The 288,358-nt window shown below is 43.5% G+C and overlaps 4 protein-coding genes, 1 non-coding gene and 1 pseudogene across 10 annotated transcripts; 3 read left to right on the forward strand and 3 right to left on the reverse strand.

The window, feature by feature from the left end:
- Positions 1-55,205: 55,205 nt before the first annotated feature.
- NFE2L3 (NFE2 like bZIP transcription factor 3) lies at positions 55,206-143,730 on the forward strand. The gene is made up of 5 exons (XM_066629146.1): positions 55,206-55,579; positions 134,360-134,921; positions 140,478-140,591; positions 141,376-141,459; positions 142,540-143,730. Exons 1-5 carry the CDS (start codon positions 55,206-55,208, stop codon positions 143,728-143,730), a joined length of 2,325 nt encoding a protein of 774 aa, XP_066485243.1.
- LOC136654873 (U5 spliceosomal RNA) lies at positions 121,184-121,299 on the reverse strand. The gene has a single exon (XR_010794620.1). It is a non-coding gene; the product is annotated as a U5 spliceosomal RNA (small nuclear RNA).
- A 3,854-nt stretch (positions 143,731-147,584) lies between the features above and the next one.
- HNRNPA2B1 (heterogeneous nuclear ribonucleoprotein A2/B1) lies at positions 147,585-162,206 on the reverse strand. Of its 4 annotated transcripts, XR_010794582.1 has the most exons (12): positions 160,405-160,575; positions 155,963-156,073; positions 155,362-155,508; positions 154,299-154,509; positions 153,778-153,879; positions 153,617-153,697; positions 152,640-152,702; positions 151,765-151,884; positions 150,768-150,890; positions 149,976-150,058; positions 148,509-148,613; positions 147,585-147,880 (listed from the first exon to the last, which is right to left on the reverse strand). XR_010794582.1 is itself a non-coding variant. In XM_066631001.1 (11 exons), the coding sequence occupies exons 1-10, from the start codon at positions 162,059-162,061 to the stop codon at positions 149,997-149,999; spliced, it is 1,059 nt and encodes a 352-aa protein (XP_066487098.1). In that variant the 5' UTR covers positions 162,062-162,206; the 3' UTR covers positions 149,330-149,813; positions 149,976-149,996. The 4 variants fall into 4 exon arrangements, 3 of the variants coding, with proteins under 3 accessions (XP_066487098.1, XP_066487099.1, XP_066487097.1); XM_066631001.1 differs by lacking the exons at positions 147,585-147,880; positions 148,509-148,613; positions 160,405-160,575 and adding exons at positions 149,330-149,813; positions 162,023-162,206; XM_066631002.1 differs by lacking the exons at positions 147,585-147,880; positions 148,509-148,613; positions 160,405-160,575 and adding exons at positions 149,330-149,813; positions 162,032-162,205.
- A 74-nt stretch (positions 162,207-162,280) lies between these two features.
- CBX3 (chromobox 3) lies at positions 162,281-176,827 on the forward strand. Of its 2 annotated transcripts, XM_066631004.1 has the most exons (6): positions 162,294-162,378; positions 164,535-164,585; positions 167,939-168,081; positions 171,538-171,703; positions 172,309-172,403; positions 176,225-176,827. In XM_066631004.1, exons 2-6 carry the CDS (start codon positions 164,562-164,564, stop codon positions 176,349-176,351), a joined length of 555 nt encoding a protein of 184 aa, XP_066487101.1. In that variant the 5' UTR covers positions 162,294-162,378; positions 164,535-164,561; the 3' UTR covers positions 176,352-176,827. The 2 variants fall into 2 exon arrangements, with proteins under 2 accessions (XP_066487100.1, XP_066487101.1); XM_066631003.1 differs by lacking the exon at positions 164,535-164,585 and having other exon boundaries at positions 162,281-162,378.
- A 36,486-nt stretch (positions 176,828-213,313) lies between these two features.
- SNX10 (sorting nexin 10) lies at positions 213,314-254,747 on the forward strand. 2 transcript variants are annotated; one of them, XM_066628264.1, is made up of 7 exons: positions 213,314-213,405; positions 225,426-225,474; positions 233,501-233,587; positions 237,133-237,233; positions 239,324-239,422; positions 252,280-252,495; positions 252,927-254,747. In XM_066628264.1, exons 2-7 carry the CDS (start codon positions 225,451-225,453, stop codon positions 253,006-253,008), a joined length of 609 nt encoding a protein of 202 aa, XP_066484361.1. In that variant the 5' UTR covers positions 213,314-213,405; positions 225,426-225,450; the 3' UTR covers positions 253,009-254,747. The 2 variants fall into 2 exon arrangements, with proteins under 2 accessions (XP_066484361.1, XP_066484362.1); XM_066628265.1 differs by lacking the exon at positions 213,314-213,405 and adding an exon at positions 214,359-214,443.
- Positions 254,748-266,051: 11,304 nt separating this feature from the next.
- Positions 266,052-266,165, reverse strand: LOC136654850 (5S ribosomal RNA; annotated as a pseudogene).
- Between the last annotated feature and the right edge of the window lie 22,193 nt (positions 266,166-288,358).

The following is a 288,358-nucleotide window of genomic DNA, read 5'->3' on the forward strand; positions in this document are numbered from 1 at the left end:
AAAGACAGAACTTAACATACTGGTTTTTTTGGACTCCGTTGCGTCGCAGGCCGGTGGCGTAGCAAGAGGGGGTTGCAAAGCAATGGCTCCTAGGGGAAGAGTGAGGCTCCCTCACTCACGCTGCATTGAGGCTCCCTGCAAAACTCAATGCTTTAAACCCCTCTAGCTACGCCACTGCCGCAGACGTTAGGTTTAGTTCTGCCATCGACCATAAAAACCACAGAGGGGATTAACAAGTTATGGGGCCTGGAGAGTCAAACTGAAATCAAACCCACTTCTGGAAGCAGCGGGACAGTCTCCAAGAAGGCGAAAAGCAGGGAGGGTCGAGGAAACACCCCAAAGCCTTTAACTTCAACCCCATTCTGAAGTTAACTATCTGAAATTAACCTCTAATCTGAATCCCCCACGTCCTCAGTTACTCATCGTCTCCAGCGGAGACGACTTCCAGTAAGCGTGCACGGGATACGAATGGCGCCTATCTCGTTTTCACTGTCACTTCCTCCAGGTCAATCGGTTTCTGGATCGAGCTCCTAGGCGAGCTTCGAGCACCTTGCTCCAAAGTACTCCTGAACTGAATTGCTTGTGGGCACCTGGGTGGACTAGGAAGCTGGTGGAGAAGAAAAGCCGTAAGAAATCTGTAGGCTGGCAGGAAAGGGTATATTCGTGCTTGTAAAGATTTAGAGTCAATTTTTTTTTTAAATTAAACCTTTGGTTTATTTGTTTAAAGAAAGTGATATTTCCTACTCTTGAAATGTCAGCAAATTGATATTTTATGTCTGGAAGTGTTTGATGGGCCAGAATGAATTTTGAGATACATAGAATTCGTGGAATTACAGTTTTCCCCCCTCCAAAAAAAATGGTGTAAATGAAATACCCTCTTTCTTTCTAGAATCTAGATTCCTGCACAGGAGGGACAGAAATTCAACAGGTAAAGCTTCCCCCCCCCCCCCATGATCTCGCTGCAGTTGCTGAAGAGGGGAAGCGAGTTCATACTGTTACTTGGAAGAAAGCAGTTCCGGGTACCCCTGCAGGTTTTCCGTTCAACTAATTCAGAAGAATTCCAAGCCGTGATATTATTCGCAGCCTACACGAACTTGAAAGTACAGGATGGTCTAATGGTCGATCGACTTTGCAGGCATTTTCTTTTAAATAAATAAAAAGGATCCGGAGAAAATGTTTCAGGATGCCACTATTATTCCCCCCCCCCCGCCCCATGAGGAACCAAAGAAAGTTGGGCACCATCAAGTCCCATTTGCAATGAGTGGGTTCAAGTTAGTCGTGACTAAACTTGTCTCATTGATACCAACCGTGCTTGGTCCTGTGCGTACGACCCACTTAGGGCCTGATCCTGTTTACCACTCCTGATCCCATTGATTTCAACGAAGCTTGCTCCTTACTGGTAAGGATAGGCTAACCACACTTACCTGGGAGTAAGCCCTATTGACTTACCTGGGAGTAAGATCTATCTATCTATCTATCTATCTATCTATCTATCTATCTATCTATCTATCTATCTATCTATCTATCTATCTATCTATCTATACACAAAATATTTGTGCGGGGGGAGAGAGAGAGAGAGAGAGAGAGAGAGAGAGAGAGAGAGAGAGAGAACACTTTTATTCAAGTGAAGAATAATCACAGTGATAACTGGAAGTGAAAGAAGAACACACTTCTTTCACAGTGAACAGTGAAAGAAGTATCACTGTTACTGCCTTCGAAGGTCGGGCCCCAACCAGAGGCCTAGGATCACAGGTATCGTCGGATAATTGATGCAGTTCCTGTAATAGCAGCTCTTTGCAGCTCAGCGAGTGTAATTGCTGGTACATTCAGTTGTTGCGAATAGTTGTCAAAATTTGCAGAGATGGTCCCTACTGCACCTATGATTATTGGCAGCACTTTAGTGTGTTTCATCCACAATCGAGTGGTTTCTAGACACAGTTTGTGGGACTTGTCTATTTTTTCATGTTCCTTTTCTACCACCCTGTGGTCACCAGGGATGGCAATGTCGATGAATGTCACAATATATATATTTTATATACACACATTTTATACATATATACACACATAAAATACACACATTTTATATATAATGGAATATATAATTTTATATATACATAAAATACATTTATACATGTGCATTTATACATTTATACATTTATATATAATGTAATATATAATTTTATATATACACATTGTGTGTGTGTATACACTATATACACACATTATATATATAATGGAACTTACTTCTGAGTAGACACGCATAGGCTTGAGCTCTTAAGCAATTATTTCCCACCCCATTCATATTAAGTGGGACTTGGAAAGTGTTTGCCTTGGGTTGAATCGTGCCTGAGTGTGTATGTTTAAAATCAGACTTGATCTTAAGGTACACGGAAATTAAAACACAGTGAATGGCTTTGTATTTCTTCAGAGGTATAGAGTAACTTAAAAGCTGGCCTGGAGAGGGTGTCAAAATGCATCCAGATCTGAGGTTCCAGCACATCCGTTCCTGCCACGCCATCAACTGCTTCCAAAGCGCATCCGGAGCCTGTAATATTTATCCCCGTTTAATTTGTCCAAATATTTACCAGGTACACAAAGCCCCGATGTGGCTCGATGAAAGGCCGTCACGTCTGACAGCAGCCGTGATGCAACACTTCTCCCTAATGGACCACAGGCTACGCACCTTTAATTTATTGCGTGGAGAAGTTCTTGGGGGGGGGGAGGCCAGGAGGGAGAGGGGGGTCTGCACAGAAGAAACGTTTCGCCCCCTCATATCGAGAGCAGCCCCCGGGTCAACAGACCACAGACCTCGTTCCGGCAGTGCCTTGATTTCCTTGGCCTTTCATGTCCGCGTTGTCGTTCTAGAGCCCTGAACAGGATATTGAAAGGCAACACCGAGATAATCTGCGCGTTGGCTCTTTGAAGGCGTGTCCAAGGCATCCGCCCAGATCAGATCTGATAAATCAGACAGCTTTATAAATGATGGGGGGGGGGGGGGGGAAGAGATACACACGTGATAGACCCCCCACGCGGAGCACATGGAATGCTTTTTGCTAAGGGGTTTATGGGGCGATCAGCGTTATCCCTGTTTTGTGTGTGTTCCTGGGGATGAATACTGAAGGCCCACACCGAGTGGACAGATGCAACGCTTTAGCTCCATCTGGTTATTTTTATGAGTGTTCAGGGCGGACCAAGATGCACTCAGTGCAATTGACATGTTGGTGAAAATATTTTGTGGCATAAATGCATCTGCGGAAAGGATCCGTTAAAATATTTCCGTTGCAGTGGCAGATCCCCCCCCCCCAAAAAAAAAATTTAAGGGTTCCCTTTCCCACTCTCCTTAAAAAAACAAAATTCCAGTAAGACCTTTATTGGCATAAAATACAGAGAAAGAACAAAACAAAACAGAAATATACAAAGACAACACAACATATGCATAAACATCAGTCACTACCCAGAGTCCCAGGGCTCTGCCTGGCTATTACCCCAGATAAAAAGGAAGCGACATTATCCAGAGTCTCAGAATCAGGTGTGGAAAGGAGAGACTGAAGCATGATTGAATCCTCCCAGCCCTGCATCCTAGCTAACAATGGGCCTAAAACAAAATTAAAAGCCATTTCTGTCCAACGTTGTATATACGCAACAGGGATCAAATGTGTACACCTGGAGTAAACGGAATCCTTATTCCTTTGGGAAGCACAATGGGATATTTTTTCAGTGTTCCTTTTCCTTTGATTCCTAGGAAATAGACCCCCCTGGATTCCTTGGTTCATTAAGCTAATAAGATTGGAAAGATTAGCACACCGAGAAAAAAATTTATATATATTGTATGTGGATACTACTAATTGTTTCCATCTGCTTGAGATCTTGTACTTTATTAATAATGATAAGGCTGGGGCTTGAATTACAGAGAGCAAGTGGAGCTAAAAAGGTCGGACCACACATCAGATCAATTAAAGTGGCACGGCCGGAGACAGAAGGGGGGAGGAAGAGGGGGGGAGTCTGGCCGGTTTGGAGGCAAATGAGTGGCAATAAAGTCTGGAAGAAAGATATTTATAGTGTGTGTCTCCTGCACTAACGAAGTCAAACGCCAAGGAGGGGAGAGGGCGTAGCAGAGCCCACCCAACTCAGGGCAGAGACAACCCACTGGGTCCCCGCCTACTGCTGCATATGGAAAACAGCATAGTTCAGCACTCAGAGCATCCCTTTATGACGTCAAACCTCCGGATTGGATGCCCGCAGGAGGCCCTGATTGTTCTTTTTTCTCCTCCCCCACCATTGATTCGACTCGAACGCATCCTCCCAGTGACGACATCACAGGTCTTGTCCAATCGGCGCGGCTCAAGATGTTGCAAGACTTCTTGCATTCTGATCTGTATTCAAGACCGCCTCTTGCGCGCGTCGCGTTGGAACGCCTCCTTGGGTGGGGGGAGAGGAAGCCAATCGTAGAGCCGTATGCAAATAGCAAAGGGGGCTGGGGCACGATGGGCACGCCTGGGTGCACTGACTGGTTGCTTTACGTGACGCAGCGGCGCGAGGCGTTTTGAGTGGTGCAGGCGGGTCGCTACTTATGCATGCAAAAGAGCAGCCGCCCTTTCTTATCTCCGCCTTCTCGCGAAGGAGGTGCCTGGGAAGGGATTGGTGGGGTTGATCGGGGGAGGGCGAAGAGCTCCGCCTATCTAGCAAGCGTGCAGCTCAGTGCAAAGAATCCCTGTCACATCCCAGTAAGATATAAAGTAACAGAAGTTTATTTACTTACTTGCATTGAAAATGGGCTTGCAACATTTTAGGGGCAAACGAGCAAATGCAACTGCACATGCATTTAAAGTAGGCTTGCAAGGATTTATTTGTGCTGTATGACAAACGCATCTTTTAACAGGAATCGGGACAAATACGGATTCCTGAGTGCAGCAGTTTTAACAGATGAAAACGACCGATGTCTCTAATAGTGCGCATCAATGCACAATAATTAATTGCACAATTAATGCATATTTTTAACAATCTGCACATGCACAATATCAATACATTGTGCATTAACAGTGTGCATCAATGCACAATTAATATTACACAATTTATGCATATTTTAAAAAGATGCACATGCACAATATTAATACATTAATTGCGCATTAATAGCATGTATTAATGCACAATTAATTAACGCATTAATATTGTGCATGTGCATCTTTTTTCAAGTATGAAAACCACAGTACTTACATTATCTCACCTATAATTTATGAAAGGAGTATAACCGTAAACCTTGCAGTTTACATCAATTTGTTTAACAAGCTTAATATTTTGAAATGGTTAAAAATAAGCTCAAGCAATGCTAACACTCAAATTTAAACCAGATGCACAATGCAGTTTTACCAGGATTATTATAATGTTGTAAAATTGGATTTATAGTAAACAGTTGGCATAGTTGATTTTACTCTACAGGAGAGAGTACTGTACTCTCTCTCTCTCTCTCTCTCTCTCTCTCTCTCTCTGTTTTTGTTTAGAAAAATTCAGATTATAAGTTCCATTCTCATATGTTCAGTTCAAAGGCATACCCAAATAGAGGAACCTATAACCTAAAGTGGGAATAAAATTGTTTTAGTGTGTAAGCTTTGGGTTTGTGCTGTACTAATAAATAGGCAGATTCTGTTGAGTGTTAGACAGTGCTGAAGATTGTTACCTCTCTCATATGACCAGCAAATATCCTTATTATTATTATTATTATTATTATTAACAGTATTTATATACTGCTTTTCAACTAAAAGTTCACAACACGGTTTACAGAGAAAAAATCAAATAACTAAATGGCTCCCTGTCCCAAAAGGGCTCACAATCTAAAAAGATGCAAAGGAATACCAGCAGACATCCACTAGAACAGACAGTGCTGGGGTGAGGTTGGCCAGTTACTGCAAGGTGTTTTTTCAACACTTGTTTTCAAGGTGTTACTTCAACACTTCAAGGTGTTTTTTCACAAATAAATGTTAGTTTAAATCTGAGCTCAGATTCAAAAGCCTGCATGAAAAAGAAAGGATTCATGCTTTTAAAATGTTAATTTCCTTTGTATTCCCCTATGTATGTACCTTTGTACCTATCCCCATATCTGAATAAATAAATAAATAAAATGTGAATTTCTGTATAACTAATTTTATATTTCAAACATACTGTGTGCATTTATCTCTCTGAATATTAACACCTCAATCTCCAGCATATTTAAGTGTTAAAGCCTGCAATCTTATACACATTTTCCTGGGAGCAAACCCCATTGAACAGAGTAGGACTTACAGCTATGCATTGGATTATAATTATTATATATTATAATTTTCAAATATATGCAAATATATGCAAATATTTGAAAATAAGATCCTTTGAGTTCAATAAAGCATACTTCCAAGTAATTTAATTCATGATTAGGACACAGAAAGTACATGATGTTCATGGCTTCTAGCTAAAATGATTGAGAACCTGGCCTATCAATTAATAAAATGTTTAAAAATTTACTGCATTATTTAAACTGATTTTTTAAAAAATTAGATGGTTTATATTATTGAAAAACTGTATTTATTTTGTTTTTGCACAACAACATGGTGTGAGTGGACTGTAATAACAAAAGGGGAATTTGCCCTCCCAGTATACAGCTCCAAGTGAAATGACTAAAATGAATTCAGTTTGTTGTATTTGGCAATAAGCATATTTTCCTTTGAATTTATCATCATTAGTTAGTACAAGCATCCTACACTGTATAGTTCCACAATTAGTTCCACAATGAGCACAAATTGCCTTGTTTACCAAATAGGCTAAAGTTCAGTAACTAGGCAACTTATGGGAAAAATGCTCATATTGATTGGTAGTTTAGTTCATTTTTGTCTTTTTTTGGGGGGGGGGGGGTTAAGTATTCACTAAAACAATTTCATGACCATACCTGTAATGTGTATGTTTTTATTTTATTTTTTTTTAATTCTAAGATCTGACCTATGAATCTTAATGGGACATTAGACAAATGCTGATTTTTGCAATATTTTCCTCTGAATGGCCAAAAGGTTCAGTAACTCTTCAATAAATTCTCCAGCATGAGACTTTGAAAAATTCAAGCAGAAATTACTGTAGAAAGAGATTACCAGAAGCAACATTTTTCCAGTTCAATGGGCAAGGAACCATTCCCTGATATTCTATAAAGCTAGAAATATTATTAAGAATGTTTATATACTGTTTTTCAACAAAAGTTGTTCACAAAGCCATTTACACAGCAGTTTACATAAAATATTAATTTTATTTGTTAACTCATTTCTACAGAAGTTTATCCAGACAAAAACCAGCATGCCTTGATCTATCAACCCCTTTAAAGTGGAATATATCATCATTTTTGGATGAGAAAAACATTCATTATCTGATCCATAAACTTGATGCAATGGAACACTCATGCGCTTTTAGCTTAATTAAATCCCAGGCATCCATAACCAGGCATGCAAAAGACACCATAGTTGAACTGTTGTGTAACAACTGGTAGCAAAACTAGTTGTGGACCTGGTCCCCATCCCCGAGAATACTTACCCAGTCTACAGAGCCTCACATAATGTTGCTGGGTACTCTGAACGCTTTCTGAGGTCTCTGGTGAGCCGTTAAACAGAACTTACGGTTTTCTGACAAAATCCAGAAGTACTGCTTAAGGATTCTCCAGAAACCTTCACAGTGCCTGCTTCATCTACCCCCAGAATGACTTCAGATGACTTGTGGTAGTGGTGGCATAGCAGATGAAGGTGGAGCTGCCCCCACAGGGTCCACAAGCATGGTGCCTGGGGCTTCCCTCCAACCCCCCCCCCCCCCGACTGCCGCTGAGCACAGCCGTGACTGGTTGGAGCAGCTCTAAAAGTGAGAAGCAACAAGTGGAGAAGAAAGGATCAGTTCTGCGAGTGTAGAACTTTTCTGGATTGGGCTTCAACAAATTGTGTAATCCTCAGTATGCTTATTCTGAAATCACGAAGCTTAATGGGATGCCATCAGGCAATGTGTATAGGATTGCAGCCCAAATCTGGCACACTAAAAGATTATTAATGCATTCCAATACAGGCCAATATTCTACATTCTCATGATGCATGTGGGAGCAGGTAGCCTTGCTACATATGGAATAACTATACTGAGATGGGATTGCTTGATCACTGCCCTCTAGTCATATAAAGTATATGTGCTATCCAGTGTCTACTTTAGAACAGTGGTTTCCAAACTGTGCACTGCAGCACCTTAGAGCACTATGGCATACTCACAGGGGTGCTGCAGGATATTCCGGGTGGCCTCTCCTACCAGCTCTCCCAGGTGCTGCCATCTTGGATCACACAAGAGTCAATCTTGTGAGATTTCATGTGATACAAGATGGTGGCACCTAGCTGAGCCAGGAAGAAGAGGCTGCATGGCTGCTTTGAAATTTGGGAACCACTGTGTTACCAAAAGGGCTGTTTTGTTTAGGGGGAATTATTACACTACCCTTTTTGGGAACTCAGGATCACAGGCTGGATAACAGGACGCGTAATGCAGAGAAATTCCCTTTAGCTTAAAGAGGAGACTGGGAGAAAGATAACTTTTAATAAAATATTATAGTTTTATTACAAAAGCACAAAGGTAAACATAATGCACATGGAAAAATGGTAAGTAAATGTGTCTTAGTTCTAGTACTTGAATCCAGTGTACCTAGCTTTCATGGTGGTTGTGTGTGGAGAGTATTTGGTGCATCCGAGGAAATTAGAAAAAGGGAAAGGTTGCAGGGAAGGATTTTAGGAGTCCCTGGTCTGCCAAACCCAGTTGCTAACTAAAGATGGGGAGAGGAGAAAAAAGGGGGGGAGAAGGGAAAGAGTTCCAGACGCGAGATAGTTACCTGTCTTGTAGAGCAGTTGGATGGAGGGGGGAGAGTCCCTGGGAAGAGGACCTTCTGACACAACACAAATGTGTTGTGTCCTTGGAGGGGGGGCCAGAGAGAGTGAGCATGTGGCGAAGCCCTCTCTTAAAAAGGGTTTTTTTTGCGACAGAGCGGAGCTGGGCGCTAAGCTGGGGGATACTGCCACCCAGCAGCGGGTGTGGAGACAGGATGCCCCTTATCAGCAAAATTAATGGCTGGCTTCCTAGCTAGGGGAACTTACACAATACAGTAACCCAGGAAGGCAGTTCAAATTTGCATAGAGTACTTAAACAGTGATTGAGTTAAAACAATACAATGAATAGGAGACACTCAAACAATGATTTACTATGCCAGACTTCTTCCTAGAGAGGTGGAGGTTGTATCTTCCTAGAGAGGTGGAAGTTGTATCAGCTTGTGACTTGACCAGAGTTTTGTGAAACGTGTGCTGGGAGAAGTGTGGCCTGCATGATGTTTTAGTAACATAACCAGATATAGAGAGAAAATTACAACTAAAAGGAAAGAGGGGATTTTCACGTAACAACTGGTCCCAAACTTCCAGAGTCAACAAAATTAAAAAGAAAATGGCTTATCAACATGATTTCACAGGGACTAGCCAATAGGTGTTTTGATATTTATGCCACTAAACTCTATACAGCATTCCTGGTTACAAAGTAGCACTAAATGATGGTAGAAATCACATTTTGCCATCAGCAACATATTATAGTTTAGCATTATGAAAATGTGTTTTTTCTGCAACTAAAGTATTGAATGGTACCAATTGTGGTCAACGTTGTGTGTGGTTCAAAATATTCCACTTAACTTCCAAGATTCTGTATTTTATATGGTTTTTCCATACAAGTGAACAATTTGAACAGAAGCCTTCTTTATAGCTCTAATTTATTTAGGGATTATAAAAACAAAACTACAGTGGGGACCCCATATTTGCAAATCCTGTATCCACGGTTTCAATTATCTGTGGATGTGGGGCCCCTGCTGTACACTCTCCAGAGGCTCTTCTGAGCATCAGCCCACAGCCTCAGAAGGGCCATTTAAGCAAAAAAAAGAGTCACTTCTGGTTTTTCAGCAAAACCAGAAGCGATGTTCTTATGGTTTTAAAATGCATTATGAGGGCCAGGGAAGCCACTGAGGCACAGCTCCCCTCACCTCTGGAGGGTCTAGGGCACAGGGGGGCATGTCTCCAATATCTGCAGTTTCACATATCTATGGGGGGGTTCCGTTCCAGAACCCCCACGTATACCAGGGTATGCCTGTGTACTGCAAAGCAAAGGACATAAAGTGTTGGAACAGCAACAGCATGTGAGCTGAGCCAGCAAGTGGGTGAGGGTATATACAGTATGTTAATCCCCACCAGTAGGGGGAGCTGCTACCTATTTGGTTGCTTGTGGGTTTGGTGGCTTGTAGGTCGTTCTCTCCTGCTTTGGCTGGACCTCTCAGTTTTTTTCTTTTTCCCTATCTAGTTTGTGCCTGTGTAACATCAGTGTATCGCATGGACACAGCAATGATTGATTGGATGCTACAACAATCTACTAGATTCAGCTGCAAGCTTAGCACAAACAACAACTTATTGGGCTACCTTAAAACAGAATTGAAACATTCATGAAAAACACACAAAAAAGAGACAGCCAAATATCTTGTGACATGTAAAGAAGAACAAATTTTTTTTGTTATCTTTAAAGTGCCGAGAAATGCTACTGTTTTCATAGCATCACACGACCACCCTGTTGAAAGAAAAATAAATTTAAAAAAAACCTCTGCTTTGTCTTTAAAGTTCTTTAACCAGTAAATGCTTTCAGAAAACTGAAGCAAATCTACCAGAAAACAAATCCCTTGTGAAACAAATTAAAACGTGATTCCTGTTTAAAATTATCTGGATTAAGTTAAGCTCAAATGTAAAGCAGGAACCAAAAGGGCAATTGATCTGTCTGTATTAGCGCTATAGAATTAGCACAGGCAGCTGGCAAATCGTTAATTAACAGCAGAAACAGTCTGAAGAGAGCGCTCAGGGGACTTCCTGGGAAATAGGAAGCACTCATGGCTGTGGCCTGGTTTCTACCTCATAAATAAGGAGGCGAGAAATCCATGTCTGAGATACACAGTACAAGGTGACTTTACTACCAACAGCGGCAGTAGCATTCAGAACAGCATATAATGAATGTGAGCTTGAGCCCCAAAATGTTCTGTGCAGACATAGGCCGAGTTTCCTGTGCAATATGGGGTCAGACAGCTGCCCTATGGATCCTTCAGCAATATGCCTACATTTCTAAATTAGTACATAATTAGTAAGGCCATTGTAGGCTAAACATTAAAGACCCCTGAGAAAGTGTCATCTAATTTGAGAGGTTAGATAATTCAAGGCAACATAGGCTTGCTCAGGAGTAATCCCAGGAGTTTTGAGGAACTTATTCTGCCACAGAACAGATGACTATTGCAGCTTGAAAGCACAGCTCTTGTACCTAGTTCAACCTTTTTAGCACTGGGACCCACTTTTTAGAATGTCAATCTGTCAGGAGCCACTGGAAGTGGTCATTAACCTAGAAGTGTAGTCATGGCCAGAAGTGACATCATCAACACAGAAAAATGAACACCTCACCATACGACCAAATCAAAACAAATTAAGTAAGTAAGGGTGGAATCCTAACCAACTTTCCAGCACCAAGGTAAGGGCAATGCAGCTCTGAGGTAAGGGAACAAACATTCCTTTACCTTGGGGAGGCCTCTGTGAGTGCCACCCAACTGCAGGATGCAGCATATGCCCCATTGGCACAATTATGTTAGTGTTGGAAAGTTGGTTAGGATTTGGGCCTAAATAAATTAAAAGTTTACAGTGAGTATAAGTTTACAAATTTATTTAAAATAAAGAAGAACCCTTCTAAACCTCCCAAGCAGCTGCTGATCTGTTTAAAAAATAAATTCCCCAAACATCCCAAAGGCTATAATCTTATCCACACTTACCCAGGAGCAAGCCCCATTAACTATCATTGTTAAAAGCATATACATAGTAGCCTGTTAAAAGCATAGATATGTAACATGCAGTCACATACCATGGTAGCATCAAGTACTTGTATATTAATTTTAATATATTAAAATTAAAATAACACTGAAATGAATGGGGACGCACCTGAAATTGGCTCATAACCCACAGTTTGAGAAACACTGTTCTAGAGTTTTCCTATTCTAAAACCTAACTGGTCTAGAATAACCGGGATCTAAATTTTGGCCTCAAACCATTTCCCATAGAACAGGGTGGCCAAACTGTGGCTTGGGAGCCCCATGTGGCTCTTTGACATATAATGTGTGGCTCATGGAAATATGTTGACTGAGATCCTTTTTGCACTACAATTAATATAAAAGGCGAATAAAAAAATTTCAAGCTTTATAATTATTTAGCAGGTATAAATAAACATTACCTTACTTTGGGGCTGCATTTCAGTTGCATCAGCACTAGAAAGTTGGATAGGATTTGGCTGTTGACCCGTTAGAATGAGGTTGCAGTATTGTAACCATATAATCCCCCATTTGTCTAGCATTTTTTGTCCTTGCTGCTACATTAATACAAGACGCATTACTATGCGCACATATTGGTGCAGGGCCAGCTTTAGGAGTTGCAGGGCCCAATGCATTGGGGGTGGGGGCTACTCACTAGGATGAGAAGCAGTTACAAGGCACCCAGTAGCAATGACACTGCCAGTTGCTTGGGCGGGATTTCAAGCCAATCGGACCCAGGATGGGCAGGAGGGAGGGCCATCCAAAGGCAATGCTTCCTTGCTACGCTTTCCTTGCAATGCCTTAGCATGGAAGAATCCATGCCAGAGCATCAGCTATAAAGTGAGGTGCTGTCTGCAGCTGCCCCAGTGCAGGGCCCCTCTAGGCGCAGGGCCCAGTTTGGCCAAATTGCCCTAAGGCTGGCCCTGTACATGTGTCAATGGATTTTGGAACATGTTTCCTAAATACAGGTGAACATTGCTTAACGATGTTCTGACCAGCGACAGCTCACATATGCGACAGTCGCTGTTCCATTCACACACACACCCCAAAGCCTTCAATGCTGAGTGGAGCTGTACTCCTCTTGCCTCCAGAGTCTTTTCTGAGCCTCCCAGAGATAGCATGCATTTGCACCCTGCCTCTGCGGGGTTCAGACTCACCGTTTCAGTCAAAAACACGACTTAAGAACATAAGAACATAAGAACAGCCCCACTGGATCAGGCCATAGGCCCATCTAGTCCAGCTTCCTGTATCTCACAGCGGCCCACCAAATGCCCCAGGGAGCACACCAGATAACAAGAGACCTCATCCTGGTGCCCTCCCTTGCATCTGACATAACCCATTTCTAAAATCAGGAGGTTGTGCATACACATCATGGCTTGTACCCCATAATGGATTTTTCCTCCAGAAACTTGTCCAATCCCCTTTTAAAGGCATCTAGGCTAGACGCCAGCACCACATCCTGTGGCAAGGAGTTCCACAGACCGACCACACGCTGAGTAAAGAAATATTTTCTTTTGTCTGTCCTAACCTGCCCAACACTCAATTTTAGTGGATGTCCCCTGGTTCTGGTATTATGTGAGAGTAAAGAGCATCTCCCTATCCACTCTGTCCATCCCCTGCATAATTTTGTATGTCTCAATCATGTCCCCCCTCAGGCGTCTCTTTTCTAGGCTGAAGAGGCACAAACGCCGTAGCCTTTCCTCATAAGGAAGGTGCCCCAGCCCCGTAATCATCTTAGTCGCTCTCTTTTGCACCTTTTCCATTTCCACTATGTCTTTTTTGAGATGCGGCGACCAGAACTGGACACAATACTCCAGGTGTGGCCTTACCATAGATTTGTACAACGGCATTATAATACTAGCTGTTTTGTTCTCAATACCCTTCCTAATGATCCCAAGCATAGAATTGGCCTTCTTCACTGCCGCCGCACATTGGGTCGACACTTTCATCGACCTGTCCACCACCACCCCAAGATCTCTCTCCTGATCTGTCACAGACAGCTCAGAACCCATCAGCCTATATCTAAAGTTTTGATTTTTTGCCCCAATGTGCATGACTTTACACTTACTGACATTGAAGTGCATCTGCCATTTTGCTGCCCATTCTGCCAGTCTGGAGAGATCCTTCTGGAGCTCCTCACAATCACTTCTGGTCTTCACTACTCGGAAAAGTTTGGTGTCGTCTGCAAACTTAGCCACTTCACTGCTCAACCCTGTCTCCAGGTCATTTATGAAGAGGTTGAAAAGCACCGGTCCCAGGACAGATCCTTGGGGCACACCGCTTTTCACCTCTCTCCATTGTGAAAATTGCCCATTGACACCCACTCTCTGCTTCCTGGCCTCCAACCAGTTCTCAATCCATGAGAGGACCTGTCCTCTAATTCCCTGACTGTGGAGTTTCCCGGGAACTGACTTTCCAGTTTCCCGGGAACTGGAAGTCATGTCTTTCCAGTGAGGCATTCTGAGCCTCGCAGAGGCACTGTGTGCTGTCTCTGAGAGGCTCAGAAAAGCCTCTGGAGCCATAACCCCTCGCCTTTAGGAGGCTTTGCCTAATGTCAAGCTTTCCTTGGTGACAGGGGTGCTGGTCCGCATCCCTGTTGTTAATTGATTCACACTTATATAATGTTTTGTCTCATCTCTAGCATTCAGTTTAACATAGTGGATAGATGATTACCTTCAGATAGAAGGATCTGGATTCCAATCCATTCTTGGCCATAAATTTAGGCATGGCAGCCTTCTCAACCTCTCTTCTCCAGTCTGTGGAACAGGAAGATTAATAACCTACATATCACAGGCAAACATGTTGTGCCTTGCAACTGCAAAGTCTTATCTCTCACATTTTTGAACAGCTTAATAGAAGACACACACATATGGTTCTTTATAACTTATGTTACATACTGTTTCATGATGGTTTTCTCCTCCTTCCATTCAAAAGGAAGACACAGATCTAGAAACACAATACCAGATTCCTCCTCTCCTTGTCCTTGGTGTGAAGAGTTCTATACGACTCAAAAGCATGCTTTCCCCACCAAGTTTTGCTTCTCTGCCCCCTACTCACCTCCCCTGCTATCTTATCTGCCTTGGTGTGTCCTTTTGGGTCCACTGATGTATTCAAGAAGGCTCTGGTCTTCCCACCAACATTTAGGCAGCATGCTACTCAGCATGCTGCTGGAGTGTGCTTTATGACCATTTTTCAGCAGTTGCCACCAGTGGCACGTAAATTCCACTAGCGGTGAGGCCCAAGCCCTCACCAAGGCTCAGTGGTGGAGCACATGCTTGCACACAGATTTTATGTTCAATCCCTGGCACCTCCAGGTAGAACCAGGAAAGACCCCTTTCTGAATCCCTGGAAGGCTGCTGCCACTCTGTTTTGATCTTACTGAGCCAGATGGTCAAATGGACCAACTCAGTTCAAGGCAGCTTCATATCTTTTCCTTGATTATTTTGTTCTGAAAGCAGAAGTGGTTAGTTAGCATCGCCCTCAGCTTCTAACACTGGTTCTTATTCCTTCCCTTCAGCATGAAGCCTCCTTCTATGCGATTCCCAGCATCTTGAACAGTCGTAACATATTGTCTCAATTACTTTATGTCTCTCTTTACAGGGTGAGTCATAGTTACAAACGCTCCTATCATATATTAATGATTAAGGAATGATCTCACTTCTGCAGCTGTGAGCACAAAATTTGCCTTTAAATGCAGCTGTGACATGAACAATGGTTAATTAGAAGGATGGGTTCAAAACTTGATATTATCTAATTTCACAATGATGATTTTATATACAGAGGAGAATGTCATCAAATGTGCCAACAGAAGGTAGCCCTTTGCAGACTTAGATTTCTCAACACCAGGCAATGGAGTTTAACAGACAATCTGTTGGCTGACTAAACATGGGTTCCATATGCATTCTAACTAGTAACCACTAACTGCTTTATTGAGTTCTTCATTTTATTCTAGGCTTATTTTCTGCAAAACATCTGCATGCAGTGAAGACCCCTTCTCTGGCTGCATGGCAGCTCAGTGGTGCCTCCACACGCTCAGCAATGCTATCATGTCATTGCAAGACTTTCAGAATGCCAGTCTCTGAGCTGTGTGCTGAGCAGTCACACAACTTAAAGGGAACACTGAATGTCAGCCACGTATTTTATGTTCCCTGCCACATGGCTCAGGAATCTTTCACTCCTCTCATGTTATTTGAATCCAGCCAAATATGTGTAACTGCAAGATCTCCTGAATCATGAGGATTTTAAAGAAATAGTCTCTAGGGTGCAAGTATATTTTGAAAGTTTGCTACACCCAGTGTTTACTTGAGGAAGATGTCAGAGTTATATCACCCCATTCCCACCAGTGTGTAGGGGAGAAAAAAAGGCCTAGAAAACTCTATGGAAGTTTTTTCTTAGGACAAAATCTGGAAAGCAGATCTAGCCATTTCTACTGTTGTAAACCCTCAGGGGGTAATGCTTTTTAGCATTTCAACTTGCTGGTAACTACTAAGGGGATGTGGAGTAAGGGCCCAGTCCTAACCAATTTTGCAGTGCCAGTGCTGCTGTGCTGATGGGGTATGCACTGCTTCCTGTGTTAGGGAAGCAGTCACAGAGGCCTCCTCAAGGTATGGGAACATTACCCTTACCTCAGGGCTGCATTGCAGCTGCACCGGTGCTCGAGAATTGGATAGGATCGGGCCCAAAAGAATGCTTTTCAGTATGGGGTGGATTTGCTCAAGCTCTCACACTCTGAAGCTTCCAACAAACCTGAAATGCTTCCTAAATCTCAAGCTCAACAGTCCCAAGTTGTGCTTTTTATAATGTAGTAGATAGGAAGGCCCAAGATGCCATATTGGGAGACTTATCTTTTAAACAGCAGTCAATAGTAATGACTAGACTTTGGAAAACAGAGGATCTCATCAATAAAGACCACTAGAGTGATGTGGTAAGGATGGAGTATACCGTACTTTGATGGTGGAGAAAATTCTACATCAAGTAAAGTTGGCAGAAATCAAGTACATCTGGCAAACCTCTTACTGGCTTGGGTATTATTTCTGAAGTAGCTGGTGGCTCACAACTTAGTCTATCCTAGACCCAGTAAATATTTTGTGTATATTATGTCTCAACCGAGATAAATATATTCTGTGCGTCTTGGCTCAAAAGTTTTCTTCTCATATAAGCTGGTCTCAATTGAAGGAAGGGAAAAAGTGGGGAGGTATTTTACTGCTGTGGTTTGATTTATTCATTTCTGGATACTTACTGTATTCTTTTTCTGTCTGAAAATGAATAAAATAGCTTTAAAAGATTCCAGATGTTAGCTGCTCAGATACTGTTGCAGATGGCCATTTTCTCATCCCTATTACAAATCACAGAAGACTGTTATAACAAAAATACATTTGACAATCTGTACAGTAATGGCAAATTTGCCAAGTTGGTAAATATGTGGCAACATACACTAGACGAGTACATGATATTATAAGACTATGCCATTTCTGCCCAATGTCACATATACACAACAGGGAACCAATGTGTACACCTCTGGGCTGGGCTGGGCAGAAATGGGTTCAGATAACAGACCTTGTATACAGGAAAATGTTCAAATATTAAAAATGTTAACTCTTTACGAAGCATTGGGTTGTGTCTCCATTAGACCTTTGTTCCTATGAAGAGTTCCAATGACCTTAAGATTTTGTTGAGTCTTGCTGTTGTATAAATATAACAATGTTTTTCTTTCTTATGGCAGTGAGTAGGTCATCAATATGAAAGGTCTAACGAATGATTTAAAAATGGAACTCAGATACAATATATAGAACAAACAGCTGCTGTTCAGCCTCCATTCATTTTAAATGAAATTGCACAGGATGCTCCATTAAAATGAATGAAAGTTGAAGAGTACCAGTACCAGGTGGATCACGACCACTGTCATTACAGTTGATATTCTGCAAGGAGACTAATGGCTCAATCCCTATGCAAGCGACGTGGCGGTGGAACATGCATTCTGCCCTGCGCCAGGCATCCGTGCTGTCACAAAAGTGCCATAAAGTGCTTTATGACAGCACGTCATTTTGCCAAATCCTTTCCACTGGTGTTGGCACATGGAAGGACACCTTCTGGAGTGGGCAAGATCAGCATAGGGGCTGAAGGGGGGTAGAACAGGGCAGGGGGTGGGCAGTGATGAGGCAGAGTAAGCAGATTGAGCTCAGGAGGGAGGGGGATTGGCTGTGCCGGCATATATGCTGCTGATGCTTACCCCACACAAATGTCCCCTTACCACAAAGAGACCCCTGCCAGCTGAAATTCCCTGTGGAATGCAGCACAGTCCATGCTGGCACCACTGCATCAGCATGGGGAAATTTAGATAGGATTGGGCTGCCCAGCAGCCAGAAGGCTCTATTTGAGCAAAACCCACAGTGGCATTTTCTCTCCCTTTTCAAATCAACTTCTTGAAATATCTATCTGTATTTAAAAAGATAAATCAATAAACATAACATGGAGAAGAAAAAAAATACCTTTAGATTTCCAGAGCCATTGAATGAATAAAAAGAATTTTCCCTGCTAAACAGTTCCTTTCAATATTGAATAAGTTTAAGAACAATCCAATCTACTAGGTCAAGATGGGGTCAGATTTCTTGACCTACTTGCTCCCACATCTTGATAATCTAGAAAAGAAAAATCAATTTTGGTCTTACACTTTGTGAAGAGCTCATAATTGCTTTAGACTACAGCTCAAAATTGCTGCTATTTCTGCCACCTTTCAATCCTTAAGAGATGGGGGTATCATTTTTCAAGGCCAGAACACTGTCAGGATTAAATTGTGTGGTAACCAAGTAGAAAGCTTTCTAGTTGGAATTAAATTTCTTCTCATCACTGCGGCCCTTTGCTGAAAACCAAGGCACTTTCTTCACCATTATCTATGGTGAACTCACGGCATATTTGAAAAAAAAAAATTACTTTTGGGAAATAAATCTTTTGCCTCTCAATGCCAGAATCAGTGCTGATGGGCACATTGTGCTTGTAATGTGATGGGATAGGAGAATCTCAGTACAGAATTTGAACCTCACTCTGTTTACTTTACAGTATGATACATTGGTCAATTATGTCTCCTGTCCTTCAAACAGAAATTGAATGCTATACATTTTTGTGTTCTTACAATACAATATTGTGTTCTCATTAGGGAAGTTGTTTTTATTGAACCTATGCCTCTTGAATCGTAAGTCGTAACTATGCATCATTGAAATCAGTCAGACATGACTAACTTAAGTCCCATTACTTTCAATTGATTGTATTTGGTTTGCAAAAACACCAACAGATATCCCTGTACTTGAGTTTTACATAACCAAGATTTGATGGTGTCATAGAATTACCTGATTGGAGGAGTGAAACCAGCCTGGTCATTACATCCCACCCTTTTACTCAGACAGACAGGATTGGCTGCCCAATCAGTAGGCAAATGCCAATCTCAGTAGGAGGCTTGGCTACTCCAGACATGAAGAAGGAATCCTTCATCCAGCATGTGGCTGCTTGAGAATGGCACTTTCAAACCAAGAATGTCCTAGCAACCTATAAAGAAGCTTGGGGGGAATGAGAATTTCAAAAAATAAGAACAAATACTCAAGAAATTAGAGGAAAAAACAACATTTGGGGATAGGGACATGGGACAGATCCTCAGCATCTCTGTGTTGCAGCATGGAATTCCCTCCCCACCTACCTGTGTGGGGTACACTGCCTTTGCTCATCTTGCTGGGGTGATGGAGTAGAGGTTCCACTTGGATGTTGATGTATGAAGTCCTCCTGGGGCAGAGTCCCTGTAATAATAATTCTGAGAGAAGTGTTAACAAAGTATCTTGACATATATGTTGTGTGTACAGCAGGGTGTTTGTGCCAAGTGCTCTCTTTTTATGCAAAGAGCCCTTTCTCCACAGTTCCCATCACATATTCCTGTATATGCACTCTAAGGCAGGGGTGCCCAAACCCCGGCCCTAGGGCCACATGTGGCCCCTGAGGCCTCTCAATGCGGCCCTCAGGGAGCCCCCAGTCTCCAATGAGCTCTGGCCCTCCAGAGATTTGTTGCAGCCAGCACTGGCCCAACACAACTGCTCTCAGCGTGAAGGCAACTGTTTGACCTTTTTGCGTGAGCTGTGAGATTAGGACTTCCTCCACTGCTTGCTGTTTCACATCTGTGATGCATTAGTGGCAGCAAAGGAAAGGCCAGCCTTGCTTTGTACAAGGCCTTTTATAGGCCTTGAGCTATTGCAAGACCTTCATTCATTCATATAAGTTCATCTTTAATATATTCATTTTTGTAAACTTATGTACATTTATTCAAATTTTAAATGTAAATTAATTCTTTCTTTCCCCCCCACGCAGTGTCAGAGAGATGATGTGGCCCTCTTGCCAAAAACTTTGGACACCCCTGCTCTAAGGGAACATGACTTGAGGCCAGATTTTAGAATCCGAAAGTCAGAGGCCAGGTTTTCGGATTCCAATAACTGTTGCGTACTGTCTGGGAGCCCAATCCTGAGCTCGGTGTGCCGGCTGGCAGCTGGCATGCACTGTTGCAAACGTGCCATAAGGCACGTTTGCAGAGCTCCACCATTCAGAGGTCACATGGACCACCGAGCAGTGGAGAGGTAGGTGGAGACATGGGGGAAGGCGGAGAGGAGACATTCTGGGGAAGTCAGAGGGGGTGGGGAGGGCAGGGAGGAGGCATTCCAGGGGAGGCAGCAGGGCAGGAGTGAGGCAGGAATGGTGGAGCTTCACTCCACCAGATCCAGAGCCTCTTGTGTCGGGTTGGCCACCCAACATGGAGGTTCTTGATTTTACGGCAACCTTTGGGTCACTATAGAATTGAGTACTCACTTTACTCACTTTCACTACTCACTTTACTGGGGGAAGGGGACGAAAGTCCCCCTCTCCTGCGGAGCTGCTGCCAGCTGCCTGGAGTGTACAGGATGCAGCAGCAGCCATTTTGGGTGCCACTGCAGCCCCGTGCACCAGGCAGCTCAGGACTGGGCTGTGAATGTCCAGTGTGAAGATTGCTGCAAGATCAGTGTGCAAGATTGCTGCCTCCTGGCTTTTCAAGAAAGTAGCCCCACTGATCAGAAACATTAGGAATTTTTTTTTTCAATTTTCCTTGACCTTTACTTCAATTAGACAGTCAGAAGTACATATCCAGTGGCATCACCAGGGTGGGGCACAGAGGTGGGCTGCCCCAGGTACAAGGCTCAAGGGGGTGTCACCACACCACCTGAGACCACACCACCTGAGCTTCCCTTTGGCAATCTCTGGGTCCAGCCACTACACGCTCTCACCTTCTATAGTGCTTTAGCTACTCATTGGCAAGAGTGCAGCGGCTGGACTGAAGCAGATCAAAGATCACTGAAAGGAGGTGAGCTTTTTACATTTAAATCAATGCAAGAGCCCAGATGGTTAGAGGCAATGTGATTACATCATTACCTCATCCCTGAACTTCTGGAAGCTGAAGCTCCAGGTAAGCACTACCTTCCTGCATGCAATCTGCAGTAGGGATTCTTCTGTACATGTCAAGTATTGGTCAGACTCTAAACAAAGTAAATGAATTGACAAAATAAATGAATTGACTGAAGGGGAAGATCACATCCCCTGCTAACATCTCCAGAGAGTCAACTGTTATCCTCACTGCACCCTCACCCTTAGCTGGATAACTAGAACTTAGTGTTGGAATCTGGGTCTGATATAACCAATGGGCCACAATAAATTACCCAGCTTCAAATGTTGCCAAATCAACAGGACCACATGGAAGAGTTTCTCAATTGGTTCACAATTGAGAAGTGAAATCTGTTCCTCCAGAAACTTTAATGCTAGCTCAATCTTGACTACTCATGGCTAGGCTGGTAAATTCAGCTGAATGATGGCATTTATACAGAATTATAATTAAAAATAAATAAATATAGAATATGGAGGCTTCCTTGGATCATTCAATAATAGAGGTGATGGTCAGAGTTAAGTCAATAAAACACCCCTGCCCTGTTGAACTGTGAATTTGTATCAGAATTGCCATTTGATTTGTTTTACGTAAAATAGAAGAAGCAGGACGCACAATGTGAAGTCCATGAAGATGCTATGTTTTGTAACATACACCAGGGGGCACCAAGCTACCACATATGCCACAATTCCTCTAATGCTTTTTTTTTTTCCTTTCACCCTTTTTGCATATTTGTAGATGCAGATGAAACAATGTACAGCTATTTTAAACAGAGGACATTTCCCAAGGGGCCAGAGTAAAAATCCAAATGAAGACACATTCATTTCAAAACAGAAGGTAGAGATTTTTACACCTTGTAAAGAAGAAAACAAAAAACCTGGTTTAAAAAAAAATTATTCCCCTGCTACCAGAGCCGCGTGGATCAGAACCAGTGGATCATAACTGTGGTGTATTTAACAGCAATGTTCTCTATGAAAGACCTTCACATATCTTGCCATAAAGCACCACAACAGTTCTAAATCTGTTCAACTCTCTTTCCCTTTTAAGGAAGAAGTTGGCAAGCATTTTATTTGGCTATTTTCCTTTCCTTTTTGCACAGATCCTGCTACAGTTTCCCTCCTACTTGTAGTATTTTTAGAACTTCATTCCAAGTCCAATTGACTGATTAAGCATTGCTTCTTGAGAAACTATCTTCAGCTGTTACTGGGGGGGGGAATACTTGCCCATTCACAAATGCTGGGCATCTTAAGGCACCCTTTCAATATGCCAAAAGGACCCCTAGACCAGTTTCTCAAATTGTGGATTAGAACCCACTAGGTGGGTCACAAGCCAATTTCAAGCAGGTCCCCTTTCATTTCAATATTTTATTTTTAATATATTAGACTTGATGCTACCATGGTATGTGATTGCATTTGGGAAAATGTTACAGAGCTGTACTTTTAACAGGCTACTATGTATACAATGATACTCAATGGATCTTACTCCTCGGTAAGTGGGTAGGTTTGCAGCCTAGGACTGTTAAAAGTCTTCCTGCTTGATGAAGTCACTTCTGGTCATGACATCACTTCAGGTGGGTCTCAACAGATTCTTATTCTAAAAAGTGGGTCCCAGTGCTAGAAGTTTGAGAACCACTGCCCTAGACTCACTGTGGTTGGACCCAGGGAGGCAGAAATAGCAGACAGGAGAGAAGAGAAAAATTAGGTGGTAATTATATAGGATATAACCCCAGCAGCCTAGGGCTGAAAGAAGTGCAATAAGAATTACACGTTTCCATACATAGTTCTATATCACATAACATTTTTACTGTGATGTGTTTCAATTTGTAAGAAGTCACTAGCTCAGAATGTGCCTAGATAAACAGATTCCTAAGACTCTGCCACACTCCTGCATCATACTGAGTAATAGTACAGTGGACAGAGACAGGTTTGGGGCCCCCTTCCTAAATATATTGGGATAATAGAAGTGTACTGAAATAGGGTTAGAGCTGTAGTGGAAACACAGCCCTGGATAGGATGAGATTGAGGAACCCAAATTTATTTTAACAAATTTGTTTTGTATGGTATAGTTTGTTTTGTCATGGCCCAGGCCCTGGGGATTCCTCTCCTGCCTTGTCTCCTCAGGCCTAGGTAGGGACGTGTATACAAAGGGGTGTGGGATATGCAGCTATGTGATCCACATGCTTCTCAGTGGCTCCCATGGAATTCTATCAAACAAAAGAAACCAGGTGCAATCTGGGATATAGCTGGGGGGGGGGGCTAAGCCTGGCCCTCATACAAGATGTGAAAGGACCCAGGTCAGGCCTCTAAGCCACAGGTGTCCCTGAGCACACAACTGTACTTCCTCTCATTTATGTGAACAGCTACCATTCACGCAAGCATTGCTTTTTTCAGGAAAAAAAAATTGCAGCACAAAGCTAACACACCACGGTCTCTACCAACAGATGCCAAAGGAAGATATAGCATGCCTCTATCAACCTGCACAAGACCACCCACTGTCCCTAGAGTTCATGTAGACTTCCCTTTTCTGCATATACATGTGTATACACACCATACCATACCCACCACTACTCATAGCAATGGTGATTTTGTTAGTATGCAGTAGTCTTTCTATCAAACAAACCTGTTTATCTTGCATTGTTGGGTGTCCCGTCACAATAAGAAATCATTTCCTGTTTGCAGTCCTCTTCCTCCGAGTTTCCTCCTGCAGCGCCAGTTTATTCCTCCTGCCTGCTTTCTCCACTCTCATTAGATTTTGGAACTCTCTCCCAGGGCCAGCCTGTCCATGAAGCTGAGGCAGCAGGGCAATGTGGCCTATGTCATGACACTGGGACGGTGGATGGATCTCCCGCTACTGCAGCCAGCATCTGGCAGCTTGGGAGGGCAGTACGGCCAGCAGAGTATGGGCTTGCCTGCACTCCCCTGGAACTGTTTGGCTTGAAATGGGCCTCCCCGAAGTAGTTGGCAGTGTCATAATGTCACCACCAAGTATTTTCAGGCGCCATGCTTTGCACAAAACATGTGTCTGGCTTGCCATAACTGCTGGGTGGATGGGGGCCCCTGCCCGAGCACAATGCATTGGGCCCTGCCAGTCCTGTGGCTGGCCTTGTGAGGCAGTCACCTCAAGTGGCTGATTGGTATCCCTCTCCAAACTCCACCACTTTCCTCCAAATCAAAAAGAAAGAGGGATGAAGCCTTGCTTTTTTATTGCAGATAGGAGAAAAAGGTTGGTGTGTTACTGAATGGGGAGGGGAGCAGCAGCATTTGGTACACCTTTTCAGGGCCAACCCAAGACCTCCTGGTACCTGGTCCCACTAAGGGTTTGCATCACCAGGTGTGGGAGCTCATTACATCACTCTCATGATGGATCTCCTCCCATACCAGACCATGCAGAATAAATTGCAATATACATGCAGCCTATATTCAGTGGCATCTCTAGAGCTGGTGTAACTCCCATTCATTATATTTATGCATTATTTTGATTTATAGTAGTACAGGTCACCCAACAAATCTGTAACCAAAAATAAAAAATAAAAAAACCAGTGGCCAATGATGATGCTCACACAACTGAATAAAAGTTCTAGTATTAGCTCTGATACATGGAAGTGAGAGCTGACTCGTACCAATACCTTATGGGACCCCTGCCGTGTCAAAACACCTCATTGGCTCTTGGAACAATCACTCTCATTGGTTAGTTTTAAGTTAACAAAGTCCACTTTTTGTTACATAAGGCAGTTGTGTTTTCCTTTTCTGTTTATTTGGCTATAACTTTTGATAAAGATATTTCAATGTGGTTTGTTGCATTCTGCATTCAATTACTCATTGAATGTTATCTAACATGAAGGCATTATTCAAAAATACCAAGATTCAGTTTTGGCCAATATTGGTATCATTCCCCCGGAGATCCACACCCCACACCCCCTAGTGATGCCATGCTTGGTTCCACCCCCCTCTCCCTGAGAGGTTCACACTGCCTCTAAATTTTTCAGCATCTGGTGGAGAAGGCTTGTTCTGCTATATGTTTGGGTTTGGGAATTTTTAGGCCGGTTGCTCCTTAATGATTTTACCTTGGTGATTTTAATACACTAAGGGCACAATCCTAACCCACTTTCCAGCACTGTCATAAGGGCAATGCAGCTCTGAGGTAAGGGAATAAACACTCCCTTACTTTGAGGAGGCTTCCGTGAGTGCCACCCAACTGCTGGATGCAGCACATTGGCATCACTATGCCAGTGCTGGAAAGTGGGTTAGGATTTGGGCCTAATACATTTAAATACATTTTTGGTGTGTACACTGCTTTGGGGCTTAGCAAACAGTGATCTAAAAACAAATGTAGTTACACACTCACACATATGCATCATAACCTGGTCTACCATGACTAATGGGTGCACAGCTACAGGTTTCCAAGTGTGGATTCTCTATGTGTTGGGTTTCTTGCAGAGTACTTAGAACTGTGGCTGTCGTTCTTCCTGCTGCATCGGTTATGTTTTGCCATTAACCTCTTCTCTCCTTCACCAGAGATAGCAATTTGCACTGACTGTGACTTCAAGGCTGTCAGGAATAATGAATAATATGACAGGGATAAACTTTTAAAGTGAATTTAATACAATAAGTGGTCAAACACACAACTAAGGAATAAGGACTAAATTGTGCTGCTGTTTATAGTCTAGCTTAGTTTTTGACCAAAGCATCTATTGTTTTTGGCAGAAGTCCTTAATAGAAGACAGTTTCCTACCTTGGATCTCTGAAAAGAAATATTAGCATTTTAGGGGAAAAACTCAGAACTTAAAAAAAAATTAGGTCAAAACTTTAAACCTTGCTTCTATTTTACAGGCAGGGAACAGATGTTGATTTGCCCAGGTATGTAACCTGAATAGGATTTTGAATCATCACCCCCCCCAATCCATGAGTGTATCCATTGGACCATTTTGTAGAAAGCACTTTTGAGATTCTATATTTCTGATAGCTTTGAGGTGCAGGTCTAATCTTGTCCTGTAGGTGGGTTTGTGTATACAAAGTTAATTAGAAAAAAAAGTTGAGAAAGAAAAATCAGCTGTCTTTAAGAATCACAAAAAGAAGTGAAAATCTGTTGATTTTCTCCACCCCATGCTCTATTGGAAGTTTTTTACTGTTGCATTTGACCAAAAAAACAAACAAAATATACAGCAAACAACATGCTAGACTGAGCCATTAATTACTTGCCTATCATACTTTTTTTTTAAAGAAGAAAAATAAGTCCAAGAAATGCTCACTCGATAGGAATAGAAAGTTTTACAGTACACTTGTGTCCCTGCATTAACACAGCAATGCACACTGTTGGGCTGGACTGCCAGCTTGCTGGCATTTCATATGGGAGCTGCCCATACAATAGCCAACCAGAGCACTCTGTGTACAAACCTTTGGAATGCAGCCCTCTTATCAAGCCAAGGTTTACTAGCTCCAGTTCATAATGCAATCACATTTTTATTCATTCAGTTGCTGCCAAGAGATTCCTTGGAGAACTTGTAAGAAATGGGGAAAGCAATAGCAGCAAAGACTGACAGAAACACCAAGATAGAACCATCAGGAACTAAGATATGAATCTGGGGTCTTTCTGAGATAAAGGAGTTGATTTTAGAGGATATTTGAAGTGAAATTAGATATACTTTAACCTTAAATGAATAGCTGATTTCATATCGCAAGGACACTTGCCAAATTTCTGGGTTTCTCCTAAACAGTCTGAGATTTTGCCATTTTTCCAAACTGCAACATTCTGTGGGTCAGAGGCTATTCTCTAGTGTTGGATATGACACCAATTCTCTTTTTTCATGCTATGTAGAATTATGAATCTCAACGGTAGCATGCACGTGAACACACGAAAGCAGGAGCGTCCAAACTTTTTGGCAGGAGGGCCACATCATCTCTCTGACACTGTGTTGGGGGCCAAGAAAAATATAATTAATTTACATTTCAAATTTGAATACATTTACGTAAATGAATATATTAGAGATTAAACTTATATGAATGAATAAAGGTCTTGCAACAGCTCAGGGCCTATTAAAGGCTTTGCACAAAGCAAGGCCAGCCTTTCCTTTGCTGCCGCTGCTACATCACAGATGTGAAGCAGCAAGCAGTGGAGGAAGCATTTGTCCACAGCCCACGCAACAGGTCAAACAGTCGCCCTCATGCTGAGAGCAGTTGCATCAGGCCAACACGGGCTCCAGCAAGTCTCTGGAGGGCCAGAGCCTCATTAGAGACTGGGGGCTCCCCATGGGCCGGATTGGGAGTCCTTGAGGGCCACAAGTGGCCCCAGGGCCGGAGTTTGGGCACCCCTGCACTAAAGGCTTAATAGTGTTGTCATTGGGTAGACATTCCCTTCCCATCCTGTCACATTATATTTGTGAGGATAATGTAAATGATTACTCTTCCACTGAGAAGTTCCATCTACAGAATTGTAGGATTCTCAAGATTAAGAGGGCAACACTGATTGAACACCACTTCCTTATCCTATACATAGCAGTGGGAGAAAACAGTGATAACAACATAAAAACACATAACACCACTTTCTGCACTTTAAAAAAAACAAACCAAATCTGTGAAAAATAAAACTGTTTTCATTTGGTTTTTATTTTTTATTTAATAGGGGACATGAGTAATGACTGTAGCTTCATCTGCTGACACCATACCACCTATGTCACCTGCCTAGCACACTTTAAAACCAATTATAATTTATAATTATAACTTTTAAATAAAACACAAACACAATGTTCTACCTTTGAAAAACACCAAAATCCACCCAAAAACTGTTTCTCCCACCTCTACCAAAGATATTTCACAGCACCAGAAAGGAAGCCAGAAGAGCAGAAAGATAGTGACGTTACTAAGAGGAAGGTGTGTTGAACATCCAAATTCATGCTTCAGGAGTGTGGTAGCCACCAAGATCAGTTCTCTGATAACCCCATTCTATGTGACAACGTGACTGTTTAAAGGAGGCTGCACCCCTATAGCAGTGGCATGATTGTGCCAGTTTTAATAACCAAGCTAATCTGTCTTGGAAGCAATTGGATGACAAGATCAAAATTTACACAACCATACCTCCTTGGTGACTGCACGGGCACCAGTTCATGCAGCCAGTCTCCTGCGGTGGAATGGCACCAGTGCAGTTCTGACTTTCTAAAGTAACTTATGGATAAGGTCTTATCCTGATGAAAATCAATGAGAATTAAATGCATGGCTAACCATTTAAGATACAAAGATTTAGATGGGAAGTTGGAATGACAAACTTTCATTGTGCCCATTTTCTTCACCAATCATTCGGTAGATGTTCAAGAATCTAGAAATTTAACTAGCTGTTATTTTTTATTGGAAGAGAAAAAACAAAAGCAACCAAAAAATTTTTTGCAATGATTTTTGCAACAATTTTGTGTCTGTTGTTATTCAGTAGCATAGTTCTGTAGCTGGAACACTTCTAGCACTGTCCTGTGCATATCTACTCAGAAGTCAGTCCTATTGTGTTCAGTGGGACTTACTCCTAGATAAGTGTGAATAGGATTGCAGCCTTCTTGCCTCCTAAGAAAGATCAAGGGTTCATACTGCAGTTAATACTCAGATTAACAATATTAATGGCCAATATATACACATTACTTTGAAGAAATCTTAAATCTTACAGAAATCTTAAATCAATATTCCATTATGGAATATCTACTAACAGATGTTTAAGTTTTAAGCATACTGCCTTTAAAGAGATCACATTTTGAAATCTCAAATAACATCTATTAGGTAAGACCTAATAGCTAACTCTGCCTAACAGTATTGGGGAAAGTTAAGCAATAACTTTTTGCATGTTATTTTTCCTGGCAGCTACAATATATAATACTATAGATGTCAAGATATGATGGATGACAGATAAAGATGTCTTAGAAGCCTCTATCTTTTGGTGTATTAATCAGATTTTCTCCTTTCTCTCCCTCTCAAAAAAACAAACTTCAAAGTTGTCCAAGAAGATATATAGAAAACTTGCATTCTCAAAAAAAGAGGCTAGCATGCCCTACCTAGAAGTGAAAGAAGTTTAGCCCACTGGTGTCAGGCCTATTGTGTTTAACTTTTACAGTACAGTGTTATTATTTATTTTTTATTATTAATTATTATTATTATTATTAACAGTATTTATATACCTCTTTTCAATGAAAGTTCACAAAGCAGTTTACAGAGAAAATCAAATTATCTGATTTTTATGGAAGGGGGACAGGTGTCAAGGGAGTATTCTCAAAGTGGTGGCATTGCTATGGGGTACAGACCACACTGAGTGATGCACTCGGGGGTGGCACCACTACTGTCAAAACTGTGAAAATCTTGGTATTTTCAAATATCATCATGTCATTCGATGTGTGATTTAATACAGAATGCACCAAAAACAAACTTTGTTGAAATATGTGTATTCTGTCAAACGTTATAGCTAAATAACCAGAAAAGGAAAGCACAACTGCCTTATGTACCAAAAAGTTGATTTCTTAAACTCAAAACTGACCAATGAGACTGATTGTTCCAAGAGCCAATGAAACACAGCAGGGAACCATAAGATGTTAGTATGAGTCAGCTCTCATATCCACGGCTCGGAGCCCATACTATAACTCTTATTCAGTTGACTAAGTGTCATCAAGTTGGCCACTGGTTTTTGTTGGTTACTGATCTGTTGGATGACCTGTACTATTATATATTAAAATACGTAAAGTGAATTTGGGGTTACATCAACCCTAGTGATGCCACTGTGCATATGTCCACCATGGGGGTGACATAATTTGCTCACCAGGTTATGCAAACCCTAATGACACCTCTGGTGGAAGTGGAAGGAGGAGGGGAGCAGAGGACAAAACGGACTTGCACACAGCAAGGGGGGAATTAAGGTAATTTTGAAAAAGAATTTAAAAGCATGGGTATATACCACATTTAGCCACTAGAGGTGCTGAATGGAATGGAATTATTCCATTACATTTAGCACCTCTAAAGTGTATCTTTTGAGCTATATTTAGCACTAAGAGGCTAGGGAACCTTGCAGGCTGAATAAAATCCTCCAGAGGGCCAGATGTGGCCCACAAGCTGAGGTTTGGAGACCCCTAAACTACACAACACTGACCCTTAGTTACTCCTTAAAATGGGAAGGAAAAAACACTCCCCACAGACAGGCACACCTTACTGGCTTATGTCAACGTGAAACCACCTCCCTGGGCGCGTAATTTACCAGCCACAGATAGAACATCTTCAACCTACTAAAGCCACGAAACCAACTTCTGCCTACTAGAGAACTAAATGTTTAAATTTAAAAAGAACACTGATTGTCAACCTATCTGGAAACAGCCTCAATTCTAAATCAAGCTGTTGCATGTTTTGACAAAACCACAGTAAGTAAATTAATTTCCTTGACCCATAAATGTTTAGACGCTAGATGTTAAAAAGCTGTCCACTGACTTGCATGACACACATTTTGTTGGCTGCACTTCTAGCAACAGACAGGCAAATACCAGCGTCAGCTCTTTCGGTTGCATTGGCAGCTTTCAGTGCCAATGACTGCATTATTTCACTGAGCCCACGTGACAGGAAGGAGGTGGCATTCAGCTTTGAAATGGGTTTTTAGCACTTATGAAGTTTGAAGATCACAGGTGCCTCCTTGTTTGTGGTGTACATCTACATGTATGAGGATTGCTGTCTAGTTTAGCCCTCAGTAAACCTTACAAGGCCACCATGTGTGTTTATTCATGCGTTTGCTTTGTTACTGTCACAAGCATGAGGGAAAATGAACCTCACTCACTCTTACTTGCTTTATCAATCATTTCAGACCTCCCAACCTGGCTCACATGTTCCTATATTAGAGATATACTAGAGAGCAGTAAGGTGGGGTGTAGTGGGGCAGGTTTGGATCCCCTCACCCACACCTTTTGTTGCAAGGATTCCCTTCTCCCCAAACGCTCCACCTGGGTAAGCAGACCCATGAACAAACAAGGTTGTCCCTGCCTAGTTTAGGTTCAAGATCATGTTTCTGAAGCATTCTGAACACAGCAAGTGTAAGGTATAATTGTGGTAAGCTTCTTGGGAGCTGCTTGACCAAAAGGTTAAAAGGGAAATTGGAACAAGTGATTTCACAAAGCCTGATAATTTTGCTCTGTAATAAGGGCTGAGCACTGTTCTTGTGAAGCAGAAAAACAATTGTATAAAAGTCAATTAGGTGCTAGCCTGTGGCAGGGGGGCTAAGAATCCTGGAGATGGTATAGAATTAGGCCCATACTCTTGTACTTGACATGCATTTTGCTTCCCATATTGGTTACTCAGGATGTTCTTTATTATCATACATTGTTGCAATCTAGTAACATTGCCTCAGACACTGTGAAGTCAATTTCCCCTCAGTGGACTTTGGGCCATGATGGATAAACCTCTGTTGAACCACTATGTATGTTGCCCAATCCTTGACAAGGCAATCAATTTCAGCTAGATCAGTGTTTCTCAAACTGTGGGTCGTGACCCAGTAGGTGGGTTGCAAGCCATTTTCAGGTGGGTCCCCATTCATTTCAATCTTTTACTTTTAATATATTAGACTTGATGCTACCATGGTATGTGATTACATTTGGGGAAATGCTACAGACCTGTACTTTTAACAAACTACTATGTATATTCTTTTAACATTGATAGTAAATGGGACTTACTCCTGCGTAAGTGTGGGTAGGATTGCAGCCTAGGATTGCTAAAAATTTTCCTGCTTGATGATGTCACTTCCAGTCATGAGATCACTTCCGGTGGGCCCTGAGAGATTCTCATTCTAAAAAGTGAGTCCTGGTGCTAAATGTGTGAGAACCACTATGCTAGATAAGTTTGTATTATACTTTTTAAATGTTCTATTGCTTTTATCAGTCCTCTATGCAGATGTTTCTTCTACACCAAGCATGAAAGCAATTAAGAGCCCAATCCTAAACTGCCCTGTGCCTAGAGGAGCAGTGGCACCAAAACGGCTACCACTGCCTCCTATGGGCGCCGCAGATGGCGCCAGAGATCTCCTCAGGGAGTAAGGGCGCAGGCCCCACAATGGATCAGTCGGCACGGCTATTTTGACAGCGCAGACTGGAGAAGCTCTGTGACAGGTTTTTCAGCCCAACACAGAGCATAGGATCTGGTGGAAGCCTACTCCACCAGCCCCACCCCCTTCCCACGTCCAATTCTCCCCTCCCTCTGCCCCATTCCACCCCCCTCACTGCCATCCTTCCTCATCTTGAAGTCTTACCTCTGGCCAGCACTACAGGAGCACTGGCCAGCCATCTTCCCCCCTCCTTCCCTCCCTCCTGGGTTGTAATGATGTTAGGAAAAAAGGACACTTCCAGTTTTGTCGCAAAAACCAGAAGTGCCTTTTTTCAGACTTACAGTGGTTTGGGAAGCCCTACAGAGGGCTCCCCAGACCCGCAGGACCTCTCAGGTCTCCAGTGCTGGCTGGGGGTAAAGGGAAAATCCCCCTGCTATGCCCAGCAGCATGATCCTGGGGATCACGTTGCTGCCTTCCCCCCTCTCCTTAAAAAGACATAAGCCAGTGTTTCCCTGGCTGGTGGGTTGCGACCCACCCGTATGAGAACCACTGAAGTACCATATCCATCTTGAAAGCAGGTTGCTGTGGATGTAAGAGTGAGTTAGAGGGCTTAGTGAGTTTGTGGCAGAGGTGAGATTTGAGCAGGGGTGGCAGAAAAGAAATTCTTCCTGATTTATAGTTTACTCACTTAGGGCGCAATCCTAACCCACTTTCCAGTATCGACATAAGGGTAATGCAACTTCGACGTAAGGGAACAAACATTGCTATACCTTGAGGAGGCCTCTGTGACTGCCCCCCAACTGCAGGATGCAGCACACGCCCCACTGGTACAGCTATGCCAGTGCTGGAGAGTTGGTTAGTATTGTGCCCTTAGCCACTACCTTACACCAGCTCTCAGAGATAAGAAATGGTTTCCAGACAAAATTGAACTCTGGAATTTCTTCTTCTAAAAATTAAACACAATAAAATGCCTACAAGCTTCTTTGAATCCCTGAATATTTTTTAATGGACATTCTTTATGATCAGAAACAAGTGACATGGTACCAATATGCACCAACTTCTTGCTCTACGTGCCACTTGCCAACATGCTTATATGAAGGTTGGAATCTTGCACAAAACACTCTTTTACAGCATGGAAAGGACACACACAGCAGCATGGGAAGGAATGACCCATACATAATTCAATGCATAGTGTTGGCCTCCACACCGTCACTTCTATATATGGCACCTATAGCTGGAACTGGAAGTCAGCAGAGCGTAGACATGCACGCCTGAAGAGGTAATTAAGAAAAGGTCCCTAGTTCCCTTGACAACAGTGGGAAATAGCATCCACTCTGTTATTATTGCATGTATACCTAGGAGAGACAAAACATGGTTGTCTTGTGACTCCCCCATTGCTACTCTTTATTTAACTCCTTAACTGAACTCTAGGTCACTATTGCAACTTTATATAGAAAATGCAGCAATTGTTCAATTGTGCATTTTAGGGCTAAACAAGATACATGCAGAAACAAGTGTTACAGAGGAGAATTTCCACCTGGAAGTATTGTACCCATTTTTCATTAAAAAAGACAATGGGATGGGAAGTAGAAGGGACCCAGTTGAGATCAAGATACTCAGGGAAGAAAGGACTCTCTCTCTCTCTCTCTCTCTCTCTCTCTCTCTCTCTCTCTCTCTCTCTGTGTGTGTGTGTGTGTACACAATTTTCCAGCCAAAAACACCCTCCCTGAAGCAGCAATTTAAGGGAATTTTCACTGTGGGGGAGGTGATTTTTTACTGCAAAACACTGCAGCGAAAGAGTAAACCTCTTCAATGGTTTTAGGCAAGCAACTTCCAAGCACATCCTGGTCCACCAGATGCTCCCCATAGCTGGATCACTTTCAGGTGAAAACCTGCCTCCAGTTTGGCCCTTAATGAACACAGGAACATAGTGCAGCAGTACTCACTCTAGCACACTTCCACACAGAGTATTTGATCTAGGGCAGCCATTTTCAACCACTGTGCCACAGGAATTTGGGACAGGGTCATTTATTAATAGGACCAATGGAGGATGTGAACCCCCATTGACAGCACATTGTGCCTTGTCAATTGTCAAAAAGCTGATGGTGTGCCTTGACCATTTTAGTGCCTTGCCAGTGTGCCACGAGCTGAAAAAGGTTGAAAATCACTGGTCTAGGGACTGCCAAATGTTGTTCATTCTGTGAGTGGGGGGGCTATCACATGATGGCATTCCTCTGTTGTTCACCTGTGTGTTTCCCACACAATGGCAAAATGCTAACTTTTTCTCAAAGCAGTGACATGGCAACACAGTGGCCACAACTGTGGACTGTTTTGGTTACTCCTGTCCCATCTTTTTGAGAGATGCATGCCCAGATACAACAGAAACTGGAGAGGCTAAAGAATCTGTGCACCCCCCCCCCCCAAAAAAAAAACACACATTATTTACTGCAGCATGGGAGGAAAGTTGCAATTCCATATGCAATTTCCAAAGTGGAAAAGCAATAACTGGCTGGAGGTACAACAAGAACAGCTGGAAGGGCCCCAGTTAGATCAGTAAAAGTTACTTCAGTGTAACATGGTCTTACAACTGAGCCCTTAAGATCTACCAGTTATAATTTTAAAAAGAAACCTAAGTAAGGGCCCAATCCTAAACTAGCCCAGTGCTGGCACTTGGTGCTGTTAACATGCTGTAAAGCACCCTCAAAGTAGGAAGCGCCACACTGGGCCCACACCAGCCAGCCACAGTGCTGGCAGAAGGAGGATGCGCCACCAAAGGGGTTGAGTGTAACCACCAGGTGATGGTGAGGCTTCTTGGGGGGGGGGGAGGACAGAATGAGGATGAGGCAGGAGAGAACTGGGGCAGGAGAGGAACTGGGGCAGGAGAGCTCTGCTCTGTCAGATCCTGGACTCCATGTTGGGCCAGAAAGCCCGACATGTAGTTTCTCATGCCTGCACTGGCAAAATAGCCAGCGCAGACTTGAGAAGCCCCACTATGTGGCTTGGGGCTACCCCCAACGAGACCTCGGCTGCTTCCCAGCACCCGCTGGACACAGTGGTAGTTGCTTTGGTGCTGCTGCTCCAGCAGGTGCCAGGAAGCTCAGGAGTGGGCTGCCTGAATGCTATGACCAAGGGTATGCCACTTGGACTTTCACTGTCTGCCAATTTTCTTTTTCTGTTGGCAATTTAAATAATCAACCAAAGCATTAACAAAGGAGTTACTAAATTTGAATGTGATATCCATTCATATTTCAACATGACCTACAGCGTCCCTCTTGGAAATACAGTATTTAAATGCCAAAAGTTGAGACTACAAGTCATACTTCTTATAAAAGTTGAACATTAGCCAGCTAAAGATCACATCATAAGGAATGTTGTCATTTTGAAAGTGACAACTATACCATTATAACAATGTCATAATTATGATTGGCATTAAGTAGCCACAGCCAGCTGCATGCATCTCAAATTAAGAGACAGGGATTCCATGTCAAATTGTGATTTTTAGGAAACATGAATCCCAGCACCTCTCTTTAGAAAAGAAGCACTTTGTTCTCCATCTGTAAATGGCAATAGCAGTGACTTCATAGCGTAGTTGTGTAAGGCACTAAGGCACTTCAATGATTATGCAGGCCTGCAAAATTGAGGGTCAGAAAAACTTTTCAAAATTTATGATGGTTTTATATAAATTTGGGTGCCAATTCCAAAAATGGCATGAGTTTTGCCCTAACACATTCAGTTTTGGAGATACGTTATAGCCTCGTTGGTGAATGGCATAAGCTTCCTCATGAGGAAGTTGCTTGAACCATTCACTAACAAGGCTATGCTGTATCTCCAAAACTAGACATAATAGGGCAAAACCGGCATCAAGTTTTGAATCAACACCTTAAATATACCCAGGAATAGGTCTAACTAAATGTGTGTTGGCCTGTGTTATTGGTAGGAGAGCTTCCTATTTGCTCCTGGACTCAGCAAATGCTCCTCACCCTCTTTTAAAGTCCTCTATAGACTTGTCCTCTCTTTCCCTCTCATATCCCATCATCATACCCTGGTCACCTTTGTTTCTCCATCTCCCTTCAGTGGTACAAAGGTTCCTATCCCATCCAACAACTCTACCCTTATGTCTGGGAAGATGTGCGATGCCATCTCACTTTTTAAAAATCCTTCCTCCAAACCCTTTTCAATTAGGGTTCTGGCTTAGTACCTTAGTTCCCATCTCTCACCTTAACAAAGTCCAAGTACATATAACTGAAATGCATAATTTTTCCCCTACCTCCACTTCCGCTCCTGTCCTCTGTTGTCTCCCATGATGAATTTCAGACTGAAAGCTTCTTTTATACTTTGCAAAGTGCCACATACACTGAAGGAGAACCAGCCACGGACACATTATATATCACTAATAGATGGATCAATTTTCAGCTCTTTAGAACAGATTAACGTCTGGATTTGGAGGGTATGACAAAATAGAAAATACGCTCATATTAATGCCTGAAATAACAGGAAAGGTTTGTGGTTTGCATGGATGTCCAGTGAAAACACTAGAAATAATCACTAGTAAAAGATGTAATATTACTGCTAGATCACCACATTTAAGAACAGGGATTCCTTTTCTTCTCAAGACAATACCTACCATGTTTTGAAAAAGCACTTGTAAAACCTAAATGGTGAAGATAAGAAAGTCAGTTCTGCTCTGTCTGCACAATTGCTTTTGGGCTTTCTGCCACCATCAAGAAACTGAGGTTTTCGGAGGCACTAGAGATTTGGCCAAGGTACAGTAGTATCTGGCTAATGTACAAAATCCCACCCCATTTGTTATAATGGGAACAATGCTGAGCACAGCCAAACAGCCACCCTCCATCAAGACAAATTGTGCTCAGCGTGATTAAACATAAGGGGATTATATTATAGTTAAGCGAGACAATGATGAACACTACTTCTGCTAGTGTACAATGGCCATGTCATCTAACTCAATTAATCACAATCTTGCACAAACACAGTAAGTCTTGTAATGCGGACAAGGATTAGATAAATGAGCCTCTGTTAGGCCTTGTGTTTCATTGGGCTCTTGAGCCTTGATCAAGCATATTTAAGCAGCACCCTTGAGCTGATGAATCCTATCGGACACACACATATGCTTGCCTATGCACAAGGCTAGCTGGCTGACCAGAAGTGCAATACTGATGATGTGCCTAATACACACCACCAGTGGTTTCAAGTGGTACAACATGCTATTGCTAGTTTGATCACAGAACAGGAAACAGGAACAGTAGCTTGTATTGGATGAATGACCCTCTTTGTCCATGAAAGAACTCAATGAAGTTCAAAAGATTTCATCAACTAGAACCAGTTCAATAAATGGTACAATCTAATCTACTTCCCTTTCAGCTACTTCTGTGGGCACCAGATATGTGGGAACACCATTAATTTAAGGAAGGGCAAGAGCAATTTAAAAGCATGAGCATTTAATACTCCAAAGTACCTACATCTCTCATTAGAAGGCAGACAGTTAAGCACAAATATTCTTAAACTGTTTCTTTGCATGAAGCCTGAGGAGGTATTTAGTTCTTCATATTCATGTTTATATACGTATGATGAACATTTATAAACCACTTTTCAACAAGAGTTGCTCACAAAGCAGTTTACATAGTAAAATCAATTAATAAAATGGTTCCCTGTTCCCAGAAGGCTCAAAATCTAAAAAATCTATATAGCATCTTCAATATATGATGCTTTACACAGAGAGACAGGTGTGTGCCCCGCCCCCACCTTGAGGGACTTATAGTCCAGGCTCTTACTGCAGAGCTCTACACCCATACAAATAAACTGAAACCCACACCATTCCCCCCTCTTTTCCATTATTATTGGCAAGAAGGACCAGTGCAGACTCATGCTGATATCCCTTCCACCCCTGACAATGTTATTCTGGCCACCACAAAGCAAAAATATTCAAGGTGAGGTGGCATGTTCAAATAACCACTAACAAACCTCCCTCCCTATTTAACACGTCTCCACCCATTCCTTAATTCTTTCTGAATTGCATGCACTGGACTGCTACACTCTGAAGCTGAACTGTGGTAGCACACTGATCTAGAGACATGCAAGCTGTTGTGATCAAATGGCACCTTCATTCAAGGCATTTGGATGAACTGGCCTTTAAATCACTGGAAGCCTACTCAACACGGGCATTGTTTCAGTCCGTAGATTAAGATGCGATGAACTGGTGTAGTGCAATGACTAGGAGTGGGCATATATATTAGGAAGTCCCCATTAATCAAACCTAGTAGAAATTACTAGTAGTAAAACTACTAGAAATTTTACTTAAATTTTCTTACTAAAACATTCTTTAACAAAATCTTACCTCAGCTACGACTTCATGGGTGACATTAAACTACAAACTCTGTTCCAACTCAGCCCCCTCTGCTACACACTATTACTAACAGTATTTATAGATATATATCGCAGTGGTTCTCAAACTGTGGGTCGGGACTCACTAGGTAGGTCGCGAGCCAATTTCAGGTGGGTCCCCATTCATTTCAATTTTTTATTTTTAATATATTAGACTTGATGCTACCATGGTACGTGACTGCATTTGGGGATATGTTGCAGACCTGTGCTTTGAATAAGCTACTATGTATATTCTTTTAACAATGATAGTAAATGCTTAAGAGTGGGTAAGTGTAGGTAGGATTGCAGCCTAGGATAGTTACAGTAGATACAAATAGTATGTGAAATTTTTGCCAAGTAATCAAGCTCCAGTTCTCACTTTGCCTGATCTCCAGGTCAATCAGAGGGCAGAGCCTTTCAACTCTGAAATTTCCTTTCTCAAGCAGCAGGCAGGCACCAAGTTTGTCAAGCAGCAGGCAGGCACCAGGCAGGCAGGGCAGAGATCCTTTCTACCAGGATACTATCAGGAAATTCCAGCCAAAGTTAACCTTATATTCTCCTTCCTTCTGCTGCAGCCTGGTTCTGCTTAGCAAATGCTTGCAAAGCAGTTCTGTTTTTTGAAACACCAGGATGGAACCCTCCTTCCCAGGCACAATTCAGTGCACCATTACTTAAGAATAACACCCATGGAAAGCAGTGCATCTACTTCTGAGTAAAAAGGGCTGCAAATACATGCAGCTGCATCTCTCTGCTGTGAATTGAATTGCACACTCCCAGTTATGTGTTATGGGTTGTATGTTGTACGTAGAGCTTCTGGTTTAACGCACCAGACACCTTAAAGGTGGATTTAGTTCATGGTTCAACTTTTCACTTGCATATCCCTTGGCAGCCCATTTCCATAAACTGTACCCTTCATATTAGCAAAATATTTGTAATTAATAATACAAGCCCTCATCTCCCCCATATGAAAACCCAGACTTCATGTATTTATTACAGTGTTTTCTCTTTTCATCTGTTTGAAGAACAGAAGACTCTGCCTTTGCACTGTTTTGCACCAGAAGTGTCCTGAGAAATTCTGGGTGATTGATCATTTTCCATATTATGTTTCAGCTTTTTTACTGTGCTGGTTTTCAATCACTGGTGCATACATGACCAAAACCTAGCTGTTGGTGGGGCTTCCACAGTCAGCTAGCTACCTTCCTTCCTGCCTTGCTGGCCCTGCAAAGCATTCTGGAACACGACCTGCCTTTTTCTGCCATTATTCCATTCTTTTTCAAGTACCCCTACAGGTCCTGTTGAGTGGCCCTGGGAGTACATTAATACCAGGTTGGGAACCACTGTTTTACTGGTATATTGTTTACAGTGCACTTACTCTGACAGTGTTTACAAAAAAGTGGTGAAGACCAGAATTTAAAAAAGAATAAAAATGTATCTTATGATCTTTTACTATGTTTTTAATAAATCAGAGACTACAGTTCTTAGGTAACAATTAGTCGTAGGTTATTTTTCAGGATCTGGCCTCTGGTAAAATCAGACAAAACTATAGTCAGACACCCCCCTAAGTTTCACCCCTGACTTATCCGAGGGTCATAGAAAATTCCATGATTGTTGGCTCAAAACCTGCCCTGGACTTATCTGTGGGGTCGACTTATAGGCAAGTATCTGCAGTGAAAAATTTTCCTGCCTGATGATGTTGCTTATGGTCATGACATCACTTCTGTTGAGTCCTGACAGATTCTCACTCTAAAAAGTGGGGCCCAGTACTAAATGCATGAGAACCACTCGTATATCACTTTTCAACAAAAAGTTCACAAAGCGTTTACAGACAGTCAAATAACTAATGGCTCTACTCTCATGGTATCCTAGAGCAGTGCTTGTGGTAGCCCAGGGGTGCCCAAACCCCGGTCCAGGGGCCATTTGCAGCCCTCTGGGACCCCCAGTCTCCAATGAGTTTCTGGCCCTCCAAAGACTTGCTGGAGCCTGTGCTGGTTTGATACAACTACTCTCAGCATGAGTCAACTGTTCAACCTCTTGCACGAGCTTCAGGCCGAGGGCTCCCTCCACTGCTTACTGTTTCACATATGTGAAGCAGCAACAGCAGCAAAGGAAAATTCGGCCTTGCTTTGTGCAAGGCCTTTTATAGGCCTTGAGCTATTGCGAGACCTTCATACACTCATACAAGTTCCCCATCTAATACATTGATTTATGTAAATTTATTCAAATTTTAAATGTAAATTTATTCTTTTTTCCCAGCTCCCAACACAGTGTCAGAGAGATAATGTGGTCCTCCTATCAGAAAGTTTGGACACCCCTGTGGTAGACCAACAATACCCCCTGCCATCTGCCAGGGACCAGTACCATATCTATGCTCCAATACTATTACTATTATTTCTTTTCCTGGAAATCTGCTGCATACCAACAGACAAGCACTGATCCATGGAGCACCACCTCTTAAGTAGCACTGCCCTAGAGGACTATATCTTCTGTTCACTTCTACCATATCAGATTTGGGGTGAACATTTTCCTCCAACCTTTCTTGTGTGGTGGGATTTGACATTTTTCTCGCTAGTTATTACTGCTCTGTTAGTTTAATACACAAAAATTCTAAAACCACAAAGGTGGAATCTGCTTGCTGGTTCATGTTCCATTTTCTCAACGCAGACTGTGACGAACAAATGCTTCAATAAAATAAATTCCATGTAAGGGAAGGAGGCCCGAGTCATGCTGTTTTACTTACCAGGTATTTTGCCAAAGGTTTTAGCATGATCCTAACCAACCAGACAGAAATGCAGAAGTTCACCCTATAGACGTATCCTTGTAACACACACTACAGCATTCCCTGGTAGCGTGCAATGTTGGGTGTCAACTTGATAGTGATTGATGAACAATATATTCTAAAGAAATTCTATTTTAAAGCCTCTCACATCTTTTAGCACTTGAACCCGTTTGTTATCCTGAATTCAGCTTTATTTAAGTTAGAAACTTTTCTATTGATTCTGTCTTTTAAATCCCCCCCCCCCAACAAGCCTAGAAGAACAGCCCTGATCACTTGCAAAACCAGTTCTAAACCAGCCCAGCAGTTCCTTTGTGTTAGAGAGTGTGTAAAACATCACAGGTTCTTCCTTAAAGCTTTCAACTCCTATGAGATTCTTGGGTGTCCAATTTATCTTTGGTATTGATTTCACATATAGTGTCTTCCATTTTCTTTTATTGTTTTATATTTTTTTTCTAAACTACAGGTGACTATAAGTCACCAGCAAATTACCAAAGCTATTAACGAGAACATAGATCCTCAGCTAAGCACATGTGAGAATTTTAAATTTTGCATTTAAGTTTGTATCAGATCAAGAGGGAGAAATAATTAGTCGTACCTTAAGTTAACATCTTCCTTCCATTGAACAAGGAGAAATGATGGGGAGTGGCAATTCATATAGTCATTATTTAGAAGTGCATAATTGTCCACTGGCTCTATTCAGATCCAATATAGAAGCCATTTGTAAACAGGTCTGGAAGAGATCTTAGACATCCATGAGACCTCAACAGTTTATCTGGTCTAGTGCTTGCAGATTCAATCCTATACACTTGCCTGAGTAAGCCAATAGGACTTTTAAGTAAACATTGTATTGCATTGTTTGCCTCCCTCTGTTGCATCCATGTGACAATAATCCATGTACATGCAGCATTTTCTTTTAGAAATTGCTCTCAGATGTTGAGCTGCTTAATTTGAAAGACAATAGGGTAGTCTCAATACAACACATTTCACACTGCCAGTATTAAGGACCCAACCACATCACATTAAATGCATCATTGTCCCCAGCTTGCTTTATTTTTGTTTACTAAATGCAACAAGAGGCCTAATGTGGATTAGGCTGCAACATAGGTGGATTTAATCTTCTGAGAACCATGGAGTGCAACAGACAAAGGCTTAGAACTTCCCTCTCCTAGTCCTGAATGGATCAGGACCCCCTGCAGCACGGCACAGCATGGCCAATGACATCTAACATGATGTAGGATGTGGCTCTAAACATAAGTTGTGAATGAGGAAGCCCTTGGCTTAAATCTCATTTGTACCATGGATGCCATTAAGTACCACGCTGCCTCAAGGCCTCCCCTCGAGGATATTGGTCCACTTTACAATGATGTTGTAAAGAGCATTAGAAAATGCTTGAACACAAAAGTGCTAAAGTTGTATAGTAGCAGCTATAGCATGCCGTGTTTTTTTTAATACCCCAAATAACAGATAAATAAGGACAAGCCATTCTTCTAGGCTGGTTACCCTGGAAAATATTCAGATCTTCGTCTACTGTTTAGTTTATTCTGTGTATATTCAGTGACCAACTGTGGGATAGTCACTGGCAACACTGACAAAAAAGCCAAAAAAAAAAACAAACCCAAGTAGTGGGCTTTCTATAGAAAAAGAAAACAAGCTGCTTGCTGCAGTGAGCAGCTGCGATGCCAATGAAATTTTTACCAGTATTAGAGTGACTACAGTATTTCAAATAAATGGGACTAAGCCTGCATGTACTGCTTTTGGAGAAGAGCTCAAGTGGCTGAAGAAAACAGCAATAAGAGTCTATAGCTTCTGCCTTTGGCATAGTTTTATGGAAAATTATGTGAGGGGTATGTTCACACACTCACAAACCATAACAGAGAATTGTATGCTTAGAGCCAGGAATTCTATGCCACATTGATATCAGTGAGACTTTAGTTATAACAGGCAGTCGAATCCTGACACCATCATCCTGTATGGTGATGCAGCAGCACCAACACAAATACTGCTGTATCCCTCAAGGAAGTGTTGCCCTCTGGAGACTCCCTTGGGGTAAGGAAACATTTGTAAGCCCCTGTGCCTCAGTGCAGGGTGACCAGATGTCGTAACTGCAAAAGAGGACAAGGCACCTCAAAATGTAGAACTTCCAAGAAAATGGTAGGACATAAAATAAAAGCTAAAAACACTCCTATATTGATTTAATGTGGTTAAACACTATAAGTTTAAAACTACATTACATATAATTTATTAATTACAAGGCAGCTATGCGCTGCCTGCAGAGGCCTGCTCACCAGGGAAAAGAGGACATTTAAGTTCTTTTCCAGGACAGGAGGCTAAAAAAAAAGAAAAAAAGAGAGTAAGTCCTGGAAAAAGAGGGATGTTTGGTCACCCTGCCTCAGTGGGCTTAACGGAGACCTGCACCAGCCCTATCACTGGTGCAAGCACAAGTTGATTCATGCAGTCAGACTGGGCCCAGGAAGCAGGTTAGACTTCAGCAGTCACCACTGCAGCCAACCCTGCCCCTCATGGGTCCAAGCTGCCCACCTCGCTGCTCCATCTCCTCTCCTTTCTGCCCCCTCCATGACCTTACCTGCTCCAGTGGGCATCCCTGGACTGTTGGAGTGCAAACCGAGCTGCTTGCCACTTGTGACAGTATCCAGGCTGCACATGCTGGCATACTCACATTTGTGACCACTGCAAAGCACAATAAACCAGTGGAACGCAGCTAGGTCAGTTTGGGCCGTAAGATGTCTCCAATTTCAAAAGGTACTTAGTCAATAATTTTCTTAGGATATAGCCGATACTTTTTTTAAAAAATTAATTTTTTAATTATTTTCCAAAATAAAAACAAACAAAAACAAACACATAACACAAACTCAATACACAACACAAAAAATCCCACCAAAACATACCATTGAAGGGTGCAGGCAATCATATATCTAATCAATCAATACATATCTTCTAATCTTGTTCCTCTTCTAGTTTAACCTCTTAATATCATTTATCTACCATATCATATCCTGTATAATGTATCATGCATACAATATATTCATCTAAATGCCTTATCTTATACATCTACAACTTCATTTTCAACCAAGCATAAAATGGTCTCCATTGCTCTGTGTTGGTTTTGCTGTTGATCCAAAATCTCTGTAAGCCTATCCACTTCCGCCACATTCATTATTTTCTCTATTAATTCATCTTCCGTTGGAATTTTAATATCTTTCCAATATCTAGCATATAAAAACCTTGCAGCAGTTAATATCATAATAAGGATATAGCCAATATTTTTGGGGGGTTGTTATTAGATCATTAAGACCAGTAGGTGTTGAAAAAACGATGGCAAAACTATGCTAACTGAGCCAAGAGCTCTTAAACGTGGAGGCCGTACTTCCTTTCCATCTCCATTGTACCCACGCTCCCTGGCTCTTTACATTACACAAATCAGTGTGAAGTTGCAATTGCTTCTTGCTACCCTCATCACCCTTTCATCCCTCTCATCTCCTTTGTGCCAATATCTAGACCAGGGGTCTCCAAACTTTTTGGCCAGATGGACGCATCAAATAACTGGCGTGGTGTGGAGGGGCAGAAAAATTTTTTTAATATAAAATTTAAATAAATAAATTAGAGATGGAACTTAGATGAGTGAATAAATGAATGAATGGGCTTATTCATTCAACCTTTCTGGCCCTCAGAACACCCTCCAGACACAATCAGAGCATAGTTCTAGTCATGTCCAGTTGAGTGGGACAGAGGCTTACAGGGGACAAGAGGCTGGCCATGGGCTGGCAAGAGGCTTGCTATGGGCTGCATCTGGCTCCTGGGCTGGGGTTTGGAGACCCCTGATCTAGACTGTAGACTCAAGGCAAGAACCTGCCTTTTCACTTTACACCATGAACACTTATTGCACAACACAGACTCCTCCTCCCCCCATTATAGATGTCCACATCAGTGCTTTAGTGCAGGTGCAATACATCCTTTGCTGGTGCTTCTAAGCGCTAGGCCAGCAAGAATTGGCTGTTCTGATCCATGTCGGTTTCAAGTTACATATGAACCTCTGCAACCTAACCTCTCTAGTAGTAGGGGACTGAGCATATACAAACAAATAAGTTTAGGAAATGCGTTGACACATATAGGACCTCCCCGAGCCTCAGAATGCCTTATAAGGCATAAAAATGTCACTTCTGGTTGCCCTCCGGAAACCGGAAGTACCATTTTTTGGCCTTTTTGGCCATTCTGAAGCCCACAGAGGCCACAGGCAGACAAACGTTGCCTCTGCAGGCTTCAGAATACCCTCTGTAGGTGACTGGAGCACAGCTTCAGTTGCCTTCAGAGGGTTCAGGTTGGGCCAAGTCTGGTTCAATGTGGGTCTGGAGAACCCGCATTGAGCCACATCTGTGGATATAAAATCCACAGATAAACAGGCTCTACCTGTTGTTCTATGCTCTGCAATTCTACTCCAGCAGGATAAGCCCTAAAAAACCAAGCAGAAGCTCCTTTGAAAACATGTTTTGAAGAGATGTTCACTAGGCAAGTTAGTCCTATTCAGCACATGGGTGCTACATTATATACAATAACTACACTGTTGAAGAAATTCCTTATTCAGCAGTAGCAATCATTTGTTCATATGAAAGTCTATCTACCTCTACAAATGTAGCAATTCCTACAAGAAAACCAACAAGGCAGGCTGGTCCAGTTTGGCCGACAGCTGCCACATCAACCAAGCTCCTATCAAAGCCAGTAATCTCCTTGCAACAATTTATAGGAGATCAGTGTGTCTTCTCGTTCGTAGTCACCCATTCAACCAAGTAGTGATTTTTAGCACATCTACAACTTTGGATACACAGGTTGAACACCAACTAAGCCTTATTGAAAGAAATGGGGTCAACATGTTCTGCAGATTGCCAATACAAAGAACACAGCTCTGTGTGGGCTGTTTCCAATATAAAACAGTCAGTGTATTATGTTTTATAAACTGCCCACATGATGACTGTAAGATAAAGCTTGTCTCGCCTAATCTTGCTGCCTGCTTTAAATACAGTAAAGCAGTGTTTCTCAAATCGTGGGTCGGGACCCACTAGGTGGGTTGCGAGCCAATTTCAGGTGCGTCTCCATTCATTTCAATATTTTATTTTTAATATATTAGACTTGATGCTGCCATGGTATGCGACTGCATTTGGGGAAAGTGTTACAGACCTGTACTTTTAACAAGCTACTATGTATATTCTTTTAGCAATGATAGTAAGTAGGACTTACTCCTGGGTAAGTCTGGGTAGGATTATAGCCTAGGATTGTTAAAAATTTTCCTGCCTAATGATGTCACTTCCAGTCATGACATCACTTCCAGTGGGTCCTGACAGATTCTCATTCTAAAAAGTGGGTCCCGATGCTAAATGTGCAAGAACCACTGCATAAAGGAAGTGATTGCCTGCAAATTGCTGTATGTGTAGGTTCTTTGACTATGACTAGCTAGCCGTACGCAGCCACTGTCACAGCACATTTTGCATGTCCCACCATGCCTTCTTAAGCTCTACTCCAGCGACCTTTAAACTGGAGAGTACTGCACATCAGGAAAGGCATCCCCAATATGACCAGCACTCGCTGTTCCACTGGGGAGCCACCCTTCCCCGTGCCAGACTGCTGTGCCTGCCCAGAAATCCAGGTGGAGTGGCTGCTGGGGTGACGGAACCCAGAAGCAGCGGGCTGGAGCTCAGTTTGGGGGAGATTGGCAGCAGGGAAGGATAGCTCCTTGGCAGAATGGTAAGTACTGTTTATGCAGGTCCACTGATACACTTGGGACATGTGAACTCAATTTTGATACCATGATCAAGCATCTCCACAGGAAAATTAGTCCAACAGGGCCTATGTTTACAATATAGAAAGAATGGCTATGAACTATGTTAAATTTCAGAGAAAAATGGGCAAGGAGACAGATAGCGAGATTCGGAGCAAAAAAAGAATATCATCTATAGTTTTGATCCATATTGTTCTGGTGGAAGAGAAGGAACCATGGGATACTAACAGAACTAAATGAAGTCTTACTCCTGACCCCGGGAATTTCACCCACCTCTTTTCTGAACCTTTACTGAATCCTACAGAGACGTTTGAGCACCATGAGAGCAAGACTAAAGCAGTGTTTCTCAAATTGTGGGGCGAGACCCATTAGGTGGGTCATAAGCTAATTTCAGGTGGGTCCCCATTCATTTCAATATTTTATTTTTAATATTTTAGACTTGATGCTACCATGGCATGTGACTGCATTTGGGGAAATGCTACATTTCTGTACTTTTAACAGGCTACTATGTATATGCTTTTAACAATGATAGTAAATGGGACTTATTCCTGGGTAAGCGTGTGAGGACTGCAGCCTGCAGCCTAGGAATGTTAAAAATTTTCCTGCTTGATTATGTCACTTCTGGTCATGACATTACTTTCAATGGGTCCTGAGACATTCTCTCTTTTTAATTTTATTAAAAACAAATTAAAAAATTAAAAGAGTAAAGATAATGCAAGTTGTGTGGCAAGCGTAGAGATCGAGCTACATTTCTCTGTTCTACTGCAAAATCATACAAAATATTAGCTATCAAATCTTGAACAGTGTACTAGCTATTAAAAAGGGTTGAGAGATTCTCATTCTAAAAAATTGGTCCCAATGCTAAAAGTTTGAGAACCACTACTCTAAAGAGTATTCCTCTACTATTCTCAGCCATCTGTATCTTCAAGTTGACTCGCAATAACTGCCATTTTAAAAAGCATATTATTAATATGCAGATTAACCTACCAATATCAGAAAGGCTAAAATTAAAGAGAAGAAGCAAACATTGCCAGTGAACATAACAGAATAAAAACTTTGAAAAGAGTTAAGGCAGATTCTAAGGATACCAAATTGTTAACCAGTTCAATTTTATTAATTTTTCTATACAAATTTGGAATGACTGAAGATTTTGTTTTTATAAAATATAAAATAAAATCTCCAGTCCTTTCAAACTGGTCCCAGTGTAGGTTGCAGTCACTAACACACATTACAAATTGAGTAAGAGAAACCACAAACAGCATTAGCTCATCACATTGTTGTTTAAGTAGTAAGTGCTAAGATGCAAGGCAAACAAAAGTTTCCAGCAGGTAGCACATACCTGGTGTGTCACCCTGTGGTAGAATGTTCCAGTGCCTGAGTACCATCACACAGAAGGCCCTGCACATGTCTTCACCCACCGCACCTCTGAACACAAAGTCTCTCTGAGCAGTGCCTCAGTTGATGGTCTTAAGAAATAGGTAGGTTCATAAGGAAACAGATGGTTCTTCAGACAACCAGGTCCCTAGTCATTTAGTACCTCAACTTGCACCCAGCAAAACTGGCTGCCAATGCAGCTTTACTTAAATGCTGATATAAAGAGATGAGCTCTGTAGTCCCAGGTTAATAACCTGGCTGCCATATTCAACTGGTTGCCATTTCTGAATTTTCTGCAAAGACACCTTCACCCCACCCCCCACCCATATTACTTGAAGAGTTTATATTCTGCTTTTCCATGTACATGTCACAAGTCTAATCTATTAAACACACACTTTGCAGTCCAAATTTTCACACATGGTACTTTGAGGCCAGGGATGGTTTCCAAACTCTCTCAGACTTGCTTAATCCCACCCTCCTTTCTCAGTACATTTAGCCTGCTCTGAAGACATTTCACAATTAGAGAGACCTCTCTGGCTGAAGTAGTAAGCATTAAGAAAGCAGAGGAAATGCCTCCAAATTTCAGGCTCCACTCATAGCAGAGCCAATTTTGATTTCCAAGTGTGTTATCAAATCATTCTGAATCAGACTTTTATAAAAGTGTTAACAGTCACTGATCATTTATCTTTGTTGCTTTTGTCAACTCAATCCATTTTGGATGCTTATTTTGAACAGTTAAGGATGCAATTCTAACCCACTTTCCAGCACCGACATGAGGGCAATGCAGCTCTGGGGTCAGGGAACAAACACTCCCTTACTTTGAGGCCTCTGTGAGTGCCACCCAACTGCAGGATGCAGCACATGTCCCTTTGGCACAGTTATGCCAGTGCTGGAAAGTTGGTTAGGATTTGGACCTAAGATGATTAAGCTATTCAACAACTAGCATGGGTAACTACCCAAAATAAAACCAAACCACGTTTAGAGTACTTAGCAGCACAAAACAGGAATTATAAAATGTTTGATAGCAAACTACTAAAAGTCTATTATTTTATAAGATTAGAGCCCATTTCTTTCCCACCACACTACTAAACCATTGTCATCTATCCCAAGGATAGCAATTTGTATGACATACCCGATTCCTTGTTGCCAGTTTCTGCCACACTGCAAATACACCAGTACTGTATTACCATTCCATGTACTGGAGCTTTAAAATGTGCACTCAAGAGACATACTTGATGTTGCAAGCCTCGCATCCTGGGAGAGGGGAAAATAGGCCAGAGAAGTCTGTATAATTGTGAAATTGCTACAGAGCAGGACAATGTGTATCAAGAATGCGATGAGAGATTAGGCAAGTCTTAGGCCCTGCTGTAGCACAGTGGCAAAGACTTCACTACATTTCAGAGTTCCCTGGTTCAGACCTCTGCCATGCAGTCACTAGGTCAGTGGTGGCGAACCTATGGCATGCGTGCCAGAGGGGGCATGCAGTGCCGTCTCTGTGGGCACGCAGCGCTGAGCCAGGCAGCCTGGAGAGGGGCGCTAAAGCTGCGTGTCACTTTAAAGAAGAGGCTTTTCCCAAGCCCCACTGTGTTGGGAGGGCGGGCTGCTTCCCTCTGCCCCCTGAACTCACTGCCCTCCTCTCTCTGCGTCTGCTCTGAAGTAAGCCCCATTACAGTGGATGAGGCTTACTCCTAGGAAAGAGTGGCTGGGATTGCAGCCTTGGAGCCTGCTCCTGTGCATGTCTACTCAAAAGTAAGCCCCATTAGAGTCAATGAGGCTTACTCCTAGGAAAGAGTGGCTGGGATTGCAGCCATAGAGCCCACTTCTGTGGATGGGGCTTTTTTTTAAAAAAAAAAATTTCCTTGTTTGAGAAAATGAGCAGTGGCAAGGTCTTGCAGCCACCCCCTCCCTGCCAATATTTCTTTACCCAGCATGTAATTAGTCAGTGGAACTCTTTGCCACAGGAAGCAGTGATGACAACTTCCCTAGATGCCTTTAAGAAGGAACTGGACAAATTTCTAGAGGAAAAGTTCATTAAGGGTTACAAGTAATAGTAGGTAAAAGATGTTACTGTATGAGATTTAGTTTAGAAAAAACCTCAGTATTCAGATTAAATTGCCATGTTGGCACTTTGCGATAAATAAGTGGGTTTTGGGTTGCAGTTTGGGCACTTGTCTCTAAAAGGTTCACCATCACTGCACTAGGTGGCCTTAAGCATGCCTCAACCGCCCCATAGGAAGTCATTATCAATGCACCTTATCATGTTGTCATCTTTACCACACCCTGTAAGCCTGGAATGTGAAGCATTTTCAATGCTTGAATGTTACACAAATGCCAAATATTTATTGCTTTATTTTAGGTTTATAGTACTTCATGGCTACAATGCCAACTCTACTACACAAGTACTACACTTGTCTTTTATAAGACAAGTCAGTCTTATAAAAAATTAACAGGAGCTTTGAGTAAACACATGTAGGATCAAAGAGACTCACAGAGCTAATAGTAATGAACTGAAATGCAACAAACTCAACAAAAGGGATATATCTTGATGAAGCTGTAAAGCCAAATGCACAAGAACTGAGCAAATTGTGTTGAGAGTCTTATTTATATATACAGCACAACAGCTCTTTGAATCCCAAAATGCAGGACATTAGAAGTTCAAATGTTGCTAGCATCTGAGAACAACTTCCAATTACCTATAATTTCCCCAGAGAATCATTGCTGCTGGATGACTGAACTGGTAAGCTATCAAACTCTAAATTATTCTCACTACAGGTATTCCAAGTATCTCACTAGATTTTTGAACAAGATTTAACATTTTCCAAGGTCTACTTCAAGATCAAACAACTGCCTGCTATTAAAATTTAATCGAAATGCCCCTTTAAGTATATTCATGTCTAAAATGGGCACATATGTACCACATGACCTGCAAAAGTAAATACACTGTGGGAAAGCAGCAGATGAATGACAGATATTCTACCAACTGCTACACTAGTACAAGGCCAAACAATGTTTGTGTAGCCGATCAGTGACTAGAAAATGTTTGGCTTGGGCGATACAAGTTGTACTCCTCAAACCACTTGCGCCAGAGTAGTTTTGCAGGAGTCAACAAAGTTACTCAAGAAATTATGTTCTAAAAGATACATTTTCAAGCAAGTGAAATTGCCTCATAAATGATCAACATGTACAGGAAACTGGATGATGTGCCTATTAATGTAGGCCATTCACAATATTCTAGCACAGTGGTTTCCAAACCTTTTAGCAACAGGACCCACTTTTTAAAATGACACTCTATTGGGACCCACCTACCTTTCCAGGAAAAAAAATTCCTGATTCATCATACAAGCTGCTCAAGCCTGTTTTTATCCCCTTTAGTCCACATTCTGGAGCATTTGTTGAGCTCCATGTTCATCAGATTGGGACTGTTCTGGTGGCCTTGCATTCCCCTTTGCCTGGCCTTCAATAAGAGCTGAGGCACATTTGCCTACTCACAAGTAAATGCACATACAGTTCAGTTCCACTTTCCATAGGGCTCAGTACATTTTTTCTTGTCAGCCGGGGGCTTCCTTCTCAACTGTTTTTGGGGCCTGCACTCATCTGATTGGGACTACTCTAGTGGTGTTGCATTCCTCTTGACCTGCCCTTCAAAGTGGACTGAGGCATGTTTGCCTACTCATGAGTAAATGCATATGTGCAGCTCAGTTTCACTTTCTATAGGGTTCAATATGTTTTTCCTCACCAGCTATCAGCTTGTCAATTTCAGCTTCAGAACCCATCAACAATCAGGTCTTGACCCACAGTTTGGGAAACACTGTAGCCAATTACTGGGTTCAATTATAAGTAGTGTTCCTAAAATGCTATATAGTACTTGTCTCAAAAAAGTCCCCCCCCCCCCACCTAGCAGCATGCTAACACACTAGAGGTCTTTAACACTTCTGGTTCCTTCCTTGAACATGCATTAGAATAAACATTACCAAGAATGCTGCTGGTTCTGCACAAAGATCTTATTGCAGAAGTTACAGGTGCGGGAAGTCTTGGAATATGGGCTTGAAACAGATGTTAGACAATAATGGTGCTTCAGACTTAATTAAAAGAAATGTTTCTCCACAGCCTTATGTACAGAATTAGATTCTACCCATACTTGCAAACATGAAACCACAAGTGTTTGTGCCAAGCTATTCAACAAAAAAAAAACTGCCTTCTAACACCCTCTCTATCAAATATAGATCACATTTATTGCAAAGACTGCCTCACAGATGGGAGTGGGCTAATAAATTTCTACAGTCAACACCATTCCTTCCCAATGGATGCATTATCAACTTTGATTTTTTTATATCTATAGATTAATAATCCACCTATATGAAGCAAAACTTATTATAAAAACACGGTATTAAGGACATGGTTCTTCTTAGAGTTTCTATGCTGGCTTTTAAAACATTACAAGAAACTTTGGGAAAGACCTCCCAGTCAAAAAGCCAAGTGGACAGTAATATTAATGAATATTTTTATTTTCAAAGATTTCTCCAGCCCAAATTCCAATCAAATTAGCCAGCAGCTGTGCTCTTACTAAAATGGAGTTTACTTTACAAAATAGATCTTTTGCAAGAGTAAAATTTCTAGTGTCTGCAGAGGTATGGTCAATGGTCAACTTCCCAAACCACTTTTGCTATTAGGACAGTCAAGAAAGCCTATTCTAATAAACCAGGTGTTAACTGATTACTATGACCTGGACACAAACTCTTATTAAATATTAATTTAAAGAAACCCTTAAGTAGCCCCCTTGTTTAAACACAATTCCCAGTTTCCATTTCCTACACAGCTGTTAGACAAAGGAAGAAAACAGTTCCAATTTAAACAAGTTGTCAACGTCAGGTAAATCTCTATGTTTGCAGGACAAAAATACATAGCATTTGTATACCAATTCCTGAGGGTGCAAAGCACTTCCCAAGTATTAGCTTGATGTGTCCTTATAAGGTAAGCAACTATTCCATATTGCAGTTGAGCTGAAGTGTGGTGATGGCTTGCCTAAGGCCAGGTCCTAGTACATTCATGGCAGAGGCGAGATTCAAACCAGTATGCCCAGGACTGCAACTTCAGCTGCGCTTCAGAAGTTTTGCAAGTAGTGTTTTGATAATCACTACAATACAAATTCAAAGCCTAGTTAATAAAAGGGTACAGCTTAACCATTGTTTGCTAAACATACTAACCATTTTTCTGTAGTGACTTTTGGATTCCTTAGGATACCATACAGAACCCCACAGCCAGCGTGGTAACTAATAGCATTTAACAGTTTTAGCATTTCATTTCCTGTTCAGGTATTTGAACAGCAGATTTAAATATCCAGATGTTGCACTATTTCAGATTTTAGAAACTAGGAGGCCACAAGTTTCAAAAGAGCAGAGACTTTATTTGAACACAGGCATACAGTCTGGTGCTTTTGCATAACCACTCGGGCAGTGCCACCTCTCCCATCCCATTTGCTTTCGTTCCTCCCATCCCACCCTGCTGGAAACAGCAGCTAGCAGTGACGTGTCCACCTGAGTTTCAGGAGTGCTGCGTTTAACTCCTTGGCTGCCGCAGCCCCTGGAGACAAAGTTCTGTAGTGCACTGACTTCTATCATAATCAGAGTCTGAGTGTCACAGAACTTTGCTTCCAGAGACCCAGATCTTCAATTCCTCCACTAACAAGAGGCTTCGTCAGCTGCAGTGCATCCTTTTCCTGGCCGGCTAAGACAAAATGAAGGAATAAAGATATTTGGTTAAGACACCAAGGGAGCCATTTCTACAGTTAGCCAACTGGAGAAGTGACACCAGGCTGAGGGTTTAACATGCGCTGGATCCCAGGGGTTCGCATGCTAGTTCCAGAGCCCGACAGCTGCTCACATCACCACAGACCAACAACGCATGAGTTGCCAGAGATCCTAACTTTGCGTATGGGCCTCTCCTCAGGTAGTGCCCAGCTGGGTGCCACAGGAAGGCTGGGAGGGCAGTCAAGGAAGGAGGGCTTCAGAGCAGGGTCCATGTTGGTGGAGGAGATGCAAAGCAGCCTGGCAACAGAAGGGTGGGGGAAGCAGAGACAAAAGGCGTGGACCCCTGGCCACCACACACCCCAGGTGACTCTAAGCACACCTCTGCCTACCTCACCTCGTGCAGGGAGGCGGGGAAGCATCCCCAGCAGGGCTGCTGGAAGGCCACGTATACATACCACGCATGGGAAACACACCCCATCGTACATGCGAGAGCGAAAGGCCTCCTCGCCCTGTCCCCCCCCCCCGCAGGGGCTGGGAGCATGAACTGAAACAAAGTCCTCCACGGAAGATGTCAAGCGAGGGGGAGGGGAGTGGAAGCCTCCCTGCCTCGTGCCACACATGCACGAGGGAAGAGCCCCCCCAGCTGCAGCCATGCAGCCAACGAGCGTGCAGGCGGCGTGCGCAGGGGGTGGGCAGCTCTCGTGCATGCATGCGGAGCCCTGCAAAGAAAAGAAGGCGAGCCCACCCTGGCGTGCAGCAGCCCACGCAGCTCCCCAGGCATGCAACAGGTCCGTGCGGCGGCGGCGGCGCCTCCTCCGGTGCCAGCTGCAGCGGCGGCAGCCCCCAGTGCGGAGGGGAGGGGCCGGGCATCCCCGCAGCAGCCGGAGACAGGCAAGGGGCTGGTGCAGCGCGCCGAGCTGCTGTGCAGCTTGGCCGCGGCGGGGGCTCGCCTCCGCCTCTTGGGGGGGGCTCGCCGACAGCCGCTCACCCTCCCCGCCAGCCGCTTTCCCATTGCACTGCCTTGCCTTGCCTTGCCTTGGCGGCTGCTGCTCCTGCTGCACGCTCGCGCCCGGCTCCCGCGAGCCCCGCTCCATCTTGACTTTTGCCGACGTGGAAATTTTGGGTTTGGAGACGAGCTGAGCTCTTATTGGCTGTGGGAGGGCGGTTCGGAGGTCACGGCTGCTGTCGCTGCTCCCTGCCAAGGAGTCTCTCGGGGGGGGGGGAGAGAAAGGGGGCGGGTCGGCAGCAGGGGCACTCCCACCCCGGGCAGAGGCAGGAAGGAGGGCTTGAGGTGGAGAGGTAGCAGCACCTGGAAAGACGGAGAGGCAGAGTGCTGGGGGGAGGGGCTGGAGGGGGTGGGGTTGGCCCGGCCCAGATCAGCCCTCACCCCCCCAGGGGGGCAGCCGAGGCTGTCAGGGCAGAACAGAGGAGGGGTGGGGTGGATGGGGAAGGGGGGGAGTGTGCAAACTCTTGTATGGATAGGGGGAAAATGGCCATCCAAAAAAGGTGTCCCAAATGCACTGCTGGGGGGCCCACAAGACTGTGGAGGGCAAGGGGAGGCCAACCCTTCTGCGCCCCCAACTCCAATTAAAAACCGCAATCAGATCAACCAGAGTGTCTGTGTGTGTGTTCAGTAAGACCAAACTGAGTGGCTAAGAGACTAGCAGCCCGATCCAAAGCTAGCCACATCCCTAGCACCCAGGGCTGTATCCCATGAAGCCAGGGAAGCAGTGCCAGGTCTCCTCAGAGTAAGGGAGCAAATGTTCCCTTCCCCCGTGTAAGACCCAGGTGGCCCCAATGGGTCTCCTCGGATCTGCATTCGCTATTGAGACCCATGCAGACCCATGACAGGTTTCCCTTTCAAGGAGGGGGGTCAGGATATGGCGGCACAGCCTGCCACTGTTGCCGGCCCGCTCCTCTCTCACCCTCTGCCCACCCACTTCTGCCCCTTTCCCCAAAAAGCCCTGCCACCAGCTGGCAACTGTTCCTACTGCCAGGAGCTCTTGCCAGCGATCTTAAGGCACTGAGGCCCAGCACTGGTGGCACGTCAGTTCCACTGGAACAAAAGTGCCTTATGGCACTATTTGTAACAGCCTGAGCCAGCCCACGCCACAGTCCATAAGACTGGGCCTTAGAGCAGATGGACTGAGACAAGGAGGCTTTAACCAAAATGCTTGCAATGTGATGGTCTAGAACAGGGGTGCCCAAACATTTTGGCAGGAGGGCCGCATCATCTCTCTGACACTGTGTCGGGGGCCAGGGGAAAAAAGAATTAATTTACATTTAAAATTTGAATAAATTTACATAAACGAATTTATTAAAAACGGAACTTATATGAATAAATGAAGGTCGTGCAGTAGCTCAAGGCCTATAAAAGGCCTTGCACAAAGCAAGGTCAGCCTTTCCTTCGCTGCCACTGTTGCATCACAGCAAGTGAAACAGCAAGTAGTGGAGGGAGCCCTCATCCCACAGTTCAGGTGAGAGGTTGAACAACCGTCCTCATGCTGAGAGCAGTTGCGTTGGGCCAGCACGGGCTCCAGCAAGTATCCGGAGGGCCAGAGACTCATTGGATACTGGGGGCTCCCCGCGGGCCAGATTGGGAACCTCTGAGGGCCACAAGTGGCCTCCGGGCTGGGGTTTGGGCACCCCTGGTCTAGAATAGGAGTGTCAAACATGAGGCCCGCGGGCCTCGCCATCAGGCTCTCTCAGCATCACCATCAGGTGCTCTCAGCTGCTAAGCTGTGCTGTCACTGCTGAAAAGGCAGCCTGTGTAATTATTGGGCTTTTCCATATCTTCAAAATATGATCAAGTTTTGCATGTTTTTTCTTCTGCTATTTGCCACTAATGAATTCCTAAGTGAGAAAAAAAATTGCTTACTTCTGGTCAGGACCTGCTACTGACACTTCCTGCTGTATAACCTCACTTCCGGCCCTCAACAGGCATCATGAATGCTATTTGGCCCATTTCATTGTATGAAATGAATCTGACACCATGGTAAGCAGCACCCAGTCAACCCAATGAGAGGCAAGGTGAAGTGACCTTGGGGTTGCGCTTAAGCCCCAAGAGACCCAGGATCTCTTTCAAGAGCAGACTTTGGCTCTGGAATATGCGACATACTAAAGGAAAGGCACCCGGATAGAATTCCAGAGTAGTCAAGTCGATCAACCAGCCTCAATGCTTTGGGACCACAGGGCTTCAGTTTCAAAAGTAGTCGCCACCTTTTTGGCTACTGTTACCTCTGTACAAGTGTTGGTGTATAAACTGTATAACATTTGGAACATTATACACACACACACACACACACACACACACACACACACACACACTTGGAAATCTAGGTAGCAAAAGGAAGCAAACTAAAATGAAGCTTGGCTATGTAATGGTACTGCAGATTCTTGTCGGAAAGTTGGTCCCTAAAAGAAGCATAACAATAATAACTATAAAGCTCATCTGGTAAAATTATACCAGTAACTCAAAAACCAAAGCAGCATTCCACTGAAAATGAACTAGATTAGGAACAAGTCTATACCCAGCTCACATACTCGCTAATGCCTGCACCAGAAACCAAACAATGAATACAAGGTAAGACATATTACAATGAGCACAATGCGGTCAACTTGCATGGATGCATAGATTTCTGTCAGCTCCTGAATCTTGCCTGTACAGCTGTCAGTACGTTCAGGCACAATGGCTTATCATGGATAAGAAGTCCAGTGGCCAATCAGGGCTGTTTCACAGTGGATTTCCAGAATTAACTCATAAATATGCATTGCCCCATCCCAGCTGAGGGCCTCAGTGAAAGTAAAACTAAGGAGACGTGTAACCACACCCTGAAGTTGCTTTTGTGTACTTACTTTCAAACTGGCTTACGAGCAGGCATGCCAGTACAAAACCAGGCTTGGAGCTGTCATAGCTACAGCTTTCTTAGTTTTTGGCTCCCCTCTCCTCCCAATCTGAGCACTATTTCTCTCCCAGCCTTCACAGCTAGGCCTTTAAGTTAAGGGGTGGTCACAATACAGCCACTGTCACCAATGTGAAAGAAATATTATATCAGATTATTTTAAATGAAAGCCTTCTAAAAATAAAGTTTTAAAAAAACTCTGATGAAGTGCCATTTTCTAGTATTTTAGAACTGTTCCATATTTATATATTTTTACATCAACTTTCTGTGCTGTCATCCTCAAGTCAGCTCACAAGATTAAAAGTATAAAAACAACATCAGAAGGATTAAAACTATAAACTAAAGAGGGGAAAGAATGCACCACAAAATGCCCCACTCATGTTTTTAAAATACGAGATTAAAATCGTCCTTCAGTCCATAGAATAAAAGGCCCAGTGGAATGACCAGTAATAGAATATTTGTGTCCTGGATGACTGTGTCATGATCAAGTGCATCCCAGTCATTGGCATCCCTGGACATTCGCATCTGCGCTTTTTGCATCCTAGTTATTTGCATTCCACTATAACTGGGCAACAAACAAACTATAACTTGGCAACAAACCCCCTGTTATATATAGCAAGCCTCTTAACCCAGCCCAAACCCTACCTTTGCATTAAAAAAAATAAAGAAGTACATCTAATATAAATACTGGGATACAAATGTCCAGGATACAAAAAGAATGGATGCAAATGTCCAACGGGACATGTTTGACCGGGGCACAGTTGACCGGGACACAATGGTTCTGTTACCTGAACAACCATGCTTTTAACAATCAATGACCATCGGAAGAGATGGGGCAGCTCAAATCTCCCTGGGGGAGAGCATTTCAAACCCTAGGCACTACAACAGTAGAGGCCTGGTCCCATGTGCTTGGTAGTCCAATCTTAAATACCAGCACTTGGAATAGAGTCTTTTCTGAATATGAGGTTCTGAACAAGAGGGCAGATTTTTATTTATTTGTTTGTTTGTTTGTTTGTTTATTTAAAAGATTTTTACCCCACTTTCTTTCCCTGCCAGGCATTCAAAAAACTTTTTGGCTTCCAAAAAATTATCAAGAATACACACATATAAATATCAAAATGTCATAAAAGACCTAAAAAAAACTCATAAAAGCTCATGGAAACAGTCAGTCCTTAAAATATGCTGGAACCAAACCTAAGATAGCAACCAGCACCTTGAATTGAACCCAGAAACAAGTAGGAAGCAATGTGGTTGGAACGGGATGGTGGTAATATGCTCCCTATGAGAAACCCCAATTCCAACCTGAATGCAGCATTCTCCACCAGTAGAACATGCAAGGGCAGCCCCTTGTAAAAGATGTTGCAGTAATCTAAATGAGAAGTGACCTAGGCATGAGTAAAAGTGGCCAGATCTGTTTTTCCAGGAAAGTCTGCAACCTGCAAAACAGCCAAAGTTGCTGCCACCTGAACTTCCAGAAGCAAAGCCTGGTCCAGAAGGATCATAAGACTGTGTACATGCTCTTTCAGGTGAGTGCTTCCCAACCCAGAACAGGTTGAACACCCCTTCCCAGATCAAATTTCCTACTGCCCCAAACCATCTCTGTCTGTCTTCATTAACACTTAAAAGATACTATTGCACAGTTTTTATGTCTAAAATGAAAAATGCTGAGGCTCAATTCTGAGGTCCTTCCCTGTGCCCTTAAATTCTTTCCTCTCTTGGTATTGCAGACTTGAGGGGCTGCTTAAGGAAAGGAATTATTATGGCATATATTCAGGACAGATCCCATCAAACACAGCAACTGTGGTAAACAGTAGCTCAAAGTTAAAGTTAATAGCCCAAGTTAAAATAAGAGGATAGCAGGAATGGGCAAGTCCAGTGGGGCTTGACTCAAGTCGAGTCACCGAGTCACTGCCCCCTGCGACTCAACTCAAAAAAGGGGCACTTTCCAAATCTCTGGCTCACCCTTTAGTGACTCTAGTGGACTCGACTTGTTGCCCCCCCCCCTTTAAAAAGCCCGCCATGGAAAAAACGGGGTTGCAGCCGAGACTACTGCCCCGCCCATCTGCAAACAGGGCAGAAGGAGTGGGAGGGACTGTGAGAGAGTGGGACAGAAGCGGCAAGAGGGTCACAAGCAGCAGCTGGGAGGCTTACCAGGAAAACCCAAGCCTTTGCAACCCTACTCACAAGTAGTCCCACTGCAGCTAGTCATTCTATGAGGCTTCCTCCTCCTAAGAAACAACAAGTCCATAGAAGCCACAAGGTTCGTGAATGCTATGAACCACCCCCCACCTCCTTTTTCCCTCTCCAGCCAATTGTAAGGTAAGAACCCCCTTGGGGTCCTCCTCCTGCTCTCCCTAAGCCAATGAAAATATCAGAATGCCCATCCTTTGTCCAATGATCATCTGTTCCTTCCTTCCTATCAGAGATGGAAAAAGAGAGCCCAGTCTCACCTCCCCTCATTCATTGCAAGATTAACCCTTTCCTGCCTCCCAGCTGAAACTTCCCATGCTGCTCTACCATCGGAATGCTGGCCCCACGAGGTTTTTCACACTGCAAAAACAGTAAGTGAGCACATCCAGACACAGGCAGATTTGAGTCAGCATGCATGGGGATGAGTGCCGAGTCAGGCGGACCCTGACTCGAGTCTTTTTCAGAGTCTTCATGCGCATGACTCACGAGTTGCCGAGTCACTCAAAATCACACATTTTTGCAACTCGAGTCAGAATCATCTGAGTCGAGTTCCTAAACCTGGATGATAGGGGTGAGCAATGGTGTAGTGAGTCAGAAAAATGACAGGCAGTGCATTGTACCATCTACTGGTAGTTCCTGGTAGAGTAGAATGTGTCCAAACTTGCCTTACATCAATGTTTCGCAAATGTTTTTGACCGCAGCCCTAAACATAGTTTTCCTTTCCGTTTGACAATCCATGGAGTTGGGATGTATCATTGCTGCTGTTAATAACAATACTAAACACTCCAGAGCACTTGGTAACAGCGTCATTGCCAAGCTTCAGAGTGTCAAGGGGAAACTGTGTGGGGCTTCAGTTTCAGTTGTACAGTCGCACGGCCATGCATCTTACAGGGAATGCTGCTTCCCGCGTGACCCTTGTTTGGGTTGCAGTCCCTGGTATGGAAACCACTGCCCTACATGATAAATGAAAACTCTATTTATCCTTGCCAATTTCAGTACTGATAAACTTTCCCTTGGCAAGTCCTGGTTAATGGATTTTGGTCATATTCAAGATCCAATTGATCATTGTATTTTGGGTTAGAAAAGAAATTGTTATAAGGTTGCATTGGTTAAAACCGAGCCCTTCCCCCCTTTTACAATTGCATGTGACTTGGCCCAGTGGTTTGAGAGATCAGACTATCTTGCTTCTGCAGATGTTTGATGGCAGTACATTTCCTCTCTGGATTAGATGGGTCAATCTGTGGAGATTTGTGACTCTCCCTGTGATCTTTGTATACAGGTCCAAATTATCTATAAATATAGGTTGAGACTGTATATGAGAGGGTGTGAAAGCTGTATCAAGAAATGTAGGCATAAAACAACATTTTTTTCAAACAAAACAAATTGGAAATTTGTGTACAGGTCTATTTCTATGGCAGTTCTCAAAGGATTGTCTTGCCAGGTCAAGCTGTTTTGGTTTTTTGCAGCCCAATCCTATGCATGTTTGTTTACCCTAACGTAATTCCTACCACATTCAGTGGGGTTTAATTTCAAATCAGTGGAGTTAGGATTGCTCCTCTGATCTCATTTCTCCTCATTAGTAACAGTTTATTAGGCAAAGTTTATACAAAGTAACAGTTTATAAGAATTCAAATGTCCAGCTGTTTGGTTGTTTCCAATCATCCTTTCTTCCTAATGTGCAATTTCAATAGATATTCATTGGCATGAATTCACTGGAAACATAGTTTCTGAAATCTTGCACTGAAATAGAGTGACCATCGATTTGCACATTACCCCCTTTAGGAAGTGGGTAGGTTAAAACTACACTTTATAATGAATGGTGCATTATCTTTATTAGTAGAATCACATAATGTGCTCTTTGTTTGACACAGAGAAAGTAGAGTCGAGGTAGATATGATTTCACATCAGGAGGCTACAAAGGCTTTACAGTTTCCAAGTAGGCATAAGTCACTTGGGTAGGTATTGTGAAATGCTCCGGATTTTATTTGATAGCACCACTTGCCCTTTGTTAGTACAAGATTGTTTTTTAAGGAGCATCTTAGTTCTTTGTGGAAAAATTGCATAGGCCAGTAGTTCTCAAACTTTTTCAACAGGCTGCTCTCTTGACCTACAGGGCCATTGGCCATGGCTCCTCATTAGGACTACAATCCTATACATCAGTGTTTCTCAAACTGTGGGTCGGGATCCACAAGGTGAGTTGCAAGCCAATTTCAGGTGGGTCCCCATTCATTTCAATATTTTATTTTTAATATTGTATTGTTGTATTGGCAACCTTCAGTCTTGAAAGACTATGGTATCGCGCTCTGAAAGGTGGTTCTGGCACAGCGTCTAGTGTGGCTGAAAAGGCCAATCCAGGAGTGACAATCCCTTCCACACCGGGAGCAAGTGCAGTCTGTCCCTGGTCTGTCTCCCTGGCTATGGGCCTTCCTTCTTTGCCTCTTAGCCTCAGACTATTGGCAAAGTGTCTCTTCAAACTGGGAAAGGCCATGCTGCACAGCCTGCCTCCAAGCAGGCCGCTCAGAGGCCAGGGTTTCCCACTTGTTGAGGTTCATCCCTAAGGCCTTCAGATCCCTCTTGCAGATGTCCTTGTATCGCAGCTGTGGTCTACCTGTAGGGCGCTTTCCTTGCACGAGTTCTCCATAGAGGAGATCCTTTGGGATCCGGCCATCATCCATTCTCACGACATGACCAAGCCAACGCAGGCGTCTCTGTTTCAGCAGTGAATACATGCTAGGGATTCCAGCACGTTCCAGGACTGTGTTGTTTGGAACTTTGTCCTGCCAGGTGATGCCGAGGATGCGTCGGAGGCAGCGCATGTGGAAAGCGCTCAGTTTCCTCTCCTGTTGTGAGCGAAGAGTCCATGACTCGCTGCAGTACAGAAGTGAACTCAGGACGCAAGCTCTGTAGACCTGGATCTTGGTATGTTCCGTCAGCTTCTTGTTGGACCAGACTCTCTTTGTGAGTCTGGAAAACGTGGTAGCTGCTTTACTGATGCGCTTGTTTAGCTCAGTATCGAGAGAAAGAGTGTCGGAGATCGTTGAGCCAAGGTACACAAAGTCATGGACAACCTCCAGTTCATGCTCAGAGATTGTAATGCAGGGAGGTGAGTCCACATCCTGAACCATGACCTGTGTTTTCTTCAGGCTGATTGTCAGTCCAAAATCTTGGCAGGCCTTGCTAAAAGGATCCATGAGCTGCTGGAGATCTTTGGCAGAGTGGGTAGTGACAGCTGCATCGTCGGCAAAGAGGAAGTCACACAGACATTTCAGCTGGACTTTAGATTTTGCTCTCAGTCTGGAGAGGTTGAAGAGCTTTCCGTCTGATCTGGTCCGGAGATAGATGCCTTCTGTTGCAGTTCCAAAGGCCTGCTTCAGCAGGACAGCGAAGAAAATCCCAAACAAGGTTGGTGCAAGAACACAGCCTTGCTTCACTCCGCTTCGGATGTCAAAGTGGTCTGATGTGGAGCCATCGAAGACAACAGTGCCCTTCATGTCCTTGTGGAAAGATCTGATGATGCTGAGGAGCCTGGGTGGAAATCCAATCTTGGGGAGAATCTTGAAGAGGCCATCCCTGCTGACCAGGTCGAAAGCCTTTGTGAGATCTATGAAGGCTATAAAGAGTGGCTGTCGTTGTTCCCTGCATTTCTCCTGCAGTTGTCTAAGGGAGAATACCATATCAGTGGTGGACCTGTTGGCTCGGAATCCACACTGCGATTCTGGATTGATGCTCTCTGCAAGTACCTGGAGCCTCTTTAGTACAACTCGGGCAAACAGCTTTCCTACAACGCTAAGGAGAGAGATGCCGCGGTAGTTGTTGCAGTCACCCCTGTCACCTTTGTTCTGTACAGCGTGATGATGTTTGCATCCCTCATGTCTTGAGGTACTCCACCTTCTCTCCAGCAGAGACAGAGGATTTCATGCAGCTCAGTGACGATGATCTCTTTGCAGCATTTTAGGACTTCAGCAGGGATGCTGTCTTTTCCAGGTGCCTTGCCAAAGGCAAGGGAGTCCAGGGCCACGTGAAGTTCTTCTAGGGTTGGTTCACTGTCAAGCTCTTCCAGCACAGGCAGGCACTCAATGTTGTTCAGTGCTTCTTCGGTGACTACATTTTCTCTGGAATATAGCTCAGAGTAGTGCTGCACCCAGCGTTCCATCTGCTGCGCCCGATCCTGGATGACCTCGCCTGTGGCAGACTTCAGAGGGGCAATTTTCCTCTGTGTTGGACCTAGGGCCTGCTTGATACCGTCATACATCCCCTTGATGTTGCCCGTGTCAGCTGCTATCTGTATCTCGGAACAGAGCTGGAGCCAGTAGTCGTTAGCACATCTCCTGGCAGTCTGTTGGACTTTGCTGCGAGCAGTTTGGAGGACCTGCAGGTTGCGCTCACTGGGACAGGCCTTGTATGCTGCTTGAGCTCTCCTCTTTTCCTCAATGACTGGTGTCAACTCCTCAGAGTGGGCTTCAAACCAGTCTGCCGCCTTGTTGGTCTTCTTGCCGAATATGGACAAGGCGGTGTTGTAAACGGTATTCTTGAAATGTTCCCATCTGTTGGATGCGTTTGCGTCGGCCGGGCCTGGAAGAGATTCCTCAAGCGCTTGTGCAAATTCCTCCACTTTTCTCTGATCCTGGGTCTTGCTGGTATCAATGCAAGGTCTTCCTTCCTTTTTCGTGTGATACAGTCGCTTTGTTTGCAGTTTCACTCTGCCGCACACCAGGGAGTGGTCAGTGTCGCAGGCAGCACCATGATAACTGCGTGTGATCTTGATGCTGGGAAGGCTGGAGCGTCTGGTGAGGATCAGGTCGAGCTGGTGCCAGTGCTTTGATCTTGGATGTCTCCAAGAGACTCTATGTTGGGGCTTTGTGTTGAAGAACGTGTTGCTGACACAGAGACCGTGATGACAGCAAAACTCTAGCAGGCGTTGGCCATTTTCGTTCATCCTCCCAGTGCCAAACTGACCTAAGCAAGTGGGCCATGAACTGTTATCAGCACCAACTCTAGCATTGAAATCGCCGAGGATGAACAATGGCTCTTTTACAGGGATTTTCTTGACAGTGGTGGCCAGGTCATCATAGAATTTGCCTTTGGCTTCTGCTGGAGACGACAGAGTCGGTGCATAAGCACTGATGAGAGTGACAGGTCCTGCTGATGACTGGAGCTGCAGGGACAAAATTCTTTCACTTCCCACAGTAGGTGGGAATATATTTTTAATATATTAGACTAGTATATGACTGCATTTGGAGAAATATTACAGATCTGTGCTTTTAACAGGCTACTATATATATGCTTTTAACAATGATAGTCACTCCTGGGTAAGTGTGGGTAGGATTCCAGCCTAGGATTATTAAAAATTTTCCTGCTCGATGATGTCATTTGCAGCATCCATTTTTGACTATTCCTCCTATCCCTGAGGCACAGAGCAGACATGAGGCTGGAGGGCTCAGTCCAAATCTAGGAATGGAGCCAGATCTGGAAGGCTCAGTGAGGCACTCCCTACATGGAACTATTTACTCCTCGGACTCTCTAGCTACACTGGGAGCCATCCCAGGGTCTGCTGTTCCTCTTCCAGTGATGAGTTCTCATTGGGGTCACTGTTCTGATGTGGTTATAGTTTTGTCCTGACGTGGTATAAAAGTGCAAACCTCATAGTCTTCTATTTTAGAAGTTCAAAGAAGCATTTCAAATTAGGTCCATTAAGAAATTCAGATTTAGTTCACATAGGGCCTAAACCTAACTGGGCACTGCACTGCTGGAACCTGTAGCCTGGCAGTGCAAGGCACTTTATGGCTGGGCTGCTGCTGCACACTCCAGACTGCTGCCATAAATAGCAAGAGATGCACTGCGCATAGAGGCGAATTCCAGAAGCTCTGCTGCTCTAGATAGGTTGGCAGCATATCATTGGTGGTGACTTTCAAGATGGAGAGGAGGGAAGACAGGGAGGTGGTGATGGAGGAAGGGATGCAGCTTTACAGCACCAGTGTATGCCAGGATCCTATCCCTCCTTTTCAACCCTCCCTGCCCAGACCTCCTTTTATTCCTCCAACTTACACCAGCTATATTGCTAACATATATAGAGGGCACCCATAGGGCACCAGGAACCCTACACAGAGGTAAGTAGACAATATTTTCACTTAGCTCTGGCAGGCCTCCTGTTCATGCTCCCCCAACCCTGGATGAAACATCCATGCCAGCAGTGCAGCTGCATCGTCTGAAATGGTGCCGGAGAAGATTGGGCAGTCATGACAAGAAGTGTCTGACAGGCTTATAGTACAATCCTATTTAGAAGTAAGTCCACTGAGTTCAAGAGGAGTTACTCCCAGATCAGCGTGCACAGGGGTTGCTGCCTTAGACTGCGTGATCCTGCTTTCCAGTGTTAGCAACGGCAGTGTGCATTGCAGTTCCCAGCTACCACCACAAGTGCTAGCCATAGCAAAGACAGACTGTGTATTTGCCAACAAGCACCACTGACTGGCATCCAAGAGGAAGAGGATCTGTTTTATATGGGGCAGGTGGTACAATTCTCCTCTGAGGTCTAGCCTGCTCCATGCAAGGATTAAGTGATGTAATTTTGGCCTGTACTTGCCTCATCAAACAGGCCCAAGGTGGGAGATTGTGATTGCATTACATTGCACTTGCACTACAGCTTCTGGTAGGGCCAGTTTGTGACTCATCAAAAATTGGGTTGCAACCCCCAGTTTGAGAACAGCTGATTTATACTGTAACTTCTACCTGTACCTTTCTATGATAAAGTCACACTTTGCTGCTGATATAAATACATGCACACATACATACAATCAGTTGATAACTGCAGCAAAAAACATAAGAGCTCTCGTGTTGGATCAAACCTAATCCTATACTCCAGAGGGGTTTGCAGAGGAGGGGTGGTGGTGCCACAATTGCACTGCCACAGGGGAGGAAAGGGGTTTTTTGAAACTTACCTGTGGGTTTGTAAGGCTCTCCAGAGGGCTCACAACCACCTTTGTAGGCCTTCTCACAGAAATTTCATCTCCTATTTTGTCACAAAACCAGAAGTGACCCCCCCCATTTACAGAAGTTTAGAGGTGCAGGGAGGTCTGCAGAGGAGGTCGTGGGCTCACTGGACCCTCGGGAGAGCCACAGCAACCACCAGGTAAGTTTAAAAAACATCTTTCTTCCCCTGCAGTGCAATCACTGCAATTGCAATTGCTGCTTCCTCCCCTCCCCTCCCCTGCAAACACCTGTTCTCAAAATTTCCTGACACAGTTTAGGAGCCTCTGGTATACTCCATCAGTTTGCGTATTCTTTTTATAATTGTCATCACCATGTCTAAATAAATAAATAAATAAATAATACAGGTACTTATATACCGCCTTTCTTGGTCTTCAGATTTCTCCTCAGACTTTATTCAAGGCGGTTTACATAGGCAGGCTATTTAAATCCCCGTAGGGATTTTTACAATTGAAAGAAGGCTCTATCTTTCAAGAATCACAACATTCAGATGTTTCTTTCTGATCTGGTTTCACATTCTGGCCTCCATCCTCCCATGCTCAGAGCAGATGGAATAACTCAGCTCAGCTTGTCAGCTGCTTCAAAGTCGCACAGTGCTGGTGGCCTCAAACTGGCGACCTGTGGATGTTATCTTCAGGCAAATGGAGGCTCTACCCTCTAGACCAGACCTCCTGCCCTTACTAGATACACTTGAACTCACTCTTATAGCATAAACCTAGTCATGTCTACTCTGAAGTAAGCCCAACTGAGTTCAATGGAATTTACTTCCAGGTAAGTTGTATAGGATTGCACTGTCAATACAACTGTAGCACTAAAAGATTATGGGTCTGGAAAGAGTTAAAAAAATTAGGAACATAAGTAAAGCCATCATAATCTCTAGGCAACTACCAGGTGTTCTGTGGCAGAGGGATGCCATGAATAGGAATAGGCTAGGTGAAAATGTTAGGAACAATTGGTCTCTTTAATAGATTAAATAAATAGTAAGGCACCATCCCTGTGATATCCTTACCTGTGTGGCTTATTTCATGCACTTGGTCACACCAAAAATAATGTAATGTTCCCATGTGCCACTACAAGCATAGGTAGAATTATTTCTCTTGTCTAAAAAAAAAAAAAAAGACTGCACATCTTCAGAGAAATCTGCATTAATTGACTTTTCAAAGTATTTCAGGGTCACAGAAATACTTTGTTAAAATTGTCACTAATTGCTGCTTCCCACACACACACACACACACACACACACACACACACTGCAAAAATAATTAAGGGAATAAGCCTATTAACACAGGATCTAAATTACTGCCTTGCACACTTGTACCCATGTCATCAAAATGTTAAACATATTTGACAGTATTTTTGGACAAAGAGTTTCTCACCTCTTTTTTGTCCTCTCTTTCCATCCCTTTGTCTTCATATACACTCTCCCTTCAGTTTGTTTTCCTTTATCCATGTGGTTCTTTTTCCTTTCTATATTTTCCTGCCTTTCTTTGCAATTTTCTTGCATTTGAGGTTTACAATTTCTTTATTTTTTTTCCCTGTGAAATCTACTCTTTCCCACTCCATTATCTGGGCCTGGACTCACATACAAGCCCAGTGAGTTAGCCTCTAGATTGTAACCACTCTGCTATGTGTACTGGGTATTGATTTTACACTGTGTGTGCGCAGTCCCAAAATCAATATTTCAGTAGACTGAGCAGAGTGTGTGGTGGTGTAATGGAGCCCAGCCTGCTAATGCAACATGCAGGGGTCCTCATTCAGAGATTGAGGTCAGTCACTAAATGGAAATGTGTTTTCTTATTTTGTCTACTTCAGAGTTAGTGAAAGTGCCAGTGTATTTAACATATCGGGGCATAGGGCTGCTTTGAAGTTCCACATTCAGCAGAACACTGCACAATTCACATCACAATTTTACAACACAGCTTGGATTTTCAAAATTAATTCTTTAGCACTCAATTAACTTTTGCTGTCTATCTCAGATAAGCAAATTTAATAAATGAGAGTTAAATAATGGACACTGAAATTCTATACATGTCTACATGAGAACAAGCCCCACTGAACACAATGGGATTTATTTCTGAGTAAAGGCTTGTGCTGTAAGAGACATGAATTAAGTGTGCAAGGAAATACAATGGTTTGACCCACAGGGAATCTAACACATCATAAGTGTAAACCAGGCAAAGTGAAAGAAATTTAAATATTAATTCCTATCGGAAGGATATGGTAAGGTTGTAGGCTTATGCACACTTACCAGGGAGCAAATCCCACTGAACTCAGTGTGACTTACTTCTAAGTAAACACATTGAAATAGCCATTAGTGCCATTGATACTGCCATTGATTGCCATTAATTTCAGTTTGGCAAACGGACTACCAGCTCACCTGCTACTAAATCTCAGTGAAGGGGACAGCACAGGTCTGCACACTGAGAGGAGCTGCACTGCAGCCCATCCACCCTCTGGTTTTCCTCACATCATGCAACGGTGATTCCAAGAATGGATTGTCATTATAGTATGCCGCAAGCCGAGTTTAAAAGCCGCCCAGAAAGGCTCTGACTTAGGAGAAGTCGTCTGAAAACCAGTCATTGCAATCCTAATTAGGTGCATATTCATGGATTCAGGAAACCTTGGTCCCAAAACTCCACGCAGCTACTAATCATGTTCTTTCTGTGTTCTTTTCACAAGGTGGATTTTCCATTATGCATTCATGGGCAGTTACCTAGGTGGCACTGAAAGGCAGGTGAAAAATGTTGTAAGACCAGCTCCTGGCTTTAGTGAAGAACATATTGGGCTGTAACAGCTCAGAATGTCCTGTGCTCACAATTTCCTTCTCTCATCAGTTTTTTTTTTTTAAATTGGAAATTGGGAGGATCCTTGGTTGCCATGTAGATCCAATCAGGTTGCTCCATCTTGTATTTCAACAGGACAAGGAAGCTACTCAAAAGATACCAGCAAAAGTTCCCATAATGTCTCCAGGATTAATGTCCAAACAAGAAAATAAACTATAGAACTTGTTTTTCCAGAGATGACTTCCCCCCTCCCTCCCAAAATGCCAAGGTTGAAATCCTGAGATCAGTCACACTGACAACTGGCTTAAATCAATGGGACATGACAGGGCAAAACTAAGCACAAGATTTCAGCCATAAGGCATATTTGAACTGAAACTGTACTTAATAGCTCCACTGGAGTAACGCTACACACAACCAGCCATTTAAATCTTGTTGTATGAACTTTCTGAGACAATGTATGAACTTTCTGAGACAGCATCACGATTCACATTATATAAACAAAAAATAATCACAGCACACAAGTCAACTAAGAATAAGCAACTATTTCAGTGTAAGTGACCCCAGTAAACAGATATCCATGTTGAATTCAGATCTATAATACAAAGAAGTTATATTAATAAGTTGAGAACATTACAATTCATGGTAAAAATCATGTTGTTCAGTCATTAAGTCGTGTCCGACTCTTTGTGACCCCATGGACCACAGCACACCAGGCCCCCTTGTCTAACGCTTACTTCTGGAGAGTGTCCAAATTCATGTTCATTGCCCCCATGACTCTATCTAACCATCTCATTCTCTGTTATCCTCTTCTCATACCATCATAAAATCAAAATCATACCATCATAAAAATCATACCATGAGCTTAAAGCAAGATTCTTGTATTCTTACTCCTTCTGGTAAACAGGAAAATCCAGGCTGTTCATGATATTAGTTTTCCTACTACAGTTATAGGTTTATAGTATTTAGGTCATTAAACAAATACTTCATCATCTCCATTGGAATACGTTAAAAATGAACTTCATTTCTGAATAATTCACAATATGTATTTATGATAACATAATGTAATATGCATTGATAACATTATACATATGATATATGAATTTGTGAATTTGTGTTGGGCTCCATTTGGGGCATTTGTAGTAACTTATTACAGATTAATAGGGACCAGTGTATTAGAGAAGAGATTACTGTATCTCCATACTTGTCTAGTGAATTATCTGAAGGTACAATTGGAGTTAAGTGCTAAAATTTAGCCTTCCATACAGCTGTTACGGGGGCAAGAACCCTGTCTTCTGTGACATCTGGTCACCCTTCAGGAGGACACAGACTGACTCTCAGCCAAGCACTTGGTGATCAGTTGGGCAATGTCAGAACCAAAGGCCAACCCACTTGGATAAAGCACTCGTATGAATAGCACCCAGAAAACTCCCATTGATATAGACACAGCAAAGACTAAGGGTGCAATCCTAACCCCTTATGTCATTGCAGCTGTGAAGTAAGGGAACAAACATTCCCTTACTTTGAGGAGGCCTCCATGAATGACACCCAACTGCAGGATGCAGCACATGTCCCATTGGCACTGCTATGCCAGTGCTGGAAAGCACTGACATAAGGGGTTAGGATTGCACCCTAAGAAGCCAGAGGAGAGAAAATGGGGTGTTTCTGTGATGGCAGGGGGCAGTATATTGAACCAGAGGGAGCCAGGATAAGGGAAGACAAAAAAACAAAAGAATCTTGAAGCTGATCTGGAAAAGGAAGAAGTGAGTGATACCAACAGCATTGCCAGCCAATACCTTTAGTTGTCATACATATACCGTATTTTTCGCTCCATAAGATGCACCTGACCATAAGACGCACCTAGTTTTTAGAGGAGGAAAACAGGAAAAAAATATTCTGAACCAAATAGTGTAATAAAATAGTGTAATAAAATATTTAATAAACTATAACAGAGTAACATTTGAACCATGTAAAGTGAACAGCAGTCAACAGTGGCATTAAGAACCATTATCACCGTCATTAACAAATGGAGAGACTTAAAGGTTTGAGTACTCTAGTTTTCTGGAAATCCCAAGAACTCAGACTTTATAAAGCTCACAAAAGCAGGTGCACACAAATAGGGGATCACATTATCTTTCTGCTACAATGATGTTCTGCCAAATTCCAATCCACTGGGCCTTGTGCCTGCTTAAGGCTGATCAGTCCCCCTTGGGCAACTCACCAGTGCAGCAAGCAAAAGTGAGTCCAGTTCCAGTCCACAGATGCCAAGTAAATCAGTCCCATCAGAGTTGCCAAATCAGAGTCCAGAGCCAATAAGCCAAATTACAGTCCAAGGTCAGGTTCCAGGTACGGTAGGTCAGTCAAATCCATCAGGGTATCCAAGTCCAGTTACAATCCACAGTCAGATTCCAAATTCAGTCAGTCTCCTCTCCTACCTCCAACCTGCACTCCTTCAAAACCCACAAACCCTTTCTGCCTCAGGTACTCCTTATATCCCTGAGGGCCCTATTGCCTTCCAGTGGCTGCAGCTGTGCAGCACACTCTGCTGGATGCCCAGGCCTTACCCTTAAAGGGGCCACTGCTGACACCACATCTACCTCCTCGCCAGTTCCCATACAATACAATACAAATGAACAAGTGGAAAGTCCAACCACAACTTGAATTCTCAAGACACAACAAACCTCTGGATTTATGGTGAGAACCGAGCCTTACCTGAGGCTTGTGCAATAAGCAAACACTGGCATTCTGACCAAGGAGACAGTTTTTTCTTTGTGATGGCAGAGGGGGGGCTTATATTCAGATGCTGGATGAGGTGAGTGAAAGCGCCCCTCCCCTGCTGTGTGTGCTGTGTGTGTGTGTGCTGTGAGTGTGTGTGAGGGGCAGAGCATCTGTGTGTGTAAGAGAAGGGGGCAGCCTGTGTGTGTGAGAGAGGGGGAAAAGTGTTTGTGTTGCAGAGAAGTTGTGATGCTCCAGGCTTGGGGTGGGGGGGAAAGAGAGGCTGTGATGCTCCAGGCTTGGGGGGGGAGAGAGACTTTCCTGGGAGTAAGCCCCCCTGACTCTAATGGGACTTACTTCAGAGTAGGCATGCACAGGATTGGGCAGCGAGACTGCCACCCCGCCCATGCTTTCCTGGGAGTGAGCCCCAGTGACTCTGAGACTTACTTCTGAGTAGATACGCGGGCTTGCGAGGCTCAGGCTCTGGCGGGCTGCGGCGCCTTGGAGCCCTGCTCATCGCCCTTGCGCTCTGTCCGGCGCTGCTACAGTCTGCGTGGGCGCTGAGGGAAGGCAGGAGCCCCCCCCCCCCGCCACCAGCTCAGCCTCTGACTGCCTGGGGAAGCCGAGCAGAGCAGGCAGGGGGCAGGGCCGGGGCCGGAGGTTTTTTCTTTTTTTTTTTTTTTTTTGCAGTATTCGCTCCATAAGACGCACACACTTTTCCCCCCACTTTTTTGGGGGGAAAAAGTGCATCTTATGGAGCGAAAAATACGGTAATTATGGGAGAATATGCTCAGCTAAGTTTAGAACAAGGGGAAATACAATTAGCTTCATAGGCACATTTTGTAACCACAAACACTGTGAACATACTTGAGAATAAGTTGTAAATTGACAGTAGCTTCTCTGTTGGATGCCAGGGGTGGTAAGGAAGTGATGATGGCTGGATGGCTGGCTGCCCAGAACAGACAGTCTAATCCTAAATTGCGCTGGCACAGCCAGGCTGCATGACCTATACTGCATCTGATGCAGCTCAGGAGATGGGTATGTTTCCCCTTACTCCAGGAAAAGCCCTAGCCACCCCTATGGGGCTCCTCAGATCAAAGCTAGCTATATTGCAGGTGCAAATCAAGGAAGCCCCATGTAGAGCTGCCTGGCCTGAGAAGGCATTTGGATGTGGCGTGTGCTGTGGCTGCTGATCCTGCCCCCCTCTTAGGCCTGATCCTACCCTTGTTCCACCCTCTCCTCACCCAAAAAATCCCCTTCCACCTCCAACATGCCCTCCCGCCACCTTTTCCCAGCCCTGGTGCTCGGTGCAACCTTTCCTCTGCTGGCTGGCACTGGGGTCAGATGCAGTCAGATGTCATGCTGCCAAGTGGCAAGGGCCTTAACACCAGCCCAGTTGGCTCACAAGTAGCTGCATATGTGCCTTACAGCCCTACAGCACATTTACAGTATGCTGATCCATTGCAGGATGGCTGTGCTAGCTGAAGCAAGAGTTTGAATCACGTTGCAAGTTCATTTATTTTTACTCATTATTCCTGACTTTGAAAATGGTACATGATTGTAATGACCCTGTCATAAATTTCAGTGTTTGGGGATACGTGGTGTACTATCATCACCCTGCAATTTGACTGCAGTGTTTTGTTTAAGGGACTTCACATCTTCTGAAGGCTGACGGACTCCAGGAAATGGAGCTAGTTCTCAGACCCGATATTCAGCCCAAAGTTACATGATTGCACTATTGTTGGTTGGGGAGGAAAGCTGTGGAATCCTTAAATCTTCCTGCATTCTATATCACTTCAAAAGACCTGTCAGTCCAAGCTGTGGAGTACACATATATCAGAAAGGGATTGAGAGATATGTTGTTAAATAACTTTGGGATTGTTTCAAGCTTTAAAAATGGTTTGTTCCCAAGCATGCTTAGGCAATGCTTGGCTTCTAGATCTATTCTAGTTTGGAAACTATCCCAGTGGTTCTCACCCTTTTCAGCCCGGGACCCAATTCTGAGAATGACAATCTGTCTTGGACCCACCGGAAGTGATGTCATCAACCTGGAAGTGATGTCATGGCAGGAAGTGACATCATCAAGCAGGAAGTGACATCACTGTGATATCAGAGCCAGAAGTGATTTCATCAAACAGGAAGTGACATCACTGTTCTTACCTAGGAACTCAGACTGTAAATGACAAGAGAAAATACTCCAACTCAGAAGCTTCTTCCAATTCTCCCCCCCACCCCCGCTACCATTGTACTCGTACCATACAGAAGTAAACCCTTCTTACTGCCCATTGTGTTAAGTTGGGAACATCATTTAATGTAGCTTTGTGATATTCTCCAAAAAGAAAGGTCCTTAAATCTTATTACTCACTCCTTGGAACTAGCCTGGGTCATGGTTAGAAGGAGGTTGAAAGGGAGGGTAAAAAGAGTCCAATCTCTCCAGAGTGCATGGAGGCTGCTTAAAACAACAGTAATAGAGGCCCAGCAGAGGTGTATACCGCAAAGAAAGAAGGGTTCCACTAAATCCAGGAGAGTGCCCGCATGGCTAACCAGCCAAGTTAGAGAGGCTGTGAAGGGCAAGGAAGCTTCCTTCCGTAAATGGAAGTCTTGCCCTAATGAAGAGAATAAAAAGGAACATAAACTGTGGCAAAAGAAATGTAAGAAGGTGATAGGGGAGGCCAAGCGAGACTATGAGGAACGCATGGCCAGCAACATTAAGGGGAATAATAAAAGCTTCTTCAAATATGTTAGAAGCAGGAAACCCGCCAGAGAAGCGGTTGGCCCTCTGGATGGTGAGGGAGGGAAAGGGGAGATAAAAGGAGACTTAGAGATGGCAGAGAAATTAAATGAGTTCTTTGCATCTGTCTTCACGGCAGAAGACCTCGGGCAGATACCGCTGCCCGAACGGCCCCTCCTAACCGAGGAGTTAAGTCAGATAGAGGTTAAAAGAGAAGATGTTTCAGACCTCATTGATAAATTAAAGATCAATAAGTCACCGGGCCCTGATGGCATACACCCAAGGGTTATTAAGGAATTGAAGAATGAAGTTGCTGATCTCTTGACTAAGGTATGCAACTTGTCCCTCAAAACAGCCACGGTACCAGAAGATTGGAGGATAGCAAATGTCACGCCTATTTTTAAAAAGGGAAAGAGGGGGGACCCGGGAAACTATAGGCCGGTCAGCCTAACATCTATACCGGGTAAGATGGTGGAATGCCTCATCAAAGATAGGATCTCAAAACACATAGACGAACAGGCCTTGCTGAGGGAGAGTCAGCATGGCTTCTGTAAGGGTAAGTCTTGCCTCACAAACCTTATAGAATTCTTTGAAAAGGTCAACAGGCATGTGGATGCGGGAGAACCCGTGGACATTATATATCTGGACTTTCAGAAGGCGTTTGACACGGTCCCTCACCAAAGGCTACTGAAAAAACTCCACAGTCAGGGAATTAGAGGACAGGTCCTCTCCTGGATTGAGAACTGGTTGGAGGCCAGGAAGCAGAGAGTGGGTGTCAATGGGCAATTTTCACAATGGAGAGAGGTGAAAAGCGGTGTGCCCCAAGGATCTGTCCTGGGACCGGTGCTTTTCAACCTCTTCATAAATGACCTGGAGACAGGGTTGAGCAGTGAAGTGGCTAAGTTTGCAGATGACACCAAACTTTTCCGAGTGGTAAAGACCAGAAGTGATTGTGAGGAGCTCCAGAAGGATCTCTCCAGACTGGCAGAATGGGCAGCAAAATGGCAGATGCGCTTCAATGTCAGTAAGTGTAAAGTCATGCACATTGGGGCAAAAAATCAAAACTTTAGATATAGGCTGATGGGTTCTGAGCTGTCTGTGACAGATCAGGAGAGAGATCTTGGGGTGGTGGTGGACAGGTCGATGAAAGTGTCGACCCAATGTGCGGCGGCAGTGAAGAAGGCCAATTCTATGCTTGGGATCATTAGGAAGGGTATTGAGAACAAAACGGTTAGTATTATAATGCCGTTGTACAAATCGATGGTAAGGCCACACCTGGAGTATTGTGTCCAGTTCTGGTCACCGCATCTCAAAAAAGACATAGTGGAAATGGAAAAGGTGCAAAAGAGAGCGACTAAGATGATTACGGGGCTGGGGCACCTTCCTTATGAGGAAAGGCTACGGCGTTTGGGCCTCTTCAGCCTAGAAAAGAGACGCTTGAGGGGGGACATGATTGAGACATACAAAATTATGCAGGGGATGGACAGAGTGGATAGGGAGATGCTCTTTACACTCTCACATAATACCAGAACCAGGGGACATCCACTAAAATTGAGTGTTGGGCGGGTTAGGACAGACAAAAGAAAATATTTCTTTACTCAGCGCGTGGTCGGTCTGTGGAACTCCTTGCCACAGGATGTGGTGCTGGCGTCTAGCCTAGACGCCTTTAAAAGGGGATTGGACGAGTTTCTGGAGGAAAAATCCATTATGGGGTACAAGCCATGATGTGTATGCACAACCTCCTGATTTTAGGAATGGGTTAAGTCAGAATGCCAGATGTAGGGGAGAGCACCAGGATGAGGTCTCTTGTTATCTGGTGTGCTCCCTGGGGCATTTGGTGGGCCGCTGTGAGATACAGGAAGCTGGACTAGATGGGCCTATGGCCTGATCCAGTGGGGCTGTTCTTATGTTCTTATGTTCTTATGGTGCTTTGGAGACAAGGATGTCAGCAGGTGAAACAGTGTTCGGGTGGGCATAGGGCAATGTGGAAGTCAGGGCTCCTGAGTTTGCAAAATTAATGACATGATTATGTGCTCTGAAAAGGTGTGGTGTTTATATTTAAAAAGCAATTATCCATTTCTACTGAATATTTTGATGCTTCAAGGAATAAATATGAAAAGTTTTAACAACCTGCATCTGTAAAACCACCACCAAGAAGTAGGAAGTTTTAAACATATGCCAGAACTGTCAGCTGGCAACAATAAAGCAAAATTGGTGAAAGACCATGGCAGAGCTGTAATTCTCTGACGATTGAACCAGAGATACAAGCAAGGATTGAGCCTTGTGGGCTTTGAAATCACTCAGCTGCCAGGACAGCCACCATCATTCCCATCATCAGTAATGCACCCCATTTCACAAATTACCCTGAAGATTCCAAATGCTTCTCTGCCACATATACTGACTTTACTTTCAGTTAATTTTACATACAAACCTAAAGATAACCAAAATCATGGAACTGGAAGGGACATAAGAGGTCATCTAGTCCACCCCCTGTCTGTAGCTTCTCAGACATATGTTCAGGTCATCAGAAGAGATGACCAAGGCACTTGGAGAGATGTATCATATCTGTTTGACTACTTTTAATGGTGTGCATCAGAGAAGTGTGGGGCAGGGCCATGGAGCATCCCCCTCACAGCTGGAAAGATAGGGATGCCCTACTGTTCTCCTTCCAGCTGCTAAAAGGAACCAAACAGGGTAGCTATATTGGGAGCACTCGCTTGTCCTGGCCTCTCCACAATCCCTCTCACCTGGCTGAGTGTGTGGCAGCAGAGTGTGGGTGCTGAAGCCTCCTCTGCCACCACCCATGCTCCCCACTCCAGGGTGCTTCTCCACTCTCCCTCTCGCCTGCCTAAGGTCAAAGGGAGCCAAACAGAGGGGTCCTGCATGCCCCCAAGAATGAGGGAGCACTCACCTGAAAATCTTCAAGCATGCTCAGCTCTCCCCTCCCCTCCCCTCCTTTGAATGGGGCTGGGGAGCAGCACACTCACAGAGGAAAAGCAGCACACTGCCTGCCCTGCACATGTGCAAGCTGCTCTTTCTGTTTGTTTACTCTGTACATGGAAGCCTAAAATAGCTCCCCAAGGGTCTGTTTGCCTTTTCTCAAAATGGCGCCACCTGGGTCTATTTGCCCTTTTTTAAAATGGCTCCACCTGGGTCTACTTGCCTCTTCTCAAAATGGCGCCGCCTGGGTCACTTTGCCCTTTTTCAAAATGGCGCCACCAACTTCATTTTGCCCTTTTCAAGATGGCGGCCACCATGTTATTGCAAGCCACCAGAAATTCAATTGCGACCCACCAAGTGGGTCACGACCCACAGTTTTTCAAACCTCTGAACTATCCTATAGTTGGGGCAATTTATTTACTAGAAATGACCCTGTGTCTGGGGAATGCAGGGGGATGTAGTTTGAAACAGCAACCAGGAGGGCTGGCTATCAAAAGGCCTTTTCCATTTCCTTTTCCCATCTGATTGTGGTCAATCTGTTCAATGGCATCTTCTTTTGGTGATGAATGGATGGCTCTTTCCTCTCTTCCAGGGTTGGCTCCTTCAATGGCTGTAACCCCTGCTCCTTCATCCAGCCCCTTCTCCTTCCCATACTCCGTGCCTAGTAACATATGCATAAAATTTCAAAAACAGAAACGGAGGAAGGACAACAAAAAGAGTCAAAAGAAAAGGCAAGAGAGATAGTGATGCCCAGAGGTCTTCACCGGTGTCTGTGATCAGTTGCTCAGACCATGGTTTTACCAAAGACAGCCCTCCAATTTCCCTTTCTTCCTGGCTGCCTCTCCTGCCTTCCTGACTTTTGAAAAGCCAGACGCTGATCCCATGACAGAAGAAAACCAGGGAAGGATATGGAGAGTAGTGCTGATGGCACTCTAGCCCACCACTCTAGCCTCTACTGCTCTCACTAGTTTCCTTCTTCCTTGCTTGCTTTTTCATTGACCTCTGCACAAGCCCTGGGGCCACCTGTGGATCTCCTTGGACATACACCACTTATTTTGGTGGTGAATATACGAGGAGGGAAAAGAGGTGGGGAGAATTTTGAAAGAGGGCATAAAATCTGGCATATACCATTGCCACTGGATCCATCCCCTCCTGCTTCCTCCCCACCCTGGTTCCTCACCTGGAATGCCTGGTTCCACCACTCCCCTCCCACGATCCACCCCTACCCATGCCATGGTTGTTGTAACACAATGGATAGCACTGGACTGCAAATGGTTGTACTAAGGGGAGGGAGGGAGGGAGGAATAGATGGAGAAACTGATGAAGAAGGGAGGAAAAAGGCATGGGATATAGCAACATTCTTAACAGCCAAACCATTTCACTGAAATTAGTGGAGGTATCTAAGAGGATTCAATGATGATAATCCAATCTATTGGTCATATGGACAATGTGAAGCTAGCAGAGAGATGCAATTTAAATTTAGTACTATTGTTGCAAGGTTGAAGAAAGCAACTCAAGAAATCTCAGTACTCAGGAGTGAAGGTTTGCAGGCTTTTATTTCATTGCAAGCAATGGGCATCTCACGGGACTCGTGTCCAAAGCATGAGAGCAATTTCCCAATATTAACTGGACCCTTTATACCATTCTGGGTCCTTTGTTTGAAAATTTAGACTTCTCAGTGGCTGAAGTTTGACAACATAGATGGGGCTGACACTTAATAGGCTATAGATAACTTTAGAGACACCTGATAGGCTTGTTTCAGGTTACAGTTCCCATAAAAGGTAAAATCAGACATTTAAACTTATTGAATTACAAAGTTTTCAAAAACCAGTAGAGTGTGCTATAACATCATCTATCCAGTGTTGACCCATTGTTGACCCTTTTTCACATCCATCAATTCAATTAAAAATTGTTTTGACAAGGTTTAGACTACCCTCATTAAAAGGGATGACACAATCTCAAAGACAGGTGTAAAGACCAACATTTGGCAGATCTTCAACCCATTTCTTGGCAGGACTTCACGCCCATCTCGTTAGTGCATCTTGATACAGTCCTCTTATCTTACCTTTCTTCTGTGTTAATCCAAACATTGAACACCTGTGAAACCTTTCTGCAAAACTAAAGCTTCTTTGTCTTTTCTTAAGACTTTTCTAAAATCAAGCAACACTTTTGGTTCCTTAAGAACTACTTCTATGGCTAATTCTATATAACTATTGTGACCTTTTACTTTGGGTACGTACTTTGGTTTGGTATCAAGGGTCACTTGGTCTCCATATGTATACTTTTGCTCCTAAAGCATTACAGTAAAAGCTACAGGGATACAGGCATTTAATTAGTGAGTGAATGTTTTTGCCAAGACATCTCTGTCTCAGTCAATGTCGTCTGCCCGAAACTGTTATTTGTTTATCTGAGTTACATTCCAGACTCTGAGGCCCAAGCACCTTTAGTCAGACTAGCCTTACTGCTTTTAACAAAATCAAGCAGTTCTTTACCATTCGGTGTGTTTCCATGCTTTAGTCAGACTTTTAAAATGATTCTTCCTTTGCTTATACTTATACTGGGCTATTCAGTGACTTTACAGTCTAGGGTCAAGGGTCACCGTGCCTCACTATCATTTGTTGTTCTTGAACATGTTCACCTCAAAGTATCCTAAAGTTCTGCACTGGTGCAAGAAAGAATATGTAGATTTATTTGCAGGAGTTGTAATGCTTTCTAGGTACAAATTCATTAATGGAACCATATACTAAGATGTGTTTAGCCCCTAACCCTACTAAAAACAAACAAAAATAAAACCAGGTGAACTGACTTAGCCCATTTTAATAAAAATTAGTAAAACAAATGAAAACGCAAATTTTAAACTGGAGCATCTGTGAATTTTATTTATAGCACAGTACTTCTGGGAGAACAGCAGGCTTTTTCCCACATAACTTCACTACCTTCTGCAATATTTTTTGTTGCGACTGCAACTTCTCTATGTATCCTTTTGCCTAAACAATCACATCTTCACAAGTGACAATAGCACTTTTTTAAAGTTTATTTTTCACATTTTTATACTGCCCTTCCTCCAAGGAGCTCAGGGTGGTGTAAATAGTTGCTCCCCTCCTTTTGTCCCCACAACAACCCTGTGAGGCAGGTGAGGCTGAGAGATCATGAGTGGCCTAAGGTCACCCAGGAGGTGTCATGGTTGAGTGGGGATTTGTACCTGGATCTTCCAAGTTCAACTCCCAAACCACTGCACCATCCTGGCTCTACCATCCAACAGAACTGATTTTGGGTGAGATATTCCTGCTGCTTGATGAAGCTTTGCTTCGCAAGTAGCAGCTCACACTGAGGGCCCATTCCTATCCAATGTTCCAGTGTCGGTGCAACTGCAGTGCAACCCCGTTACCTTGAGGAGGCCTCCATGACTGCCCCTCCACAGTAGAATGCAACACACAACGGCTGCATCAGCATTGGAAAGTTGGACAGGATAGGACCCTCAATGCAAGTTAGATCCATGAGTTAGACCCTATACTAGCTCAGTATAGTCAGCAGCAGACTGGCAGTGGCTCTCCAGAGTTTCAGATGGGCCATTTTCTCTTCCCTACTTGAGGATGCCAGGGACTGGAACTAAGACTTTCTGCATGTAAATCATGCACTCTGCCACAGAGCCACAGTCCTCCTTCTATGGAAACACTGTGCTCAGCTACACAGGGAGGCTGAGCTCTGTTGCCTTTATTGAGGGCAACAACGGAGTGGGACAGAGTTCACCAATGCAGTGCAGAACTCTTCCAGGTTCCATTCTTTAAAAATAACTATGGCAAAGTACAGTGTGAGGAGATGGTGAGGTAAGTTTCTTCCAATGATATGGGTGAACTTTTCCTGGAGGAAGAGAACATCTGAGTGCATATAATCCAACTGATCTAAAATAGCCATTTTCAGCCTTTATCTCATGGCACACTAACAAGGCATTAAAATTTTCAGGGTGCACCATCAGTTTTTTGACAATTGACAAGGAAGATCATGCTGCTGGTTCGGGGCTCACATCCCCCAACGGCCCTACAAATAAATGATCCTTCCTCAAACTCCCATGGTACACCTTCAGACCATTCACAGCACACCAATGTGTCACGGTACACTGGTTGAAAATTGCTGATCTAAAGCATTCCTACAGGCTATGATCCAGACACACCCACATGTTAGCTATCACTTAGGGCAGGCCTTGTTCCTCAGAGGATGATGATGATGATGATGATGATGATGTCAGGGTTCCCCTCCTCCCACAGGTCCCCAACTTACCCAGGGAGAGGACTTCTGGGTCACAGGATCAGGGAGGAAGCCAGTGGAGCATGGGGCCACCTCCCCATAAGCTGCCTGGGCACTCCTGTGGGTGGCAAAGCACAACAGAGGAACACTGCGCGCCGAACCCCCCACTTCTCCCTCCACCTTGCAGGAGGGAGGAGGGAGGCAGGATGCAGGCCATTCAGCTTCTGGGCAGCTGCCCCTCCCCCACCTCAGGGGAGAAGGGGAGCACTCCCTCAACCAGCCAGCCGGGGCCTGCCTTACCAGGCAGGACACCTGGCTGTGACATTGGGAGCCCACAGCTGGACCTCCTGACGTCATCTGCAGAGCTACAGGACCCAGGTGGGCAGGGCCAGCCCACCCCCCAAAGGCAGAGACCAGAGCAGAGGCAGAGCCCCCCCCCCCTCATCTCAGGAGCAACCCTGGCAGCTCCAGTTGAGAGGAGGTAGGAGGGAAACAGAGAGAGGAAGGAGAGGAGTGGTGGTAATCCCGGAGGAGGGCAGTCCCAGAGAAAGGCCCTTTTTGTACCATCCCTGTGAGGGAAAGGGAGGGGCCAAAAGGGGAGAGGTCTGTCCTACATAAACCTGGAGGCCAGGGATGACAAGGCAGTTGGGAGTTAGAAGAGCAGGCAGGAGGAGGATCTGCTGACAGCAGCCCCTGCTCCTGACTCTGGCAAATGCTGCCAACCCAGAGGGGGAGCCGGGTGATACAACCCCCCTTTCTTCTGGGGAACTAGTCTGAGGCCTCCACAAGAGGGTCCCCCTCAGAAAAGCCAGGTGGGCCCTCCCCTTACCCCACAGGGAGGCCTCACAAATAATAATAATAACAACAACCTCTGATATGTACATGATTGATATTAGTTTAGAGCAGGGGTGCTCAATGCGTTGATCACTATTGACCGGTCGATCGCGAGGCACAGTGAGTCAATCACAGGCTTCTCTCCCGTCCATGCATCCCTGGGAATGAGCCCCATTGACTCTACTGGGGCTGACTCATGAGGAGACCTGGAGAGGAGCCGCTGGCAGGCTTCTCTCCCATCCACGCATCCCTGGGAGTGAGCCCCGTTGACTCTACTGGGGCTGACTTACCTTTCCCCTGTTTTTGCACTGGTATGTATGGAGATCTGCCCCCCCCAACTTCCATCTGTTGGTTCTGTGTGCAAGGGGTTTTGCACTGGTCTTGCTGTGATGTCTATATAGAGATCTTCCCTCCCCCACACCTTTCCCCTGTTTTTGCACTGGTCTGTATAGAGATCTGCTCCCCCCCCCCCCACTTGTATTGGAATCGAGGAAGATTTGGTGAGGTGGTAGATGTGGTGTCAGCAGTGGCCCCTTTAAGGGTAAGGCCTGGGCATCCAGCAGAGTGTGCTGCACAGCTGCAGCCACTTGAAGGCAATAGGGCCCTCAGGGATATAAGAGCACCTGAGGCAGGAAGGGCTCCACTTATTTATGTGAGTCAGCCTTTTCCTACATGAAGATCATTAAGTCCAAGTACTGTTCCACCATGACTGATGAACATTTGGAAGTGTGCTTGAGGCTGGCTGTCAGCAGCTACTGTCCGGACTATGTATCCTTGGCTGATTCACTTCAGTGCAAGTCATCAAAGTAAACTCAAGTAATTACAAAAAATGTTTATAGTTAATTAAGTTGTGTTGTGCAATATTGGCTCATGCGGTTATGCAAGGTACACCAACATACATTGTACACATAAATGCTATATGTTATGATGGTGCGGACATTGTAAAAATCTCTGGTAGATCTCCAGGCCTTGCTGGGTTTCAAAGTAGCTCTCGAGCCAAAGAAGTGTGAGCACCCCTGGTTTAGAGCAATATATTATGTGAGAGAATATTCAGAGCCTATACTATGTCTAGTCTGTAGTAGTTCTGGCTAGAATTTTATAAGCCAGATACTGGAGAGTAAGCAAAAGACCAATGAAAAGTTAATGGTTGAATTAAAAACTGGGATCAAATTAAATCAGTGAAATTAATGGTGCAATCCTAGAAAGGACTTTGGTTGGTGCAAGTCCCTTGCGCCGGAGGATCGCAAACGTGCCCTAAGCCTCCATGGTGGCTTCCCCACAGAGTCTTGCATCAGCCCAGCTAGGCTGACACAAGAACAAAAGGTAGGCTGGGAGAAGGCAGGAGGAGGGCGGGTGGTGGACAGCCCTGGGGGTGGGGAGAGGGAGGCAGGGCTGGGATCTGGCAGTAATGCCAGATCCCAACCCCTGTTCCTGGAGAGAACGGAGCTGCTTCAAGCCGCTCTGCTCTCCTCCAACTTGTACCACCTCTGGAGGTGGCGCCAGTCCAAGGACACCCATAGTGGCGAATGGCCCTTACCCAGGGGTAAGGGGAATAGTTTCCCCTTGCCTCTGGCTAAGCTGCTTATGGTCACTATCCTGTGCTGTTCTTCTTGTAAGTTTCGCAAGGCAGATGTTGTCTTTCTGCCTTGAGTTTATGCATTGATAATATGTTTGTTTTTCAATCTACTGTCCAACTTGTGGTGTTTTGTGTGTAGATTCCTGTATCAACAAATACTATATAAAAGGTCAGTTAAAATAGGAAGGCCTAGTTTACACATATACAAATTTAGAAGAGAAAGGTGCCATAAATGTGAACATCTTGAAATTATTCCACACAACTGGCTCCTTCTTTCTTATGTATGTTCAAAAAATTAACACAAGTTCACACTCTCTAAGAGCCTATTGTGGCCATGTAATTCCAAAAGCCTGTCTGGCAAGTTTGTTCTTTATTCTCAGTGTTTGTTTAATCTGAATGTGAGATTTTTTTTTTTTAAGAAGCTGTTTATGATTGCAGGCCTAATGAGATCTCCATTTGGTTGGGCTTTTGAACAGAAAGCTTTCAGATTACTGTTTAAAACCTGGATAAAAACAGAAAAGAGCCTTTCATGTTGTGGAACACTTACAGCAAGTGTTATGAACAGTCACATAGAAAGGAATGTTGATAGCAAGACAGTGCTGTCATTCTTGTGATAAGTCTCTGAAAAGTAAAGCATAAAGTGATCATTGCACAAGCATAAGAAGCGAGGACAGCTGCAGAAATCATTCTGGGTGGAGGCAATGTCTATTCATTGTAACTGCAGATCACTGGCCAAATTCCCTGCAGTATAAAGGCAAGAATACATGCATGCAAAAAGACTCCAGACAGATGCTGGTAAAATGGCAATCAGACCAGCCATGCTCCCAAGGCTACATTTCACATCTTTTGCACAGAATCTATTGTTTGCCTTGGCGGTGGAATACTAGGCATAAGGTTTGAAACCGGTCTGACTTTATTGTCTGTCAATTAAGAAAAAAAGAATCTGTGCATTTAGAAGAGGGAATGCCCCCTCCTGCCATCCCCACAGTGGTTCCCAAATTTTTTTCAGCTGACAACTCCCTTGATCTACTCGGCCATTGCCTGCAGCTCCCCATTAGGGCTACAATCATATAGATCAGTGGTTCTCACACATTTAGCACCAGGCACCACTTTTTAGAATGAGAATCTGTCAGAATCCACTGGAAGTGATGTCATGACCACAAGTGACATCATCAAGCAGGAAAATTTTAACAATCCTAGGCTTCAATCCTACCCACACTTACTCAGGAGTAAGTCCCATTTACTGTCATTGTTAAAAGAATATACATAGTAGCTTGTTAAAAGTACAGGTCTGTAACATTTCCCCAAATGCAGTCACATACTATGGTAGCATCAAGTCCCAGTTTGAAGAGACACTTGACCAACAGTCTGAGGCTAAGAGGCAAAGAAGGAAGGCCCATAGCCAGGGAGACAGACCAGGAACAGACTGCACTTGCCCTCAGTGTGGAAGGGATTGCCACTCCCAAGTTGGCCTTTTCAGCCACACTAGACGCTGTTCCAGAACCACCTTTCAGAGCGTGATACCATAGTCTTTCGAGACTGAAGGTTGCCAATATATTAAAAATAAAATATTGAAATGAATGGGGACCCACCTGAAATTGGTTCATGACCCACAGTTTGGGTAGATATACATACTGATATACGTTGTATAGGGTGGAGAGTTTTTCACAAGGATTCCATGACTCCCTGGCTGGTTTCCATGGCTCCCCAGGGAGCCACAGCTCTAAGTTTGGGAACCACTGCCTGAGACCAACAAACCTTGAACCTTCCATTTACAGGGATAGACCACTAGTCTATATCACCCACCACCGTCTACTGTTGGCTGGTAATACGTAGCTCCAGATAATGGGGAGGAAGGAGTCTTTCCCTGCACCAGCTACCTGAGACCCATTAACCGGTGGACTGAATGTGGGGCTGTATACAGTAACATCCTGATAATCCAGCATCCAATATTGCCACAATTGCAATAATTCAGCATCAAAATGAACATGGAAGTGATTAAACTTCTGCTGAAAAGGAGTTGCGAGGAGGCAGTCAAAGCAGCTGAACCAAGTGAATCTGGTCAGGATTCAGCTGGCATTGTATGATGCCAGACAGTGCTAGTGTTCTCTCCAGCTGCTTCAACTCCATGACTCAGTTTATATTTTAACAGCTGGACCCATAGGCTTTGAGCACTGGTGGGATGCATGTTCCACCAGCACTGGTTGCCGAAATGCAGCTGTAAAGCAGCCATAAAGAGGCGGGTAAAATCACTTATGTGTCAAACTACAGTTATATATACCACTTCCAGCCGTTTTTAGGAGAGCAGTGACCATATGATGCTAAAGACCCCGAATATGGAAGCACTCAGAGATTGATTTTGGGTCCTATGCAAAGTTTTCTGTATCTGGAACAGTCTTGCTTCTATCTGTTTAGTTTTGTTTCTCCTCTGAGCTTTCTCTCTCATGTTTAACCACAGAGGATACTCATATATCCATTTTTTTTTTAATGTGTATTTTCATCATCTTCTTAGCATAATGCACCTGGACACTGTCCTAGCTCAGTCTGAGAAAGTATTTATAATAAAAGAACACAAAGTAGCCAGCATCAAAAAGCGGACATGGCTCTCATGAATGAAACAGAGCATTTTCTAAAACAGAATAAACTACTTCAATTACAACATGCCTTGGAGAGACTTAACTGCACTGACTTGAACTAAAAAGACAGGTGAATTAAACTAACACTGACCTTCCCATCATTCCAAGAGCAATATTTTCATTATGATAAAATGTTCTTATTTCTTCAGAGAATGAGGCACAAAGATTTTGCCTCCTACATCAGTCGCGTCTGCCCCCTTCCTGCCATTTATTTTATACCATGTTAATATGTTTGTTTTAAATAATAAGTAAAACAAACCAAGGTCCAATCCTATCTAACTTTCCAACAGTGATGCAGCCATGCCAATGGGCATACATTGCATCCTGCGGTGGGTGGGGGGCAGTCATGGAGGTCTCCTCAAGGTAAGGAAATGTTTGTTCACTTATCTCAGGGCTGAATTGTAGCTGCATTGGCATTGGAAAGCTGGATAGGATTGGGCCCTCTATCAGGATCAGTTTTTCCTCTCTCTGACTCCTTTTCCAGGTAAATGCTGATAAAACCAGGGTAGAAAATATATATATATATCTCTCTCTCTCTGTTTTTGTGTGTGTGTGAGAGAGAGGATATTTCTGTATGTGGCACAAGAAATATGGCCAAGACGTACAGTCCATCTTATGCCATCTTTGCATTTTGGATTTCGGCATGGTTTGTTACATTTTTAACCTTTCAAGAGGATCAGGGTCATGTACATGGTTCTCCTGCCCATTTTATCCTCACAACAACCCTGCAAGGTAGGTTAGGCTGAGAGCAGCCAGCCCAAGGTCATCCAGTGAACATCATGGTAGAGTAGGGATTTTAACTTACTAAGTCTAACCACTGCAGCACACAAACCATGAGAATAGGTCCCAATCCAAGGTACTGTGGTGGCAACATATTGGTACCATATCTCAGAAGAGACTTTAGACAGTATCCACAAATGCATTCAGGAGTTTGTCGGGGATGACTGCTTCCAGTCCCCTGGTGAGTTGGATGCCTAGCACTGCATCAAACACCTTCCCAGAGGGAGTCTCATTTCCACTGTCATTTTTGAGACAGTAAGAAACAGCAGGAGTTCCTTTTGAGCAGGTGAAGAAGCTCCTGCTCGTGTGTCAACTGTCTCCAAATCACCACAATGCAAATGAGAGAAGATCCCTACCTCTCTCCCAAGATGTCTGCAAATGCCAAAAATATTGGGAGAAATCGGGATAGACCAGGATGGAGCCAAGACGGTGTAGTGGTTTCAGAATTGGACCGAGACCTGGAAGATCCAAGTTTAAATCTCCACTTAGCTATGAAGATTCCTGGGTGACCTTGGCTCAGTCACTATCTCTCAACCTCACCTACCTCAGAGTTGTTGTGGGGGGGGGGGGGTAGACATGTACACCATCCTGAATTCCTTGGAGGAATGAAAAAAATTAAGTAAAATAAACCACAAATAATGGTAGACTAGTAAACCAAGTCAGCATTTGTGGACCACTGGGCTTCAATATGAGCCCCAACCTAATTATGACCAAAATACAATTATGCCTAATATAGTAGGAGGTATTTTTCTTAAATAATAGTGATTTCTAGTTCACAGAGTACCAAGTTGAATTGGGGGAGCAGGCGGGGTGGGTGTAGCTTTGCTATTAGGAAGAAGGGAACCTCTTCATTTCATACTTTAAAAAACACGGCATGGTAGAATGCTTCCCCCAGGAGATCAAGCTTGTGAGCTGCAAACTATAGAACACCTGAACGCAAACCCAACTAGCATATGAATATGAAATGACTTCTTAAGATGATCTCAGCTGCAGACAATCCCACACCCCCACAGATGGCCACCATGTGCTCACATAGAAGAAATTGATAGGTGGCCTGCAAGTAAGTCAACCACAAAAATGCTTTAGAGCCTATCATTACCAAACTGTTTCCATTATGGATGGGTATATCATTAACTATGCTGTGCAATTAGAAAATCTAGGACTGGTTCTCTGCCACAGACCTTGTAGAGAGATGAATGCAAAATGGCAATAGGATCCAGACCTTTGCACACTTTCAGATGTCTGCATTTGAAAAGAATGCATGTAGCAAGTCAGGGATTTTTCCAGGATCATCTTGGAAAATGTTGGTGTTAATGTGCATGCTCCAAGTCATGTATAATATTTATACTTTGGTTATTCTTGACAGATCAGCTTATGCACCCTGGTTGCAATCAGCATTCTTGGTATCTGTGATTGTTTATTATTTCTGTGTAACTACAAATTATTGTCGCATAGCGTTCAGTTTAGTCATGTTCTTCACCAGTATATACATATTCATATTCATATATGTACACACAGATAGATAGATAGATAGATAGATAGATAGATAGATAGATAGATAGATAGATAGATAGATAGATAGATAGATAGATAGATAGATAGATAGATAGCACTGCCTTCTAACTGGTGGACAAGTATAGTCTCAAAATCACGATTTTGATCTGTGAAATATTGCTACTCAGTAGGAGTGTTGTTTGTTTTCAGAATGAAAATGGCACCTGATACAAATGGATTTCATGGTGGCTGCCATTTTTATAATGGGACAGTCACTTTTAAAATCCACACTGTCCTGTGATGATACTGATACTGTAATGTGTTCCAGGGCCAGGAACAGAAGCCGGTACATCATTGATCGTGTTGGGCTGGGAGACAGTGTTTGGCATGCCATCTCAGGAGTCAGGAGATAGCATGCCAATTGCTGCCTCCCAAACCAATGATGTGCCAGCTTCTGTCCCTTCCACTTTTTAATGTTCTAGCTCAGCATTCACTTCCCCTCCACATTTTTTCTTTCTTTCTCTCTCTCCCTCTTCCTTTTCCAATCAAGGCAGTGGAAGGAGAAGGAGAGGCAGTGGAGGCAAATTTTGGTGGACAGAGATGAGCACCCTCTACTAACCTGCTGCCTGAGGTATCCATTTGGCCTTGTGGCTGGACCAGCCCTGCTGTGTCTGACAACTATGCTTTTTTCTAAGATAGAATGGATATTAAAGATGGCACATGCCAGGCTAAGATGAGCACTAGGGCACTCCAAAGAGAGCTACGCTTCAAGTAAGAGTTTGACTTGAATTTTTAAAGAAAAAGTTCCCCTGAAAACAAATGGCATGATGAAAATGAAGTTGGACCCTTTAAATGGGCCCTGATACAAAGAGAAATGGGCCCCCAAAACAATCACAACCCCCAAAATGAGAGTGACTGCAAAGCACTGTTATTCAGGCTTTTTGCTGAGGTCACTTTGGAATCTAATCCATATATATTGCTTCACTCTCCTTATTTCCTCAAATGCTGGGAAGTTCCAAGGATAGTCCTATTCAGCTTTGGTTTCCTTTGGATGACAGTAACTCAGTGAGATTTACTTCTGAGCAAACATGCATAAGGAGCCAAATGTATGCTGGATGAGCACCTAGCCTCTCATGTTTACACCTGCCTTTTATTTTGAGACACAATTTCAGCTTTTATTTTAAGACACAATCTCAGCTTTCTGAATTGACCCATGACATAATTTTTGTTGAAAGTTGGGTATCCATGTGCTTCCAAGGGCCAGCCCACCCATGAGACAAGATGAAGCAGCTGCTTTGAGTAGTGGGCTAAAGGAGGCGGTGAAATGATTGATAAGGTTGCCCTGCACACTGTGCCTGCCTGCAGCTTCACCGTCCACCTAGACCAACCATTTTCAACCACTGTGCCGTGGCACACTGGTGTGCCGCAAGTGGTCCACAGGTGTGCCACAGGAATTTGGGGAAAGGTCATTTATTAACCGGGCCAATAGGAGATGTGAGCCCCCACTGGCAGCATAGTGTGCCTTGTCAATTGTCAAAAACCTGGTGGTGTGCCTTGACCATTTTAGTGCCTTGTCAGTATACCGTGAGATGAAAAAATTGAAAATCACTGATCTAGATCTGCACTCTGCACTCTGATCCTTGCTCATGGAGAAGGATCAAGAGGAGAATCAGGGCAGTGGCAACTCACCTGCAAGCAATCACAATGGTGGTGCTTCAAAAGAAGCCATAGGGGGGCTATAGGAATTGTGTTCTGATTACTCTTCTTCTAAGGTAGCCATAAAAAGAGAAACCACCTCCACAGTAGATCTGGTTACAGATGTGATCAGATGAGAATAAGGAGGCAGTGAAGGCGGCTGTAAGGTGGGTGGAACCAGGATCGCTATGGTGTTCCTTCCCTGCCTGCCTGCTGCTTCTTTAAACATGAGCATGCTCAGAGCCTTTCCTGTAATGAAGAGATGGCTTCATTAGGGACAAAGAGGCGGTGAAGAGAAAGGGGGTCAGGATGCATACCAAGACAAAACCAAAAAAAGGAGTGGAAAATTAGGGTGCGGATTCAGCTCCAGTTGGGCCACCCCTCTATCACCGTCTTCCCCTAGCATGGGCCCTGTTCTTGTATCCTGTGGCGTCCCTGATGGAATAGTGCTCCCTGAATCATTCACACTTTTTTCTTTCACAGACTACTAGAGCTTGCCCTGCTTAGAGTTATCTGAAGGCTAATTAGCATACTGTTGTGTTTGTAGGGCTAGCCATCCAACAATTGTGATCAGTCCTTCGGTGTCTAGGATCTAAGACACATCACAGGACTGTTCTCAAAAGCATAAAATGTCCTACTAATGTTAATCTTAATATTGTGTCTAATGGAATTTATTTGTGATTATTTTGTGGATTACAGCTGCATGATATAATGTGAAAAACTTATATATTTTTTTAATCTTGCAAATCAGCTTCCTTTTTAACTTGCTAATCCTGCTACATCTCCATTAGATGGCAGTATTGTTAGTGTTACTGGGAGTATGACAGTCTCTTAGTCTTTAAGGAGAAGGGTGAAAAAAAATCAATTATTGATTTCAATGACAAACCTTGGTTTCATAATCAACCTTGGATTGTGGCTTTTATATGCATTTTGATGTTTGGATTCCTCCAGATTTCCAAAATGGGACCTATAAAACAACCGGACTGTAAAGGATCACCCCAACCACATATACTACCTCTAATAATACAATAGCAAACAATACTTAATACAGTGATGCCTCGCAAGACGAAATTAATTCGTTCCGCGAGTCGTTTCGTATTGCTAAAATTTCGTCTTGCGAAGTGCGATTTAAAACAAACCAAAACAAAAAAAAATGCAAAAAGATTCGTCTTGCAAAGCACGGCCATAGGAAATTTTGTCTTGCGAGTCACCAAAAAAATCGCAAAACGCTTTCGTCTTGCGAGTTTTTCGTTGCGCGAGGCACTCGTCTTGCAAGGCATCACTGTACAATACTACTCAATACAAGTTTTCAGTCTATGATGTCCCTCTTTTGCCTTTACTCCCTTTCTCTCCTTTTCGCTCTGTCTTTTTCAGGGAAGAACTGCACAGTAAGAAAGAACACAGATGCTAATTATATGTTAAGGATTATTAGGAAAGATATCAGAAATAAAACAACAAGTATTATAATGTCAGTATATGAACTGGATGGTTCATTTGGAGTACTGTAAGTGGTACTGGCCGATCAGAGAAGATATCATAGAACTGAAAAAGGTGCAGAAAAATCAACCAAAATTATCAAAGGGTTGGAATACCTTCCCTGTAAGGAACAGCTAAAGCACATGTAGCTTTTTTAGTTTAGGAAACATAAGTAGTGACATGGTACGTGTTTAACAAATAATGGATCGTTTGGAGAAATGGGAATAGAGACCCATTTTCCTTCCTCTGTCACTGATTAGTGGAAGATCCAGGATAGGAAAAAAGGAAGCAACTAATCACACAATTAACTTACAGCAGAGGTTCCCAAACTTTTTTGACTGGCAGCTCCCCCTACTGGGTCACTGGCTGCAGCTCCCTATTAGGGCTACAATCCTATACATTGTGTAGGGTGAAGGGTTTTTTGCCAAGATTCTGTCATTCCCATGGCTGGAGCCATGGCTCACAGTTTGGGAACCAGGAACTTACAGAATAGATTCAGAGCTTTAAACATAGCAGCAGACACTGTCTTGGGTGCTTTTGTAAGGCCAGAGGACAAATCCATGGAGGTCTATAAGTAACAAAAAACCTTGATGACTATGTGAAATCACCAGGTTCAGAGAAAGTGCCTCTCTGAATACTAGTCTCTGTGGGTCATATGGTCAGGTAGGCTAGTGCCTTCATGCCCTTCTTGGGAAATTCCTGTAAACACTGTTGAAAAGGGTTGGAACAACTAGATGTTTGGTCTGATCCAATAGGTTTATTCTTATGCCACTAACTCTGGGGAGGCTTAGTTAAAGGTTTTGATCCCATTTATTTCAATAGGAGAGAGCAGAGTACATGTTCAGGGCTGGCCACATAATGAGATGAACTGAGATGGTCACTGGTTGAGGGGAGGTGCCCCTGCACCCTCTTTTATTACCCCTGATATCCCCTTATTCTGAAATTAAGTTGTAGTATCCTATCCCCCTTCCTGTGTCTACTGACACAGATCTACTCAGACCTGCACCTGCAATTTAGAATGTACCAGATGGCTAAATTCTCCTGCAGCAGTGTTTCTCAAACTGTGGGTCGGGACCCACTAGATGGGTCGCTAGCCAATTTCAGGTGAGTCCCCATTCATTTCAATATTTTATTTTTAATATATTACACTTGATGCTACCTTGGTATGTGACTGCATTTGGGGAAATGTTACAGACCTGTACTTTTAACAGGCTACTATGTATATGCTTTTAACAATGATAGTAAATGGGATTTACTCCTGGGTAGGTAGGATTGCAGCCTAGGAGTATTTCCTGTTTGATGAGGTCACTTCCGGTCATGACATCACTTCTGGTGGGTCCTGACATATTCGCATTCTAAAAAGTGGGTCCCGGTGCTAAAGGAGTGAGAATCACTGTCCTATGGGATATAGCGCAAGACTCACTGCATTGGCACAGAATTTCAATCAGATTGGGCTCCCTGCCTTCTGGGGATCTGCAAAACAGATGCAGTAACATACTGCCGGTAATCATGAACTTGTGGCAACATGCTCTCCACTGTGTCAGTCAGGCAGGTTAAAGATCAAAATAAGATGGAAGTTCATTAAAATGGGGAAGCAAGCAAATGAGGAAAAATGTCATTGCAATCAGACATAGGTCAAAAAAGCTTTATGTGATGAAAAGTCTAGGCACACTATTTACAACACAGTTGGAAACAGACAAAAGGCAAGCACTAAAAATAAAGTGAAATCTGACGTGTCTTTCTAAACTTAGTCTGTATCTTACTAATTCCATACAATGATTCCCATCTGTCATGGCACCTCGCTCCTCAATTCAAGATTCAAGAGCATCCTCCAGCTTAATCTTATATGCCCTTTGTTGGATGATGTCACTATTCCCCCTCATTAGTTAGGTCATGGTTGCCTTTATGACTTTGGAACTTGGTTGGGTGAGCAGGAGCTGGGCTCATGCCAGCTGCAGTAGGAGGGACACACTGACAGATGCCATCTGGGATGAAGGAGCTAAATTGCTAAACCATAGCTCATGTGCTGGTTTCTAATGGTGGCAATCCTAAAGGATCTATTTGCCCATTGTAGATAGATAAGTAGGGGACTTTCACCAGTTGCCTTCAGTTGCCACATTTAGCCATATGTTTGATACCCCTGCTCTCGCCCATCATTCTCCCCTGCTACCTTCTTCCATTCCATTCCCTTTGTTGGGGCTATGCAGCGTGTAAAGCCCACAGAGGGTGTAGTGCAGTGAACTGCTGGCACCCGAAGCAATCCAAGAGCGAAGAGAAGGAATGAAAACACAAGCCAGGCAGATGTCCACCACCAAGCTGTATTTACATATGATACAAGTAGCCAGTCTCACCAGCAGCAAAAACAGCAAGCACAGCTCTTCAGATACACCAACAGAGATTCACGCTCTTCCAATGCTCTTGCAACGACCCACAAGGGTAGGCTCTAGCAGCCTCCCTTTTATACCTCCCCTGACGATTTGGGTAAGGGATGACCTCATCCCCATTACCTCATCTTCTCGTGACTTGGTTACATCATCCTCCCAGGATACACCAGCCCCTCTCCCATAGACTTGCATTGGGGTTGCAAAGTTATTGTGACTCAGCCTATTTGTACAGTCACCATTGGTAAGTCCAGGGTCAAATGGTACACTTTCCTTTTGCCTTACTGTAACCTTGGGCTTACATCTAGATACAGGCCCCTTGCCATGCTCAGGCAGCAAATTTCTCCTGGCTGTGCCAAAATATCCTTCCACCTTCTCAAATCCAGTATGAGAAGGAAGAGAGGCAGCTTTTCATGCCTAATGGCTGAGTGCATCAAAGATAGACAAGTGTGATGATGTAGCAGCATCTTGCTTTAGGCACCCAAAGATCTTTGCCCTCTTCTGCACATGCTTAGATTCCCCACTGAACAATGGGGCTCTAAGGGGTGCTTATGACCTGATTATACCTTACATTTTTGGTTTGAAAACATGGGCGCACAAGTTGTAGAATTCTAGACACCACCCTGCCAATACTCATCTCTTGAAGATCTACTCTGAGTTTTACACCTAACAACATTTCATGTGAGTTATTTGCAGCAATGACTGCAAGATGCAATGGTAAATGCAACTAAACCCATAAGTCTCCTTATCTTTCTGGAAAAGTTCCAGCTCAGCCCCACATGATTATACCTACCAGAGCACAAGCTGCATGATTCAATGACACTTCGCTGGGGACACCAATATCCACAAGGAGCAGCTGCTTGCACAGAAAGATTCCCTGCAGTCAAGCGTGCCCAATGTGCTTAATTTTAGCCGCTTTCTATTTCCATAAATCTGCAGTGCAGCTTCTAAATCATAGAGTGTATGTCGGTGGTGTGGATAAAATCAATAACTTTTATTTCCTGAGCCAAAAAGGGGGAAAAAAATTTGCCACAGTGGCAATCTGTATTGTGACTATATTGTTGATTATCATCATTCTTAGCCAGAGTGTAGTTAAATATTCTCAGCCTGCATTTATGAGCAAGGACACTTCAACATAATACATACAAAGGGAGTTTTATTGATCAAGGAACATCTGCTGGCACTTAAACTTGGAGGCATATAAACATGAACATAAGCTTTGCAAGTCTGCAATTTTTGATACTCATAAAATTAGGATTTATAATCCTGTGCACTGTGTAATGTTTTCTTTATCACCTTCATAAAGATAAAGTAATGTAAGCCAGGTCAGTGGATTACAAAACCATTACAAGATTGCAAAATCTTAGGATTTTTAAAATAATTTATGGAAGGAAAACTTCATTATTTTCCCCTTACCCTCCTTAAATACTTTGCCTGTGGAGTTAAAATGGATCTAGCAAGCCCTAGTTATTAAAAACAGAAACAAACCTGATATAGCACAATGGGCATGATCCAGTGAAAGTGAAACATCTCTAAATTCCATTGATTTCAATGGGAGAGTCTTAAGCAAATGCTTCAGGCTATTACTAGAGAGTAAGTCCCACTGGACACAATGGGGCTTACTTTCAGGCACTACACATCTCTCCTATGCAGATTTAACTCTGGCTGGATCATGCCCATTGTCATTTACTGTTGCAATTAGTTTTAATAAGGTTAGGACACAAATTTTGTCCTCAATTTCAAATAGGTTTGGTAATTCATCTTTGAGCAAGCATCAGTCAATTGCAAGAAGTGCAGGTTTACAGTACATTATTCTCAACTTTCCACATGTTTGTACATATACTGTGTTTTTGGGTTTTTTTGCTTCAAAACATCTGCTGGAATACATTATTAAATGTATACTGCATGCTTCCTATCCAGGATCACCATTTCGTTCCAAGGGTGTCCATGACCAGGTTATTTTCATTTGTAATAACAATATCCAGATGATGTCTCCTTGTGTGCCTTATCTGATGCTGGCAATACACAATCAAAAATGTGGAAAATATCCCACAGACAGCTAGGAAAGTACCTTTTCACAAGATGGGGTGATGGCCGCAAGCTTAGAGAGCTTTAAAAAGGATTGGACGCACGCACAAGAATCAGTTTCTTGACTGTTTTTAACCATAACAGCTAAATGGAACCACCAGCTGAGAGTTTGGTGCAGTGCAGTGGTTCAGAGATTAAACTGGGCTTCCTTAGTTTGAATCATGCCTTCATCATTCAACCCAATTCTGACTGACTCCCTGTGTGGCAATGCAGTGGGGACAGCTCACAGCCTCTGGTGTATCTCACAGGGGAGTTTTGGCTGCTGGAAGTCTCCTCTAGGTAAGGGAAATGTGTCCCCTGGCCCCAACAGGTAAGTCCCAGAAACCGCTATGGGCCAAATCAGACCTGTGCCAGTGATATCAATGGTGCAAAGCCATATTGAAGATGTATCAGGCCTGGGAAGGTGGTTAGGATTCAGCGGGCACCACTGCTGCTGAACCTGCTCATCTCCCGGGCCCGATCTGGCCATCCCCCAATCCCATTCTGCCCTCCCTCATCCCTTTCCACGTCCCACACCATCTTATCCGCTTTGGCAAATTCTCTGGGATCTGGTGGTGCAGGTGTGTGGGGGGGGGAGGCTCTGGCCTTTCCACCAGGGCTCCAGCAGCAAGCACTGCCAGAGCATACTTTACAATTGCTTTGCAGAAGCCAGCACTACCAGAACATTTGTACTGCCGGTGTGGCATCCCCAATAGGATTGGGCTGCCTACCGCTCATTAGATGGACTAAGCAGGCCACTCCCTTTCAGCCTCAGCAGCAATATGGAAATAATATTTACTTGTTTACCTTACATGGCTTTTAAAAGGATTCCATTATCATCATCATACACATGAAGTGCTTTCCACGCTCAGAAAGTTCTACATAACTGTCAAGTATTAGTCCAATGCAAAGGCAGTATACCCCTGCGTACCACATCTTGAGGACAAACAGGATGCACAAAAAAGGGGGAGAGGAAAACAAGTGCAAGGAAGAAACACATTCCTTGATTTTTTTTTTAACTCCTGCATGCACATTTGTTAAGCCCAATAAATGTTTTCCTGCATTCAGAAATTCTCCCTTTCTTCTTTTGCAACTTGTGATGAGGTGTGATGTTCCCTCTTCCTCCCCTCCCCCCCCCAACAGGCAGGAGTTGACCATCACCATCATGATTTGCTTTGCAGAGACATTTGGCTGGTTCTGAATGGGGAAACAGAATGCACATCCTTTTTTATGGCTGTCAGGGATTATTTTAGAAACCTAAATATAAAATCTTGTGCATGAATTTAAAGGGAATGATGTTCAGTACCAAATTGATACTGAATTTAATCCACTCAGATTCAAATTTAATCCAGTGCCTAACTTGGTCTAAATTTGCCTAAACCTGAATATGTATGAAGACTTCAAATCTGAATATGGATGTTTGATTTATGATCATCCCAATTTACGACAGCCGCATTGGCACTTTCACACCGGCATAGTATGTCAGGCCTTGGGCTGCCATGCAGGCATGATTGCGCAATTCCGACATATTGGTTCCAACTTCTAGATGAACCTCTGCAACAGAACCAGAATGCAAGTCAAGGACATGTTATATATTGCCCACCAAATCCAAGTGGGGAAAATTTACTTGAAGTTTTTTCCAAAGGATTTGACTCTTCTGTCATATGACCCTACATTATACTGACAGCCCAGCCCTAACTAATTCCCTGTGTGGCAATGCAGCTGCACCAACATAGCTTCCATTGTATCCTGTGCCACTCTGTAGCTGGTGCAAGTCTACATTGACCCATGTGGATGGATCAGACCTGGGAAGGGGGTTAGGATTTGGTGGGCACACTGCCACCAAACCCACCCCCACTCCAGGTCCAATTCTCTCTTCTCCCACCCTATCTCAATCCCATTCTGACCACCCCTGCCCTGTTCCATCCCCTCTTCACCTCCCTGCACTTCATTACCTGCTCCAGTGAGCGTCTGCCATCCGTCTTCAAGGACCCGGCTATTCACCACTTGCTGCAGCAACCAGATTGCACACACTGGTACTATACATTTGCGACAACCATAAAGTTGTTCACACTGATGGAATGCACATTCCATCAGCATAAACAGGCAATAGGATTGGCTGTGAGTCAGACCTACAGTCCATCTAGCTCAGTATGGCCTGCCCTATGCAAACTGGCTCTCCTGAGCACTGGACAAGAAATCCACCCGCCGCCACCAACCCCATCCACAGATGCCAGGGATTGAACCTGGTACCTTCCACATGCAGAACAGGAAGTTTACCATTGAGCTATGGAGAAGAAACTGCACATGTGGAAAAAAAAATGTGCTGGTATGCACAGCCACTGTCAGAATGAAGCAGTAACTGAACATGTTTCCATGGGATCAAACACTACTTCCTTCGCTCAGTTACGTCACTGGGATTGAAGCTCCAGTGAAACCCACATGAAGAATTTTCAAGAGTATGAACAAACCTTTGACTGCTGATTACAGAACAATCTTTATTATTGAGCCAGTCAATCCAAAGTCAAGGGGAGAACAGCTTGAAAAGCTGAACAGGGAGGTTTACAAACACCAATCTGAACAGTGACTAAAAATTATCTATGCATCTTTGGTTTTCTTTGTAAGATTAACATGACTAGTGTACACATTAATTGGTACTTGTAATTGTTTGCATTCCACTGCAGCACTCATTTGAACCTGTAATTATATGGCTTGTTTCAGGGTAAAAGAGAAGAAAAACAAACCATGAAATGTACAGAGCTAGTTCATGTCATTATTGTTGGGGTCATTCTGTAAAAGCAGTTCTGTTGTCACTTGCTAGCAGGGGTGGCCTCTCTGGGAGACCAAATAAAATGGCTGCCTTGAGTGGAAGGACATGGCAAGTTGGCGCAGGGTGATCCACAACTCAAGGTCCTCCACTACCAGAGTCCTCTCAGTTCAGCATTTTATAGAAAACCGCAGAGGAGGTGGTGGAGGCAGTCAAATGTCTATAGATTTAGAAGGTATGAAGAAAACCAGATCTGGAGGGGAGGGGTTGGAGGAAAATGGAAATTTGAGGGAAAACTGGAATATATGAAATATTTTCTATTCTGACCTGAACTTGCTTGACTTTAAAAACACAGAATGCATTGCAATGATGTATGCTGTAGCATATAAAATTCTACGGCTTTGCAAATTTATTAAAGTAAAAAGTATAAATGCCCTAATTTTATTCAAATAATAATTATAAATATAGCCACTGTCTGAGATGGAGAAGCAAGCTGCTGAAGCCAAAAATACCGAGGCATCTTGGGTTTCGTCAGTTGTAAAAATTAAACTTAAAATAGAAATAATCTATGTTGTTGTGAATAAAAGGAAGTATTCTATTATTCTACTCTTTATAACTATTATTCTCAGGGCTTTTTTTCTAATGGAACGCAGGGGGACGGAGTTCCGGCACCTTTTTGCAGGGGCCCCTCCCCTTCGGAGGCATTCCAGGAGGGGGGGGAGCAAAACAGAGGCAGAGTAGACAGGCACAGGATTGGACTCTTAGGCTGCCATCCTATCCACATTAAGCCGCATTCACTAAAGTGGACTTCTGAGTAGACAAGCATAGGATTGGGCTCTTAGGCTGCAATCCTAGGCACTTTCCTGGGAGTAAGCTCCATTGACTAGAACAAGACTTACTTCAGAGTAGACATACCTAGGATTGGGCTCTTAATCCTGGCAGAGATATATATCTGCACCCATTTTCACATGCTAAGGGCTGGCGAAAAGGGATTCTACATGTGTACAACATGCTGTCCAGCCTTGCCAGAGATCTTCCTCGTCCTTCCCCCACAAGCATGCCCTCCACCAGCCAGCGTTTGCAGCTCCTCTCCAGCAATGCACAGCAGCTGCTCAGGGCAGCAGAGAACATACAATTGCATGCCAAGCGCCTTCCCAAAGACACAGAGTATTCTGATACCTGAATTAAACCATACTTAATCACTTGTTTGCAAAAGTAGCTGTTTCTATGTGCACCTAAGGACCCCTCTCATGTAAGAATTCCTTTTTTGTTCTTACTCCCACAGTTGCTTAGAGTAATTTTACTACATGGAACTCATGTAAGCCATTTTTCGGAATCCATTCACTGCTTCCTCTCCTCGAAGTAGTGCCACACTACATACTACATGCTACAAGTGCACCTGTACAGTATTTTTCCCCATGTGTTGAAAAAGTAGCTAGGGGGAAGGGGATGTGGAGATTGACAGCCCAATCCTATGCATGTCTACTCAGAAGTAAGTTCATCTTTAGGGGGGAAGCACATAAAAAATACTTTATTTCTCCAATAAAAAATGGTTTATAAATAAATAAATAAATAAATAAATAAATAAACAAATAAATAAATAAATAAAAGATTAACAAGTTGTGAGTTCCTGCACCTTTTTTTTCACAAAAAAGCACTGATTATTCTACTCTTTATAGCCTTCATAGATCTCACAAAGGCTTTCGACCTGGTCAGCAGGGACGGCCTTTTCAAGATTCTCCCCAAGATCGGATGTCCACCCAGGCTCCTCAGCATCATCAGATCTTTCCACAAGGACATGAAGGGCACTGTTGTCTTTGATGGCTCCACATCAGGCCACTTTGACATCCAAAGCGGAGTGAAGCAGGGCTGTGTTCTTGCACCAACCTTGTTTGGGATTTTCTTCACTGTCCTGCTGAAGCATGCCTTTGGAACGGCAACAGAAGGCATCTATCTCCGGACCAGATCAGACGGAAAGCTCTTCAACCTCTCCAGACTGAGAGCAAAGTCCAAAGTCCAGCTGAAATGTCTGTGTGACTTCCTCTTTGCTGACAATGCAGCTGTCACTACCCACTCTGCCAAAGATCTCCAGCAGCTCATGGATTGTTTTAGCAAGGCCTGCCAAGATTTTGGACTGACAATCAGCCTGAAGAAAACACAAGTCATGGTTCAGGATGTGGACTCACCTCCCTGCATTACAATCTCTGCGCATGAACTGGAAGTTGTCTGTGACTTTGTGTACCTTGGCTCAACTATCTCCGACACTCTTTCTCTCGATACCGAGCTAAACAAACGCATCAGTAAAGCAGCTACCACGTTCTCCAGACTCACAGTCTGGTCCAACAAGAAGCTGACAGAACATACCAAGATCCAGATCTACAGAGCTTGTGTCCTGACTACACTTCTGTACTGCATTGAGTCATGGACTCTTCACTCACAACAGGAGAGGAAACTGAACACTCTCCACATGTGCTGCCTCCGACGCATCCTCAGCATCACCTGGCAGGACAAAGTTCCACAGTCCTGGAATGAGCTGGAATCCCTAGCATATATGCACTGCTGAAACAGAGATGCCTGCGTTGGCTCGGTCATGTCCTGTGAATGGATGATGGCCGGACCCCAAAGGATCTCCTCTATGGAGAACTCGTGCAGGGAAAGTGCCCTACAGGTAGACCACAGTTGCGATACAAGGACATCTGCAAGAGAGATCTGAAGGCCTTAGGAGTGGACCTCAACAGGTGGGAAACCCTGGCCTCTGAGCGTTCCGCTTGGAGGCAGGCTGTGCAGCATGGCCTTTCCCAGTTTGAAGAGACACTTGGCCAACAGACTGAGGCAAAGAGGAAGGCCCATAGCCAGGGAGACAGACCAGGGACAGACTGCACTTGCTCCCAGTGTGGAAGGGATTGTCACTCCCGAATCGGCCTTTTCAGCCACACTAGACGCTGTTCCAGAACCACCATTCAGAGCGTGATACCATAGTCTTTCGAGACTGAAGGTTGCCAACTACTATTCTATTATTTGGACTTAAAAACAGTTTTCCACTTCCCACCTCTATTACCCCCCATTTTTCCACTTCCCCCCATTACTTCACACTTGTAAGTTGACCTTACCAGTTGCCAGAGCCAGAGAATTTAATGGAAAATCCATAGATTTCTAGAATTTATCCTCATCTCTAATACTGAACCAACCTTTTTTATCAAAATAATGCAAAATGTAAGTAACTTCCTAAGAAAGATCGCACAGCTTTCTAGTCATTAACTGCCAAAATTATAGACCATTGGAATAACACAGACCACAATATATCCCACTGTCTCTCTTGGCAGTGAAAATGACCATACCCTGCCAGGCAGTACTTTAAAGGAAGTAAGTAAAAACAGTAAGCTCATTCAGGAGCATTTGCTGTGTCGTTCAGAGAGGTTTTCCCAGGTTTTAAATGGAGTCAAACAAAAATTAAAAACATACACAAAATAGGCAGTACTTTTGCATAGATAATTTTCTGCAGAATGATCTGATAGAGCTGGACTTTTGGCACACAGGATGGGCAGCCCAATCCTAACCCGTGCTAGAATGGGGAGGCCAGTTGGTCCAACCTGCATCCAGAGTGGGGTTGGGACTGCCTGTGTTGCAGTCTGAGGCAAGGGGAATGCATTCCCCTTACCATGGGTAATGCCGCAGCAGCCCCAATGGGGGCTGAAGAGGTGACGCAGCTCCAAGCAGCCCAGAGCTGCTCCGAGTTGCCTGGGACCAGGGTTAGGATCGGGCACAACTGCCCCACCCCCCACTTGGTCAGAGACTTCTCATGGGCTGCTTGCCACCTGCCCTCCCCCCACCTTGGAACACCTCCTTCCTGCCCCCCCTGCCCTCCTCAAGCTCCTGCGCTGGCTTGCCTTGGCCAGCACGGCCTTACTATTCCACTGGTGCCAAGTGGCTCATGCCAGCCTCCCTCCTCACTGGGTGGCACAAAAGTGCCTTATGGCATTTTCACAACACCTCTGAGTGAGCGAAGGGACTTGTGCTGGCCCTTCTCCAGGTAAGGATTGCTCTCTAAGCCATTTTTAGATGAATATTTTGTTGATTTTTTTTTTCAAAGTGGGGGTACCAGGAACACTTTAAAGACAGTGGATGAGTCCATGTTTCGGTATTTCAAGCAGTATGTATCAGCATTTATCATCCCCTCCATTCACCATCTGGCCATCCACCTTTGGATGTTTTAATTAGCTAGGGCAGGCAATGGTTGACAGCATGTGTTACCTTAATGTTTCCAAGAAGCATGTCCATGTCCTCAGGCTGCACAAAGTGTTTTATAAAATTGGTCCTTATGATCCTCCAGGGTCTTCTCCCCACCCCACAAGAGCCAATATGAAAAAGGCCTCTCACTGCTCAGGATAGCTCTGCCGAATGACACAATGGGTTAGTGATACTGTGGTATAACAGAGAAGTGAGATTTCTTTACCACTCTCTTTACTACCACCATCACCATTACAGAAAAGGCCCTAAAAAAGGCTTGCCATGAGACTTCCTCCATACATATTTGTGTATTCACGAAGCATGCTTGAAATGTTGTGACAGTTGACATTCATTTGTGCAATTTCAGAATATTGGAAATATATAAATAGAGAAACCGGTGGGTGTTGCTAGTCACTTAAATGTGATTGTCTGTCAAAGGCGGGCAGCCCAATCCTAACCGAGTTGGCCTGTCCCATATCCAATGCGGGGTTGGGCCAACTGCAGCTCAGATCAGGGCAAGGGGAAATGCTTCCCCTTATCCCGGATAATGCCACAGCAGCCCCAATGGGGCTACACCTCAAAAGGTGGTACAGATCCAAGCAGCCTGGAGCTGCTCTGGGTTGCCCAGGACTGGGGTTAAGATCCAGCACAAGTGCCAAATTCTGGTCCCACCCTCCCGCTCACTTGTGGCCTGTTCACAGGCCTGCCTGCTCACTGCCCAAGAACACCCCCTTCCCACCCTTCGCGCACTCCCCCCAGACCCCTGTGCCAACCTGACGCTACAGCACATTTGTGACACCTCCAGACCGGCGCAAGGGACTTGTGCCGGCCCATCTCCTTTTTCAGAATGGGCTGCTAATGACACATTATGACAAATGCATATGTTGGCCTGTCTTTTCCCTCTACTTTTTAAAATAGTGTGGAGTGGGTACAAAATAGGTTGAACCTGCAGAAGAGGGTTTAGCACCTTGCCCCCACCATTAATCCTGAATGCACCTTGGGGAAAAAAGTTTCCATTAAAAGCCAACCATCATAACAAGTAGTTTGGATCAAAGGTTGAGCGGAAATAATGGTGGAAAACACATTTCATAAACCCTTGTATTTTCGCATACACCTAGCTGTGCCCCCTTTTGGTGATTTTTCATAAAGGTCTTATGATGATATCTACACACCACTGACATCATCAGCATCTACCAGTGTGCATGCTAGGATAGTTTCACACATCTCTTCAGTTGTTCCCCTCAGATGTTTGAGTGTTGCAGACTTTTTACAATGAAGTATGTATGAATTAGAGTTCACTAAAATGCATGTACATTGTTTTGAGATTCCCTGTATTTCCTCTTACCGCCTCCTGATTTTTCCCCCTTCCCGATTGCCCCCCATAGCATGCAGCACACCCTCTTTTGGCACAGCTACGTGCTATAATGTGGCAGGGAATAGGATTGGGCTGTGGATTGGAGTGGGCAAATACAATTGCCATTGTAGTTACTTAGATTTGGCTATGATAGTGGTTCCCAAACTGTGAGCCATGGTTCCCTGGGAGCCGCAGAAACCAACCAGGGGAGCCACAAAATACTCATGAAAAACCGCTGCCCTATACAATGTATAAGATTGTAACCATAATGGGGAGCTGCAGCCAATGTCCCAGTAGGTCAAAGTAGCCACCAGTTGAAAAGTTTGGGAACCACTAGGCCTGTGATTTTCAGTCTTTTTCACCTCATGGCACACAGACAGGCACTAAAATTGTCAAGGCACACCATCAGGTTTTTGATCATTTTTAAGACACACCATGCTACCAGTGGGGGGCTCACATCCCCATTGGCCCTACTAATAAATCACCTTCTTCCAAATTCCTGTGGCACACCTGTGGACCACTCACGGCGCACCAGTGTGCCACGGCACAGTGGTTGAAAATGGCTGCAGTAGGCTATGTGATGACATCTCAAAGCCAATTCAGAGTGAGGTTAGAAAGCCCTGCCCCTATTCTGAATGGGTTCTAGAGAACATTAGAAACACTTTTGGCTCATTTCACAGACCTTTATGGTACTGGAACAGTGGCGGAGAGGTGCTGTGCATACCAGCAAGCAGGTAGAAAAGAAAAGTAAATAGGGAGGGAGAACGCCATCATGCACAGCACATTTTAACACTCTACCCCTCAAAAGTCTCCTTTTATTCAGAAAGGTTCGCTTGAGATTATGTGGTGCAAGCCTACTGCCAGCATTCCTGCATGTATATCTCAAAAGTGAGGATATACCTCCCTCCAAGGCTTACAAAATTCATCTGGAATTGTCAGCATTCACACGTGACACTGACATTCACCAAATCGCAGGCATCCACACGAACATATTTACCATTGTTATAGCAGGTAGTTTGATGCCGTAATTAAAGGGAGGAATGAGATAAATTTAGCCCATGTCCATTCAGGATCTCTGCTTAAACCCTATATTTGTTTGATTCAGCATAACATGCTTGGATATCAGGTAATTCAATTCTTTCTCATTTTTTTTAATGTTATTTGAGCCCTTTAATATAATTTGGTAAGCTATTACAGTCGTTACATCTGCTAGTTTTGCCCTCAATACTGATTTCACTGATGACCTCAGTCAGAACAAGATTTAAAGTTTGAGATTATGTAAGTGAATAAGGTTTATTAGATTTATTCATGGCACAATTTAAATAAGAATCTGCCTGGCTTAGAATAAGGCCCAAATGAAAAATGCATGTGATTTATGGACCTGTCCATTTTAAAGATTTATACGTAGTGTAGGATGATTAAGTAAGAGACAGACCTGATTATATGAAAGATGTAATTTTTGTAATGCAATATTGGAAGCAAGCTGCTAAACAGCACTGGCATAACAATGATTGGACAAACATTTTTATTACAATATTGCTGCACAGCTGGAATGCAGAGTCATCTGCTGTTTGAACATGTAGCCTCTGATCATTTGGATACCCTTTTAAAAAAATTGACCATGGAGTAGTCTGTTCAAAGGAAGAATCTCTGCTTCACACAATGAAGTCTGCATTCATTTTGTCCGCCTGCTCAATCTCTCTCTCTTGGAGCCACAATAATTTATTTCTGATGCTTATTTCATTACACACAAACACACTTCATACAAGGCCACATGCTTTAGATCAGAACTTACAAAGTTTGGCAAAATGAATCTCCTAGATACAAAAAAATCTAAAGATCAATCCATACAAATCTTTCTTATTTTCTTCTTTCATCACAGTAGGCCAGAATTTAATTTTGAGGTTTCTGTTATCGGGGTCTTTTAAAAAATGAGCACGTGTTACTGTTATCTGCCATGGCTTTGATATTTTAGCCATTTGCTGGGGGGGGGGCACCAATTCCATGTGTCACACTTTATATTTCTATGTGACTTTCTATGAACCCTACCAAAACTTTGCAGGCAATCTGATGCATGCACAGAGAACCCAGTGATACACGACTGACGCACTGGTTGGAATGCTGATGGTGCAGTAATGTGGCTTGGGTTGTAACATCTGCTTTCAAAAATTCTCCTCCCTCAAGGCAAGTCCCTTTGAGTGTGTACACAAATCATTTTTGATAAGGACTGAAATGGCATTGAAGGGGGTGGACTTGCTTACTCTATCCCTGGAAACTAGAATGTAAAATGTTGATCCATCAGTCATCTTATCTAGACTGTGTCTGCAATGGTGCTGTGCATGTGGCGATAGTCCCAATAATGAATCAAATGGCATGTGCATTAGTGCTCTCAGTGCTGTTGGAAGAGCAACAGCATACAGCAGAGTGGTCCAGTATATAGTCAGTGGGTGCCAGCATATATGCATATTAATCCCCACCATTACGGGGAGCTTACCTTTTTGGTTACCTTGAGGTTTGCTCCCTCTCTTGCTTTGGTTGGACCTCACATTGGTTTCTTTTCTCTTTCTTGTTATTCTGGTTATCTGTAACAATGGCTACAATTCTTTCCTGGTTACAGTAAAGAGCCAGGATGGTGTAATGGGTTGGAATTAGATCCAGGTTCAAATCCCTGCTCTGCCGTGAAACTTCCTGGGTGATCTTGGGTCAGTCACTACCTCTCAGCCTCACCTGCTTCACAGGGTTGTTGTGAGGACAAAAAGAGGGGAGGAACTCAGGAACACCTCCCTGAGCGCCTTGGAGGAAGGACAGTATACAAATGGTAATAAATAAATTCTTAGCAAAATCCAGGTTTGCTGTGTGTGGGACTGAATGATTTCCTCAGCTCTGCTAACAAGTAACAGGTGGTGGGGGGCTCTGGGGTAAAGCCTGACCCTGGCTCCACTCCCATAGAACATACAGCCCACCACCTCGAAGCTAAAATGGCTGCAGTTTCAGTGGCACCTGCTCCCCCTTGAAATGTGGGAGGAAGAAAAGATGCCTGGGGGGCGGAGCCACATGAGTCTCTTGGCCAAGAGACTCAGGGCCCAATCCTATCCAACGTTCCAGCGCTGGTGTAGCTGCGATGCAGCCCTGAGGTAAGGGAACAAATGTTCTCATACTTTGAGGAGGCCTCTGTGACTGTCTTCCCACCAAAGGATGCAGTGAACGTCCTACCAGCACAGCTGCACCAGTACTGGAATATTGGATAGGATTGGGCTGTCATGCAGCAGCCCTGTAGTTTCGTTTCTTCCTATCGACATAAATGACATAGGATCCTTTGAAGTCTCTTGGCCAAGAAGCTTGAAAGGTACCTCTTTCTTCTAATGGCCTAATGGAAACATCTTCGAGAGACTTCTAGTCAGAGCTTCTGGAGGGCCACACCCTTTACTTAATGGGGCAGCAGACTTCAGGGATTGACTGGATGAGCCTCTGGCCAGTGAACCATCTGGTCATCCCAAAAGTGACCCCATGTGTTCCTGCCTGTACATGAGTGCATTGGTTAGTGTATGTATAATGTATATATACTCCATATACTCCACACACTATAAATAGCCATAAACCATAAAATCCACAAGCTACCTTACCCTCTCTCATGAGAATCGCCCAACTATAATATCATGACCTGCTTATGTGAAATGGCTATCCAATCCTACCCAACTGTTCAATGCTGATGCAGCTGCAACACAGCTTCAAGGTAAGGGGACAAATGCTCCCTTACCTTGAGAAGGCCTCCGTGTCTGCTCTCCCTCTGCATGATACAGCACATACCCCTGTTGGCACAGCTGCTTCAGTGCTGGAAAGTTGGATAGGATTGGGGCCTTAGTTAGAGACCATTGATACCTGTTGTTGCTTTTTCCAGATTGCTGAAAGTTATTTGACAGAATATTTGCTGCTCAAGCTCTAGTGTGTTCAACATGCATATAAACCATGAATACAGATTATCTGCATGTGCAAACAGGTATTCACACATTATGTTCAAACTGCACACAGCAGGTCATGCAATCTCTACTCTTCATTTTTTGAAGGATCTCATTCCCATGTTGTCCTTTAGTATGAACACATGCACAGTTGTTCATGCAAAAATGTGTTAGAAATACTTGCATATGCCTACAGCATAACACATGAATGGCCCTTCATGTACATAGTGTCACTTACACTGCTGGCAAGCAGATGTTGCAAACTTTTTATCTTTTGAAAAGTCCAATAATGGACCAAAAGAAATATGTGTATACACCAACAGGATCTCTCTCAAGCCACTTTAAAATAAATGATTATCTGTCTTCAAATGTGGAGAGAACAGTTTGACTAAATTTCAGTGATCACCAATGTGAACCCTTGAGGTTGCAGAGGCATAGGACTGTACAGAACAAAGGAAGCCTGTAAAAAGAAAGAGTTATATCACTGATTCTTCCCCTGTGCCTATCTAGCATCCCCTTCCCCCCTCCCCAATATCAAGATACAGTGATATTAGCAGACCATATTCAACCAGAGAATATAGAAAATATGTTCCAATATTAGATGCATCCTCTGCCAGCAACAGGTTACAGGGCCATAAGTCCTCCTCCATGGTACACTGGGTGTAGCAGTGATTCTTTGGGAGCAACCAAAACTCAGGGGTCAGGTTGCTGGATTTAGGTGCAAGAGCAGAAGCAAATGAATGGTCAGACAGAAAATTAAGAGACAGCAGACAGATTGAGGGTTGAGAATGCAGAGAGAGACAAGCCGCTTGTACGAGCTTTCTCACTGCCTTTTATTGAACATTGCAACATCAGTTACATTACATTTCTAGATAGTGTGCCACATTAGAATCTCATACAGGGGTGAAAACAATGGGTGCTTCTTCACAGAGTGCTGTATCAGCTATTGTCACACTTCGGCCTGAGAACTAGCACCCCGTTCGGTGTGCCATAATGGGGGGAGATTTGCCTGCATTGCCATGTCATCAAGGCGTTCTGTGTGCTTCTGCTTAAGCAGCACTAAAACACCACAATTCCCCTTTTTTATTTATTTAAATTTGAGATAGCATTTGGCATTGTGGGGTCATAACACACAAATTTTGACACCATGCAAAAAGGACATTGGATAAGACAAAAAGACCTTCATGAATACATGCTAAATTTTTCTCTAAAAATGATTTGCTGTGAACAAAATTATTATAAATCAATTAAAACAACAGGTGGTGGTCAGGTAACAACACATTTGCATTTGCACATGTTAAATTGCTGCCACTGATCACATAAAGAGAGTGTGCAGTGAAAGACATTGGGATTTCACCATGAATTACATTTACATTATAAGACATTGCATCATGAGCTATGCAAACATTGGGAAAGTTTAAAAACTTGGTTACATACTATGCACTCCCTTAAGGGGGGTGCTAAATGACTATCTTTTAACACAATTATAAAAAGCAAAAACAAACATAAGAACAACATTGAACTTTTTATTAGGGGTTCTTGGTTCACTGGATGTCTTCAGGAAACTTTAGTGCCACGCATCTTCACGCACTGTGCTGACACTTAAAGCGTTTCTGTGAAAATAAACAGAATAGCAGAATCTTGCTGCTAAGTTATTAATGAAGCTGGCCGTTTCACTCTGGGTCTGGCAATTTATCTGTAAAAGCACATGGGGGGTAAAAGCACATTATATTTGCATTTAGTGTTTTACTTAATAAGACGGGGGGCTTCTGAGCCTTGAGACAGGGAGGCTTGTGAGCTTTGTAAAGTGTTGATATTAGTGTAAACAAATGAACAAATGATGATCTCATATCCCTCTTTTTAATTATTTAAATAGAAAAATTGTAAGATGTACTGTGTGTGTGTGTTGCAAGGTTTAAGATGTTATAGAAGATACGCTTAGGTTTGAAAACAAACTGAGCAGGCAGAAGTGGTTATCATTCTTAGGCTTTTAATTGTCTAAACATTTTAAGGGATTATTTTTAAGCATTGAGAATGAATGTGAAAGTTAGAATTTAGCAAAAGGTTAACACAGCGTCTTAAGGGAACATTTTTAAGCATTGAGAGAGTGTTAAAGTTAGAAGTGAGAGTGAGTGAAGTCACATTAACATCTTAATGGATTTATGTCTAAGCATTGAGTATGTGTGTGAGATTTAGAAGTGAGAAGAAGAGAAAAGCTTGTGTGTGTGTTATTACAATGTGGGGTTCTTTTCTTGAAGCACATACATTTTTTACTGGAGACAATTCTGTTGTTTTATCTTACACATACAATTCATATACAATTTACATACCTTCTGCAGTCAGCAAATGGCATTGCACTTTTAATCACAATGACCTTATTTTTTATAACCATCGTATGACTTACTCTGGCTTTTGAAATGCAACATAACTGTTGCTAAACTGCTATTTTTTGCATTCTTTGTGAGAACTTGATCTTTGAACTGGAAATAACCTTGTGTGAACTTTTCTGACATAGTTAAACTACTATAACTAATTTGAAATATTATTATCTGCTAGTCACTTGTGTATACACTAAAACTGGTTTGAAATGAAGAATATGAATATAAAGAGAGCTGGTGTGAATACTGTTAGGCATGCTTGTTGCTCTGAAGAATATTGGATAGCTATTTACTTGCATATGAAGTCTGAGCTTAAAACCATGCTGCTGAGCCTGTGTGTTAAAAGGAAAGACTAATTTTTAAAAGCACACAGGACAGGGAAGATTTTTTTTTCTTGTGGTTTGAAGACGCTTTTAAACTGAAAAGTTTCTTGTGGTTTGAAAACAAAGAAACATTCACTGTGTTTGCATCTTATCTATTGTGTTGAGAACACTGGGCACACAGCCAAGTCCAGCAATCTGTTTGTGACTTTCGGTTTTTTGCTTGGGCATTTAACTTAACATACTTTTTAACATGTGGAAACTAAAAGAAGGCTTAAAGATAATAAAAACAGGCATATATATACAGGTAACAAAAGAGAGATCAATATGGAATTCCTGGCTAATTTTGGAACAGAATGAGACCAGAAAATCATTTTTTGATGAAACAGAATGGGATCAAAAAAATCTTTTTTTTTGATGAACTTAAACCATGGTATCAGGAGAAATTTTATGATGAAACAGAATGGGATCAGAAAATCATTTTCTTGGTGAATTCAGGGAGGTCCTTTAAGGGCCTGATGAAGGCCTTGGGATCAGAAAAGGTTTCTGATGGAACAGGATAGAATCAGTCAAAGCTACGGGAACAGGGAGACATTTTAAAAGCCTGAATAGCTTTGTTATTACTTTTACATAAACATTTTAGAAAAAAGAGGTGTAACTCTGACTATAAATAACAAAATAAGGTTTAGTTTGACTTTAAAGCTGTGATAACTGCTGCTGATGGACAAAATGGCTGATGGTTGCCGTTCTGAAAGGTGTGTGGAATGAGAGACACTGAAAAGTTAGGGAACTACTACAAATCAAGCTGAAAGGGAGAGTTTAGCTTGTTGGTAGCAGTTTGAGAATCAGAACTGGAGCCAAGGTGTTTAAAGCTCCATTGTACAATTTGCTTTTGTTATAAAGTGGTTTTTTTACTGACCTTCTTTTTGGTATGTAACTACTTTAGTGATGGGGATTGAGCATTTGACTGGTTTTAAAGAGAGCTTTGCCTGTGTTACTTGGGCAAGTTTAAAATCTTAACTCTTTGTTTTTTATAATGGGTAGAGTGATTGTTAAGACTTCTTAGCTTTGAAGTCTTATTGCTTGCTCCCTACCTTTTCTAACAAGGGAAATGATGGCTTCTTAATAGAAGAACACATTATTTGAGGGGTTAGATGAAAAATGAAGCTATTTAAGCATCTGGGGGAAAAATAGTCTGTGTTGCAGGATTTTGACCTTTCTTAAGGTGGTCAAACAGTGGTTTTAACAATTGTTACAAATGTTGCTCTCAAATGTTGCAATTACACTAAAGTTAACTGTTGGGGGACTTTTAATTCAGGTGTTGCAGGTACAACATGAAATAATAGCACTTTATACTCAATGTTACAAATAAAGCTTGTGTTTGCACTTTTTTTGGTACTATATAAAAACTAAACTGTTATGAAATTTAAAGCAGGTCCTGTAGGAAAAAAGGATTTACTTGGGGACCTGCTATTAAAATCTATATAATAAATGGCTATAAGGCTTAATTTATACTCAGCTGACACGAAATTGGGCTATTTAACATGCTTTGGGCTGTTTAGCATGCTTTTGGAAAAAACTTAGCTAATGATACTTCTGGCTTTCTTTTTAAGTGGTTGGAACTGTATGGAGCTATACTGCATTCTGTGCAGGGGTTCTTAGGGACTTCTAACCATAGGGAACTAAATGATATGTATGTGTTGTACCTTTTTGTAATTCTCCAGCATCTATGCTAGTGATGTTAAAGTTTTTAAGTGTAATCTGTACCTCTTTTGGCACAGAATGGGGAAGAGTTTTCCATTTTTTGACTGTTTGCCTTCGTGCATTGTGGCCTTGTTTTACAGGGAGAACTATGGACAGCTTTAAAGACTCCTCTGCTATTACGTTTTCTGATGCTATTGCATTTTGAGCCATGGTTTCTATATGGGATGGCTGCTTGTTCTAGCTGGGTTGGTGCAGAGGAGGAAAAAGAGAAATATAAGCTGATGTATAGTCTGGTGGAAGAGGGCTTGTAACACGGTTTATTTCCTCTGACTGTGTTTGCAGCTCTACTTGTAGAGACGAAGTTTGGATGGTAAATTAAGTCTGTGACTTCTTGGGAGGAAACATGGTGCTGAGCTTTGCTAAAGAGAAACAGTAAATCATTGCTGTGGTATTGATAAGTTTGTACCCATACTTACCTATCAATGCTATACTTACTGGGATCCTGAAGTCAGGATGAATGAGCTCTGTAACCTGTGCCAGGCGGGTAAGCTAGCTGTTGTTGTGGCCCCTCTTTCAGGGTCAAATGAAGCAGTGAATGGGAAGCAACCTGAAACAGGCTACTTGATATAGAAAAGAGCAAAGACGCTTGTTTGCTATACTTGGCTGGCCCCATGTCTGGGCGCCTAGTATAGCTACAATGGTGCTGAGAAGTAACTTGACTTCAGAGTCAGGATGCTTGTAAGAACAGATGCAGTGAGAAGTCAGAGAGGGAGAATAAACCCAAACATAGCAACGCAAGGCTGCTTGGGAGACACACAAGACTGTATCTTGTTGCCTGAGGGAGAGTGCTAAAGCAGAAGCACTCTGAGGGTTTGAAAGTTAAAACAGGAGCAACAGAAAGTCAAAGCAATGAATGGGAGGTCACCAGAGGACAAGCAGCCTGTCTACTGTACCTGATTGTTGCAGAGGGTCCCTGTTCTAGGATTAGAGGTCCCTGTTCTGGAACTAGATGTCCCTGTTTGAGGCGCCAGATGTAGCAGTGATTCTTTGGGAGCAACCAAAACCCAGGGGTCAGGTTGCTGGATTTAGGTGCAAGAGCAGAAGCAAATGAATGGTCAGACAGAAAATCAAGAGACAGCAGACAGACTGAGGGTTGAGAATGCAGAGAGAGACAAGCCGCTTGTACGAGCTTTCTCACTGCCTTTTATTGAACATTGCAACATCAGTTACATTCCGTTCCTAGATAGTGTGCCACATTAGAATCTCATACAGGGGTGAGAACAATGGGTGCTTCTTCACAGAGTGCTGTATCAGCTATTGTCACACTCCGGCCTGAGAACTAGCACCCCGTTCGGTGTGCCGTAACGGGGGGAAGTTTGCCTGCATTGCCATGTCATCAAGGCTTTCTGTGTGCTTCTGCTTAAGCAGCACTAAAACACCACACTGGGCACTACTGCTGCCTCTAGTATTGGGGAAAGAGGGTCAGTCTGACTGGGTCAGCCCTTTGATTGGCCAGTATCTGACTAGGCTAAGCTGACACCACCTTGACCCATCGGTACACAGAGGGAGAAAACAGATGCTGCTTCACTTATACAAGAAGGGCATGCTGCAAACAATAGCATTTTCCCAACTCAGCTCATGGAAAGTATTGCTGAGAAGCCTAAAAAGAGATGAGGTCACTGGACGGCATTCTCCATAAGTGTACCTGGGTTACCAGGCTCAGTGGCATTACTATGGCTTGTGTCACCCGGTGTGGAAGGCCAGCATATCATCCTATGATGAACCTACTCCCATGCAGTGGATGGGGCAGTGAGCATGGTGATATACCATTACCCTACCCCACTAGTTTTTTGACTGTAACTTTTGATAAAATAGAGATATATCAACGTAGTTTGTTTCATTGCATTCTGCATGAAATTATGCATTGATGGATGTATAACATGATGGTATTATTCAAAATACCAAGACTTTAAAAATTTTGGCCAGTAGCGGTGCCCCTCCCCGCCGTACGCATCACCTGTGCGGCCCACACCCCCATAGTGACACTACCAGCCAGGTTGTGGTCCAGAGATTGCAATCCAGAGATTGGCGCTGTTCCTTTCAAAGTAAGGTGCAGCCTCTCCCCACCTGTTTCTTCCTTACTCCTTTTATCCGCCACCAAAATCCCTCTACAGCTTGCGTTTTATCAATAACGTTCTCAGTGGTCATCCACAAACCTTTGTCAAAGCCAAGAAAAATATTTCAAAAGCTGCCAGAAACTCATTTAGCTTTCCTAGGTCAGACTACAGGGCACTCTAGGAACACCTGCCATACACAGGGCCAGCCTGTTCATGACACTGAGGCACCCAACACCAGCCTGGATTTGAAAAGGAAGAAGGGAATTGGGTGGAAGTGTGAAAGACAGAAGTGTGGTAGCCTAGAGCAAGGTGGTCTAGACCACCATTCTTCTATCCTCCATGCTTCCTCTTCAGCTCTATTCCCTGTTTTCAGGTTCAGAGAGCAACAGCAGGAGAATCAGTGACTGCTTCCATGCTGCCCAGCAAGTGGGATGGCATTTGGAGCAGCAAGGTGCTTGTATGGGAGGGAGCGGCATTTGACATGCTACCTCCAATGCCAGAAAGCCCTACTCAGCTGTTCAGTCCAAGTCAGAAGTCTCACTCAGTCCACTGGGGCTTATTCCCAAGGAACTGTGCATAGAATTAGCTGCCTTAAGTCATGTCAGCCCAATGTTGCATATATGCAACAGGGAGCAAATGTGTACACCTGTGGGCCAGGCAAAAATGGGTTAAAGTCAGTAGCTCTTAGCTTTAGTTTTCCATCTCTCCCAGGGCATCATGGTGGTATGTCTTACAAACTTACTGTGGGGACAAATACAATTAAAGACTGTATAGTGTGATGTAAAAGGCATCACTTAGACATGCCTTTAACTGCTTAAGATGGCCAGATTTGGGGGATGGGTAATTGGAAAACAGCACATGGGGGAGCCACAGAATGTGACAAAGCTCTGGGAGAGTCGGGAAGCTTTAATACTTTGACACTGTCACTCTTTTGTTCTTAATCATGCCCCTCTATTCTAATTTAGGGGGAAGGGTGACTTTCATTGGCTATCAAAGGAAGTTTTGCTCCTGACAAAAATAGCATAAGGGAAGTGACAAATGGAATGACAGTGGGGCAAAGCACTAAAGCTCCTGTATTCCCATCAGTTTTGCAGCCTCCAGTGTGCTATACAGTGTAAAATAATAAATAAATAAATCCAGTCAGCCATCTTATGCAATTACAGGCATGTCTAGTTGGATCTTTAGGCTGTAATTCTATATACCAGTAGTTCCCAAACTGTGAGCTGTGGCTCCTCTGGGAGCCACTAAAATTGAGTGTTGGGAGAGTTAGAACAGACAAAAGAAAATATTTCTTTACTCAGCATATGGAACTCTTTGCCACAGGATGTGGTGATGGCGACTGACCTGGACACCTTTAAAAGGGGATTGGACATGTTTCTGGAGGAAAAATCCATTATGGGGTACAAGCCATGATGTGTATGTGCAACCTCCTGAAATGGGTTATGTCAGAATGCCAGATGCAATGGAGGGCACCAGGATGCAGGTCTCTTGTTATCTGGTGTGCTCCTTGGGGCATTTGGTGGGCCGCTGTGAGATACAGGAAGCTGGACTAGATAGGCCTATGGCCTGATCCAGTGGGGCTGTTCTTATGAATGTACAGGGGCCCCCTATGTCCATGGATCCCATATCAGCAAATTCAGTTAACAGCAGTTTGGGTTTGCCCCCCCCCCCCACCAGCTTGCACACCTCCCTGCACGCCCCTTCTGGAGGCAAGGGAAGCTCATCCATCCCTGGTTTCTGTTGGGCTCAGACTGAGCTCTACAACTCAAAAAATGCTACTTCCACTTTCACAGAAAAACCAAAAGTGATTTTTTTAGTGCCTTAAAAGGCATTGGATGGTCCGGGGAAGCCCTCCCAATGCCTTTTATGGCATTAAAAAGTCTCTTCCGGTTTCTCCATGAAACTGGAAGTTGCGTTTTTTGAGCTATATAGCTCAGTCTGAGCCCAGCAGACTGAGAGCAGGTAGCCCCCAGACTGCGGGGATGGGAGTTCGCCCGAATCCGTGGTTTCAGGTATCCATGGGGTGTTCCAGAACAGAACCGACGCAGATAAGGGGGCATGCCTGTGTAAGACTGAAGCCCTAATGGGGAGCCATGGCTCATGGCCCAGTAAGTCAAGGGAGCCACCAGTCAAAAAAGTTTGAGAACCACTGCACCAGGGAGCTAAAAAGCTCATCAGACAGGTGTAGCACACTTTTTGCATTTTGTGATTAAAAAAAGGTTTGTTGGAAACCCATCAGAGCCACCTGCCCCTGCCCCCTACCAATAATCAAGTATAGAAGCTTATGACATGATAAGTGAAACACACATTTCTGATGAAAAAGCTTCCCAAATGTATTCTAAATCAAGGGGTCTTTGCAGTAACACAATTTGCATGAAACAAAGTTGACCCAGAAAATTCTAACCCAACTCCCAATCTGATTTGTGCAGAATAATTTAATTTCCTCCTAGTAAACTACATGGATTTTATCAATTATACCAATTAAATTGTCAAGCAGATTTATTGGCCAGTCATTTTCAAGACACATTCTTTGATATACTGCTTCTATACCATCAGTTGGTTCTGCCTGTTTTGCTTCAGATTTTGATATCCCTAGGAGTACTGGAGAGCTAAATAATCAGAATTGTTTTTAAAAGAAGGCTATTCTAATGCTTTAGTGAATGTCTTATAACAAAATCTCAAACTTGGCAGTGATTCCTTGTGCTGGTGGTTTGGGGCATTTAATACACAGTAGCAGGTCTAATACCAAAATATCTGGTGTTTGTCATTACAAGCTTGTTCCCTACATTTACTTTATAACTGAGGAGTAAAACTATTTAAAGTGTTTCAGATATTTGTTTGAATACAAATATTTGTCAGATACAACTCATTTGTAAAAATGAGTTCAGATATTTAGTTTTTTTTTCTTAACTCAGTTTCTGAACTGAAACTAACTTTAAAAAGTGATTCAGTAACCAGTTCAGACATTTCGGACAAGTTTAAAGATACATTTCAGGTAGAATAATATCAAGTTTTGTTGCTTGCAGTGCAACTCTGTAAAATGAATACAGTGAACCCTCGATTTAACGGACCTCAAAACAAGAAACCTTTTATTAAAAACCAGTCATTTATGTTATGCACACATACATCTTCGGTGACTCCAAAGTATTTCCAAAGTATTCCCATGAAAAGCTCTTTCATGGGCTTTTGGCAATAATCGACACCCTTTTCCCCCATTAGTCTGTTCAATTAAGGGTTCACTGCACGATAACTGACCAACTTGAGAAAAAAAATTAACTGTTTGATTTTTTTAAAAAGGATCTGGGCACAATCCTAACCAGTTCTACTCAGAAGTAAGTCCTATTTTGTTCAATGGGGCTTACTCTCAGGTAAGTGTGGTTAGCATTGCAGCCTCAATCAGATGAAAACGTTAAATGTACAATTCAAAGTTAAGCACCTGTTGACAGAAACACTTGTTTTGAATCCATTTACATTTGAGGTTCAAGGCAATGTTAGAGATGTTAGAGTCCAGTTCAGTTCAACTCCTTTGTTTTAAAAGTTTTAGCCCAAACCTGACGCCAGGAACATGTGGTTTGCAATATTGTTAATATGCTTTTATACGTTTTTAAATTATGTTGTTAATCTGTTTTTTTAATTATGTTTAATCTGTTTTTAACCTGTTGTAAGCCGCCTTGAGTCCCTTCGGGGAGAAAGGTGGGGTAAAAATAAAGTTATTATTATTATTATTATTATTATTATTATTATTATTATTATTATTATTATTATTATATTTCCAAGTGCCAGGTATGAATGTGTTGAAACATCTCTTCACAGTATGCAAAGCCATGGGCGGCTGCCCCCTCCAACATCACTACACACCAATAATGGTTGGTTTAAAATTGAATCCACCTCAAGAAGTGTGATAGCATTCAAGCAGCTGTACAGAAAATGGCACCTTGGTTAATGTTTAACTTGACCCTAAATGCAGAAGCCTTTTATATTTTAAAACTGTAAAGTGTAAGAAATGAACCATTGTTATTTGGAACCATACCAATGAACCATTGCATGCTATAACTGGAAATTACTTTGCTTAGATGCAATTGCCCCTTAAGAGAAATCCTACTCTATAATTCCAATATTCTACTCCAAAATCCTACTCTATAATTCCATTTAATTGTTGTATTTATCTTCCCTTCAGGAAAACTCCACACCACAAAATTTCTAAAGCAGTGTTTTTCAACCTCTCTCATCTCAGGACACACTAACAAGGTGCTAAAATTGTCAAGGCACACCATCAGCTTTTTGATAATTGACAAGGCACACCATGCTGCTGGTGGGCTAACATCCCCCAGTGGCACTAATAATAAATGACCCTGTCCCAAATTCCCACAGTACACCTGTAGGCCATTTGCAGCACACCAGCGTGCCACGGTTGTGTGCCACGGCACACTGGTTGAACACACTGGTTGAACATTGCTGCTCTAAAGAGACCGGGTCTTCTCTGAATTATAGAACTTTCGTATCAAACAGAAATGCATAATAGCAGTTTTATAATACAAACCACTGTGCGCATAAATGTTCTTTTCCATAGAAATCTTTAGTAAAAGGTGAAAGATTTATATGATCTGAAGAGAAACCAGAGTATCAATGTGCGCATAATTGAAAGCACAGTTCCACTGAATTCAGTGGGATTTACTTCTGTGTATACATACATAGAATTGGGTTGCAATATGAAATTGTTGCTCTACCTCTTCTGTACCATTTTAAAATAACATATGTATACACTTGTATGTATATGTATGTAATAAATATAAATAGCTTAATGTTTCAGACCTAGAGGTGGTGAGCTTGGATTGTTCATTACAATGACTTCAAGAGACAGCCTTATTGCTTTGCTCTGTGCTAGAAGTGCTGTATATGAGGTTTGTTGGCAGGAAGGAGTCCCTGAGAAGGAAACAAGTTAAACTCTATGGTTTTAAGGAGCTGGTAAGTAATTGGACTGACCTTCCAATTTCCAAAATTCCCGATTGTAACAAATAGTTCTGGCCATGGTAGCAATATCCCAATATGAACTTCAAGTGTCAAACTATCCAGTTGGTCTTGATCTGGAAACATGGCAAACAGTTAGGTTTAGGTCAACAGATATTGCATACAAATTTCAAAAAAATTAAAGCTTCATTGACCTTGCATCCAGGCAGTGGAAGAATCACCATTCATCACTACAGGATTCATTGACAGCAAGACAATAGCATTTTGTTTAACATATTGAGGAAATGACATTGCGTCCCCATCATCTATATTACATTCTAAATAAATGCCCCCTCCTTTATAAATGCTCCCCTTTAGAGACATTTCAGCAACCACAAATTTTAGGAAAAGCCAAATCATTTTCAAAATAAATGTTCTGTTTAATTCTGGATTTATAACTTAGATTTTTTACTGTCAAAACGGAATAATCCTTATGCACCAATTAAAGTGGTATGCACAATATAGCTTTTGCAATATACAATAAAATCTATCAAGATTATTACACATGGATCAGTTCTGCGGTTTCATACATGAAATTGGTCTAGCAAAAAAAAAAATACAAAGCATTTGTTTATTTTGAAGGGCAAGGAGCAACTGTCCCCCACATCAGTTTGCAAAAATAGTACACTCCAGAAAGATAGCCTTTCCCTGTTAAGCATATTTAAAATAAATCTGTGATAAGCCACGTAGGCCAGTAGAGGTCTCTCTGTTTCTTTTGTGACAAGTACTGTACAAGGCATTTTTTTTAATGGCTCATAGGGAGAACAATCTCGCACTGACACATTTTATGGAGGAAAGATGCAAAATGATATAGATTTTTTCATTTGTGTGTATTTTTGAATTATTTGAAAGTTCTGCAGAAGGATGTAGGATTTTAAAATCCACACTGAAGCACAGTATGGATTAATGAAGGATGCTGCATCAATATATTATTATTATTAACAGTATTTATATACTGCTTTTCAACTAAAAGTTCACAAAGCGGTTTACAGAGAAAAATCATTTATATGTTGTATATGCAGAGACGGGAGTATTGGAGAAAGTTGGGCAGCCCAATCCTGAGCTGCCCAGTGCACAGGGGTTGCAGCAGCTCTGAAAATGGCTGCCACTGCATCCTGCGTGCTTTGCAGGCACCGCAGGTGGCCACTCCGGAGAAAGGGACTTTCATACCCTTCCCCGGATAAGCCGAGTAGCCCGCAATGGGGCTATTTGATTCCACATCGACCCTTGGATTGGTGTAAAATGTTGAGCTGGTGGCCCAAAATGGAGGCTCAGGATCTGGTGGAGCAAAGCTCCACCTGTTCCACCACCCTCCCACCCCACTCCCTGGCATGCCTGGCACATCACCACCTCCCCCTGGCACATCTCCTCCCCACCCTCTCCCTGACCTCCCCCCACCTCCCCTCACCCTGGAACCACTCCTCCCTGCCTCCCCCTCACCGCTGTTTGGCAGTCCACACAACCACCAAGCAGCGGAGCTCTGGCACTCACCTGGCACTAGCCCAGTGCCAGCCGGTGCTGGGCTACCACCAGTGCTCGGGCCCACAAATGTGCCTTATGGCACATTTGCAACAGCCAGTGCGCTGAGTTCAGAATTGAACTCTTAACCTTTCCATATTGTTTAAAACAGGAAAAGTACACAGCCATAATTAGGGCAAATTCTTATGGACTTACAGCACAATCCTAACTTGCACTGGAACAGGCAAGGAGGCCAGGCCCAAAGTGGCTCAGCCGGAGGTAAGGGAAACGCTTCCCCTACCCCCAGGTAAGCCACCGCAGCCCCAGTGTGTCTCCTTGGACTTGTGCCATCTCCAGAGGTGGCATAAATCCAAGGAGAGTGGAGTGGCTTGCAGCTTGGGAATGGGGGCTAGGATCCGGCATATCTGCTGGGTCCCAGTTCTGCCTCCTGCTCCCCTCACACCCAGTCCCAGGACTGCCCTCTGCCCATCCTCCCCCACCCTGGAACACCCCCTTCCTACCTCCTCACCGCCCTCCCCAGACCCTTGTGTTGGCCGAGCTCAACCGACACAAGCCTCCCTGTCAAGTCGGCGCAGAGGCTGGATTCAGCATCCATGGGCCAGCGTGCATCCCTGTGCCAGCCCAGCTGACTCTTGAGGAGGCACATTTGCGACCCTCCTGGGCCAGCACAAGAGACCTGCACCGGCACAAGGCTCAATTTGGATTGTGCCCCCAATTCCATGTTGATGGATCCTTTGGAGATACACAGATTCATTCTCTGGTATCTCTGCATAGAGGTTAGAAGTTCCTTCCAAAATCCTGCTGCCAGTCAGTGTAGACCAGGAGTCAACAACTTTTTTGGGCAATGGGATGGACGTTTGGCAATGATGTCATCTCCAAATCATCTGATGTGATGATAACATCATCTGATGTCATGATGTCATCTCAGTGTGTAGTTGGTCTGTAGAACTCCTTGCCACAGCATGTGGTGATGGCATCTGGCCTAGATGCCTTTAAAAGGGGATTGGACAAGATTCTGGAGGAAGAATTCATTATGGGTTACAAGCCATAATGGGTATTTGCAACCTCCTGATTTTAGAAATGGGCTACGTCAGAATGCCAGATGCAAGGGAGGGCACCAGGAAGCAGGTCTTGTCTTATGTGGTCCCTGAGACATTTGGTGGGCCACTATGAGATACAGGAAGCTGGACTAGATGGGCCCGTGACCTGATCCAGTGGGGCTGTTCTTATGTAAATGTCTGGGTTGCTGAGCTCCCAGAAGCAGCTGGTTGGCAACCTTCAGTCTCGAAAGACTATGGTATAAGCCTACAGCACCCGGTATTCCCAGGCGGTCTCCCATCCAAGTACTAACCAGACCTGACCCTGCTTAACTTCCAAGATCAGATGAGATTGGGCATGGAAGCAGCTGGGTGGGCCAGATGACTTTGAGTGGCTGGCCAGATCTGGCCCATGGGCCATAGGTTGTTGACCCCTGGGTTAGACAAAACTGATCTAGATGGACCAATGGCCCAAATCAGAAGAAGACAGCTTCATGTGTCTGTTCTGCCAGATTCCCAGTCCAAGCTCTGCCTGGAGAATTATGCCCACTTTTAGCTAATTAGCACCCCTTTTTTACCCAAGAATGGCCCTAGTTCTGCCTTGCAGTTCTGCTAGACCCCACCTCCAGGGTAGCTCACCTGTTCAACCTGCAGAGGTCCTCTCTTCTGCCAGCAGCCTCCCACCACTACAGCAGCCCCTTGGTCCTCAGCAGGTCTTGGGCACAGCAGCCACACACCAGACTCCAGTGTCTCCAGCAGTCCTACTGCCCACAAACTCTTCCTGCCTCAGGTGCTCCTTATATCCCTGAAGGCCCTATTGCCTTCAAGTGGCTGCAGCTGTGCAGCACACTCTGCTGGATGCCCAGGCCTTACCCTTAGAGGGGCCACTGCTGACACCACAGCCTACCTCCTTGCCAGATCTTCTGCAATTCCAATACAGTGTCTTGAAACATCTCAACTTGAAAAGCCTTACAGCAACATGCTGAACTCACTGAGTAAGTTTAACTCTGCACTGAGTTTTGTTCACTGACCACTCTACACAACCATCACTCAGAGTTAGAAGTCAGCACAGTTGTTCTGTTGACATCTGTGGGAATCATCTTGAGCAAGGATGTCAAACTCATTTCATGCAGAGGGCCAAAGTTACGTACATGGTGCCTGTTGAAGGTCGAAAGTGATGTCCTTAAGCAGAAAGTGACATCATTAAGCAGATGATGGCCAGCAACAAGCACTTCATTCTCACATAGAGAATTAGCTCTCTGATTCTCACACACTCATTAGCTGCAAATGACAGAAGAGAAAATATGCAAATCTTATTCATATTTTCAAGATAGGAGAGAGCCCAATTATAATGGGAGGCGGATAAATTTCTTCCCCGGGCTTCATTTGTCTGACACCCCTGATCTTGAGTCTTTGCAGGCAATAGTAGCTGAGTTTGCCCTCCAAATTTATTACATGAATACGTATTCATTTAAAAACCTAATTTAACTCACACTTGCATTTTGACATCACCCTTTACAGGAAATACACCCTTTACAGACATCACCCATTATATGAAAGAAGTAACATACACTGTGGCAAAAATTCCTCATTTTTTTTCCTTCCAATTGTCAGTAGAGGCTCCTATCTGAGTTCAGCTGCCTGAAGAAGCTGCTGAGTCAGCAGTCCTTAATGCTCTATTTTTGCATGCCCTTCTCTTTTTTTTCTCCTGACTGACTTTGAGGATGTGACTTTGAGCCAGCCCACTGGACAGTGACAAGGGAAGTTCCAAGGGAAGTCAAGGAGTTCAGGTGACCTTCACATATTCAATCCCATAGGTAAATTTCAATCAATGCCAGAGGATATGAAATGCTGAAGCACAACTCCTCCCTGCTTCGCACATTTCCTTGGTCTCTCATTCAGTGTCTCATTCAGATGTATTGACAAGGGTCACCCATCTCCCCATATGGGATTTTGGTGTTCCCACCCACACAGATTAGCATAAATAGGGTGGGGAGTGTATCCAGAAAGTTGCATTAGAGGCTTGCTCTGTGCCCACCTTTTGCCCAAACCATTCTACCCCTGCTGCCATTGTGGTTACTTCAATCTTGCAAAGGTTTTCTTCCCTTTTTTACCCCCCTTGCCTTGTCTTCCCATCTTATCAACCCCTTTTCACTAAAATTCCTTTATTTTACTATTTGACCTATCAGGTCTCAGGTACCTTGGGAAGGAGCTGGTCACTATGTCTTCCCAGACCAGCTGCACCTTTGGTACTGTCTAGCTCAGCAATTTTCAACCACTGGCACACTGGTGTGCCACAAATGGTCCACAGATGTGCCACAAGAGTTTGAGGGAGGGTCATTTATTAGTAGGGCCATTGGGGGATGTGAGCCCCCCACCAACAGCATGGTGTGCCTTGTCAATTGTAAAAAAAACACAAAACTGATGGTGCACCTTGACAATTGTAGCTCCTTGCCAGTGTGCTGTGAGATGAAAAGGGTTGAAAATGGCTAGTCTAACTTTTAAGGAGAACTCTGGGTTTGTGGGCTCTCTGCCATACTAGGAAGGAGGTTTTCCCAAGTTGACTACCTTCTGTGGGAATTTCCCTAATCTTGGGAGGTGGCAGCTACTGCTGGCCTATCTTAACCTCAGTCTGACTGTCTGAGAAATGAGACTCTTGACTGGGTGGCTGCCTTTGCCTCAGGCGCGCTGAGCTCCCTGTAAAAGCACTGCAAGGACTCCAAATTCTGGTCCTTGGAGCAAGAAACAAAAACACTGAATTCTAAGCATGGGCGGGGTGGCATCAACAGCAGGGCTCCACCAGGTCAGGCAAAAGCAGACTGGGAAAATCTATCCTCACTAGCATTCGCCTCCTGCAGCCACCCTCCCTAACCCCCCTTCTGCAGCTGCAGACGATGCTCATCAGTGGTGTAGCTAGAGGGGGTGCAAACCACTAAGTTTTGCAGGGAGCCTCACCACAGTGTGCAAGGGGCCCCTTCCCTTTCCAGGCAGGGGGAGCAAAACAGAGGTGTATACATCTGTTTTGTTCCCCCCCTGGAAAGGCTCCAATGGGGAAGTGGATGGTCCCCCCTGCACACTACAGTGAGGCTCCCTGCAAAACTTAGTGCTTTGCACCCCCACTAGCTACGCCAGTGACCTGCAACCAGGGAAGGGCTGTTAGGACCAGCCCTTCTGATTCCCAGCCAGAGACTGCGCCTGCGCACCAGTTGTATTAGCCCAGTTCTTGCAATCCCTCCGCCATTGTCTGCTGGCTCTCAAAGCCAGCGAGGGAGAGGAGGAGCCAAGCGCTGTTGGGCTGGAGTCGTGCTGGGTTGGGCTGCTTTGCTGCGTTAGAGAAGGAGGAGGCAGGCATCCAGCAGTGAAGGTGCTGCTCGCCAACACAGCTCTAGCTTGCAAGCGCTGGTAGTAGCCTTGTCTATCCCTGCCCAATGAAAGATGCCCCACATTTAACCCTTTTTTGCCCAACCCACATATTTGATCCCTGTTGCGTATATGGAGCGTTGGGCTGAAATAGCTCAAAGCAGTGTTTCTCAAACTGAATCAGGACCCACTAGGTGGGTCATGAGCCAATTTCAAGTGTGTCCCCATTCATTTTAATATTTCATTTCTGATATATTAGTCTTGATGCTCCCATGGAATGTGACTGCATTTGAGGAAATGTTACAGATCTGCACTTTTAACAGGCTTCTATGTACACGCTTTTAACAATGATAGTCAATGGGGCTTACTCCTGGGTAAGTGTGGGTAGGATTGCAGCCTAGGTTTGTTAAAAATGTCCTGCTTGGTGATGATGACTTCCAGTCATGACATTAGTTGGGGGGGAGGGATCTTAACAGATTCTCATTCTAAAAAGTTGGTCCCTGTGCTAAAAGTTTGGGAACCACTGGCTTAAAGGCTTCTGAGTTTTTTTGGCATGAAAATATTCAAATAAAAATACAAAGCATCATGTTTTAGTGTTTCAGATATTTTGCAGGAATTAAAATAAGATGACTTTTCCAGTTAAAAATGAATTTTTAAAACAATTATCATTTACAATGATAATTTATTAAAATGCACCCTTGAATTTAAAACACAACACCACAAGTTGCTATTTTAATCTAGAAATTTTGGACAATCTCACCCCAAAAACACACACCTAGTTATGAGGAAAAACCTACACACATGCACCAACAAAGGCAGCAACCCGATGGCTCTGAGGATCCTAGGAAGGCCAGGACTTTGGAAGTGAAATGATATCCAGCTGAAAATGGTTCTTGAGAGCCTCTGCTCCAGAACTTCTTGTATTTATTTTTTTCAGGAGATTTTTAGGCTGCCTTTTGACCTCTGAACAGTTCTCCCTCCAAGTTGATTCACAAATTTAAAAATACAGATGCAACAATAAAGCATTCTTCTTCTCCTCCTCCTCCTCGCAGGGCAAATGAAATTTCTATGGCAGCTGTGAGCAGGAAAGGGTCCTGTCCCATCCCAAAGACAGCCTAGCAGATGGAGATGGTCGCAGCAGTTCTTTGCCTTGCTGGCTTCTTTTTTTACTTCTCCTCACAGGGAAGAGGTTAAATTTTTTTTTTCTTTTGGCAGCAAAGGTTTGCCTTTAAGTAACATCTCCATTTTTTAAATAAAAGACTAGCAATATCTTACCAAAGGCTGTAATTTTAAGCACAGATATTTGGGAGTAGGCCCCACTGAACTCAGTGGGACTTCCAAATAGACATGCATGTACAGTGAAGTCCTAGGTTGACTCAGGCTGCAATCCTATACTCACTTTCCTGGGAGTAAGCCACATTGAACACAATGGAACTGAATAGACATGCATAGGATTGTGGCCTCAGGAACAAGATTACGAGAAGACCAAAAAATAAGTTTTTATGAAGATGTAAGTTTTGATAAAATATTTTTGATTGATGAGGGGAAATATATTTTAAAAATGTACAATTTTCTCCTTGAGATAAGAATGGAGGATGAGACAATTAAAGATGCAATGGTGCGCTGGGCAAAAATTTTTGGATATACCGATGGATGACTGGAAACAAATTTGGAATATAAATATTAAGATAACTAGAGCGGTGTCTTTTAAAGATAATTTATATAAAATGTTTTATAGATGGTATTTAACTCCAGAGAAATTAGCAGAAATGTATTCTGGGTCATCAAATAAGTATTGGAAATGTAAAGAGGTTGAAGGAACCATTTATCATGTGGTGAACATGTGAAAAAGCAAAGAAATATTGGAAAATGATACATAAATTGTTGCAAGAGATATTGAATTGTGTATTACCATTCAAACCAGAAATATTCCTGCTAAATGTGACATCAGAAATTAAAGACCAATATAAGAAATACCTTATTGTACATATTGCTACAGTGCCAAGAATATTGTTTGCACAAAAATGGAAATCTATAGACATTCCAACTAGAGAAAATTTAATAGACAAAATTTATGAAATAGCAGAAATGGAAATTTTAACAGAAAGAATGAAACAGAGAGATTTAGGTAGAGTAAGAAAATATTGGAAGCCTTTTTATGACTGGATAGATAATTTTAGTTAAACAATATTGAGTGTTTAGATAAATCTAAATTTTTATACTGACAAATATGATAGCTTTTGTATTGATGATTATTGTTTTCTTCAGTCATTTGACTGTTTTTTTTGGAATAATGCATGTTGTAATCTACGGCCAATACTCTCATGTGTAACCTGTGTAGTACCAGCCCCAAGTCTAACCCATATCCCTCACCTGTATCTGTAATAAATAAATAAAATACTTATTTAAAAAAAAAAAAAGGATTGTGCTCTCAATTATGCTGTTTCCTAGGAATACTATTCCTCTTGCACAGAAAAGCAGTATAGCACCAGTGCAGTCATGTTCTGTGGTCTAATAAACTGTGGTTATGTTAGGACCCTACTACTCAATGGCTATGATTGAGACAATTCAGTGTTTTCTGGAATGTATTTTGTCACATTTCTGATCGAGGTGGCAGGGTAAATACCCAGATCAGGGGCTCCTATTAATTGCAAACATGGCAATGGATTAGGTTAAAGCCCAGCCTGCCTACCATTATATCAGTCCATCCGCGAGAAACAAACTGGGACCAACCCTATCCAAGTTTCCAGTGCTGGTGCAGTTGTGCCAATGGAGCACAGCTAGGATTGGGATAGGATTGGACCCTGAAGCCTCCTCAAAGTACAGGAACATTTGTTCCCTTACCTTGGGGCTGCATTGCAGCTGCCCTGGAGCTGGAAAATTGGGTAGAATTGGGCCTTTAGGGCCTAGTCCTATCCAATTTTCCAGTGCCAGTGCTGCTGCGCCTATAGGGCATGCACTGTTGGGGAGGCAGTCTTGGAGGTCTCCTCAAGGTATGGGAACATTTGTTCCCTTATCTCAGGGCTGCATTGTGACTGCCCTGGTGCTGGAAAGTTGGATAGGATTGGGCCCTTAGTCTGCTAAAAACAAGACACTGAGCTCATTAAGGGCCCAATCCTATCCAACTTTCCAGCACCAGGGCAGCCACAATGCAGCCCTGAGATAAGGGAACAAATGTTCCCATACCTTGAGGAGACCTCCAAGACTGCCTCCCCAACACAGGAAGCAGTGCATACCCCATTGGCACAGTAACACTGGCACTGGAAAATTGGATAGGATTGGGTCCTCGGGCTGCTTTAAACTTCATGTGTAGTTTGGCCTTCTACAGTATGCTTGCATGCTCACTTTCTCACACACCCCACAGTGATAGTGTTTTGTAGTATTAATGTGGTAGTGTCATAGCCTCTCTTTCCTCACTGAACCAACCTTCAAACATTTCCTTATCTTGTTTTCTTGTACTATACATCCATATACTGTTTAGAAAGTTTTAAATAAACCTCTTTTAGAAGCTTGGCCTGAAGCACAAATTCATAAACCATTTAAATCAGGGGGGTAGCCAACCTTCCAACTTTAGGGCTCCTGGACCTTCAACAATTGTGTAGATGTAGAAAACAGAATTTCCTCTGGTGCAGTTTGTCATCTTACCCTGATTTAAAGGTTGCCTGTTATTCCCTTGTCTGCACAAGGACTAAACTAAACTAAATGTAGCTTTTTCAATTGTAATACTGTGTTTACTTGATGAGAAACTATTCTTTAAAATTTATGTTGAAGATGTCAATCCTGCTTTTCTACTAGAGGCCTCCAAAGTAGCTCACAATAATACAAACCTACAAAAAACCTCTCTTTTTAGTTGCCAAGCATGTCTGAACAAGTTTATGATATTTTTTTGGGGGGGGGGGGTGCCTCTGGAGGCCTGAGGAGGCCCAGTGTGGCCTCCAATTGTATCCAGAAGGCTCAAATTTGGAGCCAACTGAACACAAAGGCAGGTAGTAGGGCCCAACCCAGAACCCTTTGGATATCAGGTAGTAACCCACAGTTTGGGAAATCCTGATCTAGGAAGTATCTCTGAACAGGACATTTCCACTGAGAGGAACCACAAAGGCTGAAAAGAATAAAATGGATACACATCGCTCTCACTCCAAACACCAGAAAACCAGTGTGTTGGCAGCTTTGGAAGAAAGAGATTTTGATCTGTGTCAGAAGCAAGGCAGACTAGTTTAAGTAGCTAGGGAAAGCAGGCCATGAACCAGGGCTGGACTCCAAAGCTGCAAGGTGGGGATGTGGCTTGCTATTATTTGCAGGAGTGTGCTGCTACCTAACTCAATCTGAATATGTGTGAACAAAGTAAACATTATAAAGATACCATAATCCAATAATCATCTCTACTTGCAATGATATCAGAATTCAGGTAATGCTGTACTCCTGAAACTTCTCAATCGATTGAGAGTGTAGGGTGCAAGCACATAGCAATACATTAACATTCTCACTTTAAGCAAACTCCTCTACACACAAACCCCACTCCCCATAAGTCTAGCACAATGATGGCAAAACTTTTGGGTTAGGAATGTGAAAATACTGAAAATGTCTACTGGTGTAACACCCCCTCCGAAACGAAACAAGGAAAGAGAAACAATTCTTTACATATTCATTTACTTAAAAAAAATACTGTCCAGTTATATGTGGGGCTATGTCAAATAATTACAATGATGAAATACAAGTAAAACAAACTCAGTTGTTGTTGAGTGCTGGTCAACACTGGCATTTCACCCAAAATGTCATGGTGTGTCACCTTTGACATGTTCGCCATCACCTGTCTAGCAGATGTCTGATGTCTTTGCCTATCCTCCTCCTCTCTCTCTCCCACAGGGCCTTAGAACTAGAACGAATGCTCAATTATTGTGTGGAAATCTCCTCACTTGGGATTTGTTCAGTGGTTGTTTTCTACTTGAAAATGCAATCAAATTTTCAGAGAATGGTGTTTGTTCACCTGTGGGAAATCTCAGCCAACTCCTACCCCTGTCTGCTTCAATCATCTTGTGAAAGTATTCAGATCTACTTCAGATCACACAGATAACCATGCAAATTCCCTATTTAGTTTGAACCAGGTGGGAAAGACTGAACTCATGGGGAGGGGGGGAGAGGGTGCAGGAAAGGAATCCTGTCAACAGGATTGAAAAACAAACCATGGATGAAAATATCCATATGGAATTGAAATCAAAAACAATAAAAACCATGAGAAAACAGCAAAAGTATGTGGTAAATGTTACATTATTTTTTCTGGTACTTGTCAAACCAGGGGCATGGGAGAGAACAGTTCAACTGGATAACTTTGCTTGCTAATACATCTTCTGCTACATGTGACAACCAGCTCTGCGTACATATATTTTAAAAACTGTCCCAACAGCCACCAATTTCTCTATTATGGCAACCATCTCATAATTTACGGTCACTTTTCAGTTGCTACCTACTGGAAGAGTCAGTAAGCAAATTGTTCACACTCAGGCTGATGTACACAAAACGTCCATGAACATCCATGGGGAAGGGGTAAGTTACACTGGTTCCCTCTTCTCCAGAGAAGGCTTCTTTAGAGTTCAGGTTTGGCTGAGATCTGATACAGTTACTGGGCTTGCCCTTGAATTTCTCAGGTGGGTTTAGTTGCATATTTTAAGTCAGCTACACGAATAGACATTTGTCTACAGACATGATCAAATGCATAATTTTTTAAAATTAAAGTTTAAAAAAGAGAGAAGGATTCTTGAGGTTGACAAAAATGCAAAACACCTGGATGCTTTGTGAGATGGTGGGAGCAGGGAAGAGGCACTTTTTCAAGTGGGTGCTCCTCTTTTTAGCAGGGGGAGAGTAACTGGCCCACCTCACCCCAGCAGTGTCTTTTCTAGTGGCTGTCTGCTGGTGTTCTTTTTGCATCTTTTTAGATTGTGAGCCCTTTTGGGACAGGGAGCCATTAGTTATTTGATTTTTCTCTGTAAACCGCTTTGTGAACTTTTAGTTGAAAAGCGGTATATAAATACTGTTAATAATAATAATAATAATAATAATAATAATAATAATAATAATAATAATGTGTTTAGGTGAAGATGAGTGAACTGGCAGATGCATGCACAAATTCAAAATGAAATTTTAAAAAAGAAGAAAGGCCTCAATAAAGACCAAAGTGAAGAAGTGATGGGAAAAGGCCAGAATGACATCACTTCCTGCTTGACATCACTTTTGGCATCATGAATGCTACTGTATTCGGCCAGCTATAAGAAACAACCCCAGGGTGAATGGGAGGAAGGGTATATGGGCAGTGATTAGTTGTGACAAGGAGCCAGAGCTTCCCCATTCAGAAGCAGTGTACCTGCTTATCGGAAAGGGGGTTTATTGCTTTCACGCCTTGCTTGTGACTTCCCAGAAGTCTTGGGAAGGGGTTGCAGTAGGAAAGCTGCTCTTCTACAGGGTGACAACACCACCACCACCAACAACAACAGTATTTATATACCGCGAGTGCCCATACTTTTCACCAACGTATAGAAGGGGGAATTTGGGCAGCTGCAGCTCAACCCGGAAGGGTTGAAAAAGCTGCACCTGCCCAAACTGCCCCTTCTCTACATTGGTGAAAAGCATGGGCACTCTGTCCTCCACTGTAGCTGGTGGTCACCCTGCTCTGGGTGGTCAATGAATATGAGTGATATCCACCCTTTGATCTCTGCTCCGGGCACAGGTGGCTGGGACTGGCGAAGCAGCAACCTGAGAACGAGTTCTGGAGCTGCCAGGCTCAGCCCGCCTCCCTCCTCCGCCCAGGCGAGAAGAGCCGGCGCAGCAGGGGCAGGGCGTGTGCAAGCCTGCTCTGGCTGCCCCGGCGGGACGGTGCCAGGCTCTCGGGACTCCGGCACGCTTCCTCCTGCCCGCGTGCTCGCGGCACAGCCAGGCGGGGGGCCCGGGGAACGAGGCTGCAGGCATGACCACGCCGAGGCGACGCCGCTCCCCGGAGGGCTTGCTGCGCGTGACCCTGCTGCTCAGCCTCGCTGGCCTCCGGCTGGACTGGGAGCTCGCGCCGGCCGCGTCCAGGTGGCTGAGCGACAAGCGGGACGGGGCCGCCGCGCAGCAGCACCTGTGGCTGCAGGAGGTGCGAGCGCTGGGCACGCCGCGCTTCCCCGCCACGCGGGTGGACGCCTGGCTGGTGCAGGAGGGGGGTGAGGCGCCGCCACCACCCCCAGGCGCTGCAAGGGGCGGGAGCAACAGCCAGGAGGAGGCGCCTGAGCCCCCTTCCTCTGGCAGGGGGCACTGCCCACAGCGGCAGAGCAACCAGAGGGGAGCCACTTCCGCTGCTGGAGAAAGCAGCCAATGCTCCAGTGAAGAAGAGGTAAGGATGATGAGACCACAGCTAGCCAGAGTGCCTCTGTCTCCTTCAGCTGTGGAACTCAGAGTGGGGGTGGCCGACCTCACAGGGCGGGCGTGTCAGCGGAGCAGACCATGGCTGCAGAGGTTGGTTCTTCGGTTCCTGGATTTTCTGGTGTTTGGAGGGAGAGCGATGTGTATCCATTTTGCAGGAGGGGGCACGTCCTTTTCTTGTAGGCAGTTTCAAGTTCAATCCCAGACATCTCTAGGATCTTTGGAAGGGCTCGCACCTGGCACCGTGGAGGACTATGGCTGGGAAGAGATGGCTCAAATGACTGAAGGCAGTTTCAGATCTTCTTGTACAAGAGATGGGAGGAGGATGTGGCAGCTATGCCCTGAAGTGCCCTGCATGATTCCTAGACTATGAACCCTGGAGGCACAAGCCTGCTCAGAAACTGCATACTGTGTGCTCCATGCCCCTGTGTGAGTGAAGGCAGGTTTGACATTTAGAGCCCCAGCCTATGCATGTCTACTCAGAAGTAAGTCCCATTACAGTCGATGGGGCTTACTCCCAGGTAAGTGTGGATAGGATTGCAGCCTTAGCTAGTCTACACTGGCTCCCTTGAGCTCTCCACCTGTTGCTTCATATGATTTAGGACTGTGCCCTGCCACAAACAAATCCCAAGACTGAAGCCTTGATGATCTCGCTGAGTCAGATTCTCTTTATTATTCATCCCTGTTTGTGGTGTGACAACTCCCCATTTCTTTTTGACTTACAATGAAATACTTCAGGGTGTTGCTAAAACTGTTGGAGTGGCCTCAGGCATGACACTGGATTGCTCCCATGCCCAAAAGTATGGGGAGGGGGGTTGATCCATCACTCATCTGAAATATTTCTGGCAGGGGTACAGTTGAGGAGGAACTGAGGGTTAGGGTGAAGTTCTAGGATTTCTACAGAGCTTGATATCGGCAGGAAGACTCTAATGAAACTTTTTGCAGAGGATCTTAGCTGAGAAAAAGCATCGGGCTCAGCAGGAGGCAAGCTGAGAAATCTGCCTAGGGACCAGTATTAACATCTAGGCTAGTGACTCCCAAACTGTACACCTAGATGGGGTGCTGCGGCAAAACCATAGGAATACCTTGGGATTTTTCCAGATGTTCCGGCAGTGTGCAGATCCTACAGCAATGTAACTGGGGGGAGGGGGTTGCCATGAAAGAATTACTGCAACACTAAGGACCTAGGCCCTAGGCGCATTGTGAACTGCTGGCCTAGGCCATGACATTTTACAAAGCCTGCCTAGGAGGCTGTATGTAGCTCATGTCACACTGAGGCTTCACTCCTATGCACAGTTCCTGGGACCAAGTCATATTAAACATAGTAGGATTTGCTTCTGAGTAAATATGCATTTTATTTTAATCAGGGATTTTTATTAGTTCAATTTTTACACATTTGCTTAGGCTACTGACCCCTACTCCAGGAGTTTGGAGTAAAATGAACTAGATCTTCAAATGAAGCATATGTCTCAAAGTAGCAATAAATGGCAGGAGAACACTTCTGATGAAGACATTACAAAGTTGGGTTTTCTTCTTCTTCTTCACTGTATAGTCTTAGTGCAGTGTGGCTCAGGGCTGTATGTGTGTCCTGATAAGCTTCAAAATTTAAAATTCAAAATTCACCACTTCACTTCTGATCTCTCATGTTTTTTACAAGTCTTTTTTTCTTCCAGAACCAATTTCTTTCCTTGCCTTCTTAAACAGGTTCAGTCCCATCACTATTTTATTTTCAAATATCAGTGCAAGTTTTTTCTTTGTATTCTAAAAGTTGCACATTGTTTCTCAACAAGAAACCTCCCTGTAGCATTTGTTCCAACTCTCACTGAAACCCAAGGGAGTTGCCCTCTTGACTTCAGTGTGAACTGAGTTGAGCTTTTAATAACCCTACTGATTAAAGAGAATATAATATATTTAATAGCAGTCAGATCAGTGCTGTGGTATAATTAAATTAAGCTTCTGGAAAGTGGTGTCAGGTATACACAGTGGCTGATATCTTGCAAAAAACTTAACTTATAGTTTCTTTTAAAATGTGTGTGCCCTTCCTTTGTATCTAAATGGGCATGTGGCTTTTCATTTGCTTTTACTGTATTTAAATGATTTATCCCACTTATAAATTTTAATTCACAAAATGGCTTAGAGTATAAAGTATTCAAAAAATAATAAATCAATATAAAAACAATTAATACTAAGACATAACCAGTGGGTTGTATCCTAAGTGTAAAAAGTCATGACTTACAATCCCACACATATTTTCTCAGGGGTTGAACTCTGTCAAATGACCTTTGCTTTCAAAAAAGTGTATATAGGATCTCAACTCAAGTCATGTCTAATTTCCTTAGTCATGACTGACTGAGTTTAGGCTCCAGTCCTATACACAATTACCTGGAAGTAAGTCCCATGGCACTTGATGGGGCTGACTTCTGATAGACTTCCATAGGACTGTATTGTAAAAGTTCTCTATGTAAATGTTTTCTAATACCCTATCTAAATACAGATGTAGTCATGCCTAAGCCAAATGTATTTCACCCACCAAAAGTTAAGGCTGCAGTGTCCAGATTTGATCTCAGTAAGTTCCAACAGTATGTTTCCAGATATGATCTAAGGGCCATATCCAAGCTTCAGGCTGTGCATCATATGAATGTACCTTTGTGTAGCACAGATTTCTATTATGTCTAAGGGGTAGTTATGTCAATATCCATTTAGTACTGCCACCATTAATCCTTGGATGTTTACATACCAGAGGCTTAAATCTGTGTTCCCCAAATCTGGCTGTAATGCAAATGTAAAAGCCGTACTCTGCAGTGGTTTTCAAACTTTTAGCACCAGGACCCACTTTTTAAAATGAGAATCTGTCTGGACCCACGGAAGGGATGTCATGACCAGAAGTGACATCAAGCAGGAAAATTTTTTAGCAATCCTAGGCTGCAATCCCACCCACACTTACCCAGGAGTAAGTCCCGTTGACTACCATTGTTAAAAGCATTTACAGAATAGCCTGTTAAAAGTACAGATCTGTAACATTTCTCCAAATGCAGTCACATACCATGGTAGCATCAAGTCTAATATATATTTAAAAAATACTGAAATGGATGGGGACCCACCTGAAATTGGCTGGCAACCCACCTAGTGGGTCCTGACCCACAGTTTGAGAAACACTGTTGTACACAGTTCATTGACATGTGAATTCATTGTCTATTCTTTCTGGTTTAAAATACGTCTTCCCAATTGCAATGGTATATTGAACAAGTATTTACTTGGCTATGATACCAAATCTATAGGTAATTGCAGAACAAGTTTCTCCACCCTGACCTAAAGTGATCTGTGTGTGAGAGCAAGGGATGACTAATTTTTCATTCTATTTAGTGCTGAAGTTCTGAGACTTAGGCACAAATCCTAACCAACTTTCCAGCTCTGACACAGCTGTGCGTTGCATCCTGTGGTGGGGGGACAGTCACCCCCCTTGAGGAGGCCTCCTCAAGGTAAGGGAATGTTTGTTCCCTTATCTCAGAGCTCCATTGCCCTTACCTTGCTGCTGGAAAGTGGGTTGGGATTGCACCCTTAGAGCCCAATGCTATGCATGCCTACTCAGAAGTAAGTTCCATTATAGTCCATGGGGCGTATTCCCAGGGAAGTGTGGATAGGATTGCAGCTTCAGGCTACCCTGGGCATAAGTCCTACTGAACACAATGGGACTATCTTCTGAATAGTCTGCATAGAATTGTGCTATTAAAAGACAGCTCAGGAAAGTGTTTCCCTGCACTCAGGCCATTTGAACATTAAAAACTACTGATTGATTGATTTCATTAAGTAAACCGCTTTGTGAATTACTCTGTTTGAAAAGCAGTATAAAAGTATTCTGAATAATAATAACAAGTGAAACACATTAAAAGCACAATAGAATAAATGACACAGTGTAAAAAATAATTGTACAATATCAGTAAAGCGGTAATGAAAACCAGTTTCCTATCTGCTACTTTGTTGGGAATATACAACTTTCAGACCAATCTTAAGCCTGGTGGCACCAAATAGCTACCACTGGAACCTATGGGTGTCAGGCCAGCACCGGAAGTCTCTTTGGAATAACGCAGCCATGGCATCAAGGTGTCTCCTCAGATCTGCGCCTGTTTTTGAGTGGGCACAAACCTGAAGAGGCCCATATTAGGCTGCTCAGGGTAGGAGAGAGGTTAGGATTTGGCGGCAGAGGCTGTCACAATCTCTCCCCTCCTCCTGGGCCTGATCCTCCCCTCCCTACACCCCATTCTGCCCACTCCCCGCCTTGAGACGTTTTACCACAGGTTGGTGCTGGAGGAACACTGGCTGGCCGTCCATGCGTCACTGTGGCCCAGAACCAATGGCTCCTCCTCCCTGGCTGCCTTATGGCACATTTGCAACACCAATGCCAGTGCTGCAGCTCAGTACTGGTACTAGGGCTGGTTAGGATTGGCCTCTTCATCTCCCTTGGATTGTTGTCCTTCTGGACAGGAAATGGTTTTCACAGGGTGGCATCCACAGTAACACTTCTGTCAGTGGAAGTGCACTCTGTGAATGGAAGAAGTCTTGCACTTGCGCAAAGGGCCCCTTGTGTGAGTAGAATACTTCTACTCCTTGGTGGGAGGTCCTGTTCATGGAAGTTGTACTCCTGGTGTGCCATAAGTCACACTGAGTTTTTAGAATAAGGAGTCTTACATGTGCTGAAGGCTTCTGTATATTACTGTAGACTGAGGAGTATGTACCATTGGATTCAATGGAGTTGATCCACGAGAGCATGCATAGGATTGCAGCCATGTGCCCTTACTTGGGAGAAAGGGAGCTAAGTGGGACTGATTCTGAGTAAATGTGCAGAGGTCAAATACATACTGTTTTATGTATTTGGGTGAAAAATGAAACTAGTAAAAATAAAGTATGTGCACAATGAGTTCTGCAGTGGCCATACATTTGTGGACTCTGCTCATGGAAATGGGTGCACAAAGAGTAGGCCAGTGGGATTTCACTTCTTTTTCTAAATGCACCTACCATGTCTGACTACAAGTGTTTAAACTGGAAATATCTGTCTGATCAGATCTGTCAAGTTTCTGCACATTAAATATTTCATTATTCTGTCCTGATAAGTAACTTTGGAGTTAGTCAACATGATGACTAATTTCCACCAGAATAGCAAATTTCCTTGGTCATGACTCACCAAACTTAGGATGCAACACTTTGAATAGATTTTTTTCTTCAAGTTATTGTTGCAATGTTGTATGAGTTTTGTGATGTACCAAAAGTGTCAATTTTAGATGGGATGTGTGCATGTGCAGATAAGTTTGGTAAATTTCACATCTGACCTTTTGTGACCTGGACAAATGGATAGGATTGTGGAGCTGCAACTAGTGCTTTTAGATGTGATAGATGTGACACTTATACACATAAATACAAATACAATGTGATCTTTTCAAAGGAAATCCACTAGTCTGTGCCCTATTGGACTTCCACCACTGAAAAATAAACAAGATAGTTAACAGTGTTCTGTTTCTTCTGATATTTACAGAATGGAGACTTAGTAGCAAGCCATTCAGAAGGTCAAGTGAAAGAAGATAAAAAGCATGAAAAAAGTGATCAAGCTGACTGGAAAAAGAGAGAGAACACAGATTCTAGTTCGTTGGTGAGAATATGAAAATAAGTTTTATATGAAGTGTAGTGGTTTTGAAAACCCATTCAGATAAACTTCCTTGATTTCTTCAGTGCGAGTCGGTATGGATGATTTATATACCACCATTGATGAGCATGGGAATTTACAAAGTATGATAGTATACTTATTAGAAGAGTATACTATATAGCATACTGTATAGTATATCTAAAAGGGCACGTTCCTGCCCTGAGATGCTGTGTTATTTAGCACAGGTGAGATGAGAAGTAAATCGGAAGGAAATGAGAGCTAAACAAACCAACTTAGACATATTTGAAAATATATGTAAAATTCCGTACACATTCGTTTCAGTTGCAACCTGGGCTTAGTTTGTCAATACACCCAATTACATAAAGGAGAACTTACAGCCCAGTTTTTAAACATTTGTCCCTTTGAAGCTTCTGGTTGTTTGTAACATTTTAAAAACTCAAAAATATTTCTTCTAGAGGACTATTTTAAATATTCTAAAACTTTAAGTATTTATCCTACCTTAATAGCAGCAGGATCAATTGTGGGCCTTTTCATGGCCCTGGACCCCTTAGCTGTGGTCATTCCTGATACTAATGTACCTATTATCAGCCATGGTTGATACACGAATTGGTTTACTTTGGTGTTTACAAGTATACATCTGCTGACCACTTGATGACCTGAACCAGGGAAGGAGGTTTCTGCCCCCTCTTTTCACAACTTTAAGTGGAATTTGCCCTTATCGCTGGAGACATACTTGTTTCAGTGTATGCATGTTATCTGTTTTTGTCAGAACTACAGAAGTGCCATTGAATCTTCTCTTCCCTTGGAGAGTTATTTTCCATTACCAACATCACTGACTGAAAATGTACTAGAGGTAAATATGAATATTTGCATGCAAGTTCGTAAACTAACCACAGTAGTGAGTAGTGCTACTAGTTGGCTTACTAAACAATCTTATGTCTACACAGAGGTCCATTCGACTCAATGTGATTTACTTGCAAGTAAGTGTGTTAAGGATTGCATCACATTGAGTCAGATGGGTATGTTAATTGTAGAGTTGGTGTGTAATTCAAGCAGTAGAGTTTTGTCATGGTAGCTTGTATTACTTTTGGAAAAACTGAAAAATCACCCATCTAATCTGCCATTACTATGTAGTCTGCCTGGTAGCCACCTCTGGATTTTTTGCTAATGGACCAATGCAGCTGTTAGCAAAGTTTATCTGCTTTTGACTGGACAATTCCTATCAGCCTGGACACTGTCTTGTAGGTTCACCCAACCTAGTATCTCCTCCTGTGGCATTACCCATCTATATGGACTTGGACAATTTTATGCAGCATCAATGGTGTATCAATAACAAGCTTTGCATTGAAGTAGTAGCTATTTCTACTGTAAACCAGAACCTGGATTCTGGGGCATGATGTTGAAGGTGTTTGTCTTGACCTCTTCAAGTTTTTTTTCCTGCATTCTTGTCTTCCTGTATGATCCCTGCTCCCTTCAGATCTGCTGGATAAATTTTGTTGGGAGTGAAGAAAGACTGTAATTGAATGTAGGCTGTGGAACTCACTCCTTGGATACTGTCCACAATTAACCTTTGGAAAACAATGCAAACTACATTTCTTTCAGCAGGACTGGAGGGTTGTAGTGGACTTAATTTGTATTGCTGATAGAAGTCTTAAACAGAAACTGCTTTTGCATATTACTGTTACTCCTGCTTCCTGTATTTTTAGTATTTACTGTTAACTCTTGCAGTGATGACTTTTTCTTTGATAGCTGATCCTACAAAAAAATTTTGCATTCTTAAGTGAAGGGATATAAGGAACTTTGGACTTGGAAGCTAAATGTTCTAAGCCTGTTCTCTGGGAATGTAAAAATGAATGCTGCTGCTGCTGCTGAAACAGTAGTAGGATTTAAATATACATAGAAATCTTATCCTCATTTTTTTTTCCCCTTTCAGGAGCATTTATTGAGGAATCTTGCAACTATTAACAGTAGTGTGAACTTCCCAAACATTAACAGCACTGTAGATTTGACCCATGCTATCAGCCACAATGTGAGCCTTCAGGATGCTATGATGGGAACAGACCAAACTGCTACAGTAAATGCAGAAAACAATTTGGAGATACAAAACACTTTGTCACTGAATTCTAGCCTAACCTATTCTGACACATCACTAATGAATACCACCAACTTGCTGGGGATATTTGCATCTGATAATGGATGCAGGAACCTGACAAACCAGGATTTTTTCATGGGCATGGATGCAAGCGGGTTTGATGAAATAAATATCACATCATTAGCCATAGAGGAAAATTTTGACCCGGTGGAAGCCTCTTCTCTTTTTGAAGAACCCGATTCTGATCCTAGACTGTCTTTAAATTTAGATCACAGCAATTCTTCATTTATTTTGACTTGTGACAGTGATGCTGAATCTGCTTCCTGTGACATTTTAGGAGCTGTAGGAGGCTGTTGCCTGGAATACAGCAAGTATTGCCACATGGATTATCAAGAGAATTATGACCTCAGTACAGAATCACTTATAGACGTGTTTCATAACCACACATACAATCAGACCCCACATCAGCTGGCACCATCTACGTCTGAACATGGCCATGTATGGCCAGAGAAATCCAACAAAGACAGAAGTAGGAATATTGACACAAATAGAAGCCCAAACCATGATGAATGGCGTGCAAAAGCCCTGAGAATTCCATTTTCTGTGAATGATATTATAACATTGCCTGTTGATTCCTTTAATAGTATGTTATCCAGATATTACCTGACAGATAATCAACGATCACTTATTCGGGATATACGGCGGAGGGGGAAAAACAAAGTTGCTGCTCAAAACTGCCGCAAACGTAAACTAGATGCAATTATGAACCTGGAAGACGATGTTTGTCACCTTCAAGCAAAAAAGGAAAGCCTTAAGAAGGAAAAAGCCCAGTGCAATAGATCAATTAACCTCATTAAACAAAAACTAGATGACCTTTATTGGGACATTTTCAGCAGACTAAGGGATGACCAAGGAAGCCCTGTAAATCCAGGTCAGTACACTCTATGCTGTTGTAAAAATGGCAGTGTTCTGGTTGTACCTAGAAGAGCAGTCAAACTGGAGCCCAAAAAAACTCCTCAAAATAAAAAATGACAGAAATGTGCTCACAACAAAGGTATAGTAATGGGAATGGGTGTTTTGACTATGTGAAGTTATAGTTTACACAACAGAAAGTTAAGCTAGAAGTTGCAATTTCAAAACTGCATTGTTTTTAGGACACAAGGGTCCAATTCTCTTTCCAGCACTGATGCAACCATACCAACAGAGAACAAACTGCATCCTGCAGTGAAGGTGGGTAGTCATAGAGGCGTCCTTAATGTAAGGGAGTTTATTCTCTTACCTTGGGGCCTGCATTGCTGCTGCATTAGAGCTGGAAAATGGGACAGGATTGGACCTTAAGTCACTAGTAGGAACTTGCAGGACTGGGAAAGACCCTGTCTGAATCCCAGAACAGCTGCTACCAGTCCATGTGAAGATAATCCTGAGCTAGATAGACCAACGATCCAACTCAGCAAGGGTCAGCCTCCTATTGCTTAAACCTTTGTGGATTAATTGCCTTTAGTGCCGTGTCTGAACAGTATGCTCAGGTAATGTATGAAAAGCACAAATAGTGCAAAGACAAAATCAGCCAGGAAAAAAGTGGGCCTAATTGTTTTGCGTGTTTTTGAACAATTTATTCCACTTTGGCTAGTAAGAGGAGAGTTGTATTGTATTGTTACGGTCAAAGACCAGCAAAAATAAGAAGAGTTATGCCTAGCAGTTAAATTCTGCTGTCCTGACTACAGGAACTCCAGTTCGCCCCCTCCCCCCTCCCATTCAGCACCCAATAGGACAGTAAAGGTCAGGGAACAATTTATGAAATCCACACTCATCATCCCAAACTTCTGTTTTAGCCAAAACCTTACTGATTCTCAGCCCAATTGAGCTGCTCATACCGAAACAGCTGCCATGGCATTGTATGCACAGCAGGGCAGCCACCAGCAGCTCCCTAACAGGACTTCTGTCTCTTTCCCTTGGGTAAGGAAAGTAGTCCTGCAATGTGGCTACTCCATTCTGCAGCAGCCCTTGGGCTAGCACAGAATCAAGAGCCTGTGTTGGGCCTGCAGCCTGACACAGGCTCTGGATATGGCGGAACAGAGCTCTGCCGCTTCTGCCTCCTACAACCCCATGGTTTGCATGACTGCTGAATGGCGGAGCACTGGTAATCCACTCTGCTAGACCAACACCAGCTGCTGCTGAGCTACCTCCAGTGCTGGGCTGGCATTGAGGGCCATCATGGATCGTTTTAGCAAGGCCTGCCAAGATTTTGGACTGACAATCAGCCTGAAGAAAACACAGGTCATGGTTCAGGATGTGGACTTACCTCCCTGCATTACAATCTCTGCACATGAACTGGAGGTTGTCCATGACTTTGTGTACCTTGGCTCAACGATCTCCGACACTCTTTCTCTCGATACCGAGCTAAACAAACGCATCGGTAAAGCAGCTACCACGTTTTCCAGACTCACAAAGAGAGTCTGGTCCAACAAGAAGCTGACGGAACATACCAAGATCCAGGTCTACAGAGCTTGCGTCCTGAGTACACTTCTGTACTGCAGTGAGTCATGGACTCTTCACTCACAACAGGAGAGGAAACTGAATGCTTTCCACACGCGCTGCCTCTGACGTATTCTCGGCATCACCTGGCAGGACAAAGTTTCAAACAACACAGTCCTGGAACGTGCTGGAATCCCTAGCATGTATGCACTACTGAAACAGAGACGCCTGCGTTGGCTCGGTCATGTCGTGAGAATGGATGATGGCCGGATCCCAAAGGATCTCCTCTATGGAGAACTTGTGCAAGGAAAGCGCCCTACAGGTAGACCACAGCTGCGATACAAGGACATCTGCAAGAGGGATCTGAAGGCCTTAGGAGTGGACCTCAACAAGTGGGAAACCCTGGCCTCTGAGCGGCCCGCTTGGAGGCAGGCTGTGCAACATGGCCTTTCCCAGTTTGAAGAGACACTTGGCCAACAGTCTGAGGCTAAGAGGCAAAGAAGGAAGGCCCATAGCCAGGGAGACAGGCCAGGGACAGACTGCACTTGCTCCCAGTGTGGAAGGGATTGTAACTCCCGAATCGGCCTTTTCAGCCACACTAGACGCTGTTCCAGAACCACCTTTCAGAGCGCGATACCATAGTCTTTCGAGACTGAAGGTTGCCAACTGACTGTGACACTCACCATCAGCAGTACCAGCTCAGGATTGGGTTCTCATTGTTCATACCCTTTCAAGGCTGAATAGCAACATTAGTTTAAGACCCAGATCCTAACTTAACTTTCCAGCACTAGCATAGCACTGCCAATGGGGCATGTGTTGCATCCTGCAGTTGGGTGGCACTCAGAGGCCTCCTCAAAGTAAGGGAACGTTTGTTCCCTTAGAGCTGCATTACCCTTACGTGGGTGCTGGAAAGCAGGTTAGAATTAGGCCTAAGTGGCATATTTGCCCATAGTGTATACACACATTTTTCTGGTCAAATTATTATCTCTGATCATAGTAAGAACTTCCAAACCTGAGGAAAAAAAATAGGATGTCTGCCCAATATAACAGTCCTATAACTATAGCCCCAAACTACACTTGTAGCAAGTTCTTATTTTTTTATTTTTTCCTAAAGCTGAATTTCTTGGGATACTGAATTTTATGTTCAATACTACTTTGTGTGCCTGAAGAACACATACAGCCCTATAAATGTATAAAAGCTATTGCAAGTATTCAGTGTACCTGTTTTACTACAATTGGAGAACTTGCATACATGTATTTTAGTTTCTGCAAATAGAATTATGACTTGCTTCTCTGAGCACTGCAGCTGAATACACAGGAAAAGCCAAGTTACAAGCTTTATGAGAAGATTGCTAATCTGTTAGCTTTGGAGCATTTGAAACAAAACTCCCAGAGTTTACAGAATTTATTTACTGTTGGGATGTTATTTATCTTTCTACAATAATAAAGTGTTTTACTTTGTTTAGAGTTGTCATTGTTGCTCTCTTTTCTCTTATGACTACTGGGAAGGCTGGAGTGGGAGAAAATCTGTGAGCTTTGCAAGCTATGGATTGTTGTAGACTTAAATCTACTACTCATATCAATTTAGAACCAGATTTGTTCAGGTGTTCTAAAGGGAGGTAGTTATCAAACTGGGAAACTACCGTCAGCATGAATAAAGAACGTGAAACAATATGAAATCTCATATACAACCATTGAACTGTTTTTAGGAACTCTTAACGTGAGTTATGCTGGCTGCTGTATTAAGTACCACTGGAAGTAACTATCAATGACATGGCTAGTGACAGCTGGGTTGGGAGGCCAGATGTGATAATACAAACAGTAGTAAAAGGCTCAGAGCAGGTGAGACAATGTTTTCAAGTGTGTGAAAACCATGCACTGGAGCGCTGCCTGTCGAGCCCCCTATTGCCCATTTGTAGCATCGCATTCTCACTGCCAGGCAGTGGGTGACACATGTGTTGTGCATACCACTGGACAACACCTCAAAAACTAACAGCTGAAAAACTCTGCCATAGATTTTACGCTACTTTCAAAAGAGAAAATAGCAGTTAGACACATCCAGTTTGGCTAGCATAAGAATCCATGTCTAGAAAGGAACATTAGGCCCACCATTCTTATCAATGGACAGATATCAAGATATACTCCTATCACAGATACAGGGTTATGTAAGCATCTTCAGCCTTGATAGTTTTAGAGAGAAGAAACTGCTCAGTTTTCATATGGCAGAAAAGCTAATCCCCAGAAATGTCTGTGCTCTTAATATAAAAGTCAATCAAGTTCATCAAAATAGAGAAGGAAGGAGATCGGAAGGATGGCTATCCCCAGGACAAGCACTAAATCAGACAGAATGTGTTTTGCTTGGATTATGATTTAATTGTGCACAAAACATTAAGACGTTACCACACTAGTAATATTTTTTTGTAGAAAAGTTTATTATCAGTTATAAAAATATGACACAGTATTTGTCTTAAAACAGGTCTTGATTTCCTAGCCAAACATTCTAAAAACAGACATTACCATAATTTTATATATTTTTAAAAAGCATTAGAAAGAGGCTGCACTAATATTCTACAGTAATGTTTGACCTAAAAGGTTTTAATAAAACCAGCAAAACCAGTTATTTTGTGATGAGAACAGAAATATCTTATTTCTTGAAGTTTCTGTGGTTGACCACTTCTTCATAAGTTACCTGCAGCCTGTCACCTTCCTGCCAAAGAAAAAAAAAGTATCTGAAGAGGTTTATCATTTGTGTCTCTTCATATCACTTATAGGAAAATTTCAGCAAACGGCCATAAACTGCAGATAAGGTAAATCCAGGCTTTTGAGCGTGCAGATTACTTGGTACAATGAAAGTGTTCCAGACAAATATAAGAGCCAAAAAGCTGTAAGCAATTCTACACTGTGCTTTTCTTTATACCAAATAGTATGCTACTCCACATAAAGCTTTCAGTATCAATAGTACTGCAAAGTTAAATGGCAGAGAAATCTTGACTGTGCATCTAACAAATGAAGACAAATGTTTGCATCCTAGCCAAATGCAATTAGCAAGTCAAAAACTGCTCTTCAAATTCTCTTTACATACAAACACTTGCACAGTACTGCTAAGAATGAGTGTTGGAAACCAATAAGGAAAATATTTGATGAGTCTACAATGAATATTTTAGACAAAGTTTTAAAAAACACGGAAGATGTCCATAGCAGTAAGACTTCAATCACACTGTACACCTGATTACCCTATTTTTAAAACTGCCATTGAAATGTACAGGCTTTTTAAAAAAATTAAAATTGAAGGGTAAATACAAAAAATTGTACCATGTAAATGAACTGCCACATACCATTTTAACTAACCAGAGCAGGGATGCAACCCTTGCAAAGCATTAATGGACAGTTGGCTGGTTCATTTGCTCAGCAGGTCTATTGCTTGTCCATGGTGCATAAAGCTAGATTCCAGTAGGGGGAAAAGATAGGTTAAGCAGTTGAAATTAAAATAAATGAAATCAAAATATAATAGCCAGAAGAGAACAAACAAAAAAAACAAAAACACAAACAACAGCATCCCAAGAAACAAATAAAAAGCCATTACTTTTTATATACAATTGTTAACTTGGTTCATTGCTATGTTAAACTAAATAACATAACCACTATACTGAAACAGTACACTGTCATATAGTATTAGTTTCTTGTTTTTGGAATATTAAGAAAGGAAAAGTAAATAAGATCTTACCTAAAGAAGTTTAACTGAAGCTTAGAACTATTTTGCTCTACACCCTCAGCTCTCGTTGGCATCCTTATAAAACTACTGTAGTTAAAGCTTTGCAGAAGTACAGCACAGCTTTTTAAGACTGGCTGAACTTAGTGCCGTTCTCAAGAGTTCTCTTGCACTAGACCTGTGTCCCTGGAAGAGTACCTCGCTGGGGATATTTCCTTTCCTTGCCATTGAAGAAGCAGCATCTAAAAGATCTAAAAAGGTGTTTCTCCTCGCAGAGATATCCCTTAAGTTATCTAGGTATTTTAAACCTGGTGATTTACAGAAAACATTATCTGACCAGCATTTTACATAAACAACAACAACTTTGTAGTATTTGTGGGACCTTCTACTACCCACTCCTTGCCTTAATTTACAACGTAATTTAAATAAATCTATAATTACACAGCATTTCCTTTAGAATTATTTTATTAAATCATAAATGTACAACAGCTTCTTAACTCTACACACGCACTTAAATTTTTAAAAGGAAAACGTTATGTCTTATTACACCATGATCCTGGCTAATAGCTTGTCAAAACTTTGAGAAATTTTTTTAAAAAAGGTTTCACATGTCACCTGAAACTTACAAATTTAACATTATCAAAGGAATGCTTCTACACTCTTACAAAGACCACTAGAAAGAAACAACAATTAAAAAGCTAAGAAACTGTCTCAAAGGCATTTTTACAATCCTTCCTCCACAGTAAGGTATGTTATTAAATAATCCAATCCATTCACAAAATGGCTCTCTGCATCTGCTCTGGTGTCTTCTGCCATATCACTGCATATTTATGCATGACTGAGATAAGTGTTTCCTTAACAATGTTATTTCGAAAACCTGAAGCTGTTCTGTTACCTCTGGGCTCATCCTCTCCTATTTATACAGTGAAGCCTGTTTCAACAGAAGTAAAGAGTAAAAAAATAGGTTACGAAGTTATCCATCTAACCAGTTTCTTTTTAAAGGAAAGATAATATGATCCTAAAAAGCTTTTACCCCTGCAGCTAAAGCCAAGAAACACTTGCAAATTTTAGCAATTAAAAAAGGTACACTCACCCATTAAAAGCTTACAGAAGTTCAATAACGACTTCTCCCTCCATAACCCCCACTTCCTCCACTTCCTCCAGGACCATAGTTTCCTGTAATTGTGGAAATGAACATAAAATTAGCACACACATATCCAAGTGCATAAAAACATATTTAACCTAACTCCAATCCCTCTATACCTCCAAAGTTCTGGTGAGAATTGCATGATTGCTGACTTGCACATTAACAGAATAATATATTCAATATCTTCCCACTTCATATAAAATATAACAAAAGCCAGAGCCGCCACCACATTTAAAGAAACTGATTAACAGAAGGTTTGTTTTTTTAAAAAAGGAAGAAAAGCATGACTCCAATATAGGCTCTATCTATTGTGTTTCTTATTTTCTTCTCAGGCTCTGAGGTTGTAATTGGACTCATGTAAACAGGCAGAGTTGGAAAATCAGGTCAGTCATCTTAACCTTGCTGGACTTTTGGCAATGGCCACCATTACAGACAAGTGGATGTGGAACAGATGGAAGAAATGCTCTCCATCACATCACAATCAGCAAGATAGTTGCTGTTTATAGTTGCCAGAGCAAGTGGTGGATCCTGGCTAGTTTCACTTCAACGTGTAAAACAGGAGTGAACACAACTCTGAAAAGGATTAAATGTTTTCATTTTTCCCAATGCCTATCAAACTTGATTGGTCATCAACTAGCTAACAAATAATGCTCAGTAGTATGTGCACACTTCTCTTCACACCCAACTTGTATAATAAAGACTGCAAACCAATATTTATATTGAATTTGAACATATTACCCCCACCATATGGTCCTCCCATGTTCCTGCTTCCACCAAAATTTCCACTCTTCATTGGACCATAGTTTGAGGGCTGCTGGTTGTAGTTTCCAAAATCATTGTAATTTCCACCTCCGTAATTGCCTGAATCAATAAAGAGATAATGCTCAGTTGTCCAATGTGGCACAATTACCAGAACATTAGTGTCTGGTATGCAAAGTTATAGGCTGAAGTCCCTGCACTTCTATGAAGATATGTGCTTTTATTGCAATCCATCTATTTCAAAGTAGTTAAGAGAATGAGTGTTTCACACATTTGCCCTTAACATAGTTTCTTCTTGTACCTATTATGTACTGACACTCCAAATAAGAAGCGTAAAGCACCAAGTGATGCTCAAACATTTTCATCACGCAGCACACTGACAAGACTCTAAAATTTTCAGGGTATACCATGAGTTTTTAGACAATCGGCAAAACACACCATGCTGCCGACAGGAGTCTAAATCCCCATAAGAGCTCCGCTGGATCACGCCAAAGGCCCATCTAGTCGTTTTTTGTATCTCAGTGGCCCACCAGATGCCTCTGGGAGCACACAAGACAACAAGAGACCTGCATCCTGGGTGCCACTCCCTTGTACCTGGCATTCTGAGGTAGGCTACTTCTAAATCCCCAATGGCCCTTTAATAAAATACCCTGCCCCAAACTGCTACAACATTTCTATGGATTGCTTGCAGCAAATATGCCACAGCACACCATTTGAAAACTGCTGTTATATACTAACACTTTGATTAAAGCAGCTAACAGCATAAAAATATTGTTAACCATCACACAAGCTATAAAAATCAGATAGGCTGCTAAAGCTATACTAATACAGCTTTCAGATCAATCATGATAAACACTTTTCAAAGCAAGCTTGTGATGATCAAATGCTTAAATAAAATTGCTAAGACTTAAGTGTTCCTGTTTCAAACAAACGTTCAAGACTCTTTTAAAAGTTATTTTTACTTTCAAGTTATTACCTCCTCCGTAGTTGTCATAGCCACCTCCATAGCCCCCACCCTGGTTGCCATATCCAGGTCCTCCTCCACCATATCCTCCTCTTCCTCCTCCATAACCAGGACTGCCTCCAAAGTTGCCACCTATTGCAAAATAAGTATAAAGAGAAAAATATAAAGCTCACATCACAGGTACTGCTATGGCCACAAAGACTATTATGGTCACTACTCAAGAGCTATTTCAAGGCAAGTTTAAGTCAGTTGTTTGTCCGGCTGACTTCTGACCGGTAACAGCAAAACTCTGTGCAATATCACAAACTGTCTTTCCTGTATATCAAAAGCAATTCATCATGTAGCATAGGAACGCAATGATAAATGACCAAGGACCAGTCTCTGCAGGACACGGGGTGGAATATGTGCAGTGGATAGTGGATTTCATATTATGGATCTGATTTACTCTATAGAATCATGAATCTTAATTTTATGGAAATGCTACTGAGCTAGGATCTGATCCTGAAAGGCACGTGTTCTGCGATAAAACCATTCCTATGATTTCAGTTTTCATGAAATACTAATATATTGTTTTTAATAAAAGTAAAGACGACACCATTTGGAGATTATTTGGTTTAAAAAAATTGTATCTATATTGACACATTTCCATGATCTACAATGAATGGATTCAAGTAGCCATATATGCTAGCCACTAAATTCATTCTGAATGTGTAAGAAAAACATATCCACACTGAAGTAATATAAGACAGAAGGAGTATAATGGCCATACACAACCTACATTTCTACTATAAAAATTATATCAATAGATACACTGATGGAAATAAGATAATTGTATTTTCACTTTTAGTCAAAGCAAAAACGTGCTGCATCTTCTCAAACAAACTAACCTCCTGGTCCTCCTCCATATCCATTGTATCCATCGCCAAATCCACGACCACCACCATAGCCATCTGTTGGGGAAAACAGTAGTTAGTTATCTATAGAGGTTTTAAAAAACTGAGATCATGCTTGCATGAGGAAAACCAGCAGCACCGTTTGTAACCAAGGCTTCCATGGATGGGACCATATTTTTGCATGCATGTCTTAGGATTAATCCTTGGCATCTCCATGTGGGGTTTGGCCAGGCCCATGTCTAAAGCCTTAGAGCAGTGGTTCCCAAACGTATGGCTGCCATGATGCTCTTGGAACCCAGAAGTGAGCGGCAGTGACACAAAACATGTCACATGATGTCACTGGACACTCACTTCCGGGTTTGTGGCTCGTCACAAGTCTCCAAAACAGCGGTAAGCGAATCAGAGTGGGTGGGCTTCCCCCAGCGTGCCATTTTTGCACACCGTAGCTGCTTGTTTGGAGGTCTGCACCATGATCTCCCTGCTAGGGCAATGGACAGCCCACAACAACCCAGTAAGTGCTTTGCGACGTCCAGGGTGTAACAATGCACACTTTGGGAACTGGTGCCTTAAAGCAGCAATTTTCAACCTTTTTCATCTCATGACACACAGTCAAGGTGTTAAAATCATCAAGGGACACCATCAGTTTTTTAACAATTGACAAGGCACACCCATTGACAGCAGGGGCTCACATCCCCCGGCGGCCCTAACAAATGACCCTCCTCCAAACTCTTGTGGCACACCTGCAGACTATATGCGGCACACCAGTTGAAAATAGCTTAGAGTTGCTACCTGTCAACATAAACAATACTGAGCTAGATGGGCACTGGACTGACTCCCTATGGGAGCTTCATATGTATGTCCAAGGATGCCCAGCTAACAATTTTACTGAGCCCCAACTTGGGAAAGTGCCATGGATGTCTAGGATGGTGTGTTTAGTGTTATGAAAATACAACAGTAATTATCTGACTTACCAGATCCACCTCTGAAGTTACTTCCTGGACCTGGACCAAAGTTTCCACCACCTCCACGAGAATCTCCAAAGCCAAAGTTACCTAAGTATAAATGATACCTATTTACGTATAATATATAAAATATTTTTGAAATCGTCAGCATAAAGCAATTAACAACATACCTCCTCGTCCACTCCTTGAGCTCTGAACTTCTTGCATCTCTTGTCTAGATAAAGCTTTTCTTACTTCTGCATTATGCCCATTAATAGTATGATATTTCTGCACTGTAATAACAGACAAGCATAAAAAGAACATGTTAAGTGCAAATGGTATAATATTCGATGTAATCCTCAACTACAATCTCACTTTATAAGTATCCCCCCCCCCAAAAAAAAGCTATAACAAAAACTAATGCTAGAGTGCAATTCACTATCACAAATATATTGGCTTCAGCCGAAACTACACCAATGCAAACTGTAAAACTGATCCATAAATAATTGTGCAAACAAACTTGAAGTAACAGACTGGGTCATCTCCCTATACAAGAGTAGAACGTTTCAAAGCCATGACCTAGTCTTGCAAATATATGCCAACAAACTCTCCATTCAACAGCAGCATCCTAAAACACTTATTTGCCAGTGTAGTGATAAAGCCCCAAGCATATAAAATATTTAATGGTAACAAAGATGATAATGTGACTTACACACAATTTTATCAACAGGATCGTGGTCATCAAAGGTGACAAAACCAAAGCCTCTCTTTTTACCAGATTGCCTATCTGTAATTATCTCAATTGTGTCAATTTTTCCATATTCTGAGAAGTAGTCTCTGAGATGATGTTCCTCAGTATCTTCTTTAATTCCACCAACAAACAGTTTTTTCACAGTAACATGGGCCCCAGGCTTTCCAGATTCCTTGAAAAAAGTTGCAATAAACTACTAGGTGAGTTGCTACTTAGGTCAACAGAAAACTAAACCTTGACGCTGCTGTTTTAACATTAAAGGTACTCATTTCTACTATTGTTTTACATCAGAATGTTTTTGATAATACAAAGGAAGATTGCCACTATGAGTTATTTTTATTAATTCTTGACAAATTCCTTAAGCAAGTTAATAATAACAATAATAACAATAACAACTTTATTTGTATCCTGCCCTTCTCCCTGAAAGGGACCCAGTTATTTTTTGCTTTTACCCTGACTGATTTTGACAATTATATTTGACAGTAATATTACAATGTTCAAAACATCTCACAAACATTGTGTTGTAATTATCATGTTACAACCTGCATGAGCTAGGTGAGTTTTATTAACTCCCTCTTTCAGATTAAGGTGAAAGCTGTGAGTGGTTTCCCAAACAGCCACCTAATTAGTTTATGGCAAATGCACTTTTAACAACAGACTTTCTGGTTTGTAGCTCAGTCTCCTAGGCACTATACTTAATCAGCTCTCAATTCTGAATGATCATCAAAATTCAGTAAATTTTGTTTTCTAACTGTGGCATTCTTACCCACTGATTTGTAAAACAGCGAATAAAAGATCTTTAATCAAAAGATCCCACCATCTTTCAGCAGACTGCTTCAGTTTCAGAAACCTGTCATAAAAGCCACCCACGACTCATCAAAGTTACAGTACATCACGTACATCAGTAATAAAGTTCCTCTGATACTATTATAAACCTTTCAGCAAGTCAGCTGCTCTAAAAAGCACAATCACAAAGAGAAATCTCTCACAAGATAAAATCTCCTAATCTCAAACAAAATCTTACCTCTCTAGCTACAGCTCTTTTAGGCTCAACTACTCTTCCATCAATTGAATGAGGTCTGGCAGCCATTGCAGCATCAACTTCAGCCATAGAAGAGAAAGTTACAAAACCAAACCCTCGTGAGCGTTTGCTTGCAGGGTCTCTCATTACCTAGAAAATAAGAAGGTTAGCATTTCAGCCATAGTTTTGGAATTATCACATAACACCTCCTTTCTATTAATCAAGGCAGCTAAAACAACAAAATGTTAACAATTAAATTCAAAGCAGTGAATTTTGACACTAAGTTCCCTTTAAAATCAGATACATAAACTTGCCAGTAAATCGACAAATTTCCAGACTTGTAGCTAGCTGCAGTTGCCTTTTTAGCCTGACTCAGTTAATGTACTGGTAGACATTAAATCCATCTCATGCTCTTGCTATAATTTTATGACTGGGATCCACAATACAGTGCTAAGTTATCAACTCAAGAGAGCTTTGGGCTTATATTTTGCAAACAGGGGGTCACATAGTAAACCACTTTTGAAACTACTAGGATTTCTTAAACAGTCACTTCAAATATTTTTTAACAAAAAACAAACAAGTGAGACGAATACACATAACTTACCACACAATCTGTTAGTTTTCCCCATTGCTCGTAGTAGTTTCTCAAACTTTCTTCTGTTGTTTCAAAGCTTAAGCCACCAATGAATAGTTTACGAAACTGCTCCTTTTCTCTCTAATTAAAACAAAAACAGAACAATATAAGTATACAGTTCTCTACAATGGGCACATAGTTTTACAGCTGGATTTGACACAAAAGCATATGTTCTAAGTAATCTGATGCCAAGAAATGTGTAGAACAGTGATTTTTAACCTTTTCCATCTCATGGCACACTGACAAGGCATTAAAATGGTCAAGGCACACCACCAGGCTTTTGACAATTGACAAGGCACACCATGCTGTCAGTGGGGACTCACATCTCCCATTGGTCCTATTAATAAATGACCTTCACCCAAATTCCTGTGGCACACCTGTGGACCACTCACGGCACACTAGTGTGCCACGGAACAGTGGTTGAAAATGGCTGGTGTAGAAGAACTCACTCAGAACCGGATGCCTACAGGAATAGCAGCTTAGGTATTAATCTAAACCGGAGAATAAATGTAGCTAATTTCACACCAAGGGAAACAAAATACACCCAAGGCTCTTCAAGGTAAAATATTTTTCTAATTAACTGTTTAAGATGTAATCCAGTCTCAGTTTGATGTTCCATTAAAACATTAAAAACAAACTGAAAAGTGATTGTTGTATCTTAAAGTAGTTAAATGTATATATAACTACCAAGCCCAGTTAACACCTTTCTGCACCACTCAGAATTCTACCCAGCAACTCAGATAACAACCAAGTTATCTATGCTTTGCAAAAATGGAACTAGCTTAGTCACAATCGGCAAAGACATTTCTCAGGTGATCTTTAGGTTGCAATCCTAAACACACTTATGTGCAAGTAATGCCTAAAGAATTCAGTAAGACTCACTTATGGGTAAATATGCTTAGGACAGTGCTTCCCAAACGTACCTACCTCACAACACTCATTATGCTGCAGATACAGCACTTGGAACCTGGAAATAATTGGTGATGATGCATGAATGTCACCACCAGTTACTTCTGGGTTGGAGATCAAGGAGTGTCCCTGACAACAGTGGTAAAAGACTCAGGGCATGCAAGTGGGCCCTTCTAGCAGCAAAAGCTTCTAGCCTCTGCTCTGCAGTCATCAGCACTGCTTTGTGGTCTCACTGCTGGGTGGCAAGGAGCCTGCAACTCCCATGTGTTTGTCATGATGCCCAGGACACTGTGGGCCACACTTTGGGAAGCCCTGGCTTAGGATTATACACTGGTCATTGGTTCTGTCTTTCCCTGCTACTGACCCATGAATTCACCTAGGTGAGTAGATAACTCACTCACAGCCCAATCCTATCCACACTTTCCTGGAAGTAAGCCCCATTGACTCTAATGGGACTGACTTCTGAGTAGACATGCTTAGGATTGGGTTGTCACTTTCCCCTCTTCCCTGGGTCCCTTTGCAAGGAGAAAAGCACAATTCAGGGTCATAAATTAAGTTTTTTAACCTGAATTCTAATGAAGCTACTGTACCCACAGAAGATGCAGGCAAATGCATAATAATGCATAATAATGCATTTAAGTATAAATAATGGTGCTAGTAATGAGACCTACAAATATCTAAGATATATTCCAAGCATGTCTACAGAAATCTGTTCTTCCATGGAAACATTTCTCTCTGAACGGTGTCTTTGAAAAAAAATAAGCAGTTTCACAATGAAAATGGAATTCCAGACACTTTTAACTTCCAAAACAAACTTCTGCTGTTGCAGTAAAAATAAGAGTTCCTACAGCATGTTAATGACTAATAAGAGGGTGGTTACGCATAAGCTTTTGGGGACCACAGTACACTTATTGAGATGCATGAAGTATCCTCAGTTAGCTAGTGAACACATACACACAAACACAAAGATAGAGATTTTCACCCATGTATATCTATATGCAGCCAACTGAGGATGGCAGTTCATTTGTCTCATTAAGCGGACTATGGTCCACAAAAGCTTATAGTAAATCAAGCTTATTAGTCTTTAAGGTACAAAAACCGCTTTGTTGTTTCACACGCTTTCTAAAACTCTTTTCTAAAACTCTTCAGTGGACTATTGGCAATCTATGCGTCTGCATTTTCTTAATGCTACATTTCCATGGGTTGGAAAAATTGTTGCATGGATTTTTAATGATGGAAATTACTGCCTGTGACAGTGAACTGAAAAGGTCATAGTTCAGTGGACAGTCTCTACAATAAGAGAAGAAACACCACTATGTGGAAATTAAGAAGTTCAACCAATGTTGCACTGCAAGCTTCCTTCACAGTTCAAACAGCAAGTTTCACATTCCTAAAGCACAGAGGTAATCTCAAAGGGGCTTGCTTGCCTTACGCTTAACCTGCAAAGAGAGAGAGAGAGAGAAAAACAATTGGGCCCCTGCAGTTTTTGTAACCTTTAAGCATTTTTATTAAGAAAGTCTAAAGGGTGTTTTAAAAAACAAAATACAAGAACTGTGGGTTAATTTTAATGGTCTAGAGCAGGGGTGCCCAAACCCCGACCCTGGGGCCACATGCGGCCCTCAAGGCCTCTCAGTGTGGCCCTCTGCGAGCCCCCAGTCTCCAATGAGCCTCTGGCCCTCCAGAGATTTGTTGCAGCCCGCACTGGCCCAACACAACTGCTCTCAGCATGAAGGCAACTGTTTGACCTCTTTGCATGAGCTGTGGGATGAGGGCTTCCTCCACTGCTTGCTGTTTCACGTCTGTGATGCAGTAGCTGCAGCAAAGGAAAGGCCAGTCTTGCTTTGTGCAAGGCCTTTTATAGGCCTTGAGCTATTGCAAGACCTTCATTCATTCATATAAGTTCATCTTTAATATATTCATTTATGTAAACTTAAGTAAATTTATTCAAATTTTAGATGTAAATTAATTCTTTCTTTCCCTGGCCCCCGACGCAGTGTCAGAGAGATGATGTGGCCCTCCTGCCAAAAACATTGGACACCCCTGGTCTAGAGCAGGGGTGTCCAAAGTTTTTGGCAGGAGGGCCACATCAGCTCTCCGACACTGTGTCAGGGGAAAAAATAATTAATTTACATTTAAAATTTGAATAAATTTATGTAAGTTTACATAAATGAATATATTAAAGATGAACTTGTATTATTTTCTAACAATCCTATGCAAATCTATTGGGTTCAGCAGGGCTTACCCCCAAGTAAATGTGTATAGGACTGTAGCTTAAGTCAAGAAAGTTTGACTCTCAGAGCTCACTCTTATCCCATGTGGTCAAATAGTGATAGACACACGACCTATGACATTATTTAAGATCTCCCAGAAATAGGTAACCATCTTAAGTTCTGAAAGTAAGACAAAAAATAGACAGCTGCAAAATTTCAAAGGCAAATATGGGATTTCCCCACCACACTGTCATCTCAATGGATTTGGTTGTAACAACTAATGGAGAAAAAAGGAACAATTTTTTCTTGAAAACAAAAGGAAAAAAGGAATGGAGAAAAAAAAGTCCCTATGAGCAGGAATACCTCCTGGTGCTATTTTTTTTAAAAAAAAACTATTTTTTCCCTACCTATCTAAATGTAAACAACGCACTTGAGATTTTGCAATAGGCACAAAATAGCTTAACTGCATCCAATGGACATGTTCTGAGCCTGCTCCCTAAAATCAGCTAGCCTACTTGCTCTCAGACCTGACAGAGCTGAGGCACCAGGATTGCCCAAGTATGTGCCTCATGCAGGGCTAACAGCCAGATCCCATCCACACTTAAGCCCCATTGACTCTAATGGGACTTATTTCAAGTAGACATGCATAGGATTGGGTTATGACTGCTATTGACCCAGTAATCTAGAAATACTTTCTGAGTTTTACCCCCTACAAGTCTGTTTCTCGAAATTCCATTTTAGTCAGTATCAGCAACAAATTTTCACACTGGCACCCACTTTTCATGCTGGCACCCAACTTTTTTTTCTAACAGAAGCACATCTTTAGCCTTTTCACCAGTTGTCATAAATTGCAGGGCTGGATGGGAAAAGGTGAACTGACATTGCTGTTGTGGAGTGTGGCCATTGCTCAAACAGGTCACCAAGGTAAATGTGGCCCCATTGGAAGAGAATACTGTAGGAGACCAGAGTCGGTGGCGTACCTGGAGGGGGGGCAAAGCACTCAGGCTGGCAGGGAGGCGGGCAAGCGGCCCGCCTTCGGAGCCATTCCCGGTGGGGGGCTACTTGCCCGCCTCCCTGCCAGCCTGAGTGCTCTGCCCCCTCCAGCTATGCCACTGGCCAGAGTGGGTGCAAAAGGGTCATGCTCTTGTGGACTGTCATAAACAACCCCATGCTGGAAAGTACAGCCTCTTCTGCTGAGATTGAATTCCAACAGGGGAAACCTGAGCCTCGCAGAGAAGGAGTCCAGATGCAGGTTTTTCCAACCCCTGAACTAGCCCCCCTTCAAAGACTGACTTGCTTGGCCCGCCTCCCCAGCGAAGATGGCTCCGCCATGTGAGGGCTCTGGGAAGCCGCGGTGCTCAGCAGGCTGGGAGACAAAATGGCGCCCAGCAGCGGGAGGGAGGGGGAAGCTCGCTCCCAGGAGGCCGAGAAAGGAGAGCTCCTACGCATGCGCAGTTTGTACGCCCCCTACGTGCTGCTGTATCCAACGCCATCGCCTCGCAGACTCGCGCTCTCCCCTCAGGCCGCGTCCCCGCCCCTTTTTCGTCCGACTCGCAGCGGGCGGGCTACCGACCTCCATCCTTCCCCCGGGCCTGCGCAGGCCCGACCCTCGCCGCAGCACAGCGCCTGAGCAGCCGCCTCCTCCCCCCCGCCCAACCGCCGCCAGCCCTTCCAGAACCTTCTTCCCTCCAACGTCCTCTCGGCAAACGCGCCCCCCAGCGTTCCCAACGCGCGCGCACTGCGTCACTCGCTGCGAAGCACCTACGTTAACGGCGTAGTGCGTGCCGCAGTTCAGGCCCCCCTCGCCTCGTGCCGCAACCCCGGGCGCACAGTCGCTCAGCCCAGCCCCACGTGACGCCACGCGCTTTGCGTAACGCCGTATCGAGAATACGGCCCTTCTCTTCGCCGCATAATGGCCGCTTTTTCGCTGCTACGTACTTGGAAATTTCTCTTTGCCCAGCTCCGCCTCGGACACGCGTGAAGCCTCACAATCGATACTATAATCCTTTTACTCGGGAGTAAGCCCACTGACTATAATGGGGCTACTTCTGAGTAAACATGCAGAGGATTGGGCTCTTGGGATACAAGCCTGTCCACTTACTTGAGTGAAAGCCCATTGACTATAATGGAGCTTACTCTGAGTAGACATGCAGAGGATTGGGCTGTCAGGATGCACTCCTTTCCACTTACTCGGGAGTAAGCCCATTGACTCTAATGGGGCTTGCTTCTGAGTAGACACGCACAGGACTGGGCTCCAAGAAGGGGGAGGGGCCACTTCGGTGGAAATGGGAACCCCAAAAAGACGTTAAGTGTTTTTTTAAAAACAAAAAACTTGGATCTGCTCATCGACTCGTCATTACAAGAGGCGGCGTCGGAAATACCAGAACTCCAACGGCTTCCTCCCCATTTCCGAGCGGCCGCTTCGGCCATTTCTGGAAAAAGCCGAAGGCAACGGCAGCCTTCCGGAAATGGCCGAAGCGGTCGCTTGAAAGCCTTCCGGAAATGGCCGAAGAGGCGCGCTGGAGCCGAATCCCGCCAAAACGGGGGGGGGGGGTCGGGGAGAGAGGTGCACGGAAAGCAGCCCGTTGCCACCCCTGGTCGTGAAGCAGCGGCCCCACAGACGAAGGTGCGCACAGAGCGCGCTCTCCACAGTCCCTCCGTGCCGGGAAGCGCTCCTCTCCCCTCAGCGCCTGCCTCCCGCCATCTTGGATCCCCGAGGCGCCTGTGGAGGCGGCCAGGGGCCCGAGCCTGGGGGAGGCGGTGCTCCTCGCGGCTTCGCCTCCCCGACCGGTCCTGAGGGGGCGTCCCCAGCCCGCGCCCGCCCGCCCGCCCCGGAGGGCCAGGCCCGCCCGCGGGGAGACACAAAGGGGGAGCAAGAAGGCGGCCACCGCCGCGCTGCGCCGTCCGTTACCTCACTCACCCAGTCGCTCTCCCGGTCTCCGCGGGGCATCTTGTTCTGCGGCCGGCGAGGGAGGAGGCGAGCGGGTGCTGGGAGCGGAGTGGAGCGGAGCCTGGCGCGGGAGAGGCGGCGGCGTGTGCAACGGCCAACGACTGTGGCGGCTGCGGCGGCGCAGCGAAGGGCGGGAGCGAGGAGGGCGGTGCCTGCCGCTGCGCTGTGAGGCGGCCCGCCCTGGCTGCGGCTGCCGCGGCGCCTCCCCCTCCCCGCCCCCTCAGATGCCGCCGCCGCCGCCACCTCAGTGCGCGCCGGGAGCTAGGAGACGACGGGGAGGAAGCCGCGGAGCCGCAGGCCGGGCGGGCACCATTGAAGTCCGTATCTTTCTCTTCTTCCCCCCCCTTGCAGCCGGCCTCGGCTATAGGGCAGGAAGAGGCGGGGGGGCGAGTGGGGGCGGTTTGAGGCCCTGCTGGGGCCCCCTTTGAGAAATCGGCTCCTGTTGTATGCAACTCAGAGCCTCTGCATGTCTACTCAGAAGTAAGCCCATTAGAGTCAGTGAGGTTACTCCCAGGTCAGTGTGGATAGGATGGCAGCCTCAGCCCAATCCTATGCATGTCTGCTCAGAAGTAAGGCCAGTTATCGCTAATGGGGCTTACTCCCAGGAAAGTGGATAGATTGCAGCTTTTTCCCGTGGGAGGGACTATGGGGCCTTCCAGCCCAGTCCCATGCATGTCTACTTAGGAGTAAGTCCCCTTGTAGTCAATGGGGCTTACTCCCAGGTAAATGTGGATAGGACTGCAGCCACAGAGCCCAATCCTATGCATGTCTATTTAGGAGTCAGTCCCTTTGTAGTCAATGGGCCTTACTCCCAGGGAAATGGATAGGGTTGCAGCCTTTTTCCCCGTGGGGGGGACTATGGGGCCTTCCAGCCCAATCCTATGTGTGTCTGCTCAGAAGTAACTCCCATTAGAGTCAATGGGGCTTTCTCCCAGGTAAGTGTGGAGAGGATGGCGGCCTCAGCAATGCGCAGGCCTGGCCTGGCCGCCTTTCTTCCCCCTCCCCTTCCTTTCCCTCTCCACTGTGTGTGTCTATTTTCTCTCTTCCGCTGCAACTCCAGCTCCTGGTCGCCTTGAAGGGCTGTATAGAGGCCACGGGCTGACTCTTCATGCCTTCCAAGCTAGGCCCAGCATCCTTCCGTCCCCCTGCTCTTTCAGTTTGCAATGCACCCTCTGCCGTTTGCAGGGATTGCAAAAAAAAAAAAAAAAAAAAGCCACATGCGATCGTCGAAGAGCCTCTGTGGAGGTTTACTTGGGAGTAATTTTTCCGCGCTGCTTTGGGCTTGCATGCAAATTTAAGTGGGGCTGCAAGTCTAGGGTCATCATCCCCTGCGAAAGATCAGCGGCAGGAGGAGGAGACGACGCCCCCCTACCCGGGCCGCAGACAAAGCAGAGCTTGCAGGCGCGGATTAATTTTTAATTTGAAATAATCCGTTGAAGTTTCAGCGCCTCGCAGGGCTGGCGTTACGCTTGCAAGATGGAGGGGCAGGACATGGCGGGCCTCTTGGGGGCGCCGCTCCAAGCTGTGGTGGGAGGGATGATCGAGGGGGTTCTCCACGTACTGGATCTCGTGGTGGCGGCTGCTGCGTTTCCTACCATAGCTGACCGTGTTCTGTGCTGTTCACTCTCTTTATGTTCCTTCCTCTGAGCTGCGGGAGGCCCACCCTTCCTTCCAGAATCCCTCCTCCAGCCCCTTCTCATCTGCCTCGTGCTAAAAATGCATTTTCAGTCTTCAGTCCTTTGCAAACAGACCTTTATTTTATTAATCTTGCCTCTTCCATTTCCTACAAATGGAAGCACGATCTGCATGGCCTAAAATCGCATCTCCTGCAAGGAGATGGGGAACCAGGAAGGACTGCTGAGTCAACGAGGATTTGGGGGCATCTTTTCTATCTTGCTTTGTTAAGTACTCTTGGTTGTAACCACTGTTAATATAAGCTGCAGAGTGGTTTATTGGAAAGTTTTCTATTGTTTTTTAATATTTGCAAATAGATCATCATAACATTGTGTGTGTGTGGTGGTGGTAATATTTTTTAAGGTGCATACAAGTATTTGTACTCCAGTTAATTAGACTGTGATCCTGAATCCTCTTGAAAAGTTGCAAGTACCATAGATCTAAAAGCTAACAAATGGATTCGGTATTGCAAGAACCTGTTGGATGAATTATTTTGTTTTAACCTGTTGTCTTAGCTTTTGGGGAAAACAAACCATTTTATAAACTGAATGCTAGACTAGAATGTGATACATAACTAGTGAAAAAGCATGGCATGTTTTGTATGTAATTGTAACTCCAAATAATACATACCTTAACAGGGATATAACTTTAAACTTTGTTAATGTATTTGAAATACAGATTTTTCTTTCATCACCTGGAATAATGCATTGAGTTTTTGGGGGTAGAACAAGGACCAAACTTGTATTGAGATGCCTTTCTCTGAGTAATGCCACATTCCTTTTGTCATGCATTTTTCTAGTAAAAGCTCAGCAAGTCTGCAATAAAAATGGCCACCAATAAATCTACTTTGGTAAGTTCATGAACACCTAAAACACGTAAGGATTTTACCACCATATTTCTTCAGATTTAAGTTGGCATCTCTATGTAAAATGATGCATCCACATCTTCCCTCCCAACTGTATTGTACCAAAATATCAGATCCTGAAAGCAGGGCTGCCAGAAAATATGCAAAGTCTGACTTCAGTAACTTGCCAGTTTTAGGCAAATGTTTGTAGTATTTTTTTATGCCTGCTCCGTGCAGTTCTTGACTTAGGATAGGAGAGAGTGACCCAGTTGTATAGCTTTCATTTTCACCAGGAGAATGCTCTTGATTAAGTACAGTTTAATCATTTTAAGATGTAGTGGAAAGTGAGCATCTAGCTGCTGTGAAGAGACCAAGCTTAAAAGATATAGCTGCTGTGAAGAGACCAAGCTTGTTCCAGCTGTAATATGACTATCTTAATGTTGACAGGCATCAAACCATGATTTGTTGTAGATAATTTAACCATAATACTGATTAAACACTTGTCAATGTCAAAGTAGAAGGTTGAGTTTAACTAGGACAGTATTTGTCCATCTTCTGGTGCTTGGGTCACAGGGTTTGTCTGTTGGTTGGATTAACTCTGAAGATTCAACTTCAGTTTACACTTGGACTCACTTGCTGTACTTGTTGCCAGAAGAATGGGCAGGTATTTTTCTTACAACTACAGGATTCCCAATTAATATTGCTCCCTGCCATCCCCTTTACAGGAATGGAATGCAGTGGTAATGCTTTTGCAATCCCTATGAGTTTATCAGCTGTCGCATGGTGGTATCAGGAAAATTTTTATTCCCTTTCTTGGAGTGATATTGCTGCTGATACAGTATATAGATTGAGGCAAGGTGAAGGGAAATCATTGCTGCAAGGGTCATTTCTATTCCACCAGGCAAAGAATGGTGGCTGTATCTAACATGGTGGCTTGTTGGATGCTTTGTAGCATTGAGGCATAATTCAGCCCTTTGTGGAAAAGTGGTGAGATTTTGGAATTTGAGATTACTGAACCCAGGTGCATCTATCAAACACTGAGGGAAGAATACCTGAATTCAGTTGGTAGAGAATATTTTTGCGAATAAAAGTATCCAAATTAGCAGTTCCTCAAAGATCCGATGTTCTACACCACATACTTTATGCTTATATACGCAACAGATGAGCTTTTAACTGAGGATGCAGTTGAGAGTGCATGGTTACTAAGGAAGGGAGCATGAATTCTGCATCCCATGCAGTCAGCTAAGAACGGCAAATACTGTGTATGTCTCTTAGACATTTTTGTGTATGTACACATGTACACTCCCTACACATTCAGATGTGACATGAATGAATAATAATAATAATAACAACAACAACAGCTATTTATATACTGCCTTTCTTGGTCTTTATTCAAGGCGGTTTACATAGGCAGGCTTTATTTAAATCCCTTATTAAATAGGGATTTTTACAATTTCCCTGTTTACAATGAACAGCTATACCTATCTCTTTAGAATAAAACTAAATTTTAGAAAGGTGTGGGAAATATTTTGGATAGGAGTAAGGATGCAGATTTACAGTGCAATCCATAACTTCTTTACTTGGAAATCTCATTGAGTTTAGTGGGAGTTACTTCCTAGTAAGTCTGTTTAGGATTGCAGCTTTAGGGCCCAATCCTATTCAACTTTCCAGCACAAATGCAGCCCTGAGGTAAGGGAACAAACATTTCTTTATCTTAAGGAGGTCTCAGTGACAGCCTACCCACTGCAGGATGCAGTGTATGCCCCATTGGGAGGACTGCTCCAGCCCTGGGAAATTGGAATGGGCCCTTAATCTGTAATGTGCTGTGCTTTAAGGGGTTACATTAGTATATATTATAGCATAAGTCAGACCAGGTTACATTGCCTGGATACATGTTTAGCTAACTTTTTCATAAGCTATAGATACCATGCAATATAGTGCAGTGTTTGGCAGCATTTGTTCCCTGCCATACCACTTTGCATGGTCCATGTTTTAGAAGTATCACTGGAAGTAACTGGCAGTGATGTCATTGCCAGTTACTTCTGGATTGGGAGACCAGATGTGGTGCAACAAACATCTGTAAGAGGCTCAGGGTGGATGGAAGGGTTTTTTCAAGCACACAAAAAACATGCATGTTGGAGCTCTGCCTTCTGAACCAAGCTTCCTACCACTGCTTGTCCCATTGCATTGCTGGTCTCACTGCCAGGCAGTGGGGATCTGGGGGTCCCGTGACTTAACACCAGACACCATCTCAAGTACCACCAATGATATGAGTACCACTGGTTGAGAAATGCTGGTATAGTGGACTGCTGTTTAAGAAAAACAAGTGCAGGGCCCTGTTGGACTCATGGAACTAATTTAATGGTTCTCTGAATCCTGGTCATTATTTGCCTCAACCTAGTTTTCCCAAAGGGTTGGACACTTTGGGGATTACAGTGTAACATGTTTTCCTCATGTTTGCTATTTTGAAAGACCCTTCTCAGGAATGCATCTGAAATTGTATCCACAACTCTGCATTTGGTTCTAACCTAACTGCAGTGCTTCTAATGTAGTACTAATATATTGTTTTCAAGTCAATGCCTAGGGGAATGGTGGAAAAAATAACACGTCATGTTATACTGAATTGTGCCTCATTGACATTGGAATGCCTTGAGGATGATGTGGATGTAATACCTTGCTATCTGAATGTTTGCTGTTAAGTGCTGTTCTGTATAGTATAATTTAATCATTTTCAGTCTTGTGTTAAACTTGTTGAGCTTAATTGTAAAGCTCCACCAGTGCTGACTTCATTGAAGTAATAGATGTTGTGCCTGTGGAGAATTTTCAACCTAACTAGATTGAAAGAGTAACTCTGAAGCTATTGCGCACATATGTTCTGGTTTTCCTTACAAAAGCTGAAAAGTGTAAATTGTGAGAGAAACACTTCAAACTTAGCATCTGAAAAATATCAAACCTTCTATTAATTAATTAGTGCCATTAATTCATTAACTGTTGTTTCTATCATGTGTATATTTTTCCCTCAAACCAGTTGGTATTTTGAAAGCCACAGGGAAGCCCCCTCTTCCATCATTTTTGGCTTTTTCTACAACTCATCACAATAAGGCATGTCTCTTGCTTTTAACACAAGGCCTTTTTGTATGGGTGGATATTAATAGAATGGCTAACATCAAGCTGAAATAAAATGTTGTAGTGTGGAGAAAATAGGGCATTGATTGTGCAGGCCCTAAGGAACGTTTTCTTAATACTAGTGTCCTCATTGAGCAGAACGAGTATTCTTGTGGGTATGCAGACCTACAAACCTAGAGATTGATAGCAATGTCACTGTTAAGAGGTTTCTTTTTAATGATTTTGTTTTGTAGCACAAAATGGGAAAGAAACAGAATGGGAAAGGCAAAAAAGTCGAAGAAGCAGAACCTGAAGAATTTGTTGTGGAAAAAGTCCTGGACCGGCGTGTTGTTAATGGCAAGGTTGAGTACTTTCTGAAGTGGAAAGGATTTACTGAGTAAGGAACTTGAAAATTACTTCCCCCATCTCACCTGTAAATGATGCTGCAGTTCTGCTTAGACACAGTATATGTGTAGGAGAGACATATGGCTGGAAACACTTTGAAAGATTGTGCACGGAAAGGATGGAATGGATAGAGAGATGCTCTTTACACTCTCATAACACCAGAACCAGGGGACATCCACTAAAATTGAGTGTTGGGAGAGTTAGGACAGACAAAAGAAAATATTTCTTTACTCAGGCGTGTGGTTGGTCTTTGGAACTCCTTGCCACAGGATGTGGTGATGGCATCTGGCCTAGATACCTTTAAAAGGGGATTGGACAAATTTCTGGAGGAAAAATCCACTACAGGTTACATGATGTGTAACCCATGATGTGTATGTGCAACCTCCTGATTTTAGAAATGGGCTATGTCAGAATGCCAGATGCGAGGGAGGGCAACCATGATGCAGGTCTCTTGTTATCTGCATCTTGTGCTCCCTGGGGCATTTGGTGGGCTGCTGTGAGATACAGGAAGCTGGACTAGACGGGCCTGTGGCCTGATCCAGCGGGGCTGTTCCTATGTTCTTAAAGATGGACAAGCCACTTTTGCCTCTCAAACTATGGCTTGCTTATTTCTTTGTGCCTGACTTAGGAAAGACCCTAAAAATGTTTCTGTATGCAAGCAAATGTGCTCTTCCCTGATCATGCCCTGCATTAAGAACATGTAACATTGTGGCCATAGGTAGTATCTTCTTCCTACACTGTAGAAAGTACAGGTCCAGCCTTGTTATACACAGATTTTTTACAAATGAATTTGACTCAACACGAATGGTCCCTGTAAATGAGAAGGAATGTGCTGATCCCTGGAGAAGGGGAAAAATGCATCCCTTTAAAATCAGTTTAAAAAACTGAACAGTCCTTTAACAATAGCCTCCTTAATGAGAGAGAGGGGGGGGGCAGCTGGCTGACAATCCATCAATCCTTCTCTCTCCAGAAGACCCCTCCCTTCCCCCCCCACCCACTGAAAGAAAGGTGATCCCTTTGCATTGGTGAAGGGAGGGACTGAGTGAAGCTGATGACTGTTTGATGGATTCTTAATGACTTATCTTGCATCACAGAGGTCAGCAAGGCTGTTTTTAAATCGCCCAAGCAAAGAAACTTTTAAATTGATTTGCTATCATGCATTTTTTTGCCATCCATGTGAGTGCTTGGAATCCACAGGAATAATGAGTCTCAAGCTGTATGTGTTTAGATAGTTGACTGTATTTTCCCAGGGTAGCATCTTATGTGATAAGATGGCAGACAGAAAATGACTGCATTTTAGTTCTTCATAAACAGCTAAGTGGGAAAGTAAAGATGAGTTTGTGGGTTTCCTAGGGCCTCTCTTGACTCTATTAACTAAGCTTTGTATCTGGTCATTTTATATATAGCATTGTAGAAATTACAGTAATATAGACAGCAAGCAAGCATGGCATTAACTAGAGCAGGGGTGCCCAATATGTGGATCGCGAGCTACCAGTCGATCTCGAGGCGAAATGAGTTGATCGCAGGCTTCTCTCCCATCCACGCATCCCTAGGAGTGAGCCCCTGGCAGGCTTGTGAGCCTAGGGAGCGAGCCCAGGGAGTGAGTCCAGGGAGCCTAGGGAGGGAGCCCAGGGAGTGAGCACCTGGCAGGCTCCTCCCTGGGAGAGGAGCCGCTGGCAAGCTTCTCTCCTGTCCACGCATCCCTGGGAGTGAGCCCCATTGACTCTACTGGGGCTGACTTACCTTTCCCCTGTTTTTGCACTGGTATGTATGGAGTTCTGCCCTCCCCAACTTCCATCTGTTGGTTCTGTGTGCAAGGGGTTTTGCACTGGTCTAGCTGTGATGTCTATACAGAGATCTTCCCTCCCCACACCTTTCCCCTGCTTTTGCACTGGCATGTATGGAGATCTGCCCCCCCCCAACTTCCAGCTGTTGGTTCTGTATGCAAGGGGTTTTGCACTGATCTTGCTATGATGTCTATACGGAGATCTTCCCTCCCCCACACCTTTCCCCTGCTTTTGCACTGGTATGTATGGAGATCTGCCCCCCCCCCAACTTCCATCTGTTGGTTCTGTGTGCAAGGGGTTTGCACTGGTCTTGCTGTGATGTCTATACAGAGATCTTCCCTCCCCCACACCTTTCCCCTGCTTTTGCACTGGTATGTATGGAGATCTGCCCCCACCCAACTTCCATCTGTTGGTTCTGTATGCAAGGGGTTTTGCACTGGTCTTGCTATGATGTCTGTATAGAGATCTTCCCTCCCCCACACCTTTCCCCTGTTTTTGCACTGGTCTGTATAGAGATCTGCTCCCCCCCCCCCACACACACACACTTGTATTGGAATCGAGGAAGATCTGGTGAGGAGGTAGATGTGGTGTCAGCAGTGGCCCCTTTAAGGGTAAGGCCTGGGCATCCAACAGAGTGTGCTGCACAGCTACAGCCACTTGAAGGCAATAGGGCCCTCAGGGATAAAAGAGCACCTGAGGCAGGAAGGGCTCCACTTATTTATGTGAGTCACCCTTTTCCTACATGAAGATCATTAAGTCCAAGTACCGTTCCACCATGACTGATGAACATTTGGAAGTGTGCTTGAGGCTGGCTATCAGCAGCTACTGTCCGACTATGCATCCTTGGCTGATTCACTTCAGTGCAAGTCATCAAAGTAAACTCAAGTAATTACAAAAAATGTTTATAGTTAATTATGTTGTGTTGTGCAATATTGGCTCATGCGGTTATGCAAGGTACACCAACATACATTGTACACATAAATGTTATATGTTATGATGGTGCGAACATTGTAAAAAAACTCTGGTAGATCTCCAGGCCTTGCTGGGTTTCAAAGTAGCTCTCAAGCCAAAAAAGTGTGAGCACCCCTGAACTAGAGTGACAAAATTCTCATCTTTCCAGTCAGGAAGTTGTCTGAAAAACAAAAACATGGGAGTGCACGATGCAGCTGAAGCTAGGCAGGTCTTATGTTTGGTTCTGAGTTAGATAGAATAACTTTCTAAAAGATCTGAACAGATAATTGTTCAGTAGTTTGGTATCACACATGGAGACTGTTAAATTAGAAACCTTATAAACCTTCATTTTTATATGTGTACTTCTGCAGCCTTGCAATACTGAGCATTTCTGCATCTGGTTCTTTTGATCCATATTGCTGTTTATATAGCTTCTTTTTGTAGATTGTGAAATAACTGTCCACCACATTTAAACAAACCTTATTAACTCTGATCACGACTAATCTTGGCAACCCTTGAAGTTTCTTATACTTCAGAACTGTGATCTTAAGTGTAAATAATAATACAAAATTGACTTTGAAATGTCCTTGCTATTGCAGGAGTTGACTGCATAATAAAATGGAGTAAGGAAGAAATGCCTAAATCATGGCTTGTTGAACTCCAAGCTAGTTTAGATATCTAATTACTTTCATAAATGTTGTGTGTTTCAGTGCTGATAACACATGGGAACCTGAAGAAAATTTGGATTGTCCAGAATTAATAGAAGCTTTTCTAAACTCTCAGAAAGCTGGCAAAGAAAAAACAGATGGTGGTAAAAGAAAATCTCTTTCAGATAGTGAGTCTGATGACAGCAAATCAAAGAAAAAGAGGGATTCTGTAAGTTAGATATGTTTTGTTTGGTGTATGATTTTTATCTGCAAAATGTAAATAAGATTTTAGTTTGGGATAGCATCCAGAGTTGCTTACTCTGGAATAGCTCTTGCTCCAGAGAGAGAAACTCTGAATGCTACCCAGGACTGTGTAACTTACAACACTTTCCAGAGTGGTCTTTCTTCACATACCAAATTTTACTTAGCTCACGGAGCACAATTTTGCAAGCTGTGGATACATTTAACGTTACATGTGTGCAATCTTGGCAGCCTTCTTGACATTTGCAGTCTGAAAAAGATTTCCTGAAATAGTTTCCAAAAACATGCAAAAACTATTCCTTACTATGAAATTATCAATATGTCCCTGAAGAATGCAAGCAAACTTGAATGGAATAATTTATAGGTGAAAGACTGTTGATGAACACATGCTCTTGGAAAAAGCTGCCTTTCGTCAGACAATCATGTAACGTACATATTGTGGAGTGAAAACTTGATTTTTAATTTACTGAAATTCTGGAATTTCTTTTGGAGAATTACACACTGTATGATGACTTTCTACAGTAACGTGCAGGTATTTCAACTAAATATGATTTTCTTTAAATATTTACTCAGGTTGATAAGCCAAGGGGATTTGCAAGAGGTCTTGATCCTGAGCGAATAATCGGAGCCACAGACAGTAGTGGGGAACTTATGTTTCTTATGAAATGGTAAGTGGTGGATTAGATATTGCAGTGGCAATTCAAAATGCATTCTGATTAGTATTTACCTGTACAGTAGGCCCGCTTTGTCCTCAGGCTCAACATCTGTGGATTTGAATATCCATGGATGCTGAGCCCTTGACTGAAGGGCCTCAGAGGACCTACCAGAGGAGACTGGTAGGACCTACCAGAAGTGCCTTCCAGTCATGTCCAAGAGGCTGGGAGGCCAAGCTCAACTTCTGGAGGGTTGGACACAGCCCCCAGGTAGCTAATTACAGTGCTGTGTGGCCCACTTCCCCATAGATTCATTACATAGAAATTCTTTAAGTTCTTTGATTCTTCTAGTGATGACTCTGAAGGTGCAATTCTGTGCATACTTAACTAGTGATAGAACATAGGAGCTAGTGATCCTTCAGACCCCAAGGTCATGGAATCCCAATTATACTTTTTGATGAATAGTTTTCTCTTTTTAAAAATATTTTTATTTATTTAGAACAAAAAAAAACAACAATCAAAGATGTAAAGATACATTCTTAAATTACTGCAATGGTGAAGTCCCAAATGGTTTCCAATTATTCTCTGACAGCCAATCTTATTTCCACTGTTTCCATCCTTATCTTCCTCATCTGTACCGTATTTTTCGCTCCATAAGACGCACTTTTCCCCCCCAAAAAGTGGGGGGAAGTGTGTGTGTCTTATGGAGCAAATACTGGGGGCAAGGTCCGCACTGGGGGGGCAACTGGGGGGGGCAAGGTCCTCATTTGCACAGGCGCCACAGGGGGAGGGCAGGCTTACTTTAAAAGTAAGTTTTCCTCCTCTAAAAACTAGGTGCCTCTTATGGTCAGGTGCGTCTTATGGAGCGAAAAATACGGTATCTGTTAAATCTACAGGTTGAGCCTCATTATTTGTGTGGGTTCCAAGCACTCATGTGGACAGCAAAAAACTATAGCAAATCAATTTAAAAAACAAAGTTCCCTTGCTTTTAAGAACAGCCTTGCTGTCCTTTGTGATGTAAGATAGGAGTCCTTAAGAAGACAATCCATCAATCAGTCCTCCTCCAAGCCCTTAGAAAGGCTCTTCACTCAGCCCCTCCCTTCACCAATGCAAAGTGATCACTTTTCTTTCAGTGCTCAGGGGGAAGGAAGGGGTCCACTAGAGAGAAAAAGATTGATGGATTGTCATCCAGCTGCCCCCTCTCATTGTTATTGTTAAAGGCTATTGTTAAAGGACTGTTCAGTTTTTTTAAACTGATTTTAAAGGGATGCATTTTTCCCCTTCTCCAGGGATCAGCACATTCCTTCTCATTTGCAGTGGCCATTCCTGTTGAGTCAAATCCATGTAGAAAAAATCCATGTATAACAAGGCTGGACCTGTATAAAAAATATCTCTATCCCTTATCCTATCTTATTTACTTCCCCTTTTATATCATGCAACAGGTAAAATAAGCATTTTTCATTTATTTTCTATAATTTTCCCCATTACAAATTAAATTCTCATTCCATGTTTATAAAATACTAACATAAAATTTACATTTCTTTTTAAATAAAGGTTTATAAGGAAAAATACTTAAAAAGCAACATTCATCCTTAAACTATACATATGATGACACCCTTTTTGTCAATTAACTTATTTCATTATTATACCCTGTGTTTCACTGAGTTAATCACATATTTTAACCAATTCCTTCCCATTTACCCTGTAGATGCTCTACAAATTTATCTCTTCTCAGTATACTGTGAGATGAGAAAAGGTTGAAGAACATATACAAAAAATTCTTAAGATCATAAACTCTCTAAAACTAAACAAATACACCCTTCATATTTAATATCTACATTTTATATAATTTCAGGTATATCTAACATATATTATAATATTCTTCCACTCTATATCAAATCTCAAAATATATACTTTTATATTTCATAGCTCACATTAAAAAGGTTTTCTTTACATTTTTCTGATGATTTACTTAGTCAAATTACTTAAATATTTGTCTTTAAGATTTGTATTTGATTATTAGTTTCACCCCTTTTATCAATTAATTTCTTCATATTCCCTGATTGCTTCCCACCCCAAATATTTCATCTATCCCCTATGCTTTAACCTGTATACCTTCCCATACAAGATCCAACTGAACTTTTCCTCTTACCAACTTGCTCCACTTTTTATTTACTCTATATCCTTGCTCTTACCTACTTCCCACTCTCCCAAATCAACCTGTAAATACTCTAGTAGTCTCTAATCTTTTAACTCTTCCACACCCCAGTAAGTTGTGTCTCATTACTATAGTTCTGCGTGTCTTCTCCTTATCCTTTACCTGCTGACCAAGTCCAACTTGATTCTCCTCTTCCATTCTCTCACAAATGTCCTACTGCCAGTCATACTATTTTTCTCGCTTCATTTCTGTTCCTTGTACTTCTTCTGTTTCTTGGGTTTTCTTCTGTTTTACTTGTGACAAAGTTTTTGGGTCTTTTTCCAACTCAACAACGCTAATTCAAAAATTTTGGAGCAATCCTTCAACTTTTGCTTCCATCTTCCAATTCTTTCTTCATAGTTCACTAAGGGCGCAGTCCTAACCTAGGGTTAGGCTGGCAGACATTCCCTTGTACCGACCCAGGAGTTTGCACCTGCTCAGGAGTCAGCTGGGCTGACAGCGATGCGTGTTGGCCTGCGGAGGCTGTAACCAGCCTCCATGCCAACTTGGGGGGAGGGTTGCATCAGCTGAGCTAGGCTGACAGGGGTCTGGGAAGGGCGGGGAGGAGGTGGGAGGGAGATGTTCGGGGGGGACAGTCCCAGGGACAGGCAGGGCTGGGACTCGGCAGTTATGCTGGATCCCAACCCCGTTCCCTGAGCAGCACGGAGCGGCTCTACGCCGCTCCACTCTCCTTGGACTTATGCCAGCTCTGGAGGTGGCGCAAGTCTGAGGAGACCAGTTGGGGTCCCATTGCCTTGGGGGTAAGGGGAAGCGTTTTCCCTTGCCTCCAGCTGGGCCACTTCAAGCCCCAGTCTAGCGCTGGATATAGTGCAGGCCTCCTGGCCTACCTGTTCCAGTGCAAGATAGAATTGCACTGTGCAAGCTGTTCCAGAAGTTGTAAAAGTGAATGGTTCCTCCATGATAAGTCTTCCCTTGTTGGTTTAATTTAACTAAATATTATTCCTGCATTTCTTCTCTTATGCCTCCATTGTTTTCATACTTTGGCGCCAATTGCTGTTCCATGAGAATATTTAGCATTCTACACAAATCAGACAAGCCACAGTCCCTTAAATGCTTGTTTTAAATAAATAAATATTAAATGAATCCAAAATCTTTTGTTCAACTCTTTTCATTCCACCTACGCATACCATCCAACTCCTTAATTATTTAATCCATTTCTTCTCTCCTCTTAAAAAGAAAATAATCCCTTCTTTGCAAACTTCTTTCTTATTCCTTGCTCTGTTGTTAATTAATCTTATCTCTGGTTATCAGGTTAAATTCATAAAAGTCATAAATCTTACCTTCACTGCTTGTCTAGAAATGTGAAATAAAGTCTGGGGAGGTTGGATCTTCCCACAATCATGAAAGAGATGATCTGGTGTTGATACCCCCCTTTAAAAAAAAACTCTCAAACTATGTCAAAGTCCTGCAGCCTTCACTGTCTGAAGTTGACACAGAAATGAAAAATGGAGATTGTGGGTTGCTGCCATGCTCCCTTTTAATTTCAGGGAGCATAAATTCTCTTCGGAGTGAGCTGCTCCCAGCTCAGCCTATCGATCTACCATGTTTCCCCTGGGCGTCCTCCACATTTTGATGAATATTTTTCAATATTTTAAATTGGAATTCTCTCTTAAAACAGGAAGGACTCTGATGAAGCAGACTTGGTGCTGGCCAAAGAAGCAAACGTGAAATGCCCTCAGATTGTAATTGCTTTCTATGAAGAACGATTAACTTGGCACTCCTGCCCAGAAGATGAAGCGCAATAATTATTTGGCTCTCTTTTTTATATTATATATATATATATGATTTTGGCTTATCAGAAATGTGGAAAACTTCTACATTCTATTGAGATGTTTGGTTATTTTTGAAGTAATGTGTTTTGCATAAACAGGAGGAAAAGGGGGTTTGTGCTATTTGCATTGTTTATTACAGGTGAGCATTTGATACTGCTTCCTGCATATTAAGTACAGTGTTTTATAAGACTTGATAGTTAGTGAATCTTAATGGCAGTCTGTTCAAACTCACAAGTGTTTTGTAGCCTCTACAACTGACATGCATGAATCTTATCTCCATCCTAGTCCTTTAACTCTGTAAGACTGTTCCTTTTAGTATTTGTGGCTCCTTGGTTCTAAGGGGACCAGGTGAAAACTTTGTAGTAAGTTGGAGGTGCAGACTGTATATTGTTTACTTTATTGTAAATACTGGTGAACAGTTATCAATAAAATAGTTTTATATTCTTGTTCCTTCTTTTCCAAACAATGAGAAGCAGTCTTCAGAGGGCTACTTTTGGTGGCGATACTACTTTGTAATAGGGACAAGCACAGTTAAACTGTAGGGGAAGTTGCTTTTTGGATTGGCTGTTACTTTTGTAGCCAAAGCAAGTTAAGTAGCTAGGGCTGCCCTTCAATGCACAGATCTACACTAAATGAAGAGTGTTGGGCGGGTTAGGACAGACAAAAGAAAATATTTCTTTACTCAGCGTGTGGTCGGTCTGTGGAACTCCTTGCCACAGGATGTGGTGATGGCGTCTAGCCTAGACGCCTTTAAAAGGGGATTGGACAAGTTTCTGGAGGAAAAATCCATTATGGGGTACAAGCCATGATGTGTATGCGCAACCTCCTGATTTTAGAAATGGGCTATGTCAGAATGCCAGATGCAAGGGAGGACACCAGGATGAGGTCTCTTGTTATCTGGTGTGCTCCATGGGGCATTTGGTGGGCCGCTGTGAGCCGCTGTGAGATACAGGGAGCTGGACTAGATGGGCCTATGGCCTGATCCACTGGGGCTGTTCTTATGTTCTTATTAAGAGGCGGAGGCAGTTACTGGAGAATTTCAGCAAAAAAAGACTTCCAAGTCTTACTGACCAGCTTTGCTGACTAGGGCGTTTTTCTCCCTTTTTTTTTTTTCCAGGGGCTTTGCCCCTTCCTTGGGAGCTTTCAAGCACCCCTTTGTTTCTCCAATGCTGCACTGCTTTGGCCATTTTGGATGCTGAGGGAGCACCCATATGATTTACTGCTCCCCTTACTGCAGCCTGAGGGGGCAGGAGAGGGGTTGCAGCCACCAGCTGGACAGCTTTACAGTTCTCGCTCTCAGGGATCAAGCCAGAGGGGGCCTGGCCAGAGGAGAGCTCCAGCAGCTGCGAACCCACCACCAAGGGAGCTCTCTGGTTTCTTGCCATTCCCAGCCACCTGGCGTGTTTTGCAACAGTCATGACTAGCAAGAAGCCCAGGTTCTAGTCTGCTGGCTCAGTGCCCCATTCTTCGGGCCCCACTGAGCAGCCAGGAAGAGCACCCTCCCTCGAGGGCCATACCAAGCCATTTATACTAGTAGGAAGGCAGCTCTGAGTGAGTTGCTTCCTTGTCTCTCCTGTGCTTTTTTCATATGTCCCCCCTCCCCATTTCTACCCTGGGTAGAGTGGCAGTAAAAGTAGGTTGAACAAATGGAGTACAGAGTGGCAGTTTAACTGTCTAGAGTGGCAGTCAAAGGGGATTGAACGCTCAAATGGAACCTTCCTGCTGCCAAGAATGTGGTGAGTCTCCTTGCATAAGAACAACCCTGTTGGATCAGGCCATAGGCCCATCTAGTCCAGCTTCCTGTATCTCACAGTGGCCCACCAGATGCCCCTGGGAGCACACCAGATAACAAGAGACCTGCATCCTGGTGTCCTCCCTTCCATCTGGCATTCTGACATATTTCTTGAATCAGGAGGTTGCATGTACACATCATGGCTTGTAACCCATAGTGGATTTTTTCCTCCAGAAATTTGTGCAATCCCCTTTTAAAGGCATCTAGGCCAGATGCCATCATCACATCCTGTGGCAAGGAGTTCCACAGGCCAGCTTTCCTCAGAGACCTGTTTTTCTCATTGTGGCCAGACTTTCTGAGGACATCCCTTATGTAGGACAGCCATATGAGATTGGAAGAGTTCTGGGAAAACCCCTATAGCCAGTCCTGGGGAGACCTCCTTGGCCTCTGCTTCCCCTCCTAGTATGCCACAGAGGCAGTAATTCATGACTAGCTCCTCCAGAGAGCCTTCTGCATCACCTCTCCCCTCAACTGGGCTGGTGGCTACCATAAGCTGGGAGGAGCAAGTCCCATTGACTATCATTGTTAAAAAAAGAATATACATAGCTTGTTAAAAGTACAGGTCACATTTCCTCAAATGCAGTCACATACCATGGTAGTATCAAGTCTAATATATTAAAAATTATTGAAATGAATGGGGACCCACTTGAAATTGACTCACGACCTACCTTAGACGACCTAGGTGCAACCTTATTTTAGAAATGGACTATGTCAGAATTCCAGATGCAAGGGAAGGCACCAGGATGAGGTCGCTTGTTATCTGGTGTGCTCCCTGGGGCATTTGGTGGGCCGCTGTGAGATACAGGAAGCTGAACTAGATGGGCCTATGGCCTGATCCAGTGGGGCTATTCTTATGTTCTTAAGTCAAGGGCAGGTTTTGAGCCAACAATCATGGCATTTTCTATGAGTTTCGTCTGATTTTACTTGAGGCCAGATCCTGAAATATAACCCACCACTAATTGTTACCTAAGAACGAGTCGGTAATTTATTAAAAACAGTAAAAGATCATAAGATACATTTTTATTCTTTTTAAATTCTGGTCTTCATCACCTTTTTGTAAGTAATATCAGAGTAAGTGCACTGTAAACAACATACCAGTAAAACAGTGGTTCCCAACCTGGTATTCATGTACCCCCAGGGACACTCAACAGGACCTTTAGGGGTACTTGAAAAATAATGCAATAATGGTAGAAAAAGGCAGGTCATGCTCCAGACCTGCAAGACAGGAATGCCTTGCAAGGACCAGCAAGGCAGGAAGGGAGGTAGCTAGTTGGCTGTGAAAGCCTCACCAATAGCTAGTTTTTGGTCATCAATTCGTGTATGAACCAGTGATTGAAAACCAGCACAGCAAAAAAGCTGAAAGTGCAGCGTAGCAAAAAACAATGGGAAGTGATCAATCACCCAGAATTTCTCAGCACACTTCTGGTGCAAAACAATGCAAAGGCAGAGTCTTCTGTTCTTCAAACAGATGAAAAGAGAAAACACTGATAAATGCATGAAGTCTGGGCTTTCATATAGAGATGAGGGCTTGTATTATTAATTACAAACATTTTGCTAATATGAAGGGTACAATTTATGGAAATGGACTGCCAAGGGATATGCAAGTGAAAAAGGTTGGGAACCACTGCAGGAGATCCATGAATCAAATCCACCTTTAAGGTGTCTGGTGTGTTAAGCCAGAAGCTCTACATACAACATACAACCCATAACACATAACTGGGAGTGTGCAATTCAATTCAAAGCAGAGAGATGCAGCTGCATATATTTGCAACCCTTTTTACTCAGAAGTAGACCCACTGCTTTCCATGGGTGTTATTCTTAAGTAAGGGTGCATTGAATTGTAGCCTGCTTCAGATGGAAAGGAGGATTCCCATCCTGGTGTTTCAAAAAACAGACCTGCTTTGCAAGCATTTGCAAAGCAGAACCAGCCTGCAGCAGAAGGAAGGAGAATAAACAAATTGCTTCTACGGAGCTGTGCCTGCTGCTTGAGAAAGAAAACTTTTTAGAGTTGAAAGGCTCTGCCCTCTGATTGACCAGGAGATCAGGGGAAGTGATAATTGGAGCTTGATTACTTGGCAAAAATTTCAAGGTACAGTATTTCCTTGTCTTGAGTGTTTCCTGAAGCATCAGGTGGGTCACTGAGATACAGGAAGCTGGACTAGATGGTCCCTCAACCTGATCCAGCAGGGCTCTTATATTAGTTACAGGCTTTCTGGGAGTTCAAGTAATTTTATTTGTACCTGTTGCTCTTCTTTGCCTAATGGTTATTTATTTCATGCACAAACTGGGGGCTAGGCTTTGTGGATTAATATAAAATAAAAGCCAACTGTTCACCCTATATGTTCCTGGTTCTGATTTAGCCTTATTTTGAGATGGTTTAAAACTCTGCTATCCCAAAATTGTGCCTGAGCAGGCTTTGCGAGTGCCAGTGTCTATTTCTGCTTGTCTTCAATCTCTTAATTTAAATCAGGCACCAGCGAAAATGGCGACTGGCTAAGATCTCCCCATCGTACCCTCCTTTCACATCTTCCCAATTGTGCTTGTTTATGGGAGATATTGTGAGTTTCCTTTTTTTTAATTTTTAAAATTTAATCCTAACAACTTATAAGGTACCTTTTGGCAGCTTTGCGGTTTTTTGTTTTAATTCTTATTGTTTCTCCCAAGTACCTCTGTGCTGGCAGAGACCTTCCTGGCACCTCTGATATTGGCTATTTTGCTCCTTGTCTGTTTTCAAGGATTATTTTGGATTGTAATCATGGGCATGATGCAGGCTAGCAGAAGCCAACCATTCATGTTAAACAGAGCAATATGTTAGTGCTTACATTTCAAAAGCATTTCACAAACAAGACTTATAAGAGGGCATTTTGGGCTATTAGAAAGCATATATTTTATGTTTAGCAAGCCCAAAAGCTAGTTAGATCCATGTTTGCTCAGAAGCAGCCTTTTGTCTGCAGATTGCATGGCAGACAATAAAATTAAAGCAAAGGAATGTCCCCCCCTGCTTTCTAAGCAGATGACACGGGAGTTTTGAGGAAAATACATCCCCTCCTGTTCTTTATAGAGACAAAATTGCAGGGAACACTTAAGTCATTTATAAGTGAATTAGTTCAAAGCAATAAGTTTAATAATGTAAATGCAATGGGTGAATTAGTTAGATGAATTAAGAAATGAGGGAAAATCAAATGAACTTTAATTGAACCCTTCCAAAGTACTGGGCTGGGATGGTACAAATTAAGATGGTCGTAAATTTTAGTACCTAGCTGTTCGGCCTTGTGGGTCAGCCATAACCCTTTAAGAGGAAGCTCCAGCCACATGGTCTCTCTCTCTCTGGCTGCCCCCCAAGGCACAGGTCCTCCATAGGACTCTTCCACCCCCCCCAACTGCTTCCCAGGACAGGTAACTATATCTTGCGTCTGGAATCTTTTCCCTTCTCCCCCACCTATTTCTCCCATTCTCTCCCCATCTTAGTTAGCAACTGAGTTATGCAGACCAGGGACCCCTAAAATCCTTCCCTACAACCTATCCTTTTCTGAATCCTTCTCGGATGCACCAAATACATGGCACATGCAACCACCATAAAGCTAGGTACACTAGACACAAGTACTAGAAACCTATACTTATCAATTCTCCATGTGCATTATGTTTACCTATGTGTTTTGTAATAAAAATATAATCGTTGATTGAAAGTTATCTTTCTCCCAGTCTCCTCTTTAAGCTAAACAAGGAATTTCTTTGCATTACGCTGTCTTGTTATCCAGCCTGTGATCCTGAGGTTTCCAAAAGGGTAATATACTAATTCCCCTAAAAACTTAACAGCCCTTTTTGGTAACAGAGTGTTCTCCAATACTTTTGATCCTCCTTGAGAGCTTCTCCTCTAAGCATAACCTGAAGCCTCCCATTATTGCATCAGCCTCCAATTCAGCAGCATGTGATCCTTGGCTACCTGCCCAGACAACCGATAAGCCTATAAGAACACTCCCTTCGAATGAGAGAACACTATCTTCTAATAAGAAAAAAAAACACACACACAGCCCAAAAATACTGAGAAACACAGTTGAAAAGGATTCAGCTATTTTAGAAAATCTAACTCTTTCCTTGGAAAAGGTTTTAATCAAGATGAAATGCACTCCCAAACTGTGAATCAGGGAGGCAGTTCAAGCTACCAGTGGAAAGCATCTTAAGGCTGCCCCTCTAGACCAGGGGTGCCCAAACCCTGGCCCGGGGGCCACTTGAGGCCTTCGGGGACTCCCAATCCGGCCCGTGGGGAGCCCCCAGTCTCTAATGAGCCTCTGGCCTTCCAGAGACTTGCTGGAGCCCATGCTGGCCCGTGCAACTGCTCTCAGCATGAGGGTGACTGTTCCACCTCTCGTGTGAGCTGTGGGACAAGGACTCCCTCCACTGCTTGCTGTTTCACGTCTGTGATACATCAGTGGCAGTGAAGGAAAGGCTGACCTTGCTTTATGCAAGGCCTTTTATAGGCCTTAAGCTATTGTAAATCCTTCATTCATTCATATAAGTTCCATCTCTAATATATTCATTTTTGTAAATTTATTCAAATTTGAAATGTAAATTGATTTTTTTTCTGGCCCCCAACAGAGTGTCAGAGAGATGATGTGGCCCTTCTGCCAAAAAGTTTGGACACCCCTGCTCTAGACCATCAGCTGATGTACGTGTCAGTTGAACAGGAACAAGAGAGAGAGCTTGAAGCCAAAGTACCAAATCAGCCTTTGAATCTGATGAATGTGGGTGAAACAGATATACTCCTCGACGAATCTATGGAGGTTTTTCCAACACAACCGGAGGACACTAGGGTGGAGACTACAGAAGCCAGCTTGATTCAACAACCCCCTGCTAACTCCAAGGTTCAATCTGAGAGAATGGACCTCAGGGGGCTTTTCCTCTCAGAGTGTGCTGGGATGGATAGTCTGGCGATCATAGAACCATGGGACAAGACACCTAAAATCCTCACAGATTGTGGCAAGAAGTTGCTGAGAAATTCTTCGTCCAGCCCAGAGGAGATTGTCTCACCACAATCTAAGCTGCAACCTCGGAAAGCTGGCTCTCCCCACTGCATGTCAAGATCCCAGGCTTTAGATCTCCTGTGGGAGCTGGATATTGATGAGGATACATTGACCAGCGAGGCCTTGCAGGCTTTTCGTGTCATGACAAGCTCAACTTCAGATAATCAAGAGACTAGAGATGGTTTGGCACGATCTAACAGCCATCACACTAGCCCCCTGTCCTTCTATACCAGCTAAAAGTCCACCTATTTCTTGGGACCACCCTACTCCCAATAGTGATGCGAACAAAACAATCAGGATGGAAGCGGAGGTGCACTGGCAAGAGTGCACTGGCAAGAGTTTGATGCAGACAGCAGCAACAGTCACTCCAGAGTTACCCTCCTTGAATCCAGCTGTTCAAGAGCCTGCTGACTCTCCTTGGGATGACTTTAGAGAAGAACTAGCACCATTGTTGGATGATTGACATTTAGCCCCTTCATCTGCTTCAGAGGGCAGGGCTGCCCTTAAACTTTTATCTTGGAATGTGGCAGGTTGGATCAAGAAGCTAAATGACTTGGATTTTATAACTTTTCTTTGAGCCTTTGATGTAATTTTGGTCCAGGAAACCTGGCTGATGGAGAATATTGCTCTGCAGGGATATATTGCTCATTCTCTACCAGCACAAAGACCTAACTCTAGGTAGGGGCCGTCCCTCTGCGGGGCTTGCGGTTCTAGTTTCTGACCACTTTCATGCTGATCTGTTACTAACCGTGGACAAGCTCTGTAAAATCCAGGTCATCAAGGTGGCATTATCCAAATTAGTTGTTATAATTGTAAACGTGTATATGCCAGTTATGCCAACCAAGGTCCAAAGGGCTCAGCAATAGAACTGTTTAGGCCAAATCTTGGAAGACCTGGAATGTAGATTCCCACAAGCGGCTTTGATAGTATGTGGTGATATGAATGCGAAGGTAGGCCAGGGGGAAGGGATTTTTTTATAAAGCCCTAGATATCCCTAGAGATTCACTGCTCCCCCCAATATGTTCCTTTACTAGACATTCGAAGGATAAGCTGATTAACCCAGCAGGAGTGTCACTGGCCAAACTAAGTGTAGCTAGGAATCTCTTATGGCTTAATGGTCTACAGACTTGGATGATTCTGGGGAGTTCACATACATCTCCCCTCTGGGTTCTAGTGTAATAGATTACATGATGATTCCATCCTCCATATTACTGCATGTCGCAGAATTTCGGGTGGGGGAACCCATGTCTAGTGACCATCTATCGCTGATTTGCCATTTTGATTTAGAATTTAACCCTTTGAGACAAAAAACGCTGGGATCTATGAGATGCACTCTAAAAATCCTCCCCAAAATCTGGCCTAACCACACAAGTAATCACAAGCTTCAAGAGTTTCTCAAGTCAGAACTAGCAGGCAAAGCGGGATCTATTTTATCAGACTCAGTTGAGCCTGGTGGAAAGATTGCACTGTTTGAGGAACTTATGGAGGACATAGTGATGTCCTTGCGACAGGCACCAAAGCAGCAGGAGCCTAGGCACTCTCCTGAAGGTCAATACATGCTTGACAAAGAACGCCTTGCCCTAAAGGCTAATTGTAGGAAACTTTATAGGGAATTCAGGGACTCAGAGCAAGCAGTGATACCTGCCCAGTACTTTACATTGAAACAACATTTAATCACAGCTATTAGAGATAAAAGAAGGACTTTTGTTCAAGATCAATGGAATTGTCTTTTGCAGGCCATTGGATCAAACAATAGCAAACAATTCTGGAAGGTCATGGAGGGGGCTTCTGGAAAAGAAGTGCATGAGCCATCAGTGATTCCCCATCAGACCTGGCAACAGCACTTTCTTGCAGTTATTTTTTGAGAGCCCTAGGGTACCCACCTATCCGGATGGGTTTCCCCTTGACAATATACCTCGAGTGGCTTCTGGTCTCCATTGCAGAAATCTCAGAGCTTATCAGTCAATTAAATCCATGTAAGGCACTTGGATTTGTGTACTACCCCCTGACCTGATAAAAGTCCAGCCGGATTTGTGGGCTCCTCTTCTTGCCCAACTCTTCACCATGGTGGATAAAACAGCCCAAATACCTAAGGCCTGGTCCAAAGCTATTATAGTACCAATTTATAAAAAGGGGGATACAAGAACACCAGGAAGTTACAGACCAGTTAGTTTGCTCTCAATTTTCAGTAAAATGTACGCAAAACATTTATTATCAAGATTATTGGATTGGATTGAGGTGAACAATTTTCTGGGCCCGGAACAGGTAGGTTTCAGAAAGGGTAAATCCATCTTAGATCACTGTAAGGTCCTTTCTCATCTCATTAACAAACAGCTAGCCCGGGCTAGCTGTTCCAGAACTGGGTGTTCCAGTTCCAGTTCCAGGTGTTCCAGAACCACCATTCAGAGCGTGATACCATAGTCTTCCACGACTGAAGGATGCCAACAGTAGCCCAGGCTAATGGACAGCTCTTTGTTGCCTTTTTGAACCTAAAGGGCACTTTTGACACAGTGGTTAGAGACATTCTGTGGCATAAACTTTCACAAATGGGGAAGGACAGACGACTCCTCATCCTAATTAGGAAGCTATATACAGATAATAGCTGCCGTTAGAGTCTCCATTAGAGGCAACCTCTCAGAGCCATTCCCTGTTAACAAGGGAGTGAAGTAGGGCTGCATTCTTGCTCCAACCTTGTTCAACTTATTTCTAAATCCTATAAGCTCTTATATGGAAGCCCTGTCTGGTCATCAGCCTTCAACTGCACAATTGAGAGTGTGCAGGTAATGTTCTTATGTAAGATACTAGGGGTGCCACGTTGTGTAACCTATGCAACTCTTTGTTTGGAAGCTGGCCAACACAGAGTGGATACCCTGGCATGGCTTAGGACTTTTAGATATTGGCTCAGAGCGTATCACCTATCAGACCAAGGTAGCCTGATTTGGGGCCTCCTACCTGATCCTCCTCTCTTTCCAGGTTTAGCTCTTTTGAGTAAGAAAATCTGTTCTATGGGGCTCTCCTTAGACTGGCTAGGTGCTCTAGATGCACAGCAGGCCTACAGAACCCTGAAACAAAGGCTTCTTGACATCGAGCAACAGGACCTTTATAGCAATGCCCACAAAACCTGCTCTCCAGTACATCTCCATCTTGCTATTCTACCTGGAAGGAGGCCTAAATATTTTGACTTCTTGGAATGCCCCCAAGAACGGAGGGCGTTTACCCGAGCGAGATGCAATGTCATCCCATCCGAGCAGTTATTTGGCAGATATAGAGGCATTCCAGCTGCAGATAGAGTTTGCCCTCTGTTTCGGGGGGGGGTGTGGCCAAATATATAAAAATGATTATTAAGAGAGATATTACTATGTTGGTCCCAAATGGCTGAATTGATGCAGTAAGGCCTGGTTGAAGGTGAACTGTTTGATTTATGTTGCCCTCCAGCCAATTTTGTGCTTTATTGTTGTTGGCATCCTTCAGTCTCGGAAGACTATGGTGTCATGCTCTGAATGATGGTTCTGGAACAGAGTGTCCTCTCCAGTGCGCAAAGCCTGGGTAAAGTAGGTATGGAGGATAGGCTGTTACCCATGCAGCAAATCCCCCCTCTCCACGTCGCTGAAATGGTCCAATGGAAAGGCAGAGGCCAACACGGTTGGTTCCAGCGGCATTGCAGGAGTTACAGAACGTGATTGTGTTCAGCCATGAACTGCCTTGGGGACTCCGGCTCCGGATTTTGCCTCGAGGTTGACTCTTGAAGCCTTTTCCATAACTGGATGTAGCCACAAGGCAGTGGAGGTTTGGGATCAGAGTTTTCCTTCTCTTAGATGAGCTGCCTTCCCAGGCTAACAAGTCCCATCTACCTGGTGGCTGTTTAGTCGCCTCTTACGACAAGTACAGCCAAACTGAGGGCCTATTCTCATCCCCAGCCCCCAGGGGGGGCTTTATACTTGTGCTTTATACTGTTTGTATTTTAAACATGCCAATAAAGTTTTCTTGTCTTGTCTTTTAAATTTAAATCAGGATCTGTCTGGCTATTTTGCGCTACAGAGATGTGAAAGGCTTCCACCCACCCCACCCCCACACACATATTTTAAAAAACTAACAACTCACTTGTTTTACCTGTGATTGAAGACTGCTACTCATTGTGTATTTGCTCTCTGTCTTTTACAATAGTGTGATTTGCTGTGGGATCATATGGAGAAAGTAAGTATATAAATGGTAAAAAAAATTACCATTTTCTATGTATTTATTTTTGGTTATTTATACATATCTCGCTTTATCTTCCTGACAGGCATTCAAAGCAACTTTTTACTATTTTTACTGCATTTACAATTTTTATTGTAAATAATGTTTAAAGAGGGAGGTATAGGATATTTTGGCAGCCTATTTGGCCCCGGGCTTTAAATAGTTAATGTGTTTCAAAGCAAAAAAAGATACCTCTGCCTGCCCCCATTCCTGTTTCCTTGAAAGAAAGAAAAGAACTGAAAACTGAAAACTGAAAGAAAGAAACTGAAAAGAAAGAAAGAACTGAAAGAAAAGGCATTTTCACATCCTCTGTGTGTGTGTGTGTGTGTGTGTGTGTGTGTGTAAAAACAAGTGGTTAGGAATAGGATGGGGCTGCTAAAGTGAAATGTATCTTTTTTTCTGAAACTTAATATGTGGGACAAACTCATCCCCCCTTAAGAAATTAGCTTTGTTAATTTTTGTTTTAGTAATGTTAAAATGTTAATGTTTTAACAATGTTTATGTTGATTTTTGTAATAATGATTGTTAACTGTGCCCCCTCCTCCTATTTATTTTTGGTGGTGTCATCAAGAGCCAAGCACATGACAGGACACTGTGAGGACAGTTCCAGTCTTCCTGGTGGATGTTTCTGCTAATGGATTCTTCTGCTTCCTAGCCTGAATATACCTTCTCCACCCACACCCATACAATATTTCTCACAGTCTTCGTTAGACTGAACACATCACCATGCACTTTGTGGTGTCTTTTCACCACTGCAACTGCTACTTCCAGTGGTTCTTGTACCACCGGTGGTGCTTAAGATGGTGTCTGGTGGTACACACAGGGGGCCCCCCAGATCCCCACTGCCTAGCAGTGAAACCAGCAATGCAATGTGACAAGCAGCAGGAGGAAGCTCAGCTCTGCATGCAGAATTCCAGCATGCACTTTTCACATGCTCAAAAAGCCCCCCTATCTGCCCTGAGTCTCTTTCTGGTGTTTATTGCATCTTGTCTGGCTTCCCAATTCAGATACCACTGTGGATTACATAATTGCCAGTTACTTCCAGTGGTACTTCCAATAGGTGGACCGTGCAGAGTAATATGCTGGAGGGAGGGACAAATGTTGAGAAATGCTGATCTTGACAAGCTTTGCTGGGGGGTGGGGGTGGGAGGTAGGATGAGCTTCCTCCTGACAGCAAAGCAGTCTGGCCAGGAATGAATTGGCAGGGACTGACTCTCTCTGGCTGCCAATTGGTCCCATGTGCTCCCTGCTGCCCTGTCCCCTGACATCACAGCCACTACTTGAAGGTGTTGCAAAGAGGCGATAAATGCCATCTTGAAGCCTGGTGCTACTGGTTTTTACCTTTTTTTTTTTTTTTTTTAAAAAAGGGCAGTGACAGAGCTTAAGGTTCAGCCCCAAAGCTATAACAAACATCACAATGGGGTGTGAAAGGGTGTGAAGGCGATGCCCACAGACACTTGCCACCAGGTGGCAAGCAATCTCAGCTACTGGGTCACCCAGGATGACCTGAAAGGGACTCTATTTAGTATCTATTTAGGCCACCATGACTAATGGAATGGGGCTTATGCACCAGATTCTCCAGCCCAAAAGCTGCATTAATGAGAAAAGTGTACCTGCAGAATTCCTTCCAAGTTCCTGGCAAGCAGATACAAGAGGTCCCTTCTCAGGGTCTGTCAAAGTGGGGGGGGGGGGTAAAGAGAGTAATTTGTACCTGGGCCCAGGGTCAAAAAGGGGGCCCAGGAATTTCCTGGGATCTTACATTTTCTTGTCTCACCCAGACTTGCTGCCTGCATGGGATGCTAGAAGCACTACTGTGGACACATGAAGGCAGCTACAACCACAATCTATACACAGTGGGCCCAGAAATGTATACATGACACTCCTTAGCACAGTGTAGCTTTTTGGAGGAAACTGGCCTGCTATAGTAGCTCTTTTGTTGCAAGGTCAAGAGCAAAGTTCAAAAGCAAACTCAGTAGGCAAGAGTGGTGATTGTCTGCAAGCTTTATTTCATTGCCAGCAACGGGCTTCTCAGGGACTCCTGTCCAAAGTGAAGAGAGCAATGAGAGCCATGTGGGAACTCTCAGAGCCCTCAGAGAAAAAGCAATTTTTCAGTGTGAGCCTCTCCCTTATATTTGATTCTGGCTCCTTTGTCTGAGGAGTCTTACATTTCTCATTGGCTGGTGTGTGACATCAGAAATGGGGGCTTTCTTAGGGTTGGTCACAGATAACTTTACAAGCATTTGACTGGTTGGCTTCAAGTTACAAACTCCAAAAAAGGCAAAATGTACATTTGAGACATATAGAAAACATTGTTTCCAGCAACCACTAGATGGCACTGTTTACTCATTTATTACTCAGGACTTGTTTTTGGTATGTCCTTTGCAATTATCTTTTGCCATTCCTCACTGGCCTGACCTTAGCATGAGCTACTAGTGCTATCCTCCTAAATTCCTTTCTGTCTGGTCTCATCAATCACTGTGGGCTTTCTATCAACCTCCGTTTAAACTAAACCTTTGGTTTTTCTCTCTATTTCATGTGTAATTCTCTATATGTATAGTTGTATAAACATATTTAATACAAGACAAACCAACCTCTTATTGTAAATAAGGATTTTAAGGGACTTTTCCCTTTATTTTAATTAAATCCAGCTTCTTTTGTCAACTTAGAGGCTCTCATTATGTTTTGGCTTATCTGTTCTTAACTAGCTAATTTACGGGTGTCTGTATTTTGGAAAACTCTATTTTAATTAGCAACAGATTTACTGTCTTTGCCAAGGCCTTTTTCCCCATTAAAATGTCTCTAATCTGTGTATAACCTTTAGTTATCTGTTCTTGGTGCCAAGAGATATAACTCTTCCTAACTAATTGGTGCAGGCGCATCCTGCTTCCTGCCTTCTCCCTAGTTCTCTGTATGTTGTATCTAATTTCACTTTAAGTTGTAACTCTCTAGTTCCAATTAAAGTATCTAAATCTGTCACTTTGAGTCTACAGAGGAGATAAGAGACTTCCAGAGTCTCCTTGTTAGACTCTCTTACTTAACTTTGCCAGACATCTGCCTTCTCAAGGTTATATTTGAATTACATTTTCAAACTTGTGGCTTTAAGCCTTTTTAATAGTCAAATTTAATTGCTTTTACTATTCTGTGTATTTCTATACTATTATTTAACTTTCAATAACATCAGGCAATCAAGCTTTACTCTAATACCTAATTTATATATTGGCTACACTTAAGGCATTGAAAAATATTTGCAAGCAAGCAAGCATTATAATCTCTTTGGAACTTCTATGTAACTTTGGTCTAAATAGCCCTTCCCAGTGTTTACCAAACTGTATTTGGTTTAAAAAGGAAAGCCTGTCTGAATTATATTTTAAATCCAAAATGTTCTCTGTTCAGAAGCAGACAGTGAATTTCCAGCTCAAATGGCTTGGATGTTTTCCAGCAACCCTGCCTTCACATAGAAGCAAGCAGGAGGGAGTGTGTCACTTCCTAACTCCCTTATCAGAGACAGTGCCTTCAAAGGAATATCTCTCTGGCAGGCTACCAAAGAAACATTCCCTTGCCATTTCAGACTGCCTCTGCCTGCAGGCTTGCTTGAAGCAGAAACAGAGACCAAAAAATGCCTTTTTTGTTTCAAACATATAAGCATGCTAAACATAATATTTTTCCCTAATAACTAATTTAGCTATAAACACCCATAACATAGCATTAACATTTGGTTCATTAAGCTTGTGAACATTTGCATAAATGATTAGTTTTAGCATAAATGACTTGCTTTCAGAGCCTTGTCTCATTTTGGCTTGTGGGTCTGCATACCATGAAGGAGTGTACTGGAGCTCTGGGACACAACTGGGGGACTACAGCTGCTGAAGAAGTAAGTTTTGATACACAGAGGACATTTTCCATTCTAGTGTGAGCCTAAAAACAATAATTTTCTGCAATGCTTTTCTATATTTAAAATATTTTAGAGAGACTCAGATGCCCTGCCCCTTCCCATTGTGGCACCTGGTGAGTAGGCCACATTAAACATTGTTTGATGAGTTGCTGCCAGACCAAATCACTTCCAGATATTGTTATTAACTGCAAATGCACCCTTGCATTGGAAAGCGGTTAGAATTATTGTTAAAAGTGGCTCCTCATTCTCACCAAAGGAGAGAAAAAATTACAGGGATGCAAACTGTTGCTGTGGAGAGACTTTTGCATTTACTTGACATGGCTGCCTTCTTTCCTGAGCACCATCTTTCAGTTTTTGACTCTGCTGTGCTTGAAAAGATCTTGCCTGGATATGCATGTTTGTGTGAATGGGCACAAACTCTGGTGCTACGATTCTTAGTGGTTCTTTGCTTTTGCCTCTTGGCTGCTTGCATTACAATAACTGTTGCATAGGGTGGGGGTGCTATGGCATCTTTGTGTCCCAATGTAGATATAAGATATAAGCAGTGTGTGTGCAGTGTCCTTAGGGCAGTGATGGTGAACCTTTTAGAGACCGAGTGCCCAAACTGCAACCCAAAACCCACTTATTTATCGCAAAGTGCCAACACAGCAATTTAACCTGAATACTGAAGTTTTTGTTTAGAAAAAACAACTCATACATTAACATCTTTTACCTATTATTACTTGTAACCCATAATGAGCATTTCCTCTAGAAATTTGTCCAATCCCTCCTTAAAGGCATCTAGGCAAGTTGTCATCACTGCTTCCTGTGGCAAAGAGTTCCACAGACGAATTACATGCTGGGTAAAGAAATATTGGCGGGGGGGGGGGGGGCTGCAAGACCTTGCCACTGCTCATTTTCTCAGACAAGAAAAAAAAATTTTTTTAAAGCCCCACCCACAGAAGTGGGCTCTAAGGCTGCAATCCCAGGCACTCTTTCCTGGGAGTAAGCATCATCCACTCTAATGGGGCTTACTTCTGCATAGACACACACAGGAGTGGGCTCCAAGGCTGCAATGCCAGCCACCCTTTCCTGGGAGTAAGCCTCATCCACTGTAATGGGGCTTACTTCTGAGTAGAAATGCAGGACTTGTCTCTGGCTGTGCTGCTCACCCCCAGCTGCGCCTCTGCTGTGGAGGAAAAGCCTCTCCCAGTGCTGAGTGGGGAGCTGCTCAGGGAAAGGTGGGCTGCAAAGGCTTGCAATGGCTGAGGAGGAGGGCGGCTCAGGATTGGCTGGTGGTCAACCAGTGAAGGGCCCTGAGCCATTCCAACAGAAAAAGCCAGGAGCCTGCTGGATGCTGATTGGCTGAGCCTGCTGGATTGTTGGGGAAGGGAAAAACAGGGACCTTAAGCCTGCAGAGCGGGCAAAATTGAAAAGGGAAAAAGGTGAGCGAAGGGAGAGGAGGGAAGCAGCCCACCTTCCCCCCCCCCCATACAAGGCTTGGAAAAAGCCTCTGTTTTCTTTAAAGTGACATGCAGCTTCAGCACCCATTTCCAGGCTGCCTGGCTCAGCGCTGCATGCCCACAGAGATGGCTCTGCGTGCCCCCTCTGGCACGCGTGCCATAGGTTCACCACCACTGCCTTAGGGCATCTCCCCATGGTTGATAGTGACAACTATTGTTGTGTTGCTCATTCCTAGGGGCTAGTGGGTAGGGTTATCAATTCAGCTGTGGCCTCTTAATGGCCCCGTGCCTGCCCCCTCTCCCCGTTGGTGCTTATGCCTGCCAGCACTGGGGGTGGGTGAACATGGTGATTGACTCCTTGGGCAACAGGCTGGTGCTGGACTGATGTCCGGACACTGCAGCACGGATGACCCCACGCTGGGGTTTCCATGGATGCTGGAAGCATTACTGGGACAGCTTGTGCCAGTGTAGTGTCGCCTGGCCTCTGGTCATTCTGTTCTCCCCCTGTTTAGGATATGGCGGTCATTGCACCAGCTTTGTCGCAATCACTGTCAGCACGGCATCTGAATAGGACTGGGTTGTTAAGCAATTTTTCTGACTCACAGCCCAGCCCTCCAGAGGGTGGGGAGGTGGTCACCCATATCCATAGTTTTACTTAACTGTGTGGGGTTCCAGAACAGAACCCATGTGAATATGTGGGTTTACAAACATACAGAGTTCACACACACACACACACACACACATACACACCATCAATCTATAAAAGCCCCCCTATTTCTTTGTCTCATAAAACTGATGACATGCTTATTGACATGATCACCTCTTCCTTTGTGTGATATAGTGATTTTATGACTTTTTCAGGATAGAGCAACCTTTACATGTGTATTTCTTCCTCACAGCAATGCAGGCTCATTGCACCTACACAATTGTGGCCAGTGGCATATGGGGGGGAGGGTCCAAGGGATCACTTGACCCTGAGTGGCACATCTGGGGGCGGCACACACCAGCCATGCCACCCCCCACTGGTCCCGCCTGCTGTGTTCCTTCCAGAGGCCTTCAGAGGGCCAAAGAGGCTGCATGTGGCCTCTCCAATCTTCTGAAGGCCTTGTAAGGTCCTTGGAGGGCCAAAAAACTCACCTCTGGTTTCACAGGAAAACAAAAAGTGTTATTATGCCCTTAGAAGGTCTTTTGAGGGCTGGGGCAGCCTCTGGGACCCTCAGAAGGCCTTGTAATGGAGGCAGTGGGCAGGATCCGATGGGGGGGGTGGTAGCATCCAGGCCAGTGGGGAGGAAACAGCAGTTTATGGTTGTGGCCTCAGGCAACACTGGGGCCAAGATAGCCACTGATTTGCACCCACATGTTCTTACACACCCAAATAAATTTGAATCTGAATGCTGAAATAAAAGAGGAGGAATGTCACCCTACAATCTTATGTCTATGGCAAGAAGTTTCATTGAACTTAATAGGACTTACTTCTAAGTAAACATGCATAGGACTGCACTGTGAATGTTCTTTAAATTCTACTTGATTTTTTTTAAAGATCTGTCTCTTTTTAAAGATCTGTCTGTTGCAGGCAGTCATGATGGTGATTCAGTAGGTGGCAGTCTTCATTAGAGTCAGGATTGGAACAGTAGCTCTAGGTCATGCTGCTATACATGGCCCTTGCCAATTGCTTCAGCTCTTCAATTTGACATTCAATACAATCCTATCCATTCACTCTACTGAAAGTACAAGTACTGTATTTACAGTACCATCCTATGCATGACTATTCTGAAGTAAGTCCGATTGAGTTCAGTGGGACTTACTCCCAGGTAACTGTCCACAGGATTGCAGTCCCATTCACCTTTCTGTAGGTATAGACTCTCTGGCAATTATGTGATAAGTGTTCTGTTAACTAACAAAGGTCCTTCTCTGAGGCAGACATGTTCTAAAATTCTTTTTCCCAGAATGGTTTTTTGAAAGATTAACCTTATTGTTTTTAAAAGAGAATTGGCAAGGACCCAGTAAATGGTTTGGAAACATGTGAGATTGCCATTTTGGAGTGTCATGGTGGATAGCAGTTGAGGACCTACCATAAGGTCCGATGGAGCAAAAGCCCCAGGTGCGAAGCTCTAGGACCCCACATAAGTCTCTCTGGGGCTCCTGACAGGGAGCGTCGGGGGGTGGGGGAGGCGGAGGTCGTGCAAGGCTCTGTGAGCCTCAGGTGAGTACGGAGGACAGATTTCTTCGTGGGGTGGCGGTGGTCGCAGCCTCTGGGGGGGGTGCCAATGCAGACCTTTGCCCCCGGCGCAAGGCTGGGGAGATCTGTTGCTGGTGGATAGTTCAATAAAAACATTGACTCAGCATGTTGCATCCATTAAGAAGGCAAATTCCATGCAAAGAAACAAAAGGGATCAAGAATAAGACCACTATACACAAGCTCCTGCGAGTAAACCCCATTGAACACAATGACACTTCTACATAGAAATGCATAACATTATGCTGGTACTAGGGTATCTGTGTCCTCGACAATTGCATCCTGGTCATTGCACCCTGGACATTTGCTTCTTTTCTTTTTCTTTTTCTTTTTTTCCATCCCGATTATTTGCATCCCACTATAACAGGGCAACAAATAATAACTGGGTCACAAACCCCATGTTATATATGCTAAGCCTCTTATCCCAGCCCTAACCCTAAAAATTAAAATGTACATCTAATATTAATATACATATATTGGGATACAAATGTCTCCCAAGTTCTTTCAACTGATGTGTACATGCACACACTCATTGGACTAGGGAAGGGTGTTGTCAGGAGTTGCTCACTGGCTAAGAGGACCCACACCAATCACAGGACCTGCCTGATCAGGTTGATCCCCAAATCCTCCATGCCAGTGATAGTGGTAGTGTTCACTGAGCCATTACAGGGTGAGTGGGGCACTGTGGCAGTTTCAGTGCAGGGTTTTTCCCCAGCTCTCCCAGCACCCACATACTAGCAGTAACTTGGTGACAGGAGATCAGGTTAGTAGGTGAGATGAGTGCCCAGAAGAACTTTTTAATATAAACCATTGTCAAAGTAGGTACAAACAGGGCTAGCCCATCCATAAGGCCAGCTGAAGCAGTCACCTCAGGCAGCAGAGTGGAGAGGCAGCCCATCCTCCTACTTGTCTCCTCCTCCTCCCTCTCTCTCTGGATTGGAAAAGGATGAAGACAGAGAGGAAGAGGATATATGGAGCAGAGGAGGGTGCTGAATGAGAACATTGGAGAGTGGGAGGGGCAGAGGCTGGCACATCATCAGGGAAGGGGCCACCAGGATCCTGCCCCCCTCACACCCCCCTACACCCTCCAAATGCAATCAGAGCTATGCTTCAGTCGCATCTGGAAAGTGATCTGTGGCGGTGCACGACTGCCATGTCTACTTTTTAAAAAAAAAATCAGAAGTAAGGCCCTAGAGCAGGGGTGTCAAAGATAAGGCCCATGGGCCGGATCCGACCCGCAGAGCCATTCTGGACTGCCCCCTGGGCTTTGGGGGAGTTTGGGGCTGCCCCACCCCCACTTGCTCCAACTGCGAGCACAGCTCTGCGGCCAGAGAGAGTTCCGAGGGCTGGAGTAGCCGCGCATGGCATCTCCGGCCCTCCCTCCAGCTGCGAGCTGGCCTTGCCCTTGGCTGGAAGTGGCGACTGAGGGCTGGAGCAGCCGCGCGTGGCGTCTTGGCTGGCTGGCAGGTAGGGGGTGCTTTGTGGTAGGGTGGGGGGCTGGGGGTGACTGGCTGGCTAGCTGGCGATGCTTTCTGGTAGAATGGGGGGGTAGGGTGGGGTGAGGCAGAGGATGCTTGGTGGCAGAATGGGGTCTGGGGTGGGGTGAGGCAGAGGATGCTTGGTGGCAGAATGGGGTCTAGGGTGGGGTGGGGTGAGGTGAGGTAGCAGAGCGAGGGAGAAGCCTCAGCTTTTTAAAGTGACATCACTTCCTGTGTTCAGGTCACTTCCTGGTGCCACATTTGGAGTTTGGCCCTCAGTAGGTGCCCTGAATGCAATGTGGCCCCCAGGATGAAATGAGTTTGACACCCCTGCCCGAGAGGGTCTTCTGAGCCGGGGGTGGCTGCACATGGCCTCCCCAGGTCTCAGATCACCCTCCGGACATTCAGAGGGGGCGGGGGAGACCCTGGAAGGTGTGCTCTGGGGTGGCACATCTTCCAGCTATGCTACTTAATTCAGGACATTGTGGAACTGAAAAGGGTGTAGAAGACTAATCAAAATAGTGGCACCTTCCTTTAGCAGGGGTGGGAACACTTTCAACTTTAGGGATCCTGAACAGTGGTATAGAAGAGGGAATTTCAGCAGGTGCAGCTTGTCATGAAAAAGGTCTAGAAAAAGGCACCTGAGAGAGAACATGACTGAGACATATAAAATTATGAATGGGATGGATAGAGTGAGTAGAGGGAAGTGCTTTTACCTCTTGCAGAAGACCAGAGCCAGGGACTTCCACTAAAATTTACTACAACAGACGAAATATTTATTTACCCAGCATGTAATTAATCTGTGGAACTCAGTGCCACAGAATGTTGTGATTGCACCTGACCTAGATAAGATCATTAAAGAGGGATTAGACAGATTTATGAAGGAAATGTCCATCATAGGTTATATCCCATGATGACTATATGAGTTTTAGAGGTAGCCTTTAGATAGCCTATCTCTGATTGCCAGGTGTAAGGGAGTGGCAAAAGGATATGGGTATCATGTGTGCTCCCAGAGGCATCAGGTGGGCCACTGAGATACAGGAAGCTGGACTAGATGAACCCTTCGCCTGATTCAGCAGTGCTCTTATGATCTTAGGAATTGGAAATAATTTATGAGTCAAACCAGTTTAAGTTGTTTTGGGTCAGGAAACTGAAATGTTTAGGCTGAAGTCTTGTTCACACTTTCCTGGGAGTAAGCCCCATTGAGTACAATGGTACTTACTTGCACTTTTAAACAGTTTTTGATTCAAACCAAACCTGACCTTTATTTGAAAACCACAGTAAATCTTTTTTTCCTCATGGGCCTGAATAGAACACAAACCATTGTATTGTTGGAGACTCATGCCGTGGTTCCCTGAGCACAGGGTGACCTGACACAATGGAGGACAAGAGTGCCTATCCCTTTAACCATTGTATAGAAGAGAGAATTTTGGCAGGTGCAGTTCAAAGTGGAAGGGTTAAAAAAGCTGTACCTGCCCTCTTCTAAGCTACATATACAATGGTTAAAGGTATAGGCACTCTGTTCTCCATTGTATCTGGTCACCTTGCCTGAGCGATGAGAAGTTCCAGAATCTGCAGCTCTAACCAAACTCTGGCTTCCTTTGGTGGAGAGATCATTTGAGACTTATTATGTCTTTGTTATTTTTGTTTTATTTACATATGTTCTGGCTGAGCATTGGAGACAGTCAGAGAGCACAACACTCCTGCAAGCAACAATGGTTATATCTCCAGCTGGCAGCTTTGCACCCTGAAAGTTTGCCCTGGCCCTTGGCTTGCTCTCTTCTTTAGCTTTTGTTCCAGCCTCTGTCTCTCTCTAGTTGCATATTGTTTGCCAGGACACTTTCTTCATTCTCCCCACAGATTGCACAAAGAATGTGTGTGAGTCACCCGACCCTCTTACAGTTCAGCCCCTTTCCCTTAGATCAGGGGTCTCCAAACTTTTTGGCCAGAGGGCTGCATCAAATATCTGTTGTGGTGTGGAGGGCCGGGAGAAAATTTAAATATAAAATTTAAATAAATAAATTAGAGATGGAACTTGGATGAGTGAATAAATGAATGAATGGGCTCATTCATTCAACCTCTCTGGCCCTCAGAACACCCTCCAGACACAATCAGAGCACAGTTTGGTTCATGTTCAGTTGAGTGGGCCAGAGGCTTTCAGGGGACAAGAGGTTGACCACGGGCCAGAAAGAGGCTTACTGCAGGCTACATCTGGCCCCCAGGCCAGGGTTTGGAGACCCCTGCCTTAGATCAATGTACAGGAAGAGCTTTTGGGTTCCACTGGGGGCTCCCATTCCAGGAAACTTCTTCAGCCATGAACATTCATTTAACAAAAGTCTGGGACCCAGAGAGTTATTAAAGACAGTTCAGAAATCTCAATCAGCCTGCAAGAGCTCATATATTCACTAACCATGTATACAAGTACCAGGGGCCTTTTCAGGCAAGCACATTATAGCATATCAACAGTTGTTCATGTGTTATACAGAAGCCAGACATCTTTTCTCAAGAAAGCTGTTTTAAGAGATTATACTTGAACAGCAGTATATTGTCTGTAAAATGCAGTTTCCTTCCCCTGTAATTCACAGGAATCTTGGTGTTTTTGAGTGCATTCTGGAATTGAATTGAGTTCGTTCTGCGTGATTATACAAGTGCTACAAACACTTGATGTCATGATGTGTCCCCTGGAGTTCACTGGAACTCCAGTCTAGTGAACTGATTCTAGGCTGATAGTAACAAAAAAATAAGTTTATTAAAAGACTGAAAAACAAACAATAGATGGGGAAATGCTCAGGATAAAAACAAGGGCACTGATCAGCTAACCAAAGGAGGAGAGAGGGTTGAAAAGGACATTAACAGGCAAGCAAAACAAAAATGAAAAAACCATCACTGACATGACCAAGTGGGTACAATTATCTCCTACCCTACTTACACTGTTCCAGAGTTCTGGTCCTAACATCTACACTTGAAGCAAGATGAACAACAAGCCCCTGTGAAGCATTGGGTGTTCAGATCTGGGAAAATGCACCAAGGGTATGTGTGTGTGACCCCACTTTTTATGGCCTATGGATGTTAATCTTGTTTTACCTGTGGATGAGTTATGGGGGGGGGGGGTCACCTAAGCTCCTGAATTTCCCACTCTTAGAAATCAGATGGGCTTCATAGTCCAGTGAACTGACTCAGAGCCAGATCCTTTGTTGACTGGTCAACTGGACAAGGTGAAGATGCCAAAACATCTTCAAACAAAGGATGAAATGCTGAGGCATCACCCAAAACCTCTGGAGTGCTGGAAAAGTACAAAATAGGTGAAAACTAGGCAAAAGGGAGTGGGAGAGATTAGGGAATTTTCATCACAGCCTTTCTGTCTGGTGAGGAAGGATCTTAAAGGGATAGGTATCTGGAGTCCTACATACTTCCTGGCCTGCTGCTCTCATCAAGGTAAGTACAGAATCAGGGGAGCACAAGCTTCAGGGTCAGACTCGTCTCCAAAGGGCTCTGGAAGGATGTACTGATTCTCCAACCCTGGGTTCTTGGACTCCTATGTCTCTGACTCAGAGGTTTTCTGTTGGGTGGGTGTATTTCCTGACTGGGGTTGAGACCTGGGAAGAGTTCCAGGGCTGGTTCCTATGATCTGATTGCCCCCTTTTCCTCAGGGTGGGACTTTGAGCTAGGGGCAAAGGTCATGACACCTTGGACGGTGCCTCTAACATGGCTGACAATGAGCAAAACACCTTCTCCACTCCATACCTACTCTGTGTGGTTGTGACACTAATGCCAGTGATCCAGCAGCAAAGAAGGGAGTCACAGAGGATCCAAATCTGCCTAGTTTTCAGGCAAAAGTGTGGAGAAATCCCTTGTCAATCTCCTGCCATTTATGAGCTCTTCCTCTCTGCAGGGAGACACTTTGGTTTGTGATTTTAGCTGGAATTCAAGTGAAACTGGCCTTTTCCACATTGCCTTGAGAATACAGAGTAGTCCATTTCAGCTCTTGTGAGAATTCCTTCTTTGTAGCAAGTCTTATCTCAGTCCTATGCATATCACCCAGGGTCTTAATCCAAAATCAAACAGGCCACTGAGGGCAGACAAAGCATGTGTCTACCTCATTGTGATGGCAAGTAAACAACCATTTTCCTTATTGAGTTATAAAAATCCAGGCAGCAAGGCTATTGCTTTGGTAAAGACTGGGAAAAAATCATGCTATTATGCAGCTACTGTGACTATTCTCATTTCTCGAAGGCAACACAGAAATAAAATGGAGATAAGGATCAAAAGTGGAAATAACTAAAACACTCTTGTGCTATAAAGAGCTGCAGAAGAAACTGTTTTGGTTACAGACTTCAAAAGAAGCAAATATTTCCCTTGTGCTTCTGAAACCCATTAGAAGCAGATACTCATTTGAAGCTCTCAGCTGGGCAAGATCAGAGCCCTGTTGCTTCAGAGCATGTCCCAGCACATGGATCTCGAATGTGAAGTGTTGCCTTACAAGTATGAATGAACTGGGCTTATTCTGAATGCATGGGTGAGTTTGATGCAACAATGAAAAGCACAATACCTTACAGCACAATCCTACATGTTTACTCAGTGGTAAGTCCTGTTTTGTTCAATGAAGTTTACTCCCAGGTAAAATCAAACTAATGTCCATCAAGTCCAGTTTTCTACAGTGGCAGACAAATGCATCTTGGACATACATAGCATGAGTGAGGTGGATGATCCCCTGCAGTGCTCCAGAGGTTTTCTGGGCTCTCTGGGATGGGGGGGGTGCACAGTGCTCACCACCCAAATGCTTGGAGCAGCAATTGGAGCAGTGATGAGACCGCATGCCCTTCCCTGGCTCTTTTGGCTCCAAATCAGACCTATTCTGGAACCAGGGGTGATGCAGGTGCAGGGGATGATGTGACGTGAGGGGGTAATGTGATAGCATCATTGTGTCAGCCTGCCCCAGACGCCAACCCACCCACTCCACAATACTACTGTTCTGGGAAGCAAATAGGCAGGACTTAGATGAAATATTCCTCTCTTACTGTTGCTCTCCAGCATCTGGTAAGGTGGCATATTCCCCATCATCTGAAGGTTCCATATAGCCACCATAACTAATAGCCATTGATAGGTTTACCATCTGTGATCTTCCATGAACTGGTGGCCATCATCACATTTTGTGGAAGTAAATTTTATGAGTTCCATAAATAGTTTTGCAAGTTGTGAAGAAGTTCTTCCTTGCTTAACCCATTTTTGCCCGGCCCACAGGTGTACACATTTGGTTCCTGTTACATATATGCAAAGTTGGATAGGATTGGGCCCTAAGCCATTTCAGTCCAACCTTTCAGCACTGGTGCAGCCACAATGCAACCCTGACATAAGGGAACAAATGTTCTTATGCCTTGAGGAGGCCTCTGTGACTACCTCTCCACCACAGGATGCAGTGCACTGGCACTAGAAAATTGGATAGGATTGTGCCCTTAGAGCCCATTCCTATGCATGTCTACTCAGTAGTACATTCCATTATAGTCAATGGTCATTACTCCCAGGTAAGTGTGGCTAGGATTGTGGCCTTAATCTCCTGCCAATCAGTTCCATTGGCTAACTGAGTTCTAGTATTATAAGAGAGGGAAAAGAACTTCTTGTTTGGGTATGCCAACTGAGCTGGGCTCCTATGGTCTACCTATCTGTCTGTTGTTTCCTAAGCTGGGCTTCCCTGCTCCAAAGACATTGCACAATGATAGCTTTCCATGCAGACCTCTGTAGAGTCCAGGTTGTGGACCCTCCCCTCATGCTGGGGAGGGTCAACCTGGATTCTAAATGATCAAACTGGATCCTAACAGAACACTTGCAATGGAACATCCCATACTGACCTATGATGGCAGGAAGGAGGATACGGGTAAGTCTTGCCTCACGAACCTTATAGAATTCTTTGAAAAGGTCAACAGGCATGTGGATGTGGGAGAACCCATGGACATTATATATCTGGACTTTCAGAAGGCGTTTGACACGGTCCCTCACCAAAGGCTACTGAAAAAACTCCACAGTCAGGGAATTAGAGGACAGGTCCTCTCATGGATTGAGAACTGGTTGGAGGCAAGGAAACAGAGAGTGGGTGTCAATGGACAATTTTCACAATGGAGAGAGGTGAAAAGTGGTGTGCCCCAAGGATCTGTCCTGGGACCGGTGCTTTTCAACCTCTTCATAAATGACCTGGAGACAGGGTTGAGCAGTGAAGTGGCTAAGTTTGCAGACAACACCAAACTTTTCCGAGTGGTGAAGACCAGAAGTGATTGTGAGGAGCTCCAGAAGGATCTCTCCAGACTGGCAGAATGGGCAGCAAAATGGCAGATGCGCTTCAATGTCAGTAAGTGTAAAGTCATGCACATTGGGGCAAAAAATCAAAACTTTAGATATAGGCTGATGGGTTCTGAGCTGTCTGTGACAGATCAGGAGAGATATCTTGGGGTGGTGGTGGACAGGTTGATGAAAGTGTCGACCCAATGTGCAGCGGCAGTGAAGAAGGCCAATTCTATGCTTGGGATCATTAGGAAGGGTATTGAGAACAAAACGGCTAGTATTATAATGCTGTTGTACAAATCTATGGTAAGGCCACACCTGGTGTATTGTGTCCAGTTCTGGTCACTGCATCTCAAAAAAGACATAGTGGAAATGGAAAAGGTGCAAAAGAGAGCGACTAAGATGATTAAGGGGCTGGGGCACCTTCCTTATGAGGAAAGGCTACGGCGTTTGGGCCTCTTCAGCCTAGAAAAGAGACGCCTGAGGGGGGACATGATTGAGACATACAAAATTATGCAGGGGATGGACAGAGTGGATAGGGAGATGCTCTTTACTCTCACATAATACCAGAACCAGGGGACATCCACTAAAATTGAGTGTTGGGCGGGTTAGGACAGACAAAAGAAAATATTTCTTTACTCAGCGTGTGGTTGGTCTGTGGAACTCCTTGCCACAGGATGTGGTGCTGGCGTCTAGCCTAGACGCCTTTAAAAGGGGATTGGACAAGTTTCTGGAGGAAAAATCCATTATGGGGTACAAGCCATGATGTGTATGCGCAACCTCCTGAAGTCAGAATGCCAGATGCAGGGGAGGGCACCAGGATGAGTTCTCTTGTTATCTGGTGTGCTCCCTGGGGCATTTGGTGGGCCGCTGTGAGATACAGGAAGCTGGACTAGATGGGCCTATGGCCTGATCCAGTGGGGCTGTTCTTATGTTCTTATGAGGATGCAAGGCTGAGGGGTTTTTGCTGGTCTACTGCAGAAAAGCAGCAGAGATCTCAAGCAAGGTATCCTGGTGGAAAAATCTGAATGGGGTGACTGTGAGTCACTTCCCAGTAAGTTCTGAGGTCATACAAAAAAAAGTTTCTTTTGGAATTGGGCCAGCTTGCCAGATGGGGCTTTAGTGTAGAGTTTGCTCTGATGGGGTGAACAATGGAAGGTGCCTACACTGGGGTACTACCGAACCCCACACTTTTTACTTTTTCTGTAGCATACATAATAATTTAAATCTCATATCTCTCCTCAGTCACTCTTTTTCCTAAATTTAAAAGGCCCCAAACATGTTAGTTTTTCTTCATAGGGAAGGTGTGCTAACCTGATAATTTGTTGCCCTTTTCTGCCCTCTTCCTGGCATTACAAATCTTACGTTGCAATACAATGTTTAGCTCAAGAAAAGGCTTGCTAGAATGAATGGAAATTATTCAAGACTATTGCAGTTTTGTAGCTCCCTTTCATTTGTGCACAAATGATTCCTATGCAATTATCTTAACTGCACAACCACAGGGTAGTTAAATTTAGACTTTGCTTGAGGAACATTCTTTTGCTTTTTCCCTACAATCTGCAGCCTATAATTTCAAAGTAGCATAGGGGTCAACATTGTTTTCTTGGGCTGACAGCCAAGATATCTTAATGCAGATGATAAATTCATTCATCTGTCAGGTGCTTTAATGAGTTACAAGTGGGTAGCTTTCCTCTTCTAAAATTTCAGTGCATGCTTATAGATGAATTGAGGCCAGAGTGCAACTATAGGATCTGTTACCCAGTGTCTAGTCCTTAAGCACATGTAGTACATGAGCCAAGACCCCCAAAATGGTGAATTGTCTGGAACGGAGCAGAACAAGGCCTAGGGTAATTTGTTGTTGTTGCAAGATCTGCATTCCAAGAGATGAGAAAGAGGTGGCAGACTGGTAGCAATTCCATAGTTTTGTATGCAAATGAGTGGGAATCTATTGGTTTTTATTTTATATTTTTATTTTAAAAGAGTTTTACCCTGCCTCTCCTGACCAAAACAGAAACCTCAAGCTGGCTTAAAAATATAAAAAAAATTAATAACAATTAATAAAATGAAAACATCTACCAAAAAAAAATCACCTTTGCCAGAAGCAAAAATGAAAAACATGAGCCAGTACAGCCAGTGCCAGAGCAGAAAACAATTATACTGATAACAGGCTTGCTGAAACTTGCAAATTTGTATACCCTTCTGAAATTCCCTCAGTAAGGTCCTGACCTCGGCTGGAAAGGAGCATCACATACTGGGTGCCACCACTGAAAAGTCCCTGACATGAATTACAGCAAACCATTTCTCTAAGGGCAATAGCACCCACAACAAGACTTACTGAGATGACATCACAGGAGGGGCAATTTCATACAGGGAGAGATGGTCCTTCAAGTATTTATTTTTCAGATATTTATACCACCCTTCCTTCAATGAACTCAGGGTGATGTACATGGAACCTTCCATCCTTTTTTTTTGAACTCACAATAACCCTGTGAGGTAGTCTAAGCTGAGACAACCCTGTGAGGTAGGCTAGGCTGACAGTAACTGACCCAAATCTTGTTCATCACTGGGAATCAAGTGCTGATGATTTGAACAGAACTTTGTGCTTCCGGTTCGTACCTAATTCTCGCATATGCTCCATTGAAAGTGATTTGATTCACCCAAGCACAGCTAATGATAGGAGTGCACCACGGTCCTGGGTTAAATTAAAAACACTGAATTTCTGATGTCTTCCTCCATGTTTGATTAAATTATTGTTTTCAAATTGCATTTCATGGAAGATACAAATGAGAATCTTTGATCTGAAAAATTTCAGTTGAGAAATTCAGTATGTCTTTAAGTTAATAGGATTGTCTGCTAATTACAATGTCCATCACCTCATATCTGACCGACAGCTGAGTAAGTTCAAGTTGGATGTGATCTTTCCCCCATCTTATACTATCCTTTGTAATAATGATTCTTTCTCCAACCTCATTTTTTCCCTTGGCACTTAATTTTAGATCTGTATTCATTCCATTGTCCAATTAAGTTCTTTCCACCCATGGAGCCATTCTGGAACTGGCTAGGAAATTCTTGCAGTGCTTTCTTCTAACCATGAGCCTTGCTACTGTAAATTGGGAGGGAATTAATCACAGCCAAGCCTATCAACAGCATGTGTTCATCAAGGAACAAAGCAGCTTCCTAGGAAAGCTGTTTTGAATGATATTGATGCCTTTGAGTCTCATGGCTCCTTTAGTCAGCAGATCCAACTGCTGTTCTTCATGACACATTGCATCCATGTGCTGGAAAATATCGGAAGTCTGTGCATATGAGTTCCACTTCCATGGGACAAACAAGATTGGAAAAGAGTTTTAAAATATATGAACTATACATTATGAAGCAAGCACATGAGAATTAAAACAAACAAATAAAAAAATGGGGCCTGAAGAAGACTCCTGTGCGACTCCAACGATTGCATCTGGCATTTAAAATGATCATAAGAAGGCTATCTGTGCTCTTCAACTGTACTGCATCATACCAATTGGAAAGGAAGAATGTATTGCAGTAAATCAAAAGCCGAGCTGTTATCTTAATACAGCAGAAAAAGAAAACAAAGCAGGTGAGGCACTTTCCATATTTGAACCACATACTATCCTGTACATAAGAACTCATGATGGATGTTGAGAAATTTTTTGTTTTAAGGCAGTTTTGTTACATGAAAATCCCCTTTTGCCTTTTAGCTCTGATTTTCTCTCTCTCTATCTGGTTATGCTATTATGGACTATAATATCATGCAAGCTAAACTGTTCTCCCAGCATACAGGTCACATTTCCAGGACTCTGGTCAAGCCACAAGCTCATGGTTACACAACTTCCCCCCCCCCAATAGTCACACATTATTCAAGGAAGTCTTGTGTTTTAATCCAATCGCTGTTTATGCAAACTTGAACTGCCTTCTTGTGTTTAATCCAATCACTGTTTAAGCATCTCCTACATTACTGTATGAAAACTTGAACTGCCTTCCATGATTTTGGTGTTGAAATTCTGTTTCTGATTCATTGCATTGTAGCTATGTTTTCCATAGTCTTTGTTATGTTCTAGGAAGCTAGCTATCAACCCCTGATTGAATTTTGCTGATAACTGATCCCCATTCAAATGTATACATACTCCAAGCACCCAGTCTTGTGTTAGCAATCAAGCTACCTTCCAGCTCAGTCTGTCTCCCAAGGCCTTAAAAGAGAGGGCTTCCTCTCACATGTTCTCTCTCTCTCTCTCTCTCCAAGGCCCAACACATTTGTGTTGTGTCAGCGGGTCCTCTGCACAGGACTCTCCCCCCCCCCCAACTGGCTCTATAAGACAGGTAACTATCTTGCCCCTGGAATTCTTTCCCTTCTCCCCCCCCTTGTTTTCTCCCCTTCTATCCCCATCTTTAGTTAGCAGCTGGGGTTGGCAGAGCAGGGACCTCAAAAGCCTTCCCTACAACCCCCCTTCTTATCTGTTTTCTTTGGATGCACCAAATACTCTTCACACGCAACCACCATGAAAGCTAGGTATGCTGTATTCAAGCATTAGGACCAAGAAATATCATTTCTCCATGTGCATTATTTTTGCCTTCTTTTGTAATAAACCATAATCTTTTATTGATTTTATTGATAAATCTAGGTATGATTTATTGATCTTTCTCTCAGTCTCCTCTTTAAGCAAAAGGGAATTTCTCTGCATTATGCCCTCTTGTTATCCAGCCTAAGGTCCTGATGTTCCAATAAGGGCAGTGTAATAATTCCCCTAAACAAAATAGCCCTTTTGGTAACAGTTTCAGGCAGGAAAGTTGGAAAGGTGGAGAGAGAGGAGTGAATTGTAGCAGCAGAATCCCATCAATCATCCAACAGTCTAAAAACTGCCCCCACCAAAACACATTGGTATGCAAATAACTGCAATAGCAAAAACAGTAATATAGCAGTTATAATTAGAAAACATTATAATGTCCCCTGTCAGCTGGGGATAAGAATAGGCCCTCGGTTTGGCTGTACTTGTCATAAGAGGCGACTAAACAGCCACCGGGTAGATGGGACTCGTTAGCCTGGGAAGGCAGCTCATCTGAGAGAAGGAAAACTCTGATTCCAAACCTCCACTACCTTGTGGCTATATCCAGTTATGGAAAAGGCTTCAAGAGTCAACCTCGAGGCAAAATCCGGAGCCGGAGTCCCCAAGGCAGTTCATGGCTGAACACAATCACGTTCTGGCAACTCCTGCTGGAACCAACTGTATTGGCTTCTGCCTTTCCATTGGACCATTTCAGCGACGTGGAGAGGGGAGATTTGCTGCATGGGAAACAGTCTGTCCTCCATATCTACTTTACCCAGGCTTTGCGCACTGGAGAGAACACTCTGTTCCAGAACCACTTTTCAGAGCGCGATACCATAATCTTCCAAGACTGAAGGATGCCAATGCAAAATTAGAAAACACACACACACACCAATGATTTCAATATACAACAAAGCAGTATAAAAGAGAAAATGAATTATGGGTATCATAAGTTTTCTCTAATGGGACAAATGGTAACTTTTGGGGTGAGTGGGTGTGAGAATGATGGGCAGCCCAATCCTGAGCTGCCCGCAGTGCCCAGGCTTGGTGGCTTCGTGGAGGGCTCCTGCCAAATCCTGTGCATCCCGTACTACCGCGGGAGGCCCCGAGTAAGTGAAGCAGCCTTGCAACAGGGCTATTCTCTTTAGCACCAACCAAAAGGTCAGCATTAAAGTAAAGACACTCATGTAGGTCGCTCTGCCCTGCATGAGCGCCCTGGATCCTGCAGAGCACAGCTCCGCGGATCCGCCTCCCCCCCAATACACCTCCCACCCACCCCTGGCACACCTCCCCCTCCCGGGAATGCCTACCCCATGCCCCCACCTTCCCGTTCCGCGGCTCTGTGGACCAGACCCGGGCAGAACCCGAGCGAGCGCCACACCCTTGCCCAGCTCCGGCTGGTGCTGGGCTAGCTCTGTTGGGCGTTTGGTGGTGAGCCCCACAAACGTGCCTTATGGAGCCATGGCACGGAGCCATGCCGCAGACCACAGGATTGGGCTCTAATTCATTTAGGGCCCAATCCTATCCAATTTTCCAGCCCCAGTGCAACTACAATGCAGCCCCATGGTAAGGGAACAAATGTTCCCATACCTTAAGGAGGTCTCTGTGACTGCTGCCCCACTACAAGATGCAGTGCATGCCCCATTAGCACAGTTGTAACGGCACTGGAAAATTGGATAGGATTGGGCCCTTAGACTAGAAAAGTATGGGGAAAGAGTTAAAAATCTCTCACTCAGAGCCATGGTCCCAATCCAAGTTCCTCCTTCTCTTTCCCACTGCTACCCCGTCTGCTTTTTAAAAGTAAAGCATTCCTTTGCATGGTTGCTCAGAAATTAATTCCACTATGTTTTATGGTACTCCTTAGGTAAATGGGTCTAGGATTTTTAAGCTGAGAGATCCAATTGATAATCTCTGGTACCAGCTGCCATCAGCTGCTTTACACAAGAGTGTGTCAAATGCTCTCTCCACCCCTGCTTTGATCCCTGGATTTGAAAAGCAATAGTGTAATGGAGTGGTAGGGAAGAAGACATGTGGAGAAGAGGGGAGCACCTCTTTCTTCTTCTCCTTGCTTCCTCTTCTGTTCCATTCCTTTCTTCCCTTTCAAATCCAGAGAATCGGAGGAGGCTGGGTGGAAGTAAGCATTCAGATAGAAGCCACCCCCCCCCCACTGCCAATCCATACCTGGGGTATCTGCCTCAGTGGCCTCATGGACAGGCTGGTCCTGATGAATCGTATGTAGTGTCATGTTCGGTTTGACTCTAAATCATTGTGTTTTGTCAACTGAAGGGGCATATGTAGTATCAGGTAATAGTTAATTTTTACAAATTATATTTTTTACTGTGTTTTAGATTGTGCAAGGGTGCGTTTCAATCAGTAGGAAAAAAGCATTTCATTGCTTCAAATGGGTTGCCCTCCATGATCTTAAAGAGCTTGCAGCATGAGCCTGCTCTTTGCAGAATTGTACAGGTAATTACAAATAATCGCTAAGCTTCAGTACATGTGGAATAGGGTCATTTATTTATAAACAGAGCAAATGCTGTTTCCTGCCAGTACAACTCTCACGAATAAGGATCTTTTGAAAGGGACTAATGGATAGGCCTTTAATCTGGGTTTATTTGGATTACTTGAGTACAGTACAGTATTAACAGAGCATTCCTTTTCATGTTTACTCAGAAATTAGTCCCACTGTGGTTGATGGAACTTACTCCTAGGTAAATGGGTCTAGGGCTGCAGCCTCACAGCCCAATCATAGGATTGGCTGCTGGATAAATCTGACAGCCAGGATGCTGTAGTGATTGTGGTGTTGGACTTAGACCTGCAAGATCTAGGTTCAAATTCCTGCTCAGCTATGAAGCTGTCTGAGGGTGACCTTGGGCCAGTCATTATCTCTCAGTCCAGCCTACCTCACAGGATTGTCGTGAGAACAAAAAGGAGGGAAGGGACTATGTAACCATCTTGAACTCATTGGTGGAAGGGCAGTATAAAAATCTGAAAAATAAATAAGACACTTGTCAGACCTAGGAACACCATGATGTGTTATGTCTATGTTTCCTAACAGTGACTGAACAGGTTATGTGAACCAATTAGTGGCAATACAGCAGAAAGCTCCTGCATGGAATGAACCTGGCCTCAAATCTGGACACAATAATTGGCATAGTTTTGAGTTACCTTTGTGATCTTTGGAAATCCAAAGTAAAACACAGTCTTTGAGAAGACCTGCTTCATTTGATCTTCAGTATTTGATCTATCTTTCAGCTTTTCTCCCCAAGTCTCGAAACGTGTAATAGGGAGTAATCGACTAATTACTCTTCAGCTAAAGTGATTCACAAGTATTGAGCACAAGATAATAATAATAATAATTATTATTATTAAGATCCTGGTAAGAAAGTTTAACACCTTATTGTACATATTAGCACAGCAGCAAGAATAATATATGAACAAATGCAGAAATCTATAGATGCTTCAATTAGAGGAAAATTAATAGATAAGACTTATGATATAGCAGAAATGGATGTTTTAACAGAAAGAATGAAAGAGAGAGATAAGCAGAATAAGAAGATATTGGAAGCCCTTTTGACTGGATAGATAATTTTACATAATTAATATTAACTGTCTAGATAAATTAGTAAAAATTTTAATGATAAATGGGGTAATATTTGTATTGATAATTTCTTTTTTTTTAGACATTACTGTTTTTTCTAAGAATGCATGTCGTAATCCAAGGCCAAAACCTGATGTGTAACCTGTGTAGACCCATCCCTAAATCCAACCCATTTCCTTGCCCTGTATCTGCAATAAATAAAAAAATAATTTAAAAAAGTTTAAAACATTTCTTTAAGCAATGAACTGCCTTTAGCTTCACAAGTAGTCAATGAGCGCCCAGACCAGAGTGTTGGATTTGAAAAGGGTTATAAATACAATACAGTAGTGTTAAAATCTCTACTCACTCATTAGGTAGATTTGAACAAGGCATCAGCTTGCATCATTCCCTTTGCATCTAGATTGGAAAATAGGAACACCATTGACCTATTTTGCAGATTGTTATGAAGGTAATTTATGTAAACACATTTTAACTATACCTCACACAACCTTCTGTTCCCTACATTGTCTCCTCCCAGTACATTACACACTTGCATTAAAGATGCCAGTGTGGCCCAGTGGATAAATTAGATGTAGAGTGAAAAACGTGCAGTCATGACCAGTGATTCATTGTGTGGCTTCAGGCCTTCTCTAAGCCTCAGTTTCCCACCTGCAGAATGGGAATAATACTGACCTATCCCACAGGCTGTTAATGATAACACACACACACAACTTATGCACAATGCAAGTTGTAAATAAGATAACCATTAAAAATTATTTTCAGAACATAATTCTGAAACACAACTGAAATGATGACTGTATGAAGCTTCTGGTTTTAGAGGTAGCCTATCTCTGAATGCAAGACGTAAAAGAGTGGCAACAGGGTGGGGTATCTTGTTGTCTTGTGCTTCCAGAGGCATCTGGTGAGCCACTGTGAGATACAGGAAAAGTGACTTGATGGGTCCTTGGCCTGACCCAGCAGGGATCATTATTCACTTAATTATGTAATTAAGTAATTATTCACTCAATTATGAGATTTTTCTTACACTATGTTCCTTTTGGCAGTATACTTTTTAATTGTCTTTTAATAGAAAAGAATCTATGTGTCTCCTCAGTCTGTGTTTCCTAATTTTTATGAATACACTTTGAGACTACAGTTGTGGGCCACACAGGTGATGCACATGGGGGGGGGGGTAACACCACTACTGGCCAAAATTTTTAGAATCTAGGTATTTTTTAGTGATATCAACATATTATATATCATCCAATGTGTGATTTAATGCAGAATGCAATGAAACAGACTGTGTTGAAATACCTCTATCCTATCAAAAGTTATAGCAAAAAAACACAAACAATTATGGCCAAAAAAAGGGCAAGGGTGCATCCCCAGGCCCACCTCCCAGGGCATTGCCCTGCCCACTGAATGGGAGGAGGTCCATCATGGGGGTGATGTGCTGGTCTCCTGATGCAAACCCTAGTGGTGCCACTGCATGGAAATAATACATGCTATGCTAAATAAGACCTTTCCATTCAGCTCCTCCTTGATGCTACCTTCCCACTAAGGACAATAGTTATGAGCTGCTGCACCCAAGAAGAAAAGTTGGAAAGGATATTCATTCATTCACTCACGACAAAATAAATAAAATCAAAGAACAGGAGCAGATGCAGGCAGGAAGCAGCCAACAGGAGCCTAGTGAAAGGGGGGGGAGGGAAGAAACAGAGAAGGGGAGAGTGGGGAGGGGGAGCAGCCAATCAGGATGTGTACAGTGGGGTTTACTCCCAGCCAGTGGCATAGCTAGAGGGGGTGCAAAGCGATAAGTTTTGCAGGGAGCCTCACTGCAGCTTGCAAGCAGCCCCTACCCTTTGGAGCGAATGGCTCAGAAGGGGAGAGGCAGCTTGCACGCTGCGGTGAGGCTCCCTGCAAAACCTAGCGCTTCGCACCCCCTCTAGCTACGCCACTGCTCCCAACTAACAGCCCAATTCTCTGCATGTCTACTCAAAAGTAAGTCCGATGAGAGTCAATGGGGCTCACTCGCAGGTAAGTGTGGATAGGACTGCAGCCTTGGAGCCCAAGCCTATGCATGTCTACTCAGAAGTAAGTCCCATTATAGTCAATGGAGCTTACTCCCAGGAGAGTGTGGCTAGGATGGGACTGCCTAATAGGTTTGTTGCTCTCGCATCTTGCCAGTGCTGGAACGCTGCTGCTTCCATCGCAGGCGAGGAGGGCCCGGCGTCCGTCTGGCTGCGGGAAGACTCCTCCCCGCCTTGCCCTGAGCCAGCGCAGCCGCCTCTCCTCCTTGCGCCCTTCCTCCGGCTCAACGCGCTCCCTGGCAGAGTCACGCCCCGGCTCCGCCTCTCGCCGGCTCACGTGGCCGCTGAGTCTCGAATCCGTGCCGGGCTCGGCCCATTGCTGCGGCTGGATGGTGTTACTCAGCCTGCGCTGGCGACTCGGGGCTGTGTTGTTTCCCCTGCGATCGGGATCAGCAGCAGCCAGGAAGGCGCAGAGGAGGACGAGCCGGGTAAGTGGGAAGCCCCTTAGGAGGCAGGCAGGCAGGCAGGCAGCAGTCCGGCAGGTGGTTCTCCCCTGGAGGCTCCAGCTTCTACGGCAGCGTGTGCGGTAGCAGCGGAGCTTGTTGCGCTGCGTCGCCAAGCCCTGGAGTGCGCTTTGTCGCCGCTCTTCCACTGCGCGTAAAGGCGCAGCTCTGCGCGTCGCCTACCCAGCCCTGATCGCCTCCGCGCTTCTTCGCAGCTTTGGGACCGAGAGTCCAATCCTAGGCATGTCTACTCAGAAGTAAGTCCCATTAGAGTCGGTGGGACTTACTCCCAGGAAAGTGGGATAGAATTGTAGCCTTAGAGCCCAATCCTAGGTATCTCTACTCAGAAGTAAGTCCCATTATAATCAATGTAGCTTATATTCAGGAAACGGGATAGAATTGTAGCCTTAGAGCCCAATCCTAGATATGTCTCCTCAGAAGTAAGTCCCATTATGAGGCTTACTTCCAGGAAAGTGTGGATGGAATTGTAGCCTTAGGGCCCAATCATATGCATGTCTACGCAGAAGCCAGTCCGATTATAGTCAATGGGGCTTACTCCCAGGAAAGTGTGGATAGGATTGTAGCCCCATTCTCCTGTGGATTAGAGTCCCCGCTTAGCCGTGTCTTGCCAGGCTGGGGTGGGAAAGGGGCAGGAGAGCTTCCACGACCCGCCCTGCCTGTGCGTAAGGCGAGATGATGCTCTTATTTCTAGTCCGCGCGGTCAGCTATGTGGTTGTGGTGTGATGCTGCTGGGGGTTAGTGTCGGGAGTGATCACGGTGCACGCTGGACGGTGAGTAGCAGGGCAAGGCGGCCAGAACAGAATAGTGAGGTTTCTTTTCTCCTCCGCCTCGCTGAAACGTCACTGGGATTCATCCTCTCTCCGGTTGGCTATTTACGCACATGCGTAAAGTCCGATTTCAGAGCCATGACCTGTTTGGGAGCCAAGCTGCAGGCACGCACGTACCTGCGGGGGATTTCTTAGGGCTGACGTAGAACCCAAGCCTATCCCCGTCTACTCAGAAGTAAGTTCCATTATAGTCAATGGGGTATACACTCCCAGGTAAGTATGGATAGGATTGTAACCTGAGTAGATGTGACATTGGTGCCTGTTGGGGTTGGCTTGGGATGATGACCTATTTACACAGGCAGGTAACTAAGTGATCCTGCAGTAACTAAGTGATTAACCTGCCCTGCCATATTGGCAGCTGTCTGCCCTGATTGAAAGAGATCCAACCTATTGATAGAAAAATGTCACCCCCCCCTCCCAAAAAAACCCCCCAGTAAGGTACATATGTATGCAAACTACAAGAAAAAAATAGAGCAAAAATCTGAAGTAACGAAATGTACAGAGCCAAGTCAAACCCAAAAGGAGTCAATATCAGCGCTGTCTGGATAAATCAAGATATTACAACATATTTAGGAAAAAAGAGAGAAAAAGATATTTCCTGGTATTTTAGCTAGGTACATCTGGTACAAAAAGAATGGGGAATATTGGAATTGTATGTTGCTGTACCCTGGCGTGTAAATGTATAGTTAATAGTTCTACATAGTTAGTGTATCCTTAACTATATTAAGCCAACATTCCACAGTGGAGAGAGCCCTGTTCAAGTGTTCAGACTGTGTATTGTGAATGGGTGGGCTGTAGGGAATGAGATTGCGGTGGCAGGCATCACCCCTGTTGAATGTCTGCCTGGAGCCTGCATGTTTATGTCTGTGCGTGTACAACTGTGTGTGGAGGAAAGCATGGTTCCCAACTGTACAGAAGAAGCTTCATGGGTATGTTATACATACAGAGGCTCAATGCAGATGTTCAGCTGAAGACCTGTAAGTCTCCCCCCCCCCACATGTTTACTGTGCAAAGGTCTGGAATGTCTGCATAGGTGACCTCTGCTTACTGGCTGAAGACTTTGGCAGATAGAGATATGGGGGGAGCCAGTCCTTGGATCCAGTATCTGCAAATTCACTTATCCATAAATTGGGTCCAGTGTGCCCAGTGCACCCCCCCCCCATGCTTGCCTCTGGAGGAAAATGAGCCCAGCATAGGCCATCTGTCCCCAGCCTCTGCCAGGCTCATACCGAGCTTGGCAGCTCATATAAGGTGACTTCTGGTTTCACAGAGAAAACTAAAGAGATGTTTTTCAATGCCGTAATAAGTTGAAGTTCTGTCTCTGTGAATAGGTTAGGTAAAATTGCTTTAGATTCTTGTGCAATCAGCTCCTGTGAGTTGAGACCACAAACTTGCGATAATTACAAACGGACACTGCTGGCAGAGTTGTCAAAAGGAATCTAGTTGACCAGATCTTTTCCAATAGTGGGAGCTATACTGTTTGTGAATTAAGTGCAATTCAGGTAGTGTTATGTACCAATGTGTAACAGCACAATCCAATGCATATGTACTCAGAGGTAAATCCCATTGTATTCAATAGGCTGTACTCCCAAGAATGTGTGTATAGGATTGCAGCCTAATATTTTTTATATCTTGGCTTTTGTAGCATTGAGAATTGACTGCATTTAGTAAGTGGAATTGCCTTCACTCTTTAAACTATTGTTTTTTTCCATGTGGTTTTTTTTGGCTAAGCTGGAAAAAAAATAGTCTAATTTGCACAAGTCAACTAAGCCTAAGTCTGAACTGTACCTCCTATAACTCTCCAGATATGTACCTGGAAAATAGAATGCTCCCTGGCAGCTGTGGAAGATGATGGGAGGAGTTACTACCAGGAGGATGAGCCAAGTTGTGACTCATTTTTAGGAACAGAAGGACTCATTCTTCTTGTTGAAGAAGGCATTTCCTGTAACTTGCCCACTGTTTCAGCTCCCAGAGTATTTCCTGGTAGCAAGCAATTGATCCCTAGCAATTGACCAGCTAGCCAGAATACACTGTGGTCATGAGCATAGTGTTACCCCAAATACACTGCTTCTGTTGGCTGAAAGCACAGTGCAGACAGCAGCAGATTTCTGCATCAAACTTTGGGTTGGGTTTATTGATTTTAGGCTTTTCCTTTTTTATAATATTGCACTCAGGACAACACATGCTAAATGAAACAGGTGTAGGAAGCAGAGTAAAGAAATAGTGTATGGGGAAAAAAACTTCCTAGAGATTACAAACGTACTAAGGCTTTCATGGCTAGATGAGTTTAAAACATGATTTAAATTGTTTCTCGAGTCTTTAAGCCAAAGATTAAAACACATTGTAAGATCTAGTCCCAACTTTCACTTTCAGCTGTGGAAAGCATTTTCAGGGGGTTACAAAGAATTTGTATCCTCTCATCTCTTAGCTGGCCACTGCCTTCCTTGACTGCCAGCTCTTGCTTGAATTTTTAAAGGCATAGTAACATTCTTTGCCTGTTCATCATTACCACAATTTTATATAGGTTTCTACTCCAAGTTTTTAAATTCTTTTATATCTGAGTGCTGGAAGCCAGGCATTACTATACATTCTTTTTTGTTCATATTGTTCTTACGTTTTTGAATTTTGGTGTCCTCTCTATAGATTCTAGTACAGTATTGTTGCATTGTAGAAAGAACCTGAGTCTGATTAAAATGTTTGGTGACCAGCATGCTCTGCCACTGCTGATTTTGCACTTTGTTCTAAGTGGCAGTGGTGTTTATGTCCCTTTAGTAATCATGCTTCTATTTATGGTCCCTGTGTAGATTTTCCCGCCCTCACAAGGAATTCTAGAGGTTCATGGTGAGTTGAAAGTTTTGAAAAGTGCCAACTTGCAACTCAGGTTTGAACACATTCATTTGGAATCGCAGGGCAAGTTTACTTGCTCAGAAAAGCATTTAATGGGATTTACTTTCAGTAAACATGCTCAGGACTGCAGCCTTGGTGTGTGGTGTAAATGGCAGTGGGCTACTCCACAGATAATACAGTGTGCAAGAAACAGGGACAAACTGTGTGTTGCATTGTGTAACAGCTCCTGGGGATGTGCTCATTTGGCTCTTGCTGCTTGCACTGACTCACTAAATGTCCCCCTCCACCTGCAGTTTATACAGTTTTTGCTTTAGACCAGCACATGGGTCAGTGAAACCTTTGACAGCATTTGCAACAGCCAACTGTGGTTTGCCATTATCCAAATGAAGAGTGGCAAATCTCATACTTGTTGCTTTTTCACATTCGTTTGCATTCTTTTGAGGAGATCTAAACTTCTGCTTCTAGATGTGGTAAACTGTAGCTTCCCAATATGTGTGACTGTGGCTTGATTCTGGTTTGTGAGCAAACTATTGCCTCGCTCAGAGATCCAATAACTGGGTACACCATGCCTGGATAAGTGAGGAAAGTGAGTGCCTCAGCTAGTTGTGGCCCTGACACCGATACACTGCATAGCCATGTCCCTGCCTGGGTACAGCATTTGTCTGTGGATGGCATGATAAACAGCTGGGCTGTGGCTATGGAGTGAATCTACACCAGAAGTGTGGTGTGCCAGCTTCTTTCTGTTTTGCCACTACCTGAGTACAGTGCTGCTAGTTATTAAATGTCCAAATAGGGATTATGATTTGCTGCAAACGAGAAATGGAATCTTCTAATCTCCTCTCCTGTTGCGTAAAAGAAGAGGTAAGGGGAGATCATGTGAACCTGACCATTGTCATTTTTCATTCTTGTAATGCTTGAACTTATGACACTGCCCTCTGCAGGCATGTGCTGAGTTCACACAGGTCTGGAGAGCGTGGCCAGCGAGCATGTTAATGCGGGCTGTGTCTGTGTGGCCAACCAGAGCACTCTTGTTTGTCCCCCTCACTTGTTGGGAGACATCATGTCTGCAAAATGCTACTGACTTCAGTGTCTTGTGCTTTCATTTAACGAGTCTGTAGATTACAGCCTCTGTTTTAATTGCTTCCTAATTCTATGACACACAGAAAAATCTATTCCTGATTCCTTTTTCATTCCTGCCATCCTGCAGTGACTTTTTATTTTCTCCTTATTATTTCCTCTTTAGCAAGTCATTACTTCTCAAACCTCTCTATCATGTGCAGTGCCACAGTCTCATGGATTTTGTCACAGACCATCACCTCTGCTAGGTGGATGCCAACCTGAATCATTGCTTGGCCTTACTCACAAGCATGGATCAGAAGCACAGTGGAATAATTGGCAGCAGGCAGTCTACATGTCAACAGACATGAGAAGGCATTTCTTGCCACTGCAATAGGTTAAGAGGCAATGGCATCTCTTAAGGCTCATTCACAGGAAATATTTTGCAAGTGGCTTTGCTCCAGTAGGTATTGCACCTGTGTTCTATATTTTGCAAGAATGAATACTGTTTCTAAGAGGAAGCAGTGTGACCAGGAAGATCCGGGTCATGTGTTCAAGACTTGTTCTGCAGTCATGCTTGCAGTTTTGCTGCTTGAAGTCAGTGCGACTTGTTAAGCAACCTAGCTGCGCATGCACACTTCCATCCCTTGCTATACCACAGTGTGACTTTGGCAGCAATCCTGTCCACACCTTCCTGGGAGTAAACCCCATTGACTATAATGGGACTTACTTCTGAGTAGACATGCCTAGGATTGGTTTCTTAGTTCTTTGCTCAGGAACTATCCTGTCTCAGTGTTTTCATTGTTGCTAAGTGCAAGTGGATAGGGAATAGAGAATGACTCTGAGTTCAAATCCCAGCTCTGATGTGAGAATTACAGAGAGCCTTCCTATCAATCATGACATTGAAGTCTGAATTCATATTCATATTCATATTCGTATTCATATTCGTATTCCTGCCAAGCCCAATTCAGAGCCATGTTGCTGTTCACAACTTTTAATTTGCAGTCCTACGGAGACTTAGGAGGAAGCCCATTGAGCTGGGATTGGAAGGGGCTAGCTAGAATTATAAATGTAGAAGTAACTGGCAAGCATGAGGGAGCCCTAGTGAGAAAACATCCTGGCAGCAAAGCATCGATGGGAGGTAAACAGGTGAGTTAAGCACCTATGATAGTTGAGCAGTACATTATGGAGGCCAGCGCAGTAATATTGCCCCTCATCAGAACTAAGATTTCCAAAAGAAACAATAGAAAATACAAAGTAAGACTTAGCTTTCTGAATAAACAAGCAGTAACTCCCCCCCCCCAAGAAAACCCAAAGAAGCAATAACTAAGGAAGGTAGAAAGCCAGCAGTGTATTGGATGGTATGTCATGTGTATGACTGTCTGCTGAATATGTGCTTGGTGCAATGGCCTCCTGACAGTTAAGGAACATCTTTCCCCGTGAACCCAAGGTAGCTGGCCTGAAGAAGTGAGAAAGGCAAAGAACTATGTGGATGAGAACTTCTGGAGCTCAAAGAGGCTGGCAGCTCTGCTGCTGTCAGGTCGTATGAGAATCTGAGGGAAAGATGAAGTTATCCTGTGGAAGACACTCACGCAGGGCTCCCCGCACCCCCAGCAGGCTGCAGGAGGGTCTGGTAAAGGCAGCCAAGCCCCTGCAGCCCCCAGAGTGACATGATCCTGGGGATTGCGTCGTTGCCTCCTTGTTGCTCCCGCACCTTAAGGGGGCAGATGCCAGGGCCCTCAGCTTGTGGCATCGAGGCACCCCAGTTTGAAAACCCCTGCCTTAAGCCATTTCTGCCCAACGTTGCATATATGCAATAGGGATCAAACGTGTATACCTGTGGGCTGGGCAGAAATGGGTTAAGTTAACCATTAGGCATATCCTCTGAGGTTGCCTTCATGTTCAGATATAAACCTTACTCCTCTGGGGCAATTATTCAGAAAACAGCATGTTTTTAATTGCCTCTGTTGCTTTTATTTAACTGACTTTCCACTTGAGCACTTGAGAGGCAGAGTCAGTAGCCCACCATTATATCACCCATGTGAGGAAGTAAAATACAAGTATTGCATGCATAGCAGTGTGTGGTTTACCTTGTTGCTCATTTGAGCCCTGGGAATTAGAGAAATTTCCATATGTTGGTTTTTATTTTGATAGAATTTTTTTTTCATGGTGTTGACTTCTCAAAACCCATCTCTTCTGCAAAGCCTTTAGCACTCCCCTTTGTTTCCTCTAGCTTACTACAGATAAACCTAAAGAGCTCATATTCTTGCCCATTTTCCCTGGCACAAATCCTCTCCTATTCCTTTGTCATCCCCCTTGTGTCTGTTTTTAACTGGGGAGCCCCACAGGACAGAGATCTCTTCTGCTGCATAGTGCCACACAAATTGATGGCCCTCTATAAATAAATCAAAATTCTACAAAGTGGGACAAGACACATATGCCTTTGTGGGCAAGGGAAGGAGAAACTGTTAAACCAAATATGAGCCTCCTTCAGAGACTCTTAGGAGGTGGAACAGCAGCAAACATATCTAGGAAATACCTAGAAAAGTAAGTAAATACTGTATTTTGTAAGAAAGCTTTCCCGTTTACTATAAGAGTGACTCACGTTCATAACATAAAATATAACAGGAAAACAACATGATTTTGTATGAACCCAGGAGGCATCCTAGTTTTCTCTTTCAGTTTCTTTTTTCTCATGATTCTAATTACTACTCAATCATTGTGTACTGTATATGCACAATAACAATAATTAATTTTTGTCTAGGTAACCACTCAGGGAATACATAAATGCTGATTGCTTGTGTCACATGAATCCATGATATTGATCATACTAATCATGGATTAGTCATACCTTGGGTAACCTCTGGGATGAGATTGGTGCAATCCACTGAGCAATGGAAGTATCACAGATATTTTAGTAAACAAAGGGTTCAAAAACACTAGCTGAGATTTGTTTGCTATAAGATTTGCGAGGAGGAAAAATGAAGGAACGTGTGGGTTCATGGCTCGCATTCACTGCCCAAGGTGGTTTGTTGGGTCATCTGAATTGGGCCGTTCTCTCCCTGAATGTTTGACAAGCATAAGAAACAGGAAGCATCCATTGTTCAGAAGCTTGTTGGAGCACGTGACCCTTGTTTACTCAAGGAACAAAGTCCTGGGCAGGGGAAGCACCTGTGCTCAGGAAATGCATAAATAATAGTACAGGAACATTAGGAATCAAGGAAGAGGATACCAAAATCTAAATAAATAAGCAAAGGGCATTTGGTGCAGACTCATAGGAAAAGCCCTGCTGGATCATGCCAAGGGTCCATCTAATCCAGCTTCCTATATCTCACAGTAGTCCACCAGATACCTCTGGGAGCACACAGACAACAAGATACTTATACCCTATCGGCCACTTCCTTATGCTTGGCATTCAGAGAAAGGCTAACTCTAAAACCTGGAGGTTGCCTATAGACATTGTAACTTATAATTATGTTTTGGGACAATTTGTTCTGGGATAGTGTGTCCTCTCCAATGTTTATTTCTCCCCTGAGCCTGGTTGGGCAAGTGGACACACTGTGACTGACAGCATTAGCAGTCTTCTGCTGTATCAACGTAATAAGCCATTAGATGATCTCACACCTGTCTTTTATTTGGAGAAGTAGCTTGCTTATGCTTGCTGCCTCATTGACCCTTGCACCCAGCTGCAAATGGGCTGGAGTGTGTTTAATCCCTACAGAGTGGGTTGCTAAGTAAAATGAATTAAGCCTGCACTTGCAGCTCACTTTGACTCCTGCAGGCAACTGCTACCTTGACAGAATTGCCAGGTAACATGAGAAACCGCAGACCAGTGTTTAATACTGAACATTCCCAATTGGACACATTTTAAAGGACCCCCCCCACATGTTTATGCCATTAGCTGCTATTGCAGCAACTTGGAAAGTTTCTGCCCTTCAAGATGTGCTTGGCTGGGTATACTGGGAACTTCCTGATTTAAAAGTGTGGTCAGAAAAGAGGTAATGCACTTTTCCCCATTTTCTTAATTATGTGAGTTACTTTTAGAAGTTCCAAAACTCATATGTAGACATCTCATAATATCATAATATGGAGACAATGAATGAATGAATTCAATTATACTTTGTCTCAAGGGCCTATGAAGTGGGGCAGCTTGTTTTTGATCTTGTCAGTCAATCAGTGTTAGTGTAGATTGGTCTGACAGTTCAGTTCTCCTGTTGGTTCAAGTTCATCTGTGGAGTATCCTACCTGAGGACAGAGAAGAACCCAGTATGGATGATTGTTTTCTTCAAGGCTGAACTGTTTCATCCCTCAGCTTACCTGTGTGTGTGTTTTTTTTTAATAGTCAAACAAAATCATTCTTCTTTGTGCAGGCATGTTTTTCTGTGCCTATGTCAAGGTTATGCCTTTGATGTGTTAGGAATATGCTAACACATCAATGGATAAACCACAACTATAGACTATACTATAATACAGTGTTTCTCAAACTGTGGGCCGGGACCCACTAGGTGGGTCACAAACCAATTTCAGGTGGGTCCCCATTCATTTCATTATTTTATTTTTAATATATTAGACTTGATGCTACCATAGCATGTGACTGCATTTGGGGAAAAGTTACAGACCTGTACTTTTAACAGAGTACTATGTATATGCTTTCAATAATGATCGTAAATAGGTCTTACTCCTGGGTAAGTGTAGGTAGGATTGCAGCCTAGGATTGTTAAAAATTTCCCTGCTTGATGCTATCACTTCTGCTCATGACATCACTTCCAGTGGGTTCCGACAAGATTCTTTTTCTAAAAAGTGGGTCCCGATGCTAAATGTGTGAGAACCACTGCTATAATATATAAAACTTCCTCTGAGTTTAAAAATAATAATAATAATAGATTAATTAATTGTGCTTTTTGAGTGTGCAAACACTCCACATGTATTATCTTGATGTCATTTTTGCAGTAATCCTGTGAGGTAAGTATTATTGTCCCTTCATTTTGCAAAACTGAGGCTGAGGGGGGAGGCTTGCCTCAGGCCACCTAGTGAGTTTGTGGCAAAGAAAAGATTTGGCAGAAGAAATTCACAGGGCCTGATTTGCAGCAGAGTCTCTTAGCCCCTTTAGTCCCTTTTCTTGTAGTTAGGAAACCATATTCTGTTCATGTTATCAGTTATATATATATTTTTCTTCTTTTCTGTGTCACTTTGGTAATTTCCCTTCCACATGCACTTGTGGCACAGTGGCTTTCATTGAACAAGTAGCGAGATTGTGGTCAGGTCCTAACCACTGATATTACCCAGTTAATTTGTCAGCCCTAAAGTGAGTAACTTCAGGTGCCACAAACTGGAAGCACCTTCCTCTGTGGGCAAGTGCTGACCTTGGACATTCTTTTTAACAGCATGGCTATAGCAGTAGCATGAAATGAAGCTTGGGAAGGATTTTAATTGTAGAAATGCCAGAAACCTTAGGGTGTAACAGGTTGTCATGAAACCAAGATGTGTTGCTGTCCCAGTGCAGCAACAAGTTGGCAAAGGTCACCTATCTCTTCCCCGTCCCCCTCCAGTAAATATTTTCTTCTCACTTCCCTGTCAAACTGGGGAATGGATCAGGAACCTGTTTCCTATGGTATCAGGAATAGACCTATAGATCAGGGAACAAGTGACTTTTCAAGGGAAACCGTACTAGGGGCCTTTTTGGATAGTACCATCCAAGACACCACTGCTTTCAATTAAGGATGTGTATCAGTCTGTCCCACACCCCTGCTTCGTCTGCTTTTCCTCTTCAAATCATTAGGAGGGGAGGAAGCAAAATGATTTGGCTGAATCCAGTACAATTCAGAGGATGGGAAAGGCATGTTGGAGCTGGATGTGGTCATGCCCCTTTGTAATCACATAGGGAGAACCAACAGACCCACAGTTCAGTTGTGTGAATTGACCCACTTTTTGTTACCCAAAAGGTGCTGTTTGGATTGCGCCCTTAATAATACAGTTTGTTTTCTGGGATCACACACACACAAATCTCTTGGCTGTTCCCAGTCCAAGGTTTATACCAGTGTATATAGGCAGGGAGTCGATGACGGCTCCTCTCTTCATTTTGTCACATGTCTGGCTTTGTTGCTTGTCTGAACTTGAAAAAAAAGGTTCACTTTGCAAGCTGTTTTCATAATCAGGTTATCTTGATTTTGGAGCATGTGTGTCGTACACTTTCATCCTCTTCTCTAATTTTGATTCTCATCTCTAACTTTGAAGTCTCCTGTTAATTCTGATACCATCATGAGTCATTTGGAAATGTACAACACCTTCATAGAATAGATGAACTCTTCACAGGTGTGCCAGCCTTTCAGGTGTAAGCTTTTGATACGTAATGCAATGGTGAATAATTGTTGTTGCTTTTGTGTTTGCTTTATTTTAAATGTTTTAAATACTATTTCAACAGGTTTATTTTTAGAATCATGCTTTCCATTTGGATAGCATTTCTTGAGCGTGCAAAGCACTTCAACCTTTATTGTCTTGTATCAGTGTAGATATACCAACCTTGTAAGGCAGTGGTTCCCAGACTGTGCGTCATGGAACATGAAATCCATGGATACGCCATGGGACGGCCCCGGTGGCCATCCTGGCTCTCCCAGGTGCTGCAATCTTGGATTGTGCCAGGTCTCACACGTTCCAAGATGGCAGCACTTGGGACAGCCAAGAAGAATAGGCTGCTGTGAAAGAAGGGTGCCATGACTACTGTAAATTTGGGGACTGCTGCTATAAGGCACGTATTGTTAACCCCATATTGTATCTGTGGAACTGAGAATGAGTGGCTTGCTAAGGCTAGTTAGTGAATTCATGGCGGAAGTGAAATTTGGAGCAGGAAAGACCCAAAACACTTCTAATACTAAACATTGAAATAAACATGAGCTTTCCAGGCTGGAGAAAACCCATGCTAACATGGGGAGAACATGCAAACTCTACACAGACAGTGGACCCAGCGGAAATCAATTTTTCTCTCATCAACTTTATAATGAAAAAACTTTAACTGAGGACATAGCTGTAGTCTGTTCTGTTTTTCAAAAAAAAAAATTTTTAGTTCATGAAAGCCTATGCCATAATAAAGTTGAAGGTCTTTGAGGTACTACGAGTACAAGATTTTTTGTTGTTTTTGCTGCTAACAAACCCAACCCAGCTAACCCTCTGGAGTGGTTTTCATTCTGTGTTCATGTATCAAAGGGCTACGTATCACTTCAATTATATTTACTTGGTTTTTCCATTCTTATATTTTAGGCTGATCTCGCTTGCAGTTTGGAAGATGACGCCAAAGCATGAAAAACAGGCAAGAGTGCTTTTGTGATGGAAAAAAAATACAAATACAAAATACGAATTGAAAAGGTGTGCTAATTTTTATAAATGGAAGATGCTGGTTTTATATAAGAGAAAGGAGAAATGTTAGGGAAAGCACGTCTGCATTGGGCAAGTACTCTTCTTAGGAGACTTTTTGCAGTCATCTTGTATGGAAATGTAGAAACATCTAAACAGCGATGACTTGTGTAACTGATTTCCTTTGTGGAGATATATTTGGTAGCATCTTTGGCTGTGAAGATGCTTGTGTAATTGTGGCAATGCAGAGAGGCAAAAGTAGTTCCTCTGACTTGCTTGTTTGTAATGCTCTATGGGGGGAGGGTGGTATTGTAAGAGTCACTCAGCTTTTATAAAAAGGGCCACGACAGAAGGGAATTCTGCTGATCTGTGCAATTTCGTAGGGCTTGGGAGCAAAGAGTTGTGTCAGGCCTTCCACGTACATGTGTGATTTAAATATTGAACAGTCTTAAAGCGAATGCTTCTTGAAGTGGAATCTTTAACACAGCTGCATGTTCTTTTTCCTGGAAATGTTGAGCATAACACACATGCTTCAGAAAGGCAATGAGGAAGCAGTTTTGTCTGTCTGGCCTAAAGCTGCATTTGATATATTTTCAGGTACAACTGCGCACCATGCTGTTTTGTACATATAAACTTTCTATGTATATATAGATGATTGGTACTGTCAATATGGACCTCATCCATCACCCCACCTAGTGAACCTCTGTTGCTTCCCCCTTAAGGCATGATTGTGCTGCTGTTGGGGACAAAAGGATTTTTAAAATAAACTTACCTGGAGATCCCTATAGCTTTCCAGGGGATCTGGGAGCCTTTGACATCCTCTGCAGGCCTCCCTATACCTCCAAACTGCTGTAAAAAACCCTTTCACAAAAGGCCATTTCCAGTTTTATTCACGAAACCTGAAGAAGCTTTTTTTAAAAAAAATTTCTACAGTACTTTGGAGGCATGGGGAGGTCTGCAGAGGGTATCATGAGTTCCTTGGACCCTTCAGAGAGTCATAAGTTTTTTTTTAAAACTATTTCATCCTTGGCAGTGGTGAGATCATGGTGATTGTGTCAATACCCCTCCCCTGTAAACACTTAGCAGTCGCTAACCTCTGCCTTAGGGTGATGGGGGATGTCTGAATTCAGCACCTCCCATTCCCTCCAAAGAGGTGATTAGAGTGTCTGTGCTAGAAACTCATTCAGCAAGGCCACCTATATGTAAAAATTTGCTTCTGCATGTGCACTGCTCATTAGAACCTAAAAAGAGTACACGTTGGCTCTCAGTATCTGCAGGGATCCATTCCTGGATGGACTCATCATGGATATTGAAACCTACAGGTAATGGAATCCATGGGTGGGGGCATCAGAGGACCTCTAGAGGCAACTGGAAGGTGCTTCTGGTCCCATTCAGGAGGTCAGGTGTGACCTTCCAGCATGGGTCTGGCACATGTGCTGAGACAAATCCGCAGGTGCCAAACCCACGGATAAAGAGGCCCCACCTTTAGTGCCTGACCCTCAGGTGTACATGTTTGATCCCTGTTGCATATATGCAACGTTGGCCAGAAATGGCTTAAACTGCAAGAAAGGAGATTCCTGGTTGGATATCAGGAAGAAATTCATCATGCCAGAGGAACCAATTACCAAGGAAGGTGATGGATTCTCCCTCACTTGAGATGTTTAAACAGAGGATTGATAGGCACCTGCTGGAGATACTTAGGAGGATTTCCTGCTACAGGCTGGGGGTTGGACAAGATGACCTTGTGGGTATCTTCCAGCTCAATGATTCTGTGATTAAGCACCCTTAAATGTAGCTTTTATTTCAGAAGTCTGGTCAATTACTTTCTTGAGGAAGCGTTTTTTTTTTAATGGGTACAAAATCAATGAAAAACACAACTGCTCTTCATATACAGTGGGCCTGCTGTATTTGCGAATTTGGAACCTGAAGTCACTTCTAGTTTTCAGGGGAAACTGGAAGTTACATTTAATGTACTTAAAAAGCCTTCTGAGGGCCGACGAGGGCTTCTGTGGCCCTCTGAAGGCCTTTTAAGGTCTTTAAATGTGACTTTTGACTTTCCCTGAAAACTGGAAGTGACCATGTAAGGCCTTAGAAGGTGTTCTGAGAGCTGGGGAGGCTGTGCGTGGCCTCTCCAGCCCTCAGAACGTTCTCTGGAGGTAGTGGGAATTCAGCTCCCTTTGTCTCCAGAGGATTACAGGGTCCCCCAAAACCCGTGGATTTCACCGTCTGCAGGTTTCTTTATCTGCAGGGGTCCTGGAATGGAATCCCCATGCATAACGTGGGATGCCCTGTATTGACAAACTGGCCTAATTCACCAGCAGCAGAAAATTATGGTTTCCCAATGTGGGAATGAGCAGGCATGAGCCTTGGCTTTCTCTTCTATTTCATCATCCTTCCCGCACATGACTGAAAGTTTCCACTTTTGGTTTGTGATAAACCATAGTTCTACATCTTGTATGACTATGGAACAATGGTTTCCAAAATGATGTTCTTGGCAAGTTTGAATTTTACACTCTGCACTGCACACAACCTTGCTTATGCCGATCCAGTATAGCAGTCCATCTCAACCAGTAATGTTCAACATCTTAGGCTGAGGTCTTCCTAGAATTGACATTCTCTTAACTGGAGATGCTCAGGATAGAATGCTTGTTCTCCTATTGAGCTTTTGACCTTCCTTCTTGTTACCCATGGTTCTTCTGTGACTTTCAAATGAGGAGGAAATCTAGAGAATAGTTCTTCTTGTTACAATAGATATGTTATGTAAATAAGCCCATATGGAAGATATGCAAGTTTCCCTTGTTAAATGTTCACTATTTGGGTATGCATCTGCTTACAGCCATTAAAATGAACCACTACAGTGATGTTAGAGCTGATGGATCTCCCCATTAAAAAGGCATTGGAAGGAAGCCATAGTGACATTAAAAAGAACATGTCGTTCATTCATGCAGACAGCAAATTTACAAATAAAACATATATGGCTGTGTTTTTCAATGAGCCCAAACCAACACTTATGTTCAATGAGACAGAATTGAAATCACATGCTACAAATGGCAAATAATGTGATTATAATTGTATGCGGAGAGGTGCTTCCAGGCACCTTGCTGGGCATGCATAGGAGTTCTGTTTAGTTTGATCTGTTGATTCAAAAACACACTGGTGTTAAAACAGCGCCTCACCAGTCACACCTTTTCACATGTACTTTATGCTGGGTCAAGACAAGAGCATTTACCTTTTCCCTGAAATTCTTCTTATTGACAGTAAGGGTGTGGGAAATGATTGACATGGAATCAATGAAGGGAGACTTTCTTTGTGTGACAAGGCTAAAAGATGCAACTTCTAAACTGCTGCTTTTGCTATCCCACCTCAGTGACCTGCTTCTTCCCTGATATCTGGTCGCCTACCTTTTGGCCTGCCCCAGAGTCCTCAAATGCATTGATATCCCTTAGATTTCAGGTTAGAGACTTCCAATGCACCTTTTGTGCCACTTAGTGATTGGCAAATTCCCCTCACTTCCTCATCCTGAGGAGCAGGATGGTGTAGTGGTTTGGAAGTTGGATTTAGACCTAGAAGATCCGATGCAAAGCCCTCCTCAACCTTGAAGCTTCCTGGGTGACCTTAGACTAGTCACACTATTTCAGCCTCACCTACCTCACAGGGTTGTTGTTAGGACAAAAGGAGGGAAAGAACCATGAGTACCACTCTGAGCTCCTTGGAGGAAGGGCAGTATAAAAATGTGAAAAACAAAAATGTGAAAATAATGCAGAGCTTGGTTCATTAGGTAAAGGAATGCATGTGACTTGTTCTCTAAACGCTCTTGCTCATTTCTTTGTTGAGTTGCTCATCAGTTGCTTGTGACTTATGAAACTGCAAAAACGTGACTATTTATCTGTTGTTCATATATCCTTATGGCTTGTACAGTGTTTAATCACTGCAAGACTAATTTTCTTCTTTATTTTTGCCAGAAAAAAAATCTGCACTGCATACTACCCTCTTTTCGCATTCTACCTTATTATTAATTGTTAGCTCTTCTTGTTGCCATAGAGGCATTGTCAACTAAAGATATCCTCAGTGAAAGCGAAGCATTCTTCATTTGTTAGAGTTATTAAAATATTGCTCTTCTTGAAGCTCAGGAAAAAAATAAAACTTCTGTATTCAGCTCTTTGATGAGTGAACACAACCAACTCATTCCATCCTTTACATTTCCCAGAGTTGCCAAAATTGTTGTAACCATAATGAGAATTTGCAAAGTGCTGATCATTAACTCCCAGGAAACTCATTTTAATGAGGAAGCAGCAAAAAAAATTTTTTTTAAACCCCCCTGGAGTAATTGACAACTGGAACTATATCAGGGATCTTGTTGGCATCCTTCAGTCTCGGAAGACCATGGTGTCACGCTCTGAATGATGGTTCTGGAACAGAGTGTCCTCTCCAGTGCGCAAAGCCTGGGTAAAGTAGGTATGGAGGATAGGCTGTTACCCATGCAGCAAATCCCCCCTCTCCACGTCGCTGAAATGGTCCAATGGAAAGGAAGAGGCCAATACAGTTGGTTCCAGCGACGTTGCAGGAGTTGCCAGAACGTGACTGTGTTCAGCCACGAACTGCCTCAGGGACTCCGGTTCTGGATTTTGCCTCGAGGTTGACTCCTGAAGCCTTTTCCATAACTGGATGTAGCCACAAGGCAATGGAGGTTTGGGATCAGAGTTTTCCTTCTCTCAGCTGAGCTGCCTTCCCAGGCTGACGAGTCCCATCTACCCGGTGGCTGTTTAGTCGCCTCTTATGACAAGTACAGCCAAACTGAGGGCCTATTCTTATATCAGGGATAGGCTTTTGGGATCTACTTATCAGGTTTCTAAGAACACACATCAAACAATCAGAGCCAGAACAAGATGCAAAATGGTGGCTTGGAAGTTGAGCCAATGATTTACTGAGCTTTGTGAGCAATGGAATAACCGGCTTATACTTCCATTCTGTTTATGATATTTTTATTCCACCCTTGTTCCAAGCAGCTCAGGGTACATGGTTCTTTCTTCTGTGTTCTATCTTCCTAGTAGCCATCTGAGGTAGCTTAGGCAGAGAGCTATTGACTGGCTAGCTGCACAAATTGCCCTTTGCTCCCAAAAGAAAATTCTAGGGTCAGGGACATTTTTCTAGTGGAAACAGAGAAGCAGAATTTTGAAAACTGGAGGAGAGGGATAGCACAAGAACAAGTCCTATTTGTCAGGAAGGCATACCAAAACAAGGTGTGTGGCAGAAGTTGAAGCACTGGAAAATAGGGGTGTGACAGCAGTTTCTCAGAAGGGCAAAGGGGCCAAGGGTAAGTTAACACTGAAACAAACACTGCTAGAAATATCACCAGTCCAGATACAGAAGGGGAAATTCCTAGCAAGGTCTCTTTTAGATGCAGAACGGAAATTCCAAGGGGGAAAAATCCCTCTGGGATCATTGTTTATCACAAATGCATATATGTTGAAAGGTTTTATGGTGTCAGTATGCAAATGCAATCTATTCACCTATCAATAACTTTGAGTTGCTGGTCTCAATTAGGCTTCCTCTTTAGATAACCTTACAATGCAAAGGGACTGCAATGATTAACTGAAGGTCAGTGCGTCCAGGCAAAGTGCCTCACACCCTGTTTAGCTTTTGTTTTGCTACCACTGAGCAGTGAGTGGTTTGAGAATTGCACTGCATTCTGTGTTGAGAATGGAGATCTCATGTGCTGAAGGGGCTTGTTTATAACTCACTGGTTCTCACACTGTGGGGTAGGTCTCCCTTAGGGGACTATCACCTGGAGGGTTCCAGAGAGGTCAGGGATCCTGACGCAGTTACTGCCTTCCTCTTCCATCTGCCGATATTTGGATATTTATTTTATTTATTTATACAGGTATTTATATATCGCCTTTCTTGGTCGTCAGATTTCTCCTCAGACTTTAATCCAAGGCGGTTTACATAGGCAGGCTGTTCTAAACTCCCGTAGGGATTTTTACAATTGAATAGTTCTAGTCTTTCATAGAACTCCACGTTCCAGCTGGATTCCTTCCCGGTCTGGCCTCTCTCTGGCCCTTCGCCTCCCACGTTCCACTTGACAGCAGCTCCTCTCTGCCACCGAGGGTCAGCTCATCAGTATATCAGCGTGTCCTCAGTTCTCAGGTACTTCCGGTTGTTTCGAACTGGCAGCCTCAGATCTTCAGGCATACAAGGCGGCAGCTCTACCAACTGAGCCAGACCTCCTGCCCTGGAGGATAGAGTGAATGTCACCAGGCAGTGGATTTTCATTGATCCATGTTGGGTTCAGGTGGGGAGTATGCCCTACTTGCTCAGTTCAATATGATTTGGGAAGAAGGAAGTTCAGAAAGAGGTTTGCTTGGTCATTACCATGTTTCCTTGTACATGGGTTGGAGAAGGAAGTCAAATCCTGTTCACATCCTCTTTTAATGTCAGATTATTCTCCCAGATTCATAGCCCTGTGTGCAGCTGTCGGTCATGTGCGTGCACATGACTGTGTGCAGGGATCCCTGAATGCTCACCTTTGTCACCTATAATTGATCCTTCATTTTCGGGTGTGGATTAGTAAGTTTTGTAGGAAATGCCCAGTTAAAAAAAGTTTGGAAGAAATATTGTAACAAAATGGATGTATACAATTCTTATCTTATTAATTATCCTCTAATTGGTGGAGAAATTCCAGGTGGATGCCTTTGCAAAAGAGAGTAGGCCATAAATTTTATCTTGACATTGATTGAAGGACGATGATATTTAATTCTGGAAAGATTTAACAGTATTTGGTGTGGAAGATGAACTCCCTCTTCGCTTCTCTACTTCAAATTAATATCTCAATTTTGGACATACTATCATTTGATTTATTGTGAGGTCATAATTATGTTATGTTAGCTTGGGTGTGCTTCTGGATCCACTGCTAGCTTGTTTGTGGATAAGATAATAGTGAACTATGGCAATCTTATCGGATGTAGTTCCACTTTAGTTAATTAAGCTAATTAAACTGTTCCACTTTAAAAGACAATCCTGTGGAGTCTGCCAGGCATCAGTGAGACACAGGCGTGAGCCTTGGGCTTGAGTAATCTCTGGACAGCACATGGTAATACCTCTTATTTTATTTTCAGTACCACTTTTAAACCAAAAATTTCACAAGGGAACTTGCATAGCAAGCTAAAAATGGATTTCCTGTACTACAGAGGTTCCCAGTTTTTAAAAAAAAAAGATAGGAGGCATTAGCAGACAACCCCTGGAAAAGATGCAATGCTGGAGTGAATGACATTTGCACTCCCCCTGTTGAATATAAGAGAACTGCCACTTTACAGCTACCTTGTTACCCACTTAGCAGGGTCTTTGCAACAGCTCCATTCATGAGATTTGTCCACTGTCAGGGTGAGAGACACTGGCTCGTGTTGAAAGTTATGCATACAGGCTGGAGAAGCTTTCTCCTGCACTTTATCACGTGTAACCCCGGGATCAGGTATGAAACTGCCCCTAGAAGCCTCGTCAAAAGGATTCACATCTTGTACACAGAAACAAATGCATTTGAGCATTTCTTGGGTGCTAGATAAAATGGCTAGTTTGCACCACCTGCAAGATACTTTGTTCCTGTGAGGTTCATTCTGAAGTTACTTGGCCAGCCACTGTTTGGGGAAAGTACTCACTGTTGCTTAAATGTCTTAACATAGGAGGTTAACTGAAAATTACTAAAGCTTGCATTTAAAAATATGTATTTGCTGGCTGAGAATGTACAGTATTATCTAATTTTGAAGTTCCCCTTTGGCTGGTTGACAAGGAGTTTCCCAGACATGTGCTATATTCAGGCTGAGTCATGGCTTTTGTTTTCTTTGTAATAAGAGTGCAGTTTGAATCACAATACCAGTTTGATTTTCACCATTGACAGGAGTAGTCCAAGAAGAGGAAAGCTAATTAAAGGCTGTCTTTTCCAGGAGAATCGTTATTTCTATATTAATTGCATTATTATGCGCTTACAGGAATTTGTAACAGTCTTGGTTCGAGACCCCAGGATACAAAAAGAAGACTCTTGGCATTCGTATATAGACTATGAGATCTTCATTCACGTATGTATAAAAGCTAAAGTGAAAATGATTTTTTAGCATTTCTGTTCAAGGCTCTGGTTGCTTTCTAAATAAGAGCCTTACAGCCTGCCTGGGAGGTTGGCATTTTTTCAGAGAGTTAGGCAGGCAGATGTTGCAGAAATGTACAGGTCCTTACATGAGCTCCAAGCAGTTGCCCACTGGCAGAACTCTTCATTTTGGTTTTCTGATAATGATGAACATATATTTTTATGTATGTTTTTCTGTTACTGTTAGTTTAAAGTAGGGGTCCAACAGGTGAATCAGGACCCCAAGGAGTGGTTGCAACTCCACCACATGTGGGTTGTAGCAATGCTATTGCCACCATTTTGTCTTGAGGCTCAGTCTTGCATGGTTTGAACTGAAACCAGGACTAGGAATCCTATGTCTTAAATCCTGTTGGAAATGTAAGCTTTGGAGGGGTTACTTCTGCTGAGTCCTCCTAATGTCCAGTGCACCTTCTCAGTCTTCCTCCTATCCATCTTCGCTATCTCTGCTCTGCCTTGCTTTCTCTTCCTCTGCCTTTCAAAATTGAGCACATGCGATTGTCATGCCACTCTCTTCTCCTGTTCTGATTCTAGTTCTCTGGAAGGAAATAAGGAAGGAAGGAAGGGATGGAGCAGTGTAATAGTAGGATACACTGATTGACTGACGGCCACAAGATGGGAAAAGAAGTAGAATCATGACTGCTCCCACATGCACCCCTTCACCTGCTGAGCACTTGAAAGTCAGTCTCTGTGTTGCAGATTGGGGTTTGAGGTCTTAATGCTGTTTGAGCATTCTAAGCATACATGCTGAAGCTGTTAAATGCAAAACCGTAAAGACTTGAGGAAAATCAGGAGACTTTATATTTGCTTTCTTGCTGCTATGAAGACTGTACAGTATTGATAGGATACTTATTTCCATCCCTGGTATGAATGTGTGCTGCTTCCGCTCCTCTGTACATGTGGAGTTCAGAAGAACATTAAATACCTTTTAAAGAAGCTCCAGGTACATGCATTGTCAAGGTTGAGTCAGCTAAGTTGGTTTACTCCACCATTGTATCTTTATGAACCCCTCTTCACTTTGTGAACTTAAGCCAAACCTTTTTCAAGCTGTTGCATTGCAGCAGCCATGTGCAGTCACTAGGGGAAGCACTAATTTGGTACATCTGTGCTTCCACGCAGTCCCACACGTGTTCACTGCGGAGGTCATTTCACATGGACACAGACAGTGTATGAACTGATCTGTAAGGTACGTTCATGTGTGGATCAGCCTTAACACAGAAAGAGCCCTATGCTTTAAACTGATCAGCATAGAAAGCTGCACAATATAGTTTTGGACCTTTGGACCTTCTAACTCAGTATTGTTGACACTGTCTGGAAGGATCCTCCAGAGTTTCAGACAGGAATTTTTCTTTGCCCTATTTAGAGATGCTAGGGATTGAATCTGGAACCTTCTGCATGCAAAACATGTGATCTACCACTGAGATACAATCCTTCCCTGACTGAAAGCTTACACCCTAGAGTAGTTATAATAGGTGATCTTTAGTCCTGTCCACGGCCAACAGCAGCGGTTCTCATGATCCACTGTTGTAAGTCCTGATCTGGCTGCATTGCTGTGACTGCACTGGCTGCACTGCTGTCATGCACCTCAGGGCTGCCTGCACATATGGCTGGAGACTCTGTGTGCATGCCAATAGCTCACCTAGCCCACACTGGAGCAGGTAAAGTGGCAGTAAGGATTGTTTGGGGGTGGATTGGGGCAGAGAATGAACCAAGCTGGGTGCAGTTCAGGGGTAGGAAGGGTAGGATTTTGGCGGTGGCGGCAGCAGCACACACCAAGATCCTATACACCTTTCCCCAGCTTAACACCCCCATGGCTCCTCAGATATCTGCAAGCTCTGTAGCTGGCAAGGAGACCTATTTGCAGCTAGATGGCTCCCCCCCCCCCAGCATGCAGAATGCGCTGCATGCTGTGGGCTGTTGGGTGATATGATTGGGCTGTTAATTGGTTGGGCTTAGGAGGTTGTAAGGGAGGAGATCCTTCTGCTCTTCTAACTGTGGGTGGTTCTCCAGGCATTCTTTCCCCCCTTTTATTTTTGGTGCTTCATGGCTACCTTCTGTCCCTTCCCAGTTTGCTCCATTTAGATGTCACTACAAAGTATGGTTTGCCCAAACCAGAATGGAGGGACAGATGGATTGGAGCATGCAGGACAGGAGAGAATATACAAGTCTGGGCTTTATTGCCAGTCCTCCAAGCCATGGTTTGGAAGATCATCTAGCACAGGGGTGTGAAACTCATTTCATTGAGGGCCACATAGCATTCATGATGCCTGCTTGAGGGCTGGAAGTGATGTCATTAGGCAAGAAGTGATGTCATTAAACAGGTCATAACCAAAAATAAACACTTTTTTTCTTACTTAGAAACTCATTTGCTGCAAATAACAAAAGAGAAAATATACAAATCTTGATCATATTTCAAGATATGGGAGAGCTCAATTTTCATGTGGGCTGCCCTTTCAGCAGTAACATCTCAGCACTACTCAGCAGCTGAAACCCCCCCCCCCCACCTTATGTTTGACACCCAGATCTAGCAGATCTCTACCTTCTCTGGGTTCAGGAATTCTTGATTTGTGAAAAAGAATTCTTGACTTAGTTTGATAAGTTAGTGAGACTCTGAGAGAAGTAATCATGTGACTGATAACCTGGGGCATAGTCCTTTCCAATGTAACAGTCAGTCTTAAAAACAACAGTCAGGTTGCTATTGACAGAAAATTCCCACCCTGCAAGACTTTGTTCTGATGTTAATTGTATTGAATTCAATGGAACAAGATAAAGGACATCAGCAGTATCTTGTTTAGAAGGTATCACCTAAAAATCAAGGAAGAAACTATAACATTTTTTGGATGCTAATTTAAACCAAGTGAGAATCTTGTCAAGTTCTTGTTGGGAAATCTGTTTAAGATTTTTTATTTAGTTCTTATCCTGAACTGAATTTAATTTCTGAACAGAGCTTGACAATTGCAGTGTAGGAAACAAAATTCTGTATGTTGTAAAACACACATCACCCTTCTTGCACACTACATGAGAGGCAGATCCCTGCCCTGTGGGGGGTTCAGTGCAGGTACTGGAACAAGGGAGACAACAGAAGGAGGAGAGGAAAAGGGCAGCAGAGGTGAACAGCAAAGAATATACAGTTGTTTCAGTTACATATAGTTGGCTTACTTACAGTTTTAGAGACTAGGAATTGTGCCAAAGAAAAAATTTAAGGGGAATTTGAATGTTTGGGATGGGCAGATGGTCCTTTTGGGCACATGTAGGTTCATCTATACACCTATGTGGCCTCTCTGATTTCTCTTCTGGCTGTAGCTCCTCATGCCATATCAGAAGCTACTACTAAGGTGTGCCCCCCCTTTTACAGGAGCAGGTCTGTGGTTGGAAGAGGGATCTTCCAAGCCCTGCTGTCTATTACCAGCTTACAATGAAGCTGGATCCTGGATCCTCAAGTACTTGACATCCATAAAGCACTGTGCCCTGTTTCTTTTCCAGACAAACAGTATGTGTTTTACAAGGAAAACCTCTTGTGTCCGGAGGCGCTTTCGAGAATTTGTATGGCTGCGTCAGAGACTTCAGAGCAATGCCGTACTAATGTGAGTAGCTTTGAAATGTTTCTGAAGTGAAATTTAGTTATTTCTTGTTATATGTGCCTTGCTTTGCCACCTCACAAAGGAGTAGGATCAGTAAATTTCTTTTTTGTAAAATAAGGGCTCTCTCTAAGAGGCAGCCTGTTAATCAGTTGCTGTGAAAAGTAACAAGTCTTTTGGCACCTTTAAACATGGACAAGTGTAGTATAAGCTTTTGTGGAGTATACTTTACTCCATCACCAACAACACTGCACATATGTGTAGTGACTTTTGCATACACAAATCACTTTACATGTAATTATTTTGATGCAGTCCTTATAACAATGCTGGGAGAGAAATGCTGTTATCCCCAGAGTGTAGCTGAGGTTGAGAGGGAGTGGCTTGCTGGAGGCCATTTAGGGCTCAATCCTATACTGTCCCAGCACCAGTGTTGAGCTACAGGATTGGGTGCGGTGAATGTGCTTTAAAGCATGTGAATGGCACCAGGAGAGCAAGGAGCACTGGCACTGAGCTGAAAAGCCTGACATGAAGCTCCTCCAGTCTGCGCTGGCAAAATAGCTGGTGTAGACTGGAGGAGACCAACTGAACCCTGAACCCTTACTGAACCCTGAACTGAACCCTGAACCCTTACTAGTCTGTGACAGTTCTAGGTAACACTTGAATGAACATAAGAACAGCCCCACTGGATCAGGCCATAGGCCCATCTAGTCCAGCTTCCTGTATCACACAGCGGCCCACCAAATGCCCCAGGGAGCACACCAGATAACAAGAGACCTGCATCCTGGTGCCCTCCCTTGCATTGGCATTCTGACACAGCCCATTTCTAAAATCAGGAGGTTGCACATACACATCATGGCTTGTAACCTGTAATGGATTTTTCCTCCAGAAACTTGTCCAATCCCCTTTTAAAGGCATCCAGGCCAGATGCCGTCACCACATCCTGTGGCAAGGAGTTCCACAGACCGACCACATACTGAGTAAAGAAATATTTTCTTTCGTCTGACCTAACCCTCCCAACACTCAATTTTAGTGGATGTCCCCTGGTTCTGGTGTTACATGAGAGTGTAAAGAGCATCTCTCTATCCACTTTATCTTTCCCATGCATAATTTTGTATGTCTCAATCATGTCCCCCCTGAGGTGCCTCTTTTCTAGGCTGAAGAGGCCCAAACGCTGTAGCCTTTCCTCATAAGGAAGGTGCCCCAGCCCAGTAATCATCTTAGTCACTCTCTTTTGCACCTTTTCCATTTCCACTATGTCCTTTTTGAGATGCAGCGACCAGAACTGGACACAATACTCCAGGTGTGGCCTTACCATCAATTTGTACAACGGCATTATAATATTAGCTGTTTTGTTCTCAATACCTTTTCTAATCATCCCAAGCATAGAATTGGCCTTCTTCACTGGCGCCGCACATTGGGTCGACACTTTCATCGACCTGTCCACCACCACCCCAAGATCTCTCTCCTGATCTGTCACAGACAGCTCAGAACCCATTAGCCTATATGTGAAGTTTTGATTTTTTGCCCCAATGTGCATGACTTTACACTTACTTACATTGAAACGCATCTGCCATTTTGCTGCCCATTCTGCCAGTCTGGAGAGATCCTTCTGGAGCTCCTCACAATCACGTCTGGTGTTCGCTACTCAGAAAAGTTTGGTGTCAACTGCAAACTTTCAGCTTGGTCTGGTCTTGTAGGAGCAGAAGCACTGGCTCATCCTTGTCTCCTCATTGCAATGGTCAATGTAGGAGGCTTGCAGGATGGTGGGGGAGGGGGGAGAGTGAAGAAAAGGGAAGCAGTCACAGGCAGGTAAGTCATTTGTGTGATGGGTGGGATTTTTGAACCATGAATAATTGAAACTATGGATGCTGGATCTGCGGATGCAGGGGGACACTTGTACTGAGCTAGATGTGCCAAAGGATAGCTTCCTATTATGTATGACTCTCAGTTTAGTCATGTATAGATAATTACCATAGCAAGTACATGTCAGTATCTTCTTTTTGTTCCATTGTTCAACATGCTATGTTTTTTTTTAAAAGGTCACTTTTAATCACAAACTCAATTTGAGACATCAACTATTTCTTTCTCTTTCCAAGACAATTGCCAGAACTCCCATCCAAAACTCCCTTTTTTAGCATAAGCAATCCCCAGCATGTGGACCATCGTCGGCAAGGTTTGCAAGCGTTTCTTCAAAAGTAAGTACTTTGCTTTTCAAAGACACAAGCAAACTTGGATAGTTGGTTTTAATGAAGTCATTAATTTCCTATCTCTGCAGCAAGCCTCATCTCTTGTACAGGACAGCCACCTTGTGGCCACAATTATGCATGGTTGTGTTTTCCCACCACTCTCATAGGACACTTTCCCTTGTTCCACTCTTGCATTTGCTTTGGGGTTTGTAACGCTATGCGTTAAGTAGCACACTTATTTTTATTGAAACGTCATATTTTGGTAAAACTAATTTGTTGTTCTCTGTTGTGAAAACTAAACAGGCTCTTAAAAAGTCAATAGATTTATATTGTCCTTTCTGTTTGAATAATGTTAAGGCAACATGGGGGTTTTGTAGTAGGAAATTTTAATGCTAGGTAGTACAGATATTCCCCAAGATATGTACCAATTACATTCTAGAGGTTTGTCTGGAAGTTGGAACATCCATAGATCGAAACACCTGGCTCTTGCCTGGCCGAGCACTTTTGCGTCTGCCAAAAGCACCACAGTTGATGAATTTCACCTGCAAGAAAGTACCAGAGCAGCTATCTGTAAGTCAAATGTCTGTAACACAGATGTCCATACTTGAGGACACAGTGTGTTTGCTATTAGCAAGCTTGCATATACATCAGATTTCATGATGATGTTGGAAAGCTCTGTAGTTGCTGTATCTTCATCTCGCTGAGCATGCTGTGGGTACGGATGCCTTTGTTTTGTTGAACCAGTAATATCCCTGGCGAACATCATTTATTGCTTCTTTTGTAGATCCTTTTACCAGCTCATGTTAACCAAGGCCAGTCATGCTTATCATTTGTATTAGCACTTTCAGGAAGTGCTAATGTGTGCAAAGTGCTTCAAATACATTACTGTATCTTGATGTAGTCTTTACTGACAACCTAGTAAGGTAAAGTGAGTCTTATTATCCCCATTTTGCAGCTGAGGCTAGAAAGGAACAGCTTGTCTCACGCCACCTGGGGAGATCACGGCAGATGCATAATTGCAATTGGAGGAAATACTGATTCACAGCTCAGTCTCTTAACCGCTGTATTGCACTAGTCAGTAGAATCAGTCTATCCTTGAGAACAATTCAGCTTTCCAAACAAGCATGTTCATGTTTTATAGTTTCCTAATACATTCTTCTTAGGAAATCAGTATTGTTGTAATGTTGTATTGTTCACTTACGGCACAATCCTAATGAGGTCTACTCAGAAGTAAGTCCTATTTTGTTCAGTGGGGCTTACTCTCAGGAAAGTGTGGTTAGGCTTGCAACCTTAGATACAGGCATGTAATTGTATTCATTACAGTCATGTAATAGCACCTATATTGCTCCTGGAACACTTGGTTACGCTTGGAGCGTAACTAAGCTTGGAGCCTAACCCTCTTTTACAACTCTAGCAGTCCCAAAATCCCATGCTAGTTCATCTCTAATAAATCTCATTTTCATATATATATATTTTTAAAACCTCAACTCTTTAGCTTCTAACCCATCCCATCATAATTCTCTGCATTTTAACCAGATTACCTTAAAGATCCAGTGAAGGGGGCACTGATGTACTCACACTGCCTAAAGCTGCCAGTGTTTACTAGCACAGAGGACTCGTATTCTTGAGCAGGATTTATAACATCTGGGGAAACCACTCCTTATAGCTTATAGCTCCTGTTACTGTGTATATGCAGCCGTGCACTTTCCTCCCATGGTCACAGAAACGCCAGCAGGCTGATCGTCGTAGAGAGATGGGAGTTTCCCTGCCACCTTGGGATGAATTGAAAAGATATGGGGAATCCCCTTTTGTGCATGCTTGTCGATGCATGAGTCTGAGAGGTCATATCTTTCTGTTGCCTTGCTGATGAGGTGCTTGGTTTTACTGAACGCAGCACAAAATTAATGATTCCTTGCCTTTCCATGGTGCAAGTGCCTGGAAAAGGAAGAAATGGTTTGTGAGCATATTCCCTAACTGTGTTACCTTTTAGTAAGTGGTGGTTCTCCTGGCAGTGAGAAAGCATCTGTCCTTATTCATGGAAGCATAGCATCCCTCCTAGTGGCAGCTGGCTAGTGCCTCCCATGTTTCATTTTTTGGTAGTAAGCCCCTTGGTTCAGGGACCCATCTTTCCATTTAATTTGCTTCATTAACTACTTTTTTTTTAAAGCAGCGTATAAATATTTTCAGTGATAATGCTGAATTTAACTAGGGGATCGCCAGTGAACTGGAAACTGCATTGGTATCCAGCAGTGTAGCGGAGGGAGCAGGAGCCCAGGGCCAGGTAACATGCTGACACTCCCCACATCAGCCCCTGCGCCTGCGCAGAACCCCCTTTCCTACGCATTTGTGGTCCTGGCCCCAGAACTGGCTACATTTGAAGCCATACAGGAGTCAGGGTAGATGGGAGGGACCACTTCGTGGTTTTTCTGTGCAGTGCCAGGTAGGCACTGTCAACCTCCCCAGCAGAGATGGCAGAAAACTGCCACTCCACTGCGGAGGGGGCAGTGCCCCCCCCGGCCTAGCTATGCTGCTGCTGGTATCATTAAATTACAATTAAGTGCTCTTAAATTACAGGAAAGAGTATGCATTAGCACTCTTTACAATGCCTGTCACAGCCTCCATATTGCTGGTAATCATTATGTGGCCCTACAGAGCAGCTGATTGTGCCATACTGAAAAAGTGGTGGACCAAGTGGTGGACCAAGTTTCCCTTTCAGCTCACAAGCTGTTTCCCCACCCACAACCCTCTTTCTGACTCTGTGCTTAGCTGGGAGATCAGGCAGTACCCCCCAGGGAAGAATTTTTCCCAGTGGCTGCCAGTACCTGACCTCTACAATGTTTATTGAAGTGCTTTAGAAGTTTAGGCTTGTATAAAATTTTTAAAGTGGCATAGGCCTTGCCTGCAGGCTTACAGTCTAAGAAGACAAGTCATATTTGGGGGAGAGAGTGGAAGAAGGTCATAAGCAGAGGTGAACAGATGTGCTTTATGGAGACGTGACTGTCAAATCAGAGGATGAGATTGGAGGTGGGATGGCATTTCAGTGAAAGGAAGCTGTCTGGGAAAAGGGATGCAAGCAGGGAATAAGAGGCAAACTTAACAAGGAGCTGTAGAGTGACAGCATCCATGATGGTAGTAGTGATAACAGTTATTTATTATTTTTATATACAATGCCACACACGCACACATTTTTAATGTAAACCCTGCATTTCCAAATTCAAAAACACAGCATTCAGGACAGCTTGTATTCTCAATAGAATTAATCATAAAAGCAAAAGCACAAGAATAATTTTTTAAATAAAAATTCCATTAAAAATAAGAATAGAGAAACAAAGGGGCAGCTACAAACAGACAGTTTGGTGGCACTCCACTGGCCTGACTTGATGCACCTTCCCTCTGGGGGCAGGCAACATTGATGCTGGGACCACAGTCCAGGTGGCTGAAGGGATGCTGTGGATGACATGGCAGGAATCGGTGTGTAATCTTGTCTTCCTTGTGAGGACCAAGGTTTCCTGATCCTGTCTTTCCCTGATCACCAGGGAAAGGAGGAGGAGGTCTGGGCAGGAGATCTGGTCTAGAGGGTAGAGCCTCCGTCTGCCTGAAGATAACATCCACAAGGTCGCCAGTTCGAGGCCACCGGCACCGTGTGACCTTGGAGCAGCTGACAAGCTGAAGCTGAGCAATTCCATCTGCTCTGAGCGTGGGAGGCCAGGATGTCAAGCCAGATCGGAATGAAACACCTTGAATGTAGTCGTTCTTGAAAGAAAGAACCTTCTTTGAAATTGTAAAAATCCCTATTTAATAGGGATTTAATGAAGCCTGCCTATGTAAACCACCTTGAATAAAGTCTTGAATAAAGACCAAGAAAGGCGGTATATAAATACCTGTTGTTATTATTATTATTATTATTATTATTATCATCACCAGAGCAACCAGGAGACAGCTGGGTGGGTAAATGGAGTGAGGAGGTATCAGAGACCAGTCAGTAATGTGCTTTTGTGGAAAGAGGAAGGACAGGCTAGTAGAGAGCTCCTAAGGAGTGAAGGTACCTTGTGGATCAGGATGATTCAGACCCCTCCCAAATCAAGGAATATGAGACACCCCAAGGGAACGGAGTAGAAGCAAGGTAAAACCTCCCCACACACACACTCAGCACCCAGACAAATATACCATGTGAGGACCTGGTCAGTCAAATATGAGTCTGTGAAACAACTGTACCAAGGTGTATTTTCCCCACTGGAGATTGTAGCTCATCGGTAGAATTCCTGCTTTGCATGCAGAAAGTCCCAGGTTCAATCGCTGTTATCTCCAGGTAGGACTGAGAATAACTGGCAGCAGCTGTCTAGGCTTGAGTCTGAGCAATACGGAGCTAAATGGACCGATAAGTCTTGACACGTGATAAGGCAGCTTCTTAGGTGCCTATAATGGGCATGCATCTAAATTATGACTTGTGTCACATTAGCTGTGTGACTTGTGTCACGTTCGCTGGCACCCATATCTTAGGATAACGCATAGCGCCTTTGGATCCCTTTGGGGAGAAAGGCGGGGTAAAAATATTGTAAATAAATGGCCGGGAGTGCCACTTCTGTGATACACATTAGCACCATAATTGCAACCTCTTTGTGGGCAGGTTCATATAAGCTGTGCTTTTGCAAGATTTGTATCCAGGCCAAATTCAATAGCAGCCCTCTGTGTTTCCAAGGGTTTGCAAGGGGTCCCCAAAAAAGGGATCCTGAAAATCCTGCCTCCATACACTCCCCAAATCAGCAAATAGTAAACATTCTCACAGGTGAGGTGCGTTCTTTGTTTGGCTTTTGGCCCAAGAAGCTAAACACCTTCCAAGATCTGTAATTTTCTTCTGTGGTGAAACCTTAACTGGTTATGCTCAGCATCCCAGGAACGGAACATTCCCAGAACACTGGACAAACTAAAATGATTCCCTTTGAACTTTACTTGGCTTGAATTGAATCTTGCGACTAAAGTCTTGCTTGCTTTATTAAAGTGAATTAGGGGCAAGAGGAGTAGATGTTTGCATTTAATCATTTTTAACCACAGTCTTTGTGTGTCTCTGCAGAGTCAACAGAGCACCATATTAACATCTAGGCTTTGTTTGTAGCCATAGTTTACTTGCTGCCAGAAGATTTTGTTGTCTGCTTCTTCTGGTTTCCAGGATTCTAAGGAGCCATAAGAAAGCAACATTAGCTTTGCTTCCTCCTTGTTGTGCCGCCTTTCCTCCTTCCCCTTTTCCATTTGAATGAAGGAGTGGGAGACGCCTTGCTAGACTGCCTACCGCAGCACCTAGTGCTGCCAGATGCAGTTACAGAAACTTTTCCCATGACTAATGTACAGTTTTTGTTGGCAGCGTCTGCTCCTATTGCATGCCTACTATTCTTGAGCTGAAAAGGGCAATAGTGTAGCGGATGGCCTACATCGTCTCCTGGAAGATGGCTTAACGCAGCAGTTCCCATGACTTACTAGCGTCATGGCTCCCTTCTTCCATGGTGCCTTCTTCCTGGGCAGAAGATTGGATTGCACAGGATCTTGGTGCTGTTCTCACAAGGTCTCACGAGAATAGTGTGAGATCTAGTGAGAATAGCATGAGATTTTGCACCATTTAAGATGGCAGCTTCCTGGAAGAGGATGCCAGGAACATCCTGTGATGCCCTTGTGAGTACCCTGAGGCTCCTTTTGGATCCGTGCCTCACATAAGAACAGCCCCACTGGATCTGGCCATAGGCCCATCTAGTCCAGCCTCCTGTATCTCACAGTTTGGGAACCACTGATTAACCCATCATTTTCCTCTCGTCCACTTCTGCTTCATTTCCCTTTTCCTTTAAAAAACCAGTCAGCAGGGAAGAAAGAGCAAGAACAGTGGTGGCAGCGGAGCAGGCAAACGCAGTTGTAGACAGTGCTGCCTGGTGCCCTCCACCCAACCATTGCCTAAGGTGACATGCCCAGGCCATGTGTCTCTGTGAGCAGGGGTTGGGGTTTGCACTGGGTTGGACTGTCTGTTGAATGTTGATTATTATGAACTCCAGGCCTCACAAAATGTTCCGGCATTGGTAACTTAACAGGGTTAGATCCTTCCCAGAATCTAACCCTGCCCTGAAGGGTTTTCTTCTTATGCCCTGGGGATGGGAAGGAAAATCTGAGGGCTGCAACAGAAAATATGTAGTTAACTCGCTGTCCCTGAATTAATCACAGGGGAAGAGGGAGGGGAGAAAGGAATGAGCCTTCTTGCCTCCACCATAACTTCATACCCTCGTGGCAATTTCTAGCAAATTGTTACTGGTATTTTTTTGCAAGCAGCAGGCTCATGTGCCGTTCTGGGCATGAGAGAGAGGCTTTTAAAAAAAAAATCATATGACACAAATTCTGTTCTAAATAAACTTTGATTTCTTACATTCTTAACAACTGTGAAAGTCTTCCTTCCATTTATTCTATCTTAGTTTTGGCTACATTTTACACTTTTGGCTGCATTCCCTATGATGAGGAAACAGAATTTAGTCTTTAATTTTTGAGCATGTGTGTCAAAAGGAGGAAATGGACTGTAGCCTGCATTTCCTAAGAATTCCTGTTGAAGAGTGAATACGTGTCCATTCGATAGAGGGCACCAGAACACAGGCTGTGTTTGCTTATTTCTGACAGTTTTATTCTCCTCCCCCCTTTTTGCTGTCATGATATGATGTAAATGTACTGAGTAAATTTGTTGAAAACAAAATCAAAGTGTTAACCTTCTGCACACAGGCAAGCATGGATCTGTCACTGTATTGGGTTACAGAAGATACAGGAAATCTTTAGTTAGGATTAAGTTGCGCAGCTAGGCCATATGTTCCCCTCTGACAGATCTGTGTGTAATATACCTAATAGAATCATGTTGAAAAGAACCAGATTTTGGCCTCTGTCCAAACAAGACAAACCACGTGTTTTGTCTTTATCAAAAAATACTTGCTCTAGTCTGGATAGGAGAAACACACTCTGAATCTCACATCCAGAGCCTCTCTAAATGGTTCAGAAGTAGCCATTGGGGAGACTGTCATATGAACACATTGTTATTGTGGTCAATTAAAACATGCTTGTATGAACTGGCATTCCAGTAGGATCTTGAAAAGAATCTTACATAGAATGAATGAAGCTGCTGTTCTGAGTTAGACCGTTCCTCCATCTAGCTCAGTATCATCTTTGCTGACTGGAAGCAGTTCTCCAGGGTTTCCATCAGTGTCCTATCCCAGCCCTTCCTGGAGATTTCAGGAATTGAACCTGGAATAGACTGCATGCAAAACAAGCGCTTCATCACTGACCTACACTCCCTAGTCTATATGCAAGAGCTCCAGATTTCACGTGCCCAGGGCTCTTGGTCCACAGAAATATGAATAAGGTACCTCTGAGCATGTGCAGGCTGGCCTCACTGCTGGGCCAGGCTTCTACTGTATACTGGAGAGTATAGCAATGAGGCTAGCTCAAGTGTACACACACACAAACATTCTTTCCCTTTTTAGAAAGAAATGCACTGCAAATACTTGAGTAGATTATTATCTTTAGTAACGGAAACTGCTTGTTGGACATTTTGAGTACCAGCATAAATCAACCTCTTGAGGATTAGATTTTAATTTACAAATTAGAGTGCAGTGCTTAAAAGTTGCTTACCGTGGATCACTTACTTTTAATGCCTTTTAACTATTATGTTGTTCTTTGTAGGAGGTACTCTTTTCACACACTCTGTTTACTTTTGTCCCTTGGTTTTCCCCTTCTCTCTGCTTTTCAGATCTCTTGTGTTTTTGGCTCTAATCTTAAATGTGTTTTATCTGAAAGTGCCCTGTTTAAGAGGGGTTTTCCAGTGTTGTGTATGGGACAAATTTTCTTCTGTCTTAATTTCTAAATCCCTGTGCGATGGTAGCAACTGGTGGGAAAGGTTGCACTTTTTCCCAACTTCAGAAGTGGCTAGGAGAAATAGAAATTTCCTTGCACCACTCCCTCCATATTTATTTATTAAGCCCATGCCACTGCAGACTGACTTGGGAGGAAAAAAATACTGCCCGAACAACTGAGAGTAAACTGTGAGACTGGAGTGTTCGTTGATAGCTGACACTGCAGGCGCTTTTGAGATTTGCTTTTCAGGCATAGATGGTTCAGGTAGACTATTTTCAAGTGGTCAGCCAGATCTGACACTGGTTGAGGGCCAATACACATTGGAGGGTCCACCTGGCCAGGTCAACTCCTGAACCCTCTGTTCCAATGATACTGCCCAATGTGCCATCACGGGGCAGGCGGGGAGGCACTATAGCTGACCCTGGTGCAGGGCATTTCCTAGGGGCCCCAGCAACCTGGTACCAACACTGATCATTTTACATGCTTGCGGCTTATTAACAGCCTCTGTAGCTTCAGGGCAGTGAGGCAAAATTTGGTCTGATTTTTTCCCCCTTGTCTCGCCTACTTCTTAGTAGTGACAGCAGCTGTGACACCCTATAATTCTGCTTTTGGTTCAGAGGTATAGTGAAGCAAAGCTAGTGTTCTAGTCTCTCTAACCACCTCCTTGTGTCCCAAAGGTAGGCTGCCTGGAACAGCCCTGAGCATAATGCTTTCTCTCCCACAGTGGACTTGGCTGGTGAGATCAGAGTTAGAATTAGAAGTTTTCTAATCCCAGATGCTGAAAGACTCTGGCTTTTCCAGACAGTGCTGTTGTGGCAGAAGAAACAGGACCTTTCCCTTCTGTGTTTCTGCAAGTATGGGAGCACCCTTATATGGTCACTGAGCTGTGTAAAGAAGAGGCATGCAGATGCAATTAGAAGTTTAAACCTTTACAGCTTGATCTTATGCAGAAGTAGGTATGACTATGCTCAGTTGAGTCAGTGGGTCCCATTGCATAGGGCTGGCTGCAGATTCTGCTTTGAGAGCCATAAGAAGCCTTTGCAGACTGGAGCGGGACTGTAAAATCCCCTCTAGTGGCTCACTACCACCTGATAAAAATCTTTTGACAAGTGGACTCAAAATCTATGTTCTCCTCACATGTGAGATGCAGGGTAAGTTCTTTTCTGTGTCTGTATTCACAGACCAGTTCAGATAATACTGTTAAAAGTCCAAATTGGTCCTATTTGGTATGGGACACTCACATGCCCGCTGCACATGCATCTTATCCCCTCCCCTCAGTTGCCAGTTAGAATCTGATGGTACAAATGGCAGAAGTTAACAGATTTTATTTTCATAATGAAAGGACAGGAAAAGATGCTTTCAAGGCTCATGTGAGCGAAGAGCACAGTTGTGTCTTGGCAATGGGGGGGGGGGAATGCCCTGTTGATGCCAAAATCCACAGATAATCAATTCATGGGTCTTGGCATGTAAGGCCTCTGAATGCAACCAGAGCAGACCAGAGGGTGTTCTGAGGGGCAACCTCCCCAGGCCAGGATGGGACATGTCTGGCTCAGCTCTGGTCAAGGGACCGGCATTGAGCCAGAAAATAATCCACGGATAAGAAGGCTTGACGTATATATGTTTCAGTTCACAGGTTGGCTCAAGTCTGACATGTTTACATTCCTAGGTTACATTGTCTTTTTTTTTTTAATGAGGAGCATCTGTCTGATTTGTTATTTCTTTTCTAACCTCCAGATGGCACTATTAAGCAGAAAAGAGAATAAGTGCAAAATAATGAGTCCAATGTAAAATAAAATTGGAAATTGAATTATAGCTGCAGGGGGTGGGAAAGGGGGCGGGTAGAAAGGACAGTAGCCTTGAGGTACTGATCAACCTGTAGGCTTATCACTTTTGTTTGCTGTTCCCATGTGTTAGGTTTACCAGTGAGTTAATAACAGTGCTGCAGCCATTCAAGGCTTAGCAAAATTGCACTGGACATGAAATAAAGCTAAAATGAATTTCTGTCCAATATCATTGACATTAGTGCTCATTACTTTTGTGGCGCAATGCCTCAAACCATCAAAAATCAATTGTAAAGATTACCCATTATTTTATAAAGAAAATAAAATACATTTCAAACAGCAAAAAAGCAGCAACTGTAGTATAATCTCATGAACAGTTACTTAGCTTTTAGTTGTGTGGCAAAATCTAACTACTGAAGGGCAAACGTACTTAAAAAAAATTTCTATCTAGTGAGAACTGAGTTGTATGCACGCCGGTTTCTGTAGTCAGACTTCTCTTTAGACTCTGAATTAAACATATAGATGTCAGTTCTATCAACATTTCAAGTGGTCTTAATGAGATCTCAAAAAAAAATTTAGAAGGTAAATGTTGGTGAAATGTATTTATACTTTAGGAAAAAAGGGGTGGGTATGTTTAGCATTTTTCTGTAGAATCCTTTTTTGCTATACCATTGATCTTATTTGTTATCTGGGATTTCCTTTGTACCAAGTATCGGTGTGAATTGTTTTCTCCATGTACTCACCACCCTTGAGTTCCACATGGTTCCCCCATCTCCTCCTCTTCATAACAACTCTGTGAGGTAGGTTAGCCAGAAGACAGTGAGGGACCCAAAGACTTCTAGTAAGCTTCATGGGTGTGTAAAAGTTTGAACTCAGGTCTTCCTGATTCAACATTCTAACCACTTTACAACACATCAGCTCTTTTACTATGGCTTTTCCAACTGAGGCCATGGGAGCTATTGCTCTTGTCGAGACTGAGTAGGTTTCAGAATCTAGTCAAAGTCCTGCTGATTTTGATATGTGAGATGCAGCACAATCCTATGCGTCTTCATGTGGAAGTAAGTTCTAATATGTTCCAAGGTGCTTACTCCCAGAAAGTGTGTACAGAATAGTAAGTGCAAACATTTGACCCTTTTGCAGTGTTTAATTTCCATGGTTTTAGGTGTGTTGGTGGTTAAAAAAAAGTGATTTATATTCTGTAGGAAATTAGAAATAATAAAAGGGCTTTGGTGGTGATGTTATTTGTTTTGCGGTGCGTAAAAGGGTACACATTAAAGGGAGGGTAAAACTAAGGTGTGCTCTGTGAATGTTATGGTGTGGTGGGGAAGGTTCTCCTCCCTGTTGGGGGGCAATTTGGGGCATGCAGTTGGATAATGTTTTGAGGTTCACCTTATGTGGATTTGCATACATTTTTAAATTCTCCTTGATAACCTAATATGGCCCAGAATTAGACATTTTAGCATTGCATTTTTTAATTTTAAAAGAAAAAAATAAGTTTCTAGCCCCCTTGGTTGTAACAATAGCTTGGAAATATGCAGACATGTGGTAGGCTAAACAGAACTAACAGGGCTTTTAGATGGCTGAGCTTAGAGCTTCACCCAGTTCCTGTCTCACGGACCTTGAATTTTCTTTTCCATTGTCTACCTGTCAGGAACAAGATACATATACTATATGCAAGTATTCTTAACCCTCCTAAGTTACTCTGCATGCAGAGATTTGACATTTTTGTTTGGATCACATAAAGCACACAAGATTCCACACTACAAATATTGTATGATGTCTTTCCAGTGTTGAATCTACTTATTTACCAGGCAGACTTATACCATATCAGATTATACTATAGCAAATATTGGACCCTAACAGAGTTTTTAATAATGTTGTCTATTTTTAATAGGTTTAGTCCAAATGTAGTTATTCTGAGAGCCAGAGAGTGGGTTTGAATCTTAAGAAAATGAATTCTGACTAAGCACCGCTGAAATCAATGTAAACAGGTTAGTCATGACTAACGAAGTCCCATTCCTTTCAATGAACCTTAGTCATGACTAACTTTCTTAGAATATAATCCTATTTTTATATTATCCCTCTTATGGGGCGACACTTTAGTTGTTCTTGCCACATTAATAATATGTCTTGTAGGAAATTGTAAATAACTCCTTGCCAAAAATAAATGACAGTCCTGAAGTTGTTTACTGAAGTCCTGTTAGATTTAAAACATGTGATTAAAGGAATACTATTAACTCAAGAAAATGAGTATGAATTTAACAAAGAGTGGTGAAACTCAGCTATTTTAGTTTTTAATATATGTGAAGTACTGTTTTTTAGGGCTCTATTCAGCAGTTGCTGGACTCTGTGGGGCAATATACCTGCATAAATGTTTCTAATGGATTGTGGTTCGAGAAAATTATATTGGACTAGCAGATTGTGTGACAACAGAATGAATGGCTTTGTGCAAACAGGACAGATCTGCATTTTTAAGGCTTCAGAAGAACATTTTGTAATCCTTGAATATAATTTATGCTAACTACATAGTGGCATGAAAATCGTTATGCGAACTGAATGTTTGTATTTTGAAGTTTGATACAGCACTTAAAAAAATTCTTGTTGGGGAAAGAATCACCGAAACCCAAGTGATTTGGGGAAACCCAATTTCCCTCTATTTGCTTTTGAAAATTGTTTTCCAAACCCATGTAAAGATAAGGTACATAATAATTGTACATGACATGCATTTTTATACAGGTGTGTAAAAAAAGACATATATTTTCATTCACTCAAATAACTTTGGATTTACACTGGTGTTTGAATTTATCCTGCAAACTCTACACTGCCTTTAACTTTGATGTATACATTTTTAAAAAGTTATTACAAGGTTATTTATTGTGAATCAGTTTTTATAATAGTATGTTCTTTCTCTCCCCCCTCCTTCACCCCAGTCAAAAAAAAGTAATTGATCCACATGGTAGTAACAGATGGTTAAATGGGAGAAAAAAGTGCCCTTGGAATTATTCTTATAACAGATGTTCTTAACTATTAGCTTCATGTTTTTACTCACCTAAAATTCCAAATAATTTAATAACCATAACACATGCCCAATCATGTTAGTATTTTTACTGCATTCAAAACTGCATTGGGTATACATTTAAAAAATCTAAAAGCAAAACAATATTGAGAAAATTGGTCTTAGAAGGCAATTAAAATTTCTAATTTTTTGTTATTGTAAAGCATCCTCCAGAATCCACTACTGCTGTCAGACAGTAGACTTCATCTCTTCGTACAAACCCAGTTGAGTCCAGAAGACATTGAGGCGTGTGTATCCGGACAAACTAAATATTCTGTTGCTGATGCCATCCATGAATTTGCCAGTTTGAAGCGACGGTTTCCTGTAGAACATGAAGAGAGGAAAAAAGAGGAAAATTATGTGGATTCAGATTCTGAAAGGTTACTTCCTTACATTCTGCTAAACAGGCACACATGATAATAAACACACTTCACTTTTTTGTTGTTGTTGATGCAATCTTAAGATAATGAAAAAATTAATTGACTGAGATTTTATTGAGCTGTGACAGCTCATCATAGCGGTCTTCACATACACCTCCACACTGAATTAATGAATGCAGTAGAAATTCAATTATCTGCATTCTGATTATGTGAATTTCATTTAGTCAGACTTGAATTATTCGCGTTTAAATTATCTCGCTAAAAAAATATCCAACTGCACTCCAAATGGCTAATTAAAAGTCCAAATTTCCTGTCTCTCTTTTGTGACTGGGGATAATTAAAGTTCTCCTCTGTTACTCAGGCTTTGAGTGTGTTGTGAAAACCAATTTCCTCTCTTTCTCTCTCTCTCTCCCCCCCCCCCTTCTCTGCAGTTCATCCTTGGGGCTTGGACACAGCAGTGATGATAGCATTTCACATGGATGTAAAGGAAGCACAGTTTCCGAGGAACCCTGAAATATAATTTGTGTCCTGCCACCACTGAAATGACACAAGATAGCTTCTATCATGGTTGGAAATTACACGTTACGTACCATCTGCCCAGTTGCCAAGACACATCTTTTCTTCATTTTCAAAACAGTTTATAATTCATTTTACTGATAGCCCTTACTGAGTAAAACAAATATGGTTTGCAAGACACCTAACTAAATGAAAATTCTTGACAAGATTCTGTGGAGCTCACTGTAAAGAGGAAAAATTCCATCTGTAACTGGGTACTTTTATTTATACACACACACACTTGTGGAAATCCACAAAATGCATTTTTTTTAAACCTGATATTTTAACTGGCAATACAGCTATCTTTCTGGGATGGTGCTGGCTACAGAATTCAAATGTATTATGGAAACCAAACAGTTCTGGAGCAACAACCAATTCAGAAAAATGAGTGACCAAATGACTTATCTTTTAATAGACATAATGAAATTTTTACTTTCCACTCAAAAAGGAAATCTTGGCTACAGTGCTAGAACTACTATTACAGGTTACAGTCCACTTTCAAGTGAGATATACCTAAAGTCCCTTAAATTAAGCAGGATGAAGCCTAACTCAAGGTTGAACTATGACCATAGGCTATGGTATGTCTTGTTCTTCTGCATAAGCAAAAATGTCTCATGACCTGGCTTTTCATTAGGACAATGTTTTGTAATTGTATTTTTAAAACTGATTTTAAAATGTAGGTTTTTACAGAAAGGTAGCAATTGGAAATAAGGAAGAAACCATTTTAGCCCAGCCATCAGAAATAATCTGCAGATGAGTGTTTAATGTGTATTTGCAGATGTATGTTTTGGTTAACTCTGTCAATTTCATGTGTATATACCTTGAGAGTCCTATTCTGACTCTTCTGAAACTGGGTCCAAAAATGCATTTCCTTGGAAATAAGTTCCATTCAAATGAAACAGAGGCATTTTAAGGGCTGAGTTGGGGAGGACAGGTAACTATCTGAGTTACTGATTTTGCGGCTGATGATGTCAGCACTTGCACAAGATAAAACATCAAAATGCGTCTTACAGCTGACATTTTGATTGCACTGCACAGTAATACCTAGTTCCCATAGCTGAAGGAGAGCTAGCGGCAAGATACGTTTAGGCTACTGATAGAAAACGTAATTAAAGCTTCACGCAAAATGGCTGCAGTTGTTATCCTAATGAGAACAAAAGATATCCAGTCGGGAGACCACCTAAAAAAAGCAATAGATAAAACTAATTTGAGTAAGATATTGTTTGTCTTAAAATTACCTATCTGTACTCATTGTTGATTTGAAGCAACTGTGTGATCTCCACGTTGTCCTCTGCTGCAGCCCTACTGATCAGTGCAATGCTACTGATCTGATGTCTGGGTTATAAATGATGTTGTTATTTCAGCCTAAAGACCATGCTGTACAGCAAATGTGAGACTTGGGGCAAACTTTTTCAGAGGGAAGGCTTACCTTAAAGCTGTCAAATTCAGTAATGAATTCTTGGATGGTTTGTGGTTATACTGTTAACCGTAATCACCATTTGCACAAATTACGTTTTCATATTGTTACACTGTATTATTTTGCTTATGTTCTGTCTGAACAGTTGCCTTTTACACTTTGTGTTTTGGATACTGAATATTAGTGAACTACCTGCTGAATTATTCTACGTTGCACTATTTAATATTGTTTCAAATGTGTTTCAAATGTGTTTGTATTTTGTCACATTTCAGAATAAAACTTTCTGTACCTAATTTATTATTCTGTTCTTTAATTGCCAGATGCTGATTTTGGTTCATTTTTATATTTTGGGGTGTTTGGACAATGTTTTTAATCTAAGATTTAGTTTTCTCAAAGATGACAGAATCCTTAACATCAGTTCCCTATTTCTGGAGTCATTTATAGTTGGCTCAGTTCCCCCCCCCCCCATTTCTGCTTTTAAAAATGTGTTCTCATGATGCAAAATACCAACTCTTGCAGGGAAAATGGTGACTAATTTACAAGTTTACATTATTCCATTATTTTGTATAGGTAACAAGCATTCCAAGATGATTTTTGTTCAATAGCCTATGGAAATGTGAAAACCAGAAAACTTTTATATACTTTTATCTTGGCATACTGAAGACTTATATGGAACAACCTGTTAATTTGAAACATTCAAAAATTCTTATTTTTTTGTTCATTTCCAAATTAGCATTTTTTTCCCCAGCTGCATCATATATAGTTGTGAGTAAAACATGACATGCACACATAATTTTCATTTAATAAAGTCCTTTGCTTCCTAATAGTTACAGTAATACTAACTGTCCTCCCACAAGTAGTTTTACCTGGAAAAGTACACTAGCCTTAGCGATGATGCACCTGAATTTACTTAATAGTCAAATATAAAGCATTGCAATATTTGTGTTTTTTTAGCAAAGGCCTCAAAAATAAATTTAGAAGAAAAACACCTTTAAAAAAAACAAAAACCACCACCCTGAATGGGCTTGCTTGCAATGTGAATGGATTCTTAGAAGAGTTCTATATAAACCATCTTCTAAAATCTAAAAATTCTTAAAACTGCTGCCGCATCTAGAGAGCACATTTTCTTCCGCTTTCCCTCTTGTTTGGCATAATCATTTATATAAATCAGAAAAAAAAAATAACTTGCCCCCAAATCTATCATTTGTCTGCACTTGCTGCCAGACATGCACCCCTTTAAAACTGGCCGGATCTACAGTTCAACATCAAATAGGAAAGATCAAAAACGACCCAACTGTTAAGTAAAGTAGTAGTAAGCGGGGGGGGGGGGGAAACGGAGGGAATGAAATAAGTAAAAACGGTTTTGGACGTCTTGCACTCCTGTAACGCTTCCACACGTTACACGCATCTCGGAGTAAACCTTCCCCCCTCCTGTGCGGCTCTGATTGGGAAATGCAACACACCAGGTGCCTCCCAGTCTTCATCAACTCTCCAACTTTCTTCCTCATTGGTTCCCTCCTCCAGATGGATGGGGGGGGGGGGGGAGAAGGATGGACTTAGCAGCCACTCCAATCCCTGCCAGGTCTGGTTCTCCCGAGTTGCCCCCAGCTTCTCCACGCGGCGAGGTCTCCAGTCCACATCGCCCACCCCGCCTGCTGACTTGCCGCACTCGAGGCCCCTCCCCAGCCATCTGGCTTCACCCGAGGAGCAGAGCGAGGATTTGCAAGGAATGCCTTAGTCATCACCAGCCAGCCAGCCTCCCCCCTCCCCCTCCCTTCTCCAGCCCCTTTGCCACCACCTGGAGTGGGTACAGTTTGCTGCTTCCTTACCTCTGGGCCTGGATCGGCTCTGCCACCCCCCTTTCCACCCCCCCAGCTAGACTTTTTCTTGCAGCTGCAGAGCGCACACTGGACTGCAGGCGCACGCAGGGCGCTGGCTCGGCTGCCTTCCTCCTCCTCCTCCGGTGGCGAGTCTGCGTTCCAGGCGCCCTCCATGTGCCCAAAGCTCTGCCTGCCTGGGGGAGGGGGGCTGTTTGTCAGGTAGACAAGCTGGCCAGCCCTGATCCCGTTACCCATAGCAACGCCCCAAATAAGAATGGGGGGGGGAGCAAGAGAAGAGCAAGGCTGGGAGGAAAGAAGCCAGCAGTTCAAATGTGACCCTGACCCACATCATCGTGGGCGTTTCCAAAACCACCAGAGCAACCAGGAGGTGCAAATGGAATAAAGTGGCAGCAAGAACAACGGGGGGGGGGCTTGGGGGGCGCATTTGCAAAATCGCAGCGAGGGGCTGGCTTGCTTGCATTGCACGGGGTGTGCTGGTCTCTTTGCAAAACGATCTCCAACGATCCCCCCCCCCAAGCGCACACCCCACCATCCCCCCCCCCTCCTGGACCCATTGCAGATGAAGGCATGAAAGGACAGGCGAGCAGAAGGGGCTGCGATTGCGAGGCTACACTGTGGCAAGGCGGACTGGAGCGGGAGGAGGGGAGGACGTTCCCAGGCGCCGGCTGCAGGGCCGGCTTTTGTGATGCAAACGGCCCGGCTGCCGGCTGTCGCCGATCTGTGCGGAGCAGGGCTCGTCTGATGACTTCCGCAATCGGGGTCAGCGGGGCTTGGGGGGCTCTCATTGTTCGCTACGCGTCGCGCTGGCGAGAGGAGCTGCGGCGCTGCTATGCCAAGGCGGGGAGGGGCAGCACTGAGGCGGGGAAGCCGGAGGGTGCTGCCTGCGGAGCGGTGCCATCCGTGGCTGGAAGAAGAGGAGCGCCTACCCGAAGCAGCATCAGCCTCCCTCCAAGCGTCCTCTCACAAAGGGGGATGCTGCAGAGGGAGCCACTGCTGAAGGGGGGCTGCCTTGGCCTGCTGTACAGCAGCAACCCCCCCCCCCCCCCCAGCATCACCATCACCAAGAGTCCTCTGCCACTTTAAAGAGGACCCGATCTAGGTCCACTTTGGGGGGGAGAGCTGCAGTGCATAATATATAAACCCCTTAGAGTTGAATTTCGAAGCAGGGTGGCTTGTTTTGTTCAAGGGAAACTTCTTCAGAGCACACATCACAGGAGCCCAGAGGGCCACAGCCACCTTCCCTTTTGTGAGGCGCAATCCCTTAGGGCCCAGTCCTATTCAGCTTTCCAGCGCTGATGTGCGCACTGCATCGTGCAACAGTGGCGATCCTGGCCCCTGTGCTGACCCAAGCAAAATGTTGGGGGGTCCAGTCACGTCTGGAGGCCTTCTGAGGGCTTCCTAAGGCCTCTGAAAGTGAAACTGGAAAACCAAAGTGACGTTTTAAGGCCCTTAGGAGTCCTTCTGAGGACCGAGGTGGCCGCACATGGCCTCTCTGATGCTCAGAACGCTTTCGGACAGGGAGGCAGCGGGCAACCCTCAGAGCTGCATGGCTGAGGAGGGTGGTGGCCCCCCAGCTGTGTCACCCAGGATCATTTGTATGTGTGGACCCCCCAGGAATGCTGCTGTCCTGTGGTGGGGAGGGGCAATCACAGAGGCCTCCCCAAGGTAAGGGAGCGTTTGTTCCTTTACTGTGGGGCTGCGTTGCAGCTGCATCAGTACAGCAAAGTTGGATAGGACTGGGCCCTTAGTTACCATTTTTTAGAGGGCTGGTGGGTGTGATTTGCTTTAACACTAGGTGGTGGGGCTTGTGAACCCTTCTTCCCCCCCCTTCCCAATTTTTAGGATTTTCCCACCAACATTTTTACAGTGCTTTTTGAGTGTACACTTTGCTTCTTGTGTGTTATTGTACAACACAAGGTAAGGCAGTAATACTTACTACCTGTATATTGCTGCTGAGGCTGAGAGGGTGTGGCTAGTCTAAGGCCACTTTGTAAATTCATAGCAGAGTTAACTAACTGGAGATTTGCTGATTTGTAGTTCCAGCAAGCACATTACACCAGGTCACAGTGAGGGGCTTTCACTATCTTCTGACTTTTCAAATGCCCACATTTAAAATTGCTAATTTACATAGCTTTTTTCAATGCCATTGTTATTGTGTACTATACAACATAGGAGAAAACTCAGCAGTCAGGCAATAAGAGGGCAGTTCCTCTTACAGAATGGAACCATTTGAAGAACAGGAAACAGGAAGTGGGTGTAGTTGGACAATTTTCATAATAGATGTGAAAAGCAGTGTGCCCCAGGATTGATCTTAGGAGTGGTGCTTTTCAATGTGTTCATAATCGACCTCAAGTTGGGGATAAGCAGTGAGGTGGGCAAGTTTGTGCATTAGCCAAAACCTTTCCAGGTGGTAAAATCTAGAATGAATTGTTAAAAGTTCTCCAAACTGGGAGATTTCTCCAAGATGGGGCACTAAGCGGCAAAATGTCAGATACACTTCAATGTAAGTAAGTGTAAAGTAATGCAGTTTGAGAAGAAACCATCATTTCACATATATGAAAGGGCAGGAGGTCTGGTCTAGAGGGTAAAGCCTCTGTTAGCCTGAAGATAACATCAGAAGGTCGCCAGTTTGAGGACACCGGCAGCTCCCTGAACAGCTGAGAATGGCGAGACCTTGAAGCAGCTGACAAGCCGAGCTGAGTGATTCCACCTGCTCTTGGTGTGAGCAAGAAACGTCTTGGCTGCCCTCCATGTGAGAGATGGAGCTGCTTGTCAGCCTGCGTGGGAGAACTGGAGGCCAGAAGTGAGACCAAACCAGGAAGATCCATTCTGAAATGTTGTTGGTTCTTGAAAGAGAGAACCGCTATGATTGTAAAAATCCCCTTGAGGGATTTAGAAATACCTGCTATGTAAACTGCCTTGAATAAAGTCAGAGGAGTAATCCCATGATCAGAAAGGCAGTATATAAATACCTAGTTGTTGTTATCATATGCTGATGGATCCTGAGGTGTCTGTGACAAATCAGGAGAGAGATTGTGGGGTGGTGGTTATTCCATACTGGGGATTATTAAAAAAGGGATTGAGAATAAAATGGCCAATATTATTATGCCATTGTACACATCAATGGTAAAGCCAAATCTGGAGTCAAACTGGTAAAGCCAGTTCTGGTTGCCATATCTCAAAAAGGATATGGTGGAACTGGAAAAGATGCAGAAAAGAGTGAGACATCCTGTATCCCTTATGAGGAAAAGCTACAGTGTTTGGAACTCTTTAATCTAGATAAAAAGTGTCTGAGGGGTGTCATGATTGAGACGTATAAAATTATGCATGGAATGGATAGAGTGATAGAGGGACTTTTGTCCCTCTCACACAACACCAGATCCAGGGACCATCCACTAAAATTGAGAGTCTGGAGAGTCAGAACACACAAAAGAAAATATTTCCTTACCCTGCGTGGAATTAATCTGTGGAACTTCTTGCCAGAGGATGTGGTGATAGCACTTGGCCTAGATGCTTTAAAAAGGAACCTGGACAGATTAATGAAGGAAAAGTACCCTGTCAGGGAAATTCCATCACAGGTTACAAGTCATGATGGGTGTATGCAACATCCTGGTTTTAGAGGTAGCCTGTCTCTGAATACCAGATGCAAGGGAGCAGCAGGCAACTGGATACAGTAATCTCGATGTCTTGTGTGCTCCCAGAGGTATCTGGTAAGCCACTGAGATACAGGAAGCTGGACTAGATGGGCTCTTGGCTTGATTCTGCAATGTTCTTTATTCATCCACCATGCAAATCACAGTTTATGCAATTACCAGAGCCTGTCTATGGCCAGTATACTTCTTCTGTTTTGTAACTTCCCCATGTTCTTTACTATTTCTGATGCCTTTAAAAGGGGATTGGACAAGTTTCTGGAGGAAAAATCCATTACGGGTTACAAGCCATGATGTGTATGTGCAACCTCCTGATTTTAGAAATGGGCTATGTCAGAATGTCAGATGCAAGGGAGGGCAGCAGGATGCAGATCTCTTGTTTTCTGGTGTGCTCCCTGGGGCATTTGTGGGCCGCTGTGAGATACAGGAAGCTGGACTAGATGGGCCTATGGCCTGATCCAGTGGGGCTGTTCTTATGTTCTTATGTCTGTCATTCTGTAGTACAATTTTTTTTACTACTGTATAGAGGCATTAAATGCTTGTATTGAAAGGAGGATGTCTCAATACACAGGCAGATCATGGATTCCTAATACATTTGCAGAGCTTAATACCAGTGCAAATACATGGATTATTAATACATGTGCAAAAATACATGTGCAAAGCATGTGTTCTGAAACATGGCCTCCATGCCAACCTGTTTCTAAAAAGGAATGGTGGATTACAACTAGCCAGAATGGAAACCATAAGCCCTACTTCCTGTAATTCTAGATACGTAAGGGCAATCTGCAATTACAGTACTTTGTAGTGGGAAGCACTCTGTATATGCTCAGATATGTGCCAGGCTGTTCTATATGCTATGAAATCAGGTTTGGGGGTTACGCCTTGGAAGGAAGCACATGGCAGATGGTGCTAATCTTAAAGCACAGCGGTTATTAATCTGTGATTGTGTAAAGCAGCTCTCAGTCATAGGAGATTGTTCTCTGAGCAGTGGCATTGCAATGCATAGCAAGTGTATGACGGCAACGAAAACAACTGATTCATACTTCACATGCTCCAAATGCTGCCAAAAGGCATCCAGCTTTGTGAAGGATGTTGCATCCTGTCTGTTGTGTCCCCATATACAGTGCTGCCACCGTGGGCCATGTGCTAGGTCAGCCGTGAGATCACAGGCACACATGCAGCTTGAGATGTATTGTGTGAAGGTGCTTTAGATTGTGCAAAGCAAGCGTAAGTAGATCCCAAAATCTGACACAGTCTGATCCAGTCCATTCTGTGGATTGGAATTACTCTTGATTAAAATAGCTCTTCCATTGCACAAATATTGCTTTGTCTAGGAAGCATTCAGTGTCCTCTCTCCCAGCAATGTCTCCTGACTGTTGTTCAGTCTTGATTATGGGCCTGTCCTATGATGTTCCTGACACATTTGATAGACTGTCAGGGCCTTGACAATAATGTGTTCAGGCCATGATCCAGAGCCTGTGTGCACGCACCTGAGATTTCCTGTCAATTTACCTTTCAGTAGTTCCTCCTCCCAAGCCCCTGAATTGCTTCTTATCCCTTCCTCAGCTTAACTAGTAGTTTAGGAGTTTGACATGATAGCAGATGAAAATAAATAGAAGAGACAGGAAAGCTCTAGCGTGTGCTGATTTTTCCTAGCACTGTGCGCATATCACCTTGCTGGATTGCAGCCCAAATGGCGGCTGTGAGTAACAGTCCTCTTCTGCCTCATATGCATATGACCAATTTTTATGTTAATTTTTGATGTGGCAAAACATTTACAAGGTGACACTGGCTCATCATTTTTGCTTGGTGAAACTTCTGGATGCTGGTGAGGGATGTTCTTTCTCAAACCAGGTTTCAGAAAATGTCCCTATTTCAGTGGTGCTCAATTTGGATCACACCACAAGGGGGCACATTCAGATGAAAGTTTCACTTTGCAAAAAGGGATTGGGGAAAAAGAGAGATAGACACCCACACATTTCCCAAGAACAGATGTGACAATCAGGCCTTCTCCACACTGACTGAACATCCTAGAGATCTGCTTCAGGCTATTCAGAGCCTCTCCAAATTGAATGGCATGACTGATTTTTCTTTTTCACAGGGAAGTTTTGGGAAAGTCACTTTCCCAAACTGGCCATTGCCTGGGCCACTAAAAGCCATCAGTTGCAAAAGAAACCTATATGAACAACTTGTTATTGTGTTTTTCCCATATACAATGAGAGAATCTGACTGGCTTTCAGACTGGCAAGGGGAGGAGTAGATTCTCTTGGATCCCATTCAACTAACCTCTCCCTCCCCAGATGCACTGCAGTGCTAAAGCCTTTAATTTGATTTTTTTTTTAACAAAAGCAATTATAGAAAAGTGCAAATCCAATGCATGACATTTAACACTTGGCTATGGCAGCCCGGCTCTGCTTAAATGGGGGCTTTTCTGCGGAACAACAAGAGCCAAAAGGCCTTGTGTCATGGAGTAATGTAAGACACAATCTCGACTGAAAATGCACAATGAATCGGGAAGGATTTATGTAATTAATTGACCAGTCTTAACCTGTTATCGTGATGTAAGGAATTTGGAACTCATTAATTTGGGCTCTGACAGATTTCATATTAGAGCTGGCAAATACAGATTGAGCTTCTTATTCATGTAGCAGCTGGAATTTCCATGACAGTGAGGATTAGTGAAGAAGACCTATTGCTAGAGTCAAACTGCCTCTTTTGTAATCAGCAGTCCTGCTCTGCTTTAAAGGGATAATGGGAAAATAGAGCAGTGGGGGGAAGGGATATTACCCTGCTGGTGGTGCAAAGGATGGCAGTTTTGCTCTCTCTGCTAATATTTATACTGAGCACCAGCTTTTGCAGTTGAATGAAAACATTAATTGCAATCATCAAGTGAGGGGAAATTGTTGTGAGACAAAAGGAAAGGAGAAAAGGCGACCTTGGGGCCTGGTATTGTGGTCTGACTATATTGTTCTCTTCCTCTTCTTTTCAATAAGGAGTATTGAGGGTCATTTTTTTCCCCCCAAGGGTGCTTCAAAATAATTGTGTTGGTGTAAGGAAGAGATTTTAGTCTTGGCAGGACCAAAGCGGGTTAGTGAATATGACTGTGGAATAATATATGAGTATTTATAGGGGAATGTAGGCCTGGCATTTGGGGAGCACATTCATACTAAGACCTAGAATAGGGGCATCAGTTCATACAGTGGGCCAAATAGCATTCATGATATCTGCCGAGGGTTGGAAGTGATTAAGCAGGAAGTGATGTCATTAAACAGGTCATGACCTGTTTTTTCCCCATAAGCACTTTTTCCCCACTTAGGAAGTTATTAGCTGCAAATGACAAAGAGAAAATATGCAAATCTTGATCATACAGCCCAATTATCATGTGTGCTCCCCTTTTCAGTAGTGACACCTCCACACAGTTCAATAACTGAGAGCAGCTGATGGTGGTGTTGGGAGAGCCTGAGGGCTGGATAAAAAACTTCCGTGGGCCTCATCCTTATGTTTGACATCCCTGACCTAGAAGATGCCTATGGGGACTGCACAATACCACTTCCTTCAATAACGGAACCACAGTCAATATCAGGCCCATTCAACCCCTTTTCCCTCTTCCTACTCCCATTATCTCCCCAATGTTTTGTGCTTGCTGAGCAGTTGTTGACTTTCTATGAGCGGCTACCATGTTTCTAGGGCTGGCCTGTCTATGAGTTGGGCTGAGGTGAAAGATTGGTGGCTGCCTCTGTTCTGCTGCCTTTGCCTGACCAGTTACCTTCAAGTTAACCTCCTATCTGCCTGCTTCTTTTATCATTTCTTTTCCTCCTCCTCTTCCCCTTCTCAAACTCCTTGGATTTAAAAAGGAAGTAAGGAGTAACAGCCCAATCCTAAGCTTCCCGTCACCCACAGGAGCAGCGGAGCCAAAGCTGCTACTGTTGTATTCACCAGCATCAGGAAACTGCCGGGAGTTTCCTTGGGGAAAGCTCCAAGCCCTGCAATGGGGTTTCTCAAGTCTGTGCTGGCTATCTTGCTGGTGCAGACTCGAGAGACTCCGTGTCAGGCCTTCTGGGTTCCACCTCCTCCCACCTCGGTTCCCTGCTCTTCCCCACCCCATTCCACCCACTCCCTGTTTTCCCCCTGCCCCAAAACTACTTACCACCAGTCAGCGCTGCTGGAGCGCTGGCCAGCCCTCCACAAGGTGCTGAGGCTCAGCTCCAACTGGCGCTGACCCAGCGTTGGTGGCCACTCCTCTCCAGCTGCTGCAGGTGTGCCTTTCAGCACATTTGTGACACTGGAGCTCAGCACTGGTGCTGAGAGTGCTTAGGATTGGGCCCAAGATTTAATCTCTTGTAACATGCCATGTATATTGATGGCACAATTACTACTACTACTACTGCTACTAATAGTAAATAGTGGCCAGTTAGATGATACTGCTGCTGCTGCTACTACTACTACTAATGAACCATATTGTGACCTTAGTCCCCATCTCTCTTCCCCCTGCCCCAAGCTGCAACTAGCCAAGGAAAACGTACAGGTAAGAATTTATGCCCATAAATTGCTCTCTTTGTGGCTAATAGAAGATTTGGGGAATGTTTAAATTAGTTGTGAATCAGCAAGGGGGGGGACATGTGGCAACAAAGAGTTAAACTCCCTTCATTACAGCCCCAATCCAGATCAGGGTGCACGTGTCTACTTTTTTTTAAAAAGAAATAGATGCCAAAAATGTGAGTCATGGAACTTCTGTGTTGAGTTTGTCCCTAAGAAATATTTCCTATGCTGAGCCATGTGGAAGTTTTGATATTAGGAAGTCTGCAATGTGGCTTTCTGCCAATGAAAACTGGTTTGCATCACAGTAGCATAAAGTCTAGAGAAGTGAAGAAACCCTTTCATGTTGTCACTGTAAATACTACAGAATTGTTGATGTCAGGTAGCCATCACGCTTCAGAATTTCACCTGGTTTAACTCATGCACTTTGTAATCTTAAGTTTTAAAGATGCTGCATCATCACAATCTACTTAGTTGTTATATTTATATACTACTGTTTGTCAGCAAAAATGTTCACAAAGTGGTTTACAGACAAAAAAATCAAATAATTAAATGAACATGGGAGTGTTTGAGCCTTTGATGGCAAAGGTAAAGAAGGCGATTTCTAATTCTGGGCTTTTTAAAGTTTAAAATTAAATCTGCCAAGAACTTCTGGAATAGGATTGTGTCTAAACCTGGATGGATGAATGTGGACAGTTGGAGGGAATCAGCTGTTGTCTACAGTAGCGTTTCTTAAAGTGTACTCCTAGGAACCCTAGGGTTCGCTGAGACCTGTTCAGAGGATCCACAAGCACACCAGAAGTGACCACCATTTGTCCCCTGCCTAGTTTGCTTTGTTACTCTGGTTTGAGCCCCACACATGTGCCAGCCTGGCTCCCCAATACTCCTTTTAGGAGAGTAAAGGGCTTTGGAGATGGAAAAGTCTTGAGAACTGCAGGCCTAGAGTAAGGGAGGATGAACTGCGGGCTTCAAAACAAGAGGTACCATCATTGCCAAGGATGACTATGAGAAAGTACAGAGCAGGGGCTATGATTTATTTTTTCCCTGTTAGATGCTAGTCAAGGGTGCCATACTACCTGGATGCCGAAGGATTCCAAAATAAGTGGAGGGGAATTCCATTTTCACATTAGAAGATCATGTAAATAAACCCACTGACACAGCAGTGATAAGGCGAATTCTGAATCAAAGAACACACACATTATATCTTCACAGAGCAATGACCTCCAGGCATTAGGAGAAAAACTTGGTAAATGAATTCCACCAATGCACCTTATAACTCCAGGTTTTCCATTTACAAGTCTTATTTCTTAACAAGGGACTTCCCTGAAGGCAGCTGAGAAAAGTGTATGAGATTTGAATGCCTGCCTTCCTTCTGTTTACAGTTCACAGTAATGCTGACCTCTAATCACAGCTCACCCTCCCTACTTCCAATCCTTTCTGCCAACTTCTATAGCTGTGAAAATAGACAAGAGTGTTTTTATCAGCAATTTTCAACCTTTTTCATCTCATGGCACACTGGTTGGTTGGCAACCTTCAGTCTCGAAAGACTATGGTATAAGCCTACAGCACCTGGTATTCCCAGGCGGTCTCCCATCCAAGTACTAATCAGGCCTGACCCTGCTTAGCTTCCAAGATCAGATGAGATTGGGCATGTGCAGGGTAACAGTTGATAAGGCACTACAATTGTCAAGGCACACCATCAGTTTTTTGACAATTGACAAGGCACACTGCACTGACAGCAGGAGTTTGCACCCCCCAGTGGACCTACTAACAAATGATTCTCTCCCAAACTCCTGCAGCACACCTGCAGACCATCCACGGCACACCAGTGTGCCATGGCACACTGGTTGAAAATGGTTGGTCTGTATGGTCACATAGAAAACACAGGTCATGGTTCAGGATGTGGACTCACTTCCCTGCATTTCAGTCTCTGCGCATGAACTGGAGGTTGTTCATGACTTTGTGTACCTTGGCTCAACGTGTCTGAAACTCTTTCTCTCCATACTGAGCTAAACAAACGCATCGGTAAAGCAGCTACCACATTTTCCAGACTTACAAAGAGAGTCTGGTCCAACAAGAAGCTGATGGAACATACCAAGATCCAAGTCTACAGTGCTTGCGTCTTGAGTACACTTCTGTACTACAGTGAGTCCTGGACTCTTTGAACACGACAGGAGAGGAAGCCGAACGCTTTCCACATGCACTGCCTCCGACGCATCCTCAGTATCACCTGGTAGGACAAAGTTCCAAACAACATAGTCCTGGAACGAGCTGGAATCCCTAGCAAGTATACACTGCTGAAACAGAGTCGCCTGCGTTGGCTTGGTTATGTTGTGAGAATGGACGATGGCTGAATCCCAAAGGATTGCCTCTATGGAGAACTCGTGCAGGGAAAGCGCCCTACAGGTAAACCACAGCTGCAATTCAAGGACATCTGCAAGAGGGATCTGAAGGCCTTAGGAATGGACCTCAACAGATAGGGAAACCTTGGCTTCTGAGAGTCCCACTTGGAGGCAGGCTGTGCTGCATGGCCTCTCCCAGTTTGAAGAGACACTTGCCCAACAGACTGAGGCAAAGAGGCAAAGAAGGAAGCCCCATAGCCAGGGAGACAGACCAGGGACACACTATACTTGCTCCCAGTGTGGAAGGGATTGTCACTCCCAAATTGGCCTTTTCAGCCACACTAGACACTGTTCCAGAACCACAATTCAGAGCATGATACCATAGTCTTCCGAGACTGAAGGATGCCAACATATGGTCACATAACACGTTTCAGGCTTTTTGCCATGATTACTTCCAGATAACTGGACAGAACATATTCATATAATAAAATCCTCCAAACATTTTGAGATGCATTGAAGAATCATCCATAATAAATAAACATGAAGAATTTCCTGGGAACTATCATATTTCTCATATCTCCTATTATATATTAGACAACTTTTCAGAAAGAGGGGTAAGGAGCAACCCTAACTTTACGAAGATAGTGTCGAAATGGTGTTTGTTCAGATCAGTGCAGGTTTTATGTATCCTCGTCCTTGAACCTTTTGTGGTCGGAAGAGGTTATGCCCCCCTCCACTTATATCCCACTGAAGTCAATGGGCCTGGAGCTCATATTGCCAGGTGTGGGATTGCAGCCATTGTCTGTAAATCTAGTTCACAGCTGTATACTGTAAATAATACATCCTCGCTCTTCAAGACTGCTGGCCATGGGATTATGGGCTGATTCTCCCTTCTGATTAATTTCTTGTTCCAAGATGCCAACTGTGCAGTTTTGCCAGGAGATGTCAGCTGCAGAGTTGCTTTGCCTCTGTTGCTTCCGTTTCAACCCAATAAAGAATTAACTGTTGGGGTGCTGTCACCTGCCTTGTACAACATATATTACGGCATGAAGGAAGAATTTTAATAAGACCTCCAAGGGGCTTCTTGCCACACTGAGCAGAAAGGTTTCCTACAAAAGGAAGCAAAGAGGGGCTCCCAGGAGACGGCAGGTGGGAAAACCCTACCACAGAGAAGGGCCGGTGCCATCCCATTTTATTGTCTTTATGTCACTGCACAACTCACATTAGCGTGACAGGCTGTTCTTTTCAACTGTAGCTAGCGTGGCAAAGTGTCGCTTTCTTGTCCAAACGTCTTTATTTCAGACTTGTTACAAGACCTCAACTAGTTTGTAGGATTCACGTCTTGGGCTGTTGCTGGATTAGATGCCTGTATTTCACCCTTCCCTTTTACGTGAAGCCAAACTGCACATTCCTTAGCTGGACTGGACTATCTGGATTGGTCTAGTTTTATACTGGATTTAAAAAAATCCCCTTTTTCTGTGCCCGAAGGGATCCTCAAGACAACTCTCATAGATTATCAGGGAAGGATTAAACATCTCTACTACCGATCCAGGTGAACATCTCTACTACAGATCCTGATTTCAAATTGCATAGATGTCATTTGATTGGCCAGTGAGATACATTGCTGCAAACCAGCTGAATCATATAATGGAGAAGATAATCTCTTTGGTATGTTGTGTGTAATATATTTTTAAAATGTTTTGCTAGCAGTCTTTACACCATAAAAAGTCCTCAGGGTTGTCCTTGACAAAGATGAACATTACAGTAATAAGAACAACCAAAAATCTAACCATAATTAAAGAACAGCAGCACCTGTTTTAGGAAACTATCCCTAAGGGATTAAAACAACAGGAGAAAACAAATAAAAGATATTAGTGTTGGTTAAAAGCTTGGGTGAATAAAGATGGATTTAGCCTGGAACCTAAATGATAGTAGTGAAACTTCCCTGGGGAGGGAATCCCAAAGATGGGGTGCCAACAGTACTGAAGACTCTCCCATCAGCTTCACGTGAAGAGAGGGGACTCCAGAGAAGGGCCTCAGGAGATGATCTTAATTGCCAGACAGGTTCATATGGGAGATGGTCCTTCTGGTCCCAGACTATTTCAGGCTTTATGGGTGAGTACCAGCATCTTGAATTATGCCCCCAAACAAACTCTTGAAGATCTTTCCATGGGCCAGAACAGACAATACTTTTGCCAACTAGACCCCAGGAGATGAAGGATGTGAGAACTCCACAACTGTGCACATCCCGGCCTCACATCCCGGTATTGCACTGGGGTTCTGCTACCTGATTTCATGGGCTTTTAGGGGGGAGGGGATGAATCACCCCACCATAAATTCATGCAACAAAGCCCTAATGCAGTGGGAGGGTCAGGATGTGAACACTCATGGAGTGCTCATGTCCTTCATCCCATGGCCAGGGGGCTTGCTGGCAAAAACCAGGTCAGTATTTTAGAAATAGGATTGCTATGGTGAGCTTCCATTAACAATATTGCTGCTGTTATGAACTGTTGAAGTGTTCAAACCCTTTTCAAGGGTAGATCCATGCATAGCACACTGCAGTAGTCAAGCCTGCATGCTACCAAAGCATGGATAACTGTGGGCAGGCCTAGGATATCTGAGGAATGCCGCTTAGTGTTTGCTGATACCTCAAAAAACCAATGTGTGTGGTGTTTGTGGTTCAGGACATTCATTGCTCAGAAAGAACTGTGTAATGTACAGCTTCCTTTTGTTCCCTTCTGTTTGTTCTTCAATATCCACTGCACCACAGCCTACTGCTTCCTTCCTTAGAATGGCCATAGCACTTCAGCATGTTGAAAGCACTTCATAACCACAACCTCAGAGTACAATCGTATGTCTTCTTGTGTTCAGTGGTATTTACTTCTAGGAAATACATCTAGGTTTGCAGCCTAACGGCCCAATCCTATTGGTTTTAACCTTCCACCGCTGTCAGTCCAGGGCTGGTGTCGTAAACACTGTGCTGCTGTCATGCACTGTGGAACGGTAGCAAAAATGGCTGGAGGCCCCACACATGTGCAGTGACTCAGTCAGCTTGCACTGGAGCAGGTACAGTGGTAGTAGGGGAGGATCAGTGTGGGGAGCGGACCAAACTGCAGATGGGAAGGGGAGAATCTCAGCAGCAATGGTGTATGCCAAGATCCTATCTCCCTTTTTGTGGCCCGACATGCCCCCTGAGGCTCCTTGTACTTACATCAGGTAATAGAGGAAACCCTTTGGCAGCTAGGAAGCCTTTGACTGATCTCTCCTGGACTGTCTGGTGCCCTCCCCATAGCATGAAGTGCATATTCCACTGGAAGTACTGGATGCTATGGCTGGTGGGGGGTAGGATTAGGCCGCCCATCTTACAAACAGCATCTGCTAAAATTCTCTGTTCTGCACAGCTATGAAATGGACATTGTCCATTGCACTGTCAAAATTTAGCAACAGACTTCTATACTTCTAAACTATAGCAAGAAATCAGATTGAAGGATAGGATTGGTTGGACTGTTCTAATCCTATTGGAAAATACCATCATTTGATACAGTGAAGACATAGTAATGCATAACATGCCCCCATTTTCAGGGTGGTGTACATTCCCTTCCATGTCATTGTGGACTATCTGATTCTTATTTATGCATGTAATTATAATAGGGTCAGGCTAGTTCTCCTTTTCTGAGTACAGAGCAGCAATACATCGGGAGACCATGAGTTATGAAATTTCAGATAATTGGATTGAAATGTCAGACACACATCTCTACAACAAATAAATAAACGTATGTTCATATGTATGGCTGTCCTATGAAGTAAAGCAATATGTATACGGAAAAGAATCTTGCAATATTTGAGAGTGGTTCCATCAGCTGCCTTTGAGAATTACACCAACGAGAACAGGTTTTCCACCTCCTACTCAGACAAGGGAAATGATATTTTGTAGCATGCACATCTGTGCCTGGAAAATTAAGTGCGGTTCTGCATGTTGCTGATTACCTTCTGTAGGCTCGGTGCAGACATCATTATTGCAAAGACTTGGAGATAGTGTGAGAGAGAGCTGTTGTTTGCCTAGCGGTACAGATGTCCATTTTGTCTGTCTCTCTATGGTACGTGGTCAAACATTTTGCCAGTTCTTATAGCAGATCAAAAACTGCTTTACAAATACAGTTTCCCCTACACCAGTGGTTCTCAAACAGGTGGGTCGCAACCCACCAGTTTGTGTAACACTTCCACTGTCTCTTTAAGGGCAGGGAAAGAGGAGAGGCAGGGAAGCGACCCCCAGGATCACCTCCCTAAGGTGGACTTAGGACTCAGTGATTAGTCCTACTTACTTGGACTCAGTGAGGGCTGCTGGAGGCTGCAGGTGCTGCGGGGGAGCCCAGCGCAACCCTCCGCAGGGCTCCCTGAGCCTTGGAATCTTGAAACAGAGTGATCACAAAGTACTTCCTGTTTGCAGGAGGTGCATTGCACTTACTCCATTTCAAGATTCCAAGCCTCAGGGAACTCTACGGAGGGCTGAGCTGGGCTCCCTAGCAGCTCCTGCAGCCTCCAGCAGCCCTCACTGAGTCCAAGTAAGTGCAAGCGCTTACCCTTGGCGCCCCCCCCCTTAGGAACATGATCCTGGGGATTGCTTCCCTGCCCTTGCCCCTCCCCACAAAGACTCCCTCAAAGTTTGAGAACCACTGCCCTACACTATGTAGGGGAATAGATAATCTCACTATTTAGGGTAATCATGAACACTGCCATTTCTGGAGAATAAATATTTGTTTTGCTACATAGCTTGGGTAGTGCTGCATGCAGAGCAAGTATGTACATATCCCCTTTCACCGACAGCTTGTTTTCACAGTAGATCTTGGGTATTTACTGTATCTGGCTATCCAGAACCAGCTTATTGGAGAGCTTCCTGAGAGTGAGCTTGCCATGGAGTCTGGTCCATACCAGTGCTGTGATTGTGCCATGGCTCTAGCCAGAAACCCAGACACCCAGCTCAAAAGAGGGGGCATTGTCACATCCATCCCTCTGTGGAGTGATCCAGATACAGTCCTGGAGGACACGGGGTGACTTCTTCAGAGAATCTGAAGCCCCAGCTAAGGATGAATAGTTGATGGATTCCAATGCAAAAGGAGACCCCATCTGACAGGGATCTTGCACCCACTTGGTCACCCCAAGCCATCCGAGGAGCTTCCTCATCAGTTGTCCAAGATCGCAGGTTCTCCTGTTCTGCACTTGAAATGTCAAAAGGTCTATCTACAGAGTATAGAGATACATTCCTTACCAAAGAGGGAAGAGGAAGACTTCAGTCTATTCCAATATATGAAATCCGTTCTCCTCAGGAAGTTGTGCCTTCCTGCAGTCCTTATGTCTGACTGACTCCCGCCTTTGGCTCTTGGACCTCCACCAATTCACATCACCCCAGCATTGCAGGAAGAAGGAGCAATACAACAGCTTCCACATCAATGGAGTCTTGGCAGTACCACAGTGAGTCTGTGTCTGAGCTCAGTCCAGATTCAAATCCAGCACTCCAACATGGATCGATCTGACTTAAATTCTGTCGTTCGTCTCTATGGTTGTTTGCCCCCACTCCCCAATCCCACGCATTTATAAGATCCTGAAAGCGTTAAACAGCAAGTGTTATTCCTCTCTTTCACAGAAGCTCATCCATTGTGCCATCAAATTCATATTTCAACAAACAGAATGCCAAAGAAAGTTTGGGCCAAAAGCTGATAGGGGCTCAAACCTAACCCCTTATGTCAGTGCTTTCCAGCACTGGCACTGCGGTGCCAATGGGACGTGTGCTGCATCCTGCGGTTGGGTGTCACTCACGGAGGCCTCCTCAAAGTAAGGGAGTGTTTGTTCCCTTACCTCAGAGCTGCATTGCCCTTATGTCAGTGCTGGAAAGCACTGACATTAGGGGTTAGGATTGCACCCTAAATCAAATGTCTTTCCCCGATGTGACTTTTAACAGGATACGGTGCGAATGTACGCGCCTTCAAATAACACATTTCTAACTGCTCTATAAGGAATATTGTTTCATTTTGTGTTTTTCAAATTGAAATGGAGATGCTGATGTACATGAGTTAGCTTGTTCTGAATCTTTGTCATCTTAGACAGCCGTGGTTTATTGCAAACCCATTCCATGGAGATCTGTTTTGAATCAACTCATACATTATTAATAGTACATGTGTAGGTCAGAGTGACACTAACCCCGACAGTCACACCCTAATATTCCCTCTTTAGCATCAGAAATAAGAAAGGAGATGGGAATAATCAATATTCAACAACCTAGACACATCTTACACAGATATGGTATACACACTGGGGAGGAGGGGTGGCAGGGGGAAGGGTGTGTGGGGTGAAGCCCAGTTCTTTACAAAATCTGTCAGACTGGCATTAATCTTGTATGATGAATAATGTGGCAGCTTATGCATTTTTTAACATCTTTCAAAGGATGAGACTGTGAGATGTTATAGACAAAAGTAAATTTGATCAAATAAGAGAATACCTCTGATCAAATGGACGTGATGCCACACAATGATGTTTAAATATCCCTTTCGATAATATTGCCAGCATGAAAATGCATTGCCTTTTGTCTCTGGGAAGAGAATCTGGTCACCCACTTAACGAAACTGCAAACCCAATTATGAGGAAAATACAAGCCGTAGCTTTCTAAGACGAGCAAGGGCAAATAAACAAATAAAATTGACCTCGGTAAAATGTATGGAGATGATTAAGTGGCTTATCAGACTTGTACCTCAAATCCTGAAAGGTGCTTCTTGAATTCTGTGCATCGCTGAGTGTTCTTAATTCATTCTTGAAGCAGACTGAATGAAGAATCAAACTACATGGGTTGCTAAAGTCATCATTTGTGTTTCCAGTTTTGTTTTTTCAAAAATAAAATAGCAGCTGCAAGGGGCCTGATCAGGATAAAGACTATCTCCATGGGGAGGGGCATGTAATCCTTTCCCTCTGTGCTACAGTCTTTACAAAAATTGACTCCCCACCACACACATTGCTATTAACCTTGAGAGATAATCTTCCATTTTAGTACTTGGGTAGGGTTGTCCTGTGCGCAAAAACTGACCCAACTTAACAAGTTTTTTTTTCTTTTTCTTAGATGAACAAAGATTAATCTCAGGCCATTTTGGGGTCTGTGCTAGGCCCTACCCATTTCTGATGGCCCAACCCCTTTACCAATGGATTCTGCCCTGTTAGCTGTTATACTACAATATATAGTGGCTAAGAGCCTGAGCTATGGACTTCCCCTGTTCTAATCTTGGCTCTGCCATGAATTTCCAAGTGGCATTCAACAATGCTGTTCCCTCTCAACCTTAGCTGCAACATGGGGATAATAATCCATGCTTAAGCCATTTCTGCCCAACGTTACATATATGCAACAGGGATCAAATGTGTACACCTGTGGGCTGGGCAGAAATGGGTTAACTTACTGGGTTGTTGTAAGGAAAGCATCAAGAGGATGCATGTGAAGAGCTTTGCATCATCAGAAAAGCACTGTACAAATGATATTCTTACAAATACTGTACAAATTAATATTTATTACACAGGCCTACAAAACTGAGGGTCAAAAAAGTTTTTCCCAAACTTTATGGTGGTTTGATATGAATTTGGGGTGCAGATTCCAAAAATGGCATCGTTTTGCCCTATCACATCCAGTTTTGGAGATATAGTATAGCCTCATTAGTGAATGGTTCAAGCAGCTTCCTCATGAGGAGGCCATGGTGTAGGCTTCCTCATGAGGAAGCTGCTTGAACCATTCACTAAAGAGGCTATGCTGTGTCTCCAAAACTAGAAGTGAGAGGGCAAAACGGATGCCATTTTTGGAATCAGCACCCCAAATATACTCAGGAATTGGTGTAACGTTTAAGGAAGCAAAATGTGTATTGGCCTGTGTTATCAGAGTTTTCCTGTCTGCAGTTTTTTCAAGGTTTGGCAATCTTATGACATCATCAGGCCCCACTCTATGACATCCCCTCTATCCCAGAAATGTCTATGTTTTTGATAAATCTAATTTAGCAATGCTAACTTTAGGGATTGGAGGGCTAGATTCTGAGACCTCCCTCTGTCATATATTCTACCAAAAAAACCCCTCAAAGTTCCATTGAGACTGCTTGCTAATTAAGTACAGTATGGGCAAGAGTAACAAAACTCAGATCTTAATTCATTTAGGACTGATTTTTGAACATAACATATTCCTTTTTCATCTGTACTGGCAGTCAGATAGAAAGACCCTGCTCAGGATGTGACTTGGTGAAACCCAAGCTCATTTTTCATACAACTCTATAAATATAAATCAGCAGGGAAGTGTAAGAGGAAATCTGTTGAGGCCAAACCAGCTTCAGGAAAGAGCTCACATCCACAGTCGGCTTTGTCCTGAACACAGTCACGTGTAATGTACGTTTGCATACCTTGAACAGGTGTCACAGCACAGATGTTTTCGACTATTGATGCTGTTAACATTCCTCAGGAGCGTTTGTATAACTAGGTGCACCAGCAGTTACTAGCAGTTGGAATAGCTGTTGTGGTGGCCGAGAGAGTCATTTTGGTGAACAAAAACTACTCTCACAATTCTGGAGGCAAACTAATAGCATTCCTACACCATCAAGGTTTGGTTCTCAGTGATGATTTTCTGCTTGTGATATTAAAATGCAAAACTGTAGAAGTGATTGTTACTACATGTGGGAGCTGCAGGCTGATTTAGGCTGCAATCCTATACACACTTTCCTGGGAGGAAGCCCCATTGAATACAATATAATTCACTTCTGAGTAGACATGGTTAAGACTGTGCTGTAAGGTGACTTTTGGAGACTTGGAATTGACGTGGGGCACCAGAGCCTGCCTGCACTGCTTTTTCTCTTTCCCCTCCCTGGTTTAGAAAAAAAGAAAAAGGGACTAGAGTGGAAGAGGAAGTTTGAAGGAAAGTAGAGTGGTGGGCTAGAGTGTCAGAGATGTTTCAGGGAGTGTCTAAGCTAGGGAAACAGAGGAGGAGGAAGTTGTGGAGCAGAGGCTGGTGCATTGTTGGGTGAGAGGAACATTCTGCACACTGCCTCAAGTGCCAAGAAATCTGGGCCAGTCCTGGGAAAGAGAAGATAACTCTGTGTGTAGTGTGCATCCCTCTTATGACCCTGTCTTTTCTCCCTTGCTGCCCCTTTTGCTTGGAGTTGCCTCCTAGAATACTCTGGGATGCTTCCTCATTCACTTCCTTCAAATTCCTTCTTAAGACCCCCCTTCTCTCTACAGCCACCGGAGCCATTCCTTAGTCCTCATTCCCTACTGTAACTGGCCGGGCAATCCTAAAGAAGTCTTCTGGCTGCTGTGCCAGCCTAGAGTGTCATGTGTCATAAAGCATGTTTGTGACAACTCTAGAGTAAGCAGCACTGTCAGGAAGGCCTGCGCCATCCTGCTGGTCCTGTATCCGAGTCCACAGCCCCTCCAATTTTAGGAGGGAGGTAAAGTGCTGAGCAGCATAGAGGCAGGGAAAGAGCAGTGGGAGGACATTCCATAGGTGAGGAGGGGGGCGTTTTGGGGTGGGGGATGGAGGAATGGGGTGGGTCAGGCCTGGGAGGCGGCGTGATAGGTGGAGGAGGCTTCTGCCATATTCTATACTCCCCCCTGGGCCTGGGGCTGCTCGGACTTGTGCCAGCTAAATAGCTGGTGCAGATCCGAGTAGTCTCATTGGGCAGGCTGGGGTGTTACTCTCCCTTACCCTGAACCAGCCTGCTCCTAATGAGCACTGGGTACCGTGGAGGACATGTGAGCCTGCTGCACCATTCTATGAGCTGCCTGAAACAACTGCATATACTTCCCCTGTTTTCCCTGCCGTCCCGTTTGCGTGTTAATACTTAGATTGTACATCCTTTTCAGCAAGGGCCTGTCTTTTCTCTCTATATATAGTGCCATGATTTGTGATGGCAGTTTTTTATTGTTGTTGTTAACACATATTAACAGTCAATAACAACAAATAGTGTTATTGTGATAAAGATGTTTGCTAGCCTCTTCTCACAATATTGGTTGTGCATACGGATCTCCAAAAGTGTGTCCTTCATTGTCTGAGGAAGTTAATGGAAGTCTTTCAATTTACTACAGTCTCTGTTTGAGGTCACTATAAGTTTGTCACTGACTTAGTGAGGCTGAGAGCAGACCTTATATTGGAAATTGCCAAGAAACACCGGAACAAATTGTTTCATTTATAAAACGTCAGGAAGAAATTACTAACCTCTTACACTTATTAAAAATACTGATATATTTTCCAGTAAAAGGAGGTGGAGAACAATTAATTGCACGTATCATTTTCAGTACAAGTAAAATAAACACTGAAAATCAAATTCTGCTAACCAAACAAGTGTTAGGAGAAATGTGTCGTTTTTTCAGTCTTCGTTGTACAAAAGAGTGAAATGTGTTTGTTTCCATAGATTTTAGGAGAATTAACATGTATCTAATTGTTAATATTTGATCCTTCTTTAATTATGTATGATCTCAAGGAATGAATCTGTCAAGTAAATAATGAAATGCGTACATGCAGCATATGTAATTAGGTTAGGTGCATAAATCCAAAGTGTTCACTTAATAGTTGTCAGCGCAAAATTTATTAATAATGAGAAATGCTAAGTGAAGAAATTCCCTAACCATCTACTCATTAGTAAGGGCTACGGTAGTTGCAGAACAAGAAATGTCCTACTCGTTCTCTGTTTCTGCACTTGAGATGACTGGGATACGATTGTACCATTTCATTTTCTCTCTTTTATACAGAGAGGAGGTGTATTTTCCCCAGGACTGGATGGCTGTGGAAGTTTCTAGAGCAACGGCATGGATGAATTGGCACAGATGAGAACTTCCTACAGCTATTCCGCAATTCAAGACAATAGACCAACATGTCGCTATCTTTGTAGCTTAATGTTCCAGTTCTGTTTGTTTTTTTAAAAAGAAATATGATGCACACAATGGAGTTGTGACTGACGTAGGGAATTATGGGCCAAATCCTATCCATCTTTCCAGCATCTTTCTGATATATCCATGCCAATGGAGTGTGCACTGCATCCTGTGGTGAGGGCGCAGTCACTGACGCCTCCTCAAAGTAAAGGAATGTTTGTTCACTTCCTTAGGGCTGCAGCTGCATTGATGCTGGAAAGTTGGATAGGATTGGGCCCTATGCCAAGTAAAGGTGCCTATTTGCCCCAAATGACTGTTTCTCACGTTTTCTCTCAGGCAGATAGGCGGTCGAGGTGAATAAAGATCATTCCTGGGCTGCTGCTTAGCCTCACCCCTTTCCTGCTGGGCCCACTCTTTTACCTCTGTGTTTCACCTCATATCAGCACCCCCCCCCCCCATTTTTCAAGGGTTGGCAGTCTTGTGATGTCACCTCACCTCAGAAATTGCCCATTTATACACATTCAACCTGGCAACTCCAGTGCCATGTTATGTGTCCAGATATTCTGTGGGTTAAAAAAAACGAACTTGAAAAATAATATACTGTGTACTTTCTCTTGAATGTGGGAGTTAAATGACAGCACTCCCACAGGGTGTTTTCACACCTGACAGTAAAAGTGTTGTTGACTCCCACTCATTCTGCTCGTGTGAATGTTGGTGAGGGATTGAAAATATACTTTGCATACATTTCAGTCCATTGAACATTCCACTAATAGTTGGTTCCTCAAGCAGTTTTTCACTGAGTTTTGTATTCTTACAAAAACCCCTCTAGTTCTGAGATTGTGCTCTGGTTCAGACAACCATCTAAACCCTGACTGTGAACACACCTGCTTTCCCCTTGGACTCAGACATTCCCCCTCCTCTTTCCTCTTCCATGCATGAGAGGAAGAGAAGGAAACCTTTAGCTTTTGATTGAACTAACCACAGTTCTCTGTTATGCCTTGTGGTGAATCCCCTGTTTTTCCTCTATTTTTTTCCTGTTTCCCCTTATTTGGGGGCACTTCTACCAACCCCCCCCCCCCCAGGGCTCCTGTGCATGTTCAACCAATTATCAGCTGCTGAACATCCTCCTACAGCAATTTTTGGCCTTTGTTGAAATGCCATTATTAGCCAGCCGTATCAATTTGTGGATTCAAATAATTCTTCCCTGCCTGGAGTAGTTAAACCTCATTGATCAGGCAGCCAAACCTGTATCTAGTACTTTGTATAGATACAGGCAGGGTGGAGAGGCCAGGCAGATTCCACTCTTCCAATCAGGCGATGTCACTGTGTAACATCCTCATACCTCAGTTACTTAAACTGAAGCCCTGGGATGCTTGGGTGTGTTTCTACCCAGGTCTACCATGAACTCTAATGTTGGTTTGCAGAAGGTGCACTGACTTTCTCTCCAATGAAATTTTCTTACACTTCAGTTTTCTTTGTCTTTCCAACTGAGCTCAGGAATTTTCTATATAAGTTTGCTTGTAGTTTTTCCAATCCCCCTTCTCCTAATTTGGTTTAAACCATTTCTGCTCACTGTTGCATATACGTGTACCAAATGTGTACACCTATGGACCAGGCAAAAAAGGGTTTTTTAAAAGGAAAAGGTGTATGGAATGATAGACGAGGTGTGGAGGAGAGGATGGTGGTGGGCTATAAAGATGCTCTAGTACCATTCTTCTCTCCTCCACACATGGTTTCATCCTCTTTTTTCCAATCCCAGGAGTGGGAGGAAGAAGAGGAGAAGCAGTGGAGGCGAGTGGGTGGATAGAGACGGGCAATCCTGCCAGTCTGCTGCCTGAAGTGCATGTCTCAGTTGAATGCACGCATGGGCCTGATCCTGTCTGTGTCATCTCTGCAAATAGTCAGAGGGTGATAGTGCAGCTGCAAACTCAGCCAAGCCAAGTGACCACAAGGGGCCAACAGAGTTTCACCTGGTCCTATTAAGCTATTGACTCTGACCTAGCTCTTCAGGCTGAACAACTTGTTGCTCAGATAAAGACTGATGTGTGTTGCTTATCCCTGCAAACCCGCCTGGCTCCCCTGTTTTCCAGTTCCACCACTTGCCTTGGTTTGCTTCCAGACAAACCTGATAGTCAGATCTTTGCCAGATCCACATGGCATCCTGGAAACAAGAAGTGTGGGAAATGACTTGTTTGTAACTCCAGTTGCTGCAATCAAAGGCCCACAAGCATTTCTAAGAATTAATACTACAACAACTGCGCAGTGGGATTCCCATGGAGTCCTCATGTTTGCTCAGCAGTAGCTGTGCGCATCAAATGAGAAACTTGACACCTGAAAAGCATCCTTCAATGGAATAATGCTGCTCATCAAAATCAATGATGCCCCAAATGTCCATCCCATCCCACTGCAAGGTCAGTGTGGGCACACTCTGTCTTATGTAGGGGACTGATCTTTCTCCATGACATGAATGCCAAATTGCCAATCCTTTCATTTATTTATGTTTCATCACACAGGCAAAAACCTGCATGTCTGGTATCTTTTAAGTATCCTTGTTTCCAATTAACTGAAGAGTCATAGCGTGAAATTTCTACCTTCCAGTAAGAGTATATTGATGCTTTTGTCGAATTTAATCAGCACTGGCAGTGTGGGGGGAGGGGGAGGGGAAGGAAAGGGTTCTGGGGTGCCCATTCCTTTGCCATCAGTTCTGCAGCAGTTCAAAGTGATAAATCCTATCAACAGAATGATATTCTGTTGACATTTCTTTAATATTAATCAGATCACCTTGTCAGGACCGTAGGAAATTTGCTTAACATTCATTACATTTTTTTTATTAAAAAAAATAGATAGGCAACTCCTCCTGCTTCTCTTCCCCTTTCTTTCAGTTTTGATAGACAGGGAGGTCAAGCCAGAGACAGCCCACCCCTGCTTCCTCCCCTGTGTTTGTGTGTGTGTGTCTCTCTCTCTCTCACACACACAGAGCATCTGAAGTGCTGGGTCACTGGACTCCGTAAGGCAAGGCGAGTGGGAGGAGAGGATTATGCTTTGAAGAGAGATCTTATTAAATTGGACAAAAGCTCATCTGCCTCTGGGCTCTGTCTCGGGGCCTCCTCTACTGCAGTCTGCATGCAGACAGCAGGAGAGTGCTAAGCAAAAGCCATTTGCATTACCCTGCAGTCATTTTTATATGTGGAAGTAATGAAGTTGTCAGCAGTGCCCTGAGTGTGGCGGTGCCTGATATTCAAATAGACCTGGCACTTCTCCCTCCCTCCCTCCCTTCTCATTGCCTTCTTCTCATCCTCACTGTTGCAGTGACCCTTGGGGGAGCAACCAAGCCCCCAGGCTAGGTTGCTGAATAAGTGCAGGAAAGAATCAAGGAGCCAAGGAAGAGACGAGAGACAGACTTTTAGATTCAAAGCAGAGAGAGAGAAAAGCTGATTCTACTAGCCTCCTCCTGCGTTTTTATTGTACTTGCAACATTGACGGCTACATTCAGTTCTCAGATAAAGCCACATTAGAATCTCATACAGGGGTGAGAACAATGGGTGCTTCTTCACAGAGTGCTGTATCAGCTATTGTCACACTTCAGCCTGGAAACTAGCATTCCTTGTCGGTTTGCCAATAACAAGGGGGGTTTGCCCGCAATTGCCATACCAAGGCTTTCTGTGTGCTTCTGCTTAAGCACTTGAAAATACCACATTGTCCCCCTTTTTATTTTTATTTTTAATTTTGAGATAGCATTTGGCATTGTGGGGTCATTTGACACCATGCAAAATGGACATTGGGATTTCACCATGAATTACATTTACATTATAAGATCATGAGCTATGCAAACATTGGGAAAATTTAAAAACTTGGTTACATACTATGCACTCCCTTAAGGGGGGTGCTAAATGACTATCTTTTAACACAATTATAAAAAGCAAAAACAAACATAAGAACAACAACATTGAACTTTGTATTAGGGGTTCTTGGTTCACTGGATGTCTTCAGGAAACTTTAGTGCCACGCATCTTCACGCACTGTGCTGACACTTAAAACATTTCTGTGAAAATAAACAGAATAGCAGAATCTTGCTGCTAAGTTATTAATGAAGCTTGCCCTTTTACTCTGGGTCCGGCAATTATCTGTAAAAGCACATGGGGGGTAAAAGCACATTATATTTAAGCATTGAGAGAGTGTTAGAGTTAGAAGTGAGAGTGAGTGAAGTTACATCAACATCTTAAGGGATTTATGTCTAAGCATTGAGTATGTGTGTGAGATTCAGAAGTGAGAAGAAGAGAAAAGCTTGTATGTGTGTTATTACAATGTGGGGTTCTCTCTTTGAAACACATACATTTTTTACTGGAAACAATTCTGTTTCATCTTACACATATAATTCACATACTCTCTGCAGTCAGCAAATGGCATTGCACTTTTAATCACAATGACTTCATTTTTCATAACCATTGTATGACTTACTCTGGCCTTTGAAATGCAACATAACTGTTGCTAAACTGCTATCTTTTGCACTCTCTGTGAGAATCTGAACTTTGAACTGGAAATAACCTTGTGTAAACCTTTCTGATATAATTAAACCACTACAACTAATTTAAAATATTACTATCTGCTAGTCACTTATATATGAAAACAAAAAGGCCTTAAGGGCTTGATTAAAACTATAGGATTCTGATGGAACAGGATAGAATCAGTCAAAGCTATGGGAACAGGGAGACTTTTTAAAAGCCTGAATAGCTTTGTTATTACCTTTACATAAACATCTTAATAAAAAGAGGTGTAGCTCTGACTAATGACAGAATAAGGTTTAGTTTGACTTTAAAGCTGTAATAACTGCTGCTGGTGGACAAAATGGCTGATGGTTGCCGTTCTGAAAGGTGTGTGGAATGAGAGACACTGAAAAGTTAGGGAACTACTACAAACTAAACTGAAAGGGAGGGGTGAGTTTAGCTTGTTAGTAGCAGTTTGAGGATCAGAACTGGAGCCAAGCTGTTTAAAGCTCTCTTGTACAATTTGCTCTTGTTATAAAGTGTGGTTTTTTTTTTCTGACCTTCCCTTTGGTATGTAACTACCCCCCTGGTTGGAAACCCATCAGTGAACACTGTGATTGTTTTAGGGATGGGAGTTGGGCGTCTGACTGCTGTAAGGCTGCTGCAAGGAGACTAGCTTTGTGACTGTGGGTGCCTATATTCTGGCAAGTTCTAATCATGTCTGCCAGAGTTAAGTTCCGGACTGCTGATAAGGGTTGAAGTGCCTTTCTGCAGTCCTCATTGGCATTGTCTATAGCAAGTTTCATTAACAGCTCTTCTGCTGCTTCATTATTGTCCACTTGCTTGCCAATGGCTTCCTGGAGGCGGTTCACAAAATCCACGTAGGATTCTGCCGCCCCCTGCCTAATTGTTGCAAAAGACTTTCCAGGCAGCCCTGTTACAGGGACTTTATGTAAAGCCCGTAGTGCACAATTGGCTGTTTCACTTAAATACTGGTCCCCTAGTTGTACCTGCATGTCTGTAGTGCTGAATTGGCCTTCTCCTGCTAGCTGTTCCCAAATTACGTTGTTTTGTGGATTTTGTGCGCGCAGGCGTGCAGCGTGGATTTCACAAGTTTGGCGAAACTCATTAAGCCACACTGCATTTTGTGCAGGAGTTAAAACCATGCGCATGAGAGATTTCCAATCATAAGGAACTAGACGGTATGCATTGGCAATTCCTTCTAGCAACCCTCTGGAATAGGTGCTTGTGATGCCAAAATCCTTGAGTGCAGCCCTTACCTCTTTCAGTGCTGAATAAGGAAGAGTTTGCCACACTCTAGTAACCTGTCCTTGTGCATCGTGACCCTGCACCACAGGACAGAGCAAGGATAGCTCGAGGGATTCTTCTGCTGTTAAATTCTCTGACTTCATGGCCTGGCGAGCCATGGCTTCCATGAAGGAGGGTTGTCTAATGTTTGGTGGTTCTTTTTGCTCTAACAGAGCTGGGGCAGAAGGGGGAGGAGGAGAAATACAAGGGCTTTTAGAAGGAGCATTGTTACTCTCCTGCCCTGGTGGCTCTGGCTTTGGAGTGCAGCTTTTGACAGCATTTAAACAAAGATGCCATAAATGAAGAACTTGAATAGAAGCCCGGGGTTCTTTATGTAAAGTTTCTCCTATACGTTCCCAATCGTGTACCCTAAAAGTGCCTGCCTCCGGATACCATGGGCATTGTTCTCCAATTATGCGCACTAAGTCTGTGACCTCCTGCGAGGAAACAGAATGCTGTGCTTTTCGGAGGAGGAACCGTAAGTCATTGCGATGATGCTCTTGTTCAGCCGAAAGGCTGGAACCCATACTCACCTGGGATCCCGAAGGATGATTGACGCGTCTGTAACCTGTGCAAGGCGAGGTGAGCGGGCTGTAGTCTGCGTGGCCCCTGTTTCAGGGTCAGATGAAGCAATGACTGGGAAGCAACCCGAAACAGGCTACTTGATATAGAAAAGAGCAAAGAAGCTTGTTTCCTATACTTAGCTGGCCCCACGTCTGGGCGCCTGGTATAGCTACAATAGCGTTGAGAAGCAACTTGACTTCAGAGACAGGATGCTTATAAGAACAGATGCAGTGAAAAGTCAGAGAGGCAGAATAAACCCGAATGTAGCAACGCAAGGCTGCCTGGGAGACACACAAGACTGTATCTTGTTGCCTGAGGGAGAGTGCTAAAGCAGAAGCACTCTGAGGGTTTGAAAACTGGAGCAACAGAAAGTCAAAGCAATGAATGGGAGGTAGCCAGAGGACAAGCAGCCTGTCTACTGTACCTGATTGTTGCAGAGGGTCCCTGTTCTAGGATTAGAGGTTCCTGTTCTGAGACTAGAAGTCCCTGTTCTAGGATTAGATGTCCCTGTTCGGGCGCCAGATGTTGCAGTGACCCTTGGGGGAGCAACCAAGCCCCCAGGCTAGGTTGCTGAATAAGTGCAGGAAAGAATCAAGGAGCCAAGGAAGAGACGAGAGACAGACTTTTAGATTCAAAGCAGAGAGAGAGAAAAGCTGATTCTACTAGCCTCCTCCTGCGTTTTTATTGTACTTGCAACATTGACGGCTACATTCAGTTCTCAGATAAAGCCACATTAGAATCTCATACAGGGGTGAGAACAATGGGTGCTTCTTCACAGAGTGCTGTATCAGCTATTGTCACACTTCAGCCTGGAAACTAGCATTCCTTGTCGGTTTGCCAATAACAAGGGGGGTTTGCCCGCAATTGCCATACCAAGGCTTTCTGTGTGCTTCTGCTTAAGCACTTGAAAATACCACACTCACAGCTGATCAGAAACAGAAAAAAAAGATGCCTTGGTTCCTGCTTCCCTGATTCCTGAGCTCCTATTGAATGTTCTTGCTCCCTTGCTTGCTTTCTGCTGGGGGAGGACGGGAGGACTAGAACAGCCATGTCTGTGTTTATGAATCTAGGGGTGGCCATGCTGGCTACAGATACTGGATGTCACTGTCTGACTGCTAATTACAGCAAAGAAATCAGTTGCTCCCACCGTAGAAGGTTCTGGAATGATGCCCTTGGTTAAGGTGGGGTTTCTCTTCCTGTTAGCCTATTCCCCTTGATTCGCATCAAGCTTTTCCTGCATTGCTACTTTGGTATATCTGTGGCATATAATTACATTGAAACCATTAAAAAAAAAATAAACCAGGAGGAGATGCTCCAAGCTTTTTGGAATACATTACTTACGTTCTGTAATTTGGCAGCCACTATCTTGGGGACCCTGGCAGTTGAAATAAACTAACAAACCAACGAATAAGCAAAAAGCCTTACAGTTTCAACAGAAATCTCTGTCTTTGTAGTGAGGCTGCAGTTGATTTGCAAATCCTCCATGCTTGAAATGACCAAATAAATTGTGAACCAGCCAACACAAATTCAAGAACGAGAATGAATGGTGCAAAAGAATAAATTATTTGAAAACTGCATTAACTCACTGGAGTAGGTGAACAGATGCATTGTACTTCAATGCACACTATTGTTTATCGTACATATTGTATATCTCTTTTAACTTGCTACATGCTTTACTTTAGGTTTGCCAGGTCAGATGCATCCCAAATGCTGAGATTTCTGAGGCGAGGCCTGGTGATGTCACATAACTGTTAACCCTTAAGAACGGGGGGGGGGGAGATCTGGTATAGGGCAGAGCCCACACAGCAATAAAGTGATAGAGTCTAGCAATGTCCCCCAAATGGTCAGAGGTTATCCTTTGTTGCTTGAGTAAAAATCAAAATGCTGGAGAAACAGGGTCATTTTTGAGCACCCTGGCTACGCTACAGTCTTTATGGCATCTTCCCAACAAGTTTGTGATGGGCATACCAATTTTACCAAACCCCTCCCCTCACCAATGCAACTGTGCCAACAGAGCACATGCTGTATCCCCAGAAGGGGGGAAATTGGCTGGGATGTGCTGGAGCCACACCCCAAATTCTGAGTCGAATCCCAAGTCTCAGCTCCCTTGACTTGAGTTGCAAATGAGTAAAAATGGGTGGCCTTTGTGACTTGTCCAGAGCCCTTTTTAGAGTCACTTTGATGCAAGTCTGAGTCTTTCAGAAAAGTGAATCAAGGCAGGAGTCAGGAGTGGCTCTGCAGAAAACACGGAGATGTTGGTGTGTGAGTGTGTTGGAGTTCTCATTTACAATGCCCTGATGTTCCCATCCCATTTGCCATCAGTGTTGTACTGAAGTCCTTCACTTCAACCACCCTTCCCCCCATGTTCTGGCTGCCCCTGCCTTCCACTGGTTCATCCCCCCAGCCTGGTTTAGCCTTCCCCCCTTCCTCCCCTCCCCCCAGCACCAACTCCTGGAGCCAACCCACCCTCCTCTCATCAAATCTGTTGCTTGTGATGTTTTGAATGTGGCTTCTGGATCGCCCACAAGATCTTTTGGGGTGCCACGGAAGCACCAAAGAAAGCCAGCAAGCTCACAGAGACACACAGTAGACTGGGTTGGTGGGCCAATAGACTTGCATTCCAAAACTCAAGTCTATGAGTCAAAACTCATTTCCAAGACATGAGTCACTAGTCAGTTCTGGGTTCAAAGACAAGTGTAACTTGAGACCATATGAGTCACAAAAAATACATTTTCACAACTCGAGTCTGAGCCATCCAAGTCACGGATCATCCATGGTGATTGAAAAGATCTCCTTGGGGTAAGTTTGTTCACTTACCCTGGGCAAAGCCTCCACCATTGCCATGGGACTCCTCAGATCAACACCTGCTGATTACCTCCCCCATTAATCTTGCATACCAAGATCCAGGTCTACAGAGCTTTCGTCCTGAGTACACTTCTGTACTGCAGCGAGTCATGGACTCTTCGCTCACAACAGGAGAGGAAACTGAGCGCTTTCCACATGCGCTGCCTCCAACGCATCCTCGGCATCACCTGGCAGGACAAAGTTCCAAACAACACAGTCCTGGAACGTGCTGGAATCCCTAGCATGTATTCACTGCTGAAACAGAGATGCCTGCGTTGGCTTGGTCATGTCGTGAGAATGGATGATGGCCGGATCCCAAAGGATCTCCTCTATGGAGAACTCGTGCAAGGAAAGCGCCCTACAGGTAGACCACAGCTGCGATACAAGGACATCTGCAAGAGGGATCTGAAGGCCTTAGGGATGGACCTCAACAAGTGGGAAACCCTGGCCTCTGAGCGGCCCGCTTGGAGGCAGGCTGTGCAGCATGGCCTTTCCCAGTTTGAAGAGACACTTGGCCAACAGTCTGAGGCTAAGAGGCAAAGAAGGAAGGCCCATAGCCAGGGAGACAGACCAGGGACAGACTGCACTTGCTCCTGGTGTGGAAGGGATTGTCACTCCCGGATTGGCCTTTTCAGCCACACTAGACGCTGTGCCAGAACCACCTTTCAGAGCGCGATACCATAGTCTTTCGAGACTGAAGGTTGCCAATACAATAATCTTGCATCTTCTCTTCTTTGGTTAGAGTTTGTTGAAGGTGGCATTTCCACTTTCAACAAACTTGTATCAAGATGGTAGCATTTCTTTTAATGTTTTCCAGCTAACCACCTAATTTGCAAGTGCAAAAAGGTATCTGCATGTTGTGCTTTGTGTGTGCAATACATAGCACACAGAACATTAGAGACCATTAAAACAATTGATTTTACCGGTATTTATCTGCCCCAATATTCTCATTCTCAATTTTAGCTCATTGATTTGTTCATTATTTGCAGTAAAGCATACTTTCAGTGCACTTATGAAAATGATCAATGACTCTTAGCCCAGAAATCTCAGGAGAGTAAAACTTGTATAAGGCAGTATTTTAGAAGCAATGGGTCAAGCATTTAAAATACATACAAAAGGTTCAAAGAATTGATTTTGTTGATTGCTGAAGCTACTATGACCCGACTAAGACTTCATACGCATATCACTGCTATCAAAGAGGGGATGGGAAAAAATTTAAAGACCCCCCTCCCCAGAAAAGGATAGCTGCTGCCCAAACAGTCATAAACTACCAGTGATGTTTTTACAAAATTTCTCAGTTCCCTTGAAAATTACCAAAATATTGACTCCATTTCTGTCATGTGCAAAGAGACAGTGTCAATGGTACTGGGATCATCAGATCAGCCTTAGTATCTGTGAGAGTGACTCTTCTTAATGTGTCTGAGTAGCACGGAGGTCATGCAATCCG

The sequence above is a fragment of the Tiliqua scincoides genome, chromosome 5 (assembly GCF_035046505.1).
Source record: "Tiliqua scincoides isolate rTilSci1 chromosome 5, rTilSci1.hap2, whole genome shotgun sequence".
Lineage (NCBI taxonomy): Eukaryota > Metazoa > Chordata > Lepidosauria > Squamata > Scincidae > Tiliqua > Tiliqua scincoides.

Coding starts and splice junctions, on each gene's coding strand:
- NFE2L3 (XM_066629146.1), top strand. CDS start 55,206: ATGCAACAGGTCCGTGCGGCGGCGGCGGCGCCTCCTCCGGTGCCAGCT. Junction 55,580..134,359: donor GAGCTGAGCTCTTATTGGCT/GTGGGAGGGCGG, acceptor TCCTCCGCCCAG/GCGAGAAGAGCCGGCGCAGC. Junction 140,592..141,375: donor ACACAGATTCTAGTTCGTTG/GTGAGAATATGA, acceptor TGTTTTTGTCAG/AACTACAGAAGTGCCATTGA.
- HNRNPA2B1 (XM_066631000.1), bottom strand. CDS start 160,560: ATGCGTAGGAGCTCTCCTTTCTCGGCCTCCTGGGAGCGAGCTTCCCCC. Junction 154,510..155,361: donor AAAGAGCTGTAGCTAGAGAG/GTAAGATTTTGT, acceptor ACTTTTTTCAAG/GAATCTGGAAAGCCTGGGGC. Junction 150,891..151,764: donor CTATGACAACTACGGAGGAG/GTAATAACTTGA, acceptor TTATTGATTCAG/GCAATTACGGAGGTGGAAAT.
- CBX3 (XM_066631003.1), top strand. CDS start 162,286: ATGCCGCCGCCGCCGCCACCTCAGTGCGCGCCGGGAGCTAGGAGACGA. Junction 162,379..167,938: donor GCCGGGCGGGCACCATTGAA/GTCCGTATCTTT, acceptor TTTGTTTTGTAG/CACAAAATGGGAAAGAAACA. Junction 172,404..176,224: donor CTTATGTTTCTTATGAAATG/GTAAGTGGTGGA, acceptor CTCTTAAAACAG/GAAGGACTCTGATGAAGCAG.
- SNX10 (XM_066628264.1), top strand. CDS start 225,451: ATGACGCCAAAGCATGAAAAACAG. Junction 233,588..237,132: donor ACTATGAGATCTTCATTCAC/GTATGTATAAAA, acceptor TTTCTTTTCCAG/ACAAACAGTATGTGTTTTAC. Junction 237,234..239,323: donor CAGAGCAATGCCGTACTAAT/GTGAGTAGCTTT, acceptor TCTCTTTCCAAG/ACAATTGCCAGAACTCCCAT.